The sequence below is a fragment of the Pseudophryne corroboree genome, chromosome 3 (genome assembly GCF_028390025.1).
Source record: "Pseudophryne corroboree isolate aPseCor3 chromosome 3, aPseCor3.hap2, whole genome shotgun sequence".
NCBI classification, from domain to species: domain Eukaryota; kingdom Metazoa; phylum Chordata; class Amphibia; order Anura; family Myobatrachidae; genus Pseudophryne; species Pseudophryne corroboree.
Window position 1 is genome coordinate 646775930 of NC_086446.1, and position 288358 is coordinate 647064287.

Consider the following 288358-nt stretch of genomic DNA (forward strand, 5'->3'; position numbering starts at 1 on the left):
CCTTTGCAGAAAAGCAGCCCCAAAGCATGATGTTTTCACCCCCATGCTTCACAGTGGGTATGATGTTCTTGGGATGCCATTCATCATTCTTCTCCCTCCAAACACGGCAAGTGGAGTTTATACCAAAAAGTTCGATTTTGCTCTCATCTGACCACATTACATTCTCCCAATCCTCCTCTGGATCATCCAGATGGTCACTGGAAAACTTTAGACGGGTCTGGACATGTGCTGGCTTAAGCAGGGGGACCTTTCGGGCGCTGCAGGTTTTCAATCCATGACGACGTAGTGTGTTACTAATGGTAACCTTTGTGACTGTGGTCCCAGCTCCCTTGAGGTCATTGACCAGGTCTCCCCATGTAGTTCTGGGCTGATTCCTCATCGTTCTCAAAATCATTGATACCCCATGAGGTGTGATCTTGCATGGAGCCAACATTTTTTTTTTATAATTGCGCCAACAGTTGATCTCTTCTCACCAAGCTGCTTGCCTATTGTCGAGTAGCTCAGCCCAACCTTGTGTAGCTCTACAATTTTGTCCCTGGTGTCCTTAGACAGCTCTCTGGTCTTGGCCATGGTGGAGAGGTAGCAGTCTGACTGTTTGAGGGTGTGGACAGGTGTCTTTATTACAGATAACCAGTTCAAACAGGTACCATTAATACAGGTAACGAGTGGAGGATAGAAGAGCTTCTTAAAGAAGAAGTAACAGGTCTGTGAGAGCCAGAAATGTTGCTGCTTGGTAGGTGTCCAAATTTTTATATCCCACAAGAATATACAAGTAAATTGTTTAAAAATTATACAATGTGATTTCCTGTTTATTTTTTTTTTCAGATTCTGTCTCTCACAGTTGAAGTGTACCTATGATGGAAATTACAGACTTCTCTCATCTTTTTAAGTGGGTCAACTTGCACAATCGGTGGCTTTCCAAATACTTTTTTGCCCCACCTACGTTCACTTCGGTGTGGCACTCAGCAGACTTGTATATGGAACAACAACGTTTCAGTGCATCCTTTATTGCACGATCATCAGGTTAATAAAAACATAAAATACATACATACGCACACATATATATATCTATCTATATGTGTGTGTGAATATGCATACGTATATACACAAGTATAACACACACACACACACATATATATATATTATATCTATCTATATATCTATATATGGACCATAGTTAAAATAAAGTAAACTTTTATTAAGCACTTACAAGTGCCACCAGGAAGACACCAGGCTGCAAAGGACACCAGACAGCCATTAATAAGATTCATCTCTGGAGTCTTGGATAGTGGAGTAACGGAGGTGGAGATCAGGGAGAGTCACAGCTAGAAGACAAATAGCAGCCAGGAAGAATCTGCTGCACAACCTGCGATTCACGGGTCTTTAAAGGGGCGGGTTCTAATGCCAGGAGGGGCGGGGCTTAAATCGAGGTCCGCGAAAAGCAGCAAAAAAATATTTTTTTTTGTCTGGGGTGGTTTCTGGGTGCTCAGAAACCCCCACTGGGTGCGCCACTAACTCAGTGCCATATCACCTGCCTCAGGAGAGCGGTATACAGGGAGATTTAAGCCCTGCTCCGTATTCAACCACACCGCTATAGATGGCTCGGAGAAACAGACCACCAGTGAACACAGCCGCACAGCAACTTAGACGGAACCTTGTTTGTGTGTCTCAGACGGAGACGGGAATATCAGTTCATGACGGGAAACTTGGAGGAAACTGGCCATGAGCTGGGGGGAGGGGCGTCTGAGGTATTACTTGATTTAATCTCAGCCATTGCTCCTTATTCATGTACTTTAGTGTTAATACCAGGATTGTTGAGCAACATTTGCTACCACTTTGAATGTTTTTTAAATGTTTGTTCTTTACACAGTGGTTTCTTTGTTTATAGGGTGACTGCTGCAGCAGCGCCTTCGGGACGCGCCTGGCGGTCGCCATGGTTACCCTTCCTGTTCGTTCGGCGCTCCCGACACGCCATCGCTTCGCGGCGCAACACGTCATCACTTCGCGATGCGGAAGCCAGCGGAGCGGTGCGGTTGGCGGTAGCGCCGACGAACAGGTGAGTATGTTTGTGTTTAATGGATGTCAGTATTTATGTATGTTGTTTTATACACTCTGTTCACTTGCTGTACTTGGCCCTGAGGACGGGGGTTTACCCCGAAACATGTCGGCCTACATGGTCTAAATAAATGACCTAAACTCTTCATCTAAAGCCTGTTTGAGTGCCGCCTTCTTCCAACAAATCTACATAGTGGCTATTGTCACCAGGAGGGCACCGCAGCAATTACAACACTAAGGTACAAGGGAGTGCAGGGCCAATTTGCTATTCATCTGTATATGGAACACGCATTTGGTACTGCCATATACCAGTGCAGTGTTCTTGTTTCCAAGGCACCCGCATACCGAATTCACGGACTATCCAGGACCTACACGACCTGCAGCATTCACCTGTTTTTATCTGTTAGTATTGGACTTATCATCATAGAAGTGTTAGTTTCAACACTCTGGTTTAGATTGTTTGCACAGTGACCATTCACTATAAAGGCAGCATGGCGGAGCTTAACCCACATCTGGAGGCTGCTCTGGACCTGGTCTATAAGGATGCCAGTGACCGCCTTAGCTTCTCTGACATTGAGGCACAAGCAATTTTGGTCAAACGCAGTATGACAGATGAACCAGCCAAAGATACCAACGATGAACTGTTTAAAGCCTGGCTGAAACTCAAACAGAAAGAGTGTGATTACACCTATCATGGGATATCATTGTCCGACTACTATCGTAACAACTTAATACCTCGAGGCTTTCGGATACGCAACTCACCTACTATAGGCAGGTATAACGCACAGTTCTGCCGTAGGTGGGTTGCTATCCTCAATAAATGCTCCATGGACTTAATCTTATTGGTAGTGGAGGAGTCCACTAGGGAGCTGGGGCTTATTGCTGAGCAACTAACAACATTCGAAAAACAACATAAGACAACTCTCGGACAGGATACACAGAATGACTGGGTCAATAAATTATCCACTCAGATGGATCAGTATCGCCAGGATCTCTTGCAGTTCAAAAGTGATAAACTTATCAAGGTTAAAAGAGATTACGAACAGAGATTAGTTTATCCATGGCTGGGGAGTACTAGATCTAACCAGGAACAACAGGCTACAAACAGGCGTTTTCAGTCACGACGTAGAAGGGAACAGCAAATCTACACTAGTACATCAGCTAGTGATACCGAGTTCTCAACACCACTGGCATCCACCAGCACTGAGGGGGCGGGCCCTTTAGGACAACCACCCACAGGCATACAGACACGGTCCAATCAGACCCCAGGCCCCGCCCGCGGAAGAGGACGCGGCGGGCGCGCCAAAACGAAAGAATCTTATGCGCCAAGACGGCAGCGTCCATGAAAGAACTTGTATTTAACTTATCATTGGTTCCGTTGACAGATCCTGAATATTGCCTTCTAGCTAAGGGTTTGTCGTATGTGCCTACTTATCCAATTGACAGCCTCGAATGGAAAATAGATGTTTACCGCCTTAATAGGGCTCTTAGACGAAAAGAATTCTTTAACGGCAAGCCTTCTAATCAAGCGACGAAAGATATCCCCGTGCAGTTACAACGCATTGCCCCAAAGTCACAATTTGACCCGCCAACCTTAAATTCATCAATACGCACATTCACTAGGATGCTAGAGCTTGAAGGGTCTCAAGCATTGGAGGAAGAAATACACCATAATCTTACCAAGGCTGAGCAAAGGACACTTCAAGATTTATCTCAAAGAACTGATATAGTTATCCGGAAGGCGGATAAAGGTGGGGCGGTGGTAGTTCAGGACTTGAACAAATATGTGGATGAGTGTAACCGCCAACTGAGGGATACTACTACCTACAAGCCATTAACCAAGGACCCCACAAGGGAGTACAAGGAAGAACTTGACCACTTATTGGCTGCGGCTTGTGAAGCAAAGACCATTTCAACAGCTACACGGGAGGCCCTCACTGTAGAATTCCCTAGGGCCCCATTGTTTTATGTAGTGCCTAAGGTACATAAAACCTTGGTTGACCCCCCCTGGGCGGCCGATTGTTTCGGCCCGGGGGTCCCTCTTTTATCCCATATCGGTCTACCTGGACTCATTTCTTAACCCTTGTATTCAAGCGTTACCTTCCTATTCAAAGGATACGAATACATTACTAATCCAATTGGAGCGACTAAGTCCTGTGCCTGATGATGTGTTACTTTGTAGTGCGGATGTCACCAGTCTCTACACCTGCATCCCTCATGATGCAGGTGTGGAGGCTGTTAGACTTCTATTGGAAGATAATGATAATTATGCAGGCCCAGACCTTAGTCTGTACTTGCAACTATTGAACAAGGTTTTGCATAGAAATTACTTTCTGTATAATGGTAGTTTCTACCTCCAAGTGCCGGGTTGTGCGATGGGGTCGACAGTGGCCCCATCGTACGCCAATGCATTCATGTATGTTGTAGAAAAACAAATGTTCTATATAGATCCCACAGTGACCACTAATTTGTGGTACTATAGGCGCTATATAGATGACCTTTTGGTCCTATGGCAGGGGCCTCGAGAACAGCTAGTGGCACTTTTTGAGCAATTTAATTCCAGTGACCATCCAGTTAACTTCACATTTGAGATTAATCTAGATAATATTAATTTCTTGGACGTCACTATTAAACATATGGGGGATAAACTATCTACCTCCATATACATTAAGCCGACGGACAGAAACAGTCTGCTCAATTACCGTAGTTTTCACCCTTTATCCCTACGTAGGGGCCTCCCCTATTCACAATTTTTAAGGGTCAGGCGGATTACCTCTGACCCGGGGGAGACTGTACTCGCACTCAATAATATGATGGAGAAGTTCATCCAGCGAGGCTACCCTTTGTGTCAATTGGAGTTAGCCAAGAATAAGGTTCTTAAATTAACAAGGGCACAGACGTTGACTCCCAGGGATAAGAGACGTGATGATAATTGCTTACCCTGGGTCAGCAAGTACACTACAGCTTCTACTAGGATCATTAAAAAGGCCAAACAGCTTTGGCCTATTATCCAAACGGATAAGGCTTTATCCGATTTATCTGATACACGTCTATTGCCGAGCTTCACTCGTAGTAGCAATATTGGCGATAGAATCATGAAGCTTGATATTTCTCAGCATACAAAAGTGCAGACTAAGCACTTTTTGAGAGCCAAGAATGGCTGTTATAAATGTCTGGGTTGCGCCACATGCAATACCCTTGTTTCTGGCACGACCTTTAATCACCCGCACTCAGGTAAAAAGTTGAAGATACAGCATAGACTCACATGTACTTCCACACATGTGGTTTATGTTTTGACTTGTCCGTGTGGTCTTGCCTATGTCGGCAAGACCATTCGGCAATTTAGGGAAAGGATGGCACTGCACCGCAGTGCCATCAAAAAAGCATTTGAAAAAGGCCACAGCGAGCAGCCGTTTGCTCGACATTGCTTACAAGCAAAGCACGGAGTAGCTAGCATACGTGCCACCCTGATAGGTCATGTCCCCATTACACTCAGAGGGGGTAATAGGGGTAGACGTTTACTACAAAAGGAGACACGTTGGATTTTCTCCCTGGGTACACTAGCACCCAGGGGGTTAAATGAAAACATGAGTCTCCAGTGTTTTCTTTAAGTATGCTCCTATAAGGGGGTTGTCGCCTGAGGTATTACTTGATTTAATCTTAGCCATTGCTCCTTATTCATGTACTTTAGTGTTAATACCAGGATTGTTGAGCAACATTTGCTACCACTTTGAATGTTTTTTAAATGTTTGTTCTTTACACAGTGGTTTCTTTGTTTATAGGTTGACTGCTGCAGCGGCGCCTTCGGAACGCGCCTGGCGGTCGCCATGGTTACCCTCCTGTTCGTTCGGCGCTCCCGACACGTTATCGCTTCGCGACGCAATACGTCATCACTTTGCGATGCGGAAGCCAGCGGAGCGGTGCGGTTGGCGGTGGCGCCTACGAACAGGTGAGTATGTTTGTGTTTAATGGATGTCAGTATTTATGTATGTTGTTTTATACACTCTGTTCACTTGTTGTACTTGGCCCTGAGGACGGGGGTTTACCCCGAAACATGTCGGCCTACATGGTCTAAATAAATGACCTAAACGCTTCATCTAAAGCCTGTTTGAGTGCCGCCTTCTTCCAACAAATCTATATATATATATATATATATATATATATAATCTATATATGGACCATAGTTAAAATAAAGTAAACTTTTATTAAGCACTTACAAGTGCCACCAGGAAGACACCAGGCTGCAAAGGACACCAGACAGCCATTAATAAGATTCATCTCTGGAGTCTTGGATAGTGGAGGAACGGAGGTGGAGATCAGGGGGAGTCACAGCTAGAAGACAAATAGCAGCCAGGAAGAATATACTGCACAACCTGCGATTCGCGGGTCTTAAAAGGGGCGGGGCTTAAATCGAGGTCCGCGAAAAGCAGCAAAAAAATATATTTTTTTTGTCTGGGGTGGTTTCTGGGTGCTCAGAAACCCCCACTGGGTGCGCCACTAACTCAGTGCCATATCACCTGCCTCAGGAGAGCGGTATACAGGGAGATTTAAGCCCTGCTCCGTATTCAACCACACCGCTATAGATGGCTGGGAGAAACAGACGCACCAGTGAACACAGCCGCACAGCAACTTAGACGGAACCTTGTTTGTGTGTCTCAGACGGAGACTGGAATATCAGTTCATGACGGGAAACTTGGAGGAAACTGGCCATGAGCTGGGGGGAGAGGCGACCAGGGGAGCACCTTACTCCCCACTGCTGACATACACCTCAACAGGGTTCGCGGTCTCTTCTGATCCCCAGAACCTATGATCCCTGTGGCCTAACGCTGGTGCACCCGAGGTGGCAGCTGCGTCAGCGACTGTCCGGTAGACTCCTCCCCATTACAGTAAGGATGCATTATTTGCATCTTAAACCGCTGATCATTCACACACGCCTTATCTTTTCCTCATTCTCTGGCCGCAGCCTGGGATCGTCAGTAGAGACTTGCTAGTACATCCAGTCTGACGCCCGTCGAAACAGCAGTGTACTCGGAGGTAAACATTGTCACAACCCTGCGGAGAGTTGTTGGAGTGTCTTTACTTTATACATTTAAGAAGCATGGAAAGATCACTCCTAAAAAGAAAAATTACTATAAAATAACAAAGCTTGTGGCTGCAGTAAAATGTTGCAGCCCATCCGTTCATAGTGGTCCGGCTCATGCCGCACCAAATAAAAAACTGAATTGCCTGAGCCGGGAGGCGGGGATATAGGGGGCTAGCCAATTGCAACCTGGGAGTCTGAAAAGTTTAACTGTTTGGTGCCCGTTCTGCTGTTGCTACTATATATCCCAAGGTAGGTCCTGTGGATCACTGTGGATCCTAATAGAGAAAAATGGGACTGTCCTGCGAAAATTGGGACAGTTGAGAGGTATGGTAAAGTCATTGTGACAAATACAAAAATACTAACATAAAGTGAGCCAAACAGTGATATAAACTGCACTTCACCTTGTCTAGCAGCATTTCACTATATTTTTGCTTTTATTTTAAATAATGTGAAATCATAATCCTAACATAAGTATTGAAAAGTGTGGAAAGCTACTAAGCAAAAAACACACTACTACTCCATAGCAAATAGTATAAATACAGAGAAAATAGTATTTCAAATTAAAGTATTTAACTCTATGCTGAACTTGTATAAAATCATATAAAACAGTGAACTATCCTTATTAACCATCATTCATACAGTAAAAGAGACAATAAAGCCCTGTACAAATGGGGGAGATGTGTGCTGAGAGATCTAGCACAGACCGCTCAGCACAGCGTGATGTGTGCTGAGCGAGGGGGGGAAATGGGGGGCCGCTCATTTCACCCAGCATGCAGGCCAATCTAGCACCGGTGACAGCGACACGCGGGGCCGCGTATCGCTATCGCTGTGGGGCTTACACACAAGAGATCCGTGCTTGTCACATTGCTTAGAATTTAAGCACGGATCTCTCAGTGTGTACACCCCTCTTTACAGTCATTCTATGGTCTGAAATACAGTTATTTCTTGTCTTCATTGTATTTCCTGATCCTCCACCCAGAAATTAGTGGAGGATATATCTATGCATGATAGGGCCAGATAGACTGACAAAATAACAGGTTGATAATATGACCAGACAGATAAAAACTGTTTTGTGAGTGAATCAAATACTTTCAAAACCAATTCCAACCTACACAATGAAACTGTCTATTCTAGTCCTGCTGTGCCAGTGACATGCTGTTCTGCTGTTCTGCACATCTGACTAGCCCTGCGTTGGTATCCTCTGTGTGCTATTACTTTAAACTGAAAATAAAGTGATTTAAAAAATGGGGGGGGGAAATGAACAAAAAGTCACATTGCCAGAAAGTGGTCATAATGTATATGCCTCATATGTGCAAAAGTCCATTAGTGTTTCGGTGTTATATATTCAAGATGAGATCTACACTTACAGACACAATTAGATAAGCTGAAGGCTGCATAAGCCTGAGGCCATATAAGCGATCAACTTTTTGTGATTGGTTGTTAAATGACTAAGCAGTTGCTAGGCAGATCAGTTTTCCCGGTTGGGTTTTTTCCTATTGGATTAGAGGGTTGTGCATCAATATGAAGAGGAGGGTCTTAGGTTAGTATATAAGGGGTGGCCATTTTGCCAGACTTCCTCTTGCCATTCAGTTTTGCCCAGGAAGGATAAGTATATAATACTGCTTGTTCTCCTTGCTATAAACTTATTGTATTTCATTTGCCTTCACTGGGCATTATATAGCACGCTTGCCCCTTCTCTGTGCAGTGTATTTGTTTTGTGGCAGACTTATCCTCCCCCTGCCATGCCTCGTCCTCGACGCTCAGCCCCCCCCCCCCCCCCCGGCGCCTCGTGGATGCGGGGAGTTACCTCCGCTCCCGCTCCCCGAGCGTCGCGCCTCAGAGTGGCCTTTCCCCCGCTGCAGACAGGCGGCGGGGGTGGGCAGTTACAGCCCGCTCCCCTGCCGCTCGGAGACGGGCGGCCAGCGGCCGCTCGGAGACGGGCGGCCAGCGGCCGCTCGTCGCGTGGTTCCGGGGCGCGCGGCTCGGCCAAGCCGCGCGCCCCGGCGCTCGCAGCGGGACGGGCCTCTCCTCGCCCTCCTGCTCCGGGCGCCTTCAGGCCTCCTCCGCCTCCTGCCAGCAGCCGCTTGATGCATGGCGCAGGTGCGCGCGACCCGGCCGGGCCGCGCGCCCCGGCGCCTCCCGCGGCACATACGTCCCCTCACCCTCTCTCCTGCAGTGCTGACGGCTCTCTTCCTCCATCCCCGCTTATGGCTCTCGGCGGCGTCCTGGTGGCACAGGACGACCGCGGCGGAGCTGCGGGGGGTGAGGGGGGGGTCAATGTGCAGGGGAATATGAGCCCAGGACAGCGGGTAGCGGCTCCCGCTGTCCCTGGGACAATACAGGACCACACACTACCCTCTGCCAACGAGGGGTCTAGCGCACCCCAGGTGATTTGTGATAACGGGGGGCACCTTGGATCTGGGGTGGCTGGGGCGGGGGACGTGGCAGCGGCTGCCGCCACACCCGCCCCGGCGGCAACTACATGGCAGGGTTTCCCCCCGGCCTCAGGGGCCTACTCGGGCGCCCCCTGGGCGTCAGCTGCCCCGCCGCCATTAACGGCGCCCTCACTTACAGGGTATCAAACTCCTCCCCACGCCCTCCACGGTCCTTTGCAATGCGGGTCCACGCAGGCGTCTGTCTCGGCGGCTTATTTTACGCACGGCGGGGCGCTTGCGGTAACAGCGCAGCAAGGCTTCGCGGGGAGCCAGTCCTTCCCCGGGGGGTTTGCGTGGCCTCCGGCTCCAGCATTCCCCTTAGCCGCCAGTATGCCTTCCATGGGTTTCATGATGGTGTCCGGCACACAGTTTTCCCCGTGTGGGGCCAGCGCGGGCGCCGGCGTGCAGTCCACATGGTCGGTCGGTGGACCCCGAGTCGCGGTGCCCTTGCCGGCCTTTGCGGGCTTGCAGCCAGGACAGGCACCGGGCGGTGGGTATCAGGTGGCACAGGGTTGGCCCCCTCTCCCGGCGCCCCCTCAGTTCCTTCCGGCATCATACGGATGGGCGGGAGCAGGCGTCTGCCCGCCGCATACGGCGTGGCGGCCGTCTTACCCCGCGAGTTTTGGTGCAGTAAGCGGGTCGGCCTTTACGCAGTCGATCGGGTACACCTCGGCGGGGGCCCCCTCCCTGCAGCTGCCGGGCGGCCATCCGCCGCGGAGCGGAGGGGCGGTCCCTCCGCCTCCGCAATTGCGGCCAAGTGTTAATGATATTCTGGTTCCCCCTGTGCCTGTTGTCCCCTCTTTTTCTCCCTCACAGGTCCCGTCTAGTTCAGGGGCTACACCCGACATGAGGCGAAGATCACGGACGAGCGGGACTGCGAACGTGGAGGTACGGCCATCAGCGGAGGCGGGTGCAGCGGACGACGAGGTTCCGGGTCCTTCGAACTCCGGTGAGCTAAACATTCCTTTACACGTCTCAACTTGTAGTTCATCGTCTTCTAGCAGCGTATCATCCGGCTCTCCGCGGCGCCCGCGTAAATTAGCTAGGCTCATCGCGCGGCGAATGGCTAAGGAGGCGCATAAGGCGGCCGCTCCTGCGCAGGTGGTCCCCTCGGACCCTCCCCGTTACGGCGAGATGGTACATTGCGCCAACACGGCAGTTACAAGGGGGGTTCGCAAGCGCATGCGGGAAAAGATCCGCAAGGGGAAGTATGTAGACATATTCACCCTTACGGAGGAAATGCGGCAGGGTTTTGAAGCAGCCAAGAAGCCGGGCGGTATTGGGGAAAGTGCGTTTCGCAATTTTCACCAGTGGCTGCGTGGGTTTTTGGTGTTCATGGCTTGCTACACGGAATCGCGTCCCTCGGAGTATGCCAACTTGGTGAAATATTTGTTTTTAGTACACGATATGTACTTGAAATCCAAGGGTTCCGCGTGGCGGTATTACGACGAGAAGTTTCGTCGCAATCAGGATGGCAACCCCATCCTGCCCGCGGGTTTTAAGGATGTTGAGGTGTGGTTGGAGGTCACGCAGCAGGTCAAACCCACCCCAGACGTCACGGCCAAGAAGCCCGGGGCGTCCGGGGCGGCGGCTTCCCGATTGACGGGGAAAGGGAAGTGTTTCGCCTACAACGACGGTAAATGCGTCAAAGGAACGAGTTGTCGTTTTCGCCACTCATGTAGGTTGTGCGGATCTAGTCACCCGGCCAAGGAATGCACCGCGGCAACAGGCAGTAAGCCTGCCGCTTCCACCGAGGCCGGTGGAGTTGGCAAGTAAGGCCTTCTCCCCGATTATAGTTCCCGAGTTGCAGCGCTGGCTTGCGTTATACCCCGATGAGTCGGCTGCATCGCTTCTCTCGGAGGGTTTTCAGCACGGTTTTCGCTTGCCAATTCCGGATTCGGTGTATGTGGTTGCACGCCAGAATTTGAGATCGGCTCGTGAATTCCCGCAGGAGATCCGGCGGAAGGTCGACGGGGAGATTGAGCTGGGGCGCATGGCTGGGCCCTACGCCTTTTCCCCGTTGCCCTCCTTGTGCATTTCCCCAATAGGGGTGGTGCCCAAGAAGGCCATAGGCAAGTTTCGTTTGATACAGCACTTGTCTCACCCGCCGGGGTTGTCGGTCAACGACGCTATCCCGGAAGCCCAGTGCAGAGTTCGATATCAGTCGTTTGACGACGCGCTGCGCTTAGTGCGGGATGGTGGTCCGGGGAGTCTGTTGGCAAAATTGGACGTGGAGTCAGCTTTTCGCCTACTCCCGCTACACCCAGATTCCTTGCGGTTTCTGGGTTTCAAAATAGGGGGCGAATTCTACGTCGATCGGTGTCTCCCCATGGGTTGCTCTGTCTCCTGCGCCTACTTTGAGTGCTTTAGCACATTTTTACACTGGTGCGTCCAGACCGCTTCCGGGCAACTGGGAGTGGCTCACTACCTGGATGATTTTCTCTTTGTAGGGCCCGGGGACAGTTCGGTCTGTGGGGACATTCTCTCGGTGGCCAGGTCGTTATTCGGCGCTTTAGGGGTACCGGTTGCTCAGGATAAGTGCGAGGGTCCTTGCACTTGTCTTAGCTATTTAGGTATCGAGATTGACACGGTAGGGGGGTGCTGTCGCTTGCCCGAGGATAAGGTGCGGAAGCTATTGGGTTTGATTACAGACTGTTTAGGAAAACGCAGGGTTCGGCTTAAGCAGGTGCAGTCCTTGCTTGGTTCTCTCAATTTTGCGTGTCGGATTATCCCCATGGGCAGGATTTTCTGTCGCAAACTTGAGCGGGCCACAGCGGGGACGGTTCGACAGAATCACTCCGTGTACCTTTCCCGCGAGATCAAGGATGATTTGCGGATTTGGGTCTCGTTCCTGGTGTCCTTCAACAGGGAAGTGTTGTGGCCCGCTCCTTGTTGTTCCAGTAAGCAGCTGCAGTTGTTCACGGATGCTTCAGGCAGCCGTGGTTTCGGCGCGTTCTTCGCTGGCGCATGGTGCGCTGCGGCCTGGCCGGCATCTTGGGTAACGCGTGGGTTTACCAAGAACCTGCTTCTGCTGGAATTGTTCCCGATCTTAGTGGCGCTTGAGTTATGGGCCGGACGGTTCGCAAATAGGGACATTTTGTTTCTTTGCGACAACTTCGGGGTAGTGCATGCGATTAATAATCAGCGTTCCTCATCTCCGCAGGCCCTGCGATTGCTAAGGCATTTAGTGCTGGTTTGTTTACAGCGTAATATTAATTTTAGGGCCCGCCACGTACCTGGAGTTGACAATGGAATTGCGGATGCATTGTCCCGGTTCCAGTTTGACAAATTCAGGACGTTGGTTCCGGGAGCGGAGGCAGAGGGGTTACAGTGCCCACCTTCTGTCTGGCAGATGGTCGAAGCGGTTTAACGGCGTTGGCCAGGTGTGCACTGGCTCCCTCCACGCTACGAGCGTATGATGCTGCATGGCGGGATTGGTCAGCCTTTCAGAGTAGGTACGGGGTAGCAGGTGAGTCCTCGGCCGACGCCCTGTTGACCTTTGTTTGGGAGCATTACCAAAACGGTAGGTCAAAAGCGGCCATGGCTACTGCCCTTGCGGGCATCGCCTTTCACTCGCGACTCCACGGGACAACGGACCCCACGGGGTCGTTTGTCCTTTCCAGAGCGCTGAAAGGTTGGGCTAGGTTGCACCCGGCGCCCGCGGATTCACGTAGGCCTATAACGTTGCAGCTGCTAGCGGAATTGCTGCGTGTGCTACCTCGGATTGCGTCCTCGGAATTTGAGGTGGCATTGTTTAGTAGCGCGTATGCCCTGGCCTTTTTCGGGGCTTTTCGGGTGAGCGAGCTAGTGGCGAGCAGCAAGGCGTCCCGGGAATCGGGTCTGCTCTACGAGAATGTGCGCTTACAGGAGGGCCTGTTGCTCTGTAGGATTGTGCGATCCAAGACAGATCAAACAGGTCGGGGTCGCTGGTTGTCCTTGGAGGCTCAGGGAGGTATGGGCGTTTGCCCGCTGCGGCTGACCCAAGAGTATGTGCGGTTAAGACCTCCGGGGGGCAACCAGTTGCTGGTGCACGCGCAGTTGGACCCTCTGACAAAGTTTCAGTTCTCATCGGTGTTCAAGAAATGTTTGACGGCGTTGGGCTTGCAGGAGGCGGACTTCGGTACTCATTCCTTTCGGATTGGGGCGGCCACCCATGCGGCGGCCGCTGGTTCATCACCAGCGGCTATTCGGGAGTTGGGTCGCTGGAAGTCGGCCTCCTATAAGTCCTATGTCCGTATAGATAAGTTATAAGTGCGCCTGTTGCGCTAACCCAAAAACATGTTTACTCATCAGTTTTTGAACGCTTACCGTTCAGGAATCGAGGGTGTGAAGCGAATTTTTAAAAATTTTCCTCCGAGGGGGCCTAATTTCAATTGGCTGTTCTACCAAGGTCCACGGGAGGATTTTGAGTTTTCTCCTTCACTTGGGTTTAATTGGTTACGTTGTGTTTAAGTTACAGATTATGTGCATAATCTGACATTAGGATATTTTCTTTTACAGCTGTCATCAATTTTGGAGACCACATATGGATGGTTGGTCATTCCTATGTTTTTTGGGCGGAGAAACATCCCATGGCGTCTAGGGCGACTGAGATTTTTGGGTCCAGGCAATTTAGATGGCTAGGTGTTAGGGGCATGTTATGGGGTGATCTGTTGCGCGTCCTTTTTTCTCGGGAGCGCCGCTGGGGTCGCCCCAGTTGTATTATCATTCATCTGGGTGGTAATGATCTGGGCCGAGTTAAAGGCATAGACTTGATTTTGTCTATAAAGGCGGATGTGGTGGCAATACGTTGTCACTGGCCTGGGGTATGCATTGTCTGGTCGGAAATGGTGCCCCGTTTCCATTGGCGTGGTGCAGTGCGTTTCTCGGCGCTGGAGAAAGCACGCAAAAAGGAGAACTCGACGGTGTCTCTGTTTGTCAAGGCCATAGGCGGAGTGGCAATTAAGCATCCTCTGCTGGTGCTGCGGAACAGGCAGTTCTATAGAGACGATGGGGTTCACCTTTCTCCGGAAGGAGTGCAGTTTTTTCTGGAAGATATTTTCGGTCTTTTTCGTTAGAGCTAGTTAGTTTCTGGTTGGTTAAGTTTCTGTTTGCGGATGGCGGTGGCGGTTTGGTAAACCTTGGTGGCGGGAAATCGCTGCCAACCAGCTGTCACACAGGCACAAGTGGTCATTGTGGGGCTCCCTCTTTAAATGGACGGCAGGTGTGTCCTTTTCTTGCGGTTGGACATTTAGACGTTCCCCTGCGGGAACCGAACGTTTGCCAGAGAAAGAGGGGTAAGGCCAGCACAATGCGGGTTATGCGGGAAGGAGGCGGGGTATGTGTACTCCCCTCCTTGGTTTGGTGGTTTTCATCTAGGTGACGGGTGCTGGTGTTTGGCAGCGGTTTTCTGTTTTTGCCATCCTCCAAACTAGAGTTAAATATATATTCAATTCAATTCAATTCTAATTCGGCCTCAATTATTAGTTTAAAGAGTTGGTCAGCGATTAATAAACATCGTCTGACCTTTAACTCCAGCTACTGTGTCCGTGTCTTTATTTCAGTGTGTGGTGTGGTTTTATTTAGTGATAAGCTAGCTTAAATAAAAGGTTTATGTAATCACAATAAAGTTATGAGCGGCTTATACGTTCTGCTTGTTAAAACAAACGAGTAAAGTTACACATGAAAATGTATTGCTTTTTCCTTTGATCGGCACAGCCCAAGGCCATTAGGCTTAGCTGATTTACTCTGACTTTAACAAAACAGGCACGCGGACCCTTAGGTTCACATTTCAAATTTATTTGCACCATTTTCCTGTGATTTCTGCTGCTCTGCAGCCCCAGCCAACACGGCACTCTGGAACAGAGCCGGCCTTAGGCATAGGCAAACTAGGCAAATGCCTAGGGCATTTGGTATGCTTAGGGGCACCAGCAGCTTCTGCTGATTAAAATGATATGCGACATGCCTATATTCTGTGTGACTGCGGCTGTATCTGCATACGAAATGCTACATTACAGTGTATTCCTGGAAATCACTGTAATGTAGCATTTCGTATGCAGATACAGCCGCAGTCGCACACAGAATATAGGCATGCTGCATATAATTTTAATCAGCAGAAGCTGCTTGTGCAGCCGAGCCACAAAGTAATGCAAATAATATGATGCATTTTCATAAACAAAAGGCACCCGACATTAGCAGAGCTGCCAGCTGACTCATGCCACACATCTCCTGCAGAACTAGCGGCGGTGCTAGGGGACACCAGCCAAAATCTTGCCTAGGGCATTATATTGGTTAGGGCCGGCTCTGCTCTGGAGAGGTAAGTATCCTTACTGTAGAGGGCAGCAAAGGTACAGGATGGATCTATTAGCACATACAGTTTTCACCATGTCATGGTCATTGCACCCAATTGTAAAGCATAATGGAATATGCTGGTGCTACATAAGTAACCGTTAATAATCATGGTCATCACATCAACATAACAGGCCAGGTAATTGTTTTCCAAACCTTCGGTGTATCTTATTTTGGGGATTATTTATCATTAACTAACAAAGATTTAAGTGTAGCTCTACTCAGTTTGAGTGGATAGAATACACGAACGGTATTGTAACAGCAGGAACAAATAATGCTGCCTATGAGGTGAAAGAAAAATTCAGGGGATTTGCCCAGCTAAATGCCTTACAAAGTGGTAACATTCGGTTCCCCTTGCAGGTCATTAAAATGCCATTCAAATATACAGTACGAAAGGTTCATTTCACTCATTCAAGACTCATTTGTAAAAATCAGCTTGGCTCTTCTGCACACTGATTGTGTTACTTTCTTCACATTATTCATTTCACTACTTAACTGGCTAATATTTTGCTCAGAAATTGTCGGGGGGGGGGGGGGGGGGGGGTTGTGATTAAATTGTAGCTAAAACATTGATGGCCGAAATATCGGTCCATTGATGATTGGGAACTTTGAGATTATCTGGTACCTACTTTTTCCCAGTGGCTGTTTGTCTATACAGCCCCCGGGGAGGGGAGCAATGTAAGGGGAACTTTATCACATTTCCCCCGCTGGTTGCTAATGTCTGCAGCCAGGCAAGTGCTTAAATACATTAAATCACCTTAAATGAGCAGATGTGCACCCCTTTATTAATTTTGTGTTCATTTGCAGAACTACTGTTAAACCACAGGACAGGCTTTGATGCTTTTAGAATTGTACACAACATGGACATTGGGTACTTCACCGTTGAAATACAGACCTGGTAAAGAGATTCAGTTGTTATTCAGCACAAACACCTGAATGGAGAAGAATGTAATCTAAATGACCACGGAATGATTATTCGGTGCCAGATGGGGTGGTTTGAGTTTATCAGAAACTGCTGATCCTTGAATTTTTCATGGACAGTGATCTCTAGTGTACACAGAATGCAACATAAAAAAAGCCAAGACAAATCCAGCGAGTGGCAGTTCTGTGGGCGAAAATGTATTTTTAATGAGAGATCACAGAAGGGTCAGGCTAGAAAGTGACAGTAACTCGAATAACCATTTATTACATTATCACTGAACCTTGAAATGGAGGAGCTACCACATAAGACACCTATACTGCCTGCCAAGAACAAGAATCTGAGTCTACAATGGGCACAGCCTCCCCAAAACTGGACACCTTAAGATAAAAAAACATCCCCTGTCTGGTCTGGCCTGTGACATGCAGACAGTAACAGAGCCTCCACTAAGTTCAAAATGCTCTGCTCCTGGAATTCTCACTGAAATTATGATTGCAGTTATCCTGTGTTGAACGGACTGACAAGCAGGATGTTTAACACAGATGACTGCAATCATAGATGAACTAGTGGGAAGCCCAAGAGGGAATGTTGTTCAGGGCACTGCAGTAGGGTCAGAATTTGGCATAAACATGAATACATCCTGCCTTGTGTTACCAGTTCATAGTGGTGGTGTAATGGGGTGAGGAATGTTGTACTGGCACACATTAGGCCCATTTATTCCACATGAGCATTGATAAATGCCACAGTATTATTACTGACCCTGTGCATCCATTTCTACGCACAGACTACGCATCAACTAAAAGCTATGCACAGAGCTGAATCTGCTTTACAGTAACCAGATTTCAAACCAATAGAGCACCTCTGATTGGGACAGGAGGTTCTCAGGGTGAATGTGCTGCAGCAAGTGAGTGATGCTATTATGTCAACAGGGACTAGAATAGTTAAAGCATAGGTTCTCCAAATCTATCCTCCGGACCACAAACAGTTCACGTTGTCCAGGTCACCTAGCAGGTGCACAGGTGTATTCAGGGGCGGATTGGGATCAAAAACCAGCCCGGAAAATTTATGGAAGCAGCCCTAATAGGGGTGGGGTCTGTTGAGGGGGTGGAGTCTGTCAAGAGGGCAGGATTACTGCTCAGAAGGCCTGATTATATGTAGGTTCGGAAAGTGCGCGCAGAAGGCAAAAGTTTAGGGGCGTGGCTTTGTGGGGAAGGGGCGTTGCCACATAATAGTTCCAATTCACATTACACCACACAGTAGTGCCGCTTTTACACATTGCACCAGGTAGAACCTCCTATACACACTGTGCCAGGTAGAGCATGTTATACATATTGTGCCAGATAGCGCACGTCTACACTTTCTGCCAGGCAGAGCACGTTACACACATTGCACCAGGTAAAGCCCGTTATACACTTATATATATATATATATATCACACACACATACACATACATACATACAATGGGGCAAAAAAGTATTTGGACAGCCACCGATTGTGCAAGTTGACCCACTTAAAAAGATGAGAGAGGTCTGTAATTTCCATCATAGGTACACTTCCACTGTGAGAGACAGAATCTAAAAAAAAAACCTAGGAAATCAAATTGTATGATTTTTAAACAATTTATTTGTATATTCTTGCAGAAAATAAATATTTGGACAATCAAAAAGTTTAACTCAATACTTTGTAATATAACCTCGGTTGGCAATTACAGAGGTCAAACGTTTCCAGTAGTTCTTGACCAGGTTTGCACACACTGTAGCAGGTATTTTGGCCCACTCTTCCATGCAGATCTTCTGTAGATCTGTCATGTTTTGGGGCTGTCACCGGGTAACACAGACTTTCAACTTCCTCCACAGATTTTCTATTGGGTTGAGGTCTGGAGACTGGCTTGGCCACTCCAGGACCTTGAAATGCTTCTTACGGGGCCACTCCTTAGTTGCCCGGGTGGGGTGTTTTGGGTAATTGTCATGCTGGAAGACCCAGCCACGTTCCATCTTCAGTGCTCTTACGGAGCCCAAAATCTCACGATACATGGCCCTATTCATCCTCTCCTTAATACGGATCAGTCGTCCTGTCCCCTTTGCAGAAAAGCAGTCCCAAAGCATGATGTTTCCACCCCCACGCTTCACAGTGGGTATGGTGTTCTTGGGATGCCATTCATCATTCTTCTCTCTCCAAACAGGGCGAGTGGAGTTTATACCAAAAAGTTCGATTTTGCTCTCATCTGACCACATTACATTCTCCCAATCCTCCTCTGGATCATCCAGATGGTCACTGGAAAACTTTAGACGGGCCTGGACATGTGCTGGCTTAAGCAGGGGGACCTTTCGGGCGCTGCAGGATTTCAATCCATGACGACATAGTGTGTTACTAATGGTAATCTTTGTGACTGTGGTCCAAGCTCTCTTGAGGTCAATGACCAGGTTCCCCCGTGTAGTTCTGGGCTGATTCCTCACCGTTCTCAAGATCATTGATACCCCACGAGGTGAGATCTTGCATGGAGCTCCAGGTCGAGGAAGATTGTCAGTGATCTTGTATTTCTTCCATTTTTTAGTAAATGCGCCAACAGTTGATCTCTTCTCACCAAGCTGCTTGCCTATTGTCGAGTAGCTCATCCCAGATCTACAATTTTGTCCCTGGTGTCCTTAGACAGCTCTCTGGTCTTGGCCATGGTGGAGAGGTTGCAGTCTGACTGTTTGAGGGTGTGGACAGGTGTCTTTATTACAGATAACCAGTTCAAACAGGTACCATTAATACAGGTAACGAGTGGAGGGTAGAAGAGCTTCTTAAAGAAGAAGTAACAGGTCTGTGAGAGCCAGAAATCTTGTTGCTTGGTAGGTGTCCAAATATTTATTTTCCACAAGAACATACAAGTATATTGTTTAAAAATCATACAATGTGATTTCCTGGGGTTTTTTTTCTTCAGATTCTGCCTCTCACAGTTGAAGTGTACCTATGATGGAAATTACAGACCTCTCTCATCTTTTTACGTGGGTAAACTTGCACAATCGGTGGCTGTCCAAATACTTTTTTGCCCCACTGTATATATATGCTTATGTATATATATATATTTCCTGCTGTGCAAGAAGCGGGTGATCACGGTTGCCGCACATGCGCAGAACATGACGTCGGGGCTCTGGCAAGCCCCCGGGTCCTAGTGTCCGGCTTCTGTCTGTCTCCCCTCCACCTGGGCTGCGGTGATCAGGATCCGCCTCTGAGAAGGGGGAGGGACTGTAGGGGAGAGCCGCACTTCCCAGTTGACGCTGCCGGCACCAGTGCCTCTGAGTTTGAAAGGCGCATCGGCGGCCATAACACTGCATGTCACTGCAGTTACAGACAGCAGCAGCGCAGTGAGAGCGCCTCTCCAGGCCGGCACCTCCCTGCTTTGCACACCCTTGCTGAGTGGGTAGCACCGGGCCTTGCTCAATCGCGGCAGCCGGCCAGCATGGGGGATGACGGCGGCCTGGAGGGGATATCCGGACCAGCCAAATGGAATCTGGTCGACAGATAGATATAGAAGCAAGTCTGGGGCTCCTAATACCTTAGAGTAGCTGTGGCCGATGCCTTCACATGAGAAAATGCAGAAGTTGCGGCACTCGGCTCCAAATGACAACAACAAAGTCCACACAGTAAAAATAAATACTGCATGGACTTTGTTGTTGTCATTGAGTCTAGTGGCGCACCTTCCACTATATATATATATATATATATATATATATATATATATGTATATACACACACACACACACATATACATATATACACATATACACATACACACACACACATATACATACATATATTTATTTATTTATTTTTATTACATGATACAGCTACTTATTTAATAAACGGCAGCCAGGCACACTATACACAGTAATTATGAAAAAGTGGCACAGTAAGTATTTACTGTCACACAACTGGTTGCCGGCTTCAGATGTGGCTGCTAGCTGCAGCAGCTGCTCCGCTTTTTTGTGTTATGTGATGGGGCTGGAGGGGAGGTGAAAGACTTAACATGGCTGGAGGGGAGGCAGAGGGCTCGGCCTAGCAAACTATCATGGGGAGATGGGGCTGCTGCGCATGTGCAGCAGCTCCGACAGCGGCCATTTTCAGAGCTTCAGTGTGAGTGAACACGATCGCGGCTGGCGGCCTGTGAGGTTGTGTATGAGCAGCCAAAAAATGGACGACCGGACCGGCCAAACGGAATCCGGTCTGGCGTCGCGCTATGCCAATCTGCCACTGAGTGTATTCATTACTCACTGGCCCATTTTAAAAGATCTACTGGTGGAGCTAATTATTTCACTTGATTCTTCGAGGAAACCTGGAAAACAAACTTTTTGGGGTACTAAGGAAAAGAGCTTGAGAACCTCTATGCTCTAAAGTAGGCATGGGCAAATAAGCGTCCCTCCAGCTGCTGTGGGACACCACATCCCAGCATGCTCTACCATGCTGGGAGGTGCAGTTTAACATCAGCTAAAGGACCGCTTAATGACCAGCCCTGCTCTAAGGAAGGTTTACATAGCCTTGTTGAAGGAACACCACAAATAATAAATGTTGGACTGCGGAAAAGGGGATCCGTACCAAATACTTTAAAAATGCATCTTATAAAAGCAGCCAATGAGTAAATGTGTGTATAATTAAAACTTAATTCAGGTTTGTTTTTTTTGTACTGGTTTACAGCAGAATGGGGCAAGATTTGTGTGTGTATGCTCCAATCGTTAAAAGCAAAAAAATGGCACAAATTGAATCAACTAAAATACTCCATCTTGGCTTGCATATCTGCTTGTTGTGTCACCGCAGCCTTAAGTGCTAGGTCATGTCTGCCTAGTAACTGACTGCCTACTATTGTATATAATCCTGTTTAGCTACTTAAGTGTTCCACTCGTGCTGTGGTAATTGCTCCAAGTGCTAGCTGCATGTGCACTTTCCATAGAAAAGCATATTCTTCCTTACATCTAATTTAATTAAATCCATGAAGTCTGCAAGAAAACAATAAAAAAAACAAAAATGTAAAAGTCTCACAAAAACTTGAAATGAAAAAAAAAAAACATTCTCACTATGGGGTAGATTTATTAAAGTTTGTGTAGAGATAAAGTACTGTCGTTTTTTCAGACAACCCCATGGCAGTTAGGAGCTAATTGTTTGGTATTTTATCTCTCTCCAAGCTTTGAAAATTCTCCCTCTACGTGAGAAACTCTTCTGAGATTTGTAATGAAGGTTAATGGAAGCACCACATAAAATGCCTGCTTTATGAGATATATACGTTATGGTAAGAACTTACCGTTGATAACGGTATTTCTCCTAAGTCCACAGGTTCCACAGGATAACAATGGGATATGATGGAGCGTCAGCGGATTGGCACCAATCGATCAAAGCTTTCTGGCCTTCCAGGATGCAATGGGCCCGTCCATATATCCCCACCCACTGGCTCAAGCAAATCAGTTGTATTCCAAAGCAGAAGGCAGGAGCATCATGTAGAGCCCTAATCAGGCGAGAAGAACACACATGCACACCCTTCCATACCAGAAGGAAGAGGTTAGTGAGTAAAAAGGATCCTCAAATCAGGTGCGTCAGGGTGGGATCCCTGTGGAACTTGTGGACTTAGGAGAAATACCGTTATCAACGGTAAGTTCTTACCATAACGTAAATCTCTGCGGCAGGGTCCACAGGTTATCCACAGGATAACAATGGGATTTCCCAAAGCAGTTTAGAGGTGGAGACGCTCCTGATGCACAGGAGAATCCTTTGCCCGAATTCAGCATTGTGAGAGGCAAAGGTTTTCAAGGCATGTCTAATTAAGTTGTAGACGGAAGACCATATGGCTGCCTTACATACCTGTTCTGTTTAAGCACCACATTGTGCTGCCCAAAAAGGACCTACCTTACAAGTAGAATGAACAGAGACATTAGAAAGAATAGGGAGATCAGTTTAGAGAATATGCTTCTGAAATCATCATCTGAAGCTATCTTGCCATCACCTGTTTACCAGTAGGCCATGCTCTCTTATGAAAGCCATAGAGAATGAAAAGAGAATCTGCTTTTCTGACAACACTGGTACAATCCACATAGATCCCTAATGCATGGATCACGTCCAGTGGATTTATCTCCGCAGAAGGGCCCGGAACTTGAAAAGCCGGGATAACAATTTCTTTGTTAAGGTGAAACTTAGTCATCACCTTGGGAAGAAACCCAGATCTAGTTCTGAGAACCGGTTTATCTGGATAAAAAAAACAGAAATGGGGAACAATATGACAATGCCCCCAAGTCCGATATTCCTCTAGCTGACAACGTAGGCAGTAGAAAAATCATTTATGATCCATTTTAATAAGTGGTTCAAATGGGCAACTTGAAGGGCTTTGGAGGACTAATACAAGTCCCACGGCACTGTAGGAGGAACAACCAGAAGCTGAATGTGCAGCATACCCTGGAAAAAAGTACGCACATCCTGCAAGTTGGTCATTTACTTTTGGAACCCTACAGTCAATGCCGACCCTTGCTCTTTCAAGGAAGCCACCTTCAAACCTTTATCCATTCGTGCCCGAAAGAATGCTAAGACCTCGGGCTTAGGGTCCAACTTTCTTTCACTGCACCAATGAATGTAGGCCTGCCATATTTGGTGAAAAAATGCGAGCCAAGGAAGGTTTCCTTGCTCTGAACACTGTTTGAATCACCTGTTGAAAATATCCTCTTGCCTTCAGGATAGAGGTTTCAAATGCCATGCTGTAAAAGACAGTCGATCCAGATGTCTGTGATAACAAGGACCCTGCGTCAGTAGGTCTGGACGTTGAGGGAGCAGAAGTGGAGCATCCATTGCCATTCTCTGCTGGTTTTTTTGTTTTAACTTTTTCACCACCCTGGGTAATAGGGTGATTGGAGAAACACAATCCAGAAGAAAGTCTCATCTCACCGATAAGGCATCCACAAAGATCGCTCTGGGATCCTTTGTTCTTGACCCGTATGTGAGCACTTTCTTGTTCAGACAAGACTCCATGAGATACATCTCTTGCAGGCACCTCTAGTTTACTAGAGTCCTGAAAATCTCCAGGTGTATAGCCCATTCGCTTCCCTGAATGGTGTATCGACTTGAGAAAGTTGGCTTCTCCATTTTGGATTCCTGGAATGAAAACAGCGGACAAGTTTGGATGATGAAGTTCTGCCCACTTTAGTGTGTGCTTTACCTTTTTCATCACTTTTTCGGCTGCAAGTTCCTCCCTGGTGTTGAGGTACGCTACTATCGTCGCATTGTCCGAGCGGAACTGGACTGGTTTTCCCCCGAAGACTGTCCTGTGCCTACACCGGTGTCCTGTATATGGCCCGAGGTTCCAACCTTTAACGGCAGACAACTTTCTTCTTTGGGAACACAACCTTCCTGACACTGCTCCCGTGTGTCAGAATTTCCCAATCTGATATCAAAAGGATTTCCCTTTGTCCAGCTGGGATGCCTGTGGCCACCAGGCTAACGACCTTCGTACTTTTATCGTAAGTACCATAGTCCGTTTTTATTATGTGATGCAATCCCTTAATACCTACAGCACCTTGAATTCCCAGGTGGTTCCTCCAAGTACCAACCAGGCCAAACACTGCTTAGCTTCCACGATCCGATGAGATTGGGTATATTCAGTGTGGTGTGACTGTAGATTCTATTTGGTAAGACACAGACGCTGCAGAGACCTTGAGTGGAATTGTGCATACTTCACCCTGACGATGTAGATACCATCAAACCCATCACCCGCATTGCTGCGTGAATGGATACCGTTTGACTGTGTAGCAAGTCCTGAATCCTAGACTAAGCCCTGGATATTTTGTTGCGAGGTAAAAAATTACTCTGCAGACCTGATCCAGTACAGCCTCCAAGTGAGTAATCCAGTGTGACGGAACTGGAGACACTTCTGCCCAATTAATGAGTCACTTGTGCCTCTGCAAAACACGTTATTGTCTGTTGCAGATGACTAAAAGCAATCCCTGTGTGCCAGGATTAAAAGATCGTCTAGGTCTGGGAAAACTCTTAACCCCTGCTGGTGGAGATAAGGTGTTATCATCCGCATATTCTTGGTAAATACTCTGGCTAACCCAAAGGGTAAGGCCTAAAACTGAAAATGCTGTTGGAGGACAGCAAACCTTAAATAACACTGATGGACAGTGGTATAGGAACATATAGGTAAGCATCCTATATATACAGGGGTACCATATAATGCCCTGGCTCCATGCCAAACATAAGGAACGTAACGATTCCAAGTGCAACCAATGTTCCAAATGTATTTGTTCAGCATTTTACAATTGACCATGGGCCGAAATTACTCATTTGGCTTCTGAAATAAAACCAGGTTGTAGTAAAAACCTTGTCCTCGTTTGCAGGAGGAACTGGAATGACTATTCCTGACTGAAGCAATTGCTGAACTGCTTCTTGCAAAGCCTTGTCCTTAGTCTCTACCTGAGATGGGCTGTCATGAAGGCGAAATCATACAGAGATACCGTGCCAGATGTGTGTGACCTGCGTAGCCCAAACTTCTTCCATGATTTCCATCAGCTGATCTGACCCTTGACACTCAGGTTTTGGGACGTTTAAACACAGTTGCCTTGGTTTTTAACACAGGCTCCTTCATTGCTTTAATTAACTCAGCTATATTCCAGAGCCGAGACCTACCTCTTTTTCGTATAAAGTAGAATAAATTGGGATTTCATCTTCCGATGAATTTGACAATGTGTAGCCTGTGAGTGTGAAGATTTTACTTACCACCGGCTCTGAGAAGCTGCTGCTGGGAGTGATACACCATAGGTGGTTCTGCATGTAAAGGCTATACCTGGTACAGGATTCTGGAGGAATTATCCATTCAGCTTATTGGATAAAGTTTGTGCAAAGATAGCCCAAGGTGGATACATTTGTACCTAAATCTGCCTTGTATGCTGAAGCTAACACACTATGCGCACACAAACCATCCTGAACCAGATCATGAAAGGATAATACAGCTTTGCAAAACAAACATGGTATGAGTGTACTCCCCTCTGCCGCTCTTATACATGATAAATAATCAGCACTTCCAGTGTACTACACAAATTTGTGACTGTAATCACTAATTTTTTTTAAATGATATCCATCCGACCCTCCCATGCACCAGCATTGAGGATCTGCAAGACAAACTTAACAGACATATAGTAAAGTCAGCATCATACTAGCAGTCAGTCACATATTATACATTAGTATAATAAGCGCATTAGTATAATATGAGCACATCATCAACTACAACTATATTTTAAATATGTAGAACACATTTACTGAATCATGTTTTAAACAGATCTAACGTATTCAGACGCAATGCGAAAGAAACAACAGTAATGGTATACAGACTCATATGCAATATGCACTCATCTAACTATTCGTACTCAAAGGGCAGAAATTTAGTGCTGTATTACCCGTATTCAGAGTGGGATACAGGGAGACTCACCCCACTTCCAAGATTGATCATACGTTAGCGAACGCTGAGTGGATCCAGACGCTACTAGTGTACACTGCCGCTCCCTGAACCTAGTGAACACAGACGCACCAGTCACACAGCCGCCTATGCTGTGACCGGGTCCCCTCATGGTAGCGCTCAGTGAACACAGACGCACTGGTCACACAGCCTATGCTGCTACCAGGTCCCCTCGTGGTAGCGTCTGGGACGGAAGCGAGGAAACAGTTCATGGCGGGAGACCGACGAAAACTGGTCATGTACCGGGGGGAGGGGCAACCAGGAGAGCGTCTGACTCCCCACTGCTGATGACAACCCTAGGGATCGCGGCATCATGCTATTCCTGGAGCCTCTGATCCCTAAGGCCTAGCGCTGGTGCACTCGGGGTGGCATCCGCGTCAGCTACTGTTTAGTAGTCTCCTCCCAATACAGTGCGGCTGTGTCCGTATTCCATCTACTAAGTGGAATCGATGCCTTACCTTCTCCTCGTGCTCCGGCCACAGCCTGGTAACGTCTGCTGGACCTGCTAGTATATCCGACACAGACACCCACCGAAACAGCACTGTACTCGTGGGTAAGCGTTTTCGCGACCCGGCGGAGAGTTGTTGGAAAGACTTTTTCTAAGGTAAGTATAAGATGCTGTTTAGAAAGATCACTCAAAAATTAGTAAGACTATAACAATAAAATAAAAAAGCTTAGGGCTGCTAAAAAGCAGCAGCCCTCTGACCCTGGTCCGGCTCCTGCTGCACCAAACAAAAAACTGATTTGTCTGAACCAGTGGGCGGGGATATATGGACGGGCCCGTTGGATCCTGGGAGGCCAGAAAGCTTTGATCGATTGGTGCCAATCCGCTGACGCTCCATCATATCCCATTGTTATCCTGTGGTACCTGTGGACCCTGCCGGAGAAAAAGAAGGCTCCTCCATATAGTCAGTCACCGTTCCCACATAATGAGGTTGTTAAGTCACCTCACATTTTATTAGTGACAAATATAATGATGTAGGTTTCTGTACAAGTGCAAAACATTTGAAGTAGACGAACGTGGAAACTTGGACTAATACAAACAGTGCATCACTTACTCTATCCTGGTGGAAGTATATAGCCCCTGTGCCATCTAAAACCTTAGATGCTTCCAAAGTCATTGGCCAAAAATCTTCAATGTCAGACATGTACAAGTCTGTCAGACATGGGGCCGGATATAATGACGACTGTGCACTTGCCGGCCGAACTCGGACATTTTTAAAAAAACGGGCAATAAATGATTGCCACTTTAAAAAAAACGATCCGAGTTTAGCCAGCATCCCACATGGCCCCTGAACTTGGACATCATTACATCCGGCCCATGGTGTTTTAATCTTCTGTAGGTGCCCTAGGTTATTACAGTAAATGTCCACAAGCGTTACAGAAAGATCCTGAAGCACGAAGTGGCCCCCTCATAGTCATTTTTATGAGAGCTCAATAATGTGTTAACATTGGTAGAAAATTATTTCAACAGCTTCTGCTGTTATGTGAGCTAGAATACGGAAGGAGCCTGGCTTTTGATGCACACTAACACTGCAGTTATACAGAGAAGAAATAAAACATTTGATGCATTTAAACTATTTATTTTCACTATGCCACAAAATCAATCATACTGAACCATTTATGACAGAGTGGTTTACAAGATGTGACTTCTAATGTGTGGCATCACTCCCAACTCTACGTATAGATGTGTCCTGATATATCGTTGCTGCGTACCACATAGCGGGCGCCATGCAACTCGCGCCAGCTCCTTGCGCTATAACTCCCGTTATAAGTTGCGTTGTAAATGTGACGTCACGTTATAATTGTAACGTTCATTCTACTTTCTGTCCACCAGATGTCGCTTTTCCTAAACTCTACAGCGCATGCCTCAAATAGCCAACGGACCCTTCATAGCGCCGCCTGCTGATTGGCTGACATTTATTGTGACAATGACGAACCATTAATCACTTCCCTTTATATGGGAATTATTTCGGACTAGCTTTGTGTTTCAGTCACTACCAGATGGTCTCCAGCCACACTGCCGCTCGATCACGCTAGCTATGGATATTGTCGTTACAGTGTGTACATTTACCGGGTAGCTTATTTCGGACTTTTTTTTTTTTTTTTTTAAGCACGCAGGTATAACACATGACATATAAACCCGGAGGGCCCACCTCTACCATGGTCGGCTGTGGCCTAACTAGAACAGCGGCCGCCTGCAATGCTTGAAGACCCGGGTTTGATACAGAGTTCGGCACCTGTTTATTTTTTTTTATTTTTTTTAATACAATAAAGTTATTTGTGTTTTAAGTTTCTACTTCTCGTTATATAAAAAAAGTCTGCTTCTACTAAATACAAGGCCACGCTGCAGCCCTGTTCACGCTATTCATCTAGTCGTTACGTTTTGTACAAACTGATGGATAATATTAGCATAAGCAGCAATCCTATTTCAGAGTAGCTTTGTGTCTCTGTTGTTTCAAATGGGCAGAAATATTGAATGCAAAGTGCAACTGGGTACCTACAGTATCTCATGAATGCACAGTATGACTACCAGATGGTCTACAGGCACACTGCCGCCCGATCACGCTAGCTATAGATATTGTCGTTATGTTCTTTACAAATAGCCGGGTAGCATTAGCATAAACACTCCATGTTAACTTGCTATCAAATACTGTATGACAAAGGATGACATTATTTTCCAAATTCTGATACAAGTGCATTTGCATTGGTTCGACCAATAGCAGGGCAGACCCACCGGCAATGCACACAATGGCAATTAGCAGCATTGTCTAAGGTGTCAGCCGCTAAGAGCTCACACAAATGAGTCTTCCTTTTTGATAATTGGTATTACAGACTTGGTGGCACCGCAGACAGAGTGGCCACACACTTTATAGACACCTCATACTGTATAAAGCCACTTTGTATACACAAGAAGCTATCCATTCTGTGATTCTGCATCTTACAGTGTAGACTTGCTACTGGATTCGTCTCTTCGGACGTATCACCCATACAAGCCCTTGAGATATATTCTGCCGCTTCTGCTGACTTCAAAGTCAAGTTGTTGCTGTATTCTACTTTTTCTACCACAAACGTTTTCTACTGAAGGATCATCTCGCTGGTATAGTAAGCACAGTAAGTACAGGTCATTTGTACATTATACAGTATGCCACTGATTTCTGCATTTACAGTATACACTAATGCTACGTCCAGTTGCATGGCAGTTACTGTAGGATCTGATTGGCTGGTACTTTGGGGAACATCTACTAAGCAGTGATAAAAGTGGAGAAGAAAGCCAGTGGAGAAGGTGCCTATGGCAACCAATCAGCTGCTCTGTATATTTTTATAGTATGCAACTTATTAATGTTACGTTAATGCTGATTGGTTGCCATGAGCAGCTTCTCCACTGGCTCACTTCTCCACTTTTATCGCTGCTTAGTACATGTTACCCTTTATCTCCTACCACTTTATCTCCATCCAAGGCTTAGTAAATAGACCCCTAAGCCCCCTGCTGCTCCTGCACTTTATCATACTGTACCTCCCAACATAACCCTCTGCACTGGAGGGACAAAATGCTTTATTCCTGGAATAATTAAATTACCTGTGGGGAACTACAGTGTACTGTAGTTATTTGAATATGAAGGTGTTTCACCAAAGGTGATGGCTAGCATTAAGAGTGAAGTCCAGGAACACAACATTCTGTACAGTATACTGTAGAGGATACAGTAGCTGCCACCTCTAAATTAGTGATGAGCGGGTTCGGTTTCTCGGAAACCGAACCCCCCCGAACTTCAGCCTTTTTACACGGGTCCAAGGCAGACTCGGATCTTCCCGCCTTGCTCGGCTAACCCGAGCGCGCCCGAACGTCATCATCCCGCTGTCGGATTCTCGCGAGGCTCGTATTCTATCGCGAGACTCGGATTCTATAAAAGGAGCCGCGCGTCGCCGCCATTTTCACACGTGCATTGAGATTGATAGGGAGAGGACGTGGCTGGCGTCCTCTCCGTTTAGATAGAGAGTGAGACACTTGATTTACTGGAGCATTAGGAGTACTCAGAGAGTGCAGAGTTTTGCTGATAGTTATACAAGTGACCACCAGTTTTATTTATTATTTAATATAATCCGTTCTCTGCCTGAAAAAAAACGATACACAGTCACATACCATATCTGTGCTCAGCCTCAGTGTGCTGCATGATAATATCATTTATGTATATCTGACTGTGCTGAGTAGTGCTCACTGCTCACACAGCTTAATTGTGGGGTAGACTGGGGAGCAGTTATAGCAGGAGTACATATTTAACAGTGCACACTTTTGCTGCCAGAGTGCCAGTGTGACTGACCAGCAGTGACCACCAGTATATTGTCTGCCTGAAAAAGTTAAACACTCGTGTGGTGTTTTTTTTTTTTTATTCTATAAACGCATTCTGCTGACAGTGTCCAGCAGGTCCGTCATTCATTATATTTCTATCTTCTTCATACTAGTAGTTTAGGTGTCTGCAGTGCTGACAGTGTCCAGCAGGTCCGTCATTATATAATATATACCTGTCCTGCAGTAGTGATATATATATATTTTTTTATATCATTATCATCCAGTCTATACTAGCAGACGCAGTACGGTAGTCCACGGCTGTAGCTACCTCTGTGTCGGCAGTCGCTCGTCCATAATTGTATACCTACCTGTGGTGGTTTTTTTTTTTTCTATCTTCTTCATACTAGTAGTTTAGGAGTCTGCAGTGCTGACAGTGTCCAGCAGGTCCGTCATTATATAATATATACCTGTCCTGCAGTAGTGATATATATATATTTTTTATATCATTATCATCCAGTCTATACTAGCAGACGCAGTACGGTAGTCCACGGCTGTAGCTACCTCTGTGTCGGCACTGGCAGTCGCTCGTCCATAATTGTATACCTACCTGTGGTGGGGGTTTTTTTTCTATCTTCTTCATACTAGTAGTTTAGGAGTCTGCAGTGCTGACAGTGTCCAGCAGGTCCGTCATTATATAATATATACCTGTCCTGCAGTAGTGATATATATATATATTTTTTATATCATTATCATCCAGTCTATACTAGCAGACGCAGTACGGTAGTCCACGGCTGTAGCTACCTCTGTGTCGGCACTGGCAGTCGCTCGTCCATAATTGTATACCTACCTGTGGTGGGTTTTTTTTTTCTATCTTCTTCATACTAGTAGTTTAGGAGTCTGCAGTGCTGACAGTGTCCAGCAGGTCCATCATTATACAATATATACCTGTCCTGCAGTAGTGATATATATATATTTTTTATATCATTATCATCCAGTCTATACTAGCAGACGCAGTACGGTAGTCCACGGCTGTAGCTACCTCTGTGTCGGCAGTCGCTCGTCCATAATTGTATACCTACCTGTGGTGGTTTTTTTTTTTTCTATCTTCTTCATACTAGTAGTTTAGGAGTCTGCAGTGCTGACAGTGTCCAGCAGGTCCGTCATTATACAATATATACCTGTCCTGCAGTAGTGATATATATATATATTTTTTATATCATTATCATCCAGTCTATACTAGCAGACGCAGTACGGTAGTCCACGGCTGTAGCTACCTCTGTGTCGGCACTGGCAGTCGCTCGTCCATAATTGTATACCTACCTGTGGTGGGTTTTTTTTTCTATCTTCTTCATACTAGTAGTTTAGGAGTCTGCAGTGCTGACAGTGTCCAGCAGGTCCGTCATTATACAATATATACCTGTCCTGCAGTAGTGATATATATATATTTTTTATATCATTATCATCCAGTCTATACTAGCAGACGCAGTACGGTAGTCCACGGCTGTAGCTACCTCTGTGTCGGCAGTCGCTCGTCATCCATAAGTATACTAGTATCCATCCATCTCCATTGTTTACCTGAGGTGCCTTTTCGTTGTGCCTATTAAAATATGGAGAACAAAAATGTTGAGGTTCCAAAAATAGGGAAAGATCAAGATCCACTTCCACCTCGTGCTGAAGCTGCTGCCACTAGTCATGGCCGAGACGATGAAATGCCATCAACGTCGTCTGCCAAGGCCGATGCCCAATGTCATAGTACAGAGCATGTAAAATCCAAAACACCAAATATCAGTAAAAAAAGGACTCAAAAATCTAAAATAAAATCGTCGGAGGAGAAGCGTAAACTTGCCAATATGCCATTTACCACACGGAGTGGCAAGGAACGGCTGAGGCCCTGGCCTATGTTCATGGCTAGTGGTTCAGCTTCACATGAGGATGGAAGCACTCAGCCTCTCGCTAGAAAAATGAAAAGACTTAAGCTGGCAAAAGCACAGCAAAGAACTGTGCGTTCTTCGAAATCACAAATCCACAAGGAGAGTCCAATTGTGTCGGTTGCGATGCCTGACCTTCCCAACACTGGACGTGAAGAGCATGTGCCTTCCACCATTTGCACGCCCCCTGCAAGTGCTGGAAGGAGCACCCGCAGTCCAGTTCCTGATAGTCAGATTGAAGATGTCAGTGTTGAAGTACACCAGGATGAGGAGGATATGGGTGTTGCTGGCGCTGGGGAGGAAATTGACCAGGAGGATTCTGATGGTGAGGTGGTTTGTTTAAGTCAGGCACCCGGGGAGACACCTGTTGTCCGTGGGAGGAATATGGCCATTGACATGCCTGGTGAAAATACCAAAAAAATCAGCTCTTCAGTGTGGAAGTATTTCAACAGAAATGCGGACAACATTTGTCAAGCCGTGTGTTGCCTTTGTCAAGCTGTAATAAGTAGGGGTAAGGACGTTAACCACCTCGGAACATCCTCCCTTATACGTCACCTGCAGCGCATTCATCATAAGTCAGTGACAAGTTCAAAAACTTTGGGCGACAGCGGAAGCAGTCCACTGACCAGTAAATCTCTTCCTCTTGTAACCAAGCTCACGCAAACCACCCCACCAACTCCCTCAGTGTCAATTTCCTCCTTCCCCAGGAATGCCAATAGTCCTGCAGGCCATGTCACTGGCAATTCTGACGAGTCCTCTCCTGCCTGGGATTCCTCCGATGCATCCTTGCGTGTAACGCCTACTGCTGCTGGCGCTGCTGTTGTTGCTGCTGGGAGTCGATGGTCATCCCAGAGGGGAAGTCGTAAGACCACTTTTACTACTTCCACCAAGCAATTGACTGTCCAACAGTCCTTTGCGAGGAAGATGAAATATCACAGCAGTCATCCTGCTGCAAAGCGGATAACTGAGGCCTTGGCATCCTGGGCGGTGAGAAACGTGGTTCCGGTATCCATCATTACTGCAGAGCCAACTAGAGACTTGTTGGAGGTACTGTGTCCCCGGTACCAAATACCATCTAGGTTCCATTTCTCTAGGCAGGCGATACCGAAAATGTACACAGACCTCAGAAAAAGACTCACCAGTGTCCTAAAAAATGCAGTTGTACCCAATGTCCACTTAACCACGGACATGTGGACAAGTGGAGCAGGGCAGACTCAGGACTATATGACTGTGACAGCCCACTGGGTAGATGTATTGACTCCCGCCGCAAGAACAGCAGCGGCGGCACCAGTAGCAGCATCTCGCAAACGCCAACTCTTTCCTAGGCAGGCTACGCTTTGTATCACCGCTTTCCAGAATACGCACACAGCTGAAAACCTCTTACGGCAACTGAGGAAGATCATCGCAGAATGGCTTACCCCAATTGGACTCTCCTGTGGATTTGTGGCATCGGACAACGCCAGCAATATTGTGCGTGCATTAAATCTGGGCAAATTCCAGCACGTCCCATGTTTTGCACATACCTTGAATTTGGTGGTGCAGAATTATTTAAAAAACGACAGGGGCGTGCAAGAGATGCTGTCGGTGGCCAGAAGAATTGCGGCACACTTTCGGCGTACAGGCACCACGTACAGAAGACTGGAGCACCACCAAAAACGCCTGAACCTGCCCTGCCATCATCTGAAGCAAGAAGTGGTAACGAGGTGGAATTCAACCCTCTATATGCTTCAGAGGTTGGAGGAGCAGCAAAAGGCCATTCAAGCCTATACAACTGAGCACGATATAGGAGGTGGAATGCACCTGTCTCAAGCGCAGTGGAGAATGATTTCAACGTTGTGCAAGGTTCTGCAACCTTTTGAACTTGCCACACGTGAAGTCAGTTCAGACACTGCCAGCCTGAGTCAGGTCATTCCCCTCATCAGGCTTTTGCAGAAGAAGCTGGAGACATTGAAGGAGGAGCTAACACAGAGCGATTCCGCTAGGCATGTGGGACTTGTGGATGGAGCCCTTAATTCGCTTAACAAGGATTCACGGGTGGTCAATCTGTTGAAATCAGAGCACTACATTTTGGCCACCGTGCTCGATCCTAGATTTAAAACCTACCTTGGATCTCTCTTTCCGGCAGACACAAGTCTGCTGGGGTTCAAAGAACTGCTGGTGAGAAAATTGTCAAGTCAAGCGGAACGCGACCTGTCAACATCTCCTCCTTCACATTCTCCCGCAACTGGGGGTGCGAGGAAAAGGCTCAGAATTCCGAGCCCACCCGCTGGCGGTGATGCAGGGCAGTCTGGAGCGACTGCTGATGCTGACATCTGGTCCGGACTGAAGGACCTGACAACGATTACGGACATGTCGTCTACTGTCACTGCATATGATTCTCTCCCCATTGAAAGAATGGTGGAGGATTATATGAGTGACCGCATCCAAGTAGGCACGTCAGACAGTCCGTACTTATACTGGCAGGAAAAAGAGGCAATTTGGAGGCCCTTGCACAAACTGGCTTTATTCTACCTAAGTTGCCCTCCCACAAGTGTGTACTCCGAAAGAGTGTTTAGTGCCGCCGCTCACCTTGTCAGCAATCGGCGTACGAGGTTACATCCAGAAAATGTGGAGAAGATGATGTTCATTAAAATGAATTATAATCAATTCCTCCGTGGAGACATTCACCAGCAGCAATTGCCTCCACAAAGTACACAGGGAGCTGAGATGGTGGATTCCAGTGGGGACGAATTGATAATCTGTGAGGAGGGGGATGTACACGGTGATATATCGGAGGATGATGATGAGGTGGACATCTTGCCTCTGTAGAGCCAGTTTGTGCAAGGAGAGATTAATTGCTTCTTTTTTGGTGGGGGTCCAAACCAACCCGTCATTTCAGTCACAGTCGTGTGGCAGACCCTGTCACTGAAATGATGGGTTGGTTAAAGTGTGCATGTCCTGTTTATACAACATAAGGGTGGGCGGGAGGGCCCAAGGACAATTCCATCTTGCACCTCTTTTTTCTTTCATTTTTCTTTGCGTCATGTGCTGTTTGGGGAGTAGTTTTTGGAAGGGCCATCCTGCAGTGACACTCCTAGATGGGCCAGGTGTTTGTGTCGGCCACTTGGGTCGCTTATCTTAGTCACACAGCTACCTCATTGCACCTCTTTTTTTCTTTGCGTCATGTGCTGTTTGGGGGGTGTTTTTTGGAAGGGCCATCCTGCGTGACACTGCAGTGCCACTCCTAGATGGGCCAGGTGTTTGTGTCGGCCACTTGGGTCGCTGAGCTTAGTCATCCAGCGACCTCGGTGCAAATTTTAGGACTAAAAATAATATTGTGAGGTGTGAGGTGTTCAGAATAGACTGAAAATGAGTGGAAATTATGGTTATTGAGGTTAATAATACTTTGGGATCAAAATGACCCCCAAATTCTATGATTTAAGTTGTTTTTTAGGGTTTTTTGAAAAAAACACCCGAATCCAAAACACACCCGAATCCGACAAAAAAAATTCGGTGAGGTTTTGCCAAAACGCGTTCGAACCCAAAACACGGCCGCGGAACCGAACCCAAAACCAAAACACAAAACCCGAAAAATTTCCGGTGCTCATCACTACTCTAAATGTGAATCTACTGTACCTAAAAATGCTGCCTTTAATAGTAAAATAAACATGGGGGAATACTGTACAGTATGTGTGTCTGGCACTTTGGGGGCATACTGTACAGTATGTGTGTCTGGCACTTTGGGGGCTTTACAGTATGTGTATCTGGCACTGTGGGGGCATACAGTAAGTTTATCTGGCACTGTGGGAGCATACTGTACATGTAGGGCTGGTTCCACACCTTGTGGCGCCCAGTGCGAAAGTTTCCACTGGCCCCCTCCCCCCCTCTTCTCCCCCCCAGGCAAAACAGTTAAGCAAAAAACATAGGGAATGGCTTCATAGGGGAGGGGCATGGCCACAGTTATGCCCCCAGATTTGCCCCAAGTAGTTGTGCCCCCCAGTTGATTTTCCCCCTGTAGCTGTGCCCCCTGTAGCTGTGCCTCCTCACTGTGCCCCCAGTAGCTGTGCCCCCTGTTGCTTTGCCCCAGTACTTGTGCCCTCTGTTGCTTTGCCCCCATTAGTTGTGCCCCCTGTTGCTTTTCCCCCAGTAGATTTGCTCCCTGTTGCTGTGCCCCCTGTAGCTGTGCCCCAGTAGTTGTCCCCCCTGTTGCTTTGCCCACAGTAGTTGTGCCCCGTTGCTTTGCCCTCTGTAGCTGTGCCCCCTGTTGCTTTCCCCCCAGTAGTTGTGCCCCCTGTTGCTGTGTCCCAGTAGTTGTGCCCCCTGTTGCTTTGCCCCCAGTAGTTGTGCCCCCTGTTGCTGTGTCCCAGTAGTTGTGCCCCCTGTTGCTGTGTCCCAGTAGTTGTGCCCCCTGTTGTTTTGCCCCCAGTAGTTGTGCCCCCTGTTGCTGTGTTTCAGTAGTTGTGCCCCCTGTTGCTTTGCCCCCAGTAGTTGTGTCCCCTGTTGCTTTTCCCCCAGTACATTTGCCCCCTGTAGCTGTGCCCCCATTTGATATTCCCCTGTAGCTGTTCCCCCTGTAGCAGTGTCCCCAGTATGTGCCCCCTGTAGTTGTGCCCCTAGTAGTTGTGCCCCCTGTAGTAGTGTTCCTTGTAGCTGTGTCCCCAGTAGCTGTGCCCGCAGTTGATTTGCCCCCAGTAGCTGTTCCCCCTGTAGCAGTGCCCTCTGTAGTCAGTCAGTCAGCGACGCTGGCTGCAGCCGGCATCCACACAGCCCACGGCGCCTGCTGCAGCCAGGGAGGGGGTCAGGAGTAGCTGCTCTTGCCATGTCGGTGGCACCCTCAGGGCAGCGGCGCTCCTGGGTAAAAAGCCTGCTTGCCCATGGCAAGAGCCGCTACTGACCCTAGCAGGTCCTAAGAGCAAACCATGTGCAGGTTCGTAGGATGACAAAATGTCCATTTTGTCCCCGAACATGCCTCTCTTCTCTCCTGTTACAGTAGCTAAGGCCCGCACTGTACCGTATGTCCGTGTATTCCTTCCTTGTACACTAGCCATGTCTATAGATGCACATCTACTGTACAGTATGTACAGTAATTTGCAGTGCCGCAAGTAGACATTTTAGCACTGTGTGCAAGAAACTGCAACACCGATTCGCAGATATCACGAGGGGCAATTGAATTGTTTTAACATCCATAATACTGTACACAGTTCTGTACTCTACTGTACAGTATATTGTAAAAAAAATTATATAATGGAGTGCCAAAAATTACAGTACAGGTCAGTATTTACTGTACATTATCTTGTCTCCCTAGTTCCTGACGTGAAACATGACAGTAAAAATCAGCAAATCTATGAGCCAGATAATTGCAAAGATGAAAAAAGAAAACAAGACAACACGACAGATCCAGGCTTGGCTTAAAGAAAGTGGTGTTGTAGTTCATTTACAGACTGTGCGCAATCATGCTTTTATGAGGATGCGCCGCAGATATAGAACTCCTTCTAAATGCACATGGTAAGTACAGTAGAAGACTGTAGATACAGTACTGTACTTTACAGATTCATTGTACAGTAGATCAGTGATGTCCGGGAAGGTCAATGGCTGGGGAGGCACTGGCTTCTCCAGTACATCCTCGGCAGCACAAGAACGCAAACCTCAGCTCACTATTTAGGAACATCAGATACAGTACAGTACATTAGAGTACATGGGGGTGGGCTGCTACTGATGACATTGTGTATACAGTACTGTATACTGTGATTAAAGGACAGACTCCAAAGTACTCAGACAACTCCAGGCCTACTAGCACTCTGAGCAAGATCTTTTGAAGTGCCCTCCAATCTCCCCAATGTGTGAGGCGAAGGCGCACGTTGTTCTAGAAAAGTGTGCGGGGCCTCATAACTAATGTATACAGTATACAGTATTATGTTATTACATTATAAATATATACAGCATACCACATTATCACACCACCCTACACACACAATTGGCAGCTTTACACATAATGAACACAGTAGTACTCTTTACAAGTAATGCCCCCAGTATAGTGCCAGTTACACGTAATGCCCCCAGTATACTGTAGTGCCAGTTACACATAATGACTCAGTATAGTGCCAGTTACACGTAATGCCACCAGTATGGTGCCAGTTACATGTAATGCTTCCTATAGTGCCATTTACACATAATGCCTTATGTAGTGCCAGTTACACGTAATGACCCCCTGTAGTGCCAGTTACTGTACACCTAATGCCTCCTATAGTGTCAGTTACATGTACTGTTCCTGTAGCGCAAGTTACAGTACATGTAATGACCACCTGGAGTGCTGCTCTTCCCACTCCCCAGTGCCGCTTGTTGTGGGGACACTGGGATAATTATAATTCTGTAATTACTGTATACTGTACAATAATTTTTGTGTATTACTGTAGGAGAGTCAAAAAGATTGTTGAAGAATTAACTTATGCGGATGATGAGCGTACTGCTGGACAAATAAGACGCATTCTTCATTCAGAATATAATCTGGACATCTCATGTTCCAGTATCAAACGGATGCGGAAAGAAATGGGATAGAGTTATGGTCAGACAAGGTACTGTAAAATACTGTACACCAACCCTAATTTATTTAGTAATACTGTAAGTCTTTAACAATACACTGAGTGACTGCAATATCCACATTTTTATTTGCACAGGATAAATCCCATGATCAGAGATGTTAAAGAAAAGCGAGTTGAACAAGCTCAACGGTGGATTGACAGTGGTGAAAAAATTAATGATGTAATTTTCACAGATGAAACTTCTGTTTCTATGGAGAGGTTCTCAAGAATGTCCTTCCGCAAACGTAACTTTATCTCATTGAAACCACGTGCAAAGTTTCCATTAAACGTCCACGTATGGGGAGGTATATCTCGCATGGGTGCTGGACCTATGTGCATTTTTGAAGGTACTGTACAGTGTTAGTTCTAAACAATGCAGAACAAATAATATTTTTTCATTCCTGTATTGTAAATGACAGTATACAGTACAATACTGCAATGTGTTCTTGTTAGTGACAAACATTTCTTATCTCTGTAGGGATTATGGATAAGATCTTCTTCCAAGAACACATAGTAGATAAGTGTTTGATGCCATTTATCAGACAATACTATCCATCTAGACACAGAGTTTTCCAAGATAACGACCCTAAACATTCTGCTTCTGCAAAATTCATGGAAGAGAGAGGAATAAATTGGCAACGCACACCGCCAGAGTGAGTATTATCCTAATGTACAGTAACAGTAGCCACTAATTATTGTGCAATATGCATTTTATTATAGATGACTTTGTATTGATTGAATTACTGTACTGTACAGTATGCTATTAATTTATTTTTATGTACTATTGTATACTGTAGGTCACCGGACATGAATCCTATAGAAATGGTCTGGGCACAATTGAAGAGGTTCATCAGGTGTGATGTGAAACCAAGAAATAAACAAGAACTTATGGCTGGGATAAAGAAATTTTGGGAAGAAATACTGACACCTGCCCAGTGTAATAATTACATAAACCATCTGGACAGAGTGTTGCCTGTCGTCATTGAACGAACTGGTCATGCCACTGCTATGTAGTTTCTCCAGCACCTCTCACTTGACTCAATGTTCCCTTCACTGTCCACCTCACAACACATCTCCCTCCCTTCAGTGTCGACATCACATACTGTATATTCCTCCCTGCAGTACCTTAAATATCTAGGGTCTGAGAAGATGGAAGAAGAGCAGAGTTGAAGAACATAAGCCTGTGATATTACCATATACAGTATAACAGTCTTTGGTATCTCTCTACTTGACATTGTCTCTCCCCTGAAACTGTATCTCTCTCCCACCCTCTCTATTTTCTCTGAAACTGTCTCTCTCCCTCCCCCTCTCTCCCCATGTTACTCTCTATCTCCCTCGCTCATATTTCTCCATGACACCATCCTGCTGCTGCTCCTCCTCCTCGAGCTTCTGCGGCACTTTGCCCTGGGATCCCTGCTGTCCAGAGTTCGGCTGCTGCTGCTGCATTTGCCACTACTTCTGACCCTGCTGTCTGGTGGTTCAGGTAAGCCCTCAGTGAGGCTCCCTCTCGGTGTAGGTATTGTGTTTCACTGCATTCTCCTAGAGTAGGTATTGTCTCACTGTATTGTCATAGGCTGCAGGTATTGTGTTTCACTATATTCTCCTTGACTAGGTTTGTGTCTCACTGTATTGTCATAGGCTGCAGGTATTGTGTTTCACTATATTCTCCTAGAGTAGGTATTGTCTCACTGTATTGTCATAGGCTGCAGGTATTGTGTTTCACTATATTCTCCTAGAGTATTGTCTCACTGTATTGTCATAGGCTGCAGGTATTGTGTTTCACTATATTCTCCTAGAGCAGGTATTGTCTCACTGTATTGTCATAGGCTGCAGGTATTGTGTTTCACTATATTCTCCTTGAGTAGGTTTGTGTCTCACTGTATTGTCATAGGCTGCAGGTATTGTGTTTCACTGCATTCTCCTAGAGTAGGTATTGTCTCACTGTATTGTCATAGGCTGCAGGTATTGTGTTTCACTATATTCTCCTTGAGTAGGTATTGTCTCACTGTATTGTCATAGGCTGCAGGTATTGTGTTTCACTGCATTCTCCTAGAGTAGGTATTGTCTCACTGTATTGTCATAGGCTGCAGGTATTGTGTTTCACTATATTCTCCTAGAGTAGGTATTGTCTCACTGTATTGTCATAGGCTGCAGGTATTGTGTTTCACTATATTCTCCTTGAGTAGGTTTGTGTCTCACTGTATTGTCATAGGCTGCAGGTATTGTGTTTCACTGCATTCTCCTAGAGTAGCTATTGTGTCTCACTGTATTGTCATAGGCTGCAGGTATTGTGTTTCACTATATTCTCCTAGAGTAGGTATTGTCTCACTGTATTGTCATAGGCTGCAGGTATTGTGTTTCACTATATTCTCCTTGAGTAGGTTTGTGTCTCACTGTATTGTCATAGGCTGCAGGTATTGTGTTTCACTATATTCTCCTAGAGTAGGTATTGTCTCACTGTATTGTCATAGGCTGCAGGTATTGTGTTTCACTATATTCTCCTAAAGTAGGTATTGTGTGTCACTGTATTCTTATAGACTGTATTGTACATATGTCACTGTATGTTTCTGCATTGTACAGTATTTCATGTGCGCATAGCGTTCTGCGATATTCCACCTCATAGTGGTTAGAGGGCTGTAGATTGGTCAGGCCGCAGGCATCGCTTAGGCGCTAGGCAGCAGGTACCCAGTCGAGGTCCGCCTCCACGCTTTACTTCCCAGTCAGGCGCCCCTCGCAGGTAGGCTGTTAGCTGTGCAAAGTTCCAGTCAGTGACAGAGCTGCTCGCTTGTGTGTGCCTCCGCCCGCGGCGCTTTCTCTTGCGTATTCCTGTCCTAGGTACCAGAAGTGTGATCACTCGTCATGCAAGTGGGCAAGATAGAGTCAGGTGAGCAAACCTGTATGCCGTGTGTGTTACGTAAGTTTGTCATCACTTTCCTCACCCTGTTCGTGGGCGTTTCCGTCCGTGGTTGCACCGGGTGCTTCTGCACCTCACAGGCATCCAGTCTGAGGCCACAAGTGCCAATGATGACCTATTATTGAGCTCAACCATGGGTGTCCCTCCTCCCCTCCTCTCAGTCCGTGCGTATGTACTGTAGGTTGTTTTCTCCTTTACAGGAACCATCCAGGACTCCCAGCCATTCCAGTCTAGCGAGCCAGAGCCACCCCCGAGGGGAACCCGGGGTATCCAAAGGGGAGCAGAGGGTCCACCCTCGGTAAGTGTAATAGATACCCGGCCCACACCCGGCCCCTCCTACATATACACCATCTCTCTCGCTCCTGACTCTTTTTTAACATGAAACCCTCTCTCTCTCCCCCTTCTCTTTCTTGTTCCTCTCTCTACTGCATGGTATTTGATAATGACACCAGCAGGGTGGGCTTTCAAGGTTTTGCTATGGGGCTAATCAAAGTTTTACTTTGCCGCTGCCTGGCAGTACTTAATTTCAGACATCTACAGTATGCTGTACTGTACTGTAGGCTGTATCTGAAACGTCAGATTTAGAGAGACACTTTGTTAAGCATTGTTGTAAGCATTGTTGTGACATGTTGTGAACATCCGAATACTACTACTGTACTAACGATACTGTATTTCTATTATTATTGATGAGTGAATGACCATATTCTCTCTTCACCCTTCTTCACATTGAAGGTCGTGTCCAATAGATGCCACAGTTTGAAGTCACCAGTTGCTGTGCTGTTACAGTATGCCTCTCCATGGTTTTATTCTGGGCATCCGTAGCAATCCATTTAAAGTGTCCTTCAGCTTTACAAATTCAACATCTCCCATCTTGAATCAGGCATAGCACCGTGACAGTATGTCCTTGCGCAAATTGTCGGGGATTGCAAATTTTCCTCGTTGCCCATCAAAGTTGACCTGCTTGCTCCAATTCAAGTACAGTTCAAATGCAACATGTTCTTGGAAAACAAGTTGTGCATAACGATGCATCTCTCAATGGCCTGCTTCATACAGAGTGTTGTCACCGTCAGCGGTTATTACACTCAATGGCATGTCGGGCAAGGAGGTTCCATGCACACGCACATTTTTAGGTGTGCTGCACATTGGTGGTATTCCAGGTAAAGGTAACGTTACATTGTTCACATCTCTAGTGGACAACTGGGATGATGCAACCGTTGCAGAGTCCATGTTGTTTGAGCAGCGGGATGGTGCATTGTCTCTGTCAGGCAACCAGTAAGATGACAGTGGTGGAGTTTCTATGTTAGTCTGATGGTGGGGTGTATCTGGTGCATTGTCTCTGTCAGGCAACCGGTAAGATGGCAGTGGTATTGTATCCATGACAGTCAAGTGATGGGATGCAACTGTTTCTGTGTCCATGCTGGGCAATTGGTCAGATGCAGCTGGTGTCATCTCCAATTCAGGAAAGTGGAAAGATGTGTTCTGTTGTGTTGTTTCCAAATCACAATCCTCTTCAGCATCAAATGCATCAGGGCAGTCAAATTCAGATTGTGCTGGCTGTGATGCTTTAATAGGTGGTCCTCCAGCAGCTTGCCATTGTTCCACTGATTGACGGATGACATCCTTCATGGCTCCAGCAAGCATGTCATTCAGACCTCCTGTCAGTCCATCCATTTTTCCTGTCAGTCCATCAATTTGCGCTTGAAGGTGAGTCACCTTGCCCAGAAGGTCTCTCACCAGCCCTGTGCAGCTGCATTCACATGGGTTGGGATCTTTAAATTCAAGCTTCCTACGGGTCGGTGATTGCGATGCTTGTATGAGTGGTGTAGTGTCGTGAAGCTCCAAAGGGTGAAAGTCCTCATCTATGATACGTGACACATCCGTCACTGTGTGTGTTTCATCACAGAAAACTGCGTTCTCTACAGCAGCATTCATGTCTTGCACCAAATATTCATTGTACTCCAAAACTTGGCATTTGGCCTTTGCATTTTTTCTTACTTTGACAACAGGAACATTTTCCTTTCCTGCTTTCTTCTTTAGAATCTGTGGCACTGCCGCAGACATTTTCTTGGTAAGTGACGCTGAACGGGGCTCCAGAATAGAATGCTTTGGTTTTCACCATCTTCACACTATGCAGTGCACTCTACAATACACAATAATAAGACTCAAGTACATGTACAGTACAGTAGTAACAGTACAGTAGCAAATTATGGTTCAATTACAGTACTACAGGGCTTTGTATGAGGGGGTGCAAGCTCATTCGTGAAGTACAGTACTGTAAATGTCTGGCGAGTGTTAAATTACAGTACATACTGTACTGTAGACGTGAGTCGCAGACATGGCCACATTACAATGCCAGGGGCTGGGATTTCATGTAGAACATACTGTAGCAGCATGTTAGGCAGTGAAAACAGTGGAGAAGTGAAGCAATCAGCATTGTGGTAACATTTATAAATTGCATACTATAGTATAAAATTATACCGAGAATCTGATTGGTTGCCATGGGTAACTACTCCACTTTTTCATGTTTGTCACTACTTCATGACTAAGGGGCTAATTCCGGCCCAAAATGTTGCAGGGCTACGATCAGGCACACAGATATGGTATGCGGGGTGACTAGCCCCCAGGGTTGTATTTAGGGGTCAGAGCAGCCCTGGCAAAGTAAAGAACTGGTGCCCCCTCATATTTGAAATAGGGAAGGCACGTGTGGCAAGAGAGGGGCGTGTCCACTCAAGAGTACCCCAAATCAAATTACAGCACACAACAATAGTGTGCCTTACTCACATAACGGAGCACAGTAACTCTAGTGCTCAGTTTAATAGCAGCGACAGTCACAGCTACAGGAGAGGAGGGTGCCCACACACAGTCAGCGATGTACTCATTGATAAATGAGCCCAATGTACTGTATTTGCTTATCCTTTCTATTTTGGGTATACAGTATATGAATGAGCCTAATAAGAAGTACAGTATACTGTTAGATGCAGTATGATCCTGCCTGTTCCAGGTGACACATTCACCCAATGTGACTGCATTCTGCCATGCAATCTTGGGTGATAATACAATATTTAATACACCAATGCATTTCATTGTGTTCTAGGACTAATGACATCCAAACAATGATATGAATTCAAACAAAATACAGTATTTAAAGAAGGGGACATTTGTGGGTAGTAACTGGCCGTTTTCAGAGGAAAAATACAAAGTGAAAGGAGAAGTCATCTATTGTTTAGAAATTCAGTATCTGCATATGGATGTGTATTCTGGGCAAATTGGATTAACTCTTTTGGAGTGAAAGGAGACATCATCTATTGTTTAGAAATACAGTATGTTTGACTGGGGGGAGGTTTGCCATGCATAGCAGGGGGCATAGCAACAGGGGGGGACAACTACTGGGGCACAGCGGGTGGTCTTCAGTATGCCGGATCTTGGGATCCCGGCGCACAGTATACCGTCACGGCATACCGACACTTATTCTCCCTCGTGGGGGTCCACCCCCCCCTGGAGGGAGAATAAAATAACGTGGCGCGCGTAGCGCACCACCGTGCCCGCAGCGTGGCGAGCGAGCCCGCAAGGGGCTCATTTGCGATCGCCACACTGTCGGTATGCCGGCGGTCGGGCTCCCGGCGCCAGTATGCTGGTCGCCGGGAGCCCGACCGCTGGCATACCATACTACACCCGGGCACAGCTACAGGGGGCAAATCTACTGGGGGAAAAGCAACAGAGGGCACAACTACTGGGGCAAATCAACTGGGGGCAAAGCAACAGGACACACTGTTAATTAATGCTAGCCATCACCTTTGGTGAAACACCTTCATATTCAAATAACTACAGTACACTAGTTCCCCACAGGTAATTTAATTATTCCAGGAATAAAGCATTTTGTCCCTCCAGTGCAGAGGGTTATGTTGGGAGGTACAGTATGATACAGTGCAGTAGCAGCAGGGGGCTTAGGGGTCTATTTACTAAGCCTTGGATGGAGATAAAGTGGTAGGAGATAAAGGGTAACATGTACAAAGCAGCGATAAAAGTGGAGAAGTGAGCCAGTGGAGAAGTTGCCCATAGCAACTGTCAAAGTCAGAAAAATATCACGATGCACACTGCCATATTTGCACCTCATACAGGTCCGCGCTGCGCATGCGTGCGCTCTCCCGTGCGTGCGCATACTCGCTGTTGCGGGCACCCGCAGGCGCACGGTATGTGCATTTATGGTAGAGTTCATGTGTTCGTAGCGTGCGACTCAATCGTTACATATTTCCACTATATAATGTATTTTGTAGATCATGGTCCCTTTGATAGATTCTGAAAGTTTGGTTAATGTAGCATGTTCATGGACAGAGAAATCCCTCTTTGTTTGATACGAAGGGTCAGACAGGAGTAATACTGTGGTGTTTAGTATCCATCGGAAGAGTATTTAATTAGCAATATTCCGGTGTTGGTTTGAAGCGGATTAATCGCTCGTGCGAATAGTTATGGACATAAGAAGTTTATGTCCATTTACTATTATTTGCACTTACTTATCCATGCGGCGGGAAACCCAGTTTCCCACCCACCTGAGCAGTTGGAAATCGTCACAGCCCACCTGTATGAATCAACCTATGACCTTTTGTTATAATGCGAGGAGGAATTCCTGTGTCCAATGAACAATGAGATTGTAGGGACCATTGAATTGTATTGTGTGTGGGGCATAAATAGACAAGCCGATCACATCCAGCTCACTCTTCAACGGTTCTCATTGCTGAAAATCGGGAGCTGGATGTCCAGAGGCGCATGCGATCGTTCCCCTTTGTGCGTAAGTTTTCTCCGCAATCATATTGTCTTTCTTGTTATTATGGGCCATATCTTTCTCTCTCTCTCTTCTCTTTCTCTCATATTCTCTTAAACGTAATAGTATTGTATTATATTTCCTGTGTAGTTACCTGGTTAGTTAGTCTATGTTATATTGTAGTGTGTGACTTGTATTGTATTATTCTTTTTGCAAGTATAACATTCATATAAGGCGTTAGACCCTAAGCACGGTATCTGTGTACTTCTTATAGTGTTAAGTATTCACAGAGCGTCGGTGACGCTCAAACAGCTTTTAAGTTAATAAGGTTACACTGTGTTGCATCTACACCCTATCTCTACACTAAGGTTTTACTGCATATTACATTGTTTATGGTTTAGATATAAAGGTTTAACATTGTGAGCGTCTGCGCCGCTGGTGATCTCCTCGTGGTCCCGAGCGTCCGCCACGCTATAGCGAACCATTACGTTAGTCAGCAGCCAATAGTGTGCCTGCCTGTGATCTCTTGGCCGTGAGCGAACGTGACGCTTGAGCGTCTCGACCTCGGCTAAGCGATTGCTACGCAACGTGCGTACCCTTACGGTACTCCATACGTCAATAGCGTACAGTGTTCTTAGGCCTCTTAAAGGGTTTTAAATAAGATAAATATTTAGCTTTATCAATTGGCGGCTCGTCCTGTCCTTCACATATCTCTGCTAGGTAATTTCAGCAAACATTATCCAGCAGCAAAGGGCGGGAGGTCATATTCCTCGTAGTGCTGTTTGGATAAGCGTCTCTTCGCTTAGTAAAGGGTGCTGAAGGAATCCGGAACCGGAGGTAAGAACAAAACGCTAGTGTCTTTTAAAACTGTTTTATTCTGTCTTGCGTACGCACGCACGCACATATCTGCATTTCTTTTTCATTCGTGTATTTTTATATCACTCTCCTGTTTGCCATTTTATAATTGATAAACGTGCTAAGAGAGATTTGTCGCTATTTCATAGTTAAAGTGTAAATGTAATATATAAAGGGATAAAGTGTAAAGCCCACACGCAACTCTACCTAAGGTATAAGGAGAGATTGGTGTGTTGCGCGGTAGACGATCGAGGATCATCTACATTGATAAACGTGTTAGTTGTGTTACGGTGGATATTTGCTTTGCGTACACGTGTCTCTAACAAAGGGTGAGACTCGCGTACGCAACTCAAAGGCCGACGCACGCAGCGTAAATTACGCAACGGAGCGTCCGGGTACGCCCACGTAGCTCAAATCACACCGTAGTCTTATCGTAACAGGCGAAAAGGTGGCGACGTGGTAAGTAGCGCAAGTCTATTTTAGTGTCCGAAATTTAGATTAACAGATCCTTCTCCAAATTCACAACACATCTGGTCTAAAGAAAATTTCTGCGCAGAAATAGAAATAGAAACAAAAGTGTACATGTGATGAGTGAGTGTTTTTAAGTTTATACAATTTTTGAGGTTGAACCACAAGAAGTCGAGTTCTCGCAGGAGTACATACATGTAAGTGACGTGCATGGTGGCTAGGGAGGCATCTCTGGTTAAACATAAAATTTGAGCAGTAGAGTATAGTAGACCAGGAGGTCATACTGTAGCACAGACCAGGAGGTCCAGGTACAGCAGACAAAGAAGTCCGCTATAAATAAGAGAAAAAGGCACAACCCAGGGGGTTGGTGCAAAACCCATATAGGCCAATAAAGCTCTGGCTGAAGGAATTCGCAGCCGAAATTTTCGATTCCACTGGTCGCTCAGCACATAAGATTAGTTGCTTATGTGCTGAACGATTGTACCGCACGTAATTGTGTACATTAGTTAATCTGACCAGTACCATTTGTGTACGAACTCGGTCATAAAACTATTTGTACATTCTGATGTGATTTGTGTAATTTTTTATTTTCTGAAGGGAAGTTCGCTGGTCACTCAGGAATTGTCCAACAACCAATAGTTACTGAAAAGAGTAAGTGTTCTGCGGATATCCCTCGCATGTTCCAGTAAATAGAGGTTCATAGGGGCCCTGGGTCGAGTACGCCAGCACTAAGGCAGTGTGTAGGTCGTATTGGTCGGCGTGGGCGAGTGAGTGGGGTACTCGGTAAACCGCCACCGTCAGCCTATCGTGAACATTTTGGTTTTTGTAAGGGTTCGCTGAAGACCCTGATTGAAGGTCAGAGGTGGTGAAAGCAACGCCTGCAAGTTATGGGGGCCAATTGTTCAGGAAGGGGGCGATCAACCTCGGTTCGGGTTGATTCAGTAAACCGACCAGTCGGGTCGGCAAGGTACGTAATGTGTGAAAAATATGGTTCACATACAGAGGTTTTATGTGATGAATGGGAGAGAATGACAGTGCATGACGGGGAGAAATTCCCAAGAGTAGGTAGCTTTAGCCCAGAAGTGTTGCAAAATTTAAGGAGGAGGATATGTCTCATTAAATCAACAAAGAGACGAATCCAACATTATGATTATTTGCAGTTATGGCAACAGGAGGGTGAAATACAGAGAGGATTGGCTCTGGCGGCGGGATCTAATCCTATCAAGAAATTGATAGCGACGGCCCCGCCGCCACCATACATATCAGGAGAGAAATTGGTTGCGGAGAATGACGCATTAGGGTGTAACAAACAAACACTTAGCAACTGTGTAAATGTTAATAAGTTAACAAATGCAAGTATTAACCCGTGCAAGTTGTACCCTGTTTTGAACTTTCCCCAGGAGTGTGATCAAGAGGACGAATCAGCAACAATATCGGCGCTCTCTCTAGCAGCCACCATAGCAGAGACAACAGTAGGCACGGCTCCACCCACGAGATTAGTAACAAAAGCCCCTAGCGGAGGGATAGGTGAGGTCGTATCTACAGGTAAGTACGGCACCATACACTATGCTGAAACCATTTCACCACAGGCTGTAGAACCTACACAGAGTGATGTTAGTAGACTTAATCCTGTTAGGGTAATAGCAGTTCCAAATGGGAAAACTGACACAACAGGAATCACTCCTGTTAGGAACATTGCCATGTACAGCCCATTTTCCCGAATGGAATTAAGAACCATAGTGTCTGAATTCCCTGACCCTAGGAAAGACTTAGTTGCTAGCCAGAAATACATCAGAGACCTAGGGAACACTTTAGAGCCCAATAACAAAGACTGGCAGGTATTGCTGAGGGCATGTTTACCCTCCAATGTCGACGCAGCTCAATTTTTAGCTGACTGTGGATTAGACCAGGATGTACCTCTTACAGATGTGTACAACAAAGATAACGTAAAAAGAATAAGTTTACAGTTAAAGGAGTATTTTCCAGCGGTAGTTAAGTGGAACAAGATTTTCTCCATTAAACAGAAAGAGTCAGAAACTGCTGCAGAATATTTTCACAGGGCATTACTAGAAATGGCAAAATACACAGGTATAGAGGACATTAAAACAAACATAAACCATCGAGAAGTAGCAGTATCTGTACTAATGGATGGTTTAAAAGAGACATTAAAGACAAGGGTACAGACCACGCAACCATGTTGGCGAGGTCTGTCGGTGGCTACTTTGAGAGAGGCTGCTATTGATCACGACCGGAATATCACCCGACACAGGGAGTCACAAGGTGATAAGTTAATGGCCGTAAGTATACAGGCCCTGACCACAAGGCAGCCTTTGTATAAATCACCAAACCCTGTGGGTAAGTCAAATGTGGTAACTTGTTTTTCTTGTCATAGACAGGGACACATGGCACGAGACTGTAGAGTGAAAAATTCACAAAACTCATATCAACCCCCTAGACAACGACACGACACACGACATTGGGAGCAGGGTCCGCAGAAACGGAGTTATGAGCCACATGCAGGGGAAACAAAAAGATACCCCCCGAACAGAGACTGGCAAGCCTCTGGCAGTTCCCATTTAACCCCTTCACAAGTAGTTGCTGCCAGCGGGATTCAGGGAGGTCACCATACCCAATAGGGGTGTGGCCATACCTGTAATCTGCAGCCAGTAAAATTGATTGCAAGTCTTGGGAGTGAACCTGAAATTGCAATCAATGTAGCTGGTAAAACATTAAACTTCCTTGTAGATACAGGGGCGGCCAAATCAGTGATAAATTCGACAGTGGGCAAGAGAACCACTGGTAAGACAATTCCAGCCATGGGAGTAACGGAAGTAGTCCAGCACTACCCTGTTAGCAAACCAGCCGAGATTACAGTAGGGCCTTTACATACCAAGCATTCCTTTTTGCTGGCTGCATCGGCACCGACTAATCTCCTGGGAAGAGACTTATTGTGTAAAATGGGGTGCGTCATCTATTGTACTCCTGAAGGTGTATTCTTGGACATACCTGAGAATCACGCTCAGGAAGTGCAAGACATGTTAGACTCCCCATCAAAATTAATGTCACATACCATTATGACAAATAGGACTCCATCCCAAGTAGAAGAAATGACATCCCAGATACCAGAGTCACTTTGGACTAAAGACGGACAAGATACTGGATTGATGGCAAACGTAGCTCCAGTAGTTGTGCAAGTAAAAGATGGTAGGATAGCTCCAAAAATCCCACAGTACCCTCTGAAGCCAGAGGTGGAGTTAGGAGTTTACCCAGTAATAGAGCGCTTGCTACAACAGGGCATTCTGGTAAGAACGTCCAGCACTGCCAATAGTCCCATCTTCCCTGTTAAAAAGAGTGGGGGGAGGGGTTACAGGCTAGTGCAGGATCTAAGGGGGATTAACAAAATAGTTGAGAGTCAGTTCCCCGTAGTGCCAAATCCAGCTGTCATCCTTATGCAAATCCCTCCCACTGCGAAATTTTTCACTGTTATTGACCTCTGCTCCTCTTTCTTTTCGGTACCCCTGCACCCTGACAGCCAATATTTGTTTGCATTTACATACAGAGGAGTCCAATACACATGGACTCGATTACCACAAGGTTTCATAGACAGTCCAAGTATATTTTCCCAGGCTTTGCATGATTGTTTACAGTCTTTCCAACCAGAGAGTGGATCAGTATTAATACAGTACGTGGATGATCTACTACTGTGTTCTGATTCATTGGAAGCATCCCTGAAGGATACGAAACAGCTCCTGTTTCATCTTTCAGACACAGGACACAAGGTTTCCAAAGACAAGTTGCAATTATGCCAAGCTAAGGTAAAATATTTGGGACACTGTCTAACACAAGGACTGAGACACCTGACCGCTGATAGAATTCAAGCAATTAGAGACATGACTCTGCCACAAACCCAGCAACAGATCAGAACATTTTTAGGAATGTGTGGGTATTGCCGTAACTGGATCCCAGGGTTTTCCATTCTAGCATTACCTTTGCAGGAGATGGTCTCCTCAAACAAACCTGATCGGATTTCGCATACAGACGAGTCCGAGATGGCATTTGAGAGACTTAAACAGTGCCTAACGCAGGCACCAGCATTAGGTATGCCAGACTATGGGAAACCCTTTGAGCTGTACGGAACAGAAAGTGCTGGTTGCGCGGCAGGCGTCTTAACCCAAAAGCACGGTGATGCCAGCAGGCCAGTAGCATACTACAGCGCTCAGCTAGACACGGTAGCGCGATCCCTCCCCACATGCTTGCGAAGCGTCGCTGCGATAGCATTGCTAGTAACGAAAAGCGAAGATGTAGTGCTAGGTCACAACCTCACAATTCATACACCACACGCAGTGTCAGCCTTGCTAAATTCTGCCCAAACCAGGCACGTCTCATCAGCGCGGTTTACAAGATGGGAATTGGCACTAATGGCCCCCGTAAACATCACCATAAGGAGATGCAGTGCATTAAATCCTGCAACATATCTCCCAGGTGTGCCTGGACAGGCACAAAGGGTGGAGGATGAGAGTGGTGGGGAAGGAGAATTTAATACAAAGGAGGACACACATGATTGTATGGAATATTTGACCCAAAATTTTGCCGCAAGGCCTGACATCAGTGACAACCCACTGGAAGATGTAGATCTAACTTTCTACACGGACGGTAGTTGTCACAGACAGTCAGACTCGGGAGACTTGTGTACTGGATACGCAGTCGTAGATGACCAAGGCACCATAGAAGCGGAACCGCTAGGCCCACCTCACTCAGCCCAGGTTGCTGAACTGGTCACCCTAACCAGAGCATGTGAATTGGCTAAGGGCAAATCAGCCAATATCTACACCGATTCTAGATACGCATTCGGGGTAGTCCATGATTTCGGAGCCCTATGGCGCCTCAGAAATTTCATGACGGCAGCTGGTACACCGGTAGCGCATGCAGCTCACATCAAAAGGCTTCTAACAGCGATACAGGAACCCGACAGAGTGGCTGTTATCAAGTGTAAAGCATACACATATAGCCAAGACCCAGTATCACTTGGTAACAGCCGAGCAGACGAAGCAGATAAGTTAGCAGCTGGGACCCCCAGACAGACAGACACCACACAACTGATGGTATTTAATACCATCAACACACAGAAGTTGTGTGAGATGCAAAATTTGTGTTCCACACAGGAAAAGGCAGTCTGGAAGACAAAGGGATATGGCCAGGAGTCCTCAGGACTCTGGACGGATGGACAAGGTAAACCAGTGGCCCCCAGAGCATATCTTCCATGTTTAGCTGAGGCAGCTCACGGGCTGACTCATCTGGGCAAGGAAGGGATGTGCAAGTTGGTAAGAGCATATTGGTGCGCCCCAGGATTTTCATCTCATGCAAGTAAGAGAGCAATGTCATGCCTTACATGCTTGAGAAAGAATATCGGAAAGGCAATACCAACAGAACCATCTCATATCCCACCTACAGGCGGTACTTTTCAGGTAATACAGATTGACTTTATTCAATTACCCCCTTGTCGAAATTTGAAATATGTACTTGTTTGTATAGATGTGTTCTCAAATTGGGTCGAAGCATTTCCTGCGGCCACAAATACCGCCATGTTTACTGCTAAGAAAATTGTGCAGGAATTTGTATGTAGATATGGTATCCCTAGAATAATTGAAAGTGATAGGGGTACCCATTTTACAGGTGATGTCTTTCAAGGAATGTGTAAGTTGATGGGAATTGATAGCAAGCTGCACACTCCATACCGTCCACAGGCGAGTGCGAAGGTGGAAAGAGTGAACAGCACTATTAAAAATAAACTGAGCAAAGTTATGGCAGAAACAGGATTGACATGGCCAGAAGCTTTACCCATTGTACTGTACAGCATCAGAACCACTCCCAGGTCCCCTCTTAATCTGTCTCCCTTTGAAATCTTGTTTGGTCGACAACCGCATGTTATGATTAACCCTCAGGATGATTTGAAGTGTAACAATGAAGTGACTGTAAAATACTTGATTAACATGAGTAAACAGCTAAGGAATCAAAATGATAATTTGAAGTTGGTGATTCCTGATTTACCAGATAGTAATTGTCATGACATTGAACCTGGGGATTATGTAATGATACGGAATTTTCTACGCTCAGGTTGCCTTATTGACAGATGGGAAGGACCATACCAAGTCTTATTGACTAGCACTACAGCATTGAAAGTTGCCGAGAGAGAGACTTGGGTTCATTCGTCCCATTGTAAGAAGGTTGCTGACCCAGAGAGGTCCCGTGATAAGGAACAGACGGTAGAGGAAGTTGTATCACTGGAGTGTCTGTTCCAGGAGGACTGAGGCGGCACCTGAGCATTGAGAATCACAAGATCAAAAGCAGTTGTCAATTCCCTGTTCCCTTTTATTGTTTTTCTCCACTTCCCATCCCCCCTCCCTCAAATTATTTTTCCCCCTTCTCATTCTTCTTCGTTTCCCCCTATAAGATGGACTTGCCCCAAGAGACTGTGATCCGGATTTTCCTGTTGACCATGATGTTAACCAGAGCAGTCTGTTCCGGCGAGAGTACCATGGAGGTCGAGAGAGGTTCTGGAATGGGTTCTGATGACAGAGATGGAGGCGTAGTTTTCCGAGAACAACATAATCAACAAGCAAAGGCGAGTATCAGAAAACGATCCGATAGCATTGACCATAGAAGGAATTGTGAAGGATTGTTAGCTGAAGAAAACTGTATCTGTAGGCTCTGTGACAATGTAGTTGAGGATGGGTGCATCAAGAAATGCCAATCCAGTTTTAATATCCACATGGACCGGCATCCCTTGAGTGACTATCACTCCTTAGTGGGTAGTGTGTTAAATCAAACAGATTGTTGGGTATGCTCTCAAGTACCTCAAGGTCATAGCAAATCAGGACTAGTACCATTTCCTTTAACGATAGGGGAGGTATTTGAGCTAAGTGGTGGGAGGCCGGTGGACAGGAGGTTTAATATCTCCAGTCCTCCTAGTTTGAAGCTCCACCAATATCATGTGGATAGATCCCTAATATGTTTTAACATTTCCAATCCCCGAAAGCCGGGAAATTGGGAAGTGTCATGGAGTAACCAAACCATGACCTTTTCATATAGAGCAGATAGAATGCCGACAGATACAGAGCTTATACGCCACATAGCCAGTAGAGGAAAATCTTTCCGATATAGGTATACCCTAGGAAATAGGATTACGAGAGTTGGAGAGGTATCACCAGGATACTGTGCACATATCGTACAAGCTGATACGTGTACTAGACAGATGGGAGAATTAGGGTTAGGAGATTTCACATGGAAGATGTGTAATATGGTTATGTCCTACTCCGTCCCATATGTTCTCCCCGATGATGCATATTTCATATGCGGGAGGAAGGCGTATAAGTGGCTTGCCCCAAACTCTGAAGGATTGTGTTATATTGGAAAAGTACTGCCTGAAGTAATGACTGTATCACATGCCAAAATGAAAGATATACACCGTGTTGCCCAAGCTCCTTATACTCATACCCATTACGAGCACGTAGTTAAACGGCACCTGATAGAAAGAACAGAGCATCCGGCCTCTGACATGATCCATGAATCCACCGGGATTCAGTTTCTAGTCGCGTTAGACATCACACGCACCGCCAGAGGAGTGTTGAATTATAAATACATATCTGCGCTCGCAAATTTGTTAGACAATATCACAGAAATGTATGATGACACGTTTAGGTATACTGGAAGAGAACTTCAAGCTTATAAAACAGAACTGGTTCAGCATAGAATGATTCTCAATTATCTCACGGCAGTAACAGGTGGATATTGTGTCACACTGGCAACGCAGTACGGCGTGAAATGTTGCACATATATTACAAATAGTACCGAGGACCCGGTCGAGGTCATAGACCAAAAGATGGACGATATTCTCCAATTGAAGTGGGAATTTCGCAGGAGACACAATCTCACCCTTGCTGCTGTGAGTAATGAGCTGACTGGTTGGGTGTCATGGTTGAACCCGCGAAATTGGTTCTCCGGTTTAGGAGAATGGGTACAAGGAGTCATAATGGATGTAGGGAAGTTTCTCCTATGTATCTTAGGTGTTATCATAACGATTGGCTTGATATTTAGATGCGGTCAGGCTTTAATGAAGTGCAAACGAGGTACTAGGGTGATGAGCTTAAGGAGTGAGGGAATTGTAATTCCAATGGATTTGATTTATGACCCAACTGTAGAAACAATGATGTGATGAAAAAGCGATTTCTACGGTCCGTTTCTTTCACCTGTTTTTCCGGTTTCTCCAAGGTAACAAGACCTACGTTTGACGAGGAATTTGAGGATCCTGTATACAGACAACTGATGGATTAAAGAAGAAGTTTTGACAACCTTATACACAGATATTTGATGAACTTTGCCATAGACCCCCAGTTTCCCTAGAAATTTTAAAATTACGCTAGCCCAACACTTTTGTAAGTCTATGGACATTGACAAAGCTTTTTGCCCACACGCCTTTTGGCAAAAGCACAAAGAAGACTGCATTCAACAGACACCGAACAAGACTTCAACCGACAAATGTTCATTAACCTGACATAGAATACCACTGCATTTACCGTAATTATGTCTTTTCTTCATCTCTACAACCTCCAGGTAATTACATACATAGTCGATAGGGAATACAGGCACAGATATCAGCAATCACATATTCCCCCATTCATGTATCATCAACTAAAATGTGCTCCCCATTTTGTTACAACCACCGCCGAAGAGAGCTCGGTAAAGTTTGACAGCCCATCCACAGACCCGTACCACGGGATAAGAAGGAATTCAAATGTATACTTCGCAATACCTCGAAGCTTGATTTAAAACACGTACGGCACGATGATACATGACCCCCAAACACGGACTCATACACACATGCTTCTGCTATCTCACTAGGTCATACCCTTTTCCTACCTTCTCCTCTCCTCCCCTACCCAACCATGTAAATGTATTAACCCCTGACATATATTTTTCTCTTTTTGAAATGTTTTAGGAAGTGGCAGTTATTGTTGACTGTCAAAGTCAGAAAAATATCACGATGCACACTGCCATATTTGCACCTCATACAGGTCCGCGCTGCGCATGCGTGCGCTCTCCCGTGCGTGCGCATACTCGCTGTTGCGGGCACCCGCAGGCGCACGGTATGTGCATTTACGGTAGAGTTCATGTGTTCGTAGCGTGCGACTCAATCGTTACATATTTCCACTATATAATGTATTTTGTAGATCATGGTCCCTTTGATAGATTCTGAAAGTTTGGTTAATGTAGCATGTTCATGGACAGAGAAATCCCTCTTTGTTTGATACGAAGGGTCAGACAGGAGTAATACTGTGGTGTTTAGTATCCATCGGAAGAGTATTTAATTAGCAATATTCCGGTGTTGGTTTGAAGCGGATTAATCGCTCGTGCGAATAGTTATGGACATAAGAAGTTTATGTCCATTTACTATTATTTGCACTTACTTATCCATGCGGCGGGAAACCCAGTTTCCCACCCACCTGAGCAGTTGGAAATCGTCACAGCCCACCTGTATGAATCAACCTATGACCTTTTGTTATAATGCGAGGAGGAATTCCTGTGTCCAATGAACAATGAGATTGTAGGGACCATTGAATTGTATTGTGTGTGGGGCATAAATAGACAAGCCGATCACATCCAGCTCACTCTTCAACGGTTCTCATTGCTGAAAATCGGGAGCTGGATGTCCAGAGGCGCATGCGATCGTTCCCCTTTGTGCGTAAGTTTTCTCCGCAATCATATTGTCTTTCTTGTTATTATGGGCCATATCTTTCTCTCTCTCTCTTCTCTTTCTCTCGTATTCTCTTAAACGTAATAGTATTGTATTATATTTCCTGTGTAGTTACCTGGTTAGTTAGTCTATGTTATATTGTAGTGTGTGACTTGTATTGTATTATTCTTTTTGCAAGTATAACATTCATATAAGGCGTTAGACCCTAAGCACGGTATCTGTGTACTTCTTATAGTGTTAAGTATTCACAGAGCGTCGGTGACGCTCAAACAGCTTTTAAGTTAATAAGGTTACACTGTGTTGCATCTACACCCTATCTCTACACTAAGGTTTTACTGCATATTACATTGTTTATGGTTTAGATATAAAGGTTTAACATTGTGAGCGTCTGCGCCGCTGGTGATTTCCTCGTGGTCCCGAGCGTCCGCCACGCTATAGCGAACCATTACGTTAGTCAGCAGCCAATAGTGTGCCTGCCTGTGATCTCTTGGCCGTGAGCGAACGTGACGCTTGAGCGTCTCGACCTCGGCTAAGCGATTGCTACGCAACGTGCGTACCCTTACGGTACTCCATACGTCAATAGCGTACAGTGTTCTTAGGCCTCTTAAAGGGTTTTAAATAAGATAAATATTTAGCTTTATCACAACCAATCAGCATTAACGTAACATTAATAAGTTGCATACTATAAAAGTATATAGAGCAGCTGATTGGTTGCCATAGGCACCTTCTCCACTGGCTTTCTTCTCCACTTTTATCACTTAGTAGATGTTCCCCAAAGTACCAGCCAATCAGATCCTACAGTAACTGCCATGTAACTGGACGTAGCATTAGTGTATACTGTAAATACAGACATCAGTGGCATACTACATAATGTACAAATGACCTGTACTTACTGTGCTTACTATACCAGCGAGATGATCCTTCAGTAGAAAACGTTTGTGGTAGAAAATGTAGAATACAGCAAAAACTTGACTTTGAAGTCAGCAGAAGCGGCAGAATGTATCTCAAGGGCTTGTATGGGTGATACGGCCGAAGAGACGAATCCAGTAGCAAGTCTACACTGTAAGATGCAGAATCACAGAATGGATAGCTTCTTGTGTCTACAAAGTGGCTTTATACAGTATGAGGTGTCTATAAAGTGTGTGGCCACTCTGTCTGCGGTGCCACCAAGTCTGTAATACCAATTATCAAAAAGGAAGACTCATTTGTGTGAGCTCTTAGCGGCTGACACCTTAGACAATGCTGCTAATTGCCATTGTGTGCATTGCCGGTGGGTCTGCCCTGCTATTGGTCGAACCAATGCAAATGTACTTGTATCAGAATTTGGAAAATAATGTCATCCTTTGTGATACAGTATTTGATAGCAAGTTAACATGGAGTGTTTATGCTAATGCTACCCGGCTATTTGTAAAGAACATAACGACAATACTGTATCTATAGCTAGCGTGATCGGGCGGCAGTGTGCCTGTAGACCACCTGGTAGTCATACTGTGCATTCATGAGATACTGTAGGTACCCAGTTGCACTTTGCATTCAATATTTCTGCCCATTTGAAACAACAGAGACACAAAGCTACTCCGAAATAGGATTGCTGCTTATGCTAATATTATCCATCAGTTTGTACAGAACGTAACGACTAGATGAATTGCATGAACAGGGCAGCAGCGTGGCCTTGTATTTAGTAGAAGCAGACTTTTTTTATATAACGAGAAGTAGCAATACACCAAAAGACTTTATTGTATTAAAAAAGAATATCTATATACACACAAAAAAAAAAAAAAAATGATGGTCAACACATCGGCCACAACTTTAACATTGTCCCTAGCAGTGATCAAGCACTAATGGGTTTCGAACCCACGAGTGCAAGCATTGCAGGCAGATGCGGTTCTCGTTAGGCCACAGCCGACCACGATACAGGTAGGCCCTCCGGGTATATATGTGATGTGTTGTATCTGAGTGCTTTAAAAAAAAAAAAATTGATTGAATACGGATACCATCATGAGGTACAGTAGGGACCCAGTGCACTTTGCATTCAATATTTCTGCCGAAGCTAGTCCGAAATATGAATGCTGTTATGCTAATACTATAACGACAATATCCATATCTAGCGTGATCGGGCGGCAGTGTGGCTGTAGACCATCTGGGAGTCATATTAATGCTATCCGGTATTTTGTACACAACGTAACGAAAAAATTAAATGACTGAACGGGCGGCAGCGTGGCACTGTAATTTGTGGAAAGGGATTTTTTTTTTTTTTTTTTTATAAAGGGAAGAACGTGATTGGCCAGCCTTTCACAGATCACTGCTTACTGCCACAGCATTGTATTCAGCACTGTAGTCTCAACGTGGAGCATTCACCACCCAGCGGTTAAACTGTGTATTACATGGCGCGGGACATAACACACTCAATAACGTTATTTCCAACTCGCGACACAGGACCCTAAATAGTGCGCTATGAGCAACGCTGTATGAGGATACATCTGTATATGTAGTTTTACCCAAACGGCACTTATGATTATAATATAAAGGTACAAATCATTATAAAGAGCCTTGGTATTCTAACCTCAGTTATTGCTTCATAGTAGCTGTATGTTACAGAGTCCATGGATGCCTTCCCATAAATGCTAAACAATTGGGGTGTGGATAAATAGATTGACAATGCATAGGTCAACAGTTATTAGGTAGACAGGTACAAAAGATCGACATGGATTTTTATTTTGCCCTAAATGTAGGATCTTTCCTCTTACCCGACCACCATTAGTACAAAATTGTACACTCGCCAACCTTCATGCTTGTTCCTAATAGATGTTCACGTGGATAGTGGGGAAAAAAAGCAGATACTGTATTGAAAAATAAGATTTTAAACCTACCGGTAAATCTTTTTCTCCTAGTCCGTAGAGGATGCTGGGGACTCCGTAAGGACCATGGGGATAGACGGGCTCCGCAGGAGACATGGGCACTCAAAAAGAACTTTAGGTATGGGTGTGCACTGGCTCCTCCCTCTATGCCCCTGCTCCAGACCTCAGTTAGAGAAACTGTGCCCAGAGGAGATGGACAAAATGAGGAAAGGATTTTGTTAATCTAAGGGCAAGATTCATACCAGCCCACACCAATCATACCATATAACCTGGAATACACACAACCAGTTAACAGTATAAACAAACAACAGTACCGGTCCAAGACCGAGTCTAACTGTAACATAACCCTTGTGTAAGCAATAACTATATACAAGTCTTGCAGATTTTCCGCACTGGGACGGGTGCCCAGCATCCTCTACGGACTAGGAGAAAAAGATTTACCGGTAGGTTTAAAATCTTATTTTCTCTTACGTCATAGAGGATGCTGGAGACTCCGTAAGGACCATGGGGTTTATACCAAAGCTCCCAATCGGGCGGGAGAGTGTGGATGACTCTGCAGCACCAACTGAGCAAATGCTAGGTCCTCATCAGCCAGGGTATCAAACTTGTAGAATTTAGCAGAAGTGTATGACCCGACCAAGTTGCTGCTCGGCAAAGCTGTAATGCCGAGACGCCCCGGGCAGCCGCCCAAGAAGAGCCCACCTTCCTAGTGGAATGGGCCTTTACTGAATGCGGTAACGGCAATCCAGCCGTAACATAAGCCTGCTGAATCGTGTTACAGATCCAGCGAGCAATAGTCTGCTTCGAAGCAGGCGCGCCAATCTTGTTGGCAGCATACAGGACAAACAATGCATCTGTTTTCCTAATTCTAGCCGTCCTGGCTACATAAATTTTTAGGGGGTCTGGGACTCAGGATAGACAGCAAAAGGGTCGACAAACCTTAGGTCGATGCCAATTGGTCGACACACCTTAGGTCGACATGAACAAAAGGTCGACAGGAACAAGGTCGACATGCGGGTTTTTTTTTTTTGGGTGTCGTTTTCTTCGTAGAGTGACCGGGAACCCCAATTAGTGCACCGCTTCGCTCGCCATGCTTCGTGCATGGTGCCTTCGCTCCGCTACCGCTTCACTTGGCACAGATTACCGTTCCAATCGTAGTCCACAGGGATCGTTAAGTATAAAAAGGATCCAAAAAAGAAAAAAATCGTGAAAAACTCATGTCGACCTTTTTCCATGTCGACCTTGTTCCTGTCAACCTTTTATCCATGTCGACCTTTTGTCCATGTCAACCTAAGGTTTGTCGAACAATTGGCGTCGACCTAAGGTTTGTCGACCTTCTTGCTGTCGATCTGGAGTCCGGATACCATTTTTAGGGCCCTGACTACAACCAGGGACATGGAATCCTCCAAGTCACTCGTAGCCACAGGCACCACAATAGGTTGGTTCATATGAAATGAAGACACCACCTTGGGTAAAAATTGAGGACGAGTCCTCAATTCCGCTCTATCTACGTGAAAAATCAAGTAAGGGCTCTTGTAAGACAAGGCCACCAATTCTGACACAAGCCTCGCAGATGCTAAGGCTAACAACATGACCACCTTCCAGGTGAGAAATTTTAACTCCACCGTTTTAAGGGGTTCAAACCAGTGTGATTTAAGGAACTGCAACACCACGTTCGGGTCCCATGGTGCCACCGGGGGCACAAAAGGAGGCTGGATGTGTAGTACTCCTTTTACAAACGTCTGGACTTCTGGGAGTGAAGCCAATTCCTTCTGAAAGAATATTTATAAGGCCGAAATCTGTACTTTAACAGAGCCTAACTTTAGGCCCATATCCACTCTTGTCTGTAGGAAGTGGAGAAAACGACCCAGATGGAAATCTTCCGTAGGAGCATTCTTGGTTTTACACCAAGAGACATATTTCCGCCAGATACGGTGATAATGTTTTACCGTCACCTCCTTCCTAGCCTTTATTAGAGTAGGTATGACCTCCTCCGGAATACCCTTCTCCGCTAGGATCCGGCGTTCAACCCCCATGCCGTCAAACGTAACCGCGGTAAGTCTTGGAACATGCAGGGCCCCTGTTGTAACAGGTCTTCAGGGCCCCTGCTGTAACAGGCCAGGGATCTTCCGTGAGCATCTCCTGAAGATCTGAGTACCAGGCCCTTCGAGGCCAGTCTGGAACAATGAGTATTGTTTGTACTCTTTTTCGATTTATGATCCTCAACACTTTTGTGATGAGAGGAAGAGGAGGAAACACGTAGACCGACTGGAATACCCATGGTGTTACCAGAGCGTCTACTGCTATTGCCTGAGGGTCCCGGGACCTAGCACAATACCTCCGAAGCTTCTTGTTGAGGCGTGACGCCATCATGTCTATTCGAGGAACTCCCCAGAGATCCGTTATGTCTGCAAAGACTTCTTGATGAAGTCCCCACTCTTCTGGATGGAGATCGTGTCTGCTGAGGAAGTCTGCTTCCCAGTTGCCCACTCCCAGAATGAAGACAGCTGACAGAGCGCTTACGTGATTTTCCGCCTAGCGAAGAATCCTGGTGGCTTCCTCCATCGCGACTCTGCTTCTTGTCTCGCCTTGGCGGTTCACTCCGTGGTTACCAGGATCCAGTCCTTAATGCCGAACCTGCGACCCTCTAGAAGGTGAGCACTTTGCAGCCACCATAGAAGAGACACCCTGGCCCTGGGGGACAATGTTATTTTTTTATGTAACTGTAGATGGGACCCGGACCATTTGTCCAGAAGATCCCATTGAAACGTCCTTGCATGGAACCTGCCGAAGGGAATGGCCTCGTAAGTTGCCACCATTTTCCCCAGAAACCGAGTGCATTGATGAGCTGACACTCTTTTCGGCTTCAGTAGTTCTCGGACCATGTTCTGGAGGTCCTGGACTTTTTCCAACCTGTGTTCCGACTCCCTCTGGAGCGAATGGTGTCCAGTAGCCTAAGAAGCAGAGCCCTTAACTCTTAAGTAGTGGGTCTGCTTCTCTCCCCTCAGTCCCACGATGCAGGGAGTCTGTTACCAGCAGAGCTCCCTGAAAATAAAAAACCTAACAAAATTATTTTTACAGAAAATCAGGAGAGCTCCTGTAATGCACCCTATCTCCTCTGGGCACAAGATCTAACTGAGGTCTGGAGGAGGGGCATAGAGGGATGAGCCAGTGCACACCATACTAGAAAGTTCTTTTAGGTGCACATATCTCCTGCGGAGCCCGTCTATACCCCATGGTCCTTACGGAGTACCCAGCATCCTCTAGGACTTGAGACAATCTTATTTTCTCTTACGTCCTAGAGGATGCTGGGGACTCCGTAAGGACCATGGGGATTATACCAAAGCTCCCAAACGGGCGGGAAGTGCGGATGACTCTGCAGCACCGACTGAGCAAACAGGAGGTCCTCCTCAGCCAGGGTATCAAACTTGTAGAACTTTGCAAAGGTGTTTGAACCCGACCAAGTAGCAGCTCGGCACAATTGTAATGCCGAGACCCCTCGGGCAGCCGCCCAAGAAGAGCCCACCTTCCTAGTGGAATGGGCCTTTACAGATTTTGGTAACGGCAATCCAGCCGTAGAATGAGCCTGCTGAATCGTGTTACAGATCCAACGAGCAATAGTCTGCTTCGAAGCAGGAGCGCTAAGCTTGTTGGCTGCATAAAGGACAAACAGTGCTTCTGTTTTTCTGACCGAGCCGTTCTGGCCACGTAAATTTTCAAAGCCCTGACCACATCAAGGGACTCGGAATCCTCCAAGTCTCACGTAGCCACAGGCACCACAATAGGTTGGTTCATATGAAACGATGAAACCACCTTAGGCAAGAATTGAGGACGGGTCCGCAATTCCGCTCTATCCACATGGAAAACCAGATAGGGGCTTTTATGAGACAAAACCACCAACTCCGACACTCGCCTAGCCGAAAGCCAAGGCTAACAACATGACCACTTTCCAAGTGAGAAATTTTAATTCCACCATTTTAAGTGGTTCAAACCCACTGACTTAAGGAAACTCAACACCACATTAAGGTCCCAAGGCGCCACCGGAGGTACAAAAGGAGGCTGAATATGCAGCACTCCCTTCACAAAAGTCTGTACTTCTGGGAGAGAAGCTAATTCCTTCTGAAAGAAAATGGATAGGGCCGAAATCTGAACCTTGATGGAGCCTAATTTTAGGCCCAAATTCACTCGAGTTTGTAGGAAGTGAAGGAAACGGCCCAGATGGATTTCTTCCGTAAGAGCATTCCTGGCCTCACACCAAGAAACATACTTCCGCCATATACGGTGATAATGTTTAGCCGTCACATCCTTCCTAGCCTTTATCAGAGTAGGAATGACCTCATCCGGAATGCCCTTTTCTGCTAGGATCCGGCGTTCAACCGCCATGCCGTCAAACGCAGCAAGTCTTGGAATAGACAGGGTCCCTGTTGTAACAGGTCCTTTCTTAGAGGAAGAGGCCACGGATCTTCTGTGAGCATTTCCTGCAGATCCGGACACCAGGCCCTTCGCGGCCAATCTGGAACAATGAGAATTGTCTGTACACCACCTCTTCTTATTATTCTCAACACCTTGGGGATGAGAGGAAGAGGAGGAAACATATAGACCGACTGGAACACCCACGGTGTCACCAGGGCGTCCACAGCCACCGCCTGAGGGTCTCTTGACGTGGCGCAATACCTCCGCAATTTCTTGTTGAGGCGGGACGCCATCATGTCTATCTGGGGCAGTCCCCACAGACTTGCAATCTGTGCGAAGACTTCCTGATGAAGTCCCCACTCTCCTGGATGCAGATCGTGTCTGCTGAGGAAGATCCTGGTGGCTTCCGCCATTGCCACTCTGCTCCTTGTGCCGCCTTGGCGGTTTACATAAGCCACTGCGGTGATGTTGTCTGATTGAATCAGAACCGGTAGGTCGCGAAGCAAAGTCTCCGCTTGACGAAGGGTGTTGTATATGGCCCTCAGCTCCAGGACGTTGATGTGAAGACAAGTCTCCTGGCTTGACCAAAGACCTTGGAAGTTTCTTCCCTGCGTGACTGCTCCCCAACCTCGGAGGCTCGCATCCGTGGTTACCAGAATCCAGTCCTGAATGCCGAACCTGCGTCCCTCTAGAAGGTGAGCACTCTGCAGCCACCATAGGAGAGATACCCTGGCCCTGGGGGACAGGGTGATCATCCGATGAATCTGTAGATGTGACCCGGACCACTTGTCCAGTAGGTCCCATTGGAAAGTCCTCGCATGGAACCTGCCGAATGTAATGGCCTCCTAAGACGCCACCATTTTTCCCAGGACTCGAGTGCAGTGCTGCACTGACACCTGTTTTGGCTTCAATAGGTCCCTGACTAGAGTCATGAGTTCCTGGGCCTTTTCTATCGGCCGATAAACTCTTTTCTGGTCCGTATCCAGAATCATGCCTAAGAAGGTCAAACGAGTCGTAGGAACCAACTGTAACACCTTCAGTGAAAGTGACATGCTGTTCAACAACTGCTCTCGTGATCTCGCTTTTATGAGGAGATCGTCCAAGTACGGGATAATTGTGACACCCTGCTTGCGCAGGAGCACCATCATTTCCGCCATTACCTTGGTGAAAATCCTCTGGGTCGTTGTAAATGGACTTCAAGGTAGCCTCCTGCTTGCGATCAGCAGGATCTCTGAGGGTAGCCGTATCTTGGGATGGCAGCGCTACCTTTTTGGATAAGCGTGTCAACGCTTTGTCCACCCTTGGGGAAGATTCCCACCGTATCCTGTCCTTAGTCGGGAAAGGATGCGCCATAAGAATCCTTATGTGAATCTGCAGTTTGTCTGGAGATTCCCAAGCCTTTTCAAATAACTCGTTCAGCTCATGAGATGGGGGAAAGGTTACCTCAGGTTTCTTTTCCTTATACATGTGTACCCTCGTGTCAGGGACAGGGGGGTCCTCTGTGATATGCAGTATATCTTTTATTGCAATAATCATATACTGAATACTTTTAGCCAGTTTTGGCTGTAACTTTGCATCATCGTAGTCGACACGAGTCAGAATCCGTGTCGGTATTAGTGTCTACTATATGGGATAGTGGGCGCTTTTGAGACCCCGAAGGTCCCTGCGACATAGGGGCAGGCAGGGCTTGACTCCCTGTACATTCCCTGGACTCAGCTTTGTCCAACCTTTTGTGCAATAAATTCACATTTGCACTTAAAAGATTCCACATATCCAACCAGTCAGGTGTCGGTGTTGCCGACGGGGACACCACACTCATTTGCTCCACCTCCTCCCTAGGAGAGCCTTCTACCTCAGACATGCCGACACACCACACACTCAGGGAATCCACTTATCTGAAGACTGTTTCTCCAATGGGCCTTGTGGGGGAACTGAGAGAGAGTATGCCAGCACACACCCAGCGCCAATGACCCAGGAAAAACACAATATGTTTACCCGGATAGCGCTATCATCTATCTGCGCCAAATTATGTGCCCCCCCTTCTTTAAAACCCTCTTTCACCGTGGTAAGCAGGGGAGAGTCCGGGGAGCTTCCTCTCAGCGTTGTGCTGTGGAGAAAATGGTGCCGGTGAGTGCTGAGGAACAAGCTCCGCCCCCTCAGCGGCGGGCTTCAGTCCCGCTGAAAATATTAAAAAAACTGGCGGTGGATCTCTTATATACATTGCCTAGCCTGTATATATCGTTTTTAGCCAGATTGGAGGTTTCTATTGCTGCCCAGGGCGCACCCCCCCACCCCCTGCACCCTTACAGTGTGTGTGTTGTGTGGGAGCAATGGCGTGCAGCGTTACCTCAGTGAAGATCTGAAGTCTTCTGCCGCCTCTGAAGTCTTCTTTCTTCACATACTCACCCGGCTTCTATCTTCCGGCTCTGCGAGGAGGACGGCGGCGCGGCTCCAGGACGAACAGCGAGGGTGAGACCTGCGTTCCGTTCCCTCTGGAGCTAATGGTGTCCAGTAGCCTAAGAAACAGAGCCTAACATTAAAGTAGGTCTGTTTCTCTTTCCTCAGTCCCTCAATGCAGGGAGTCTGTTGCCAGCAGGCTCCCTGAAAATAAAAAAAACCTAACAAAATCACTTTCTTTTCAGGAAACTCAGGAGAGGTCCCTCTGGGCACAGCATCAAACTGAGCTCTGGAGGAGCGGCATAGAGGGAGGAGCCAGTGCACACCCATACCTAAAGTTCTTTTTTAGTGCCCATGTCTCCTGCGGAGCCCGTCTATCCCCATGGTCCTTACGGAGTCCCCAGCATCCTCTAGGACGTAAGAGAAAATAAGATTTTAAACCTACCGGTAAATCTTTTTCTCGTAGTCCGTAGAGGATGCTGGGGACTCCGTAAGGACCATGGGGAATAGACGGGCTCCGCAGGAGACATGGGCACTTTAAGAAAGTCTTTAGAGCTGGGTGTGCACTGGCTCCTCCCTCTATGCCCCTCCTCCAGACCTCAGTTAGAGAAACTGTGCCCAGAGGAGACGGACAGTACGAGGAAAGGATTTAGTTAATCCAAGGGCAAGATTCATACCAGCCACACCAATCACACCGTATAACTTGTGATAAACTACCCAGTTAACAGTATGAAACAGTAGAGGTTTGATTACCCAAAGGGTACTCAGGCGCTTTAGGTATAAGGTGTTTCACCGAGCTGCTGCCTTAAATTAAGGGGGAGTCACCCCCACAAGGTAAACAAACAAGAAAAATGGAAGGCTGCGCTATGATGCTCCTGAATTTTGGATAGTGAGCTCCTCATGCAGTGCGGTGTATGGAAATCATCGGTTCAGTCTGCTATTGGAGTCCTCAAAATACGTATGATGATCCGGAACTTGGAGGGGGTGGTTCGGTCTTCCAGCAAGGTATATCTGGCTTGGGTCCCTTGTGCACCTGACGCGTTTCGCTGCATTCAACTAGCAGCTTTTTCAAAGGTACCTTTGAAAAAGCTGCTAGTTGAATGCAGGAGCATCATATCCTCTAGCGGCAATTTGCTACTATATGGGACACTGCTTACCTCTCAAATACCTACATATACCGGACTCGGACCAACCTGGGGGAACACTTTGGAACGGACTTTCCACCTACCAACTTCCTTCATTGCTGGCTAATTGGGTAACCCTTTTTCATACCCCAACTGTATGTTTTTATTAAGCCATATTGATGTTGCATGTATTTTAGGATATACTTATCACATTATTTTAGCAATAATATTTTTTATTATTAAATTGTACAATTAATAGACGAATTATCATTGTTGTCATATTACATTAATCTAGCGCAGCCTTCCATTTTTCTTAACAGTATGAAACAACATAGCATCAGTTCAGGACCGATGCAACTATAACATAACCCTTATTGAAGCAATAACTATATACAAGTATTGCAGAAGTAGTCCGCACTTGGGACGGGCGCCCAGCATCCTCTACGGACTACGAGAAAAAGATTTACCAGTAGGTTTAAAATCTTATTTTCTCCAACGTCCTAGAGGATGCTGGGGACTCCGTAAGGACCATGGGGATTATAACAAAGCTCCCAAACGGACAGGAGAGTGCGGATGACTCTGCAGCACCGATTGAGCAAACATGAGGTCCTCCTCAGCCAGGGTAACAAACTTATAGAATTTTGCAAAGGTGTTTGAACCCGACCAAGTAGCAGCTCGGCACAACTGTAATGCCGAGACCCCTCAGGCAGCCGCCCAAAAAGAGCCCACCTTCTTAGTGGAATGGGTCCTAACCGATTTAGGCAGCGGCAATCCAGCCGTAGAATGAGCCTGCTGAATGGTGTTACAAATCCAGCGGGCAATAGTCTGCTTTGAAGCAGGAGCGCCAAGCTTGTTGGCAGCATACAGGTCAAACAGTGGTTCGTTTTTTCTGACTCTAGCCGTTCTGGCTACGTAAATTTTCAAAGCCCTGACCACATCCAGGGTCTTGGAGTCCTCCAAGTCACGCGTAGCCACAGGCACCACAATAGGCTGGTTCATATGAAAGGATGATACCACCTTAGGCAGGAATTGAGGACGTGTCCGCAACTCCGCTCTATCGACATGGAAAACCAGATAGGGGCTTTTATGAGACAAAGCCGCCAATTCCGACACTTGCCTTGACGAAGCCAAGGCTAATAACATGACCACCTTCCAAGTGAGATATTTTAACTCTACCGTTTTAGGTGGTTCAAACCAGTGTGACTTAAGGAAACTTAACACCACGTTAAGGTCCCAGGGCGCCACCAGAGGTACAAAAGGAGGCTGAAAATGCAGCACTCCCTTCACAAAAGTCTGAACTTCTGGTAGAGAAGCCAATTCTTTTTGAAAGAAAATGGATAAGGCCGAAATCTGAACCTTAATGGAGCCTAAGTTTTAGGCCCAAATTCACTCCAGTTTGTAGGAAGTGAAGGAAACGGCCCAGATGGAATTCTTCCGTAGGAGCATTCCTGGCCTCACACCAAGAAACATATTTTCACCATATACGGTGATAATGTTTAAATGTCACGTCCTTCCTAGCCTTTATCAGCGTAGGAATTACCTCATCCGGAATGCCTTTTTCCGCTAGGATCCGGCGTTCAACCGCCATGCCGTCAAACGCAGCCGCGGTAAGTCTTGGGACAGACATGGGCCCTGTTGCAACAGGTCCTGCCTTAGAGGAAGAGGCCACGGATCTTCTGTAAGCATTTCCTGCAGATCCGGATACCAGATCCTTCGTGGCCAATCTGGAACAATGAGGATTGTTCTCACTCCTCCTTTTTCTTATTATTCTCAACCCTTGGGTATGAGAGGAAGAGGAGGAAATACATAGACTGACTGGAACACCCATGGTGTCACTAGGGCGTCTACCGCTACTGCCTGAGGGTCTCTTGACCAGGTGCAAAACCTCTGCAGCTTTTTGTTGAGGCAGGACGCCATCATGTCTATCTGTGGCAGTCCCCACCGAACTGCAATCTGTGCGAAGACTTCATGATGCAGTCTCCACTCTCCAGGACGAATGTCTGGTGAGGAAGTCTGCTTCCCAGTTGTTCACTTCCCGGAATGAACACTGTTGACAGTGCTCTTACATGATTCTCCGCCCAGCGAAGAATTCTGGTGGCTTCCGCCATTGCCACTCTGCTCCTTGTGCCGCCTTGGCGGTTTACATGAGCTACTGCAGTGACGTTGTCTGACTGGATCAGAACTGGTTGGTCGCGAAGAAAGGTCTCCGCTTGACGTAGGGCATTGTATCCCTTAGTTCCAATATGTTGATGTGAAGACAAGTCTCTTGACTTGACCAAAGACCTTGGAAATTTCTTCCCTGTGTGACTGCTCCCGAGCCTCAGAGGCTCGCGTCCGTGGTCACCAGGATCCAGTCCTTAATGCCGAATCTGCGGACCTCTAGAAGGTGAGCACTCTGCAGCCACCACAGGAGAGATACCCTGGCCCTGGGGGATAGGGTGATCAACTGATGAATCTGTAGATGTGACCCGGACCACTTGTCCAGTAGGTCCCATTTGAATTCCTCGCATGGAACCTGCCTAAGGGAATGTTTTTCCCAGACTCGAGTGCAGTGATGCACTGACACCTGTCTTGGTTTCAATAGGTCCCTGACTACAGTCATGTTCCTGGGCCTTCTCTATCTGAAGGTAAACCCATTTCTGGTTTGTATCCAGAATCATACCCAAGAAGGGCAGACGAGTTATAGGAACCAACTGTGACCTCGGGAAATTGAGAATCCAGCCGTGTTGCTGTGACACCTTCAGCGAAAGTGACACGCTGTTTAACAACTGCTCTTTTGATCTCGCCCTTATTAGGAGATCGTCCAAGTATGGGATAGCTGTGACTCCTTGCTTGCGTAGGAGCACCATTATTTCCGCCAATTTCCCTGAAATTGGTAATGACAATCCTGTACCGCAATTGTCAGGTACGCCTGATGGGGTGGATAAATGGGAACATGAAGGTATGCAGCCTTTATGTCTAGATACACCATAAAATCCCCCCCTTCCAGGCTGGCGATGATCGCTCTGGGCGATTCCACTTTAAATTTGAACCTTTTCCCGTATAGGTTAAGAGATTTTAATTTTAAAATAGGTCTGACCGAACCGTACGGTTTCGGGACTACAGCTAAGGTTGAGTCATATCGCCTTCCTTGTTGCAGGAGGGGAACCTTGAGCACCACCTGTTGGAGATACAATGTGTGAATTGTATTTAATATTATCTCCCTTTCTGGGGGAGAAGCCGGTAGGTCCGATAAGGAAAAACCGGCGAGGAGGCACCTTCGAATTCCAGCTTGTAACCCTGAGAAACAATTTTTAATGCCCCGGGATCCACCTGTGAGTGAACTCAGATGTGGCTGAAGAGTCGAAGACGTGCTCCCACTGGGACGGACTCCATTAGCGGAGCTCCAGCGTCATGCGGTGGATGTAGTAGAGGCCGGGGAGGACTTTTGTTCCTGGGAACTAGCTGTGCCCTGTGCCCTTACCTCTGGTAAGAAAGGACGCTCCTCATACTTTCTTGATATTCTGCGACCGAAAGGACTGCATTTGATAATGTTGTGCTTTCTTAGGCTGTGAGGGAATATAAGGCAAAAGATCAGAATTACCAGCTATAGCTGTGGAGACCAGGTCCGAGAGCCCTTCTCCACACAATTCCTCAGCCTTGTAAGGTAAACCTTCCATATGCCTCTTTTAGTCGGCATCACCTGTCCATTGCATGTTCCCCAGGACACGTCTAGCAGAAATCGACATAGCGTTGACTCTAGAACCCAGTAGACTAATGTCTCTTTGGGCATGTTTTATATATATATATATATATATATATATATATATTAGACAGCATCTTTTATATATATATATATATATATATATATATATACACACACATACATACATACACACACATATATACTAGGGTCAATAACATGGTATCCTTATCTAGGGTTTCAATCTCCGCTGATAAGGTATCTGTCCACGCTGCTACACCGCTATAAACCCATGCCGACACAATCACCGGTCTGATTAGTGTACCAGAATGTGTGTAAATGGACTTCAAAGTACTTTTACTGCATGCTATCTGCAGGATCCCTGATGATAGCTGTTGAGTCAGCGCTACCTTTTGGGTAAACGTGACAAAGCTTTGTCCACCCTAGGGGAAGATTCCCATCGTATCCTGGTCCTAGTAGGGAAAGGATACTCCCTGAGAATTCTTTGTGGGAATCTGCAGTCTCTTGTCTGGAGATTCCCGCTCTTTTTCTTCATGAGAGGAGGGAAATTTACCTCAGCTTTCTTCCCCTTAAACATGTGTACCCCCGTGTCAGGGACAGATGAGTCATCAGTGATATGCAAAACATCTTTTATTACAATAATCATATATTGAATACTTTTCTGCCAGTTTTGGCTGTAACTTTGCATTATCGTAGTCGACACTGGAGTCAGACTCCGTGTCGATATCAGTGTCTATTATTTTGGATAGTGAGCATTGTGAGACTCTGAAGGTCTCTGCGACATAGGGACAGACATGTGTAGATTCACTGTCTGTTCTCTAATCTTTTGTGCAATAAATTTACCTTAGCACTTAATTTCACATATCCAATCAGGTTTCGGCGTTGTCGACGGAGACACCACTCACACATTTGCTCCATCTCCTCCTTAGGAGAGCCTTTTACCTCAGACATGTCGACACACACGTACCGACACACCACACACTCAGGGAATGCTCATCTGAAGATAATTCCCCCACAAGGCCCTTTGGAGAGACAGAGAGAGAGTATGCCAGCACACACCCCAGCGCTATATGACCCAGGAAAAAACACAGCAATTTAATGTTTACCCAGGAGCGCTGTTATTATCTGGGCCGAATTATGTGCACCCCCTCTTCTTTAAAACCCTCTCTTCTACCGTGGTATAAGCAGGGGAGAGTCCGGGGAGCTTCCTCTCAGCGGTGCTGTGGAGAAAAACATGACGCTGGTGAGTGCTGAGGGAGAAGCCCCGCCCCCTCGACGGCGGGCTTCTGTCCCGCTAAAGTGTAAAATTGGCGGGGGCTCCTGCATATATACAGTGTCCAGCTGTATATATGCTCCTTTTGCCAAATAAGAGGTTTATATTGCTGCCCAGGGTGCCCCCCCCTGCGCCCTGCACCCTTACAGTGACCGGAGTATGTGAGGTGTGTGGGAGCAATGGCGCACAGCTGCAGTGCTGTGCGTTACCTCAGTGAAGATCATGAAGTCTTCTGCCGCCTTTGAAGTCTTCTTTTCTTCTCATACTCACCCGGCTTCTATCTTCCGGCTCTGCGAAGGGGACGGCGGCGCGGCTCTGGGACGGACGGCTGCGAGATCCTGCGTACCAATCCCTCCGGAGCTAATAGTGTCCAGTAGCCTAAGAAGCAGGACCTGCACTCAGAGTAGGCCTGCTTCTCTCCCCTCAGTCCCTCGATGCAGGGAGTCTGTTGCCAGCAGAGCTCCCTGAAAATAAAAAACCTAACAAAATACTTTCTATCAGCAAACTCAGGAGAGCTCACTGAAAAGCACCCAGCTCCTCTGGGCACAGTATCAAACTGATGTCTGGAGGAGGGGCATAGAGGGAGGAGCCGGTGCACACCCAGGTCTAAAGACTTTCTTAAAGTGCCCATGTCTCCTGCGGAGCCAGTCTATTCCCCATGGTACTTACGGAGTCCCCAGCATCCTCTAGGACGTTAGAGAAAAACATGTTAACCATTTTCAAAGTAACCTTCTACCTTTCATCTGTCTACCTAATGCATATCAACATAACTGTAGAACTAAACGCTGACAACCAATCACCCAGATACCAAACTATTGATTCCAGTTTAGTTCCATCCTGATGGAGAAGACTGCAGATCCGCATACAGCAATGATCACTGCCCTTGCTCAATCCCCTATTCTAACCAGCATTGCAGCAATAACTAGAAGGGGTGTAAACAAGAACACACACTGTTCCACTGCAAAGTGAAACCAAACATTTTATTTGTGCTAAATGAAAAAAAAACAAAAAAACTCAGAAAATAATTTCTTTATACATTGTACCGGTTTACAGAATTCTAATCAAGCAATCATTAGTGCCAAAGCTGTGCTACTTCTCTCTGTAATCTGTCCTGCTTCTAGTAAGCAATACAAAAAATGATCTGTGCTGCCATTAAATTGCTAAAATTTCTTATGTAAATCACATGGGTATGTTTAGTTTGATTTTATTGTGGATTCTTAAAATACTTTGCAAAATAAAACAAACATAACCAAAAGGAAAAAAAAGTGTAAGTGTATATTTTACAGAGCTTGTGCAGCCAATTATATACACCTTCTAAAAAAAAAAAAAAAAAAAAAGTCTAAATACTGTAAGTCATAGAAATAGATTTGCGGAGCACTAACTAGATTTACCTAAAACGGATACAATTAAATCTTAAGATCCATTTACAATACATTCCACATATTTAAACAAGGATATTTCCACATTTCACTACCATGTCATTAATGGATGAGAATTTGGTTTTGTGACTTTGCATCAGTTACGGTCTATGCGCAATGGACAGAGAACGCATGTTGGGTCTATGTATAGCTAGCTATAAAATATGTGTGTGAGTTACAGGCACTGAATAACTTTAACCACCCTCTGTATTGCCGAAAGGCGTCCTTACTAGCACATGATTTCTACATTTAGCATTCTGCTTTCATAGACTTATCTGCAATACAACATGCCGTTACATCAGATTACTGCTCTGGTATACACAAAACGAAGTTACTGGTTTCCATTACATGTGTCTACTGTGTAACGCAGATGGGGCTTATGCGATGTGCACTCACCAGCAGCTGGAGTTTAAGATTATGTAGTGATTTATTTTATGTATGGGATACTATTGAAAGCTAATGAAGTTCAACCCATCATGCTTTAGAACGCTTATGCACACTCCACGAAAAAAAAAAAGGATCCCTTTTATTATATAAGCCTAAAAGAAACAGCATTTGAGCAGCATGATAGAGCAGTAAGTAAGGTTGTCCCGCTCATTACAGAGCAGCAAATGTCCCAGCCAAAGTATTAACGTACATGTTGCCTTCCGTAAACATTAAGTGGGGGAATCATGTGGGGATGTTAACGCTGTAATACCCACGACACTGGCTGTATTCGGAGACAAACATTTACAACACAATTAGACAGTGAAGCCTATGTAACCTCAGTGCAAATAAAGTCAAATCCGAATATGACAGGTAAGCCTTTGGCTTTGAGTAAACTGTTCCATGTTATGAGTCCAACTCAAGATGCAGAGCCTACAGAGGACATGCACTAGGGGTGAGGGGGAGGGTGCACTGAGTTGTGGGAAGTGGAGGACTGAGACGCAGTTGACTGGACTGCAGGTTGTGCTGGTGGAGGCGGAGGTGGCGGAGGCTGCACTGGAGTCTGGGTGTTCGGTGATGGAGGAGGAGTGGGACGCTTAAACTTGTCTGGGCTGTTGCTCCTTCGTGGGGAGGGTCTCTGTAACAGAAAACAAAATATATAAATACAAGACGATATACAACCGGAGGTAAAGAGAATAGGGGGTGTTTCCACAAACATAAACCAGCTCAACTTAATAAAAACAGTCAACAAAGTTTGTTACCCAGCTCATTCAGTTATTTGCCCTATATAGACATTACATATTGCCCTCAGCAGCTGTTCTATCTATATGCAGCCAGGAAAAATATAAATGTGGTTATGCTGAGGATGCTAAAAGGCCTGGGTCCATTATGCTGTGGGACACTGTAGCAGTCTCAGAAGCACTAGAATGACTTCCTGGTGTTATACACAATACCCTAAACCAAGCGCATACACAAATAATGTTTGAGTGCAACAGAATGAAAAGCAGTGATGGTGCTGAGCAACACAGTATGAAAGGATAATAAACCTAAAAGGTTAAGCAGACACAAATTGCACAGATACTGAGTACAGGTTGAGTATCCCATATCCAAATATCCGATATACGGAATATTCCGAAATACAGACTTTTTTGAGTGAGAGTGAGATAGTGAAACTTTTGTTTTTTGATGACTCAATGTACACAAACCTTGTTTAATACACAAAGTTATTAAAAATATTGTATTAAATGACCTTCAGGCTGTGTGTATAAGGTGTATAAGAAACATAAATGAATTGTGTGAATGTAGACACACTTTGTTTAATGCACAAAGTTATAAAAAATATTGGCTAAAATGACATTCAGGCTGTGTGTATAAGGTGTATATGTAACATAAATGCATTCTGTGCTTAGATTTAGGTCCCATCACCATAATATCTCATTATGGTATGCAATTATTCCAAAATACGGAAAAATCCCATATCCAAAATACCTCTGGTCCCAAGCATTTTGGATAAGGGATACTCAACTTGTAGTAACAAATATACCTATTTCTTACAAAGTAACTATTCAATAACATTGGACTAATGCGGTATTGCTGGCTAGTTCTATACGTAATTATACTGAGAACTTGATCTCAGAAAAGTATAAATTATATATATATATATATATATATATATATATGAATAAATTAAGAAAAACTGAGAATGAAGAAAAAATGACATACAAATAAAAATATGAAAGCAAAAAATACAAAACAATGTGTGAGCTGTAAAGAATAATATCTATATCATCTGTCCAATATAGTCCCATATTTAATAGTTACATTTTAACTGTCTGAACCTCCTAGATACTAATAATAAGAATTTACTTACCGATAATTCTATTTCTCGTAGTCCGTAGTGGATGCTGGGAACTCCGTAAGGACCATGGGGAATAGCGGCTCCGCAGGAGACTGGGCACAAAAAGAAAGCTTTAGGACTACCTGGTGTGCACTGGCTCCTCCCCCTATGACCCTCCTCCAAGCCTCAGTTAGGATACTGTCGCCAGACGAGCGTACACAATAAGGAAGGATTTTGAATCCCGGGTAAGACTCATACCAGCCACACCAATCACACCGTACAACCTGTGATATGAAACCCAGTTAACAGCATGATAACAGAGGAGCCTCTGAATAGATGGCTCACAACAAGAACCCGATTAGTTAACAATAACTATGTACAAGTATTGCAGACAATCCGCACTTGGGATGGGCGCCCAGCATCCACTACGGACTACGAGAAATAGAATTATCGGTAAGTAAATTCTTATTTTCTCTGACGTCATAGTGGATGCTGGGAACTCCGTAAGGACCATGGGGATTATACCAAAGCTCCCAAACGGGCGGGAGAGTGCGGATGACTCTGCAGCACCGAATGAGAGAACTCCAGGTCCTCCTCAGCCAGGGTATCAAATTCATAGAATTTTGCAAACGTGTTTGCCCCTGACCAAGTAGCTGCTCGGCAAAGTTGTAAAGCCGAGACCCCTCGGGCAGCCGCCAAAGATGAGCCCACCTTCCTTGTGGAATGGGCTTTTATTGATTTAGGCTGCGGTCATCCTACCACAGAATGCGCCAGCTGAATAGTGCTACAAATCCAGCGCGCAATAGACTGCTTAGAAGCAGGAGCACCCAGCTTGTTGGGTGCCATCAGGATAAACAGCGAGTCAGTTTTCCTGACTCCAGCCGTCCTGGAAAAATAAAATTTTCAGGGCCCTGACTACGTCCAGCAACTTGGAATCCTCCAAGTCCCTAGTAGCCGCAGGCACCACAATAGGTTGGTTCAAGTGAAAACCTGAGACCACCTTTGGGAGAAACTGAGGACGAGTCCTCAACTCTGCCCTATCCATATAGAAAATCAGATAAGGGCTTTTACATGACAAAGCCGCCAATTCTGACACACGCCTGGCCAAGGCCAAGGCCAAGGCCAACAGCATGACCACTTTCCACGCGAGATACTTTAAGCTCCATGGTTTTAAGTGGCTCAACCAATGCGACTTTAGGAAATCCAACACCACGTTGAGATCCAAAAAGTGCCACAGGAGGCACTAAAGGAGGCTGAATATGTAGTACTCCTTTAACCAAAGTCTGAACTTCAGGCAGTGAAGCCAGTTCTTTCTGGAAGAAAATCGACAGAGCCGAAATCTGGACCTTGATGGACCCCAATTTGAGGCCCAAACGTCACCCCTGCTTGCAGGAAGTGCAGGAATCGACATAGTTGAAATACCTCCGTCGGGGTCTTCATGGCCTCCCACCAAGCAACAAATTTTCGCCAAACGCGGCGATAATGTCTTGCGGTGACATCCTTCCTGGCTATGATCAGGGTAGGGATGACTTCCTTCGGAATACCCTTTTCCTTTAGGATCCGGTGTTCTACCGCCATGCCGTCAAACGCAGCCGCGGTAAGTATTGGAACAGACAGGGTCCCTGCTGCAGCAGGTCTTGTCTAAGCGGCAGAGGCCAAGGGTCCTCTGCCAGCATCTCTTGAAGTTCCGGGTACCAAGCTCTTCATGGCCAATCCGGAACCCTGAGTATGGTTTTCACTCCTCGCCTTCTTATTATTCTCAGTACCTTGGGTATGAGAGGTAGAGGAGGAGACACATAAACCGACTGGTACACCCACGGTGTCACTAGAGCGTCCCCAGCGATCGCCTGAGGGTCCCTTGACCTGGCGCAATATCTTTTCAACTTCTTGTTGAGGCGGGACGCCATCATGTCCACCCGTGGTCATTCCCAACGGTTTACCCGCATTTGGAAAACTTCTGAATGAAGTCCCCATTCTCCTGGGTGTAGGTCGCCCATCGGAGAAACCTTGTGGCTTCTGCCATCGCCATCCTGCTTCTTGTGCCGCCCTGTCTGTTTACATGGGCGACCGCCGTGATGTCGTCTGATTGGATCAGTACCGGCTGGTTCTGAAGCAGGGGCCTTGCTTGGCTTAGGGCATTGTAAATGGCCCTTCGCTGCAGAATATTTATGTGAAGCGAAATCTCCTTGGAAATTTCTTCCCTGTGTGACTGCACCCCAGCCCCGAAGGCTGGCATCCGTGGTCACCAGGACCCAGTCCTGTATTCCGAATCTGCGGCCCTCTAGTAGATGAGCCCTCTGCAGCCACCACAGCAGCGACACCCTGTTTCTTGCTGACAGGGTTATCCGCTGTTGTATCTGTAGATGGGACCCGGACCATTAGTCCCACAGGTCCCACTGGAACGTCCTTGCGTGGAGTCTTCCGAATGGAATTATGCTTCGTACGAAGCTACCATTTTTCCCAGGACTCGTGTGCATTGATGTACCGACACCTGTCCTGGTTTTAGGATGTCTCTGACTAGAGATGACAACTCCTCGGCTTTTTCCACTGGAAGAAACACTCTTTTCTGGTCTGCGCTCAGAAACATTCCCAGGAACAGAAGACGTGTCGTCGGGACCAGCTGTGACTTTGGAATATTGAGAATCCAGTCGTGCTGTTGTAGCACTTCCCGAGAGAGTGCTACCCCCACTACCAACTGTTCTTTGGACCTCGCCTTTATCAGGAGATCGTCCAAGTACGGGATAATAAAAACTTCCTTCTTGCGAAGGAGTATCATCACTTCTGCCAATACCTAGGTAAAGACCTTCGGTGCCGTGGACAACTCCACCGGCCGCGTCTGGAACTGATAGTGACAGTCCTGTACCACATATCTGAGGTACTCCTGGTGAGGAGGGTAAATGAGGACATGCAGGTACGCATCCTTGATGTCCAGGGAGACCCTGTAATCCCCCTCGTCCAGGCTCGTAATATCCGCCCTGAGCGATTCCATCTTGAACTTGAATCTTCTGATATAAAAGTTCAAGTATTTTAATTTCAAGATGGGTCTCACCGAAACGTTTCGGTACCACAATCACTGTGGAATAGTAACTCCTTCCTTGCTGAAGGAGGGGCACCTTGACAATCACTTGTTGTGATTATAGTGTTGAATATCCACCAACACCGTCTCCCTGGCAGAAGGAGGTGCCGGTAAGGCAGATTTTAGGAAACGGCGGGGGGAAGAACGTCTCGAACTCCAGCCTGTACCCCTGAGATACTACTTGAAGGACCCAGGGATCCATGTGAGAGAGCCCACTGTCCGCTGAAATTTCTGAGACGGGCCCCCACCGTACCCGGGTCCGCCTGAGCAGCCCCCGCACCATGCTGTGGACCTACCGGACGCAGGGAGGACTTCTGCTCTTGGGAACTAGCTGTGTGTTGCAGCTTTTTCCTCTACCTTTGCCTCTCGGCAGAAAGGATGAGCCTCTAGTCCTCTTGCTTTTCTGGGGCCGAAAGGACTGTACTTGATGATATGGTGCTTTCTTTTGTTGTGGGGTAGCCTGTGGCAAAAAAATCGATTTCCCAACAGTAGCTGTGGAAACGAGGTCTGAAAAACCATCCCCAAACAGTTTTACCCCCTTATAGGGCAACTTCCATGTGCCGATTCGAGTCGGCATCGCCTGACCATTGCCAAGTCCATAACCCCCGTCTGGCGGCAATGGACCTAGCGCTTATTTTTGATGCCAGACGGCAAATATCCCTCTGTACATCACGCATGTGTAAGACCACGTCTTTTATATGCTCTATTTTCAGCAAAATATTGTCCCTATCCATAGTTATTTTCCGACAGGGAATCTGACCACGCAGCGGGAGCACTGCACATCCATGCCGAAGCAACGGCTGGTCGCAATATAATGCCCTAGTGTGTGACTATATCTTATAGGGTAACCTCCTGCTTTCTATCGGCAGGTCCCTTCAGGGTGGCCGTATCCGGAGACGGTAGTGCCACCTTTTCTGGTAAGCATGTAAGCGCTGTATCTACCCTATGGGGTGTTTCCCCGCGTGACCTATCCTCTGGCGGGAAAGGGTACGCTGCCAATAACCGTTTTAGAAATTATAAATTTCTTACCGGGGGAAGACCACTCTTCCTCACACACCTCATTTAATTTCTAAGATGCAGGAAAAAATAAGAATTTACTTACCGATAATTCTATTTCTCATAGTCCGTAGTGGATGCTGGGAACTCCGTAAGGACCATGGGGAATAGCGGCTCCGCAGGAGACTGGGCACAAAAAGTAAAAGCTTTAGACTAGCTGGTGTGCACTGGCTCCTCCCCCTATGACCCTCCTCCAAGCCTCAGTTAAGATACTGTGCCCGGACGAGCGTACATAATAAGGAAGGATCTTGAATCCCGGGTAAGACTCATACCAGCCACACCAATCACACCGTACAACTCGTGATCTGAACCCAGTTAACAGTATGATAACCGTAGGAGCCTCTGAAAAGATGGCTTCCAACAATAAACAACCCGATTTGTTTGTAACAATAACTATATACAAGTATTGCAGACAATCCGCACTTGGGATGGGCGCCCAGCATCCACTACGGACTATGAGAAATAGAATTATCGGTAAGTAAATTCTTATTTTCTCTGACGTCCTAGTGGATGCTGGAACTCCGTAAGGACCATGGCGATTACACCAAAGCTCCCAAACGGGCGGGAGAGTGCGGATGACTCTGCAGCACCGAATGAGAGAACTCCAGGTCCTCCTCAGCCAGGGTATCAAATTTGTAGAATTTAGCAAACGTGTTTGCCCCTGACCAAGTAACTGCTCGGCAAAGTTGTAAAGCCGAGACCCCTCGGGCAGCCGCCCAAGATGAGCCCACCTTCCTTGTGGAATGGGCTTTTACAGATTTTGGCTGTGGCAGGCCTGCCACAGAATGTGCAAGTTGAATTGTACTACAAATCCAACGAGCAATCGTCTGCTTAGAAGCAGGAGCACCCAGCTTGTTGGGTGCATACAGTATAAACAGCGAGTCAGATTTTCTGACTCCAGCCGTCCTGGAAACATATATTTTCAGGCCCCTGACTACGTCCAGCAACTTGGAGTCTTCCAAGTCCCTAGTAGCCACAGGTACCACAATAGGTTGATTCATGAAATATCAGGTAAGGGCTTTTATAGGATAAAGCCGCCAATTCTGATACGCGCCTGGCTGAAGCCAGGGCCAACAGCATTACCACTTTCCATGTGAGATATTTCAATTCCACTGTGGCAAGTGGTTCAAACCAATGTGATTTTAGGAACCCTAAAACTACATTGAGATCCCAAGGTGCCACTGGAGGCACAAAAGGAGGCTGTATATGCAGTACCCCTTTGACAAACGTCTGAACTTCAGGCACTGAAGCCAGTTCTTTCTGGAAGAAGAGCGACAGGGCCGAAATTTGAACCTTAATGGATCCTAATTTTAGGCCCATAGACAATCCTGCTTGCAGGAAATGTAGGAAACGACCCAGTTGAAATTCCTCCGTAGGGGCCTTCTTGGCCTCACACCACGTAACATATTTTCGCCAAATGCGATGATAATGTTTTGCAGTTACATCCTTCCTGGCCTTGATCAGGGTAGGGATGACTTCATCTGGAATGCCTTTTTCCTTCAGGATCCGGCGTTCAACCACCATGCCGTCAAACGCAGCCGCGGTAAGTCTTGGAACAGACAAGGTCCCTGCTGGAGCAGGTCCTTCCTTAGAGGTAGAGGCCACGGGTCCTCCGTGAGCATCTCTTGCAGCTCCGGGTACCAAGTTCTTCTTGGCCAATCCGGAGCCACGAGTATCGTTCTTACTCCTCTCCTTCTTATGATTCTCAGTACTTTTGGTATGAGAGGAAGAGGAGGGAACACATATACCGACTGGAACACCCACGGAGTTACCAGAGCGTCCACCGCTATTGCCTGAGGGTCCCTTGACCTGGCGCAATATCTGTCCAGTTTCTTGTTGAGACGGGACGCCATCATGTCCACCTTTGGTTTTTCCCAACGGTTTACAATCACTTGGAAGACTTCAGGATGAAGTCCCCACTCCCCCGGGTGGAGGTCGTGTCTGCTGAGGAAGTCTGCTTCCCAGTTGTCCACTCCCGGAATGAACACTGCTGACAGTGCTATCACATGATTTTCCGCCCAGCGGAGAATCCTTGCAGCTTCTGCCATTGCCCTCCTGCTTCTTGTGCCGCCCTGTCTGTTTACGTGGGCGACAGCCGTGATGTTGTCCGACTGGATCAATACCGGTTGACCCTGAAGCAGAGGCCTTGCTTGACTTAGGGCATTGTAAATGGCCCTTAGCTCTAGGATATTTATGTGAAGAGACGTTTCCATGATTGACCACAAGCCCTGGAAATTTCTTCCCTGTGTGACTGCTCCCCAGCCTCTCAGGCTGGCATCCGTGGTTACCAGCATCCAATCCTGAATGCCGAATCTGCGGCCCTCTAGAAGATGAGCCTTCTGTAACCACCACAGGAGAGATACCCTTGTCCTTGGAGATAGGGTTATCCGCTGATGCATCTGAAGATGCGATCCGGACCATTTGTCCAGCAGATCCCACTGAAAAGTTCTTGCATGGAATCTTCCGAATGGAATCGCTTCGTAAGAAGCCACCATTTTTCCCAGGACTCTCGTGCACTGATGCACTGACACTTGTCCTGGTTTTAGGAGGTTCCTGACTAGCTCGGATAACTCCCTGGCCTTCTCCTCCGGGAGAAACACCTTTTTCTGGACTGTGTCCAGAATCATCCCTAGGAACAGTAGACGTGTTGTTGGAATCAGCTGTGATTTTGGGATATTTAGAATCCACCCGTGCTGACGTAGCACTACCTGAGATAGTGCTACTCCGACCTCTAACTGTTCCCTGGACCTTGCCCTTATCAGGAGATCGTCCAAATAAGGGATAATTAATCCGCCTTTTCTTCGAAGAAGAATCATCATTTCGGCCATTACCTTGGTAAAGACCCGTGGTGCCGTGGACAATCCAAACGGCAGCGTCTGAAACTGATAATGACAGTTTTGTATCACAAACCTGAGGTACCCTTGGTGAGAAGGGTAGATTGGGACATGGAGATAAGCATCCTTGATGTCTAGAGATACCATATAGTCCCCTTCTTCCAGGTTCGCTATCACTGCTCTGAGTGACTCCATCTTGAATTTGAACCTTTTTATGTAAGTGTTCAAAGATTTTAGATTTAAAATTGGTCTCACCGAGCCGTCCGGCTTCGGTACCACAAACAGCGTGGAATAATACCCCTTTCCCTGTTGTAGGAGGGGTACCTTGATTATCACCTGCTGGGAATACAGCTTGTGAATAGCTTCCAATACTGCCTCCCTGTCGGAGGGAGACGTTGGTAGAGCAGACTTCAGGAACCGGCGAGGGGGAGACGTCTCGAATTCCAATTTGTACCCCTGTGATACTACCTGCAGGATCCAGGGGTCCACTTGCGAGTGAGCCCACTGCGCGCTGAAATTCTTGAGACGGCCCCCCACCGTGCCCGAGTCTGCTTGCAGAGCCCCAGCGTCATGCTGAGGACTTGGCAGAAGCGGGGGAGGACTTCTGCTCCTGGGAAGAGTCTGCATGGTGCAGTCTTTTTCCCCTTCCTCTGCCCCGGGGCAGGAACGAGCGGCCTTTTTCCCTCTTGTCCTTATAGGGACGAAAGGACTGGGTTTGAAAAGACGGTGTCTTTTTCTGCTGAGAGGTGACCTGGGGTAAAAAGGTGGATTTTCCAGCCGTTGCTGTGGCCACCAGGTCCGATAGACCGACCCCAAATAACTCCTCCCCTTTATACGGCAATACTTCCATATGTCGTTTGGAATCCGCATCACCTGACCACTGTCGCGTCCATAACGTTCTTCTGGCAGAAATGGACATCGCACTTACTCTAGATGCCAGGGTGCAAATATCCCTCTGTGCATCTCGCATATATAGAAATGCATCCTTTAAATGCTCTATAGTTAATAATATACTGTCCCTATCCAGGGTATCAATATTTTCAGTCAGGGAATCCGACCAAGCCACTCCAGCGCTGCACATCCAGGCTGAGGCGATCGCTGGTCGCAGTATAACACTGGTATGTGTGTATATACCTTTTAAGATATTTTCCAGCCTTCTATCAGCTGGTTCCTTGAGAGCGGCCGTATCAGGAGACGGTAACGCCACTTGTTTTGATAAGCGTGTGAGCGCCTTATCTACCCTAGGGGGTGTTTCCCAACGTGCCCTAACCTCTGGCGGGAAAGGGTATAGTGCCAATAATTTATAAGAAATCAGCAGTTTTTTATCGGGGGAAACCCACGCTTTATCACACACCTCATTTAATTCATCTGACTCAGGAAAAACCACTGGTAGTTTTTTCACACCCCACATAATACCCTTTTTTGTGGTACTTGTAGTGTCAGAAATGTTCAATGCCTCCTTCATTGCCGTGATCATGTAACGTGTGGCCCTACTGGACATTACGTTTGTCTCGTCACCGTCGACACTGGATTCAGTATCCGTGTCAGGGTCTGTGTCGACCATCTGAGGTAACGGGCGTTTTAGCGCCCCTGACGGTGTCTGAGACGCCTGAACAGGCACTAATTGATTTGTCGGCTGTCTCATGTCGTCAACAGTTTTTTTGCAAAGTGCTGACATTGTCACGTAATTCTTTAATTACTACCATCCAGTCAGGTGTCGACTCCCTAGGGGGTGACATCACTAACACAGGCAATTGCTCTGCTTCCACATCATTTTCCTCCTCATACATGTCGACACAATCGTACCGACACCCAGCACACACACAGGGAATGCTCTGATAGAGGACAGGACCCCACTAGCCCTTTGGGGAGACAGAGGGAGAGTTTGCCAGCACACACCAGAGCGCTATATATATACAGGGATAACCTTATATAAGTGTTACTCCCTGTTATAGCTGCTGTATTTATATATTAGCTGCCAATAGTGCCCCCCTCTCTGTTTTACCCTGTTTCTGTAGTGCAGGACTGCAGGGGAGAGTCCGGGAGCCGTCCTTCCAGCTAAGCTGTGAAAGAAAATGGCGCTTGTGTGCTGAGGAGAAAGGCTCCGCCCCCTTCACGGCGGCCTTTTCTCCCGCTTTTTTCAGGAAACTGGCAGGGGATAAATGCATCCATATAGCCCAGGAGCTATATGTGATGCATTTTTTTTAGCCATATAAGGTTTTTATATCGTTTTTATTGCGTCTCAGGGCGCTCCCCCCCAGCGCCCTGCACCCTCAGTGACCGGAGTGTGAAGTGTGCTGAGAGCAATGGCGCACAGCTGCAGTGCTGTGCGCTACCTTATTTGAAGACAGGAACGTCTTCTGCCGCCGCTTTCTCCGGACCTCTTCGCTCTTCTGGCTCTGTAAGGGGGCCGGCGGCGCGGCTCCGGGACCCATCCAGGCTGAACCTGTGATCGTCCCTCTGGAGCTAATGTCCAGTAGCCAAGAAGCCCAATCCACTCTGCAGTCAGGTGAGTTCGCTTCTTCTCCCCTTAGTCCCACGATGCAGTGAGCCTGTTGCCAGCAGGACTCACTGAAAATAAAAAACCTATTTAAACTTTTACTTCTAAGCAGCTCAGGAGAGCCACCTAGCTTGCACCCTTCTCGTTCGGGCACAAAAATCTAACTGAGGCTTGGAGGAGGGTCATAGGGGGAGGAGCCAGTGCACACCAGCTAGTCTAAAGCTTTTACTTTTTGTGCCCAGTCTCCTGCGGAGCCGCTATTCCCCATGGTCCTTACGGAGTTCCCAGCATCCACTAGGACGTCAGAGAAACTACTAATAGTTTTCTCTCACCAAACACAATACCCTTTTATGTGGTACTTGGGGTATAATCATAAATGTGTAATACATTTTTCATTGCCTCAATCCTGTAACGGGTGGACCTATTTGGAGGGTACACCAGTCTCATCGACGTCGACACTGTAGTCAGTATCCGTGTCGACATCTGTGTCTGTTATCTGAGGTAGCGGGCGATTTTAGAGCCCCCCATGACATTTGAGACGCTGGAACAGGCACAAGCTGAGTAGCCGGCTGTTCTGTGTCGTCGACCTTTTATGTAAGGAGTTGACACTTTCACGTAATCCTTCCATAAGTTCAACCACACCGGTGTCGACCCCGCAGGGGGTAACAATATATTTACAGGCATTCGCTCCGCCTCCACCTCATTATCCTCCACATACCTGTCGACACAGCCGTACCGACACACAGCACACACACAGGGAATGCTCTGATAGAGGACAGGACCCCACAAAGCCCTTTGGGGAGACAGAGGGAGAGTATGCCAGCACACACCAGGGCGCTATATATCACAGGGATAGCACCTATAAAAAGTGTTTTCCCTTATAGCTGCATATATATATGTATACTGCGCCTAAATTGTGCCCCCCCTCTCTTTTTAACCCTTTCTGTAGTGTATTAACTGCAGGGGAGAGCCAGGGAGCTTCCCTCCAACGGAGCTGTGAGGGAAAAATGGCGCCAGTGTGCTGAAGGAGATAGCTCCGCCCCTTTTTCGCTGACTTTTCTCCCGCATTTTTATGGATTCTGGCAGGGGTTAATGTACATCCATATAGCCCTGGGGGTTATATGTGATGTATTTTTGCCAGCCAAGGTGTTAATATTGCTGCTCAGGGCGCCCCCCCCCCCCAGCACCCATCAGTGACCGCAGTGTGAGGTGTGCATGAGGAGCAATGGCGCACAGCTGCAGTGCTGTGCGCTACCTTGATGAAGACTGATGTCTTCTGCCGCCGATTTTCCGGACCTCTTCTTGCTTCTGGCTCTGTAAGGGGGCCAGCGGCGCGGCTCTGGGACCGGACTCCGAGGCTGGGCCTGTGTTCGATCCCTCTGGAGCTAATGGTGTCCAGTAGCCTAAGAAGCCCAAGCTGGCTGCAAGCAGGCAGGTTCGCTTCTTCTCCCCTTAGTCCCTCGATGCAGTGAGCCTGTTGCCAGCAGGTCTCACTGAAAATAAAAAACCTAAAACTAACTTTTATCTAAGCTCAGGAGAGCCCCCTAGATTGCACCCTGCTCGGTCGGGCACAAAAATCTAACTGAGGCTTGGAGGAGGGTCATAGGGGGAGGAGCCAGTGCACACCAGGTAGTCCTAAAGCTTTCTTTTTGTGCCCAGTCTCCTGCGGAGCCGCTATTCCCCATGGTCCTTACGGAGTTCCCAGCATCCACTAGGACGTCAGAGAAAAAAAGAAATTGTCAATTTTTACTGGCAACACTGTTCCATCTATTCATAAAATCATTTATTCATCTGTTACAATTGAGCTCCTGCAGGTTTTACCCTTAGGCTGGGCATACACAATACAGTTATCTGCCAGATCTAGCTGGTTGGAACGAAAATCTGGTAACGGATGAGAGCTCCCAAACACTGGAAAATGGACTAAACCTGTCGTTCAGATTAATTGGTTACATCACAAGCTTTAACCAATTTGCATGAACAACAGATTTGGTCCATTTTTCAGTGCTTGGGAGCAAATAATTGATTGTCCTTTGCTCTCATCCATTACCAGATTTCCATTCCAAGCAGCCATAAGGCCCGTACACACTGGTCGATATATCGGCCGTTCTCTTGAACGGCCGATATATCGCGGGACCGTCGGCCAGTGTGTACGGTCGATACGTCTGTGAACTCCGTCGTTCACAGACGTATCGCGTCGGCCGCGCAGCACAGCCGACGGCCAATATATCTACCGATATATTGGCGCGTCGCTGTGTGTGTACGGGGCGGTCGTCCGACCGCCCGTACACATGCTGCGGTGGCCGGCGGTGATTGACAGCTGAACTGGGCGGGCGCCCGCCCCGTTCATGACGTCAGTCCCCCGACGGATCGGGCAGTGTGTATGCACAGCACACTGCCCGATCCGTACATAGATATATCTGCAGATCAATTGATCTGCAGATATATCTATTAGTGTGTACCCACCTTTAGACATGTCATTTTGAATTTTAAAACTTTTCCAGAAATAAACATATGTTTTTACTATTCAGTATCTCTGTAATTTGTATATGCTTAACCCATCAGGTTTATTATTTCATACTGTATTGGCTCAGTGCCACAAATCCTTTTCGTTCTTTTGCATTGTTGTATAGGGTTGGGGGGACCCTTTTAAGGACTGAGGCAGCAGAGCTTCTTTACCCTTTTAGAACAGCACAGTCAGAACCACTCCATCCTTTTACAATGCTGTATGTGGCTTTAATGAATGTATCCAATGTGACAGCTAATCACAGTGTGCTGAAAGGCATGATCCATGCTCAGCAGGCCAAAATAGGTATGTCGTATTATTAGAAGTAATAAGTAATTAATAAAAGAAGTTATTTGGGTTAAATGCTTAAAAATGTTTACAAAAGAGAGTAAATAAAAAGTGGACTGCACCAAACACTAAAATGTTTATTATTGTCTAAATGTAAAGTGCAACCTTTTTAATTACATGTTTTAATGAGAAGCAAGGTGCAGATTACAAAATAAGAGTTTCACTTTCAAATGTACGTTCGATTGTAGGTTAGCTCCTCTTCTTACATTCCTTCTGTCTGTTCTGTGTATCTGAATTAAATACAGTATGAAGTATCAGTATGTAAGTGCAGGAAGAGCTCAGTATTAGTGATCAGTCCATCTGATACTCACCGTGATTCCGTGGGAGGAACCCATGTGCTGCACGTGTAAACCTGGAGAGTTGAAGTAGGACATTCCAGCTCTAGTGAGGGAGGTAGGTGGTGTGAACCCCACATTATGACTTGCATAGGACAAGCCTAAAACACAAAACAGCGTTATCACATATAGCAGTAACCTTTTAGTTTGGTTTAGTGGAATATGTGTGCCCAGAGATAGAAGCCCAGGCTGTAACATTCATCAATAAATGTGCAAAACATTAATCAGCATTTATCAGTACTATTTCCCCCCAGCTCCATATACCATAGAGAACAGTACAGGCCACGCACACCCTGGTAACACCTTACTGCTGTATATACAATAGCAGCATCAGCAGCTATGAAACCCACTGATGTTATGGAGAAATACTGCCTCTTCTGTCCATTGGTTTGCATTACATTTAGTTTCAATAAATAAATTAATACAACAGCTCTATGGGGAGTGCCAGACAGGCGTTCTAGTGCTTTTCTTGATAAGAATAAAAATCTCCCTGTAGACACACAAGTAAATGAGAGTAGTTACGCTTTGAAGATGCAGCGTGCAACATATTCGGAGCATAACCTCTCACTTTATTAATACAAACCTATTATTAACAGTAAAAGGTGCTGCCTTGAATTCTTGCATTTTACTGTATGAGCCCACACACCAGCTATTTGGGAAGTAAACTTGTTAGCTTGTATTATCTACAAAAGTCCTACCCTTCCCTTAGAGAGTAATCTCACTAATAAATCCCTCCCTGATACACTCCACTGAATATCCCCACCTACTACAATGCTGTCTTCTGTCCTTCCGTCACACCTGTACCCATTACAGTCCAAGTCAAATCCTTTTCAGTTACTGAATTCATTTATTACAAGATACAGTGTAAAGCGCCTTACTAACCTCTAAATAAACTATGTCTGCTGACCTATTATGTCATTACACAATCTTCCAGCAGTAAAAAGTAAATGGGAAAACCAATTACCTGGGGAAATCGGTCGGCTGGAACTTGGGGATGGTGTGTAGGGAATTGGGCTGGACACAGTGCGTGGTCGCAATCCTTGCGCAGACATCTCATTAAAATACCTGTGAGCAAAACCAAAAAAGTTATTAATAAAAGCTGTAATATGTACTTGCTAATGTAGAATATTTCTACTTCAATGTTACTTAAAGTGTTTGAAATTAGATAAAAAAAAGGGGCAATTCAATTGGTATTTGAGCGCCGGCAGCAATTCCATTGTTCTGCCGCGCAGGCTCGAGTACAGCAGACAATGACATTTCTGCTCACTGCCTCCTGAAGTGGTAAGCAGAAAAGTGCCCAGACTGCATCACAGGCAGGACTTTACCCGTTTTGCTAAACCCAGTGCTTTTGGGCGCATAAGAAGTAATGGGCGCCTGATCAGAGCAACAATTGAACTGCTGAGACGGGCACCCATTAGTTTGGGTGTCCAAAAAAAACTGAATGATCCCCAAAGGGTCTGATTCGGAGACGCATGCCAAGCACCCGCATCTGTGGCCACATTGTGTTGCAAAATAGTTGTGGATATCCGCCTGCATACATCTGCTTTTCAGAACGGCCATTACCACAAATTTATACTATCCTATACAATCCTATCCAGGGTGCAAAAGATCCATGTGAAATTGGATCTCTGCGTACACTGACCTTGGATTAGGCCGCAATTACAGTCTACACACCCATTCCAAATTTATGCAAAGTGCAAATGCGCAGTTACCGCCCAGTTTCTCTCATCCAGCTGCAAGTAGAGACCTAGCTAACTTCCATGCTATGCAGAATAGCCTCACAGATCCAGACAGATGCGTATATTTGAATAATTCGGCCTCCTGAGCATACGCAGTGCTCATCATATCATTATCTGCAGAAGAGATCAGGCCAGAAAGCCATGTTTGTTAGGAAAACTGGAGCTGAGCACGCTCACAGCACCATAAGTTCTGGGGTATTTTTATATCTGAAAAAAATTATTTTTTATTTTTTAGACGGGAAAAAAAGTTTAAAGTCAGAAAAAAACAAATCCCACCTCTCATCGTCCATTTCTAAGCTGGATTCGCTTTCTGACAGCTGTCTGCACAGAGCTTCTCGTCTCTCCATTTCTCTCTGTAGTTTCCTTTGAAGCCGCAAGTTCTCCTCCCTCATATGACGTTCCTCCTCCAAATACTGGGCCATTTTCTCAGTGTCTAAAATACAGGCATGCCCCATACAAGAATGAAGATACAGCTACAATGTTATAGCAACTATTTTTCTATAAAACAAAAAGTATAAGTACTTGCAGATATGCACCTAAACGTGATAAAATTACCCAGAGACATTTCGAACAAGCGTCTAAATGGTGAAAAGTGTGGAGAAAGGCAAAGCACAGACAGCAGATGCTGATTAATGCAGTAGTGTGTGTTACCACAGGTTCACCACACCTATATTTAGTGAGCAGGGTTAGATCTCACATATCGCTGCCCTCTGATATATGGGGAAAAACCCTGGGGACATGGGATGAAACACACATTAGCTGGATATATAGAGAGGATGCTGAAGAAAAGAGCTGTGTAAAGAAACTCATTATCAAGGACCTGTACATGTGAGAGATGGCTATTATAGAACAGTATCTACTCTATTAATATACTTATTTAGCATTAGAACCTGTGTGAATGCCACAATATATCAGTAAATAAAACAGGCCACACTTAAGCAGTGTTAGAACCATAGTCCCAGCATTCTAGCCAGTAGCTAGAACTACATGCTGCCTACCAGTGGAATAAGTTATGTGAACAAGCTCAACTCCATCCTGCAATTATTTTCTCTTTTGATGCTTTAATTACTGCCAGTAATGGGAGACATTGGAGGACAACTGACTAAGGCAGAGGTTCCCAAACAGTGTGCCGTGGCTCCCTGAGGTGCCTCGGGACACTTGCAGGGGTGCCCTGGGTTGGTGGTCCAGGACCAATTCAAATTATTCATAGTCAATATAATAGGTAAAACCTGTGCTGGTGGCTGCCAGTCATAAAATATGTGGCCAAACAGAAGCAAATCTTGTCCCTCACCACACAACTGACCCTAAGGATGACATATAAACGCAATCTACTTAATGTAATATTTCTTTCTAAATTTCTCAATAAGACATTTTTGGCCTAGGGGCGCCGTGAAAAAAATTCTGATATTCTAGGGCGCCGTGATTCAAAAAAGTTTGGAAACCACTGGACTAAGGTGTATGCCCCACTATTCCTCCATTGCTTTTTGAATGAATGAGGACATCAGATTCACAGATAGGAAACCCTGTACAAACACTTTGTTATCTACTGGAAATACCAAGAAAACAGATGATTGCCCATGACATTTGATCCTAGCTGTGTCCTTGCTTACTTTGAGGCATTCGTCAAGCCCGATTTATCTGGGAACATGTGGGTCGGATTGCTTTAGCACACATGATTTATTACTGCATTAACGGATATCAAACAGAGCAGGCGGTATGTGTGATCCGCACAGAAAGGGGGCCTTATGAAGAAAAACTTTAACAAAGGACAAGAGTACTAACAACAGATAGGGAAGTAATGTTACTAAGGCAGAAAATCAGTAACTGATAACAGCACGTGCATCTGTTTATACCACTGACAGGCAACAAGCTACCTTCACTTGTGGCTCCCTCTGTATAGCTCCGCTGTGACTAATGCTCTCTTTCACAGAATGTGGTGTAAGCTGACAGCTTTCGTATCATGTGGCCTACAATACACAGTGCATGGGGATCACACAGCACATGTAATCACAGGAGTGGAGTGTGTAATGTACTCTGTACCATGTGATCTCCCAACTCGGTCTGCAGGAAATATCTTCACTGATGACGTAAGCAAATAATTTTCATGCATGGCAGCATTAAATGAAGTATATGATTCCATTATACCCCATTCACACCGCACAAATAACCCGGTATCGGCCCGGCATATTGCCGGGTCGAACAGGTCAGCGTGCGGTGTGAAAGCACCATAGCTGAAATCCCGGGTCGCCTGACCCGGCAAATCAGCCCAGGAATAAAGCAGTGTTATTCCCGGGTTGAATACCTGGTCAATGGCAGCGTAAATGGGCTCCCGGGTCGAAGCGACCCGGGACCCGTTCACTACAACAGGGAGAGCATGGTCTCATTTTCCAGCGCCACCTCCACCCACCACTGCTATGGCAACTCGCCCGGCATATTGCCCGGTCGGGGAAGCCAGCAGCAGCGTCCAATGCCGGATCACACCCGGGAAGGACCAGTTTCCAATTCCCGGGTGGGATCCCGCATTGGCGGTGTGAAAGGGGCATAAGTAACTAATCAGTGGGTATTAGATTAGTGGGTAGATACTGGCATTACCAGTGAGTTGGCCCAATGGGTTAGGGGGGGGGGGGGGGGGGGGGGAGGGTGGTGTTATAGCTATTAAAACATATCAAACTATTTTAAATAATTTCCAGGACACTTTGCTGCTGAGTGCTTTCAGGCATATAGACGCTATTGACATTGCAGTAACTATCATACTGTATTGCAGTGTTTCCCAACTCCACTCCTCAGGGACCCCTAACATTACATGTTTATTAGATTGCCTCAGTATCGCAATTGAACTAACCACCTGTGGATCTTTTCAAATGTGTCAGCCAGTAATGAATACACCTGTGCTCCAACTAGGAGATCTGTAAAACATGCACTACTAGAGTTCCCTGAGGTCAGGAGTTGGGAAACACTGCTGTATTGGCTATAATGTGTGTCTCTCTCTCTCAAATTGATGTATTCCCATACAAAAATGTTAAATGTGTTAAAAATGTTAAAAAGGAATAGTGAGAAGTGGAAATAAACCACAGAATATGAGGGAGCAAAAAATTTATGAACCTTGGTACACAAGTATCTGTAATGCATAGCAAATACACCATTATCTTTATTTTCTTAAATGTCTAAGAATAAGATGCGTTACTATATGTTACATCACCTGCGTATGAGTTTTGTGCTCCAATTTACATAAATTAAACGTATAAACCTGGAAGGTTAAGGCTCTGTAGCCCACAAATGCAGCGGTTGTGTCTAGTCTCACCCAATTGGTAATTTAGGACAGTGGTTCTCAACCTCGGTCCTCAAGTGAACCCAACAGTTTATGTTTTCCAGGTCACCTAGCTGGTGCACGGGTGTATTCATTACTCACCGCCACATTTTAACAGACCCACAGGAGGAGCACATTATTTCACTTGCAATCCTGTGAGGAGACCTGGAAAACATGAACTGTTGGGGGTACTTGAGGACCGCGGTTGAGAACCACTGATTTAGGACAACTCTGCTTAAGTAGTACAGTTCTCCAATCATTGATAAAATCGACCCTCACCATGGGATGGGCTATATACATCAATCCAATGGGATATGCTAAACACAGAATGAGGCAGGCAAGAAACACAAGAACCGTATAGTTGCACCTGCAGGAGTAGTGGTATACTTACGCTGTAGCTGAGCGGCTCTTAGCTGTTTCTTCAACCTTTCTACTTCATTCTTTAGGAAGCGTATGTGTCTCATCATGTTTTCTGGAGAATCTATATCCATAGATATGTCGCGCGGTGACGGTGGTGCAGACACAGGCTGGTCTAATTTCTCCTGTAAAATTCTACAAACAAGCTAGCAATGAGTGGAGCATTTTTACAAAGGGAGAAGTCACAGTTTACTCATGTACTTATGTTGATACAATCATTAAAAAGCCATTAACGGGAAACAAAAAATAATAATTCACTTATGTAATGCGCTCAGTGGTGATAATAATCACCAGGACAACAGAATCCTAACTGCCAAAAACACAAACAGACACACAACACAAAAGGCAAGTAATCAGTAGTTAGACCCATTTGAATGTATTGGGTGTCTAAGATCCAGAGGACCACAAAAAACAGTTTAGGACCCAGACCCCCTAGTTGCACACGTTTAGGACCCAGACCCCCTAGTTGCACACGTGTTAAAACTTCATAATGAAATTAGATCTCATCTGGTTATTAAATTGCAGAATTATAGTGAATAAGGATGAGTAACACTGCTTGACAATAAGGGTGAAGAGAATGTGGAGTCGCTGAAAATGTGTCAAAATAATTTGTTGCCACCTGGGCTAAATGGATAGCTATACAGAAGTAAGCAGTGCTGGGGTGCGAGAGGACGATTGTTGACTCTTGTTCTCACCTATAAAGTTGTATACATCTAGAACAGCTCATTCCAAATAATCGAGGCACATTAAAATATGCCGGAGCTATTCAAATTCAACTACTTCCAAAAACTTGGAATTTGTAAATAAATGTTGATATGGTTAGATATGGTTCTGACGAAAAAGACATGACTCTGCAGGTACCTGTATTGTAGTGCCACCTGCTGTTAGCAATACACTTAGCTCAGTTCCCTATGAGTGGCAATAGATCAGCAACAACTCATTCCTCTACAAACTCATAGGTCTCTTGCAAAACAATATAAATAAAAAAACTTTTTTATATTCCCTGTCAGGGGTGGAGAGTGAGTAAGTCCTCATCACCAGTGAGAGCATTTTATGGGTAACCACCATTCAAGGCTGCAGGCGTCTTTTCAGACTAAGATCAGGTGACATTTTAATTATCTCCCCCCAACCCCACATAAAACCAAGCCTTCTAGAACTAGATCTTAACAGCATTTTCCATCACAGATGGGATCCGCAGACCTTTGGTCCAGCCTTTAGTAACAAGAGAGCCTCTGAGCACAAGACCACATGGCGACTAACCTCTTCTCAGCTTCAAGTTTGTCCATCCTCTTCCAGAGCCGATTAACTAGCGCTTCTTGCTCTTGTTCCAAGGTGTTTTCTAAGTCAATTTTTTCACGTCTTAGCTGAGTGCATAAAAACAGACTTGTGTTAGAAAATAAACGTATCGGCTTTCATCACTGCACGGAGACAGCAAAGAGATAATAGAAATAAAGTATTTATAACGCATCTTACACAGAGGAGTTGATTTTGGGCTGATACACATTTTTTGTGTATACCTTTATATAGGTACTTTAATTATATATAAAGGTGATATGTCAGTACATCTGCAGTCCCTGAGCATTTTACTGAACCCATGGGGGAAGAATAAAAAAAAATAAAAAAAAGTGTTTATCAACATATGCACTATAAATTGTTTGATAGAAACGGCCGGACCCGGACGTAATGCAGTGCAAGACGCCGGAGCACTGAGATTACGGCCGAACTCACTTTTTTTTTTTTAAAGCGGCAATCATTTACAAGGCAAAACCAGGTTGGAATTGCGGGTATGAAGGTTGAAAGTATGGTATGTTAAATTTAAAAAAAAACTGATGTCTTTAGAATGCAACAGAGATTAATTATTTGACTATAAAGGGGGAATGCAACAACCGATGTTCCGCCGGGCATCACCGCAATACCCGGCTGCACACATACTATCCAATTACGGTAGTGCGGACATCAACTCTATGGGGTACAAAGGAAATTTTGCTTTACCTGCAAGCTGTGATCTGCCATTCCACAACAGGTTATGCCGGTGTCAGGAATTAAATTCCCCCCAGAGAAAAATAAAGAGGCACTTGTACAGATTTCAACGTGAAAGAAACAAGCAATTGTCTGTATTAAAAGGCTCATTTTTTTGTGGCACCTTCATGAAGATTTAACTAACTTTGCTTTCAGCAAAATGTCATTATTGCTTTGGCTCTACCGTTTTTCTGCGATTTTAGTAAAAAATAAGTTACAGAATATAGTATACCAGTTACCGGAGCAGTATTTTGGCTCCTGAGAATAAATGTGAAGCACTGGGTGAGTTATTGACACCAAGGAAACTATTCAATAAGCCGGGAGTTTCGTACTGTGATGCCTCAAGTTAATTTTATGCACAATTAGCAAGATTCATGAAGTGAATTTTATTAAGCTGAATGGTCGAAGATCTACATTTTAATGTTGAGATTTATGCCGCATTCTATTTTATTTTTTTGTCTCTAACACATTACATTTATTTTTCTAATTGTAGAATTCCTGCTTATGCCTCTGGCGGATATGGTTAGTGTGCATTAATCATTCTTTGAAAACACACTACCACAAAGTACATTACTCCAATTCATGAAAAGGAATTTGCTGCCATCTAGTGGCCAATACATACAGTGTAAGATACGTTTCTTTAAAAGCTTGTTGACACATTTCAGATGTTAATGCACCTTTCAGCCACTGAAAAAGTATTACAAATAAGATTTATTTATTCTCTAGAATAAATATGAATATAAAATTTTCAACAGTAAACAGAAGAGGAGGAACAGAGGTACAAAAGGAAAAGAAAAAAAAAGAAGAAAAAAAAGAAAAAAAAAAAAGGAGGTAGGGAGATGGGGTACATATGCTGAGAAATAATACAATTCACATGAAATACCCTTTCAGTACATGCAAAAATTACACAAATAGTTGCATCTACAGTATGTGGTGTATTCAATAGCTGTCAGAAGCTGCCGTCTTGTCGGAAAGACGGCAGCTTCCGACAGATTTCGGTCGGAAGGTGTTCCAACCTATTCAAAAAGTGCAGTTTTTTTCCCGACAAGTCGGGAATTCCCAACTTGACAGAAAACATGTGGATTGGGGGAATAGCCGCCGATCCGCGTGCTTCTGTCGGAAACGGGGCCAAATCAGACAGTTTTTTTTTTTTAAAGTCGGATTGTGAGGAGACGGGGAGGTGCGGCGGGCTATGGAGAGCGGTGCGGCAGCTACGTGGAGAGGTGCGGTGGGAAATGGGGAGCGGGAAGCTTTAAAAAAAATAAAATAAATAGGGTTAGTGCGAGTGTTTAGAAGCTGCAGAGAATGACAGTAAGGCTGCAGTTGTCAGGAACGGATACAGAGTTGCTGCTACAATACCTCATGTTGTACCTGTTCTAGTGTTAGTTGTTTGGAGATGGTGTCGTTTTCCAGTTTCTTTATTTTCTTCATTAGTTTGTTAACTTGAAACTCTTGTTCTTGCTCAAGGTGTTGTTCAAGCTCCGCTTTTTCATGCTGCAACTAAACAGACAAGTAGGGGAAAGAGCAGGAACAGGTGAGCCACAAGCTTGCACTGTGACGGCAGAAATCTCCAATATAATCCATCACTGGCCAATAGCTGGGAAAGAGAACTGTCTCTTGATACACATTTTCTATGTAACTATAAATCAGACTATGTTACACAATGGATTATTGTGCCACACAATCAAAAATAGAAGAAAAATAAATATCTTCTAAACAGAATAATTTCCCTTTGAAGGACAACGTATTTGTTTCATATTCTCAGGTACCTAAAAAAGTATCAGCAACAAATTGCAAAAGAACGATGTACCCAAATTATTTTGAAAATGTAACTTGATTACCTGTAAAGTCATATTCAGTGTTTTGAATTGTATTAAAAAATATATTTAAACTGAACCTAACAGGGACACAGCTATTTCATTACCACTGAGAATGCACTATACTAATGGGGCACTATACACTAAATCCCTGCAGAATCATATACAGAGCAAGCAGAGAATTACTTGTGGGGCTGGATTACATGCAGGTTTAATAGTACTATACAAGCAATCTGGCAGAGTTTCCTGTGAACCTAATGGCACTCGGGAAGGATGTGCAGTGGGTATAATGCTGCAGCGTGTAATATAGATTATACACAGAGGCTGATGGATTAGTGAGGAACGTCTAGCATTACAGTCTTCCAGCAGCAATGTCTCATCCCCAGAACTGCACCAGCAGAAAGGAAGCACTTGACTTGCACCAGAATAAGCATCCACGTAGGTCAACGGCTAGTCCACAAACTGCAATCCTTCGGACTCAGAGGTCACGTTTATCTGTGCTCAACCCCCCCCCCAATAACATTGTACATTGTATAAAACAGCAGAAATACTGGCACAAGCCCTGCGGCATACAGTCATTCCATATGCCCAAATCTGCACAAAGTGGCAGATCAGTTCCCAGACTGAAAGTATCCATTAGGGTTACCACTGGCGATGATGCTAGAATCTATGCCACAGGTAATCCGTCCGGTTGTACCCAACATGACCAGGCTTCCTCAGCAGCGCCCACGGCTCGGAGGTAATGCAGCGCAATGACGAGCAGCTCAGCCAGTCGGGCAGCTTGTCATTGCTCACTGATAGGAGGCAGCAGGCTGGGCAGGATCAGTTCACGGGCCTCATCCTGCCCGAGCACCGTATTTTGCCCACCTCTATGCTAGATGGCTACTGTCTGCCTGGGGTGCTTATCTGCCCCACCTGATTATAGTCAGTAACCATGGGTGTGTTTTGCATTTCAGATAAGCTCATGTTTTTGTTTTAATGTTATGTGCAAATTCACTGTATTAAATATGTTTGTATGTCTTCTAAGATTGTACAGTACTAGTCATGGACTCAATCATAGTTGTAGAGTGTATAAAGTGGGCCCACACGATGATCCAGATAATCATTTACATACTTTATTTTGTTACAGATCCAATATAATAGATACAATATAACTGTTCACTATAATTGTCACAAATGTCAAATACTTGGCAAACGAGTCTCTCAGAACAGCTGTCACGCTAAATACACAAGGAAGTGATTTATTAGCACTCACACTATCTTTCCATATAAGGCGCCCTTAGTTCCATCCCATATATAATCCTTATTGATACAGATGTGTCCTCCTACATCCTTGCTGCAGTCACATTAAATAGCCCTTCTGGTCGTGCCTAGTCATGAGAGCATTTACATCTTTTGCGGCATGCCTATATTCTGAGTGAGAATATGGCTGTATCTGCATATGAAATGCTATGTTATAGTGTTTTCCTGGAAAACACTAATGTAGCATTACTTATGCAGATACAGCCACGGCCGCACACAATATAGGCATGCAACATAAAATTTTATTCAGCAGAGTCTGCTTGTGCGTCTTATTCACATAGTGATGCGAATAAGATGCATTTGCGAAATAAAAAGACATCCAATGTTAGCAGAGCTGCCTGGGATATTCCACCTCCCTCACGCCTGGCATCTCGCGGTGTATGGTGTATTGAGGATAGATGTGCGAGGACACACCTGTATGGCTATTTTATATTCTACCACTTGTTAGCAGTTAAGTGTCGTACCACAGTGCCTGCATTCAACTTTACTAATTTTGAAACCTTTTTTTTTTTTTTTTTTTTTTTAAAAAGCCATGTCTGGATCAGAAACGTCAGCATGAGTTTGGAATTTGAAGAAGGGCTTTTATATTTACTGTATCAGGGTTTCGAGTAGTGGATGGCCGGCCTTATAACTGCAGACTTTCAATAAAGCACACTCATCCTATATAATAAAAAGCTAACACTGCTCCTCACCTCTGTGGGAGGTATTCATGTTTTTGCATGCAGACAGCCACTAGATGGTGCCCGACGGAGCAATTCAAGGGTTGCTCCATTGGGGCGCGCACAGCCACCGGCACTGACATTACTGTTATGTTGTTCCGTCATTTTAACGGGCTGGTAAATAGTACACAAAAAAATAGGATTTTAATACCTACCGGTAAATCGTTTTCTCCTAGTCCGTAGAGGATGCTGGGGACCCCGTAAGGACCATGGGGTATAGACAGGCTCCGCAGGAGACATGGGCACTATAAAGAACTTTTAGTATGGGTGTGCACTGGCTCCTCCCTCTATGCCCCTCCTCCAGACCTCAGTTAGAGAACTGTGCCCAGAGGAGATGGACAATATGAGGAAAGGATTTTGTTAATCTAAGGGCAAGATTCATACCAGCCCACACCAATCATACCATATAACCTGGAATATACGCAACCAGTTAACAGTATGAACAAAAAAAACACCAGTATCAGTCAAAGACCGATTCTAACTGTAAAATAACCATTATGAAAGCAACAACTATATACAAGTCTTGCAGATGTAGTCCGCACTGGGACGGGCGCCCAGCATCCTCTACGGACTAGGAGAAAAAGATTTACTGGTAGGTTTAAAATCTTATTTTCTCTTATGTCCTAGAGCAGGCCTGGCCAACCTGTGGCTCTCCAGATGTTGTGAAACTACACGTCCCAGCATGTCTTGCCACAGTTTTAGCATTCCCTAATAGCAAAACTGTGGCAAAGCATGATGGGACTTGTAGTTTTACAACAGCTGGAGAGCCACAGGTTGGCCAGGCCTGTCCTAGAGGATGCTGGGGACTCCGTAAGGACCATGGGATTTATACCAACGCTCCCAACCGGGCGGGAGAGTGCGGATGACTCTGTAGCACCGACTGAGAAAACGCAAGGTCCTCATCAGCCAGGGTATCAAACTTGTAGAATTTTGCAAAAGTGTTTGAACCCGACCAAGTAGCTGCTCGGCAAAGCTGTAATGCCGAGACGCCTCGGGCAGCCGCCCAAGAAGAGACCACCTTCCTAGTGGAATGGGCCTTTACTGAAGTTGGTAACGGCAATCCAGCCGTAGAATGAGCCTGCTGAATCGTGTTACAGATCCAGCGAGCAGTAGTCTGCTTAGAAGCAGGAGCGCCAACCTTGTTGGCTGCATACAGGACAAACAGAGCCTCTGTTTTCCTAACACTAGCCGTCCTGGCTACATAAATCTTTAAGGCCCTGACTACATCCAGGGACTTGGGAGTCCTCCCAGTCCCCCGTAGCCACAGGCACCACAATAGGTTGGTTCATATGAAATGAAGAAACCACCTTAGGCAAAAATTGAGGACGAGTCCTCAACTCCGCTCTATCCACATGGAAAATAAAATAGGGGCTCTTGTGGGACAAGGCCGCCAATTCGGACACCCGCCTTGCAGATGCCAAGGCCAATAACATGACCACCTTCCACGTGAGAAATTTTAATTCAACCGTTTGAAGAGGCTCAAACCAGTGAGATTTCAGGAAACTTAACACCACGTTAAGGTGCCACTGGGGGCACAAAGGGGGGCTGGATGTGCAGCACTCCCTTCACAAACGTCTGAACTTCTGGGAGAGAAGCCAATTCCTTCTGAAAGAATATAGATAGGGCCGAAATCTGTACCTTAATGGAGCCTAACTTCAGGCCCATATCCACTCCTGTCTGTAGAAAGTGGAGAAACCGTCCCAGATGGAAATCTTCCGTAGGAGCATTCTTGGTTTCACACCAAGATACATATTTCCTCCAGATAAGGTGATGATGCTTTGCCGTCACCTCCTTCATAGACTTTATCAGAGTAGGGATGACTTCCTCCGGAATACCCTTCCCAGCTAGGATTCGGTGTTCAACCGCCATGCCGTCAAACGTAACCGCGGTAAGTCTTGGAACACGCAGGGCCCCTGCTGTAACAGGTCCTCCCTGAGAGGCAGAGGCCACGGATCTTCTGTGAGCATTTCCTGAAGATCTGAGTACCAGGCCGTTCGAGGCCAATCTGGAACAATGAGTATTGTCTGCAGGAAGAGGAGGAAACACATAGACCGACTGAAACACCCATGGTGTCACCAGGGCGTCTACTGCTACTGCCTGAGGGTCCGTGACCTGGCACAATACCTCCGAAGCTTCTTGTTGAGGCGTGACGCCATCATGTCTATTTGAGGAATTCCCCAAAGACTTGTTATCTCTGCAAAAACTTCTGATGAAGTCCCCACTCTCCTGGATGGAGATCGTGTCTGCTGAGGAAGTCTGCTTCCCAGCTGTCCACTCCTGGAATGAAGACAGCTGACAGAGCGCTTACGTGATTTTCCGCCCAGCGAAGAATCCTGGTGGCTTCCGCCATCGCCACTCTGCTCCTTGTCCCGCCTTGGCGGTTTACATGAGCCACGGCTGTAACGTTGTCTGATTGAATCAGAACCGGTAGGTCGCGAAGAAGATTCTCCGCTTGTCGTAGGCCGTTGTATATGGCCCTCAATTCCAGTATGTTGATGTGTAGACAAGCCTCCTGGCTTGACCATAGTCCCTGAAAATTTCTTCCTTGAGTGACTGCTCCCCATCCTCGGAGGCTCGCGTCCGTGGTCACCAGAACTCAGTCTTAAATGCCGAACCTGCGACCCTCTAGAAGGTGAGCACTCTGCAGCCACCACAGGAGAGACACCCTGGCCCTGGGGGACAGGGTTATTTTCTGATGTATTTGTAGATGGGACCCGGACCACTTGTCCAGAAGGTCCCACTGAAAAGTCCTCGCATGAAACCTAACCTCGTAGGCTGCCACCATTTTTCCCAGAACTCGAGTGCATTGATGAAGAGACACTCTTTTTGGTTTTAGCAGGTCTCTGACCATGTTCTGGAGATCCTGGGCTTTTTCCAATGGGAGAAAAACCCTCTTTTGTTCCGGGTCCAGAACCATGCCTAGGAATGATAGCCGAGTCGTTGTAACCAATTGTGACTTTGGCAGATTGAGAATCCACCGTGCTGTTGCAGCACTCTCAGGGAGAGCGACACGCTCTTCAGCAATTGATCTCTCGATCTCGCCTTTATCAGGAGATCGTCCAAGTATGGGATAATTGTGACTCCCTGCCTGCGCAGGAGCACCATCATCTCCGCCATTACCTTGGTGAAAATCCTCGGGGCCGTGGAAAGCCCAAACGGCAACGTCTGAAACTGGTAATGACAGTCCTGTACAGCGAATCTCAGGTACTCCTGATGAGGGGGATATATGAGGACATGAAGGTATGCATCCTTTATGTCTAGTGACACCATAAAATCCCTCCCTTCCAGGCTGGATATCACAGCTCGGAGCGATTCCATCTTGAATTTGAACTTTTTCAAGTACAGGTTTAGGGATTTTAGATTTAAAATGGGTCTGACCGAACCATCCGGCTTCGGGACCACAAACAGGGTTGAATAATACCCTTTTCCCTGTTGGACCAGGGGAACCTTGACAACCACTTGCTGTTTGACACAGCTTTTGAATTGCAGCTAACACTACTTCCCTCTCCGGGGGTGAAGCTGGCAAGGCCGACTTGAAAAATCGGCGAGGGGGCACCTCTTCGAATTCCAGCTTGTAGCCTTGGGAAACAATTTCCATCGCCCAAGGATCCACGTCTGAAAGAATCCAGATCTGGCTGAAAAGTCGAAGGCGTGTCCCCACTGGTGCGGACTCTCTTAGGGGAGCCCCAGCGTCATGCGATGGATTTTGTAGAAGCCGGGGAGGACTTCTGCTCCTGGGAACTAGCCGAAGCAGGTGTTCTCTTTCCTCTACCCTTACCTCTGGCAAGGAAGGAGGAGCCCCGAACTCTTCTGGACTTATGCGACCGAAAGGATTGCATCTGATACTGTGGAGTTTTCTTTTGCTGTTGGGGAACAAAAGGTAAAAGGTAGATTTACCCGCGGTAGCTGTGGAAACCAGGTCCGCGAGCCCCTCCCCAAACAACACTTCACCCTTGTAAGGTAAAACCTCCATATGCTTCTTTGAGTCTGCATCACCCGTCCATTGGCGGGTCCATAGAGCTAGTCTCGCAGAAATAACCATGGCATTGGCTCTGGAACCCAGCAGCCCAACATCTCTTTGAGCGTCCCTCATATATAAGACTGCGTCTTTAATGTGGGCTAAGGTTAATAAAATGGTATCCCTGTCTAGGGTATCAAGGTCAGCTGACAAGGTATCTGTCCATGCTGCAACTGCGCTACATACCCATGCCGATGCTATTGCCGGTCTGAGCAAAGCACCTGTATGCGCATAAATAGATTTTAAAGTAGTCTCCTGTCTGCGATCAGCAGGTTCCTTGAGGGCTGCCGTGTCCGGAGACGGTAGCACCACCTTCTTGGACAGGCGTGTTAAAGCCTTGTCCACCCTGGGAGAGGATTCCCAACGTACCCTGTCCTGTGCAGGGAAAGGATACGCCATAAGAACCCTTTTGGGTATCTGCAGTTTTTTATCTGGAGTTTCCCAAGCTTTTTCAAATAACTCGTTAAGCTCATGGGATGGGGGAAAAGGTTACCTCAGGTTTCTTTTCCTTATACATGCGCACCCTCATGTCAGGGACAGAGGGGTCATCAGTGATATGCAAAATATCTTTTATTGCAATAATCATACACTGAATATTTTTTGCCACCCTTAGGTGTAATTTTGCATCATTGTAGTCGACACTGGAGTCAGAATCCGTGTCGGTACCTGTGTCTACTATTTGGGATAGGGGACGTTTTTGAGACCCAGAGGGGCCCTGTGACCCAGTCCAATCCGTGGATCGACTCCCTGCTTTTTCCCTGGACTCTTTGTCCAGTCTCTTATGTAATGAGGCCACACTTGCATTTAACATATGCCACATGTCCATCCAATCATGAGTCGGCGTTGCCGACGGGGAGACACCACTCACCTGCTCCACCTCCTCCTTGGACGAGCCTTCCGCCTCAGACATGCAGACACGCACGTACCGACACCCCCACACACACAGGGATATATCTATAAGGGGACAATTCCCCAACAAGACCCTTTGGAGAGACAGAGAGAGAGTATGCCAGCACACACCCAGCGCCAACTGACACTGGAATAAAAGCCAGATAGCGCTTTTTATATATATAATCAATGCGTATACACTCCCTGCGCCTTAAAAATGCCCCCTCCCCCCTCTTTTCAGCCCTCTGTCACCGAGTTCAGCAGGGGAGAGTCCGGGGAGCCAGCTTCTCTGCAGCGTTCTGTGGAGAAAATGGCGCTGTTAGTGCTGAGAGATCAAGCTCCGCCCCCTCCAGCAGCGGGCTTCGGTCCCGCTTCAATATACAAAAAATGGCGGGGGATCTCTGCATTTACTGCCTCCGCAGCCTAATGTACCCATATTGCCAGTCCAGAGGTTTATTGCTGCCCAGGGCGCCCCCCCCTGCATCCATCAGTGCCTGTTCCGTGTGTGTAGTGTGTGGGAGCAATGGCGCGCAGTGTTACCGCTGCGCGCTTACCTCAGTGAAGATCTGAAGTCTTCTGCCGCCTTGAAGTCTTCTTTTCTTCTTATACTCACCCGGCTTCTACCTTCCGGCTCTGCGAGGAGGACGGCGGCGCGGCTCTGGGACGAACGGCTGGGTGAGACCTGCGTTCCGACTCCCTCTGGAGCTAATGGTGTCCAGTAGCCTAAGAAGCAGAGCCTATCACTTAAGTAGGTCTGCTTCTCTCTCCTCAGTCCCACGATGCAGGGAGCCTGTTGCCAGCAATGCTCCCTGAAAATAAAAAACCTAACAAAATTCTTTTTCAGAGAAACTCAGGAGAGCTCCCCTGTAATGCACCCTATCTCCTCTGGGCACAAAATCTAACTGAGGTCTGGAGGAGGGGCATAGAGCGAGGAGCCAGTGCACACCCATACTAAAAGTTCTTTATAGTGCCCATGTCTCCTGCGGAGCCCGTCTATACCCCATGGTCCTTACGGGGTCCCCAGCATCCTCTAGGACGTAAGAGAAAAGACTTTTACTGGGTGTGAACTGGCTCCTACCTCTATGCCCCTCCTCCAGACCTCAGTTATAGGAACTGTGCCCAGGGGAGACGGACATTTCGAGGAAAGGATTTTTGTTAAACTAAGGCGAGAGACATACCAGCTCAAACCACAAACACACCGTACAACTGGATCAGCAGGAATACCAGATAACAGTATGAACTAACAACAGCAACAAGCTGAATATAACTGATACACAAACCTCGTGTAACCGAAAATAACCAGTATCAATACAACTGCAAGGAACAGTCCGCACTGGGATGGGCGCCCAGCATCCTCTACAGACTAGGAGAAAAGGATTTACCGGTAGGTATTAAAATCCTATTTTCTCTTACGTCCTAGAGGATGCTGGGGACTCCTAAAGGACCGTGGGGTCTATACCAAAGCTCCAGACCGGGCGGGAGAGTGCGGACGACTCTGCAGCACCGATTGAGCAAACATGAAGTCCTCCTCAGCCAGGGTATCAAACTTATAGAACTTAGCAAAAGTGTTTGAACCCGACCACGTAGCTGCTCGGCAAAGTTGAAGTGCCGAGACCCCTCGGGCAGCCGCCCAAGAAGAGCCCACCTTCCTGGTAGAATGGGCCTTTACTGATTTCGGCAACGGCAGCCCAGCCGAAGAATGAGCGTGCTGAATCGTATTACAAATCCAGCTTGCAATAGTATGCTTGGAAGCAGGATTTCCAATCTTGTTGGAAGCATACAGGACAAACAGAGCCTCCGTTTTCCTAATAAGAGCCGTTCTGGCCACATAAATTTTCAAAGCTCTTACGACATCAAGAGATTTTGAGACTGCCACAGCATCCGTAGCCACAGGTACCACAATAGGTTGATTTATGTGAAACGAAGAAACCACCTTCGGCAGAAATTGTTGACGAGTCCTCAATTCCGCTCTAACCACATGAAAAATCAAATATGGGCTTTTGTGAGACAAAGCCGACAATTCAGACACTCGTCTGGCAGACGCCAAAGCCAAAGGCATGACCACTTTCCAAGTGAGAAACTTTAACTCAACCTTACGCAAAGGTACAAACCAGTGAGACATAAGAAACTGCAACACCACTTCAAGATCCCACGGTGCCACGGGTGGCACAAATGGAGGATGGATATGCAGCACTCCCTTCACGAAAGTCTGAACCTCAGGAAGGACGGCCAATTCTTTTTGAAAGAAAATAGATAAAGCCGAAATCTGTACTTTGATGGAACCCAATTTCAGGCCTGCATCCACGCCTGCCTGCAAAAAGTGGAGGAAATGACCCAAGTGAAACTCCTCCGCAGGAGCTGCTTTGGTTTCACACCATGACACATACTTTCTCCAAATACGGTGATAATGTTTTGCCGTGACCTCCTTCCTAGCCTTAAGGAGAGTGGGGATGACCTCCCCGGGAATACCCTTCAGAGCTAGGATTTGGCGTTCAACTTCCACGCAGTCGCGGTAAGTCCGGAAACACGCAGGGCCCCTGCAGTAACAGGTCCTCTCTTAGAGGAAGCGGCCAATAATCTTCTACTAGTTATTCCTGAAGATCAGGATACCAGGCCTTCCGTGGCCAATCTGGAACGATGAGTATTGCCTGAACCGTTGTTCGCCTTATGATCCTCAACAACTTTGGAATGAGAGGAAGCGGAGGGAACACATACACCGACTGAAACACCCACGGAGTCACCAGAGCGTCCACTGCAGTGGCTTGGGGGTCCCTCGACCTGGAACAATACTTCGGAAGCTTCTTGTTGAGGCGAGACGCCATCATGTCTATCTGAGGAATTCCCCAACGCCTTGTCACTCCTACAAACACCTCTTGATGAAGAGCCCACTCTCCTGGATGGAGATCGTGTCTGCTGAGGAAGTCTGCTTCCCAGTTGTCCACGCCCGGGAGGAAGACTGCTGACAGAGCGCTCACGTACTGTTCCGCCCAGCGGAGAATTCTTGCGGCCTCCGCCATTGCCGCCCTGCTCCTTGTTCCTCCTTGGCGGTTTACGTACACGCCACCCGCTGTTATGTTGTCCGACTGGATCAGGACAGGGAGACCCTGAAGAAGGTTCTTCGCTTGCAGGAGGCCGTTGTAAATGGCTCTTAACTCGAGAACATTTATGTGGAGACAAGATTCCTGGCTTGACCATTTTTCCTGGAAACTTCTTCCTTGCGTGACTGCGCCCCAGCCTCGGAGACTTGCATCTGTGGTCAGCAGGACCCAGTCCTGGATTCCCTCTATAAGGTGAGAACCTTGCAGCCACCACAGGAGAGAAATCCTGGCCCTGGAAGACAGACTTATTTTCCGGTGCATGTGCATGTGCAGGGGAGACCCGGACCATTTGTTCAGCAGATCCCACTGAAACACCCGGGCATGAAACCTGCCAAACTGAATGGCTTCATAAGCCGCAACTATCTTCCCTAGCACTCGAGTGCATTGATGAATTGACACTCTTGTCGGTCTCAGAAGCTCCTTGACCATGGTCTGTATTTCCAGAGCTTTGTCCTCCGGAAGAAACACACTGTAGCTCCGTGTCTAGGGATCATGCCCAGGAAGGGCAGCCGAGTTGTCGGGATCAACTGATACTTTGGCAAATTTAGAATCCAACCGTGATGTCGCAGAACCGACAGGGAGAGTTCCACATTTCTTAACAACTGTTCCTTTGATCTCGCCTTTATCAAGAGATCGTCCAAGTACGGGATAATTGTGACGCCTTGCTTGCGAAGGAGTACCATCATTTCCGCTATTACCTTGGTGAAAACCCACGGGACCGTGGAAAGCCCAAACGGCAACATCTGAAATTGGTAATGACAATCCTGCACCGCAAATCTCAGGAAGGCCTGATGAGGAGGATATATCGGGACGTGTAAGTAGGCATCCTTTATGTCGACTGACGCCATAAAATCCCCCCCTTCTAGGCTGGAGATCACAGCTCGAAGAGATTCCATCTTGAACTTGAAAATTTTCAAGTATGGATTGCGGGATTTTAGGTTCAGAATCGGTCTGACCGAGCCGTCCGGCTTCGGCACGACAAAGAGGCTCGAATAGAACCCTTCCCCCCGTTGGGACGGGGGAACCGGCACAACGACCCCCTGTTGACACAGCTTTTGTATCGCAGCATTTACTACTACTCTTTCTGGAAGAGAAACTGGAAAAGCCGACTTGAAAAAGCGGCGAGAGGGGGGGGGGGGGGGGGGGGGGTATCTCCTGAAACTCCAGTTTGTACCCTTGGGACACTATGTCTAAGACCCAAGGATCCAGGGCCGATTGAAACCAGACCTGACTGAAGAATCGGAGACGGCCCCCCATCGGTACGGACTCCCGCAGGGGAGCCCCAGCGTCACGTGGTGGACTTGGTAGAGGCGGGGGAGGACTTTTGGTCCTGGGTGCCTGACACGGCAGGCGACCTCTTTCCCCTTCCTCTATCCTTTGAAGAGAGGAAGGACGAGCCCTTTCCTTTCTTGTATTTGTTAGGCCGAAAGGACTGCATCGGATGATGGGGTACCTTTTTCTGTTGCGTGGGAACATAAGGAAGAAAAGATGACTTACCCGCAGTAGCGGTAGACACCAGGCCAGCAAGGCCGTCACCAAACAAGACACTACCTTTAAAGGGGAAAGCTTCCATATTTTTCTTGGAGTCGGCATCAGCATTCCATTGATGAATCCACAGCGCCCTCCTGGCCGAGACCGCCATGGCATTGGCAATTGATCCCAAGAGGCCGACATCCCTCGCCGCATCCTTTAGGTAATCTGCAGTGTCCTTGGTATAACCAAGAGTCAAAAGAATGTTATCCTTATCAAGGGTATCCATATCAGAAGCCAAATTATCAGCCCACTTAGCAATAGCACTACTCGCCCATACCGACGCCACAGCAGGTCTGAGCAATGCACCAGTATTAACGAAAACAGCCTTCAATGTTGTCTCCAGCTTGCGATCCGCCGGATCCTTGAGAGCAGCCGTGTCAGGAGACGGAAGCGCCACCTTCTTGGACAGTCAGGACAGAGCCTTGGACTCCCATTTCTCCCTGTCATCAGAGGGGAAAGGATATGCCATAAAAATTCTCTTGGGAATCTGCCACCTTTTGTCAGGCGACTCCCAAGCCTTTTCACAAAGAGCGTTCAGTTGATGAGAGGGGGGAAACTTCACCTCAGGCTTTTTCCCCTTAAATAAGCAAACCCTTGTGTCTGGGACAGCAGGTTCCTCAGAGATATGTAAAACATCTTTAATAGCCACAATCATGTACTGAATACTCCTAACTACCCTTGGATGTAAAGTAGCCTCATTGAAATCGACATCGGAATCAGAGTCTGTGTCGGTATCTGTATCTGCCATATGGGTAAATGAACGTTTTTGTGACCCTGAGGGGGTCTGTACCTGAGACAAAGCGTCCTCCATGGATTTCCTCCATGTTTGTGTGTGACAATCAGATTTATCCAGGCTCTTAGACAAAGCCACATTTGCATTCAGTGTACTCAACATATTCACCCAATCAGCAGTCGGCTGTGCCGACAGAGTCATTCCCAAATCCTTTTCTGCGCCCCCAGTAACTTCCTCCGGGGAGGAACACACAGCCTCAGACATGTCGACACGTAGTACCGACACACCCACACTGGCCAAATCAAGGGGACAGACCCACAGGGAAGCCTGAAGAGAGAAACACAGGGGGAGTATGCCAGCTCACACCCCAGCGCCCATATACTACTAATAAATAATATATGTGGTTTGCGCTGTAGTATAGAGATTATAATGCACCAAATTGCATGTGCCCCCCCCCCCCCCCCCCCCGTTTTGCTCCCTTGTTACTTGTAAGGAGCCTGGAGGTCCGGGCCAGAGTTTCTGCAGCGGCTGTGGAGAGAGAAAATGGCGCTGGTCAGCTGTGCAGCTAAGCCCCGCCCCTTCCCAGCGCGCTGTAGTACTGCTCAAATTTGAATTTATTATACTGGTGGGGGTATTGTATACGGTGCCCGGGCACCGAATATGCCTTCTGCCAGTTAAATTGACCCTCAGTAACTGCTGTCCAGGGCGTTCCCCCCCAGCACCCTGCACCCTGTGAGTGCCGTTGGTGATGTGTGTGGGAGCATGGAGCGCAGCGCTACCGCTGCGCTGTACCGTTACTGAAGTCTTCTGCCGTCTGATGTCTTCTGTTCTTCTAATACTCACCCGACTTCTTTCTTCTGGCTTCTGCGAGGGGGGTGACAGCGCGGCTCTGGGAACAAGCAGCTCGGCGCACCAAGTGATCGAACCCTCTGGAGCTAATGGTGTCCAGTAGCCTAAGAAGCAGAGCCCTTAACTAAGAAGAATTAGGTCCGACTTCTCTCCCCTCAGTCCCACGATGCAGGGAGCCTGTAGCCAGCAGGTCTCCCCGAAAATAAATAAGCCTAACAAGTCTTTTCCAGAGAAACTCAGTAGAGATCCCCTAGTGTGTCCCCAGTCACTCCTGGGAACAGAATCTGAGGTCTGGAGGAGGGGCATAGAGGGAGGAGCCAGTTCACACCCAGTAAAAGTCTTTTTAGCGTGCCCATGTCTCCTGCGGATGCCGTCTATACCCCATGGTCCTTTTGGAGTCCCCAGAATCCTCTAGGAAGTAAAAGAAAATCAAATCAATTTCAGGGTATATTTTTGGAGTAATGCTAGTTATACCCTTCACTGTGCATGAATCAAAGCGACACAAAGTGTCACATTACCATCATCAGGAGAGTGCACTAGGAAATACTCAGTATAAACTTGAATGGTATCCGGTCTCTAGGTTGACAAGACTTAGGTCGATAGTGGCTAGGTCGACAGTAACTAGGTTGACAGGGTCCCTAGGTCAACAGGTCAAAAGGTCGAAATTAGTTTTTCCACTTTTTTTTCTCTTACTTTATACTTTACGATCCACGTGGACTACGATTGGGAACGGTAACCTGTGCACAGAGCAGCGGAGCAAGGCAACTTGCCCGAAGCATAGCGAGCCTTGCGAGGGGCGCGGTGCACTAATTGGGGTTCCCGGTCACTGTACAGCGAAAACGACACCAAAAAAGAATTAAAAAAACACATGTTGACCTTTTGACCTGTCGACCTAGAGACCCTGTCAACCAATAGTGGTCAACCTTCAATACCACACTCACTTGAATGTAATAACTTTGGGGACTAATTTAATAAACAACATTGCAGCCGATAACCAGCAGTGAAATCTCAGCTTATGTGCATTACAGTGTAGTTAATCTAATGACAGCAGACATCTTATTAGCGGAATATAAGATACAACACAAGAGTTATATGCAACAGGCTATTTTAATAAGCCCTTTGGTGCAGATAACCAGCAGGGCAGCTGAATACATCTGATGCATATATATCTTACTAGACAGAAATACTTCGATCCAATAAGACACTGATGGTACTGATGCTCCGCTGAAAGAGAAAAGTGGCCAAGGTTCTTGTAAGTCATTACCATACAGTGACTGACGCAGTCTGTCAAAAATGGATTCTCTCTTCAATGTGACCAACTTCTATTTTGTGCATTAAATGTAAAATGTCAGATTCTTGTACATTCCTGTGTTTGCAGGATTGAAAAGAGGAAAAGCAGCCACGTATACATGGCGAAACGCAAGCTCACAATCATGTAACAGTAAAGGCGAGAGGTACATAGCCCACCTGCATGAGCTTCCGTGACAACTCATTAGTGAGGAATTCCTCTTCTTTCTCATAGTTGACGGCAAGTGTTTCCTTCTCTTTCTGCAAGGCCTGGATCTTCTTAAACAATGTGTTGCTGATGAATTCTTCTTCTTGCTCAGCCCTCGCTTGCTGTGAAGAAAAGAAGTGTATTCAATTAAAAGCATGGTCTTATACAGATATCTTCCCATTAAGCACTGCACTTCCACTTTATAGTTTTATTTGTTTCAGTTTTCTCTGTAAACTTCTGTGTGTCTGTGTGTTACACACTGGCTGCCATCACTCACTACATGATAGCACTAGCAGCACCATCTTCAGGTCAAAAGGTACAGCTCTACAATGCAAACAATCCAATTGCCCGCGATAGTGCTGAGGTGTGAAAAAAAGTGTGTTTGCGTGTTTATCGCTCTATCCAACTAGGTCCTTAGGTCCTGCGGGGGGGGGGGGGGGGAGTTTTCCACGTGAAAATACACAGGTCCTGTGAAAAGCCGTGGACCTATGTATTTTCGTGGCACTTATCGCTGATTAAGTTCCCAATCCCATGTGTTATCGCAGATTCGTCACCCAAAGCATAATCCCCGATAAATATCAGCATTGGAGGGGGAGGAGTGTGCCGCATCGAGGCTAATCAAATAATCCCCAATTATTTATGCCTTCCACATAACAAATACCTTTAATATACCTGTATTTGTATAAAACAAGCAATAGTAAACACCACTGAACATTAAAAAAATGGTGTGAATTTCTAAGATAAATATATCTCTGAAAATACAGGTATTGTTTCATGAAAATGTGACATTTTTCATTAATAGTTTTAATATCCTAAACTTAAGGCCCATACACACTGGGCGACTGGTGTTTTGAGCTGCTTTCAGCTCAAAGCCGCCCAGTGTGTATGGACAAGCGATGAGCGCTGATGCGAGCTCCCGCTTCATCGCTGGCGGCCGCCGTTATCTGCTGGTATTACCAGAAGATGAACGGCGGGGTGAGCGGCTTTCCATAGCGTCCTGCTATGGAAAGCCGCTCACCCCCGCTGACATCGCTGGGCAGGGGGGAAAAGCGCTCAGTGTGTATGCACTGAGCACTTTTCAGCCCAGCGATGTCAGCGATCATCGCTATGCATACACACTAGGCAAAAACGCCCAGTGTGTATGGACCTTTAGGGCCAGATTCAAATGTCCCCCGCCACCCTCCTCCCTCACGCACCTAGCTATTCTAATGCTGCTGCAGACAGGCGCAACAAGTTAATTTCAGCTCGCTACAACCGGGGGTGTTCGACGGTCACGATGTTTCACGGCAACCACTTGCCGATGTCGGGAGCGGCGGACAACAGCAGGGTGGAGGGAGGAGTGGAGGGACAGCATGGCATCACAAACGGCTAATGACAGCCCCAGATCTTCTTGCATATGCCGATGCGCAGTAGACGATGTGTCGTTCCGATTGGTCAGGAATGGCCACATCGTGGGTATAATTGTTCCGTGAGTATGCACTTTAAGTGGAAAATGTAAATGCATTGCCATGGTAACAGATGCATAACGTGAAGAGAAACACAAACACAATTAAAAAAAATAAAAAGCGCAAGGTGTTGAGAATAAAAGCCAATTCTGAATGAGGTCAAGATACTCTTATATGTTACCGGTTTTATAACCATGGCCAGGATGCTGCATCTATCACCCGCAAGTCAACAATATATATGAGGGATTTAAAATCCTCGACATCTATGTAATGTGCCCTTCTGGTACAGTACACTGTATCTTCCAGCATCACAATTTGCGATGTCAGTGCTACCATAATTGCAATTATGTTGCAGCAATGCCCAAAGCTATGTTGTGTCAAATTCAATTTGTCCCAAAATTGCTGCAAAAAATGTTTGGTTGGTCCTAAATTTTATGTACAAATACTTATGTGGGCGATTCTCCTGGTGATACATGGGACAGCTACACAAATTCATGCAACATACTTCTCCAAAATACCAAGATTTTAGTGGGTCTTAAGTTAGTAAGTTAGTAAGGCATTCCTACTAAGCAATTAAGTTTTCTTAAAACAATTTGTCAACAAATCAGTTAAAAAAAAACATTAAAAGCGTGTGATACACGGGACTTTATGTTCACTTTCTGGAGAATCGCCCATGTGGGGACATCCCACCACAGACAGAGGGGACTGCTGCATCCGTTCAGCAAGTCATTCTTACCCAAACGTTGCATTCTACGCCTCATCCCGTCTGTCAGCCACTACAGAGAAGGCAAGTGTTTGCAATGATTTGTTTGACAACCATATGGATAAGTGGCGAATAAGTGCTAGTTTGAAGAGCAAACAAGGATACACCCAAATATTAATGAAGAAACGGAGGAGTTTCCAGACAGCTGTAATAACCCTGTAATATCCTTAGTGAAGGTGCTGTCGGCAGCCCGTGTTCGCATATAATAGCCAATTGGAGCAGGATAATAAGAATTTACTTACCGATAATTCTATTTCTCGGAGTCCGTAGTGGATGCTGGGGTTCCTGAAAGGACCATGGGGAATAGCGGCTCCGCAGGAGACAGGGCACAAAAAGTAAAGCTTTAGGATCAGGTGGTGTGCACTGGCTCCTCCCCCTATGACCCTCCTCCAAGCCAGTTAGGTACTGTGCCCGGACGAGCGTACACAATAAGGGAGGAATTTTGAATCCCGGGTAAGACTCATACCAGCCACACCAATCACACCGTACAACTTGTGATCTAAACCCAGTTAACAGTATGATAACAGCGGAGCCTCCGAAAAGATGGCTCACAACAATAATAACCCGATTTTTGTAACTATGTACAAGTATTGCAGATAATCCGCACTTGGGATGGGCGCCCAGCATCCACTACGGACTCCGAGAAATAGAATTATCGGTAAGTAAATTCTTATTTTCTCTATCGTCCTAGTGGATGCTGGGGTTCCTGAAAGGACCATGGGGATTATACCAAAGCTCCCAAACGGGCGGGAGAGTGCGGATGACTCTGCAGCACCGAATGAGAGAACTCCAGGTCCTCTTTTGCCAGGATATCAAATTTGTAGAATTTTACAAACGTGTTCTCCCCTGACCACGTAGCTGCTCGGCAGAGTTGTAATGCCGAGACCTCTCGGGCAGCCGCCCAAGATGAGCCCACCTTCCTTGTGGAATGGGCCTTAACCGATTTAGACTGTGGCAGGCCTGCCTCAGAATGTGCAAGTTGAATTGTGTTACAAATCCAACGAGCAATCGCCTGCTTAGAAGCAGGCGCACCCAACTTGTTGGGTGCATACAGTATAAACAGCGAGTCAGATTTTCTGACTCCAGCTGTCCTGGAACATATATTTTCAGGGCCCTGACAACTCCTAGCAACTTGGAGTCCTCCAAGTCCCTAGTAGGTGCAAGGCACCACAATAAGCTGGTTCAGGTGAAACACTGACACCACCTTAGGGAGAGAACTGGGGACGAGTCCGCAGCTCTGCCCTGTCCGAATGGACAAACAGATATGGGCTTTTTTGAGAAAAAACCACCAATTTGACACTCGCCTGGTCCAGGCCAGGGCCAAGAGCATGGTCACTTTTTATGTGAGATGCTTCAAATCCACATATTTGACTGGTTTTAAACCAATGTGATTTGAGGAATCCCAGAACTACGTTGAGATCCCACAGTGCCACTGGAGGCACAAAAAAAGGGGTTTGTATATGCAATACTCCCTTGACAAACTTCTGGACTTCAGGAACTGAAGCCAATTCTTTCTGGAAGAAAATTTACAGGGCCGAATTTGAACCTTAATGGACCCCAATTTGAGGCCCATAGACACTCCTGTTTTCAGGAAATGCAGGAAACGACCGAGTTGAAATTTCTTTGTGGGCCTTCCTGGCCTCACACCACGCAACATATTTTCGCCACACGTGGTGATAATGTTGTGCGGTCACCTCCTTTCTGGCTTTGACCAGGGTAGGAATGACCTCTTCCGGAATGCCTTTTTTCCCTTAGGATCCGGCTTTCCATCGCCATGCCGACAAACGCAGCTGCGGTAAGTCTTGGAACAGACATGGTACTTGCTGAAGCAAGTCCCTTCTTAGCGGCAGAGGCCATAAGACCTCTGTAAGCATCTCTTGAAGTTCCGGGTACCAAGTCCTTCTTGGCCAATCCGGAGCCATGAGTATAGTTCTTACTCCTCTACGTCTTATAATTCTCAGCACCTTAGGTATGAGAAGCAGAGGAGGGAACACATACACCGACTGGTACACCCACGGTGTTACCAGAACGTCCACATCTATTGCCTGAGGGTCTCTTGACCTGGCGCAATACCTGTCCCGTTTTTTGTTCAGACGGGACGCCATCATGTCCACCTTTGGTATTTCCCAACGGTCTACAATCATGTGGAAAAAACTTCTCAATGAAGTTTCCACTCTCCCGGGTGGAGGTCGTGCTGAGGAAGTCTGCTTCCCAGTTTCCATTCCCGGGATGAAAAACTGCTGACAGTGTTATCACATGATTTTCCGCCCAGCGAAAAGTCCTTGCAGTTTCTGCCATTGCCCTCCTGCTTCTTGTGTCGCCCTGTCTGTTTACGTGGGCGACTGCCGTGATGTTTTTCCCACTGGATCAATACCGGCTGACCTTGAAGCAGAGGTCTTGCTAAGCTTAGAGCATTATAAATTTACCCTTAGCTCCAGTATATTTATGTGGAGAAAAGTCTCCATACTTGATCACACTCCCTGGAAATTTTTTCCTTGTGTGACTGCTCCCCAGCCTCTCAGGCTGGGCTCCGTGGTTACCAGCATCCAATCCTGAATGCCGAATCTGCTGCCCTCTAGAAGATGAGCACTCTATAACCACCACAGGAGAGACACCCTTGTCCTTGGATATTGGGTTATCCGCTGATGCATCTGAAGATGCGATCCGGACCATTTGTCCAGCAGATCCCACTGAAAAGTTCTTACGTGAAATCTGCCGAATGGAATTGCTTCGTAGGAAGCCACCATTTTTACCAGGACCCTTGTGCAATGATGCACTGTTTTTAGGAGGTTCCTGACTTGCTCGGATAACTCCCTGGCTTTCTCTTCCGGGAGAAACACCTTTTTCTGGACTGTGTCCAGAATCATCCCTAGGCACAGCAGACGTGTCGTCGGGATCAGCTGCGATTTTGGAATATTTAGAATCCACCCGTGCTGATTGTAGCAGTATCCGAGATAGTGCTACTCCGACCTCCAACTGTTCCCTGGACTATGCCCCTATCAGGAGATCGTCCAAGTAAGGGATAATTAAGACGCCTTTTCTTCGAAGAAGAATCATCAATTCGGCCATTACCTTGGTAAAGACCCCAGGGTGCCGTGGACAATCCAAACGGCAGCGTCTGAAACTGATAGTGACAGTTCTGCACCACGAACCTGAGGTACCCTTAGTGAGAAGGGCAAATTTTGGGACATAGAGGTAAGCATCCCTGATGTCCCGGGACACTATATAGTCCCCTTATTCCTGGTTCGTTATCACTGCTCTGAGTGACTTCATCTTAATTTGAACCTTTGTAAGTGTTCAAAAAAAAATTTTTAGAATAAGTCTCACCTAGCCTTCTGGCTTCAGTACCACAATATAGTGTGGAATAATACCCCTTTTCTGTAGTAGGAGGGGTAATTTAATTATCACCTGCTGGGAATACAGCTTGTGAATTTTTTCCCATACTACCTCCTTGTCGGAGGGAGACTTGGTAAAGCAGACTTCAGGAGCCTGCGAAGGGGAAACGTCTCGACATTCCCATCTGTACCCCCGGGATACTACTTGTAGGATCCAGGGGTCCTGTACGGTCTCAGCGCCATGCTGAGAACTTGTCAGACGCGGTGGAACGCTTCTGTTCCTGGGAATGGGCTGCCTGCTGCAGTCTTCTTCCCTTTCCTCTATCCCTGGGCAGATATGATCTTATAGGGACGAGAGGACTGAGGCTGAAAAGACGGTGTCTTTTTCTGCAGAGATGTGACTTAGGGTAAAAAACGGTGGATTTTCCAGCAGTTGCCGTGACCACCAGGTCCGATGGACCGACCCCAAACAAGTCCTCTTCCTGTATACGGCCATACTGTGCCGTTTGGAATCTGCATCACCTGACCACTGTCGTGTCCATAACATCTTCTGGCAGTTATGGACATCGCGTTTATTCATGATGCCAGAGTGCAAATATCCCTCTGTGCATCTCGCATATATAGAAATGCTCTATAGTCAATAAAATACTGTCCCTGTCAAGGGTATCAATATTTTTAGTCAGTGAATCCGACCAAGCCACCCTAGCTCTGCACATCCAGGCTGAGGCGATCGCTGGCCGCAGTATAACACCAGTATGTGTGTATATACTTTTTATTATATTTTCCAGCCTTGTCAGCTGGTCCTTGAGGACGGCCCTATCTATAGACGGTACCGCCACTTGTTTTGATAAGCGTGTGAGCGCCTTATCCACCTTAAAGGGTGTTTCCCAACGCGCCCTAACTTCTGGCGGGAAAGGGTATACCGCCCATAATTTTCTATCGGGGGGAACCCACGCATCATCACACACTTTATTTAATTTATCTGATTCAGGAAAAACTATGGTAGTTTTTTCACATCCCACATAATACCCTCTTTTGTGGTACTTGTAGTATCAGAAATACGTAACACCTCCTTCATTGCCTTTAACGTGTGGCCCTAATAAGGAATACGTTTGTTTATTCACCGTCGACACTGGATTCAGTGTCCCTGTCTGTGTCTGTGTCGACCGACTAAAGTAAACGGGCGTTTTAAAACCCTTGACGGTGTTTTTGAGACGTCTGGACCGTACTAATTGTTTGTCGGCCGTCTCATGTCGTCAACCGACCTTGCAGCGTGTTGACATTATCACGTAATTTCCTAAATAAGCCATCCATTCCGGTGTCGACTCCCTAGAGAGTGACATCACCATTACAGGCAATTGCTCTGCCTCCTCACCAACATCGTCCTCCTACCTGTCGACACACACGTACCGACACACAGCACACACACAGGGAATGCTCTGATAGAGGACAGGACCCACTAGCCCTTTGGAGAGACAGAGGGAGAGTTTGCCAGCACACACCAAAACGCTATAATTATATAGGGACAACCTTATATAAGTGTTTTTCCTTATAGCATCTTATATATATATAAGCATATCGCCAAATTAGTGCCCCCCCTCTCTGTTTTAACCCTGTTTCTGTAGTGCAGTGCAGGGGAGAGCCTGGGAGCCTTCCCTCCAGCCTTTCTGTGAGGGAAAATGGCGCTGTGTGCTGAGGAGATAGGCCCCGCCCCTTTTTCGGCGGCCTCGTCTCCCGCTCTTAACGGATTCTGGCAGGGGTTAAATATCTCCATATAGCCTCCGGAGGCTATATGTGAGGTATTTTTAGCCAAATTAGGTATTCATTTGCCTCCCAGGGCGCCCCCCTCCCAGCGCCCTGCACCCTCAGTGACTGCCGTGTGAAGTGTGCTGAGAGGAAAATGGCGCACAGCTGCAGTGCTGTGCGCTACCTTTAGAAGACTGAGGAGTCTTCTGCCGCCGATTCTGGACCTCTTCTTACTTCAGCATCTGCAAGGGGGCCGGCGGCGCGGCTCCGGTGACCATCCAGGCTGTACCTGTGATCGTCCCTCTGGAGCTGATGTCCAGTAGCCAAGAAGCCAATCCATCCTGCACGCAGGTGAGTTCACTTCTTCTCCCCTAAGTCCCTCGTTGCAGTGATCCTGTTGCCAGCAGGACTCACTGTAAAATAAAAAACCTAAGCTAAACTTTCCTAAGCAGCTCTTTAGGAGAGCCACCTAGATTGCACCCTTCTCGGCCGGGCACAAAAATCTAACTGGCTTGGAGGAGGGTCATAGGGGGAGGAGCCAGTGCACACCACCTGATCCTAAAGCTTTACTTTTTGTGCCCTGTCTCCTGCGGAGCCGCTATTCCCCATGGTCCTTTCAGGAACCCCAGCATCCACTAGGACGATAGAGAAAAATTATTTTGCTCGCACATCTATAGGCTGCAAGCAGAATCGGCCTAACATGAGGTAACGCGCAAAGCCATCCACCAGCTTCCTCGCTTAATTAAATTGTCCTCATTGTCTGGTAGATAATAACGGGTGAGGGGGACACAATGCAGTGTGTCATTTGTGGTGGCTAGTGTGTAATCGCTGTGATGGGATAAGCTGTTGTGTCACTTGTATTTTCGGATATCCTGGTTAGTGTACCGAATGCTGTCTTTGGTGTAAACTGCATATATTATTGGTTATACAGCCCAAGTGACAACATATGCCCAGCAATCATTTACAAGTCACTGTTAGGTACAATGCATCTCCTTTTCCTTCGTCTGTAATATATAGTATCTGGTATTTTCTGCAAATGTTTAAAGCTGCACCAGCATATAAAGAGCAAATTATTTTGAAGCCATTATCTTCTGGTTCTGCCAATAGCTGCCAGACGCCCCCCCTCCCCACCATGACTGCATAGAGTAGCACCTGGACATCCGAGGTAAGGATAATGACCAGGTCATCACAGATGGTAAGATAGCTTTAAAATGTACTAAATCGGTGGCTTGTAAGTTTTATTTCTCCCTTAGGCATCTTGGATACATTTGCATAGGCTTGTCATACAGGTGTGGCTGGTTGGTAAAATGTGCTCAGAACTGTACAGCACAGCCATAGAAGGAGCAGATTAACTGGTGGGAAAAAAACATTTGTTTTAGTAATCATGCCTGCACTCTAGACTACATACCATGAATCACTGATGTTTCCATTTAGCAGCGAATAGAAGACAGTTTTGTTTCTATATTCTGTAGTCTTGTGCATGATATGAATACTGCTGGTAGATCACATAACCGTGTTAGTTGCCAGCGCTCTGTCACTCAATCCTCTACCCCAAACACTGCCTTGTTGGTCTGAATCACAAGCAAATGCTTGTGACCTACTTTATCTATCTGGAACAGGTTACACTTCTACCAAACAGTGAGCGCTACCATAGATCTCCCAGGGCAGTGTTGCATCAAGAGCCAGGCAAGCTGAGACGAAAGTCATTTTAAGTCAGGTGTGGGTGTGTGAGCTGCATCCAGTAGACAAAATCCAGACTCCAATTAATGATATCCATACAAAAGGATCTTGCAGATAACTACATGCCAATCCTTGGTGTCATACATTTTTATAACCACATTCATTACTAAAAAAACCTGCTAGCATGGGCAAGTTCCAAAAACATTTACAAACTTCAGAACACAGCGACTGCTCAGACCATAGCCTGCCACAAGTATGATATTAAGATCTATATAAATAATTTTTATGATCATGGTTCTATTACAGGAACACTTGCAGGACATACTTACCCTCATACGCCTTTGCTTCAAAGTGAAGGTGGAACTTGTGCAATCTATTGCTTTAACTGCCCTTTCCCATCAGCCAACTTAGGATGAGATGTACTAAGCCTTGGAGAAGGATAACATGGAGAAAGATAAAGTACCAGCCAGTCGGCTCCAACAGTAACTGCCATGTTACAGGCTGGGTTTGAAAAACGACAGGAGCCGATTGATTATTTCTCTCTACTTCAGGCTTAGGACATATGGCACTAAATTTCTCTTTCATATTAGCATATTATTCTATAGTGGATGTAAGTAAAATAAAGATGCTCACATTAAAATCCAAAAATGAACATTGCTCACAACCACAAGGCACAGGAATTAACGGACAATGTGATTTATTTATCCTACAAAGGGGTCATATACAAAGCAGAAAAACAGGGCACAGCGACATGAAGTTGGGCCTTACCTATTAAAACAAAAGGTGCTGCTAGTTTTGGACAGTCATGCCCAATTTCATACACAATATGCTGAATTTTGTGAAGGAGCAATGTTTTTGCTGTGGGTGTTGTCACTCCAATTAAATGCTGCTTAACACACTTGTGTTTACACTTAAAACTCCACTTAAACTTAATAACAATATAAATTAAAGTGAGTTGCTAACTTTTTTAAAGAAAGCCACAGAACTTTTCCACCATGCAGAAGGCATTTTATCACAGACCCATGAACAGCGTTACAAGCTGCTCTCAAAGTTTCATCCTACACCAAATGCTTTGAGCCTGCAACAAGGGGCTAATATACCGCTATATTTGATATCACATGATACACAATGGATGCCTGAAAAACACAGACCCAGAGCATCTTATCTTTAATGCAAGAATTGGGGGTGGGGATTAATCGTTTTTTGTGGCCACAGCTTCCATCTAAAGTGACAGGAGCTACTCAACTGTTTGTGCCACCAGGCACGAGGTCCCGTCCCGACACTTATTGTGGATTTATGCTCGCACGCTTCTGAAGTGTGAGCAGAAATTCACCCAAAGTAGGACTTTTGACCTCCTTATCCACACAGTGCCTGTTTCTGGGACACTGTAACTGCCTTTAGGTGGCTTATCCCCTATGAATACGTATAATATGCAAGCAACGCTGAAGATCCATAAAATGAATCAAATATGCCCTGTCCGTGAGCCACATGCGGACAGTGAGAGATAACCAAATAAATGTCTTTAGAAGTCGATACAATCAGACAGACTGACCCTGGCACAATCACAACACAATTGTCAAGCAACCAATGCAATATACAGATGGAGTCACGCTGACTACATTGCAGACTGGGGTGCCCAGTTTGCCTGGGCACGCCTGCGCCTAAGCACGCCGCCGAGTGCACAGAGACGCTCTCATTCACTTTGAATGGGGAGCGTGCCCGTCCAATCCTGCCCGGGAGTCCGTCTCACCGGGCGCACTCAGTCGCAGATGGAGCCACGACTAGCTTGTGCTATTAGCATGTTGCAAGTGACAAGCACCTGAGGAGGAATGGAGCAGTAACCATTTTCCTACAGAGCATAATGCAAACCAACATGTCCAATCTGTGACGGAACCATGGGTGTAATGAAGGAGTCACCAGGAAGCAAGACACTCTGGTACGCACAAGTGGACGGACAAACGAGAAAGGGCCCCTCCACCCATGCATGACTTATTTTGGTTAGTCAACTAGAGCAAGTGGTGTTATTTCTCAGAAGTTAGTAAAAAAAAAAAAAAAAAAAAAGTTAAGGGGTGTGGGTGTTTGTTCAGTTAAAGCCAAACCCTCAAGTGTGACTACATAGAGTCAGAAGCAAGGAACTCGGGACAGGTAAGCAGAACTTAGTATTCCACCTTACCTTGCTGATGTCACACAAAACTGGTTTAGCCTTTAGTATAGAATAGATACTTTTTTTGCTTTCTTCCCTAAAGAATTCCTTTTTCTCCTTCTTTATTTCTCTCATCAATCATCTTGAGGTGTGATGATAAGCTATCACAACAGCTTGGGAGCATGGAAATATGGTGAGGTGCATGTTACATGGAAGGTCCGAAAATAGGACAGAGGTGGTAGGCAACTTCCGAGGGCTATTCATACTCTGCTTTGAGGGTTAATCGAAATAGTATCTAATATACTGTGGGTTCATTTGTATAGAACACTATAAAGTTCGGGAAAATTCAGGTTATACCCCTTTCACACTGCCAATGCCAGATCCCACCCGGGAATTGAAAACGGGTCCTTCTCGGGGATCGGTATGAAATACCTCCAATCAAAATCCCGACGTTCAAAATCCCGACACCAATTGACCGATGGTCAAAATCCCGACAAGGTCAAAATCCCGACATGGACAAATTACAGACATTTAAAATACCGACAAGGTCAAATTACCGACACGTTTTCTTGTTGTTTTTTGTGTGTATGTCGACATAAGTCAACATGGACACCATATAAAGTGTACCGCGTCCCCTCGCATGGCTCGCTGCACTCGCCATGCTTCGGGCACAGTGCCTCGCTGCGCTCGGCACACTATTATATTCCCCCTCCAGGTCCACTGGGATGGTAAAGTATGAACAAGTCGGTTTCAATGAAAAAAAAATCATGAAAAACTCGTGTCGGTATTTTGACCTGTCGGCATTTTACATATCGGTATTTTGACCTTGTCGGTATTTTAAATGTCGGTATTTTGTCCATGTCGGGATTTTGACCTTGTCGGGATTTTGACCATCGGTCAATTGGTGTCGGGATTTTGAACGTCGGGATTATGATTGGAGGTCAACTGACTGCATCCCCCTTCCCGAGTGGGATCCGGCATTGGACCCTGACAGTCGGCTTCCAGAACCGGCAATATGCTGGGCCGGTTGCCATAGTGACGGGGGGCGCAGCCGGCACAAGGAGATGAGCTCATCTCCGCGCCGCCTCTCCCGTATGTAGTGAAAGGGTCCTGGGTCGAGCCCATCCACACTGCCACTGACCCGGTATTCAACCTGGGAATAACTATGCTTTATTCCCGGGTTGAATTACCAGGTCAGAGGATCTGGGATTTCAACCATGGCACTTTCACACTGTGCGCTGACCCAGCAATATGCCAGGGTGATACCGGGTTATTTGTACAGTGTGAAAGGGGTATTACTGTCCCTTTAAAGCGGAACAGAAAGGAAGAGCAGTGAAAGCCCTTGTAAGTTTCTTAGTACTTATTCATGATGAGAGCAACCAGAGTGTTCATCCTGTTCATTTACTTTGGTCATTAATAAATAAGAACAAAGGCTAATTTTAACTGCACACTATACTCTGGCTATCAATGTCTTTGACATATAGCTTGTGAAGCAGTAGAGAAGGCATTAACTTGGTACTCATATGGAGTGAGAGGCTGCATCAGAAGTAGAGAGAGAAAGTTTTCAGACTACTACCAACAGAAAGCCTTAAAGCACACTATACAGATAGCCTCTATTGACAATTATTATTATCCTTTATTTATATGGCGCCACAAAGGATCCGCAGCACCCGTTACACAGTACATAATAAAATGAGCAAACAAGGAAACAGCACTTACAGTTTAAGACAATATAAGACAGGTATGGAACACCAGGGTTTAGGTGCCATCAAAGGGAGTATGGAGTATAAGATAGTGTAAGTAAGAAAAGGAAAGGCGGCCCTGGAAAGAAAGCCCTTTGCAAGCTTACAATCTAAAAAGTGAAGGGCTAAAAGACGGTATCCGGTTGACAGATAGACAGTTTCTAGTTAGACAGTCAATAGATAGACACCATATGTTAAACAGACATTAGGTCGACAGGGTCAAAAGGTCGACATGAACATGGGCGACATAAAAAAGATAGACAAATGTTTTTGTTTTATTTAACATGTTTTTGGACTATTTCATACCTTCTCTATCCATGTCGGCATAGAGTTGGTTATAAACCTCGTGGCGAGTGCAGCGAGCCCGAAGCGTGGCGAGCCCCGCGAGGGGATGCCTTTCTACAATTGGGGGTCCCAGATGACAAAACTATCCACACAAACCACAAAAATGCAAAAAACATGGTGTCTACCTTTTCCATGTCGACCTTTTGACCCTGTCGACCTAATGTCTGTCTAACATATGGTGTCTATCTATTGACTGTCTAACTAGACACTGTATCTGTTATACCACACCCCTAACAGACGGGGTGATACAGAAGGGGTAAATGAAGTACATAGAAGGACAAATACAGACAAATCTATTTTAAGAGACAATGGGCTCAATTCAATTCAGCACGGATTGAATAGCACGGGACATTAGCTCCTGGTGCTATTCAATACGGAGAACTGTTATGTCAAGAGTAGGCCGGTTTTTGCGGACTAAACAGGGTGCCCGCCACAATTCTGTTCTGTCCGCGCTGTGGCACAAAACAGCATCGCGGTACTAAGTTTTGTTGGACCCCCATTATTATAGACTGCCAGCCATGGGCACAGAGAACAACTGAATTGGCCCCATTCACCTTAACCAATGAAATCATGAACAAGTCACCCAATGGCATTACATATGTAACAACACCTGCTTTCATGGCTTACAAGTTCAAACCCCTATAACCAGATCTGCAGAAATAATGTCCATTTAGAGGGACAAATTGTTCTTGATGTAAATGATGTGATGCTACCTAGTCCTCTTCCAGATGAGATGCAGTTTTAAAGATGATTTAACATAATTCATCCAATAGTTACCAGCCCGTCAAATTGACACAACATCATAACAGTAATGGTAGTGCCAGCAGCTGTGAGCACCGGTATGGAGCAACACTTGAATTGCTCAGTCAGGCGCCATTTACTGGTCACCGATGCCGAAACCACTTGAATTTCCCCCATAGAGATGAGGTGTAGCAAGCAATTTTATTACATAGGATGAATTAGCTCTGCCATCTTTAGCTTTTAACAATTCATTAACTTCCTTATAATTGTTTTACTGTCTATAAAGGAAGTAAATTTGGGGACACAAAACAAAATCCTTTGGAAACTTATACACAATTATATTTAAATACAATAGATAGGAACGTGTAACATGTAATCCATTGACACCCAGAGGAACCAAGGGAAAGCCCTGATGACAACTTCCGTCTCTCTAACCATACATCAAGGAGCTCTGACTTAGAACAATGGGGATTTGTCTTTGGCGCACACTGCAATATTTGTCCTTGGCTATATAATGGATGACCGGGACAGTCGGCCAGGATTTGGGTCAAAACTATTTTCCTGCAGCAAGAGACTTTAGGACCATTCAGACAAGCACTGTGGCAGAATTTGCCCACACGATGTGAGCTAATCATGAAGCATCAGGATAATTGAAGTGAATAGTAATAGAATACCCAACACATTAATCAGGTCTGCTGCAAGTCACAGTAAACGGGGGAGGTGGAGGTTGTATTAATAACAAAATGAATGTAAATAAAATGAACACAGCACATTAGCATACCCTTATGATACTCAGTAGGGAAGGAATAAAAGATAAACACAAATTAAACAGCAGCTTCACACAGATAAGCAGACTTATCAAGGTGTGCTGGGAGCCAGTTAATCTGCATGGAACACTTTTTTTTTTTGGGGGGGGGGGGGGGGGGTGCAATCATAATGTATCTTCTGCTCCAAACCGCTTGTTTGCATTCGCTTAATGGCAATGCAACAGATTTGCTTTCAGCCCCTTTCACATCGCCAATGCCGGATCCCACCCGGTAACGGGTCCTTCCCGGGTGGGATCTGGCATTGGAGCCTAAGCTCTGGCTTCCCGCCATAGCAGAGGGGGGCAGCGCTGGGAGATGAGCTCCGCGCCGCCTCTCCCTATGTAGTGAACGGGTCCCGGGTCGCATCGGCCCAGGAAACCGTTCACGATGCCACCGACCTGGTATTCAACCTGGGAATAACACTGCTTATAACCAGGGTTGACTTACCGGGAATTCGACCATGGCCCTTTCAAACCGCACATGACCCGGCAATATGTCGGGTCTATACAGGTTGAGTATCCCATATCCAAATATTCCGAAATACGGAATATTCCAAAATATGGAATTATTGAGTGAGACTGAGATAGTGACACCTTTGTTTTCTGATGGCTCAATGTACACTAACTGTGTTTAATGCACAAAGTTATTAATAATAAGATTTTACTTACCGATAAATCTATTTCTCGGAGTCCGTAGTGGATGCTGGGGTTCCTGAAAGGACCATGGGGAATAGCGGCTCCGCAGGAGACAGGGCACAAAAAGTAAAGCTTTTCCAGATCAGGTGGTGTGCACTGGCTCCTCCCCCCATGACCCTCCTCCAGACTCCAGTTAGGTACTGTGCCCGGACGAGCGTACACAATAAGGGAGGATTTTGAATCCCGGGTAAGACTCATACCAGCCACACCAATCACACCGTACAACTTGTGATCTAAACCCAGTTAACAGTATGATAACAGCGGAGCCTCTGAAAGATGGCTTCCTTCAACAATAACCCGAATTTGTTAACAATAACTATGTACAATTATTGCAGATAATCCGCACTTGGGATGGGCGCCCAGCATCCACTACGGACTCCGAGAAATAGATTTATCGGTAAGTAAAATCTTATTTTCTCTATCGTCCTAGTGGATGCTGGGGTTCCTGAAAGGACCATGGGGATTATACCAAAGCTCCCAAACGGGCGGGAGAGTGCGGATGACTCTGCAGCACCGAATGAGAGAACTCCAGGTCCTCCTTAGCCAGAGTATCAAATTTGTAAAATTTTACAAACGTGTTCTCCCCTGACCACGTAGCTGCTCGGCAAAGTTGTAATGCCGAGACCCCTCGGGCAGCCGCCCAAGATGAGCCCACCTTCCTTGTGGAGTGGGCCTTTACAGATTTAGGCTGTGGCAGGCCTGCCACAGAATGTGCAAGTTGGATTGTGCTACAGATCCAACGAGCAATCGTCTGCTTAGACGCAGGAGCACCCATCTTGTTGGGTGCATACAATATAAACAACGAGTCAGATTTTCTGACTCCAGCTGTCCTTGCAATATATATTTTTAATGCTCTGACAACGTCCAGTAACTTGGAGTCCTCCAAGTCACTTGTAGCCGCAGGCACTACAATAGGCTGGTTCAGATGAAATGCTGACACCACCTTAGGGAGAAAATGCGGACGAGTCCGCAGTTCTGCCCTGTCCGAATGGAAAATCAGATATGGGCTTTTGTAAGATAAAGCTGCCAGTTCTGACACTCTCCTGGCCGAAGCCAGGGCTAGAAGCATGGTCACTTTCCATGTGAGATATTTCAAATCCACCTTTTTTAGTGGTTCAAACCAATGAGATTTTAGAAAGTCCAAAACCACATTGAGATCCCACGGTGCCACTGGAGGCACCACAGGAGGCTGTATATGCAGCACTCCCTTAACAAAGGTCTGGACTTCAGGGACTGAAGCCAATTCTTTTTGAAAGAAAATCGACAGGGCCGAAATTTGAACCTTAATAGATCCCAATTTGAGACCCATAGACAATCCTGATTGCAGGAAATGTAGGAATCGACCCAGTTGAAATTCCTCCGTCGGAGCACTCCGATCTTCGCACCACGCAACATATTTTCGCCAAATTTGGTGATAATGTTGCACGGTTACTTCCTTCCTTGCTTTAATCAAAGTAGGAATGACTTCTTCCGGCATGCCTTTTTCCTTTAGGATCCGGCGTTCAACCGCCATGCCGTCAAACGCAGCCGCGGTAAGTCTTGAAACAGACAGGGACCCTGCTGAAGCAAGTCCCTCCTTAGAGGTAGAGGCCACGGATCTTCCGTGATCATCTCTTGAAGTTCCGGGTACCAAGTCCTTCTTGGCCAATCCGGAACCACTAGTATCGTTCTTACGCCTCTTTGCCGTATAATTCTCAATACTTTTGGTATGAGAGGCAGAGGAGGAAACACATACACCGACTGGTACACCCAAGGCGTTACCAGCGCGTCCACAGCTATTGCCTGCGGATCTCTTGACCTGGCGCAATACCTGTCCAGTTTTTTGTTGAGGCGAGACGCCATCATGTCCACCATTGGTCTTTCCCAACGGGTTACCAGCATGTGGAAGACTTCTGGATGAAGTCCCCACTCTCCCGGGTGAAGATCGTGTCTGCTGAGGAAGTCTGCTTCCCAGTTGTCCACTCCCGGGATGAACACTGCTGACAGTGCTATCACATGATTCTCTGCCCAGCGAAGAATCCTTGCAGCTTCTGCCATTGCACTCCTGCTTCTTGTGCCGCCCTGTCTGTTCACATGGGCGACTGCCGTGATGTTGTCCGACTGGATCAACACCGGTTTTCCCTGAAGCAGAGGTTCTGCCTGGCTTAGAGCATTGTAGATTGCTCTTAGTTCCAGAATGTTTATGTGAAGAGACGTTTCCAGGCTCGTCCATACTCCCTGGAAGTTTCTTCCTTGTGTGACTGCTCCCCAGCCTCTCAGGCTGGCGTCCGTGGTCACCAGGATCCAATCCTGTATGCCGAATCTGCGGCCCTCCAATAGATGAGCACTCTGCAACCACCACAGAAGAGACACCCTTGTCCTTGGAGACAGGGTTATCCGCAGGTGCATCTGAAGATGCGACCCTGACCATTTGTCCAACAGATCCCTTTGGAAAATTCTTGCGTGGAATCTGCCGAATGGAATTGCTTCGTAAGAAGCCACCATTTTTCCCAGGACTCTTGTGCATTGATGTACAGACACCTTTCCTGGTTTTAGGAGGTTCCTGACAAGCTCGGATAACTCCTTGGCTTTTTCCTCCGGGAGAAAAACCTTTTTCTGAACCGTGTCCAGAATCATCCCTAGGAACAGCAGACGAGTTGTCGGCATTAACTGGGATTTTGGAATATTCAGAATCCACCCGTGCTGTTTTAGCACTTCTTGAGACAGTGCTAATCCCATCTCTAGCTGTTCTCTGGACCTTGCTCTTATTAGGAGATCGTCCCAGTATGGGATAATTAATATGCCTTTTCTTCGAAGAAGAATCATCATCATTTCGGCCATTACCTTTGTAAAGACCCGAGGTGCCGTGGACAATCCGAACGGCAGCGTCTGAAACTGATAGTGACAGTTTTGTACAACGAACCTGAGGTACCCCTGGTGTGAGGGGTAAATTGGAACGTGGAGATACGCATCCTTGATGTCCAAGGATACCATAAAATCCCCCTCTTCCAGGTTCGCTATCACTGCTCTGAGTGACTCCATTTTGAACTTGAACTTCTTTATGTACAGGTTCAAGGACTTCAGATTTAGAATAGGCCTTACCGAGCCATCCGGCTTCTGTACCACAAAAAGAGTGGAATAATACCCCTTCCCTTGTTGTAGAAGAGGTACCTTGACTATCACCTGCTGAGAGTACAGCTTGTGAATGGCTTCCAAAACCGTCTCCCTTTCGGAGGGGGACGTTGGTAAAGCAGACTTCAGGAAACGGCGAGGTGGATCTGTCTCTAATTCCAACCTGTACCCCTGAGATATTATCTGCAGGATCCAGGGATCTACTTGCGAGTGAGCCCACTGCGCGCTGTAATTTTTGAGACGACCGCCCACCGTCCCCGAGTCCGCTTGAGAAGCCCCAGCGTCATGCTGAGGCTTTTGTAGAAGCCGGGGAGGGCTTCTGTTCCTGGGAAGGAGCTGCCTGTTGCTGTCTCTTCCCTCGACCTCTGCCTCGTGGCAGATATGAATAGCCCTTTGCTCTCTTATTTTTAAAGGAACGAAAGGGCTGCGGTTGAAAAGTCGGTGCCTTTTTCTGTTGGGGAGTGACTTGAGGTAGAAAGGTGGATTTCCCGGCTGTAGCCGTGGCCACCAAATCTGATAGACCGACTCCAAATAACTCCTCCCCTTTATACGGCAAAACTTCCATATGCCGTTTTGAATCCGCATCGCCTGTCCACTGTCGCGTCCATAAAGCTCTTCTGGCCGAAATGGACATAGCACTTACCCGTGATGCCAGTGTGCAGATATCCCTCTGTGCATCACGCATATAAAGAAATGCATCCTTTATTTGTTCTAACGACAGTAAAATATTGTCCCTGTCCAGGGTATCAATATTTTCAATCAGGGACTCTGACCAAACTACCCCAGCACTGCACATCCAGGCAGTCGCTATAGCTGGTCGTAGTATAACACCTGCATGTGTGTATATACTTTTTTGGATATTTTCCATCCTCCTATCTGATGGATCTTTAAGTGCGGCCGTCTCAGGAGAGGGTAACGCCACTTGTTTAGATAAGCGTGTTAGCGCCTTGTCCACCCTAGGAGATGTTTCCCAGCGCTCCCTAACCTCTGGCGGGAAAGGGTATAATGCCAATAATTTCTTTGAAATTATCAGCTTTTTATCAGGAGCAACCCACGCTTCATTACACACGTCATTTAATTCTTCTGATTCAGGAAAAACTATAGGTAGTTTTTTCACACCCCACATAATACCCTGTTTAGTGGTACCTGTAGTATCAGCTAAATGTAACGCCTCCTTCATTGCCAAAATCATATAACGTGTGGCCCTACTGGAAAATACGGTTGATTCGTCACCGTCACCACTGGAGTCAGTGCCTGTGTCTGGGTCTGTGTCGACCGACTGAGGCAAAGGGCGTTTTACAGCCCCTGACGGTGTTTGAGTCGCCTGGACAGGCACTAATTGATTGTCCGGCCGTCTCATGTCGTCAAACGACTGCTTTAGCGTGTTGACACTATCCCGTAGTTCCATAAATAAAGGCATCCATTCTGGTGTCGACTCCCTAGGGGGTGACATCCTCATATTTGGCAATTGCTCCGCCTCCACACCAATATCGTCCTCATACATGTCGACACACACGTACCGACACACAGCAGACACACAGGGAATGCTCCTAACGAAGACAGGACCCACTAGCCCTTTGGGGAGACAGAGGGAGAGTTTGCCAGCACACACCAAAAGCGCTATATATAACAGGGATAGCCTTATAATAAGTGCTCCCTTATAGCTGCTTTATATATATAAAAATATCGCCATAAATTTGCCCCCCCTCTCTGTTTTACCCTGTTTCTGTAGTGCAGTGCAGGGGAGAGACCTGGGAGCCGTCCTGACCAGCGGAGCTGTGAGAGGAAATGGCGCCGTGTGCTGAGGAGATAGGCCCCGCCCCTTTTTTGGCGGGCTCGTCTCCCGCTATTTAGTGAATCCAGGCAGGGGTTAAATATCTCCATATAGCCTCTGGGGGCTATATGTGAGGTATTTTTAGCCTTTATATAGGTTACATTTGCCTCCCAGGGCGCCCCCCCCCAGCGCCCTGCACCCTCAGTGACTGCGTGTGAAGTGTGCTGAGAGGAAAATGGCGCACAGCTGCAGTGCTGTGCGCTACCTTTAGAAGACTGCAGGAGTCTTCAGCCGCCGATTTTGGACCTCTTCTGACTTCAGCATCTGCAAGGGGGCCGGCGGCGCGGCTCCGGTGACCATCCAGGCTGTACCTGTGATCGTCCCTCTGGAGCTGATGTCCAGTAGCCAAGAAGCCAATCCATCCTGCACGCAGGTGAGTTCACTTCTTCTCCCCTCAGTCCCTCGTTGCAGTGATCCTGTTGCCAGCAGGACTCACTGTAAAATAAAAAACCTAAGCTAAACTTTTTCTAAGCAGCTCTTTAGGAGAGCCACCTAGATTGCACCCTTCTCGGCCGGGCACAAAAATCTAACTGGAGTCTGGAGGAGGGTCATGGGGGGAGGAGCCAGTGCACACCACCTGATCTGGAAAAGCTTTACTTTTTGTGCCCTGTCTCCTGCGGAGCCGCTATTCCCCATGGTCCTTTCAGGAACCCCAGCATCCACTAGGACGATAGAGAAAATATTGTATTAAATGACCTTCAGGCTATGTATATAAGGTGTATATGAAACATAAATGCATTCTGTGCTCAGACTCGGGTCCCATCGCCATGACATCTTATTATGGTACAGGTTGAGTATCCCTTATCCAAAATGCTTGGGACCAGGGGTATTTTGGATATCGGATTTTTCCGTCTTTTGGAATAATTGCATACCATAATGATATATCATGGCGATGGGACCTAAATCTAAGCACAGAATGCATTTATGGTTCATATACACCTTATACACACAGCCTGAAGATAATTTTAACCAATATTTTTTATAACTTTGTGCATTAAACAAAGTGTATCTACATTCACACAATTCATTTATGTTTCATATACACCTTATACACACAGCCTGAAGGTCATTTAATACAATATTTTTAATAACTGTGTGTATTAAACAAAGTTTTTGTACATTGAGCCATCAAAAAACAAAAGTTTCACTATCTCATTCTCACTCAAAAAGTCCGTATTTCGGAATATTCCGTATTTCGGATATTTGGATATGGGATACTCAACCTGTATGCAATTATTCCAAAATACGGAGAAATCGGATATCCAAAATACTTCTGGTCCCAAGCAATTTGGATAAGGGATACTCAACCTGTACTGGGTTATTTCTGCGGTGTGAAAGGGGTATAAGAGTGTTACATTTTGAGATAAAGACTGAAAGCCTATCATTATTTTAACCGGCAATATATGAAAAAACACTTTTGCGTGTTAAGTAAAAAATAAGAATTTACTCACCGGTAATTCTATTTCTCGTAGTCCGTAGTGGATGCTGGGAACTCCGTAAGGACCATGGGGAATAGCGGGCTCCGAAGGAGGCTGGGCACTCTAGAAAGATTTATGACTACCTGGTGTGCACTGGCTCCTCCCACTATGACCCTCCTCCAAGCCTCAGTTAGGACACTGTGCCCGGACGAGCAGACATAATAAGGAAGGATTTAGAATCCCGGGTAAGACTCTTACCAGCCACACCAATCACACCGTACAACTCGTGATACTATATCCAGTTTGACAGTATGAAAACAACTGAGCCTCTCAACAGATGGCTCAACAATAACCCTTTAGTTAACAATAACTATTTACAAGTATTGCAGACAATCCGCACTTGGGATGGGCGCCCAGCATCCACTACGGACTACGAGAAATAGAATTACCGGTGAGTAAATTCTTATTTTCTCTGACGTCCTAGTGGATGCTGGGAACTCCGTAAGGACCATGGGGATTATACCAAAGCTCCCAAACGGGCGGGAGAGTGCGGATGACTCTGTAGCACCGAATGAGAGAACTCCAGGTCCTCCTCAGCCAGGGTATCAAATTTGTAGAATTTTGCAAACGTGTTTGCCCCTGACCAAGTAGCTGCTCGGCAAAGTTGTAAAGCAGAGACCCCTCGGGCAGCCGCCCAAGATGAGCCCACCTTCCTTGTGGAATGGGCATTTACAGATTTTGGCTGTGGTATGCCTGCCACAGAATGTGCAAGCTGAATTGTACTACAAATCCAGCGAGCAATAGACTGCTTAGAAGCAGGAGCACCCAGCTTGTTGGGTGCATACAGGATAAACAGCGAGTCAGATTTTCTGACTCCAGCCGTCCTGGAAACATATATTTTTAGGGCCCTGACAACGTCTAGCAACTTGGAGTCCTCCAATTCACTAGTAGCCGCCGGCACCACAATAGGCTGGTTCAGGTGAAACGTTGACACCACCTTAGGGAGAAATTGGGGACGAGTTCTCAACTCTGCCCTATCCATATGGAAAATCAGATAAGGGCTTTTACATGATAAAGCCGCCAATTCTGACACTCGCCTGGCTGAAGCCAAGGCTAATAACATGACCACTTTCCACGTGAGATATTTCAGATCCACGGTTTTTAGTGGCTCAAACCAATGTGATTTTAAGAAACTCAACATCACATTGAGATCCCAAGGTGCCACAGGAGGCACAAACGGGGGCTGAATATGCAGCACTCCTTTCACAAATGTCTGAACTTCAGGTACTGAAGCTAGTTCTTTTTGAAAGAAAATCGACAGAGCCGAGATCTGTACTTTAATGGAGCCTAGTTTTAGGCCCATATCCACTCCTGCTTGCAGGAAATGCAGAAATCGACCTAGTTGAAATTCCTCTGTTGGGGCCTTATTGACCTCGCACCATGCAACATATTTTCGCCATATGCGGTGATAATGCGTTGCCGTAACATCTTTCCTGGCCTTAATAAGCGTAGGAATGACTTCTTCCGGAATACCCTTTTCCTTTAGGATCCGGTGTTCAACCGCCATGCCGTCAAACGCAGCCGCGGTAAGTCTTGGAACAGACAGGGCCCCTGCTTTATCAGGTCCTGTCTGAGCGGTAGAGGCCACGGGTCCTCTGAGAGCATCTCTTGAAGTTCCGGGTACCACGCTCGTCTTGGCCAATCCGGAACCACGAGAATTGTGTTTACTCCTCGCTTTCTTATTATTCTCAATACCTTTGGAATGAGAGGCAGAGGAGGGAACACATAAACCGACAGGTACACCCACGGTGTCACTAGAGCGTCCACAGCTATCGCCTGAGGGTCCCTTGACCTGGCGCAATATCTTTTTAACTTTTTGTTGAGACGGGACGCCATCATGTCCACCTGTGGTTTTTCCCAACGGTTTACCAGCATCTGGAAGACTTCTGGGTGAAGTCCCCACTCTCCCGGGTGGAGGTCGTGTCTGCTGAGGAAGTCTGCTTCCCAGTTGTCCACTCCCGGAATGAACACTGCTGACAGTGCTAGTACATGATTCTCCGCCCATCGGAGAATTCTTGTGGCTTCTGCCATCGCCATCCTGCTTCTTGTGCCGCCCTGTCGATTTACATGGGCGACTGCCGTGATGTTGTCTGACTGGATCAGCACCGGCTGGTGTAGGAGCAGGGATCTTGCTTGACTTAGGGCATTGTAGATGGCCCTTAGTTCCAGAATATTTATGTGAAGGGAAGTCTCCTGACTCGACCATAGTCCTTGGAAGTTTCTTCCCTGTATGACTGCCCCCCAGCCTCGAAGGCTGGCATCCGTGGTCACCAGGACCCAGTCCTGTATTCCGAACCTGCGGCCCTCTAGAAGATGGGCACTCTGCAGCCACCACAGTAGAGACACCCTGGTTCTTGGAGACAGGGTTATTAAGCGATGCATCTGAAGATGCGATCCGGACCACTGGTCCAACAGGTCCCACTGAAAGATTCTGTCATGGAACCTGCCGAAGGGAATTGCTTCGTAAGAAGCCACCATCTTTCCCAGGACCCGTGTGCAGCGATGCACTGATACCTGTTTTGGTTTCAGGAGGTCTCTGACTAGAGATGACAACTCCCTGGCTTTCTCCTCCGGGAGAAACACTTTCTTCTGGACTGTATCCAGAATCATACCCAGGAACAGTAGCCGTGTCGTCGGAACCAGCTGTGACTTTGGGATATTCAGAATCCAGCCGTGCTGGTGCAGCACCTCCTGAGATAGTGCTACTCCCACCAACAACTGTTCCTTGGACCTCGCTTTTATTAGGAGATCGTCCAAGTACGGGATAATCAAAAACTCCCTTTCTTCGAAGGAGTATCATCATTTCCGCCATAACCTTGGTAAATACCCTCGGTGCCGTGGACAGTCCAAACGGCAGCGTCTGGAATTGGTAATGGCAATCCTGTACCACAAATCTGAGGTACTCCTGGTGAGGATGGTAAATGGGGACATGCAAGTAAGCATCCTTGATGTCCAGGGATACCATGTAATCCCCCTCGTCCAGGCTTGCAATAACCGCCCTGAGCGATTCCATCTTGAACTTGAATTTCTTTATGTACGTGTTCAAGGATTTCAAATTTAGAAAGGGTCTCACCGAACCGTCCGGTTTCGGTACCACAAATAGTGTGGAATAATAATCCCGGCCTTGTTGAAGTAGGGGTACCTTGATTATCACCTGCTGGGAATACAGCTTGTGAATTGCCGCTAGCACCGCCTCCCTGTCTGAGGGAGCAATCGGCAAGGCAGATTTTAGGAACCAGTGGGGTGGGGACGCCTCGAATTCCAGCTTGTACCCCTGAGATACTATTTGCAGGATCCAGGGATCCACCTGTGAGCGAGCCCACTGATCGCTGAAATTTTTGAGGCGACCCCCCACCGTACCTGGCTCCGCCTGTGGAGCCCCACCGTCATGCGGCGGACTTGGAAGAAGAAGCGGGGGAGGACTTTTGCTCCTGGGAACCTGCTGTTTGTTGCAGCCTTTTTCCCCTACCTCTGCCTCTGGACAGAAAGGACCCGCCTTTTCCACGCCTGTTTTTCTGGGTCCGAAAGGACTGAACCTGATAAAACGGCGCCTTCTAAGGCTGTGAGGGGACATGGGGTAAAAATGCTGACTTCCCAGACGTTGCTGTGGAAACTAGGTCCGAGAGACCATCCCCAAATAATTCCTCACCCTTATATGGCAACACTTCCATGTGCTTTTTTGAATCTGCATCTCCTGTCCACTGGCGAGTCCATAAGCCTCTCCTAGCAGAAATGGACAATGCACTTACTTTAGATGCCAGTCGGCAGATTTCCCTCTGTGCATCTCTCATATATAAGACTGAGTCTTTTATATGGTCTATGGTTAACAGGATCGTGTCTCTGTCTAATGTGTCAATATTTTCTGACAGTTTATCTGACCACGCAGCGGCAGCACTGCACATCCAAGCTGACGCAATAGCTGGCCTAAGTATAATGCCTGTGTGTGTATATACAGACTTCAGGATCGCCTCCTGCTTTCTATCAGCAGGTTCCTTGAGGGCGGCCGTATCCGGAGACGGTAGTGCCACCTTTTTAGACAAACGTGTGAGCGCTTTATCCACTCTAGGGGGTGTTTCCCAACGTGACCTATCCTCTGGCGGGAAAGGGAACGCCATTAGTACCTTCTTAGGAATTACCAATTTTTTATCAGGGAAAACCCACGCTTCTTCACACACTTCATTTAATTCGTCTGATGGGGGAAAAAATAAGAATTTACTTACCGATAATTCTATTTCTCATAGTCCGTAGTGGATGCTGGGGACTCCGTAAGGACCATGGGGATAGCGGCTCCGCAGGAGACAGGGCACATCTAAAGAAGCTTTAGGACTATCTGGTGTGCACTGGCTCCTCCCCCTATGACCCTCCTCCAAGCCTCAGTTAGGATACTGTGCCCGGACGAGCGTACACAATAAGGAAGGATTTTGAATCCCGGGTAAGACTCATACCAGCCACACCGTATAACCTGTGATCTGAACCCAGTTAACAGCATGATAACAGAGGAGCCTCTGAAAGATGGCTCACAACAATAATAACCCGATTTTTGTAACAATAACTATGTACAAGTATTGCAGACAATCCGCACTTGGGATGGGCGCCCAGCATCCACTACGGACTATGAGAAATAGAATTATCGGTAAGTAAATTCTTATTTTCTCTAACGTCCTAAGTGGATGCTGGGGACTCCGTAAGGACCATGGGGATTATACCAAAGCTCCCAAACGGGCGGGAGAGTGCGGATGACTCTGCAGCACCAAATGAGAGAACTCCAGGTCCTCCTCAGCCAGGATATCAATTTTGTAGAATTTTACAAACGTATTTGCTCCTGACCAAGTAGCTGCTCGGCAAAGTTGTAAAGCCGAGACCCCTCGGGCAGCCGCCCAAGATGAGCCCACCTTCCTTGTGGAGTGGGCATTTACAGATTTTTGGCTGTGGCAGGCCTGCCACAGAATGTGCAAGCTGAATTGTACTACAAATCCAACGAGCAATAGTCTGCTTAGAAGCAGGAGCACCCAGCTTGTTGGGTGCACACAGGATAAACAGCGAGTCAGATTTCCTGACTCCAGCCGTCCTGGAAACAAGTCCCTAGTAGCCGCAGGCACCACCAATAGGTTGGTTCAGGTGAGACGCTGAAACCACCTTGGGGAGAAACTGAGGACGAGTCCTCAATTCCGCCCTGTCCGAATGGAAAATCAGATAAGGGCTTTTTCAGGATAAAGCCGCCAATTCGGACACGCGCCTGGCCCAGGCCAGGGCCAACAGCATGACCACTTTCCATGTGAGATATTTTAACTCCACAGATTTAAGTGGTTCAAACCAATGTGACTTTTGGAACCCAAAACTACATTGGGATCCCAAAGTGCCACTGGAGGCACAAAAGGAGGCTGTATATGCAGTACCCCTTTTACAAACGTCTGAACTTCAGGGACTGAAGCTAGTTCTTTTTGGAAGAAAATTGACAGGGCCGAAATTTGAACCTTAATGGACCCCAATTTCAGGCCCATAGACACTCCTGTTTGCAGGAAATGTAGGAATCGACCCAGTTGAATTTCCTCCGTCGGGCCTTACTGGCCTCGCACCACGCAACATATTTTCGCCAATTGCGGTGATAATGTTTTTGCGGTTACATCCTTCCTGGCTTTGATCAGGATAGGGATGACTTCATCCGGAATGCCTTTTTTCCTTCAGGATCCGGCGTTCAACCGCCATGCCGTCAAACGCAGCCGCGGTAAGTCTTGGAACAGACAGGGTCCTTGCTGGAGCAGGTCCCTTCTTAGAGGTAGAGGCCACGGATCCTCCGTGAGCATCTCTTGAAGTTCCGGTTACCAAGTCCTTCTTGGCCAATCCGGAACCACGAATATAGTACTTACTCCTCTCCATCTTATCAATCTCAGTACCTTGGGTATGAGAGGCAGAGGAGGGAACACATACCCTGACTGGTACACCCACGGTGTTACCAGAGCGTCTACAGCTTATTGCCTGAGGGTCCCTGGACCTGGCGCAATACCTGTCGAGTTTTTAATCATGTGGAAGACTTCTGGGTGAAGTCCCCACTCTCCCGGGTGGAGGCCGTGCTGAGGAAGTCTGCTTCCCAGTTGTCCACTACCGGAATGAATACTGCTGATAGTGCTATCACATGATTTTCCGCCCAGCGAAGAATCCCTGCAGCTTCTGCCATTGCCCTCCTGCTTCTTGTGCCACCCTGTCTGTTTACGTGGGTGACTGCCGTGATGTTGTCCGACTGGATTAACACCGGCTGACCTTGAAGCAGAGGTCTTGCTAAGCTTAGAGCATTGTAAATGTCCCTTAGCTTCAGGATATTTATGTGAAGTGATGTCTCCAGGCTTGACCATAAGCCCTGGATATTCCTTCCCTGTGTGACTGCTCCCCAGCCTCGCAGGCTGGCATCCGTGGTCACCAGGACCCAGTCCTGAATGCCTATCTGCGGCCCTCTAGAAGATGAGCACTCTGCAACCACCACAGGAGGGACACCCTTGTCCTTGGTGACAGGGTTATCCGCTGATGCATCTGAAGATGCGATCCGGACCATTTGTCCAGCAGGTCCCACTGGAAAGTTCTTGCGTGGAATCTGCCGAATGGGATTGCTTCGTAGGAAGCCACCATTTTACCCAGAACCCTTGTGCATTGATGCACTGAGACTTGGCTCGGTTTTAGGAGGTTCCTGACTAGCTCGGATAACTCCCTGGCTTTCTCCTCCGGGAGAAACACCTTTTTCTGGACTGTGTCCAGGATCATCCCTAGGAACAGAAGACACGTCGTCGGAACCAGGTGCGATTTTGGAATATTGAGAATCCAATCGTGCTGCCGCAACACTACCTGAGATAGTGCTACACCGACCTCCAACTGTTCCCTGGATCTTACCCTTATCAGGGAATTGTCCAAGGAAGTGATAACTAAAATTCACTTCCTTCGAAGGAATATCATCATTTCGGCCATTACCTTGGTAAAGACCCGGGGTGCCGTGTACCATCCATACGGCAGCGTCTGAACTGATAGTGACAGTACTGTACCATAAACCTGAGGTACCCTTGGTGAGAAGGGTAAATTTTGACATCAAGGTAAGTATCCTTGATGTCCCGAGACATCATGTAGTCCCCTTCTTCCAGGTTCGCAATCACTGCTCTGAGTGACTCAATCTTGAATTTGAACCTCTGTACGTAAGTGTTCAAAGATTTTAGATTTAGAATCGGTCTCACCGAGCCGTCCGGCTTCGGTACCACAACAGTGTGGAATAATACCCCGTTCCCTGTTGCAGGAGGGGTATCTTGATTATCACCTGCTGGGAATACAGCTTGTGAATGGCTTCCAAAACTGTCTCCCTGTCAGAAGGAGACATCGGTAAAGCCGACTTTAGGAAACGGCGAGGGGGAGACGTCTCGAATTCTAATTTGTACCCCTGAGATATCACCTGAAGGATCCAGGGGTCTACTTGCGAGTGAGCCCACTGCGCGCTGAAATTCATCGAGACGGGCCCCCCACCGTGCCTGATTCTGCTTGTAAAGCCCCAGCGTATACTGAGGGCTTGGCAGAGGCGGGAGAGGGTTTCTGTTCCTGGGAACTGGCTGATTTCTGCAGCCTTTTTCCTCTCCCTCTGTCACGGGGCAGAAATGAGGAACCTTTTGCCCGCTTGTCCACGAAAAGACTGCGCCTGATAATACGGCGTCTTCTCATGTTGAGAGGCGACCTGGGGTACAAACGTGGAATTCCCAGCTGTTGCCGTGGCCACCAGGTCTGAAAGACCGACCCCAAATAACTCCTCCCTTAATAAAGCAATACTTCCAAATGCCGTTTGGAATACGCATCACCTGACCACTGACGTGTCCATAACCCTCTACTGGTAGAAATGGACAACGCGCTTAGACTTGATGCCAGTCGGCAAATATTCCGCTGTGCATCACGCATATATAAAAATGCATCTTTTAAATGCTCTATAGGCAAAAATATACTGTCCCTATCTAGGGTATCAATATTTTCAGTCAGGGAATCCGACCACGCCAACCCAGCACTGCACATCCAGGCTGAGGCGATTGCTGGTCGCAGTATAACACCAGTATGTGTGTAAATACCTTTTAGGATACCCTCCTGCTTTCTATCAGCAGGATCCTTAAGGGCGGCCAACTCAGGCGAAGGTAGAGCCCTTACAAGCGTGTGAGCGCTTTATCCCCCCTAGGGGGTGTTTCCCAACGCACCCTAACCTCTGGCGGGAAAGGATAGAATGCCAATAACATTTTAGAAATTATCCGTTGTTATCGGGGGAAACCCACGCATCATCACACACCTCATTTAATTTCTCAGATTCAGGAAAACTACAGGTAGTTTTTCCTCACCGAACATAATACCCCTTTTTTGGTGGTACTCGTATTATCAGAAATGTGTAAAACATTTTTCATTGCCTCAATCATGTAACGTGTGGCCCTACTGGAAGTCACATTCGTCTCTTCACCGTCGACACTGGAGTCAGTATCCGTGTCGGCGTCTATATCTGCCATCTGAGGTAACGGGCGCTTTAGAGCCCCTGACGGCCTATGAGACGTCTGGACAGGCACAAGCTGAGTAGCCGGCTGTCTCATGTCAACCACTGTCTTTTATACAGAGCTGACACTGTCACGTAATTCCTTCCAACAGTTCATCCACTCAGGTGTCGACCCCCTAGGGGGTGACATCACTATTACAGGCAATCTGCTCCGTCTCCACATCATTTTTCTCCTCATACATGTCGACACAAAAGTACCGACATACAGCACACACACAGGGAATGCTCTGATAGAGGACAGGACCCCACTAGCCCTTTGGGGAGACAGAGGGAGAGTTTGCCAGCACAAACCAGAGCGCTATATATATACAGGGATAACCTTATATAAGTGTTTTTCCTCTTATAGCTGCTGTATAGTTAATACTGCGCCTAATTAGTGCCCCCCTCTCTTTTTTTAACCCTTTCTGTAGTGTAGTGACTGCAGGGGAGAGACAGGGAGCTTCCCTCCAACGGAGCTGTGAGGGAAAATGGCGCCAGTGTGCTGAGTAGATAGGCTCCGCCCCTTTTTCGCGGACTTTTCTCCTGCTTTTTTATGGATTCTGGCAGGGGTTAAATGCATCCATATAGCCCAGGAGCTATATGTGATGCATTTTTTTGCCATCCAAGGTGTTTATTATTGCGTCTCAGGGCGCCCCCCCCCAGCGCCCTGCACCCTCAGTGACCGAAGTGTGAAGTGTGCTGAGAGCAATGGCGCACAGCTGCAGTGCTGTGCGCTACCTTGTTGAAGACAGGACGTCTTCTGCCGCCGATTTTCCGGACCTCTTCTGCCTTCTGGCTCTGTAAGGGGGCCGGCGGCGCGGCTCTGGGACCCATCCAAGCTGGGCCTGTGATCGTCCCTCTGGAGCTAATGTCCAGTAGCCTAAGAAGCCCAATCCACTCTGCACGCAGGTGAGTTCGCTTCTTCTCCCCTTAGTCCCTCGATGCAGTGAGCCTGTTGCCAGCAGGTCTCACTGAAAATAAAAAACCTAATCTAAAACTTTCACTAAGAAGCTCAGGAGAGCCCCTAGTGTGCACCCTTCTCGTTCGGGCACAGAGATCTAACTGAGGCTTGGAGGAGGGTCATTGGGGGAGGAGCCAGTGCACACCAGATCGTCCTAAAGCTTTCTTTAGATGTGCCCAGTCTCCTGTGGAGCCGCTATCCCCATGGTCCTTACGGAGTCCCCAGCATCCACTTAGGACGTTAGAGAAACTACGGGTAGTTTTTTCTCTCCAAACATAATACCCTTTTTAGTGGTACCTGTAGTTATATCAGAAATGTGTAACACCTCTTTCATTGCCTCAATCATGCAGTGAATGGCCTTAGTGGGCATCAGGTTTGACTCATCGTCGTCGACACTGGTGTCAGTATCAGTGTCGACATCTGGGTCTGCTTGAGGTAGCGGGCGTTTTAGAGCCCCTGACGACCCATGCGACGCCTGGGCAGGCACGAGCTGAGAAGTCAATTTTCTTATGTAAGAAGTCTATACGTGCACTCATTACTTTCCATAAGCCCATCCACTCAGGTGTCTGCCCCGCAGGGGGTGACATCCCTTCTAAAGGCATCTGCTCCGCCTCCACATCATTATCCTCATCAAACATGTCGACACACCGCACACACACAAGGAATGCTCCAACAGAGGACAGGACCCACAAAAGCCCTTTGGGGGGACAGAGTGAGAGTATGCCAGCACACACCAGAGCGCTATATAATGCAGGGACTAACTGAGTTATGTCCCCTATAGCTGCTTTTTCTATATAATATATACTGCGCCTAAATTTAGTGCCCCCCCTCTCTGTTTTTACCCTGTTCTGTAGTGTAGACTGCAGGGGAGAGCCAGGGAGCTTCCTTCCAGCGGATCTGTGAAGGAGAAATGGCGCCAGTGTGCTGTGAGAGATAGCTCCGCCCCTTTTCCGCAGACTATTCTCCCGCTTTTTTCCATATTCTGGCAGGGGTATTTTCCACATATATAGCCTCTGGGACTATATATTGTGGAGTTTTTGCCAGCCAAGGTGTTATTATTGCTTCTCAGGGCGCCCCCCCCCAGCGCCCTGCACCCTCAGTGACCGGAGTATGAAGTGTGTATGAGGAGCAATGGCGCACAGCTGCAGTGCTGTGCGCTACCTTGGTGAAGACTGATGTCTTCTGCCGCCGTTTTTCCGGACCTCTTCTTGCTTCTGGCTCTGTAAGGGGGACGGCGGCGCGGCTCCGGGACCTAACACCAAGGACTGGACCTGCGGTCGATCCCTCTGGAGCTAATGGTGTCCAGTAGCCTAAGAAGCCCAATCCGGCTGCAAGCAGGCGAGTTCGCTTCTTCTCCCCTTAGTCCCTCGCTGCAGTGAGCCTGTTGCCAGCAGGTCTCACTGAAAATAAAAAACCTAAACTATACTTTCTTTCTAAGGGCTCAAGAGAGCCCCTAGTGTGCATCCAACCTCGGCCGGGCACAAAATCTAACTGAGGCTTGGAGGAGGGTCATAGTGGGAGGAGCCAGTGCACACCAGGTAGTCATATATCTTTCTAGAGTGCCCAGCCTCCTTCGGAGCCCGCTATTCCCCATGGTCCCTACGGAGTTCCCAGCATCCACTAGGACGTCAGAGAAATAAGATTTTACTTACCGGTAAATCTATTTCTCGTAGTCCGTAGTGGATGCTGGGGACTCCGTAAGGACCATGGGGATAGACGGGCTCCGCAGGAGACATGGGCACTTTAAGAAAGAATTTAGGTTCTGGTGTGCACTGGCTCCTCCCTCTATGTCCCTCCTCCATACCTCAGCCAGAGAAACTGTGCCCAGAAGAGCTGACAGTACAAGGAAAGGATTTTGGTAATCCAGGGCAAGATTCATACCAGCCACACCAATCATACCGTATAACATGTGAAAACAACCAGTTAACAGTATGACAAACGACAGAGCATCAGGTCAAACCCTGATGCAACCATAACATAACCCATATTGAAGCAATAACTATATACAAGCATTGCAGAAGAAGTCCACACTTGGGACGGGCGCCCAGCATCCACTACGGACTACGAGAAATAGATTTACCGGTAAGTAAAATCTTATTTTCTCTAACGTCCTAGAGAATGCTGGGGACTCCGTAAGGACCATGGGGATTATACCAAAGCTCCCAAACGGGCGGGAGAGTGCGGATGACTCTGCAGCACCGATTGAGCAAACAGGAGGTCCTCCTCAGCCAGGGTATCAAACTTGTAGAACTTTGCAAAAGTGTTTGAACCTGACCAAGTAGCCGCTCGGCAAAGTTGTAATGCCGAGACCCCTCGGGCAGCCGCCCAAGAAGAGCCCACCTTCCTAGTGGAATGGGCCTTAACTGATTTTGGCAGCGGCAATCCAGCCGCAGAATGAGCCTGCTGAATCGTGTTACAGATCCAGCGAGCAATAGTTTGCTTTGAAGCAGGAGCACCAAGCTTGTTGGATGCATACAGGATAAACAACGACTCTGTTTTCCTGACCCTAGCCGTACTGGCTACATAAACCTTCAAAGCCCTGACCACATCAAGCAACTCGGAATCCTCCAAGTCAGTAGTAGCCACAGGCACCACAATAGGTTGTTTTATATGAAAAGATGAAACCACTTTCGGCAGAAATTGTGGACGGGTCCGCAATTCTGCTCTATCCACATGGAAAACCAGATAGGGGCTTATATGTGACAAAGCCGCCAACTCTGACACACGCCTAGCCGAAGCCAAGGCTAATAGCATGACCACCTTCCACGTGAGATATTTCAACTCCACCATTTTAAGTGGTTCATACCAGTGGGATTTCAGGAAACTTAACACCACGTTAAGATCCCAAGGTGCCACTGAAGGCACAAAAGGAAGCTGAATATGCAGAACTCCCTTTACAAACGTCTGAGCTTCAGGTAGAGAAGCCAACTCCTTTTGAAAGAAAATGGATAGGGCCGAAATCTAGACCTTAATGGAACCCAGTTTTAGGCCCAAATTCACTCCGGACTGTATGAAGTGAAGGAAACGGCCCAGCTGGAATTCCTCCGTAGGAGCATTCCTGGCCTCACGCCAAGCAACATATTTTCGCCATATACGGTGATAATGTTGAGCTGTCTCGTCCTACCTAGCCTTTATCAGCGTAGGAATGACCTCATCCAGAATGCCTTTCTCTGCTAGGATCCGGCGTTCAACCGCCATGCCGTCAAACGCAGCCGCGGTAAGTCTTGGAACAGACAGGGCCCCTGTTGCAACAAGTCCTGTCTTAGAGGAAGAGGCCACAGGTCCTCTGTGAGCATTTCTTGCAGATCTGGATACCAAGTCCTTCGTGGCCAATCTGGAACAATGAGGATTGTTCTCCCTCCTCTTTTTCTTATTATTCTCAGCACCTTGGGTATGAGTGGAAGAGGAGGAAATACATAGACCGACTGGAACACCCACGGTGTCACCAGGGCGTCCACAGCTATCGCCTGAGGGTCTCTTGACCTGGCGCAATACCTCTGTAGCTTTTTGTTGAGGCGGGATGCCATCATGTCCACCTGTGGCAGTTCCCACCGACTTGTAATCTGTGCGAAGACTTCCTGATGAAGTCCCCACTCTCCCGGATGGAGGTCGTGTCTGCTGAGGAAGTCTGCTTCCCAGTTGTCCACTCCCGGGATGAACACTGCTGACAGTGCGCTTACGTGATTCTCCGCCCAGCGAAGAATTCTGGTGGCTTCCGCCATCGCCACCCTGCTCCTTGTGCCGCCTTGTCGATTTACATGAGCCACTGCGGTGATGTTGTCTGACTGAATCAGAACCGGTTGGTCGCGAAGCAGGGTCTCCGCTTGACGTAGGGCGTTGTATATGGCCCTTAGTTCCAGGATGTTGATGTGAAGGCAAGTCTCTTGACTTGACCACAGACCTTGGAAATTTCCCTGTGTGACTGCTCCCCAACCTCGGAGGCTTGCGTCCGTGGTCACCAGGACCCAGTCCTGAATGCCGAATCTGCGGCCCTCGAGAAGGTGAGCGCTCTGCAGCCACCACAGTAGTGAAACCCTGGCCCTGGGGGATAGGGTGATTAACAGATGCATCTGAAGATGTGATCTGGACCACTTGTCCAGTAAGTTCCATTGAAAGGTCCTCGCATGGAACCTGGCGAAGGGAATGGCCTCGTATGATGTCACCATCTTTCCCAGGACTCGGGTGCAGTGATGTACTGACACCTGTTTTGGTTTCAATAGGTTCCTGACCAGTGTCATGAGTTCCTGAGCTCTCTCTATCGGGAGATGAACCCTTTTCTGGTCTGTGTCTAGAATCATGCCCAGGAAAGGCAGACGAGTCATAGGAACCAACTGCGACTTTGGAATATTCAGAATCCAGACGTGTTGCCGTAACACTTCCAGAGAAAGTGCGACGCTGTTCAGCAACTGCTCTCTTGATCTCGCTTTTATGAGGAGATCGTCCAAGAACGGGATAATGGTGACCCCTTGCTTCCGCAGGAGTACCATCATTTCCGCCATTACCTTGGTAAATATTCTCGGTGCCATGGAGAGACCAAACGGCAACGTCTGAAATTGGTAATGACAATCCTGTACCACAAATCTGAGGTACGCCTGATGAGGTGGATGAAAGGGGACATGAAGGTATGCATCCTTTATGTCCAGAGACACCATAAAATCCCCCCCTTCCAGGCTTGCGATGACCGCTCTCAGCGAACTTGAACCTTTTCAGGTATATGTTCAGGGATTTTAAATTCAATATTGGTCTGACCGAACCGTCCGGTTTCGGGACTACAAACATGGTCGAATAATAACCCCTTCCCTGTTGAAGGAGGGGAACCTTGACCACCACCTGTTGAAGATACAATTTGTGAATTGCAGTTAACACTATTTCCCTCTCGTGGGGGGAAGCTGGTAGGGCCGATTTGAGGTATCGGTGAGGGGGCATCTCTTCGAATTCCAGCTTGTATCCCTGAGACAATTTCTATCGCCCAAGGATCCACCTGGGAGTGAACCCACTTGTGGCTGAAATTTCGAAGACGTGCCCCCCACCGGGCCTAGCTCCGCCTGTGGAGCCCCAGCGTCATGCGGTGGATTTTGTAGAGGCCGGGGAGGACTTCTGTTCCTGGGAACTAGCTGTGTTGTGCAGCTTCTTACCTCTGCCCCTGGCAAGAAAGGACGCACCTCGGACTTTCTTGTTTCGTTGTGATCGAAAGGACTGCATTTGATAATACGGTGCTCTCTTAGGCTGTGAGGGAATAAAAGGCAAAAAATTTGGCTTTCCAGCTGTAGCTGTGGAGACCAGGTCCGAGAGACCCTCCCCAAACAATTCCTCACCCTTGTAAGGTAAAACCTCCATATGCCTTTTTGAGTCGGCATCACCTGTCCATTGCCGAGTCCACAGAACCCTTCTGGCAGAAATCGACATAGCATTTATTCTAGAACCCAGTAGACTCATGTCTCTTTGAGCATCTCTCATATATAGGACAGCGTCTTTAATATGCCCCAGGGTCAACAATACAGTATCCTTGTCTAAGGTATCAATTTCCTCAGATAAGGTATCCGTCCATGCTGCTACAGCACTACACACCCAGGCCGACGCGATTGCCGGCCTCAGTAAGGTACCTGAATGTGTATAAATGGACTTCAGGGTAACCTCCTGTTTGCGATCCGCAGCATCTTTGAGGGTAGCCGTATCCTATGACGGCAAGGCTACCTTCTTGGATAAGCGTGTTAAAGCTTTGTCCACCCTAGGGGAGGATTCCCAGCGTAACCTGTCCGTTGGCGGGAAAGGATACGCCATAAGAATCCTTTTGGAAATCTGCAGTTTTTTATCTGGAGATTCCCAAGCCTTTTCACATAACTCATTTAGCTCGTGTGAGGGGGGAAAGGTTACCTCCGGCTTCTTTTCCCCATACATATGCACCCTCTTATCAGGGACTGGGGTTTCCTCTGTGATGTGCAACACATCCTTAATTGCTATAATCATATAACGGATGGATTTAGCCAATTTTGGCTGTAACTTTGCATCATCGTAATCGACACTGGAGTCAGAATCCATGTCGTTATCTGTGTCAACAGTTTGGGATAGTGGGCGCTTCTGAGACCCTGACGGCCTCTGCGACATAGGATCAGGCACGGGTTGGGACCCTGACTGTCCCGAGGCTTCAGCTTTTTCTAACTTTTTATGCAAGGAATTAACATTATCATTTAAAACCTTCCACATATCCATCCAATCAGGTGTCGGCGCCGTCGGCGGAGACACCACATTCATTTGCTCCCGCTCTGCTTCCACATAGCCTTCCTCATCAGACATTTCGACACAAGCGTACCGACACCACACACACAGGGAATGCCCTCTCTGAAGACAGTTCCCCCACAAGGCCCTTTGGAGAGACAGAGAGAGAGTATGCCAGCACATACCCCAGCGCTATAAACCCAGGAATAACACAGTAACTTAATGTTAACCCAGTAGCTGCTGTTTATATTGCTTTTTGCGCCTAATTATGTGCTCCCCTCTCTTTTTACCCTCTTCTACCGTGTATCTGCAGGGGAGAGCCTGGGGAGCTTCCTCTCAGCGGAGCTGTGGAGAAAAAATGGCGCTGGTGAGTGCTGAGGAAGTCCCGCTTAAATATGCAATTTTTTGGCGGGGGCTCATACATATATACAGTGCCCAGCTGTATATATGCTTAACTTTGCCAAAATATGTCCCAAATGCTGCCCATGGCAACCCCCCCCCCCCCTCCCCGCGCCCTGCCCCCTTACAGTGACCGGAGTATGTGTAGGTGTGTGGAGCAATGGCGCACAGCTGCAGTGCTGTGCATTACCTCAGTGAAGAACACAGTCTTCTGCCGCCTGTGAAGTCTTCTCTGCTTCTCATACTCACTCGGCTTCTGTCTTCCGGCACTGCGAGGGGGACGGCGGCGCGGCTCCTGGACCGGACGGCGAGGGTGAGATCCTGCGTACCGATCCCTCTGGAGCTAATGGTGTCCAGCAGCCTAAGAAGCAGGACCTAGCTTCAGAGAGTAGGGCTGCTTCTCTCCCCTCAGTCCCACGATGCAGGGAGTCTGTTGCCAGCAGAGCTCCCTGAAAATAAAAGACCTAACAAAATACTTTCTCTCAGCAAACTCAGGAGAGCTCACTGAAAAGCACCCAGCTCGTCTGGGCACAATATCAAACTGGAGGAGGGTCATAGGGGAGGAGCCAGTGCACACCAGAACCTAAATTCTTTCTTAAAGTGCCCATGTCTCCTGCGGAGCCAGTCTATCCCCATGGTCCTTACGGAGTCCCCAGCATCCACTAGGACGTTAGAGAAATAACACATTTTCAAAAGCTACAACTAAAGCAACAAGTTACAGATCTGGTGGGCGACCACACAATGTCATTGGCATTGCACCGGTAACAGGGTCGCAAATGAACGCTGAAAAGGTTTGATATTTAAAGTGTGCCTGCCACCATGAATTACTTTGTGAGCCAATCGTCTATAACTACAGACCATGCTTGTCGTTTGCTCCATAAAAACTTTTTTATTATTTCAGTGGTTCTACAAAGCAAAGGAGGTCACAGACAGATGAAGAACCACACTGCAAGGTTACCAAATCATCTGGGGTGAGGGAAAACTGAGAGCGGTAGAAAGACCATTACAGAAGGTTATTTGTTCTTAAGTCTCTGCCATCCTGACATACTAATTAACATTTAAGGGCCACGTGTATTTAATATCTTTCAATGCTTAGCAAATATTTGCCAAATGTTCCATGTTACAAAAGGTCACCTACATGTAATTATGGTGATTAAAGGCATGTAAACATAAACCATTGTGTTTATCTATACTGGGTGCGGTATTGAAGGTCGACAAGACTTAGGTCGACAGTGTCTAGGTCGACCACTATTGGTCGACAATAACTAGGTCGACACGGTCTCTAGGTCGACATGTCGTAAGGTAGACATGAGTTTTTAAAATCTTGTTTGGTGTCGTTTTCAACATACAGTGACCGGGAACCCCAATTAGTGCACCGCTTCGCTCGCCATGCTTCGGGCAAGGTGCCTCACACTCTGCTACCGCTGCGCTCAGTACAGGTTACCATTCCCAATCGTAGTCCACGTGGACCGTAAAGTATGAAAAAGGAAAAAAAAAAAATTTGAAAACCTCATGCTGACCTTTTGACCTGTCAACCTAGAACATGTCGACCTGGAGACCCTGTCGACGTAGAAACCCTGTCGATTTGATAGTGGTCGACCTAGACACAGAGACCGGATACCATCTATACCTGTGTACTTGAGTTTGGTGTGGTTGAGCATTTTTATTTATTTTGACAAAGCAATATTATGGGGAAATTCAATTGTCGTAATGGGTACCCGTCAAAGCAATTCAATTGTTGCTCTAATCAGGCACCCAAAAGCACCGGGATCAGCTGAAAATAGCAGCTAAACCAGTCTAAAGTCCTGGTTTGTGCATGCCAAAACCACAAACTTTTTGCACATTTCTTCTCATTACCTTAGCTGGCGGCGAGAAGGAATGCGTCTCCTGTGGCTAATGGGCACCCGATTGCAGCAACAACTGAATTGCTCCATCGGGCAACCATTAGTTAAGGCGCCCAGTAAATCCCCTTCCCTTAGAGCATTCAAAGTCTGTTCCTGCACTTCAAAAAATCCATTCATCCCTATGGGAGCGCGTTGTGTACATACCCAGTAAGGGGTAGCCATAGCAGTTTAACTAATATTGTGCTGAACGTTCCACCCTTCTTGTCATTGCGATGACCTGTTCACTGAAAAGAGATTAGTGCAGAGGTTCTCAAACTCGGTCCTCGGGGGCCCACACAGTGCATGTTTTGCAGGTCTCCTCACAGAATCGCAAGTGAAATAATTAGCTCCACCCGTGGACCTTTTAAAATGTGTCAGTGAGTAATTAATACACCTGTGCACCTGCTGGGTTACCTGCAAAACATGCACTGTGTGGGCTCCCGAGGACCGAGTTTGAGAACCTCTGGATTAGTAAAAGCCCCATTACAATTAATAGGCCATATTTGTTTTTTTCTCACAGAGGGGGATATCCAATTATGGCCGGTAAAATATCGGGTCCGAAAAACGGGCGTTTTTCAGACTTTTTTCCGATGTTTCACAGATTTTTTTTTTTTTTTTTTACAGGCTATTTAGATGGATCGCCTGTATAAAAGAAAAAAAAACAAAAACAAAACCCTTCTCCCGAAAAACACACAGGTTCAGTGAAACCTATGTGATTTTGTCTGAAACATCCCCGTTTTTGGACAAAAACGGGGCTGTTTCCGGGGATTCTCGTTCGTCTGCCGGTGAAACAAAATAACCGATAAGCCGGCGCGTGCCGCGGCTCATCGGGGCAAATTAGCTAGCCCCCGGCGGGACAATTAGCCCCAGTAAATTACCGGGGCTAATTGGATGTCCCCCATAGTGGGGTAATTCAATTGAAATGAGTGCCAAGCACTTACAGTATGTCGGGAACTGCAGTGTACTGCACCCATTGGTTTAGTTGCAGTTAACTGCATTTTCCGACTCTACTGAAGAACGCAATGCAGCACTAGTTACCTAAGATTTCTGTTCACACCTCAAGGGGGTGAGAGAAGAAATCCTCCAGTCACGGGTTTACAATGTGGCCAACTGAACTGCACCAGGAAGTCATTCACAGAGCTACACCACAGCGCATTCAGTTGAATCCCTCCCCCCCCCCCCCAGAGTCAATTAACCTTAATTTATGTCTAATCAAAGTGGGAGTCCACTAACAGAGGCTAAAATGGGAATAGGGGTAAATGCACTTTCAGAGAAAATCATTCTAATGTCGCCCAGAATGGAGCGGTTGCATTCCGCTCCTCCATCCGCCTACCTCATGCCTTGAACATCTCAGCTTTGCTTACTTACTGCCATCAGGCTGCCTCCCGCTTGCTTGCACCTCATGTCATCTGTCTGTCGCCCCTCCCCACTAGATTGTTAGCGCCTCAGAGCAGGGCCCTCTTTCCTCTTGTTATCTAAGCTCTATTCTAGACACATTTCACTCGCAGCTCTCCCCTACGCAGCGACCATCTTTACCCGCTTTTTCTCCTGCTGGTAAAGGCTCATCTCCATCTATGGCCACCAGCCCCTAGTAGTACGATGACCACTCCCTCACTACTTTTATTTATTACCAGTTATTTATATAGCGCACACATATTCCGCAGCGCTTACATCTTAGCTGTATTATGTCTTGAGAATTGTGGTGCTCTTTGTTACCTGTACTCTATTTCTTATATTTATTTACTGTAATGCTAAGTTTTGTCTCCCTGTACTGTCCTTTGTACGGCGCTGCAACACACTTGTGGCGCCTTATAAATAAAGTGTAACAATAAAAATAATCCCACTGGAATAAAATATATATAATATATATATATATATATATATATATATACATATGTATATCTATCTCAACCAAATACTCTCCTTCTGCGCTGTTCTAAGGCTAATTAGATACAATAAGATACAGTACTCCTTGGGAGGGGCTGCCTATTTCACTAAGTCCCTTGTTAGGAGGGACTAAATACAGAAAATATAAAAAGAAAGGAAATTGGCGCCCAAAGGTTATTTTAACCTATAAATACAGGGAACCCAGTGGGTTTCACAATTAACATTGATTTTAAAACATAAACATGAACTGTTCTTTCATAAAAAAATTATTAAAATGTACAGAAGCAATGAAGCAAGTCCATCATATTACACAGACAAAGTGATGTAATTTCTCTTCGAATACTCCATCTTTGAAGTTGATAGAGGAATATCGGCAACTTCGTGCAGTATCTATAATCTTCCTCATATGCTATTCAGAGATAACATCAAATATAACAACCCAACGCGTTTCGTCTAGTAACTAGACTTCATCAGGGGTATGTCTTTTGGTATTAACATTTATCAAAATGTGATCAATCAGAGTGGACACTCAGGATTTTTCAAAGAATAACTTCAAAACATCAAAAAGGAGACTGCCGAAGCTTCAAGCCAGTCTCATATATTCGATTGATCAGAATTCAGCTATTTCCTATGTTTCTAACTTTCAAAAGGAAGGTGAAAACAGCAAGATCCTGCCAAAAATGGACCTCATGTGTCAAACACAAACGCGAAATACAGATACGGATAAGCTGTCCATACAGATTCACACAGGAAAAAACTTTCCAAACAGACAGCCAGTCTGGACACTGGAGTACCACTGGCTGTCTGTTTGGAAAGTTTTGATGGGGGCTGCATGCTTAAACGCATTGATCAATACATGAACTAAAACTCCACTGTTTATTATTGTTGGTTAATATAGCGAGTGCAGAGCCCGTGGTTTATATATATGTATATATGTAAAAAAATATAAAACCTATGTTAAAAATGTATGCGATAGAGTAGGACTTGCAGTGAAATGGTGTCCCTTTATGTGGGCTGCAAGCTTAAATGTATTGTACAATTCATGAACTAAAACCCCATCATTTATGTATTTACGTTTTGAAGTGAATGAGGTTACTAAGGAGAGTGCTGAGTTCTCTGTATATGTATATTTGTGCAGGTGGTCACAGCCCACTGCACCCCAACCTAGGGGTGGAGAGTGCATGTGTGCACCCCATTCCTGGGAATGACGAGAACAGTGGATATAGAGATAGATATTTCTTTTTTTCCCTTGGCATTACAAAATCACAATTTTTATTTTTAAAATCAGTAAACAGGGGCTAAGAGAGTTTTTATCTCCTAACTTTTTGTAACAAGGGTGTCTGCTTATTTACATTTTAGCATATTTTTAGTATAATGTAATGGGATATTATAGCTTGCCTCTGAAATAATGGTATCTGGGAGTCCTAATATTCCTCCCTCCCCCGGTACACACTGCCTGGGGAATACAGCAGCGTATGAATGACAATCTTATTCATTATTATTTATTAACAGTTTCTTACAAAACGCAGCAAATTCCGTTGCGCTTTACAATTGGAAATAACAATGATATAACAAAACTGGGTAATAACAAACAATCATAGAGGTAGGAAGGCCTTTGCCATTCTTTGTCAAAGGGGATGTGCAGTACCACCCCACAGATGTTCCAGCTATGCATTGAGCGGCCTAGACTGGATCCAGCCCTCTGTGGTAAACCCTGTAATTAGCAGGAACCCACCCAGTCTGTCTAGTACTGTAGCTGGTTGAGGAATATGCAGCGGAGCGGAGATTTTTTCTTTAACTGGCTAATTTTTCATTTACTCTCCCATTAATTTCAATGGGCTTGACTCCGTTCAGTGCGATATACTGGCATTATCTGACTTAAGTGCTGGGCGCGATGCTGTTTCTGGCGCGCTAAGGGCAGAAAACTGCATTGCGCCAGTAGTTTTGACAAATTTCTGCTCACACCCCAGGAGGGGTGCGAGAACAAATCCTCAACTCCGGCATAACATTGTGTTTTATTGAATAGCTCCGGTAGGCTCCTTCCCACCGCTATTCAATTTACACTGCATAAAGCTTACATGCTGTACGTATATGCAGACGCTTCCAGCATATATCAAATGCAGGTATACCACGTGCCAATCATGGCAAATGCTTAGGGTTTATATGCATTTTCTCACGCGGTTTGTCCTTAATGCAGCATTAGGCCTAAGGGACTATACTTCCTCCACTTTGTCATTACTAATGCATGTGGTTGGGCTTATTTTACCCAAGAACCGAACACATGCATTAACGAACACTACAGTGATATGTAATGGTTTGTACTTAATTCACAGTAGCAAAGGTGTGCAGAATAATAACATATATGGTATGTGGAATAATAGGTCAATGCACTTTGGGGGGTTTTCTGGGAAAGTTTTGAAAGTTACCAATCACTGAAGTATACTAGTCAATCAAAAAATAATATTATACTAGGTTATTAAACTGATAAAGCTTTGGCATGTCTTTCTGTCCTCTGAAGCTGACCCATCACAGATAGGCTGTTACAATGAAAGCCAGACAGAACAGTGCGTACATTACAGCCTATACATATTCAGAGGGTCGACAGTCATCAGTCACTGCATGGAGCATTTTGCACGGTAACTGGGATCTGCTATTCCAAGATAATTTGCTGAGTAGCACTAATGGACTGGATGTGTGACACAGCTTGGTGCCAAGAGAAGTGATTCATGTTTGGGAGGGGGAGAGAAAATGCAGAGCCTGGTACGCAGCCATCAACCTTTATTATTTATACAGCTTCTCATTTTAAAAGCATCCCACTAATTTCACTGCTTCTTGGGGTCCATTTAATGGTCTGATTTCCGGAGCATTATAAAAGGAGCCTTAAGCAATAGTATCAATTTCTGGCGGACTGTGCAATCTCTGTACTGTAGGCATTCTCACCCACGCAAATAAGGCTCTTATTTCAATAAGGTTCCATAAGTTTCCTTCCAAACCAATTTGTAAGAATTAGTAAAGGAAGTTGGGTTCTTTATCAGAAGATAAAAATTGTATTTAACAAATATTTTCTTTTACTACGTTAAAATCATCAAGTCCTTTAATTTTCTCTGACGTCCTAGTGGATGCTGGGAACTCCCAAAGGACCATGGGGAATAGCGGCTCCGCAGGAGACTGGGCACAAAAGTAAAAGCTTTAGGACTAGCTGGTGTGCACTGGCTCCTCCCCCTATGACCCTCCTCCAAGCCTCAGTTAGATTTTTGTGCCCGAACGAGAAGGGTGCAATCTAGGGGGCTCTCCTGAGCTTCTTAGATAAAAGTTTAAATTCGTTTTTTTTATTTTCAGTGAGTCCTGCTGGCAACAGGCTCACTGCATCGTGGGACTAAGGGGAGAAGAAGCGAACTCACCTGCGTGCAGAGTGGATTGGGCTTCTTAGGCTACTGGACATTAGCTCCAGAGGGACGATCACAGGCCCAGCCATGGATGGGTCCAAGAGCCGCGCCGCCGTCCCCCTTACAGAGCCAGAAGAGCAGAAGAGGTCCGGAAAATCGGCGGCAGAAGACGTCCTGTCTTCAATAAGGTAGCGCACAGCACCGCAGCTGTGCGCCATTGCTCTCAGCACACTTCACACTCCGGTCACTGAGGGTGCAGGGCGCTGGGGGGGGGGCGCCCTGAGACGCAATAAAAATACCTTAGATGGCAAAAAATACATCACATATAGCTCCTGGGCTATATGGATGCATTTAACCCCTGCCAGTTTTTCCTTAAAAAAGCGGGAGAAAGGCCGCCGAGAAGGGGGCGGAGCCTATCTCCTCAGCACACTGGCGCCATTTTCCCTCACAGCTCCGTTGGAGGGAAGCTCCCTGACTCTCCCCTGCAGTCCTGCACTACAGAAACAGGGTAAAACAAGAGAGGGGGGGCACTAATTTGGCAGATAAATCAATACAGCAGCTATATAAGGGAAAAATAAGAATTTACTTACCGATAATTCTATTTCTCGTAGTCCGTAGTGGATGCTGGGACTTCCGTAAGGACCATGGGGAATAGCGGCTCCGCAGGAGACTGGGCACAAAAGTAAAAGCTTTAGACTAGCTGGTGTGCACTGGCTCCTCCCCCTATGACCCTCCTCCAAGCCTCAGTTAGGATACTGTGCCCGGACGAGCGTACATAATAAGGAAGGATTTTGAATCCCGGGTAAGACTCATACCAGCCACACCAATCACACCGTACAACCTGTGATCTGAACCCAGTTAACAGTATGATAAACGTAGGAGCCTCTGAAAAGATGGCTCACAACAATAAACAACCCGATTTTTTTGTAACAATAACTATATACAAGTATTGCAGACAATCCGCACTTGGGATGGGCGCCCAGCATCCACTACGGACTACGAGAAATAGAATGATCGGTAAGTAAATTCTTATTTTCTCTGACGTCCTAGTGGATGCTGGGACTTCCGTAAGGACCATGGGGATTATACCAAAGCTCCCAAACGGGCGGGAGAGTGCGGATGACTCTGCAGCACCGAATGAGAGAACTCCAGGTCCTCCTCAGCCAGGGTATCGAATTTGTAAAATTTTGCAAACGTGTTTGCCCCTGACCAAGTAGCTGCTCGGCAAAGTTGTAAAGCCGAGACCCCTCGGGCAGCCGCCCAAGATGAGCCCACTTTCCTTGTGGAATGGGCTTTAACAGATTTTGGCTGTGGCAGTCCTGCCACAGAATGTGCAAGCTGAATTGTACTACAAATCCAACGAGCAATCGTCTGCTTAGAAGCAGGAGCACCCAGCTTGTTGGGTGCACACAGGATAAACAGCGAGTCAGATTTTCTGACTCCAGCCGTCATGGAAACATATATTTTCAGGGCCCTGACTACGTCCAACAACTTGGAGTCCTCCAAGTCCCTAGTAGCCGCAGGCACCACAATAGGTTGGTTCATGTGAAACGCTGAAACCACCTTAGGGAGAAATTGAGGACGAGTCCTCAATTCTGCCCTGTCTGAATGAAAAATTAGGTAAGGGCTTTTATATGACAAAGCCGCCAATTCTGAGACACGCCTGGCTGACGCCAGAGCTAACAGCATGACCACCTTCCATGTGAGATATCTTAATTCCACAGTGGTGAGTGGTTCAAACAAATGTGATTTTAGGAACCCTAAAACTACATTGAGATCCCAAGGTGCCACTGGTGGCACAAAAGGAGGCTGTATATGCAGTACCCCCTTGACAAACGTCTGAACTTCAGGCACTGTAGCCAGTTCTTTCTGGAAGAAGATCGACAGGGCCGAAATCTGAACCTTAATGGATCCTAATTTTAGGCCCATAGACAGTCCTGCTTGCAGGAAATGCAGGAAACGACCCAGTTGAAATTCCTCTGTGGGGGCCTTCTTGGCCTCACACCACGCAACATATTTCCGCCAAATGCGGTGATAATGTTTCGCGGTTACATCCTTCCTGGCTTTGATCAGGGTAGGGATGACTTCTTCTGGAATGCCTTCTTCCATCAGGATCCGGCGTTCAACCGCCATGCCGTCAAACGCAGCCGCGGTAAGTCTTGGAACAGACAAGGTCCCTGCTGGAGCAGGTCCTTTCTTAGAGGTAGAGGCCACGGGTCCTCCGTGAGCATCTCTTGCAGTTCCGGGTACCAAGTTCTTCTTGGCCAATCCGGAGCCACGAATATAGTTCTTACTCCTCTCCTTCTTATGATTCTCAGTACTTTGGGTATGAGAGGCAGAGGAGGGAACACATACACCGACTGGTACACCCACGGTGTTACCAGAGCGTCCACCGCTATTGCCCGAGGGTCCCTTGACCTGGCGCAATATCTGTCCAGTTTTTTGTTGAGACGGGACGCCATCATGTCCACCTTTGGTTTTTCCCAACGGTTTTCAATCACTTTGAAGACTTCTGGGTGAAGTCCCCACTCCCCCGGGTGGAGGTCGTGTCTGCTGAGGAAATCTGCTTCCCAGTTGTCCACTCCCGGAATGAACACTGCTGACAGTGCCACCACATGATTTTCCACCCAGCGGAGAATCCTTGCAGCTTCTGCCATTGCCCTCCTGCTTCTTGTGCCGCCCTGTCTGTTGACGTGGGCGACTGCCGTGATGTTGTCCGATTGGATCAATACCGACTGACCCTGAAGCAGAGGCCTTGCTTGACTTAGGGCATTGTAAATGGCCCTTAGTTCCAGAATTGCATGGAATCTTCCGAATGGAATTGCTTCGTAAGAAGCCACCATTTTTCCCAGGACTCTCGTGCATTGATGCACTGACACTTGGCCTGGTTTTAGGAGGTTCCTGACTAGCTCGGATAACTCCCTGGCCTTCTCCTCCGGGAGAAACACCTTTTTCTGGACTGTGTCCAGAATCATCCCCAGGAACAGTAGACGTGTTGTTGGAAACAGCTGTGATTTTGGGATATTTAGAATCCACCCGTGCTGACGTAGCACTACCTGAGACAGTGCTACTCCGAACTCTAACTGTTTCCTGGATCTTGCCCTTATCAGGAGATCGTCCAAGTAAGGGATAATTAAGACGCCTTTTCTTCGAAGAAGAATCATCATTTCGGCCATTACCTTGGTAAAGACCCGGGGTGCCGTGGACAATCCAAACGGCAGCGTCTGAAACGGATAATGACAGTTTTGAACCACAAACCTGAGGTACCCCTGGTGAGAAGGGAAGATTGGGACATGGAGAAAAGCATCTTTGATGTCCAGAGATACCATATAGTCCCCTTCTTCCAGGTTCGCTATCACTGCTCTGAGTGATTCCATCTTGAATTTGAACCTTTTTATGTAAGTGTTCAAGGATTTTAGATTTAAAATTGGTCTCACCGAGCCGTCCGGCTTCGGTACCACAAACAGCGTGGAATAATACCCCTTTCCCTGTTGTAGGAGGGGTACCTTGATTATCACCTGCTGGGAATACAGCTTGCGAATAGCTTCCAATACTGCCTCCCTGTCGGAGGGAGACGTTGGAAGAGCAGACTTCAGGAATCGGCGAGGGGGAGACGTCTCAAATTCCAATTTGTACCCCTGTGATACTACCTGCAGGATCCAGGGGTCCACTTGCGAGTGAGCCCACTGCGCGTTGAAATTTTTGAGACGGGCCCCCACCGTGCCTGAGTCCGCTTGTAAAGCCCCAGCGTCATGCTGAAGACTTGGCAGAAGCGGGGGAGGGCTTCTGCTCCTGGGAAGAGGCTGCCTGGTGCAGTCTTTTTCCCCTTCCTCTGCCCCGGGGCAGAAATGAGTGGCCTTTTGCCCGCTTGTTCTTATAGGAACGAAAGGACTGAGTTTGAAAAGACGGTGTCTTTTTCTGCTGAGAGGTGACCTGGGGTAAAAAGGTGGACTTTCCAGCCGTTGCCGTGGCCACCAGGTCTGATAGACCGACCCCAAATAACTCCTCCCCTTTATACGGCAATACTTCCATATGTCGTTTGGAATCTGCATCACCTGACCACTGTCGCGTCCATAACGCCCTTCTGGCAGAAATGGACATCGCACTCACTCTTGATGCCAGGGTGCAAATATCCCTCTGTGCATCTCGCATATATAGTAATGCATCCTTTAAATGCTCTATAGTTAATAAAATACTGTCCCTATCCAGGGTATCAATATTTTCAGTCAGGGAGTCCGACCAAGCCACTCCAGCACTGCACATCCAGGCTGAGGCGATTGCAGGTCGCAGTATAACACCAGTATGTGTGTATATACCTTTTAGGATATTTTCCAGCCTTCTATCAGCTGGTTCCTTGAGGGCGGCCGTATCAGGAGACGGTAACGCCACTTGTTTTGATAAGCGTGTGAGCGCCTTATCTACGCTAGGGGGTGTTTCCCAACGTGCCCTAACCTCTGGCGGGAAAGGGTATAGTGCCAATAATTTGTTAGAAATCAGTTTTTTATCGGGGGAAACCCACGCTTTATCACACACCTCATTTAATTCCTCTGATTCAGGAAAAACTACGGGTAGTTTTTTCACACCCCACATAATACCCTTTTTTGTGGTACTTGTAGTGTCAGAAATGTTCAATGCCTCCTTCATTGCCGTGATCATGTAACGTGTGGCCCTACTGGACATTACGTTTGTCTCCTCACCGTCGACACTGGATTCAGTATCCGTGTCTGGGTCTGTGTCGACCATCTGAGGTAACGGGCGTTTTAGCACCCCCGACGGTGTCTGAGACGCCTGAACAGGCACTAACTGATTTGCCGGCTGTCTCATGTCGTCAACAGTTTTTTGCAAAGTGCTGACATTGTCACGTAATTCTTTAAATACGACCATCCAGTCAGGTGTCGACTCCCTAGGGGGTGACATCACTAACACAGGCAATTGCTCTGCTTCCACATCATTTTCCTCCTCATACATGTCGACACAATCGTACCGACACCCAGCACACACACAGGGAATGCTCTGATAGAGGACAGGACCCCACTAGCCCTTTGGGGAGACAGAGGGAGAGTTTGCCAGCACACACCAGAGCGCTATATATATACAGGGATAACCTTATATAAGTGTTACTCCCTGTTATAGCTGCTGTATTTATATATTAGCTGCCAATAGTGCCCCCCCTCTCTGTTTTACCCTGTTTCTGTAGTGCAGGACTGCAGGGGAGAGTCAGGGAGCCGTCCTTCCAGCGGAGCTGTGAAAGAAAATGGCGCTTGTGTGCTGAGGAGAAAGGCTCCGCCCCCTTCACGGCGGCCTTTTCTCCCGCTTTTTTCAGGAAAACTGGCAGGGGTTAAATGCATCCATATAGCCCAGGAGCTATATGTGATGCATTTCTTTAGCCATATAAGGTTTTTACAGTGTTTTATTGCGTCTCAGGGCGCTCCCCCCCAGCGCCCTGCACCCTCAGTGACCGGAGTGTGAAGTGTGCTGAGAGCAATGGCGCACAGCTGCAGTGCTGTGCGCTACCTTATTTGAAGACAGGAACGTCTTCTGCCGCCGATTTCTCCGGACCTCTTCGCTCTTCTGGCTCTGTAAGGGGGGCGGCGGCGCGGCTCCGTGACCCATCCAGGCTGAACCTGTGATCGTCCCTCTGGAGCTAATGTCCAGTAGCCAAGAAGCCCAATCCACTCTGCACGCAGGTGAGTTCGCTTCTTCTCCCCTTAGTCCCACGATGCAGTGAGCCTGTTGCCAGCAGGACTCACTGAAAATAAAAAACCTATTTAAACTTTTACTTCTAAGCAGCTCAGGAGAGCCACCTAGCATGCACCCTTCTCGTTCGGGCACAAAAATCTAACTGAGGCTTGGAGGAGGGTCATAGGGGGAGGAGCCAGTGCACACCAGCTAGTCTAAAGCTTTTACTTTTGTGCCCAGTCTCCTGCGGAGCCGCTATTCCCCATGGTCCTTACGGAAGTCCCAGCATCCACTAGGACGTCAGAGAAAACGCTTATATAAGGTTATCCCTGTATATATATATAGCGCTCTGGTGTGTGCTGGCAAACTCTCCCTCTGTCTCCCCAAAGGGCTAGTGGGGTCCTGTCCTCTATCAGAGCATTCCCTGTGTGTGTGCTGTGTGTCGGTACGTTGTGTCGACATGTATGAGGAGGAAAATGGTATGGAGGCGGAGCAATTGCCTGTAATAGTGATGTCACCCCCTAGGGAGTCGACACCTGACTGGATGGTCTTATGGAAGGAATTACGTGATAGCGTCAGCACTTTACAAAAGACTGTTGACGACATGAGACAGCCGGCAAATCAGTTATTACCTGTACAGGCGTCTCAAACACCGTCGGGGGCTCTAAAGCGCCCGTTACCTCAGATGGTCGACACAGACCCAGACACGGACACTGACTCCAGTGTCGACGGTGAGGAAACAAACGTATTTTCCAGTAGGGCCACACGTTACATGATCACGGCAATGAAGGAGGTTTTGAACATTTCTGATACTACAAGTACCACAAAAAAGGGTATTATGTGGGGTGTGAAAAAACTACCCGTAGTTTTTCCTGAATCAGATGAATTAAATGAGGTGTGTGATGAAGCGTGGGTTTCCCCCGATAAAAAACTGCTAATTTCTAAAAAATTATTGGCATTATACCCTTTCCCGCCAGAGGTTAGGGCGCGTTGGGAAACACCCCCTAGGGTAGATAAGGCGCTCACACGCTTATCAAAACAAGTGGCGTTACCGTCTCCTGATACGGCCGCCCTCAAGGAACCAGCTGATAGGAAGCTGGAAAATATCCTTAAAAGTATATACACACATACTGGTATTATACTGCGACCAGCAATCGCCTCAGCCTGGATGTGCAGTGCTGGGGTGGCTTGGTCGGATTCCCTGACTGAAAATATTGATACCCTGGACAGGGACAGTATATTATTGACTATAGAGCATTTAAAGGATGCATTTCTATATATGCGAGATGCACAGAGGGATATTTGCACTCTGGCATCAAGAGTAAGTGCGCTGTCCATTTCTGCCAGAAAAGGGTTATGGACGCGACAGTGGTCAGGTGATGCGGATTCCAAACGGCATATGGAAGTATTGCCGTATAAAGGGGAGGAGTTATTTGGGGTCGGTCTATCGGACCTGGTGGCCACGGCAACGGCTGGGAAATCCACCTTTTTACCCCAGGTCACCTCTCAGCAGAAAAAGACACCGTCTTTTCAGGCTCAGTCCTTTCGTCCCCATAAGGGCAAGCGGGCAAAAGGCCACTCATATCTGCCCCGGGGCAGAGGAAGGGGAAAAAGACTGCAGCAGGCAGCCTCTTCCCAGGAACAGAAGCCCTCCCCCGCTTCTGCCAAGTCCTCAGCATGACGCTGGGGCCTTACAAGCGGACTCAGGCACGGTGGGGGCCCGTCTCAAGAATTTCAGCGCGCAGTGGGCTCACTCGCAAGTGGACCCCTGGATCCTGCAGGTAGTATCTCAGGGGTACAAATTGGAATTCGAGACGTCTCCCCCTCGCCGGTTCCTGAAGTCTGCTTTACCAACGTCTCCCTCCGACAGGGAGGCGGTATTAGAAGCCATTCACAAGCTGTATTCCCAGCAGGTGATAATCAAGGCACCCCTCCTACAACAGGGAAAGGGGTATTATTCCACGCTGTTTGTGGTACCGAAGCCGGACGGCTCGGTGAGACCTATTTTAAATCTGAAATCCTTGAACACTTACATACAAAGGTTCAAATTCAAGATGGAGTCACTCAGAGCAGTGATAGCGAACCTGGAAGAAGGGGACTATATGGTGTCTCTGGACATCAAGGATGCTTACCTCCATGTCCCAATTTGCCCTTCTCACCAAGGGTACCTCAGGTTCGTGGTACAGAACTGTCATTATCAGTTTCAGACGCTGCAGTTTGGATTGTCCACGGCACCCCGGGTCTTTACCAAGGTAATGGCCGAAATGATGATTCTTCTTCGAAGAAAAGGCGTCTTAATTATCCCTTACTTGGACGATCTCCTGATAAGGGCAAGGTCCAGGGAACAGTTAGAGGTCGGAGTAGCACTATCTCAAGTAGTACTACGACAGCACGGGTGGATTCTAAATATTCCAAAATCGCAGCTGATTCCGACGACACGTCTGCTGTTCCTAGGGATGATTCTGGACACAGTCCAGAAAAAGGTGTTTCTCCCGGAGGAGAAAGCCAGGGAGTTATCCGAGCTAGTCAGGAACCTCCTAAAACCAGGCCAAGTGTCAGTGCATCAATGCACAAGGGTCCTGGGAAAAATGGTGGCTTCTTACGAAGCGATTCCATTCGGCAGATTCCACGCAAGAACTTTTCAGTGGGATCTGCTGGACAAATGGTCCGGATCGCATCTTCAGATGCATCAGCGGATAACCCTGTCTCCAAGGACAAGGGTGTCTCTCCTGTGGTGGTTGCAGAGTGCTCATCTTCTAGAGGGCCGCAGATTCGGCATTCAGGACTGGGTCCTGGTGACCACGGATGCCAGCCTGAGAGGCTGGGGAGCAGTCACACAGGGAAGAAATTTCCAGGGCTTGTGGTCAAGCATGGAAACGTCATTTCACATAAATATCCTGGAACTAAGGGCCATTTACAATGCCCTAAGTCAAGCAAGGCCTCTGCTTCAGGGTCAGCCGGTGTTGATCCAGTCGGACAACATCACGGCAGTCGCCCACGTAAACAGACAGGGCGGCACAAGAAGCAGGAGGGCAATGACGGAAGTTGCAAGGATTCTTCGCTGGGCGGAAAATCATGTGATAGCACTGTCAGCAGTGTTCATTCCGGGAGTGGACAACTGGGAAGCAGACTTCCTCAGCAGACACGACCTCCACCCGGGGGAGTGGGGACTTCACCCAGAAGTCTTCCACATGATTGTGAACCGTTGGGAAAAACCAAAAGGTGGACATGATGGCGTCCCGCCTCAACAAAAAACTAGACAGATATTGCGCCAGGTCAAGGGACCCTCAGGCAATAGCTGTGGACGCTCTGGTAACACCGTGGGTGTACCAGTCAGTGTATGTGTTCCCTCCTCTGCCTCTCATACCCAAGGTACTGAGAATCATAAGAAGGAGAGGAGTAAGATCTATACTCGTGGCTCCGGATTGGCCAAGAAGGACTTGGTACCCGGAACTTCAAGAGATGCTCACGGAGGACCCGTGGCCTCTACCTCTAAGAAAGGACCTGCTCCAGCAGGGACCCTGTCTGTTCCAAGACTTACCGTGGCTGCGTTTGACGGCATGGCGGTTGAACGCCGGATCCTGAAGGAAAAAGGCATTCCGGATGAAGTCATCCCTACCCTGATCAAAGCCAGGAAGGATGTAACTGTGCAACATTATCACCGTATTTGGCGTAAATATGTTGCGTGGTGTGAGGCCAGGAAGGCCCCTATAGAGGAATTTCAACTGGGTCGTTTCCTGCATTTCCTGCAAACAGGACTGTCTATGGGCCTAGAATTAGGGTCCATTAAGGTTCAAATTTCGGCCCTGTCGATTTTCTTCCAGAAAGAACTAGCTTCAGTCCCTGAAGTTCAGACGTTTGTCAAGGGGGTACTGCATATACAGCCTCCTTTTGTGCCTCCAGTGGCACCTTGGGATCTCAATGTAGTTTTGGGGTTCCTAAAATCACATTGGTTTGAACCACTCACCACTGTGGACTTAAAATATCTCACATGGAAAGTGGTAATGCTGTTAGCCCTGGCTTCAGCCAGGCGTGTCTCAGAATTGGCGGCTTTATCCTATAAAAGCCCTTACCTAATTTTTCATACGGACAGGGCAGAATTGAGGACTCGTCCTCAATTTCTCCCTAAGGTGGTTTCAGCGTTTAACTTAAACCAGCCTATTGTGGTACCTGCGGCTACTAGGGACTTGGAGGATTCCAAGTTGCTGGACGTAGTCAGGGCCCTGAAAATATATGTTTCCAGGACGGCTGGAGTCAGAAAATCTGACTCGCTGTTTATCCTGTATGCACCCAACAAGCTGGGTGCTCCTGCTTCTAAGCAGACTATTGCTCGTTGGATTTGTAGTACAATTCAGCTTGCACATTCTGTGGCAGGCCTGCCACAGCCAAAATCTGTAAAAGCCCATTCCACAAGGAAAGTGGGCTCGTCTTGGGCGGCTGCCCGAGGGGTCTCGGCTTTACAACTTTGCCGAGCAGCTACTTGGTCAGGGGCAAACACGTTTGCTAAATTCTACAAATTTGATACCCTGGCTGAGGAGGACCTGGAGTTCTCTCATTCGGTGCTGCAGAGTCATCCGCACTCTCCCGCCCGTTTGGGAGCTTTGGTATAATCCCCATGGTCCTTTCGGAGTTCCCAGCATCCACTAGGACGTCAGAGAAAATAAGAATTTACTTACCGATAATTCTATTTCTCATAGTCCGTAGTGGATGCTGGGCGCCCATCCCAAGTGCGGATTGTCTGCAATACTTGTACATAGTTACAAAAATCGGGTTATTATTGTTGTGAGCCATCTTTTCAGAGGCTCCTCTGTTATCATGCTGTTAACTGGGTTCAGATCACAGGTTGTACGGTGTGATTGGTGTGGCTGGTATGAGTCTTACCCGGGATTCAAAATCCTTCCTTATTGTGTACGCTCGTCCGGGCACAGTATCCTAACTGAGGCTTGGAGGAGGGTCATAGGGGGAGGAGCCAGTGCACACCAGCTAGTCCTAAAGCTTTTACTTTTGTGCCCAGTCTCCTGCGGAGCCGCTATTCCCCATGGTCCTTTCGGAGTTCCCAGCATCCACTATGTACTATGAGAAAATAAGAATTTACTTACCGATAATTCTATTTCTCATAGTCCGTAGTGGATGCTGGGGACTCCGTCAGGACCATGGGGAATAGCGGCTCCGCAGGAGACAGGGCACATCTAAAGAAAGCTTTTAGGATCACATGGTGTGTACTGGCTCCTCCCCCCATGACCCTCCTCCAAGCCTCAGTTAGGTACTGTGCCCGGACGAGCGTACACAATAAGGAAGGATCTTGAATCCCGGGTAAGACTCATACCAGCCACACCAATCACACTGTACAACTTGTGATCTGAACCCAGTTAACAGTATGATAACAAACGAAGTAGCCTCTGAAAAGATGGCTCACAACAATAATAATAACCCGATTTTTGTAACAATAACTATGTACAAGTATTGCAGACAATCCGCACTTGGGATGGGCGCCCAGCATCCACTACGGACTATGAGAAATAGAATTATCGGTAAGTAAATTCTTATTTTCTCTAACGTCCTAGTGGATGCTGGGGACTCCGTCAGGACCATGGGGATTATACCAAAGCTCCCAAACGGGCGGGAGAGTGCGGATGACTCTGCAGCACCGAATGAGAGAACTCCAGGTCCTCCTTAGCCAGAGTATCAAATTTGTAAAATTTTACAAACGTGTTCTCCCCTGACCACGTAGCTGCTCGGCAAAGTTGTAATGCCGAGACCCCTCGGGCAGCCGCCCAAGATGAGCCCACCTTCCTTGTGGAGTGGGCCTTTACAGATTTAGGCTGTGGCAGGCCTGCCACAGAATGTGCAAGTTGGATTGTGCTACAGATCCAACGCGCAATCGTCTGCTTAGACGCAGGAGCACCCATCTTGTTGGGTGCATACAATATAAACAACGAGTCAGATTTTCTGACTCCAGCTGTCCTTGAAATATATATTTTTAATGCTCTGACAACGTCCAGTAACTTGGAGTCCTCCAAGTCGCTAGTAGCCGCAGGCACCACAATAGGCTGGTTCAAGTGAAAAGCCGAAACCACCTTAGGGAGAAAATGAGGACGTGTCCGCAGTTCTGCCCTGTCCGAATGGAAAATCAGATATGGGCTTTTGTACGATAAAGCCGCCAACTCTGAAACTCTCCTGGCTGAAGCCAGGGCCAGTAGCATGGTTACTTTCCATGTAAGATACTTCAAATCTACAGATTTGAGAGGCTCAAACCAATGAGATTTGAGAAAATCCAAAACTACGTTTAGATCCCACGGTGCCACTGGGGGCACAATCGGGGGCTGTATATGTAGTACACCCTTGACAAAAGTTTGTACTTCAGGCACTGAAGCCAATTCCTTCTGGAAGAAGATTGATAAGGCCGAAATTTGAACTTTAATAGACCCCAATTTGAGGCCCATAGACAATCCTGCCTGCAGAAAATGTAAGAATCGACCCAATTGAAATTCTTCCGTTGGGGCCTTCTTGGCTTCACACCACGCAACATATTTTCTCCAAATGCGGTGATAATGTTGTGCGGTCACTTCCTTCCTAGCCTTAATCAAGGTAGGAATAACTTCCTCTGGAATGCCCTTTTCTTTTAGAATCCGGCGTTCAACCGCCATGCCGTCAAACGCAGTCGCGGTAAGTCTTGGAACATACAAGGTCCCTGCTGAAGCAGATCCCTTCTTAGAGGTAGAGGCCACGGATCCTCCGTGAGCATCTCTTGAAGTTCCGGATACCAAGTTCTTCTTGGCCAATCCGGAGCCACTAGTATTGTTCTTACTCCCCTTTTCCGAATAATTCTCAGTACCTTTGGTATGAGAGGCAGAGGAGGAAACACATACACTGACTGGTACACCCATGGTGTTACCAGAGCGTCCACAGCTATTGCCTGAGGGTCTCTTGACCTGGCGCAATATCTGTCCAATTTTTTGTTGAGGCGAGACGCCATCATATCCACCTTCGGTTTTTCCCAACGGTTCACAATCATGTGGAAAACTTCCGGATGAAGTCCCCACTCTCCCGGGTGAAGGTCGTGTCTGCTGAGGAAGTCTGCTTCCCAGTTGTCCACTCCCGGGATGAACACTTCTGACAGTGCTATGACATGATTTTCCGCCCAGCGAAGAATCCTTGCAGCTTCTGTCATTGCTCTTCTGCTTCTCGTGCCGCCTTGTCTGTTTACGTGGGCGACTGCCGTGATGTTGTCCGACTGGATCAACACCGGCTGACCCTGAAGCAGCGGTTTTGCCAAGCTTAGAGCATTGTATATCGCTCTTAGCTCCAGTATATTTATGTGAAGAGACGTCTCCAGGTCTGACCATACACCCTGGAAGTTTCTTCCCTGTGTGACTGCTCCCCAGCCCCGTAGGCTGGCATCCGTAGTCACCAGGACCCAGTCCTGTATGCCGAACCTGCGGCCCTCTAACAGATGGGCACTCTGCAACCACCACAGGAGAGACAACCTTGTTCTTGGTGACAGTGTTATCCGCTGATGCATGTGCAGATGCGATCCGGACCATTTGTCCAGCAGATCCCACTGAAATGTTCGTGCATGGAATCTGCCGAATGGAATTGCTTCGTAAGAAACCACCATCTTTCCCAGGACTCTTGTGCATTGATGTACTGACACAGTTCCTGGTTTTAGGAGGTTCCTGACCAGTTCGGATAACTCCCTTGCTTTCTCCTCCGGGAGAAACACCTTTTTCTGAACCGTGTCCAGAATCATTCCCAGGAACAGCAGACGTGTTGTCGGGGTCAATTGAGATTTTGGAAGATTCAGAATCCACCCGTGTTGCTGAAGCACTACTTGGGTTAGTGCTACACCGACTTCCAGCTGTTCTCTGGACTTTGCCCTTATCAGGAGATCGTCCAAGTAAGGGATAATTAATACGCCTTTTCTTCGTAGAAGAACCATCATTTCGGTCATTACCTTGGTAAAGACCCGAGGGGCCGTGGACAAACCAAACGGCAGCGTTTGAAACTGATAATGACAGTCTTGTATCACGAACCTGAGATACCCTTGGTGTGAGGGGTAAATTGGGACATGCAGATAAGCATCTTTTATGTCCAGGGACACCATGAAGTCCCCTTCTTCCAGATTCGCTATCACTGCTCTGAGTGACTCCATCTTGAACTTGAATTTCTGTATGTACAGGTTCAAGGATTTCAGATTTAGAATAGGTCTTACCGAACCGTCCGGCTTCGGTACCACAAATAGTGTGGAATAATACCCCTTTCCCTGTTGTAGGAGGGGTACCTTGACTATCACCTGCTGAGAATACAGCTTGTGAATGGCTTCCAATACCGTCGTCCTTTCTGAGGGAGACGTTGGTAAAGCAGACTTTAGGAACCGGCGAGGGGGAGACCTTTCGAACTCCAACATGTAACCCTGAGATACTATCTGCAGGATCCACGGGTCCACCTGTGAGCGAGCCCACTGATTGCTGAAAATCTTTAGTCGACCCCCCACCGCTCCTGAGTCCGCTTGTAAAGCCCCAGCGTCATGCTGATGGCTTTGTAGAACCCGGGGCGGGCTTCTGGTCCTGGGCAGGGGCTGCTTGCTGCCCTCTTACCCTTTCCTCTGCCTCGCGGCAGATAAGACTGTCCTTTTGCTCGCTTGTTTTTATAGGAGCGAAAGGACTGCGGCTGAAAAGACGGTGTCTTTTTCTGTTGGGAGGGGGTCTGAGGTAAAAAAGTGGATTTGCCGGCAGTTGCCGTGGCCACCAGATCCGATAGACCGACCCCAAATAATTCCTCTCCTTTATATGGCAACACTTCCATATGCCTTTTGGAATCCGCATCACCTGACCACTGTCGCGTCCATAAACTTCTTCTGGCAGATATGGACATCGCACTTACTCTTGATGCTAGAGTACAAATATCCCTCTGAGCATCTCGCATATAAAGAAACGCATCCTTTAATTGCTCTAGAGTCAATAAAATACTGTCCCTATCCAGGGTATCAATATTTTCAGTCAGGGAATCCAACCACACTACCCCAGCACTGCACATCCAGGCTGAGGCTATTGCCGGTCGCAGTATAACACCAGTATGAGTGTATATACTTTTCAGGTTAGTTTCCAGCCTCCTATCCGCTGGATCCTTGAGGGCGGCCGTATCAGGAGACGGCAACGCCACTTGCTTTGATAAACGTGTGAGCGCCTTATCCACCCTAGGGGGTGTTTCCCAGCGCGTCCTAACCTCTGGTGGGAAAGGGTATAATGCCAATAACTTCTTAGAAATTAGCAGTTTTCTATCTGGGTTAACCCACGCTTCATCACACACGTCATTCAATTCCTCTGATTCTGGAAAAGCTACAGGTAGTTTTTTCACCCCCCACATAATACCCCTTTTTGAGGTACCAGCAGTATCAGAGATCTGCAAAGCCTCCTTCATTGCCGTGATCATATAACGTGTGGCCCTGTTGGAAAATACGTTTGTTTCTTCACCGTCGACACTAGATTCATCTGTGTCGGTACCCGTGTCGACTGATTGAGGTAAGGGACGTTTTACAGCCCCTGACGGTGTCTGAGACGCCTGAGCCGGTACTGACTGGTTTTCCGGCCGTCTCATTTCGTCTACTGACTTTTGTAATGTACTAACATTATCACGTAATTCCATAACTAAAGCCATCCATTCCGGTGTCGACTCCCTAGGGGGTGACATCACCATTACCGGCAATTGCTCTGCCTCCACACCAACATCGTCCTCATACATGTCGACACACACGTACCGACACACAGCAGCCACACAGGGAATGCTCTAATCGAAGACAGGACCCCCTTAGCCCTTTGGGGAGACAGAGGGAGAGTTTGCCAGCACACACCAAAAGCGCTATAAATGTATATAAACAACCCTAAAAGGTGTTGTTTTTGTTATAAGCGCTTTTAATATATAAATATCGCCAATTTATGCCCCCCTTCTCTTTGTTACCCTGTTTCTGTAGTGCAGTGCAGGGGAGAGTCCTGGGAGCCTTCCTCACAGCGGAGCTGAGCAGGAAAATGGCGCTGAGTGCTGAGGAGAATAAGCTCCGCCCCTTTTCCGGCGGGCTTTTCTCCCGGGTTTTGAGAAATCTGGCCTGGGTTAAATACATACATATAGCCTTAATGGCTATATGTGATGTATTCTTTGCCACTAAAGGTATTTAATATTGCTGCCCAGGGCGCCCCCAGCAGCGCCCTGCACCCTCCGTGACTGGTCAGCGAGAAGTGTGTAGCAACAATGGCGCACAGCTGCCGTGCTGTGCGCTACCTTCATGAAGACTGAAGAGTCTTCTGCCGCCTGTTTCCGGACCTCCGATCTTCAGCATCTGTAAGGGGGGTCGGCGGCGCGGCTCCGGGACGAACCCCAGGATGACCTGTGTTCCGACTCCCTCTGAAGCTATGTCCAGTAGCCTAAGACTCCAATCCATCCTGCACGCAGGTGAGTTGAAAATCTCTCCCCTAAGTCCCTCGATGCAGTGAGCCTGTTGCCAGCAGGACTCACAGATTTAAAACCTAAAAAAACTTTTTCTAAGCAGCTCTTTAAGAGAGCCACCTAGATTGCACCCTGCTCGGACGGGCACAAAAACCTAACTGAGGCTTGGAGGAGGGTCATGGGGGGAGGAGCCAGTACACACCATGTGATCCTAAAAGCTTTCTTTAGATGTGCCCTGTCTCCTGCGGAGCCGCTATTCCCCATGGTCCTGACGGAGTCCCCAGCATCCACTAGGACGTTAGAGAAATAGAATTATCGGTAAGTAAATTCTTATTGTATTCCTTGTGGGTTTCTGGGATGGAAGCCACCTATTAAATGCACTAACTTGGTTTGGAGCTTACTTAGTAGCCAATCAGCTACAGCATGCTAGAGATGGAACAAATCTAATATTCATTGTTCACAACACCAAAACCTGACTGGTAACTTACCCAGCTTATTAGTCCATCATTACTATGAATATGAATACATAGATACAGCAGAAATTGACCACGTTATTAAAATCTATTAATAAAGACTAATTGAAGATAAAACACAAAGGGCGAGATTCAAATCTCCACACCCCTCACCCGCCAGCAGTATTCTAATGTTAATGCGGACGGGTGCGACAAGTTCATTTCAGCTCACTACCCCCATAGCAGCCAGGTTTAGGTGTGTAAAGCGGCTAAACCCGACTAAACTATTGTGAGCAACCCCCAGACATAGCAAGTTGAAATTATGATATCACCCCCATCGGCAGAAACATTGGAATAGCTGCCGGCAGGCGTGAACTGGTGCAGGGGGGGAAAGTGGGGGGGGACACATTTGAATCTCACCTATAGAATTAAATGTTTCCCTGTCAATGGGGTCAATTTCATTTTGTGCGGACTGAATAGCGCTGGGGGTGCAAGCAGAAATCCGACAAAAGTGCCAGCACAATGCTGTTTTCTGGCCTTAGCGCGCCAGAAACAGCATCGAGCCTGGCACTTAAGTCGGAGAATGCCAGTTCTTGCGACAAAAAAACCCTGATTAGTCCGCGAGAACCGGCCTTATCCGACATAACAGCACACTGAATTGAATAGCACAGGGAGCTAATTCCCAGCACTAATCATTCAATAAGCTCTGAATTTAATTGACCCCCATATTAGCAAAGGGAGCATGAAAGGCAAGTGATTGCTGCTTTTTGTTGTCATTATTATTATTATTTTAATGCACATGAAAAACTTCATTTAGTATTACAACAATTTCAATATTATTCTGAAAACAGTGACACAAGAAACTTTATTCCTTTTTAAATTAATTATCTATAAACCAACCAAAAGGTACACACAGAGCTGCCAAATATTAGGAAATAATCGTTATGGTAGACTTACCATTGATAACTCTATTTCTCCTAAGTCCATTTTTGCTCTCCAATGCATCAGCCCAGGCTGCCACTGCTTTTGTCATCCAGGCTGAAGCCATGGCTGGTCTTATGATTGCCCCAGACAAGGAAAAAATGGTTTTAAGAAAACCATCTATTTTCCTATCCATGACATCATTTAATGATGTTGAAAGCAGAGGTAATGAAGATTTTCGCACCAATCGGATGACATGCGTATCTACTTTGGGAGCCACCTCCCTTTCTAAACAGTCCCCAGCCAGGAGAGGATAATGGGAATTCCATTTCCTTGAAATTCTAAACTTCTTACTGGGTGTAACCCAAGCCTCTTGCATAATTTCCGTCAGCTGTTCTGACCGAGGAAACTCAGTCCTAATTGTTTTTGCACGTTTAAAGACAGGTGCCTTAGATTTAAACAAAGGCTCTGCTGTCTCCACTAAGGATAGAATGGCTTTCATCGCACTAATTAGCGCAGGAATGTCCACTGAGCTGATGCCATCCTCCTCGTCTCTGTACGCAGACCCGGAATGCTATAAGTTCTCATACTCCGACGAGTCCTCATCTGAAACATGTATAGACTGTGAAGATGTTGTTTCAGGTCTATGTAATTTACTTACCATCAGCCTGTTTCTGTTGAGAGGCTGCAGATTCCTGTACTGGATGTGATAACCCCCAGGTGGAATGTTGCATGTCAGGGTTAATAGGGTAACCTAGCCCTGGTATAGGAGCTGGCATTATTCGCTCAGCTATACTGGATAATGTTGGTGCAAAGGTAGCCCATGGGGATTCCACTGGACCCTGTGCCTGCCTCTGATTATTCAAGAAGCTTTGGTGAAAGCTAAAGCAATTTGCACATAATCCATTTTGAACCAGAACCTGAGAGTCTAACATAGCTTTGTAAGACAAACATGACATGAGTGTTGGTGCTACTGTGGAGAGTATATCCTCCTCACCCTTGCCTCTGTTAGACATGATGATGATCAGGTAGACATGATGATGATCAGGTAGCCAGCTGGTTCACAGTAAGCAGGAAAAAAGAAGAGGGGGAGGCTCGACATCTCCGAAATATCAAACCCGAACAAATTTGCCCGACTGGACGAGGAATCGGAGGATGATAGTGAAGAAATTACGTGCCGGAGGAGACTGCTCCCTCTAGCATCCAGTGGAGCGGTCCCTCTGGCGCAGTTGGGATAAAAGATAGTGAGGTACTTAGTCAGATAGTGGTGGTAGGGGATTCTATCATCAGGAAGGCAGATAGGGCAATCTGCTACCGGGACCGTGATCGCCGTATAGTCTGTTGTCTCCCGGGTGCTCAGGTACGGCACATCGCAGACCGGGTAGATAGATTGCTGGAAGAGGCTGGGAAAGACCCGGCAGTCTTGGTGCACGACAAAGTTAGCGGAAGGTGGGATGTCCTTAAGAAAGACCATAGGGACTTAGGAAAGAAACTTAAGGCAAGGACATCTAAGGTAATATTCTCCAAAATATTACCCGTGCCATGCGCTAGTCCAGGGAGGCAGAGGGAGATTATGGAGGTAAATGTGTGGCTTAGGGATTGGTGCAGGAAAGAGGGGTTTGTGTTCCTGGAACACTGGGAGGACTTCTCAGTCAGGCGCCATCTCTTTTGTCGTGACGGATTGCACCTGACTGAGGAGGGGGCAGCGGTGCTGTGGGGGAAGGATGGTTAGAAGGTTGGAGAAGATTTTAAACTAGGAGACTGGGGGGAGGGTTTAGCTAGAAACTACAGATCATGCAGTGAGAATAGTGGGGATGGCGGTAGTAAACAAAATGGGGGAGAAGTTGGGGGGAGGGTAAGAGCAGGCGGTAAGGTTACTAACATGGGTACTAAGAGATTTTACCAAAGCACTAACCAATGACGATTACAGGTCATCATTGCTACATAAGGTGAAAGATGTCCCTAACGCAAGGGAAAATACTTATCTTAGTTGTATGTATGTAAATGCTAGAAGCATTACTGGTAAAAAGTGCGAACTAGAAATACTTGCAGCAAGCAAACAGTATGATATTATAGGCATTTCTGAAACTTGGTGGGACGAATCTCATGATTGGACAGTCAATCTAGAGGGCTATACACTGTTTAGGAGAGACAGATTAAATAAAAAGGGTGGAGGGGTGTGTCTTTTTGTAAAGCAGTTTTTAAAACCTGATATACAGGAAGATATTCAGGAGGGGACTGTAGACACCCTCGAGACATTATGGGTAGAAATTGCATGCGGGGAAAAAGGAATAAAAAAAGTTAGTATTGGGTGTATGCTATAGGCCGCCTGGTATCAACGTATCTGATGAGGAATTGTTACTAAAGCAAATTGAAAGAGCAGCAGGAGTAGGAGACATAGTAGTGATGGGAGATTTTAACTATCCAGAGATAAACTGGAAAAACGATTCATGTGATACTGCTAGGGGCAATATGTTTTTAAACACACTTAATGATAACTACTTAGTTCAACTAATTAGGGAACCAACTAGGTACAATGCAATCTTAGACCTGGTATTAACATACAATGGGGATTTGGTATCAGGTATTATAGTTGGGGAACCCATAGGAAACATTGACCACAATATGGTCACATTCAATATCAGTTTTCATAAACAGCCCTATACTGGCTCAACTAGGACTCTAAACTTTAGCAAAGCGAATTTTGAAAAGATGAGGGTATTTTTCAGGGATATTGAATGGGAAGGTTTGTTTTTAGGAAAAAATACTACGGAGAAATGGGAGGTACTAAAATTCCTGCTAGCTAAAAATACCCTCAAATTTATTCCTACGAGCAGCAAAAAAAGGAATAAAAATCATAAACCGATGTGGTTTAACAAAAAGATAAAGGAACTTATGGGCAAGAAAAGGCAAGCATTTAAAAAATACAAATTTGACGGGGAAGCAGAGTCATTTCAGCACTATAAGGAATGTAACAAAATATGCAAAAAGTAAATAAGAGCGGCTAAAGTAGAAACTGAAAAACTTGTAGCAAAGGAAAGCAAAGTGAATCCCAAAAAATTATTTAAATACATTTATAGCAAGAGATTAAAGAAGGAGAGTATAGGCCCTTTAAAAGACAGGTTGGGAGTCTTAAGCAAAAATGATAATGACACAGCGGACACACTAAATGAGTTTTTTTCAAAAGTATTTACTAGAGAGGACCCAATATCAGGGACTAACACAATCTCAATAATGAGAATATCCCACTGATAGGTACTTATTTAAGCGAGGAAGTAGTCTGTGACCGATTAAAACATTTAAAGATTATTAAGTCACCAGGTCCCGATGGTATTCACCCAAGGGTTCTAATGGAGCTTCACTCTGAACTTGCAAAACTGCTATTTTTGATCTTTAAGGATTCAGTAATATCAGGTATGGTTCCCAACGACTGGCGTATAGCGGAAGTAGTGCCTATATTCAAAAAGGGAAGTAAAGCTGAACCAGGTAATTATAGACCAGTTAGTCTTACATCTATAGTGGGGAAAGTATTGGAAGGTATTCTAAGAGATAGTATTCAGAAGTTCCTTGAAGTCAATAAGGTCATTAAAATTAATCAACATGGGTTTATGAAGGACAGATCCTGTCAAACCAACTTACTTGGCTTTTATGAAACAGTAAGCGCAAACCTAGATCAGGGTAAAGAGGTGGATGTAATCTTTTTAGATTTTGCCAAAGCATTCGACACTGTACCACACATGAGACTTATCTACAAGCTACAAGAAACAGGGCTAGGAAGCACAATACGCACTTGGGTCAAAAACTGGTTAGATAATAGGGAGCAGCGCGTTGTGGTTAATGAATCTTTTTCAAATTGGACTGAAGTGCTAAGTGGTGTGCCGAAAGGCTCAGTATTAGAACCTAACAGAAGGTCTAGAGAGCATGGTGTCAATTTTTGCAGATGATACCAAATTGTGAAAAGTTATAAATGCGGAGGGGGATGCTGAGTCGCTTCAGAACGACTTAGTTAAATTAGAAGCTTGGGCAGCGAAATGGAGAATGCGCTTCAATACATACAAGTGTAAGGTAATGCACTGTGGTAACAAGAACAAAAATAACACCTACCTACTAAATGGGGTAAAATTAGGGGATTCTGTACTGGAAAAGGACTTAGGTGTCCTCATAGATAGCAAACTAAGCAGTAGTACCCAAAGTAGGACTGCAGCAAAGAAGACTAATAATAAGAATTTACTTACCGATAATTCTATTTCTCGTAGTCCGTAGTGGATGCTGGGGACTCCGTAAGGACCATGGGGAATAGCGGCTCCGCAGGAGACTGGGCACAAAAGTAAAGCTTTAGAACTACCTGGTGTGCACTGGCTCCTCCCCCTATGACCCTCCTCCAAGCCTCAGTTAGGATACTGTGCCCGGACGAGCGTACACAATAAGGAAGGATTTTGAATCCCGGGTAAGACTCATACCAGCCACACCAATCACACCGTACAACTCGTGATCTAAACCCAGTTAACAGCATGATAACAGAGGAGCCTCTAGAAAAGATGGCTCACTACAGCAATAACCCGATTTTTTGGTAACAATAACTATGTACCAGTATTGCAGACAATCCGCACTTGGGATGGGCGCCCAGCATCCACTACGGACTACGAGAAATAGAATTATCGGTAAGTAAATTCTTATTTTCTCTAACGTCCTAAGTGGATGCTGGGGACTCCGTAAGGACCATGGGGATTATACCAAAGCTCCCAAACGGGCGAGAGAGTGCGGATGACTCTGCAGCACCAAATGAGAGAACTCCAGGTCCTCCTCAGCCAGGGTATCAATTTTGTAGAATTTTACAAACGTATTTGCTCCTGACCAAGTAGCTGCTCGGCAAAGTTGTAAAGCCGAGACCCCTCGGGCAGCCGCCCAAGATGAGCCCATCTTCCTTGTGGAGTGGGCATTTACAGATTTTTGGCTGTGGCAGGCCTGCCACAGAATGTGCAAGCTGAATTGTACTACAAATACAACGAGCAATAGTCTGCTTAGAAGCAGGAGCACCCAGCTTGTTGGGTGCATTTCCGAATGGAAAATCAGATAAGGGCTTTTACAGGATAAAGCCGCCAATTCTGACACGCGCCTGGCCCAGGCCAGGGCCAACAGCATGACCACTTTCCATGTGAGATATTTTAACTCCACAGATTTAAGTGGTTCAAACCAATGTGACTTTTGGAACCCAAAAACTACATTGAGATCCCAAGGTGCCACTGGAGGCACAAAAGGAGGCTGTATATGCAGTACCCCTTTTACAACGTCTGAACTTCAGGGACTGAAGCTAGTTCTTTTTGGAAGAAAATTGACAGGGCCGAAATTTGAACCTTAATGGACCCCAATTTCAGGCCCATAGACACTCCTGTTTGCAGGAAATGTAGGAATCGACCCAGTTGAATTTCCTCCGTCGGGCCTTACTGGCCTCGCACCACGCAACATATTTTCGCCAAATGCGGTGATAATGTTTTGCGGTTACATCCTTCCTGGCTTTGATCAGGATAGGGATGACTTCATCCGGAATGCCTTTTTTCCTTCAGGATCCGGCGTTCAACCGCCATGCCGTCAAACGCAGCCGCTGTAAGTCTTGGAACAGACAGGGTCCTTGCTGGAGCAGGTCCCTTCTTAGAGGTAGAGGCCACGGATCCTCCGTGAGCATCTTTTGAAGTTCCGGTTACCAAGTCCTTCTTGGCCAATCCGGAGCCACGAATATAGTGCTTACTCCTCTCCATCTTATCAATCTCAGTACCTTGGGTATGAGAGGCAGATGAGGGAACACATACACTGACTGGTACACCCACGGTGTTACCAGAGCGTCTACAGCTATTGCCTGAGGGTCCCTTGACCTGGCGCAATACCTGTCGAGTTTTTCCCAACGGTTTATAATCATGTGGAAGACTTCTGGGTGAAGTCCCCACTCTCCCGAGTGGAGGTCGTGTCTGCTGAGGAAGTCTGCTTCCCAGTTGTCCACTCCCGGAATTGCTGACAGTGCTATCACATGATTTTCCGCCCAGCGAAGAATCCTTGCAGCTTCTGCCATTGCCCTCCTGCTTCTTGTGCCACCCTGTCTGTTTACGTGGGTGACTGCCGTGATGTTGTCCGACTGGATCAACACCGGCTGACCTTGAAGCAGAGGTCTTGCTAAGCTTAAAGCATTGTAAATGGCCCTTAGCTTCAGGATATTTATGTGAAGTGATGTCTCCAGGCTTGACCCTAATCCCTGGAAATTCCTTCCCTGTGTGACTGCTCCCCAGCCTCGCAGGCTGGCATCCGTGGTCACCAGGACCCAGTCCTGAATGCCGAATCTGCGGCCCTCTAGAAGATGAGCACTCTGCAACCAACACAGGAGGGACACCCTTGTTCTTGGTGACAGGGTTATCCGCTGATGCATCTGAAGATGCGACCCGGACCATTTGTCCAGCAGGTCCCACTGGAAAGTTCTTGCGTGGAATCTGCCGAATGGGATTGCTTCGTAGGAAGCCACCATTTTACCCAGAACCCTTGTGCATTGATGCACTGAGACTTGGCTCGGTTTTAGGAGGTTCCTGACTAGCTCGGATAACTCCCTGGCTTTCTCCTCCGGGAGAAACACCTTTTTCTGGACTGTGTCCAGGATCATCCCTAGGAACAGAAGACGAGTCGTCGGAACCAGCTGCGATTTTGGAATATTGAGAATCCAATCGTGCTGCCGCAACACTACCTGAGATAGTGCTACACCGACCTCCAACTGTTCCCTGGATCTTACCCTTATCAGGGAATCGTCCAAGTAAGGGATAACTTAAATTCCCTTCCTTCGAAGGAATATCATCATTTCGGCCATTACCTTGGTAAAGACCCGGGGTGCCGTGGACCATCCATACGGCAGCGTCTGAACTGATAGTGACAGTTCTGTACCATAAACCTGAGGTACCCTTGGTGAGAAGGGTAAATTTGGACATGAAGGTAAGCATCCTTGATGTCCCGAGACATCATGTAGTCCCCTTCTTCCAGGTTCGCAATCACTGCTCTGAGTGACTCAATCTTGAATTTGAACCTCTGTATGTAAGTGTTCAAAGATTTTAGATTTAGAATCGGTCTCACCGAGCCGTCCGGCTTCGGTACCACAACAGTGTGGAATAATACCCCGTTCCCTGTTGCAGGAGGGGTACCTTGATTATCACCTGCTGGGAATACAGCTTGTGAATGGCTTCCAAAACGGTCTCCCTGTCAGAAGGAGACATCGGTAAAGCCGACTTTAGGAAACGGCGAGGGGGAGACGTCTCGAATTCCAATTTGTACCCCTGAGATATCACCTGAAGGATCCAGGGGTCTACTTGCGAGTGAGCCCACTGCGCGCTGAAATTCATTGAGACGGGCCCCCCACCGTGCCTGATTCTGCTTGTAAAGCCCCAGCGTCATACTGAGGGCTTGGCAGAGGCGGGAGAGGGTTTCTGTTCCTGGGAACTGGCTGATTTCTGCAGCCTTTTTCCTCTCCCTCTGTCACGGGGCAGAAATGAGGAACCTTTTGCCCGCTTGTCCACGAAAAGACTGCGCCTGATAATACGGCGTCTTCTCATGTTGAGAGGCGACCTGGGGTACAAACGTGGATTTCCCAGCTGTTGCCGTGGCCACCAGGTCTGACAGACCGACCCCAAATAACTCCTCCCCTTAATAAGGCAATACTTCCAAATGCCGTTTGAAATCCGCATCACCTGACCACTGTCGTGTCCATAACCCTCTACTGGTAGAAATGGACAACGCACTTAGACTTGATGCCAGTCGGCAAATATTCCGCTGTGCATCACGCATATATAGAAATGCATCTTTTAAATGCTCTATAGGCAAAAATATACTGTCCCTATCTAGGGTATCAATATTTTCAGTCAGGGAATCCGACCACGCCAACCCAGCACTGCACATCCAGGCTGAGGCGATTGCTGGTCGCAGTATAACACCAGTATGTGTGTAAATACATTTTAGGATACCCCCTGCTATCTATCAGCAGGATCCTTAAGGGCGGCCATCTCAGGAGAGGGTAGAGCCCTTACAAGCGTGTGAGCGCTTTATCCACCCTAGGGGGTGTTTCCCAACGCACCCTAACCTCTGGCGGGAAAGGATATAATGCCAATAACATTTTAGAAATTATCAGTTGTTATTGGGGGAAACCCACGCATCATCACACACCTCATTTAATTTCTCAGATTCAGGAAAACTACAGGTAGTATTTCCTCACCGAACATAATACCCCTTTTTGGTGGTACTCGTATTATCAGAAATGTGTAAAACATTTTTCATTGCCTCCATCATGTAACGTGTGGCCCTACTGGAAGTCACATTTGACTCTTCACCGTCGACACTGGAGTCAGTATCCGTGTCGGCGTCTATATCTGCCATCTGAGGTAACGGGCGCTTTAGAGCCCCTGACGGCCTATGAGACGTCTGGACAGGCACAAGCTGAGTAGCCGGCTGTCTCATGTCAACCACTGTCTTTTATACAGAGCTGACACTGTCACGTAATTCCTTCCAACAGTTCATCCACTCAGGTGTCGACCCCCTAGGGGGTGACATCACTATTACAGGCAATCTGCTCCGTCTCCACATCATTTTTCTCCTCATACATGTCGACACAAACGTACCGACATACAGCACACACACAGGGAATGCTCTGATAGAGGACAGGACCCCACTAGCCCTTTGGGGAGACAGAGGGAGAGTTTGCCAGCACACACCAGAGCGCTATATATATATATATATATATATATATACAGGGATAACCTTATATAAGTGTTTTTCCCCTTATAGCTGCTGTATCTTTAATACTGCGCGTAATTAGTGCCCCCTCTCTCTTTTTTAACCCTTTCTGTAGTGTAGTGACTGCAGGGGAGAGCCAGGGAGCTTCCCTCCAACGGAGCTGTGAGGGAAAATGGCGCCAGTGTGCTGAGGAGATAGGCTCCGCCCCCTTATCGGCGGCCTTATCTCCCGTTTTTCTATGTATTCTGGCAGGGGTTAAATGCATCCATATAGCCCAGGAGCTATATGTGATGCATTTTTTGCCATCCAAGGTGTTTTTATTGCGTCTCAGGGCGCCCCCCCCAGCGCCCTGCACCCTCAGTGACCGGAGTGTGAAGTGTGCTGAGAGCAATGGCGCACAGCTGCAGTGCTGTGCGCTACCTTGTTGAAGACAGGACGTCTTCTGCCGCCGATTTTCCGGACCTCTTCTGTCTTCTGGCTCTGTAAGGGGGCCGGCGGCGCGGCTCTGGGACCCATCCATGGCTGGGCCTGTGATCGTCCCTCTGGAGCTAATGTCCAGTAGCCTAAGAAGCCCAATCCACTCTGCACGCAGGTGAGTTCGCTTCTTCTCCCCTTAGTCCCTCGATGCAGTGAGCCTGTTGCCAGCAGGTCTCACTGAAAATAAAAAACCTAAAACTAAACTTTTCACTAAGCAGCTCAGGAGAGCCACCTAGTGTGCACCCTTCTCGTTCGTGCACAAAAATCTAACTGAGGCTTGGAGGAGGGTCATAGGGGGAGGAGCCAGTGCACACCAGGTAGTTCTAAAGCTTTACTTTTGTGCCCAGTCTCCTGCGGAGCCGCTATTCCCCATGGTCCTTACGGAGTCCCCAGCATCCACTTAGGACGTTAGAGAAAAGATAATAGCATGCATAAAACGGGGAATTGATGCTAGGGACGAGAGTATTATACTCCCATTATATAAATCACTTGTGAGGCCACACCTTGAATACTGTGTACAATTCTGGGCACCTTACTACAAAAAGGATATCCTGGAGCTAGAAAAGGTACAAAGGCGGGCGACCAAACTAATTAAGGGTATGGAGACGCTGGAATACGAGGAAAGGCTTGCAAGACTAGGCATGTTTGCACTGGAAAAGAGGAGATTAAGAGGGGACATGATAAACATTTACAAATCTATAAGGGGACAATATACAGATCTTGCGCAGGACCTGTTTTTGGTTAGATCAACACAGAGAACTCGTGGACACTCGCTCAGGTTAGAGGAGAGGAAATTCCGCGCAATACGGCGTAAAGGCTTTTTTACGGTAAGGACGATACGTGTTTGGCTCCTGCCACACCAAACAAAAAACTGAATTGAGGCGGGGATATATGGACAGCCCATTGCATTCTTGGAGGCATTCTTTGATTGTTTGGTGCCAATCCGCTGTTGCTACCTCATATCCCAATGTTATCCTGTGGATAACCTGTGGACCCTGCAGGAGAAATATTATTACAGTGCTACTCTGTATATATTTAAGGGTAAAATATCACTCAGTTCATTCTGAAGTACAGCAATTATTACACGAGAATCCCTGCAATGCTGGTGCTGGAGTCTTAGCATATTTTCTTTTTGTTACTGTACTTTAAAAGCTTTAAAAGAAAAAAAAATGTCCCTAGTTGCTGGGATTTGTTTTCATGCCAAAGTGTCACAATCTTTCATGGTGCCTTTACATTCTGTATGGTTTGTGCGTTTGAACACTGCGCTGTTTTCTTGTGCCAAAACCCTAATGAATCGGCAAGCTTGCTGACATCATTACATATTCACAAAAGGTGCAACTTTAGCAGCTAGCACGACAATGCCATTCTGTCAACATCTATAACAGCCAAGTCACGTGGAACTACACACAGATTCACTGGAGACTGACAGCTGTGTTATCCATCTCCCACAAGACTCAGTATGTTGGGAGATGGAATATACCAATATTCTATGGGCTAGAAATCACTGTAAAAACTTTCTCTTTCAGAATACATACATTTAGCCAGTAACCAAAATAAGAGGTGTCCAATAAATGACACTCCACAATTGTATTTCATTACATGTGCTTATTAAAGGGAAATTCATACTGTATCCAATGCGGTTTTCCAAGCTCTCTCCCCCACCTCCTCAGGTGGTAAGAAGACATAAAAGGCCCAAATACAGCGGGCCCAGTACTTTGCGCAGGTTGAGCCACCGTAGGCGTACCAACCAGGCACATTTGGGCGCGGCATAGGCTCATAGGCTCCCAGTAACTCACGGCACAAACAATTGAATTTTGCCCCATCACTTTAGATGGGAGAACTGGCACGAGAGCTAGAAAATTACAACTGAATTCCCCCCAAGGCGTTTAAGAGAAGAAAAACGAATTATGGGACAGAAACTCTCTAGGCAAACTATTCTAGAATTAACCAACAGACAAGGGGGTATCCTATTAACCGTGAAAACATGATTTTGAAATAAAAACAGTGCTTTTTATTGCAATTGCGAAAACTGTATCCAATTAGATGTAAAAAGCTATTGGTAAAAAGTACATAGGTTTTACTGCAAAAATGCTTTCACCATCTCTGAGCATGTGCTAAGTAATGTAAAATCCCTATTGTAAGGTCAAAATATTAGGTTTTGGTTCAGAACCCCTGGGACACCCCGCAGAATGACTAATTAGACACTTAGTTTTTATTTATTTTTAACTGGCCAATAATGTCGTTATTTTTGGGGTCAAAACATGAGAAGTTATGGAAATTGGTTTAAAGGGTAAGGGACAGGTATATTGGGGTGCTTTACGAGTGGTGCAAGTGTTTTCAGGCTTGCAGGTAGGAGTCGTCTTTTTTGTTTTTTTTAAGCGCCTATAAATTAGCCAAATACATACTTACACCCATTTTTATGTACCCCTAATTTAATGAGAGCACTTATTTTGCTGGGAAAAAAAGTTGTATAATTTCTTCACATTTAAAAAAAAAAAAATGCATTTAACAGCCACTCTATTAGTATGGTTCCTTTTAGGGTCAGGCAGATTTTCCCATTTTCTCCTATAACCATCTCTGGTTTTGCCGGCTAGAATAATCATGTGAAACCCGTTTTTGCGATTTTGTGATAGGTGCAAAAAAATAAGAATTTACTTACCGATAATTCTATTTCTCATAGTCCGTAGTGGATGCTGGGGACTCCGTAAGGACCATGGGGAATAGCGGCTCCGCAGGAGACTGGGCACAAAAGTAAAAGCTTTAGGACTACCTGGTGTGCACTGGCTCCTCCCCCTATGACCCTCCTCCAAGCCTCAGTTAGGATACTGTGCCCGGACGAGCGTACACAATAAGGAAGGATATTGAATCCCGGGTAAGACTCATACCAGCCACACCAATCACACCGTACAACCTGTGATCTGAACCCAGTTAACAGCATGATAACAGAGGAGCCTCTGAAAAGATGGCTCACAACAATAATAACCCGATTTTTGTAACAATAACTATGTACAAGTATTGCAGACAATCCGCACTTGGGATGGGCGCCCAGCATCCACTACGGACTATGAGAAATAGAATTATCGGTAAGTAAATTCTTATTTTCTCTAACGTCCTAAGTGGATGCTGGGGACTCCGTAAGGACCATGGGGATTATACCAAAGCTCCCAAACAGGGGGGAGAGTGCGGATGACTCTGCAGCACCGAATGAGAGAACTCCAGGTCCTCCTCAGCCAGGGTATCAAATTTGTAGAATTTAGCAAACGTGTTTGCCCCTGACCAAGTAGCTGCTCGGCAAAGTTGTAAAGCCGAGACCCCTCGGGCAGCCGCCCAAGATGAGCCCACCTTCCTTGTGGAATGGGCATTTACAGATTTTGGCTGTGGCAGGCCTGCCACAGAATGTGCAAGCTGAATTGTACTACAAATCCAGCGAGCAATAGTCTGCTTAGAAGCAGGAGCACCCAGCTTGTTGGGTGCATACAGGATAAATAGCGACTCAGATTTTCTGACTCCAGCCGTCCTGGAAACATATATTTTCAGGGCCCTGACTACGTCCAGCAACTTGGAGTCCTCCAAGTCCCTAGTAGCCGCAGGCACCACAATAGGCTGGTTCAAGTGAAATGCTGAAACCACCTTAGGGAGAAATTGAGGACGAGTCCTCAATTCTGCCCTGTCCGTATGAAAAATTAGGTAAGGGCTTTTATAGGATAAAGCCGCCAATTCTGAGACACGCCTGGCTGAAGCCAGGGCTAACAGCATTGCCACTTTCCATGTGAGATATTTTAAGTCCACAGTGGAAAGTGGTTCAAACCAATGTGATTTTAGGAATCCCAAAACTACATTTAGATCCCAAGGTGCCACTGGAGGTACAAAAGGAGGTTGTATATGCAGTACCCCCTTGACAAACGTCTGTACTTCAGGAACTGAAGCCAGTTCTTTTTGGAAGAAAATCGACAGGGCCGAAATCTGAACCTTAATGGACCCTAATTTTAGGCCCATAGACAGTCCTGTTTGTAGGAAATGCAGGAAACGACCCAGTTGAAATTCCTCTGTAGGGGCCTTCCTGGCCTCGCACCACGCAACATATTTACGCCAAATACGGTGATAATGTTGTACGGTTACATCCTTCAGGCTTTGATCAGGGTAGGGATGACTTCATCCGGAATGCCTTTTTCCTTCAGGATCCGGCGATCAACCGCCATGCCGTCAAACGCAGCCGCGGTAAGTCTTGGAAGAGACAGGGTCCCTGCTGGAGCAGGTCCTTTCTTAGAGGTAGAGGCCACGGGTCCTCTGTGAGCATCTCTTGAAGTTCCGGGTACCAAGTCCTTCTTGGCCAATCCGGAGCCACGAGTATAGTCCTTACTCCTCTCCTTCTTATGATCCTCAGTACCTTGGGTATGAGAGGCAGAGGAGGGAACACATACACTGACTGGTACACCCATGGTGTTACCAGAGCGTCCACAGCTATTGCCTGAGGGTCCCTTGACCTGGCGCAATATCTGTCTAGTTTTTTGTTGAGGCGGGACGCCATCATGTCCACCTTTGGTTTTTCCCAACGGTTCACAATCATGTGGAAGACTTCTGGGTGAAGTCCCCACTCCCCCGGGTGGAGGTCGTGTCTGCTGAGGAAGTCTGCTTCCCAGTTGTCCACACCCGGAATGAACACTGCTGACAGTGCTATCACATGATTTTCTGCCCAGCGAAGAATCCTTGCAACTTCTGTCATTGCCCTCCTGCTTCTTGTGCCGCCCTGTCTGTTTACGTGGGCGACTGCCGTGATGTTGTCCGACTGGATCAGCACCGGCTGACCTTGAAGCAGAGGTCTTGCTAGGCTCAGAGCATTGCAGATGGCTCTTAGCTCCAGCATATTTATGTTAAGTGATGTCTCCAGGCTTGACCACAAGCCCTGGAAATTTCTTCCCTGTGTGACTGCTCCCCAGCCTCTCAGGCTGGCATCCGTGGTCACCAGGACCCAGTCCTGAATGCCGAATCTGCGGCCCTCTAGAAGATGAGCACTCTGCAACCACCACAGGAGAGACACCCTTGTCCTTGGAGACAGGGTTATCCGCTGATGCATCTGAAGATGCGATCCGGACCATTTGTCCAGCAGATCCCACTGAAAAGTTCTTGCGTGGAATCTGCCGAATGGAATCGCTTCGTAAGAAGCCACCATTTTTCCCAGGACCCTTGTGCATTGATGCACTGACACTTGGCCTGGTTTTAGGAGGTTCCTGACTAGCTCGGATAACTCCCTGGCTTTCTTCTCCGGGAGAAACACCTTTTTCTGGACTGTGTCCAGAATCATCCCTAGGAACAGCAGACGTGTCGTCGGAATCAGCTGCGATTTTGGAATATTTAGAATCCACCCGTGCTGTCGTAGCACTACTTGAGATAGTGCTACTCCGACCTCTAACTGTTCCCTGGACCTTGCCCTTATCAGGAGATCGTCCAAGTAAGGGATAATTAAGACGCCTTTTCTTCGAAGAAGAATCATCATTTCGGCCATTACCTTGGTAAAGACCCGGGGTGCCGTGGACAATCCAAACGGCAGCGTCTGAAACTGATAGTGACAGTTCTGTACCACAAACCTGAGGTACCCTTGGTGAGAAGGGCAAATTGGGACATGGAGGTAAGCATCCTTGATGTCCAGAGACACCATATAGTCCCCTTCTTCCAGGTTCGCTATCACTGCTCTGAGTGACTCCATCTTGAATTTGAACCTTTGTATGTAAGTGTTCAAGGATTTCAGATTTAAAATAGGTCTCACCGAGCCGTCCGGCTTCGGTACCACAAACAGCGTGGAATAATACCCCTTTCCCTGTTGTAGGAGGGGTACCTTGATTATCACCTACTGGGAATACAGCTTGTGAATGGCTTCCAATACCGCCTCCCTGTCGGAGGGAGACGTTGGTAAAGCAGACTTCAGGAATCGGCGAGGGGGAGACGTCTCGAATTCCAATTTGTACCCCTGAGATACTACCTGCAGGATCCAGGGGTCCACTTGCGAGTGAGCCCACTGCGCGCTGAAATTCTTGAGACGACCCCCCACCGTACCTGAGTCCGCTTGTAAGGCCCCAGCGTCATGCTGAGGACTTGGCAGAAGCGGGGGAGGGCTTCTGTTCCTGGGAAGAGGCTGCCTGCTGCAGTCTTTTTCCCCTTCCTCTGCCCCGGGGCAGATATGAGTGGCCTTTTGCCCGCTTGCCCTTATGGGGACGAAAGGATTGAGCCTGAAAAGACGGTGTCTTTTTCTGCTGAGAGGTGACCTGGGGTAAAAAGGTGGATTTCCCAGCCGTTGCCGTGGCCACCAGGTCCGATAGACCGACCCCAAATAACTCCTCCCCTTTATACGGCAATACTTCCATATGCCGTTTGGAATCCGCATCACCTGACCACTGTCGCGTCCATAACCCTCTTCTGGCAGAAATGGACAGCGCACTTACTCTTGATGCCAGAGTGCAAATATCCCTCTGTGCATCTCGCATATATAGAAATGCATCCTTTAAATGCTCTATAGTCAATAATATACTGTCCCTGTCCAGGGTATCAATATTTTCAGTCAGGGAATCCGACCAAGCCACCCCAGCACTGCACATCCAGGCTGAGGCGATTGCTGGTCTCAGTATAACACCAGTATGTGTGTATATACTTTTAAGGATATTTTCCAGCTTTCTATCAGCTGGCTCCTTGAGGGCGGCCGTATCCGGAGACGGTAACGCCACTTGTTTTGATAAGCGTGTGAGCGCCTTATCTACCCCTAGGGGGTGTTTCCCAACGCGCCCTAACCTCTGGCGGGAAAGGGTATAATGCCAATAATTTTTTAGAAATTAGCAGTTTTTTTATCGGGGGAAACCCACGCTTCATCACACACCTCATTTAATTCATCTGATTCAGGAAAAACTACGGGTAGTTTTTTCACACCCCACATAATACCCTTTTTTGTGGTACTTGTAGTATCAGAAATGTTCAAAACCTCCTTCATTGCCGTGATCATGTAACGTGTGGCCCTACTGGAAAATACGTTTGTTTCCTCACCGTCGACACTGGAGTCAGTGTCCGTGTCTGGGTCTGTGTCGACCATCTGAGGTAACGGGCGCTTTAGAGCCCCTGACGGTGTTTGAGATGCCTGGACAGGTATTAACTGTTTTTCCGGCTATCTCATGTCGTCAACAGTCTTTTGTAAAGTGCTGACGCTATCACGTAATTCCTTCCATACGACCATCCAGTCAGGTGTCGACTCCCTAGGGGGTGACATCACTATTACAGGCAATTGCTAGGCCTCCATACCATTTTCCTCCTCATACATGTCGACACAACGTACCGACACACAGCACACATACAGGGAATGCTCTGATAGAGGACAGGACCCCACTAGCCCTTTGGGGAGACAGAGGGAGAGTTTGCCAGCACACACCAGAACGCTATATATATATATATATATATACAGGGATAACCTTATATAAGTGTTTTTCCCTTATATAGCTGCTGTATTATTAATCTGCCAAATTTAGTGCCCCCCCTCGCTTGTTTTACCCTGTTTCTGTAGTGCAGGACTGCAGGGGAGAGTCAGGGAGCTTCCCTCCAACGGAGCTGTGAGGGAAAATGGCGCTTGTGTGCTGAGGAGATAGGCTCCGCCCCCTTCTCGGCGGCCTTTCTCCCGCTTTTTTAAGGAAAAACTGGCAGGGGTTAAATGCATCCATATAGCCCAGGAGCTATATGTGATGTATTTTTAGCCATCTAAGGTGTTTTTATTGCGTCTCAGGGCGCCCCCTCCCCCCAGCGCCCTGCACCCTCAGTGACCGGAGTGTGAAGTGTGCTGAGAGCAATGGCGCACAGCTGCGGTGCTGTGCGCTACCTTATTGAAGACAGGACGTCTTCTGCCGCCGATTTCCCGGACCTCTTCAGTCTTCTGGCTCTGTAAGGGGGCCGGCGGCGCGGCTCTGGGACCCATCCATGGCTGGGCCTGTGATCGTCCCTCTGGAGCTAATGTCCAGTAGCCTAAGAAGCCCAATCCACTCTGCACGCAGGTGAGTTCGCTTCTTCTCCCCTTAGTCCCTCGGTGCAGTGAGCCTGTTGCCAGCAGGTCTCACTGAAAATAAAAAACCTAAAACTAAACTTTTCACTAAGCAGCTCAGGAGAGCCACCTAGTGTGCACCCTTCTCGTTCGGGCACAAAAATCTAACTGAGGCTTGGAGGAGGGTCATAGGGGGAGGAGCCAGTGCACACCAGGTAGTCCTAAAGCTTTTACTTTTGTGCCCAGTCTCCTGCAGAGCCGCTATTCCCCATGGTCCTTACGGAGTCCCCAGCATCCACTTAGGACGTTAGAGAAACGGGAGTGCGCATACCCCGATAAAGTTTTTTCGCTGCAACTCTCGTGCGATACAGTAGATGTGAAAAGTTGACACACGATACATTGCCATATTTTTGCTGCTAATAGGATACCCATCAGAAGGATGGATTTTTCATATATCAAAAATTTTTAGTAAAGGAAATAACATTATTTGTCCCTTTACAAAGGATATGAAGCTGTACCGTGCAACATAATTTGTAGCATAGCCAGCGCCGTGACCTGTTAAACTTAGCCACAACACTCAACAGCCAGCGCTAGTTAACAGACCGCACATCGTGGCAACTAATGGCTAAGTATGGCTTTCTTCTTGATTCTCATATCCACCCGCACTATGATTTTATCAAAATAATGTTATCCCAATTTTCCTTCTGCCACTGGTTACCTGCAAATGTTTTTTTACCCAGTTATTTATTTTTTCCTTTCTTCTACTTCACTGTGCTTTTCATGTAATGTGTACCTCCACCGATTGCACATCTTGCCATTGTGACCTACATCAGGGTACATCATACTACTACACAAGTGTCAGTTTCCCCATATATGCACTGGGCCCTTGTATGGCTCACCTCCCACAGCGTAACCTTCGTAGTGCACCCAACATGGCTGCCTCATCTGGTACGCTTCTGGATGGGATTTAAAATATACGGACTTGGTGGTTTTGTTAGGATCCTACTCTGAACGTTAGGACTCTGCAATCTTCCCAATTTGTGTTATCTCTTCTAGGGGTAGACTATTCCACCCAGGGTAATCCTATGCATTGCGCCCAAGATGGCTGCCTTACCTGGTACCTTATGAAGGTGGAATACACAACCCTTGGAAGTTATTACCCAAGATGCCTACACCAATCCTGCATTATGCTTACTGTGTGCTCAATGTTTTTTGTTTTTTTTTCTATGTCTGTGTGGCTTGTCTACTGCTGTATTACGTAAATCTTCTGTATTATGTACATTGATAGATGTCTCAGATGTCTGTAAAGCTTCTTAAGTCCTGTTGGAGAGAGCGCTATATAAATTAAATTATTATTATTATAGATTGAATAGGTAGGCGATTACAGTATTGCACAGTACACAATATTTTCACACCAAAAATGTGTATAGGTAACGCCTTTAGACGCTAGATCCCGTGGTTCAGCAGACCCTCACATGCTGTCCGTATTCCTGAAAAGTCAGCAGTACCCACAGGGCTTATGTGGGCAGTACGGATGGTGTAACGGTTAGCATTACTTCCTCACAGCACTGAGGTCATGAGTTTGATTACCACCACGGCCCTCACGGTGTGGCATTTGTACATTACGTGGGTTTCCTCCCACAATTGGCTCAAACAAAAAAATGAACCCTAGTCTGTATGTCCATGGGCAGACTTGATGGGCCGAGTGGTTCTCATATGCGGTTTCTATGTTCCTGATAGAGGTTGATCCTGGAGAGAGGCTGCTGAGAACACAAGCACTACCCAGCAAAAAGCATTTTGCTCTGCCCAGGTAAACTGTTTATTGCATCATTGGTTTTAAAACATGACTTACAAAAGCAAGGAACGCAAGAAAAAAAGGAAAAAAAAAAAGTTAAATTGTCATCAGCGTAAACATTTCTCATATCCTAATGGCAACTTTATAACTCCTGAAGACTACCGGCTTGGAATTATGTTTATATCTGGTAAACAGTTCAATGATTAACAGCATACTCCCTATTCTATCTGGCACCAATAGAGTGCTGTAAAACTTTAACCGTATAGCATTTGGCAACGTACTGCACTGTAAAGCCAGATCGAGCAGTTTGGTTCTGCGGTGATCAGACTACTGATTCAGACAATGCTTGCTTTTGTGCTTTAAGATTTTTAAATGTCCTGAATATACTTTACCCTGGCTTGTCGGACTATGAAATATTAAACTATACTTTCACCTCTAAATTGTTGGCTGCAAATACCAGTGTTAGAGCTGGCAATCGATCATTAAAAGTTATAAATCAAATAATGGTGGGCAAGCAACTTTAAAGCTGGGGCCGTACATAACTTCTAAAATGCGGTGCTGTTCCAGCCAGGAAAGTGCAGAATTTTGGTTCCCCCATGGTGACGCCTATAACTGTGCCTAGGAAATGCGGGGTCCCTGTCTCACAGGCAGTGCTGCATACTGTACACTCAAAGCAACATTAGGAATCCCCATGATATTGCTCGATGGCAAGTACTTGAAGATGCTCAACAGTAAAGTGCGTGCTACAAAGTGCTTATATTGCATGCTTTGAGAAGTACAATGCAGTGATCGCGCTAAGCCCAAAAAAAAGTGGGTCCCAGGGACCCCTCACTTTTAAAAATTGGGGTCCTGGCTGTCCTTTTTTGGGTTCCATTGGAATAAAGGTTCTTATTAATCTTATTAATGATTCAAATATAAAAACAGAGACTTGATTATGACACTACAAGAGTGCTGCAAGGAGGAGGGGGGGGGGGGGTGACAGTGCTACTGGGCTGTGTAGCATACAAGACACACTGCAACAGGGCTGTAACTAGACATTTTGGTGCCCTTTCGCAGAAACTGAAGTGGTTCTCCCACTCTTATAATGTGAAGAATGGACAGTGCACGCCAAAGGCTCGCAGCAAAAATGTAGGTTCATGTTTTCGTGGAGAAGGGGCATGGCCACACAATAGTAGTGCCGCTTGTACACACTGCACCAGGTAGGACCTCCTATACATGTTACACACATTGCGCCAGGTAGAGCACGTTACACACATTGCGCCAGGTAGAGCACGTTACACACATTGCGCCAGGTAGAGCACGTTACACACATTGCGCCAGGTAGAGCACGTTACACACATTGCGCCAGGTAGAGCACGTTACACACATTGCGCCAGGTAGAGCACGTTACACACATTGCGCCAGGTAGAGCACGTTACACACATTGCGCCAGGTAGAGCACGTTACACACATTGCGCCAGGTAGAGCACGTTACACACATTGCGCCAGTCAGAGCACGTTACACACATTGCGCCAGGTAGAGCACGTTACACACATTGCGCCAGGTAGAGCACATTATACAGACCAGGTAGAGCACTTATACAAAATAATAAAACTTTCAGAAGATAGGAGGTAGTAATGTACATTGATAATATGCTAATGCCATCATTCAATACAGTATGACTAAAATAACAAAAAAAAACAACTTAGATTTCTAGGTGACCAGTACTATGTTACATCAGTGATAGTTACGGTAAAGACACTGCAAAAGCAATGTTTGCAGGAACATAGTGTAATGTATAAGGATTTAATTTGTCACACAAGTACTCTACTCCCTCAGAACAACTTTAGCTAAGGCCACAGAACAAGGAGGAGGCCACAAAGTACACTGTCAGTCACAGCAATCGCGCAGCCAGGAGGACGCTATGAACGGTGCAGCCACCTCCAGGGATCCTGCACACAAACTTTGGAGGAAGGCACTGAGAACCTGTGGGCAGGCAGAGGCTCGACCGTCCCTGCATTACAGGACATCAGCCTCCGGATTTTAGCCCGGGAACAATAGCACATCCTCCAGCATCCTCTTTCTGTCACCTGTAGTGCAGGACCGGGCCAGGTGAAGCCTGGGTCTCACAGAGGAGCGGGTGCACGGTGGTGTACAGGAGAGGCCTGAAACCATAGGCGTAGCTACCATAGGGGGATGCGGTCAAGATGCCGCCGGCCGGAATCCCGGCAGTCGAAATACCGACGCCGGAATCCCGACCGCCACAATCCCAACATATTCTCCCTCCGTGGGTGTCCACGACACCCATAGAGTTAGAATATAATAGTGTGCCGAGCGTAGCGAGGCACCGTGCCTGCAGCATGGCGAGCGAAGCGAGCCCGCAAGGGGCTGCATTCCGCTCGCCACCCCTGTCGGGATTGTGTGGTCGGGATTCCGGCCGCCGGGATTTAGTACTGATCCCACCATAGGTGCAGGGGATGCGGTTGCTCTGGGGGCCCAGCCCTTCCCCTGCTGCTGAGCCCCGCTGGCTGCTTTTTGTGCCGTAGAAATGCGCTGGCTGTGCTGCTGCTCCCCCGGCTGGCTCCACACCTCTCCTGAGTCCTAACGCTGGGAGGAGGCGTGGCCGAGTCTGCAGGGACATCACTGGACCACGGGCACCACTCCTCCTCTCAGCGTCCACCTCCTCTTCATGTAGATGGAGCTGGCCGGGAGAGCAGCGGCGCCCCATTGGTGAGTCCCCACACCCGCTGCAGTTAGTCCACGGGTGGGGGGGGGGGGGGGGCAGCGCAGCGTGGAGGGAGGATGTCTGAGTAACCCTAACTCTGGGGGGAGGGGGGGTGCCCCATAAACTGTCAAATTGAATTAGAAACCACAATCCTGCAAGACAGACCACATTCCCAACTAACTCCATGATACTTTGTTATTCCATGGTGATTAGTTGTCCCTTCTGATGCAGGAGACCAGGGAATTGATGTTTCGGTGCTACCATTACGGAACGTGCAACAGATTCCATCTGTGAGCGCTTTATCCTTGCTTCTTGACGGTCATTATACCAGCAGCATTATGGGGTCTCATGTACAAGACTGCGTACCTGGACTTATTTTTGTGCACGTAGATTGGAAGCTCTTCTGGGCTGGGCCAAATGAACATAGTATGCATCTGTGAGTTGATGCCGGTATTATACAGCCCTTGTATACCATGTTAGCAGTTACTACGGATAACACTAATATTACAAGGATTTTAGGGGGTGGGGGGCTGACTATCTGTGCTATGGAGCCCCAATGTGCATAGCTACGCCCCTGCCGGGGACTACCCTGCTGTGCAGCCTCCCGCTGGCAGGTGCTGACCGCGCGCTGTGCTCTCCTCTTACCTTCAGCAGACCACCTTCTTTCCATCCCCCTGACTGTACGCCATGGAGTACTGGGCGGACGGCGCTCACGCTGGGACCCGCTGGTGCTCAGGCCGGGCTGCAACGGGAGGAGCGCTGATAGCCGCCACTGCCTGTTACCATGGAAACATCCAGCCGCCGCTGCACACACACGGTGCAAACAGAAGGGGGTGGGGCCGGCATGGCTAAGTTGGAAGGCGCCGGCAGGAGAGGGGGCGGTGTGCGCGCGGAGCAGACAGTGAGGGGAGGCGGGAGTGAACGAACTCTCGATTATCTCCTCCCCTTCCAAGTTCCTCCCTCTGCTGCCGTGTATACGAAAATTCACTGACAGCGCAGGACAGATCGACACTAAGTCGATAATGTTTAGGTCGACCACTATAGGTCGACAGTCACTAGGTCGACAGGGTTGGAAGGTCGACAGGGTTGGAAGGTCGACAGTCACTAGGTCGACAGGGTTGGAAGGTCGACAGTCACTAGGTCGACAGGGTTGGAAGGTCGACAGTCACTAGGTCGACAGGGTTGGAAGGTCGACAGTCACTAGGTCGACAGGTCAAAAGGTCGACATGAGGGGGGGGGGGGGTTGTGTTGTTTTCTTCGTAGTGTGACCGGGAACCCTAATTAGTGCACGTGTCCCCTCGCATGGCTCGTGAGCTTCGGGCAAGGTGCCTCGCTTCGCTCAGCACAGATTACCATTCCAATCGTAGTCCACGTGGATCGTTACCCTATGAAAAAAATAAGAATTTACTTACCGATAATTCTATTTCTCATAGTCCGTAGTGGATGCTGGGGACTCCGAAAGGACCATGGGGAACAGCGGCTCCGCAGGAGACTGGGCACAAAAGTAAAAAGCTTTAGGACTACCTGGTGTGCACTGGCTCCTCCCCCTATGACCCTCCTCCAAGCCTCAGTTAGGATACTGTGCCCGGACGAGCGTACACAATAGGGAAGGATTTTGAATCCCGGGTAAGACTCATACCAGCCACACCAATCACACCGTACAACTTGTGATCTGAACCCAGTTAACAGCATGATAACAGAAGGAGCCTCTGAAAAGATGGCTCACAACAACAATAACCCGATTTTGTAATAATAACTATGTACAAGTAATGCAGACAATCCGCACTTGGGATGGGCACCCAGCATCCACTACGGACTATGAGAAATAGAATTATCGGTAAGTAAATTCTTATTTTCTCTAACGTCCTAGTGGATGCTGGGGACTCCGAAAGGACCATGGGGATTATACCAAAGCTCCCAAACGGGCGGGAGAATGCGGATGACTCTGCAGCACCGAATGAGAGAACTCCAGGTCCTCCTCAGCCAGGGTATCAAATTTGTAGAATTTAGCAAACGTGTTTGCCCCTGACCAAGTAGCTGCTCGGCAAAGTTGTAAAGCCGAGACCCCTCGGGCAGCCGCCCAAGATGAGCCCACTTTCCGTGTGGAATGGGCTTTTACAGATTTTGGCTGTGGCAGGCCTGCCACAGAATGTGCAAGCTGAATTGTACTACAAATCCAACGAGCAATCGTCTGCTTAGAAGCAGGAGCACCCAGCTTGTTGGGTGCATACAGGATAAACAGCGAATCAGATTTTCTGACTCCAGCCGTCCTGGAAACATACATTTTCAGGGCCCTGACTACGTCCAGCAACTTGGAATCCTCCAAGTCCCTAGTAGCCGCAGGCACCACAATAGGCTGGTTCAAGTGAAAAGCTGAAACCACCTTAGGGAGAAATTGAGGACGAGTCCTCAATTCTGCCCTGTCCGTATGAAAAATTAGGTAAGGGCTTTTATAGGATAAAGCCGCCAATTCTGAGACACGCCTGGCTGAAGCCAGGGCTAACAGCATTACCATTTTCCATGTGAGATATTTTAAGTCCACAGTGGTGAGTGGTTCAAACCAATGTGATTTTAGGAATCCCAAAACTACATTGAGATCCCAAGGTGCCACTGGAGGCACAAAAGGAGGCTGTATATGCAGTACTCCCTTGACAAACGTCTGAACTTCAGGAACAGAAGCCAGTTCTTTTTGGAAGAATATTGACAGGGCCGAAATTTGAACCTTAATGGACCCTAATTTGAGGCCCATAGACAGTCCTGTTTGCAGGAAATGCAGGAAACTACCCAGTTGAAATTCCTCTGTAGGGGCCTTCCTGGCCTCGCACCACGCAACATATTTACGCCAAATACGGTGATAATGTTGTACGGTTACATCCTTCCTGGCTTTGATCAGGGTAGGGATGACTTCATCCGGAATGCCTTTTTCCTTCAGGATCCGGCGTTCAACCGCCATGCCGTCAAACGCAGCCGCGGTAAGTCTTGGAACAGAAATGGTCCCTGCTGGAGCAGGTCCTTTCTTAGAGGTAGAGGCCACGGGTCTTCCGTGAGCATCTCTTGAATTTCCGGGTACCAAGTCCTTCTTGGCCAATCCGGAGCCACGAGTATAGTCTTTACTCCTCTCCTTCTTATGATTCTCAGTACTTTTGGTATGAGAGGAAGAGGAGGGAACACATACACTGACTGGTACACCCACGGTGTTACCAGAGCGTCCACAGCTATTGCCTGAGGGTCCCTTGACCTGGCGCAATATCTGTCCAGTTTTTTGTTGAGGCGGGACGCCATCATGTCCACCTTTGGTTTTTCCCAACGGTTCACAATCATGTGGAAGACTTCTGGGTGAAGTCCCCACTCCCCCGGGTGAAGATCGTGTCTGCTGAGGAAGTCTGCTTCCCAGTTGTCCACTCCCGGAATGAACAATGCTGACAGTGCTATCACATGATTCTCCACCCAGCGAAGAATCCTTGCCACTTCCATCATTGCCCTCCTGCTTCTTGTGCCGCCCTGTCTGTTTACGTGGGCGACTGCCGTGATGTTGTCCGACTGGATCAACACCGGCTGACCCTGAAGCAGAGGTCTTGCCCGACTTAGGGCATTGTAAATGGCCCTTAGTTCCAGGATATTTATGTGAAGTGACGTTTCCATGCTTGACCACAAGCCCTGGAAATTTCTTCCCTGTGTGACTGCTCCCCAGCCTCTCAGGCTGGCATCCGTGGTCACCAGCGCCCAATCCTGAATGCCGAATCTGCGGCCCTCTAGGAGATGAGCACTCTGTAACCACCACAGGAGAGACACCCTTGTCCTTGGAGACAGGGTTATCCGCTGATGCATTTGAAGATGCGATCCGGACCATTTGTCCAGCAGATCCCACTGAAAAGTTCTTGCGTGGAATCTGCCGAATGGAATCGCTTCGTAAGAAGCCACCATCTTTCCCAGGACCCTTGTGCATTGATGTACTGACACTTGGCCTGGTCTTAGGAGGTTCCTGACTAGGTCGGATAACTCCTTGGCTTTCTCCTCCAGGAAAAACACCTTTTTCTGTACTGTGCCCAGAATCATCCCTAGGAACAGCAGACGTGTCGTCGGAATCAGCTGCGATTTTGGAATATTTAGAATCCATCCGTGCTGTCGTAGGACTACTTGAGATAGTGCTACTCCGACCTCTAACTGTTCTCTGGACCTTGCCCTTATCAGGAGATCGTCCAAGTAAGGGATAATTAAGACGCCTTTTCTTCGAAGAAGAATCATCATTTCGGCCATTACCTTGGTAAAGACCCGGGGTGCCGTGGACAATCCAAACGGCAGCGTCTGAAACTGATAGTGACAGTTCTGTACCACAAACCTGAGGTACCCTTGGTGAGAAGGGCAAATTGGGACATGGAGGTAAGCATCCTTGATGTCCAGAGACACCATATAGTCCCCTTCTTCCAGGTTCGCTATCACTGCTCTGAGTGACTCCATCTTGAACTTGAACCTTTTTATGTAAGTGTTCAAGGATTTCAGATTTAAAATGGGTCTCACCGAGCCGTCCGGCTTTGGTACCACAAACAGCGTGGAATAATACCCCTTTCCCTGTTGTAGGAGGGGTACCTTGATTATCACCTGCTGGGAATACAGCTTGTGAATGGCTTCCAATACCGCCTCCCTGTCGGGGGGAGACGTTGGTAAAGCAGACTTCAGGAACCGGCGAGGGGGAGACGTCTCGAATTCCAATTTGTACCCCTGAGATACTACCTGCAGGATCCAGGGGTCCACTTGCGAGTGAGCCCACTGCGCGCTGAAATTCTTGAGACGGGCCCCCACCGTGCCTGAGTCCGCTTGTAAGGCCCCAGCGTCATGCTGAGGACTTGGCAGAAGCGGGGGAGGGCTTCTGTTCGTGAGAAGAGGCTGTCTGCTGCAGTCTTTTTCCCCTTCCTCTGCCCCGGGGCAGATATGAGTGGCCTTTTGCCCGCTTGCCCTTATGGGGACGAAAGGACTGAGCCTGAAAAGACGGTATCTTTTTCTGCTGCGAGGTGACTTGGGGTAAAAAGGTGGATTTTCCAGCCATTGCCGTGGCCACCAGGTCCGATAGACCAACCCCAAATAACTCCTCCCCTTTATACGGCAATACTTCCATATGCCGTTTGGAATCCGCATCCCCTGACCACTGTCGTGTCCATAATCCTCTTCTGGCAGAAATGGACATCGCACTTACTCTTGATGCCAGAGTGCAAATATCCCTCTGTGCATCTCGCATATATAGAAATGCATCCTTTAAATGCTCTATAGTCAATAATATATTGTCCCTGTCCAGGGTATCAATATTTTCAGTCAGGGAATCCGACCAAGCCACCCCAGCACTGCACATCCAGGCTGAGGCGATTGCTGGTCGCAGTATAATACCAGTATGTGTGTATATACTTTTAAGGATATTTTCCAGCTTCCTATCAGCTGGTTCCTTGAGGGCGGCCGTCTCTGGGGACGGTAACGCCACTTGTTTTGATAAGCGTGTGAGCGCCTTATCTACGCTAGGGGGTGTTTCCCAACGCGCCCTAACCTCTGCCGGGAAAGGGTATAATGCCAATAACTTTTTAGAAATTAGCAGTTTTTTATCGGGGGAAACCCACGCTTCATCACACACCTCATTTAATTCATCTGATTCGGGAAAAAATAAGATTTTACTTACCGATAAATCTATTTCTCATAGTCCGTAGTGGATGCTGGGGACTCCGTCAGGACCATGGGGAATAGCGGCTCCGCAGGAGACAGGGCACAAAAGCAAGCTTTTAGGATCACATGGTGTGTACTGGCTCCTCCCCCCATGACCCTCCTCCAAGCCTCAGTTAGGTACTGTGCCCGGACGAGCGTACACAATAAGGAAGGATCTTGAATCCCGGGTAAGACTCATACCAGCCACACCAATCACACCGTACAACTTGTGATTTGAACCCAGTTAACAGTATGATAACAATGAAGTAGCCTCTAAAAAAGATGGCTCACAACAATAATAACCCGATTTTTTTGTAACAATAACTATGTACAAGTAATGCAGACAATCCGCACTTGGGATGGGCGCCCAGCATCCACTACGGACTATGAGAAATAGATTTATCGGTAAGTAAAATCTTATTTTCTCTAACGTCCTAGTGGATGCTGGGGACTCCGTCAGGACCATGGGGATTATACCAAAGCTCCCAAACGGGCGGGAGAGTGCGGATGACTCTGCAGCACCGAATGAGAGAACTCCAGGTCCTCCTCAGCCAGGGTATCAAATTTGTAGAATTTAGCAAACGTGTTTGCCCCTGACCAAGTAGCTGCTCGGCAAAGTTGTAAAGCCGAGACCCCTCGGGCAGCCGCCCAAGATGAGCCCACCTTCCTTGTGGAATGGGCATTTACAGATTTTGGCTGTGGCAGGCCTGCCACAGAATGTGCAAGCTGAATTGTACTACAAATCCAACGAGCAATAGTCTGCTTAGAAGCAGGAGCACCCAGCTTTTTGGGTGCCTACAATATAAACAGCAAGTCAGACTTTCTGACTCCAGCCGTCCTGGAATTTTATATATATATATATATATATATATATATATATATATTTTCAGGGCCCTGACAACGTCTAGCAACTTGGAGTCCTCCAAGTCCCTAGTAGCCGCAGGCACCACAATAGGTTGTTTCAGGTGAAACGCTGACACCACCTTAGGAAGAAACTGGGGACGAGTCCGCAGTTCTGCCCTGTCCGAATGGAAAATCAAATATGGGCTTTTGTAAGACAAAGCCGCCAATTTTGACAATCGCCTGGCCGAGGCCAGGGCCAACAGCATGGTCACTTTCCATGTGAGATATTTCAAATCCACAGATTTGAGTGGTTCAAACCAATATGATTTGAGGAATCCCAACACTACGTTGAGATCCCACGGTGCCACTGGAGGCACACAAGGGCTGTATATGCAATACTCCCTTGACAAACGTCTGGACTTCAGGAACTGAAGCCAATTCTTTCTGGAAGAAAATCTATAGGGCCGAAACTTGAACCTTAATGGACCCCAATTTGAGGCTAATAAACACTCCTGTTTGCAGGAAGTGCAGAAATCGACCTAGTTGAAATTTTTTCGTGGGGCCTTCCTGGCCTCACCCACGCAACATATTTTTACCACATGTGGTGATAACGTTGTGCGGTCACCTCCTTCCTGGCTTTGACCAGGGTAGGTATGACCTCTTCCGGAATGCCTTTTCCCTTAGGATCCGGCGTTCAAACCGCCATGCCGTCAAACGCAGTCGCGGTAAGTCTTGGAACAGACAAGGTCCCTGCTGGAGCAGGTCCTTTCTTAAAGGCCGATGCCACGGTTCCTCTTGGAACAGACATGGTACTTGCTGAAAGCAAATCCCTTCTTAGCTCCCGAGGCCATTAGTCCTCTGTGAGCATCTCTTGAAGTTCCGGTTACCAAGTCCCTCTTGGCCAATCCGGAGCCACGAGTATAGTTCTTACTCCTCTATGTCTTATAATTCTCAATACCTTGGTTATGAGAAGCAGAGGAGGGAACACATACACCGACTGTTACACCCACGGTGTTACCAGGACGTCCACAGCTATCGCCTGAAGGTCTCGTGACCTGGCGCAATACCTGTCCCATTTTTTGTTCGGGCGGGACGCCATCATGTCCACCTTTGGTCTTTCCCAACGGTTCACAATCATGCGGAAAACTTCCCGATGAAGTTCCCACTCTCCCGGGTGGAGGTCGTGCCTGCTGAGGAAGTCTGCTTCCCAGTCGTCCACTCCCGGAATGAACACTGCTGACAGTGCTATCACATGATTTTCCGCCTAGCGAAAAATCCTTGCAGCTTTGCCACTGCCCTCCTGCTTCTTGTGCCGCCCTTTCTGTTTACGTGGGCGACTGCCGTGATGTTATCCCACTGGATCAATACCGGCTGACCTTGAAGCAGAGGTCTTGCTAAGCTTAGAGCATTATAAATTTGCTCTTAGCTCCAGTATATTTATGTGGAGAGAATTCTCCAGACTTGATCACACTCCTTGTGTGACTGCTCCCCAGCCTCTCAGGCTGGCCTCCGTGGTCACGAGCATCCAATCCTGAATGCCGAATCTGCGGCCCTCTAGAAGATGAGCACTCTGTAATCACCACAGGAGAGACACCCTTGTCCTTGGATATAGGGTTATCCGCTGATGCATCTGAAGATGCGATCCGGACCATTTGTCCAGCAGATCCCACTGAAGAGTTCTTGCGTGAAATCTGCCGAATGGAAGCGCTTCGTAATAAGCCACCATTTTTACCAGGACTCTTGTGCAATGATGCACTGACACTTTTCCTGGTTTTAGGAGGATCCCGATTAGCTCGGATAACTCCCTGGCTTTCTCCTCTGGGAGAAACACCTTTTCCTGGACTGTGTCCAGAATCATCCCTAGGACCAGCAGACGTGTCGTCGGAACAACTGCGGTTTTGGAATATTTAGAATCCACCCGTGCTGTCGTAGAACTACTTGAGATAGTGCTACTCCGACCTCCAACTGTTCTCTGGACCTTGTTCTTATCAGGAGGTCGTCTATTTTCTTTGAAGACGAATCCTCCTTTCGGTCATTACCTTGGTAAGGACCCGGGGTGCCTTGGACAATCCAACGGCATTGTCTTGAAACTGATAGTGACAGTTCTGTACCACGAACCTGAGGTACCCTTGGTGAGAAAAGGCAAATTTTGGGACATGGAGGTAAGCATCCCTGATGTCCCGGGACACCATATAGTCCCCTTGTTCTTTGCTATCACTGCTCTGAGTGACTCCATCTGGATTTGAACCCTTGTAAGTGTTCAAATTTTTCAGATTTAGAATAGGTCTCACCTAGCCTTCAGTACCACCATATAGTGTGGAGTAATACCCCTTTCCTTGTTGTCGGAGGGGTAATTTTATTATCACCTGCTGGGAATACAGCTTGTGAATTGTTTTCAATACTGCCTCCCTGTCGGAGGGAGACATTGGTACAGCAGACTACAGGAACCTGCGAGGGGGGAAACCTCTCGACATTCCAATCTGTACCCCTTGGATACTACTTGTAGGATCCAGGGGTCCTGTACGGTCCCAGCGTCATGCTGAGAACTTGGTAGAAGCGGTGGAGGGCTTCTGTTCCTGGGAATGGGCTGCCTGCTGCAGTCTTCTTCCCTTTCCTCTATCCCTGGGCAGATATGACTCTTATAGGGACGAAAGGACTGAGGCTGAAAAGACGGTGTCTTTTTCTGCAGAGATGTGACTTAGGGTAAAAAACGGTGGATTTTCCAGCAGTTGCCCTGGCCACCAGGTCCCATGGACCGACCCCAAATAACTCCTCCCCTTTATACGGCAATACATCTTTGTGCCGTTTGGAATCTGCATCACCTGACCCCTGTCGTGTCCATAAACATCTTCTTGCAGATATGGACATCGCATTTACTCTTGATGCCAGAGTGCAAATATCCCTCTGCGCATCTCGCATATATAGAAATGCATCCTTTAAATGCTCTATAGTCAATAAAATACTGTCCCTGTCAAAGGTATCAATATTTTTAGTCAGGGAATCCGACCAAGCCACCTCAGCTCTGCACATCCAGGCTGAGGCGATCGCTGGTCGCAGTATAACACCAGCATGTGTGTGTATACTTTTTAGGATATTTTTCAGCCTCCTATCAGCTGGCTCCTTAAGTACGGCCCTATCCGTAGATGGTACCGCCACTTGTTCTGATAAGCGTGTGAGCGCCTTATCCACCCTGAGGGGTGTTTCCCACCGCGCCTTAACTTCTGGCGGGAAAGGGTATACCGCCAATAATTTTCTATCGGGGGAAACCCACGTCACACACTTCATTTAATTTATCTGATTCAGGAAAAACTACAGGTAGTTTTTTCACCTCACACATAATACCCTTTTTTGTGGTACTTGGAGTATCAGAAATATGTAACACCTCCTTCATTGCCCTTAACGTGTGGCCCTAAAAGAAAATACGTTTGTTTCTTCACCGTCGACACTGAAATCAGTGTCCGTGTCTGGGTCTGTGTCGACCGACTGAGGTAAATGGGCATTTTACAGCCCCTGACGGTGTTTGAGACGCCTGGACAGATACTAATTTGTTCGCCGGCCCTCTCATGTCGTCAACCGGCTTGCAGCGTGTTGACATTGTCACGTAATTTCCATAAATAAGCCATCCATTCCGGTGTCGACTCCCTAGAGAGTGACATCACCATTACAGGCAATTTGCTCCGCCTCCTCACCAATATTTTCCTCATACATGTCGACACACACGTACCGACATACAGCACACACATAGGGAATGCTCTGATAGAGGACAGGACCCACTAGCCCTTTGGGGAGACAGAGGGAGAGTTTGCCAGCACACACCAAAACGCTATAATTATCCAGGGACAACCTTTATATAAGTGTTCCTCCCTTATAGCATTTTAATATATATACATATCGCCAAATCAGTGCCCCCCCTCTCTGTTTTAACCCTGTTTCTGTAGTGCAGTGCAGGGGAGAGCATGGGAGCCTTCCCACCAGCCTTTCTGTGAGGGAAAATGGCGCTGTGTGCTGAGGAGAATAGGCCCCGCCCCCTTTTCGGCGGGCTTCTTCTCCGGAGTTTTAGATATCTGGCAGGGGTTAAATACATCCATATAGCCTCAAGGGCTATATGTGATGTATTTTTCGCCATACAGGTATTATACATTGCTGCCCAGGGCGCCCCCCCCCCAGCGCCCTGCACCCTCCGTGACCGCTGTGTGAAGTGTGCTGACAACAATGGCGCACAGCTGCAGTGCTGTGCGCTACCTGATGAAGACTGAGAGTCTTCTGCCGCCTGGTTCCGGACCTCTTCATCTTCAGCGTCTGCAAGGGGGGTCGGCGGCGCGGCTCCGGGACGAACCCCAGGGCGAGCCCTGTGTTCCGACTCCCTCTGGAGCTATGTCCAGTAGCCTAAGAATCCAATCCATCCTGCACGCAGGTGAGTTGAAAATCTCTCCCCTAAGTCCCTCGATGCAGTGAGCCTGTTGCCAGCAGGACTCACTGAAAATAAAGAACCTAAAAACTTTTTCTAAGTAACTCTTTAAGAGAGCCACCTAGATTGCACCCTTCTCGGCCGGGCACAAAAACCTAACTGAGGCTTGGAGGAGGGTCATGGGGGGAGGAGCCAGTACACACCATGTGATCCTAAAAGCTTGCTTTTGTGCCCTGTCTCCTGCGGAGCCGCTATTCCCCATGGTCCTGACGGAGTCCCCAGCATCCACTAGGACGTTAGAGAAACTACGGGTAGTTTTTTCACACCCCACATAATACCCTTTTTTGTGGTACTTGTAGTATCAGAAATGTTCAAAACCTCCTTCATTGCCGTGATCATGTAACGTGTGGCCCTACTGGAAAATACGTTTGTTTCCTCACCGTCGACACTGGAGTCAGTGTCCGTGTCTGGGTCTGTGTCGACCACCTGAGGTAACGGGCGCTTTAGAGCCCCTGACGGTGTTTGAGACGCCTGTACAGGTATTAACTGATTTGCCGGCTGTCTCATGTCGTCAACAGTCTTTTGTAAAGTGCTGACACTATCACGTAATTCTTTCCATAAGACCATCCAGTCAGGTGTCGACTCCCTAGGGGGTGACATCACTAACACAGGCAATTGCTCCGCCTCCACACCATTTTCCTCCTCATACATGTCGACACAACGTACCGACACACAGCACACACACAGGGAATGCTCTGATAGAGGACAGGACCCCACTAGCCCTTTGGGGAGACAGAGGGAGAGTTTGCCAGCACACACCAGAGCGCTATATATATATATATATACAGGGATAACCTTATATAAGTGATTTTCCCTAATATAGCTGCTGTATATATTTATATGCCAATTTAGTGCCCCCCCTCTCTTGTTTTACCCTGTTTCTGTAGTGCAGGACTGCAGGGGAGAGTCAGGGAGCCTTCCTCCAACGGAGCTGTGAGGAAAAAATGGCGCCAGTGTGCTGAGGAGATAGACTCCGCCCCTTTTTCGGCGGCCTTTCTCCCGCTTTTTTATGTAAAAATTGGCAGGGGTTAAATACATCCATATAGCCCAGGAGCTATATGTGATGTATTTTTTGCCAAAAAAGGTGTTTTTATTGCGTCTCAAGGCGCCCCCCCCCAGCGCCCTGCACCCTCAGTGACCGGAGTGTGAAGTGTGCTGAGAGCAATGGCGCACAGCTGCAGTGCTGTGCGCTACCTTATTGAAGACAGGACGTCTTCTGCCGCCGATTTTCCGGACCTCTTCCGTCTTCTGGCTCTGTAAGGGGGACGGCGGCGCGGCTCTGGGACCCATCCATGGCTGGGCCTGTGATCGTCCCTCTGGAGCTAATGTCCAGTAGCCTAAGAAGCCCAATCCACTCTGCACGCAGGTGAGTTCGCTTCTTCTCCCCTTAGTCCCTCGGTGCAGTGAGCCTGTTGCCAGCAGGTCTCACTGAAAATAAAAAACCTACTTTAAACTTTTACACTAAGCAGCTCAGGAGAGCCCCTTAGCCTGCACCCGTCTCGTTCGGGCACAAAAATCTAACTGAGGCTTGGAGGAGGGTCATAGGGGGAGGAGCCAGTGCACACCAGGTAGTCCTAAAGCTTTTTACTTTTGTGCCCAGTCTCCTGCGGAGCCGCTGTTCCCCATGGTCCTTTCGTAGTCCCCAGCATCCACTAGGACGTTAGAGAAATAAAAAAAATAAAAAAACCAAGTGAAAAACTCATGTCGACCTTTTGACCTGTCGACCTAGAAACCTTGTCGACCTAGTGACTGTCAAGCTAGACAGTGTCAATCTTCAGACCGGATCCCGTTTACAGACATCAAAAACAATGCACATAATACAGAAGATTTAAGTAATACAGCAATAGACAGGCCCTACTGATAGTACCAGGTTAGGCAGCCATCTAGGCGCACTGCGTAGGATTACCCTGGGTGGAATAGTCTACCCCTAGAAGAGATGACAAAAAAATGGGGGGATTTCAGCGTCCTAACAAAACAGTCGCGTCCATGTATTTTTCATCCTATCCACAAGCGTACCAAATGAGGTTATCCTGTGGGAGGTGAGCGATACAAGGGCTGAATGCATATATAGGAAAACTGACACTTGTGTAATAGTATGCTATACCCTGCACGGAAAGAGCCACATGAAGTACATACTGCACACGGAGGAACCATCTTAGTTCTACCGATATGAATCACACTGGATTACATGGCAGATAGTGAGGTAATATTTCTTACTTCATACACTTAGGGGCCAATTCAATTGTTTTTGCACCCCCTGCTAGGGGCCTTTAGCACTGGGTGTCTATCGGGGCAATTCAATTGTTGCTCCGATCAGACACCCATTGCTAGATAAGGAGCATGTCAGCTCTGAGTTTAGCTGTGTAAAGTGGCTAAACCAATCTAAAAAGCCTGAATAGGTATCCAAAGTACGGGTTTGGGTACGACCAAACTACACTACAGACTAACACTATCTCGCACCTCACGCAAAAAAAAAAGGGGGGTCTGCTGCGGCTAATGGGCAACTACCGAAACAATTGAATAGCTTCGATACACACCCATTCCTTCAGACGGCCAGTAGGTGACCATTTGAGTTGGCCCCCTAATCTGCCCACACAGGCATCACTTTACTCATTCAGTACAATCATATCCAACAAATAAAGAGCATTGATATGCCTGCTGGTGGTAACTATAAGCATTCATAAAATTAACAAAATGTTGAAAATTGCAGATGTTCAGTAAGTAGAAGTTAAGCCGGGAATACACTGGGAGATTTCAGCCTAAAAAACAAAATATAACTACATAAATGTCATTATCATTTATTTTGAGCTTATATTGCCCAGTGTGTATGGGGGCAATATTGGTGAATCATGAACGACGCACGCACCCGCACGTTGTTCAGTGATCACCAATACTGTGCTGACATGCAGCTCAACACGTCAATGTCAGGCTGTGCTACATGTTCAGAAAGGCTGGTGGTGACGTTACTGATTGTTATGCGGTAACATTCAGTGTGTATGCGCTATATCGTTCAACGATATAGTCGTTCATCGCCAGCATTTCAGCATCGCCCAGTGTGTACCCATCCCGATTCAATGGGTGTGGTATATTATGTTGACATTTAACAAGGCATCAATGGCATGTCAACATTGCCAGATAATATTGACAGTGCGAAAACTGACAATGTCAATAGGTTTTTCAATGTAAAGCTTACCCCAAAGCGCAGGCTAACCTTAAAATCATTTATTGACATTCTAGCCATCAACATTCACAATGCTGACACTCTGAATGCCAACACGACGTTAAAATAAGATTTTACTTACCGGTAAATCTATTTCTCGTAGTCCGTAGAGGATGCTGGGGACTCCGTAAGGACCATGGGGATAGACGGGCTCCACAGGAGACATGGGCACTTTAAGAAAGAATTTAGTTCCTGGTGTGCACTGGCTCCTCCCTCTATGCCCCTCCTCCAGACCTCAGTTAGAGAAACTGTGACCAGAGGAGATGGACAGTACAAGGAAAGGATTTTGTTAATCCAAGGGCAAGATTCATACCAGCCACACCGTATAACTTGTGATAACTACCCAGTTAACAGTATGAAAACAACATATCATCAGTGCAAGACCAATGCAACTATAACGTAACCCTTATTGAAGCAATAACTATATACAGGTTGAGTCTCCCTTATCCAAAATGCTTGGGACCAGAGGTATTTTGGATATCGGATTTTTCCGTATTTTGGATTAATTGCATACCATAATGAGATATCATGGTGATGGGACCTAAAACTAAGCACAGGATGCATTTATGTTACATATACACCTTATACACACAGCCTGAAGGTAATTTTAGCCAATATTTTTTATAGCTTTGTGCATTAAACAAAGTGTGTGTACATTCACACAATTTATTTATCTTTCATATACACCTTATACACAAAGCCTGAAGGTCATTTAATACAATATTTTTAATGACTGTGTATTAAACAAAGTTTGTGTACATTGAGCCATCAAAAAACAAAGGTTTCACTATCTCACTCTCACTCAAAAAAGTCCGTATTTCGGAATATTCCGTATTTCGGAATATTTGGATATGGGATACTCAACCTGTACAAGTATTGCAGGAGAAGTCCGCACTTGGGACGGGCGCCCAGCATCCTCTACGGATTACGAGAAATAGATTTACCAGTAAGTAAAATCTTATTTTCTCTAACGTCCTAGAGGATGCTGGGGACTCCGTAAGAACCATGGGGATTATACCAAAGCTCCCAAACGGGCGGGAGAGTGCGGATGACTCTGCAGCACCGATTGAGCAAACATGAGGTCCTCCTCAGCCAGGGTATCAAACCTATAGAATTTTGCAAAAGTGTTTGAACCCGACCAAGTAGCAGCTCGACACAGCTGTAGTGCCGAGACCCCCCGGGCAGCCGCCCAAGAAGAGCCCACCTTCCTAGTGGAATGGGCCTTTACCGATTTTGGTAACGGCAATCCAGCCTTAGAATGCGCTTGCTGAATCGTGTTACAAATCCAGCGAGCAATAGTTTGCTTTGAAGCAGGGGCACCAATCTTGTTGGATGCATACAGGACAAACAGCGCTTCAGTTTTCCTGACTCTAGCCGTTCTGGCCAGGTAAATATTCAAGCCCTGACCACATCAAGTAACTCGGAATCCTCCAAGTCACGTGTAGCCACAGGCACCACAATAGGTTGGTTCATATGAAAAGATGATACCACTTTCGGCAGAAATTGTGAACGGGTCCGCAATTCTGCTCTATCCATATGGAAAACCAGATAGGGGCTTTTATGTGACAAAGCCGCTAATTCTGACACATGTCTAGCCGAAGCCAAGGCTAATAACATGACCACCTTCCACGTGAGATATTTTAACTCCGCCGTTTTAAGTGGTTCGAACCAGTGTGACTTTAGGAAACTTAACACCACGTTAAGATCCCAAGGTGCCACCGGAGGCACAAAAGGAGGCTAAATACGCAGCACTCCTTTTACAAACGTCTGAACTTCTGGTAGAGAAGCCAACTCTTTTTGAAAGAAAATGGATAGGGCCGAAATCTGAACTTTAATGGAGCCTAAGTTTTAGGCCCAAATTCACTCCAGTTTGTAGGAAGTGAAGGAAACGGCCCAGATGGAATTCTTCCGTAGGAGCATTCCTGGCCTCACACCAAGAAACATATTTTCGCCATATACGGTGATAATGTTAAGATGTCACGTCCTTCCTAGCCTTTATCAGCGTAGGAATGACCTCATCCAGAATGCCCTTTTCCGCTAGGATCCGGCATTCAACCGCCATGCCGTCAAACGCAACAGTGGTAAGTCTTGGAACAGACATGGGCCCTGTTGCAACAGGTCCTGCCTTAGAGGAAGAGGCCACGGATTTTCTGTAAGCATTTCCTGCAGATCCGGATACCAGATCCTTCGTGGCCAATCTGGAACAATGAGTATTGTTCTCACTCCTCCTTTTTCTTATTATTCTCAACCCTTGGGTATGAGAGGAAGAGGAGGAAATACATAGACTGACTGGAACACCCACGGTGTCACCAGGGCGTCCACCGCCACTGCCTGAGGGTCTCTTGACCAGGCGCAACAACTCTGCAGCTTTTTGTTGAGGCAGGACGCCATCCTGTCTATCTGTGGCAGTCCCCACCGAACTGCAATCTGTGCGAAGACTTCCTGATGAAGTCTCCACTCTCCAGGACGAATGTCTGGTGAGGAAGTCTGCTTCCCAGTTGTTCACTTCCGGAATGAACACTGTTGACAGTGCTCTTACATGATTCTCCGCCCAGCGAAGAATTCTGGTGGCTTTCGCCATCACCACTCTGCTCCTTGTGCCGCCTTGACGGTTTACATGAGCTACTGCGGTGACGTCTGACTGGATCAGAACCGGTAGGTCGCGAAGAAAGGTATCCGCTTGACGTAGGGCATTGTATATGGCCCTTAGTTCCAATATGTTGATGTGAAAACAAGTCTCTTGACTTGACCAAACACCTTGGAAATTTCTTCCCTGTGTGACTGCTCCCCAGCCTCGGAGGCTCACGTCCGTGGTCACCAGGATCTAGTCCTGAATGCCGAATCTGCGGCCCTCTAGAAGGTGAGCACTCTGCAGCCACCACAGGAGAGATACCCTGGCCCTGGGGGATAGGGTGATCAACTGATGAATCTGTAGATGTGACCCGGACCACTTGTCCAGTAGGTCCCATTGGAAAGTCCTCGAATGGAACCTGCTGAAGGGAATGTTATTCCCAGGACTCGAGTGCAGTGATGCACTGACACCTGTCTTGGTTTCAATAGGTACCTGACTAGAGTCATGAGTTCCTGGGCCTTCTCTATCTGAAAATAAACCCATTTCTGGTCTGTATCCAGAATCATACCCAAGAAGGGCATACGAGTTATAGGAACCAACTGTGACCTCGGGAAATTGAGAATCCAGCCGTGTTGCTGTGACACCTTCAGCGAAAGTGACACGCTGTTGAACAACTGCTCTTTTGATCTCGCCCTTATTAGGAGATCGTCCAAGTATGGGACAACTGTGACTCCTTGCTTGCGTAGGAGCACCATTATTTCCGCCAATTACCCTGAAATTGGTCATGACAATCCTGTACCGCAATTGTCAGGTACGCCTGATGGGGTGAATAAATGGGAACATGAAGGTATGCAGCCTTTATGTTTAGATACACCATCAAATCCCCCCCTTCCAGGCCGGCGATGATCGCTCTGGGCGATTCCACTTTAAATTTGAACCTTTTCCCGCATAGGTTCAGAGATTTTAATTTTAAAAATAGGTCTGACCGAACCGTACGGTTTCGGGACTACAGCCAAGGTTGAGTCATATCGCCTTCCTTGTTGCAGGAGGGGAACCTTGAGCACCACCTGTTGGAGATACAATGTGTGAATTGTATTTAATATTATCTCCCTTCCTGGGGGAGAAGCCGGTAGGTCCAATAAGGAAAAACCGGCGAGGAGGCACCTTTCGAATTCCAGCTTGTAACCCTGAGAAACAATTTTTTATTGCCCCGGGAACCACCTGCGAGTGAACTCAGATGTGACTGAAGAGTCGAAGACGTGCTCCCACTGGGGCGGACACCCTTAGCGGAGCTCCAGCGTCATGCGTTGGATGTAGTAGAGGCCGGGGAGGACTTCTGTTCCTGGGAACTAGCTGTGCCCTGTACCCTTACCTCTGGTAAGAAAGGATGCTCCTCGTACTTTCTTGTTATTCTGCGACCGAAAGGACTGCATTTGATAATGTCGTGCTTTCTTAGGCTGTGAGGGAAAATAAGGCAAAAGATCAGAATTACCAGCTATAGCTGTGGAGACCAGGTTCGAGAGCCCTTCTCCACACAATTCCTCAGCCTTGTAAGGTAAACCTTCCATATGCCTTTTAGTCGGCATCACCTGTCCATTGCATGTTCCACAGGACACTTCTAGCAGAAATCGACATAGCGTTTACTCTAGAACCCAGTAGACTAATGTCTCTTTGGGCATCTTTATATATATATATATATATATATATATATATATATATATATATATATATATATATATATACACACACATATATATATATATATATATATATATATATATATATATATATATACACACACATATATACATACACATACTAGGGTCAATACCATGGTATCCTTATCTAGGGTTTCAATCTCCGCTGATAAGGTATCTGTCCACGCTGCTACAGCGCTATATACCCATGCCGACACAATCGCCGGTCTGAGTAGTGTACCAGAATGTGTGTAAATGGACTTCAAAGTACTTTTACTGCAAGCTATCTGCAGGATCCCTGAGGAATAGCTGTTAAGTCAGCGCTACCTTTTGGGTAAACGTGACAAAGCTTTGTCCACCCTAGGGGAAGATTCCCATTGTATCCTGGCCCTAGTAGGGAAAGGATACTCCCTGAGAATTCTTTTTGGGAAGCTGCAGCTTCTTGTCTGGAGATTCCCGCTCTTTTTCTTCATGAGAGGAGGGAAATTTACCTCAGCTTTCTTCCCCTTAAACATGTGTACCCTCGTGTCAGGGACAGATGAGTCATCAGTGATATGCAAAACATCTTTTATTACAATAATCATATATTGAATAATTTTCTGCCAGTTTTGGCTGTAACTTTGCATTATCGTAGTCGACACTGGAGTCAGACTCCGTGTCGATATCAGTGTCTATTATTTTGGATAGTGAGCATTGTGAGACTCTGAAGGTCTCTGCGACATAGGGACAGACCTATGTAGATTCACTGTCTGTTCTCTAATCTTTTGTGCAATAAATTTACCTCAGCACTTTATTTCACATATCCAATCAGGTGTCGGCGTTGTCGAAGGAGACACCACTCACACACACACACATTTGCTCCATCTCCTCCTTAGGAGAGCCTTTTACCTCAGACATGTCGACACACACGTACCGACACCACACACTCAGGGAATGCTCATCTGAAGATAATGCCCCCACAAGGCCCTTTGGAGAGACAGAGAGAGAGTATGCCAGCACACACCCCAGCGCTATATGACCCAGGAAAAAACACAGCAATTTAATATTTACCCAGTAGCGCTGTTATTATCTGCGCCGAATTATGTGCCCCCCCTCTTCTTTAAAACCCTCTCTTCTACCGTGGTATAAGCAGGGGAGAGTCCGGGGAGCTTCCTCTCAGCGGTGCTGTGGAGAAAAACATGGCGCTGGTGAGTGCTGAGGGAGAAGCCCCGCCCCCTCGACAGCAGGCTTCTGTCCCGCTAAAAGTGTAAAATTGGCGGGGGGCTCATGCATATATACAGTGTCCAGCTTTATATATGCTCCTTTTGCCAAATAAGAGGTTTATATTGCTGCCCAGGGTGCCCCCCCTGCGCCCTGACAGTGACCGGAGTATGTGAGGTGTGTGGGAGCAATGGCGCACAGCTGCAGTGCTGTGCGTTACCTCAGTGAAGATCATGAAGTCTTCTGCCGCCTGTGAAGTCTTCTTTTCTTCTCATACTCACCCGGCTTCTATCTTCCGGCTCTGCGAGGGGGACGGCGGCGCGGCTCCGGGACGGACGGAGAGGGTGAGATCCTGAGTACCAATCCCTCTGGAGCTAATGGTGTCCAGTAGCCTAAGAAGCAGGACCTAGCTTCAGAGAGTAGGGCTGCTTCTCTCCCCTCAGTCCCACGTAGCAGAGAGTCTGTTGCCAGCAGAGCTCCCTGAAAATAAAAAAACCTAACAAAATACTTTCTATCAGTAAACTCAGGAGAGCTCACTGAAAAGCACCCAGCTGGTCTGGGCACAGTATCAAACTGAGGTCTGGAAGAGGGGCATAGAGGTAGGAGCCAGTGCACACCAGGAACTAAATTCTTTCTTAAAGCGCCCATGTCTCCTGCGGAGCCCGTCTATCCCCATGGTCCTTACGGAGTCCCCAGCATCCTCTAGGACGTTAGAGAAATTATAAATTCAATTATCTGCGGGTTGTGTCGCATGGTCTCTTCTCCCAGATAAAGTGGCCAAAGATATTCAATTAAGGGGGGTACACACGGAGAGATCCATGCTTAATTTCTAAGCAATCTGATCTCTCCGTGTATGCTTGATAGCGATGCGTGGCCCCGTGCGACAATACCGCCGGTACTAGATTGGTCATATCCAGTGAGAACGCTCATTTCACCGCTGGGTGAAATGAGCGTCCGCCCCCCCCCAACGTCCCCTCCTCACTCAGCACACATCGCACTGAGTGCTGAGCAGGGAGAGAGATGTGCTGAGCGTTCTGTGCTAGATCACTCAGCACACATTTCTGGATAAAATCTCCCTGTGTGTACAGCCCCCTAAGGTCCCATGAACAGCCCCCAAGATATCAGTTAATGCCGCCCAGATAGTGCCCTGTTTTTTTGCGACTTGTTGAGACTTAAAACACCAGTGATCTAGATGTGTTGTCTCGTTGGTTCAACTGAAGTTTAAAACAAGAACTATGGGGTCGATTCAATTCAGCAACAGTTGAATAGCGCCGGGAATTAGCTCCCGGCGCTATTCAATACAGCGACTAGTTACCCTCAATTGTCGGGAATTCTTCTCTCGCCCCCGGGGGGTGTGAGAAGAAAACCGACAAAAGGGCTGCCGCGAGGCTGATCCTGTCAGGAATCAGCATCGCCGCGGGTAGTTAAGTCGGAGAATGCCCGTTCTCCCGACAAAACCACCTGTTAAGTCCGCGAGAACGGGCATTCACCGACTTAACTTTAGCTGAATTGAATAGGGTCGGGAGCTAATTCCCGGCGCTATTCAACTGTCGCTGTATTGAATCGACCCCTATGATTGTGGACAGCCCAGTCCCCCTAATGATCTATTAGTGACCAGGGTTTTATGAAACATCTTATAAACACTGCATGGGATAAGTCACCACAGGAGGTTTTACAAACACCCTTATGAGCACACCCACACCTTGGCACCTACACTACACTGTAAACACTAAAAGCGAAACGGTGACAATTCTGTTGCCAACTGTTTTGGACTATCCCCAAAGTTGTTCTGAAATGTACACAAAATATGGATAGCATCTCTTTATATCTTAAAGGCAATAAAACCTATTTTGTTCATTAGTGAGATAATTAATAATTCTGAAAATACAATCCTACTTTGTAATAAGCCTATATTTTAGCATTTGTACTTCGAACCACTGTGATTTTTAATGTACAGCCTTTGTTTTTTGTTTTTTTTTTAAATGATAAATTTAAAAACATTTTTCTCAGTAAGTATATTTGTAATGAGGCTTATTATAATGAAGTTTTCGCCAAATGTCAGCAACAACCCATGCAATACACACATGCAAAGAAATCAAACCATAGATGTCCATAAATTAAAGGTATGTGTAATAATGGGAAAAGACACAGGGAAAAAGTATTGAACACACTTACTGATATGTATTTAATACGTTGGTAATGACCGCTTCAAGATGCCTCCTGTACAGAGAAACTTGTCGCATGCATTGCTCAGGTGTGATTGTGGCCCATTTTTCCACACAAACAGTCTTCAAACTTTGAAGGTTACATGGGCCTCTTCTATGAACTCTGATCTTTAGTTCTCTTCATAGATATTTTTAATTGGATTCAAGTCAGGTGATTGGCTGGGCCAATTTCGCAGCTTTATTTTCTTTCTCTGAAACCAATTGAGTGTCCTTGGCTGTGTGTTTGGCATCTTGCTGAAATGTCCACCCTCGTTTCATCTTCAGCATCCTGGTAGATGTCAGCAGATTATTATCAAGAATGTCTCGGTACATTTTTCCATTCATCTTTCCGTCAATTACATGAAGTATCCCAGTACCATATGCTGAAACACAGTCCCACACCATGATGTTCCCACCTACAAACTTCACTGTTGGTATGGTGTTTTTGGGGTGATGTGCAGTGCCATGTCTCCTCCAAACATGGTGTGTATTAGGTCATCCAAAGAGTTCAATTTTGGTCTCTGACCAGACTATAGTCTCCTAGTATTTCACAGGCTTGTCCAAATGTTGTGCAGCAAATTTGAATGATCTTCAGCATGCTTTTTCTTCAGCAATGGAGTCTTGCGTGGTGAGCATGCATACAGGCCATGGCAGATAAATGCAATACTTATTGTTTTCTTTGAAACAATTGTACCTGCTAATTGCAGTTCTTTCTGAAGCACTCCACAAGTGGTCCCTGGCTCTTGGACAACTCTTCTAATAATTCTTATCATTCCTGTCAAAAAAAATTGCGAATGGCACCTTGCCATAGCCGGTTTATGGTGAAATTATGTTCTTTCCACTTCCGGATTATGGCCCCAACAGTGCTTAGAAATCCTTCTGTAACCAATGCCATCAGTATGTTTTGCAACAAAAAGGGTCTTTGCTTTTACCCATCTTGAGATGTTTCTTGTGTGACACCTCGGTAATGAGACACCTTTTTATAGGCCATCAATTGGAACTGATCCAGTTTATATTAATATTAATTTGCACTGACAAGGGGAAGGATTGCTTTCTAATTACCAATAGATTTCAGCTGGTGTCTTGGCTTTCCATGCCTTTTTGCACCTCCCTTTCATGTGTTCAATACTTAATACTTTTTCCCTGTGTCATTTCACATTGTTACACATAACAATGTATGGTTTGCATAGGATGTTGCTAACATTTGGTGACCGATATATATATATATATATATATATATATATATATATATATATAGTCCAGGAAATGAACCCGCACTCGTTGCAATCAATACGGCAGCATGTAGGGTGCCTTCAGTGAAATAATTAATAGAATAAAACACAGAAGACTGCGGCACTCCAAGTAAATCTTGTATTGATTTACATAATTATACTAGCATGGTAGAAAATGGCGGCAACGTTTCGGTACACGCAGGTACCGTTTTCAAGCCGCTTACTTATTCACAGCATTTCAGTAAGCGGCTTGAAAACGGTACCTGCGTGTACCGAAACGTTGCCGCCATTTTCTACCATGCTAGTATAATTATGTAAATCAATACAAGATTTACTTGGAGTGCCGCAGTCTTCTGTGTTTTATTATATATATATATATATATATATATATATATATATATATATATATATATATATATATACATATACATATACATACATACACACACATACACATATATATATATATATATATATATACACATACATATACACACACACACATATATATATATATATATATATACACACACACACACATATAAAAGAGAGAGAGAGAGGTTTACTGAAAGCTGCACTGTATAAACCAGGACTCTGCAGTACTCTGCCCCAGAAGAGAGACCATTGCAAGTTCACATCAAATAACAACCACACAAAAACAACTTACTGAGAAAATACAAAAACAGTCACAGAAGTGTTGTGGGTAATAATACTCATTAAAGTGGACTTATCTGGACGATAACCTATCTTTTTCTACTTATCATCATGGAAACTAAGTAAAGTTTCATTACTTGCTCTATATTCCCCATAATCCCTTGGTCCCCAAAGCACTCCCATCAATCCTCTGGAAACACAATAGCATGAGGGCATGGCATAATGATAATAGACGTGTATAACATCACTGGAGGCGTCTAAAAATCTGACCTATTGTAATGGCAAGTTCACTTGGTTTTCAAGGGACTACTATCAAGTAATAAAAAATTGCTGTAATAAACATACAACCTCCTCATATGCTGGTGTAGCCTTTCCCTAAAGCAGAACTGGCTTGTTAAAAGAAGCTCTTGCACAAAAGGTAATAAACTCTGCTAACTAAAAGAGATCCGTCCTTTATATTATACTAAGACCATACAGATCAGCCTCCAGAATACACTGATAAAAGGAAGAACTGCAGCTTACAAATAATAGTTAATCGGATATACCATGACAATATTTATACCCGTCTGACAGGAGATTCTTAGCAGACATGCAAACAAGAAGTACATCAGATTACAGCCTTTCCCCAGGGTTTGGTAGGAGAATAACAACTGCTGTCTGGAGATAGGCAGTGGAAGTAGCAAACATTTAAAAAAAAAAAAAAAAACAATCATTGAGGAGAACATTGTTGTAGGGGGCCCATAAAAAAAAAAAAAAAACCATGCAGGTTTGCTCATCAAGAAGGGGAGATAGTCAGCATCTCCCGTATGGTGCTCTGTTTATACATCTTTTGGAGCAACGCGCTGGCCTACACTGAATTAACGTGAACCCTAGAAGTGCTAATTAGCCTTATAACTTTTCTGTTAAATTGGGGGGGGTGTGGGCATGGGGGCATTTAAGACATGAAGGGGCCCATGTACACATGTTCAGGCCGCTCTCCTGAAGGTATTGCGTATACACAGACGTTGGCTAAGCTACATTCTGTGCATGTGCCATATAAACAAAGAAAACACAGTAACCATGGTGAAGGCAGCAACAGAGTGAAACACTGCAACTGGTACAAGTTGAGCAGTGATGAACCATGCCAACTCAGTTGCCCATGCGCACCACGCACCCTGCACCCATCATCGATATGCAACTGGCATACAGCGAAACGTGTAAATAAGCATCTATATGACATGGAGGTCATGCATCAAATGGGGGCAATTCAATCACCTATCACTATATGTAGCGTCTAGTTTACCTTCGTGGAGAGAACCTTTCCCATAACCCCCTGGGTCCATGTCACAATCTATTTGGAATAGTAAAGTGTGGCGAGCGAAGCGTAGCGAGACACCGAGCCCGCAAAGGGTCCAATGCTGCACAGAAAAAAAATTACCCCAAACGAACGGAGAATGAAGAAAACATTTAGGTGCTGTAAGGGCGGAAGTTCTCTCCTGCCCTCTCGTTTTGTCACTTCCAGGTCCTGAGCCCGAAGGTAACATAGACACAACCCTATCACTATAGACATGGCTGTATGCAATTGTTTGGGCACCCAATGTTTTACCCACTGATCACGTCCAGAAGTGCCAGGTTTAGCTGTGCAAAACGGCTAAACCTGACTAAAGTACTGGGCGTGACACAAAAAGGGCTGTTTGGGTGCCCAAATAGGACACTTTCCACACAGGAGGCTACGAGCACAAATAATGTAGCACATTTATCAGCAAAAACAATTGAATAGCTTCCGGCGTGGGGAGCAATATCAATTGACTCTCCTCTAATGTGTACACACTACCTGGCTTCCTACGAACTCAAGTCCAACTCCAAATCAATTGTCCAAGCAAGTTCTGTTTGCTTGGATGTGATGACAAGATCAGCTCTGTGCACCATAATGTCTGTACAGCAGATCAGCTGTCTCTCGGTAAGAGTTTGAGAATGTGGGCTGGCTCCTCCCTCTATGCCCCTCCTACCAGACTCAGTCTAGAAACTGTGCCCGAGGAGAGGGACAACTTCGAGAGAAGGATATTACACAGATAGTGGCGAGATTCACACCAGCTCACACATACAAGGCAGACCAAGCCAACCAGCAACGGATGAACAATATTACTTAACCAAGTAACAAAACAGTACTTAACCAAGAACTAAACAGTACTGAACTAAGTAACCACTGCAGGATCACAAAGCACTGGGCGGGCGCCCAGCATCCTCTACAGACTACGAGAAAAGGATTTACCGGTACCATGGGGATGTACCAAAGCTCCCAGAATGGGAGGGAGAGCGCGGAGGCTCCTGTAGAACTGATTGACCAAACTTCAGGTCCTCAGAGGCCAAAGTATCAAACTTGTAGAACTTTGCAAACGTGTTCGACCCAGACCAAGCAGCCACTCGGCAAAGTTGTAAAGCCGAGACACCCCGGGCAGCCGCCCAGGAAGAACCCACCTTACGAGTAGAGTGGGCCTTAACAGACGTAGGACACGGCGATCCTGCCGTAGAATACGCATGTTGGATAGTGAACCTGATCCAGCGAGAGATCATCTGCTTAGAAGCAGGACGCCCAAGTTTCTTGGGATCATACAGGACAAACAGAGAGTCCGATTTTCTGTGACGAGCAGTCCTCTTCACATAGATTTTCAGAGCCCTTACAACATCCAAGGACTTTGATGAATTTGAGGAGTCCGTAGCAACTGGCACCACAATAGGTTGGTTGATATTAAATGCTGACACAACCTTCGGAAGGAACTGCTGACGTGTCCGGAGCTCAGCTCTATCTTCATGGAAGATCAAGAAGAGGCTTTTACTAGACAAAGCCCCCAACTCCGACACACGTCTAGCAGAAGCTAAGGCCAACAAAGTGACAGCCTTCCATGTGAGAAACTTGACCTCAACCTCCGGTAGAGATTCGAACCTATCCGATTGGAGGAACTGTAACACCACGTTAAGATCCCAGGGCGCCGTAGGTGGCACAAAGGGAGGCTGGATATGCAGAACCCCTTTCAAGAAAGTCTGAACCTCAGGGAGGGAAACCAATTGTTTCTGGAAGAAAATGGATAGGGCCGAAATCTGGACCTTTATGGATCCCAACCTCAGGCCCATATCCACACCTGCTTGCAGGAAGAGGAGAAACCGTCCCAGTTGAAACTGCACAGTAGGAAACTTCTTGTACTCACACCAAGATACTTTTTTCCAAATATGAAGGTAATGTTTAGATGTTACTCCTTTCTTAGCCTGTATCAGTGTAGGAAAAACCTTGTTCAGAATGCCCTTCTGAGTTAATATCTGGCGTTCAACCTCCATGCCATCAAACGTAGCCGCGGTAAGTCTTGATAAGCGAACGGCCCCTGCTGCAGCAGGTCCTCCCGAAGAGGAAGAGGCCCTTGGCTCTTCCAGCAGTAGATGCAGAAGATCCGCGTACCAAGCCCTTCTTGGCCAGTCTGGAGCAATAAGGATTGCATGAATTCCTGTTCTCCGTATGAGTTTTAGAACTCTTGGAATCAGTGGAAGTGGAGGAAACACGTACACCGACTGGAACACCCACGGAGTCACTAGGGCGTCCACCGCCACGGCTTGCGGGTCCCTTGACATGGACAATACCTCCGAAGCTTCTTGTTGAGACGAGAGGCCATCATGTCCCACAGATCTGTTATCTCCGTGAACACCTCCGGATGGAGTCCCCACTCTCCTGGATGGAGAGCGTGTCTGCTGAGGAAGTCCGCTTCCCAGTGGTCTACTCCCGGAATGAAGATTGCAGACAGTGCCACGCATGCCTTTCTGCCCAGAGGATGATTCTCGTTACCTATGACATTGCAGCTCTGCTCTTCGTTCCACCCTGTCGGTTTATGTAGGCCACCGTCACTACATTGTCCGGCTGCACTTGAATGGCTCGATCTCGCAGAAGATGAGCCGCTTGGAAAAGACCGTTGTAGACGGCTCTTAGTTCCAGAATGTTTATATGAACACTGGATTCCAGGCTTGACCACCTTCCTTGGAAGGTTTCCCCCTGAGTGACTGCGCCCCAGCCCCGGAGACTTGCATCCGTGGTAAGGATCCAGTCCTGAATCCCAAACCTGCGGCCATCCAGAAGGTGAGGCATTTGCAGCCACCAGAGGAGTGAAATTCTGGCTTTAGGTGACAGACGTATCCTCTGGTGCATGTGTAGGTGAGAACCAGACCACTTGTCTAGTAAATCCAGTTGGAAGGACCGAGCATGAAACCTTCCGTACTGTAGAGCATCGTAGGAGGCAACCATCTTCCCCAGAAGGCGAATGCACTGATGAACCAGTATCCGGGTTGGCTTCAGGACATCCCGGACCATTGTTTGAATCACCAATGCTTTCTCCTCCGGCAGAAACACCCTCTGCATTTCCGTGTCGAGGATCATCCGCAGAAAAGACAATCTCTTTGTCGGCTCCAAATGTGACTTTGGAAGGTTCAGGATCCAACGGTGTTTCCTGAGCAGATGAGTCGTGAGAACAATGGACTGCAACAATGTCTCCCGGGAAAATGCCTTTATCAGCAGATCGTCCAGATATGCGATTATGTTCACCCCCTGTCTGCGGAGGAGAACCATCATCTCGGCCATCACCTTGGTGAACACCCTCGGTGCTGTGGAGAAGCCGAATGGCAGTGCCTGAAATTGATAGTGACTGTCTAACAGTGCAAATCTGAGATAAGCCTGGTGTGGCGGCTAGATCGGAATGTGGAGGTACGCATCCTTGATATCCAGGGATACCAGCAATTCTCCCTCCTCTAGACCTGAAACCACTGCTCTGAGAGACTCCATTTTGAATTTGAACACCCTCAGGTAAGGGTTCAACGATTTCAAGTTCAAAATTGGTCTGACCGAACCATCCGGTTTGCGTACCACGAAAAGGTTTGAATAACCACCCTTGTTTTACATATGAGGTGGAACTGGGACATTGCCCTGTGACTTTTCCAATTTTAGGATGGCTTCCCGTAGGATAGACCTGTCTTTCAGCAAAGCTGGTAAGCCTGATTTGAAGAATCGGTGAGGCGGGAGTTTTTGAAACGCCAGTCTGTATCCCTGGGACACAATATTCTGTACCCAGGGATCCAGGCCGGACGACACCCAGATGTGTCTGAAACGTCTGAGTCTCGCACCCACCAGTCCGTCCTCAAGGCTGTGCGGTCCACCGTTATGCTGAGGATTTTTAGGAACCAGAAGCAGGTTTCTGGTCCTGGGAGCCTGCGGGTGTAGGCTTTTTGGATTTTGCACAACCACCTCTAAAGAAAGTGGTAGGAGGCTTGGACTTTTTTGCCTTAGCGGTCCGAAATGACTGTGACACAGCTGAAGAAAGTGGTTTCTTCATAGAGGGTGTAGCAGAGGGAAGGAAAGGTGACTTACCCACGGTTGTGTGGAAATCCACGCATCCCCAAAAAGAGCCTGACCTGTGTAGGGTATGTTCTCCACACTTCTCCTGGATTCCGCTTCTGCAGACCATTGGCGTAGCCAGAGTCCCCTGCGAGCTGAGACCAACATGGAAGATATCCGTGCAGTCAGTGTACTCAGGTCCTTCGTGGATTCCACCATGAACCCCGCAGAATCCTGTATGTTACGTAGAAACAATTCAATGTCACTTCTATCCATTGTATCCAAATTCTCAAGTAATGTGCCTGACCACTTTACTATGGCTTTAGAAATCCATGCACAGGCAATAGTGGGCCTTAACGCCACTCCTGAGGCAGTGTATATGGATTTGAGCGTAGTGTCACTCTTACGATCAGCCGGTTCTTTTAACGTGGTAGATCCAGGGACAGGTAAAACCACCTTTTTAGACAGTCTGGAGACAGATGCATCAACTATGGGTGGGTTTTCCCATTTTTTCCTACCCTCCTCAGGCAAGGGAAAAGAAACCAGAACCCTTTTTGGGATCAGGAATTTTTTTTTCTTCGGGTTTTCCAAGGATTTTTCAAATATAGCGTTTAATTCTTTTGACGCAGGGAAGGTAAGCGAGGATTTTCTATGGTCAGTGAAGTAAGCCTCCTCAACCTGCTCAGATGGCGTGTCTCCTCAACCTGCTCAGTGGCTCAAAACCCCTCAGGGCGGACACCACTCCCCACCCCACCCCCTAAGTCCCACGAAGCAGGGAGGCTGTTTGCCAGCAGCCACCCTGTGCCTAACTTAACTCTTAGAAAATAAAACTAAAGAAGCTCTAGGAGCTACCCTAGCTGTGACCGGCTCCTCAGGGCACATTTTCTAAACTGAGTCTGGTAGGAGGGGCACAGAGGGATGAGCCTGCCCACACTCTCAAACTCTTAAAGTGCCAGTGGCTCCTAGTGGACCCGTCTATACCCTACGGTACTAATGTGGACCCCAGCATCCTCTAGGACGTAAGAGAAATAAATCAATCTGCCTGGACAATAACACACTCTGAAGGTAGAATCCCACGTAAACAAAGTAAATATTAATGCAGATCGGGGGAAAAAGCCGCAATTGCCAGGGCAGTTATGGACATGTTGCTCAAAGTTTGATTTCAATAACTGAATTACCTTATCAGAGCTATGCCGTGTGTAGGTATTTACCAACGTCCACATTCTTTTTAAGCAACTGTTAGAAATATATGAGAGTGTTCAGCACAATGCTATGTGCTGTCGGGAATTACGGCGATGTCTGGCTGTGCACATACCGGCTATTTCTGGTAGTGCTGCCATTGCAACTTCTCTTCCGCATCTTCATGGGATACACAGAAAGACTTGCGATGCTGGTGGACGTGATGTGGCGTTATATCCATTGCGCAGAATTAAACTCCTTCCATAAGGGACTCATTTTATCAATAATGTCAGTCTCATCTAATATGCCAGAAAAAGCAACTAGCACAATGTTAATTTGATGCTGTGTGAGGTGAATGATGCGTTCCAATGACCGGTCACAATACAGATAATATGCATTTTTGTTATTTACAGCAATCTAGATTTGAATCGGTAACATGAGCAGACACTGCAATCCTCATAGGGGCCAATGGAACATTATTTTGAGGCCCGCTAACACTGAAAGGTGAAGGCAAAAGCCAACACAACCTACAAATGCCATATTGCTCATAGAAAATAGAACTACAGTTCTAACTCTGCGCCACGTTAATGGAGTAAAAGTTTGTTCTTGACAAAAATATAGGGGGCGATGTATGAAACCTTCTGAAGAGTGAAGTTGCCTATAGCAACGAACCAGATTCCACCTATCATTTTATAGACTGTCCCTGATAAATGCTAACTAAAAGCAGATGTGTTGCTATGGGCAACGTCTTGTAAAGAGTTTAGATTTGATACATTTCACCCATAGTGCTTTATATACGTAACCAATGTTATAGGAAATAAGGTAAAACCTCTAGCAAAGACTATTTTCAGCTTCATACCTTCAATTGGGGAACTTCCATTTAAAGCCCTGCTGATTTATATGTATTACCTTCATGTACCACACATCTTTCCCCGGTGTCTGCAGCTATTAACGCAATGCATCCGTTTCATCTACTTGAAGTTATGTGTATTCCTGTTAACCATAGCAATGTTTTGATCCAACATTTAGCTCATATACAGATATGTCCTAATACTCCTAGGGGGGAATTCAATTGTTATTTGTGTGGTATTAATTAATGGGCACCCAACAGAGTAATTCAACGGTTTGTGGGTGTCCATTCATTATTGCGCTTGTCACAGACACATAGATCATGTTTGGTACAGATCTGCTCGCTACCGCAAGAGGCTACAAGCAGAAATGTCTCCCCCAGCGGCACTCGCAGCTGAACGAGGCAATAATTGAATTGCTCCGTTGGGCGACCACTAGTGGCAGCTATAGGGGAAAACAATTGAATCATACCCCTAGGGTCTTTACACCACGCAGAGAAATGTAGCACAGTTTCAATTTTGTATCTTACTCACATCGTAGATGCAGCGAAAAGCCGCACGCGGTGGTGTTGCGCAGCTAAACCTATGTAACATACAGGTTAGGGCACTGAAACTCCCGTTTGAGCACCCAAACTAGTGTTCATTCTAGCACCCTGCACCTTTCAAATCCTGTGCAGTTCCTCTTTGCTGCCTGGGGTGTCGCTCTCTGCTCTGGTGTTTCTCAGCACACACAGGTCTGTATCACAGCACTGAGTAACAGATCAGTGTGTGCTGAGAAGCACCACAGCAGAGAGTGACACCCCTGGCAGGAAAGAGGAACTGCACGGATTTTGAAAGGTGCAGGGTGCTAGAATGAACACTACAAACCACAGTGTTTATGCACATTTCAGCTCACACCTCAGCAGGTTGCGAACTGAAATGCGTCTCCCCAGCTGCATGCGCGACCAAATGAAGCAACAATTGATTTGCTACGATGGGCACCATCTAGTGCCAGCCGGGGAGACCAACAATTGAATCAGCCCCTATATGTAACAATGTTGCACATCAGATTGATCAGTGTTATGGGCCCTACACATTGAGCGATCCGCCGCCGAGCTGCCCGATCGGTGATACGGCCGACCCGGCGGCGGAGGGGCAGTGACGGGGGGAGTTAAGTTTCTTCACTCCCCCCGTCACCCGGCTCCATAGCAGTGCAGGCAAATATGGATGAGATCGTCCATACTGGCCTGCATGCACAGGCGACGGGGCACCAGCGATGAACGAGCGCGGGGCCGCATATCGTTCATTGCTGGTGCCCCCACACTGAAAAATATGAACGGTATCTTGTTCATTAATGAACGAGATCGTTCATATCTTTCATTACTATCGCGCAGTGTGTAGGGCCCATAATTTAGAAGAGTAGTTTTGTCGCTTCCATTTAGTATTATTTTTTTAACATTTAGAGCAAAAAAAGACCCTCTGTGCGGAGACCTGACTCACTGAAAGGGGCTGTTTGGCATGACTGAAGCCACAGTGTACAAGATAAAATCTGTAAAGGGATTCTATGCTAGAGTTTCACATAAACACAAAGAAAATGTATTCTAAATGGGAAATATAAGGTCCCTGTTTTGGAAATTATGAGTTAAAATTGTTTACTTTGAAAAAATAAAATAAATACTACAAAAGATATAGATTCTCTACAATCAATACAAGCTGCTCAGGGGAAAGTTTCCATCCCAAGAGCCGTCCAGATAATATAAGGTCATCTTGAGACTGAAAAGCAGTTTCACCTTCAGTTAAACAGACTAATTACTGTACATGTCGGACTAAACATAGCTAAGATGTTGATCCAGGAGGAAATCCAATCCATTTCTCATGCCAAAAACTTTGTCCTTTTAGAAACAAAACTGAAGGAACTAAAACAAAACTCATATTTCTTACTGGGCTGGAAAAATTAACTCCAATGGAAAAATATTCATTTGTCTATGCTTACGAGCAGAAGTATTAGTATGTTGTTAAATTCAGGGGGGAATAAGTATTAATTATAGAGTTACTTTAGCAATCCTTGCCCAAATCTTTAAGAACGGCTAAACTTTTCCTCCACTTTAGACATCATTGCAATTTGATCAAAGCTCAAATATGTATACCATGGCTGTGGAGTCAGTAGAAATGTACCAACTCCAGCTTCAAAATAAACTGTTAAGATTATTCATTAACACATGTACAGGCGTGTTGGTAGTGGTACAAGGGATAGGCAGAGTACTAATGATGGCCTTGATTCAAATTGCACTTTTTGAATAAACCATATAGCACCTGCAAGCAGGAGGGAAGGGGAGGGGAATAATTAATTGAATCGCACCGGGAAGAAGTTCCTGGCACTTATTTCAGGATGTGCAGTTTACCGCGCCTAATGCCAGGTGTTTAGTAATTGTAAACTGCATAACACACTGGCCGGTTTCTCCCGGCATAACACACTGGCCGGTTTCTCCCGGATGGCAAAAAGCCGGACAAACTTTGTCCGGCTTTTTGCCATCCGGGAGAAACCGGCAGAGTCTCGCACACAGGACGGCTTTGAGCCGTGTGTGATGCTGTGCGCATGCGCAGCATCAGACACGGCTTGGAAAAAAACCGTTGTGTGTGAAAGCTCCCCTTCTCACACACGGTTCACTGGCTGCAAAGACGGCCCGGCGCCCGCCCGGCAGCCGGACCTTCCAGTGGTGAGACCCGGCTGCAACCCGGCAGCCGGGCCGGGGCCGTGCAGTGTGAAGGGACCCTAGCCCTCACACTGTTAACTACAATGCCGGCACGGGAAAAAGCCGTCCTGCTTTTTCCCGGCCGGCAAATGCCGGGTAGTGTGTTTTAGCCCTAATGCTGTTAGCACACATGGTAAGCTTGCATCTAACATTACAGCACTAGTTTAGTTGAATTTCTGCTTGCACCTCAGGAGGGTCAAAGTAGAAATTCTCTGGAAGCCAGTTTACAGTGGGATCAAGTGAATAGCACCAGGCACTATTCAACAGTGCATTCAATTAAATTCCCCTCTAGGTGTACAAACGCAATATTTTTTTTTGCTTCCACTGAAAATACTGCATGCACATATAGGTCAGCTCTATTTTTACACTACATTATACAGGATGGCTAGTCTGTGCCTCCATAGCAATGTTACATTATATTGTGCATCTTTATGTTCAATCTAACTGGCCTAATGATTTATGTTACTTATAATATACATTTGCCAGTCATGAAGTAGTCGGACAGTAGTAAAATAGAGGAGTCGATCCACTGCCCTGATGGGATTCAGTGTGTACAGGCGGACAGGATGCCAGCTGTCAATATCCCGACAGTGGCATCCCACCTGCCAGAATGCCGGCAGCGGGACGAGCGCTAAAGGTCCCCTTGCGAGCTCGCTGCGCTCACCAACTCTATGGGTGTCGTGGACACCTACGAGTGGGAGCAGCCCTGGTTCGCCAGGATTCCAGTTGGCAGCAACGTCGGCTGTTGGGATTCCGGCATCCGTATCCTGTCAGCCAAGATCCCGACAGCTGGCAAATGAAACGCATCCCCCGATGTCTATTGTCACAGGACGCACAATGTGCTGTAAAAGAGAGTAGACTTGAAAACATCCACATGCTGCAGAAAATAAATGCCACACTTTTCAGGTGTATAAAGCAGTATCGCCTAAAATTAAAATGATAGTGTATTCTCTGATGTCCTTTACATATAAAAGACAGAGGACAATAGCCATGCAGATCTTTAAACCATAACATTACGCACCCAATTATTCCACATAGGGGTGGTTAATTTAGAAAGCTTAACGTGCGTTAGTCAGGGCAAAAAGCCAGATACCACTGGGCTCTGATGCATACAGGTAGTGACCACACACACATAGCAATAACTGGGCAACTTTCATCCGGGAAAAGCTGAAATCACGGTCGTTCACCTGTGATTGCCAACAAAGCCCCAACACATGGTCATTATGGTCTGAAATTAACCCAACTGGCTGAAAACAGGGAGGAAAAACCCCCACACGTTTCCTTAAATGTGGATACAGAACAATGAACCTGCCTTTCGTTTAGAACACTACATGCCATAAGAGAACAAAATGATGTGGGAGATTATGCACATGGCATAGATTTATATCCCACATTCTAAATACTTTCCAAGATAAAGGGTTTCTGAAAAGAGAACATCATTGTATTCCCAGGCTGGCTGAGTGAGTATATCAACCCAAGCACAAAATTCTAAGAGGCGTTGGCTCAACAGGAGAAAAGAAGTCACAGAAGCTGCATTATACCTTTCCAAATTTCACTACTAAACAATGAAAACAAAGCTCCGACTCAATAAGGGAATATCTAGCAATCTTTGGACAAGGTCGTTTGGGAAGGATATAATAAACAATAGCTTGGCAAGTCATTAGTGCAGAATTAATGATCACTACACGGTCTTTTGTTGATTGGAGCAAAGTTCAGTGATGTGTTGATGTAGTGACAGAAGCAGAAAGAATGAACTATGAATCAAATATTGGAGGGCGGAGCTTAAAGGAAACATACATGAATCAAACTTGGCATCATGGACAATGAACAAGCGGGGAAATTATTGTGTTAAAATACATTACATAGGAGATATATACATATTACGTACGTACATACGCGTATACTGTATACAGAAGGGAAGTAGGTGTGATCAATTTATAGGCCCATCACAGATGCATGAAAGGGAGATACAATTAGCAAACAAGTTCCCCCAGCACACTGCAAAATGGGCCAGAATAATAAGATATACCTTTACCCTAATAACAGCCATGAAAAAATTCCGTTTCATACATTTGCAAATATATGGTTAACCATGGCAAGGCATCTCCTTCCTGGTGGTACCTACACTACAAGATAACAGCACCCACTTTGGATCATATTTATGTATTTCTAAATTGAGAGCCAACTTACCTGGTGGCACCCCAAGAACCTCCATCATGGCACAACAAGGATCAGCATACCTCCAACTACTTGGAGGGTATGCTGCATTATAGCACTTCATATACAGATTCAGATGCATGTGCAGTAGCACAAAGGTATATAAATGTTGCACATCAATAGATCAGTAATTTAGCAGTGCAGTTTTCTTTGCTCACAGTTTTATTTATGCAAATAATATGCACAGTTTGAGCAAAGGAGACGCTTGGGTGGCCAAGTCTCACGGGACCAGGCATGCTGAGAGGTGCTATTTGGAGCAATTAGAGCCATAGTGTAGGAGGACACATCTGTATGTGCTACTGCAACTTTAAAACCAACTTCCATGACGCTGATCTACAGACTTCAGCATAGGGGTGTATTCAATTGCAGTCAGAAACTGTCGTCTTGTCGGACAGACGGCAGAGTCCGACTTTTTTAGGTCGGAAACTGTTCTGACCTATTCAATCCCCCTGCTACTTGTCAGAAAACACGTGGATCGACGGATTAGCCGCGGATCCACGTGTTTTGTCAGATTCCGCGGCCAAATCCGACAGGTTTTGGCCACGTATCCAACAATGTCAATCCAACTTTAAAAAACGTTGGATTGGCATTGTCGGGATCCGGCAAGCATTGAATACCCCCCATAATCTTACCTACCAGTACAGAGTTGTGCACGGTCATCTCAATTTATATTTCAGTCAGATCCATGTTTCAAACCTGTCATTCAACACAATCGCGCCCGATCTCCCGTCTAAAGTGAAGGAAGACTGGGGGGAGGGTGATACTCAATTGTGCTTTTTTATTATGCACATCGCGCCCAGAGAGGTCAGGTTTAGCTAAACCTGATCAAAGTAATGGGCATGACACAGAATAGGCGGGTGCGAGCTGTAATGCAGGAACAAGCAGCTGGTCGCTCCCGAATGAAGCAACAATTAGCCCCATAAACCGGCATTTATCAGGGATTATGCTGAGGCACGCAAAGCAGAATCCCCGACAACCAGCACCAGGAGACCCGTTTTCGTACCGTAACAGATGGGTCTGCGATCTTATCACATATCTCATATGTTATCGCCCGATAACAGATGATTTACCACACGATAAAAACGGCCTGTAATTTGAAAGCATTGTCGAGTTAAGAAGCCTGTTATTACCATGCGGTAAATCACTGCATGTAATAGGATACCGCCCCTTTGTTTCTCCAGTTCCCAATTATCATATTAACAGTTTGGGCATCTGCTAGAAAAAAGTTGCATACCTCTGATCTACGGCAGCAATATGTCAAATACTTTGGGTGTGACTCCACTATCAATGAGGTTCTGTAACAGTCTTGCAGGTTATGTTTCTACATGATATTTTGCTCAATGATCTTTGTTCCTTTGTAGCTTGCAAGATTGCCGTATAATGCGCAAAATCATAACATGCAAGGCTACTACACAGAGCCTTGTGGCAAAAAGAATCAACTTTTAAGTGGATACTTATTAGCACACGATAACCACACCTAAATATACAGTCCCTCCCCTTTAAACACTAAGCTCTCACGATCAGGGCCCGCTACCTTCCCTCACTTACACCATTCATCTCCTCCCCTTTGCCATCAGCGAAACCGAATCTTTGGGCTCATGCAGTACCGAATTTGTAGTTTTTACGATTGCATATGCAGCAATACTTATATAGCTTTTAGCCTATATTCTGCACTGTTTTGTAATGTAAGTTTTATGCACTCTCTTTTGTTTGCAGTGTCTATGCACTTTGTAAGGTGTTTGTGGACCGCTTGTGAACCTGCAGTATATAAAGATAATTTTTCAATCCTAGACCATTAGTTACAGGATTGATTTTACTATCTATATTTGACAGCACCTGATAGCTTGCCAACTTAATTCTCTTTACAATCAGTTACAAATATAAAACGTAATTACAAGTTTAGGAATTACTTGGCCTCTACTAAACATGTGACAACTTAATACAAAGCCCAACCAGCTGATCATCGATGATTGCCAATCCATCTGAAAATCGGGGAAAGTCTTCATTTTACAAATGCATGATTTGAAAATCCTGTTTTCGGTCGGCATATCAAGAATTTTAAACCAGTTTAGTATTTCCGATTCAGTATGGAAAGAAGCTGTAACTCAAAAATGGGCAACATGTGCAATTCCAGCTGTTGTGGAACTACTAGTCCCAGCATGCCACACCTTAGCTTGCTGTAAGGGCACAGACGCAGGTGCATCTGCGCACTTGCATCGAGCTCAAACATATCATGCTGTGGATTGTAGACTAGCTGGTCACCAGCATCCACGCCCTTACAGATAGCTCAGGCATGACATACTGGGACCTGTAGTTCCACAACAGCTAGTCACAAGCACAAGTGCCATGACAGCAAGCTCATGCATAGCATACTGGGACCTGTAGTTCCACAACAGCTGGCCACCTGCATCCGTACTCTTACAGCAAGCTCAGGTATAGCAAGCTGGGACTTGTAGTTCCACAACAGCTAGTAAACTGCATCCATCTACATACAGCAAGCCCGTGCATAGCATATTGAGACCTGTAGTTCCGCAACAGCTGGTCAGGTGCATCCATGCCCTGACAGCGAGCTCAAGTATGGAAAGCTGAGACTTGTAGTTCCACAACAGCTAGTCACCTGCATCCATCCCCATACTGCAAGCTCAGGCATAGCATGCTGGGACCTGTAGTAAACCAATCGCTGATAACCTGCGCCCATGCCCTTACAGCGAGCACAGACCTGACATGCTGGGACTTGTAGTCCCACAGCAGCTGGGAAGCCCACAGGTTGCCCGCCACCAGCAGTTGAAGGGGCTACTTACAATGGTGACGCTGGCTTTGCGCAGATCCCGATTCTCCTCCTGCAGCGCCTTGCACTTCAACTTGTAGGTCTCCAGCTCGATCTTCAGCACCTTGTTCTCCTGCTGCAGCGAGGCCAGGCGGTTCGTCAGCTCCTCCAGGCGGAACGGCGAAATGACGATGCCCGACTTCCCGGAAGAAGAGGTGGCCGATGATGAGGTCTGCATAGCGGCCGAGCTGTTGCCGGCTCCGTCCGTGTCGCTCTCGCTAGCGCTGTCCGCCATGGCCGCGGCTGGCTGTGTGGGGAGAGCGGGAGGAGGAGGCGGCGGCGGATGAGTCACGGCGGCCGGACACACTGTGGGAGCTCACGCTGCACTGCGCACACTCTGCCGAGCACGAGTCAGCCGAGCCGCCCCTCGCAATCCGACCGCGCCACTTCCTCACAGCGACACCCACAGGGCACAGCGGGGCATGGCAGCGCTGGGGTACCGACTCCTCCAGCACTGTATGCTCCGCTCGCTGGACCTCAGCGGTTACACTTTCACATCACTAACTGAATCCACAATATAGGCATTAATGAGAATTTCATTTTGTATTATTATTATTATTATTATTATTATTATTAGCATTATTATTATTAGCATTATTATCAGTAGTAGGTACTTTGGGGCAGATGTATTAGCCTAGAGAAGGCATAAGGAAGTGATAAACTAGTGATAAATGCAAGGTGATACACGCACCAACCAATTAGCTAGAACTACCATGGATGGCTGGAGTACCGATGGATGCAGTGCCAGATTAAGGTTCTCATGGGCCTGGAGCTGAAATTTATGAAGGGCCTACTGTATAAGGGTATGGTCAATGATGTGGGGTATGGTTAGTACCATGTAGGGCACAGCCAGTGGCGTCATGAGGGGGGTGCGGCACGCACCCGGGTGTAACCCTTCAATGGGGTGACACCAAACAGAGCCCCGTACTACCAGCCGCACCCTAATCCCATCCAAAACCAGACAGAGACAAGTCAGCGGCGACGTCCACACCTCCTCCTCCCCAGCACTAAGCGCTGCTATCCGCTAAGTGTGGTCCACAAAGCAGGGATGCGCGCGGCACAATAGGAGCTCTCCCCGCGCTCCGCTGCTTTCTGCGCCTGTCAACAGCTGACAGGCAGCGGCAAGCTAGGTGACAGCACAGGACGGGGCACTGACTGTCAGCACGATCTCCCTGGCTGGGTCTTCACACTCTTCACTCCGAGTCTCCTCCCCTCAGAGGCGCAGCTCCTCTCAGCGCTATGTATGGCAAGGAGGAGGGCAGCTATTTACAAGCTGGCGAATGCTGGCATTGCTGAGGGGCAGGACTGATTGAAGTGGCCAGCGGCAGGTACAGCATAGAAGTGTGGGGGTTACAGGAAGTACAGTGTCACTGTGTACAGGGGCCTTGCTGGTGCTGATGATTGAGGACAGGCAGATGTCTGTGAGTAGGAAGCAGCCCAGGGCTGGGATCATCAGTGCCAGTGGCAGCATTTTATCTTTACATCCAGGTTGTAGTTGCCAGCATGGGGGTTGTGTGCCCCCTTCCCCCGCTCTCCAGTCGCAGCAACCTCGCAGGGCATTCACTTAAATCTCTCCCGACTAGCTCAGTAGTTTCCGCTCTTCAGTATTTACTGCACTACACGTTGCCCCGCCCCCAGGTCTCCTGCTGCTCCTCTGTTCTCCTCCTCCTGCTTCTAGCTCTCACAAGTTTCCCAGGTATGCGTCCTTCCCCTATAACCCCAGGTGTGCCTCTTTCCCCTGTATCCCCAGGTGTGCCTCTTTCCCCTGTATCCCCAGGTGTACCTCTTTCCCCTGTATCCCCAGGCGTGCCTCTTTCCCCTGTATCTCCATGTGGGCCTCCTTCCCCTGTATCCCCATGTGTTACTCTTTACCTATATCCCCATGTATTACTCTTTCCCTATATCCCCATGTGTGCCTCTTTCCCCTGTATCCCCATGTGTTACTCTTTCCCTATATCCCCATGTGTGCCTCTTTCCCCTGTATCCTCATGTGTTACTCTTTCACTATATCCCCATGTGTGCCTCTGCTCCTACTCACCCAAGTGAACCTTTCACCTATATCAGCTGTGTTTTTGTCACCCCTCCGTTTGTGCCTCTGCCCCTCAACCCTTCTATGCCTCAGTCCCCTTTCCCATAAGTGCCTCGCTCACTTTCCTATATACTGTACAGTCCAGGGCCGGCTCCAGGCATGTTCCAATAGAGCGGCCGCGCAGGGCGCCACCCTTAATGGGCGCCGCACGCTGGCACCGCCATATTGGAGCCTGGAGCCTGGTCCTGTGTCAGTGTGCAGCTCCGTCCCCGGCCCGCCTCCGTGTCCCACTCCCAGCCAGCAGTCAGTGGCTGACTCTGTTCTGGGGGCGGGACTATGCAAAACTACTCAGTGCGCATAGCGCGCACTGAGTTTGGTCCGTTTAGTGCGCCCAGCCGCCCACCCGCCGGAGACTGAGGGGAAGGAGACCGCAGTGCTGCGCTCTCCTCCCCGTCCTCACAGCAGAAGCAGCAGCCGCCGCCTCCTCCCCGCCCAAGAGCCCAAGAGGACCATCGGAAGCAGCACCGCGGTGAGCAGCACTTTTTTTTTTTTTGGGGGGGGGGATACTGTGTGGGGACATGTGTTTCTGGGACTGGAGCCATATCTTGCACTGTGGGGCAGGTGTATCTGGCACTGGGGGCATATCTGGCACTGTGGGGCATGTGTATCTGGCACTGGGGGCATATCTGGCACTGTGGGGCATGTGTATCTGGCACTGGGGGCATATCTGGCACTGTGGGGCATGTGTATCTGGCACTGGGGGGCATATCTGGCACTGGGGGGCATGTGTATCTGGCACTGGGGGGCATATCTGGCACTGTGGGGCATGTGTATCTGGCACTGGGGGCATATCTGGCACTGGGGGGCATATCTGGCACTGGGGGCATATCTGGCACCGTGGGGCATGTGTATCTGACACTGTGGGGCAGGTATATCTGGCACTGGGGGCATATCTGGCACTGTGGGGCATGTGTATCTGGCACTGTGGGGCATGTGTATCTGGCACTGGGGGCATATCTGGCACAGTGGGGCATGTGTATCTGGCACTGGGGGCATATCTGACACTGTGGGGCATGTATATCTGGCACGTGGGGCATGTGTATCTGGCACTGGGGGCATATCTGGCACGTGGGGCATGTGTATCTGGCACTGGGGGCATATCTGACACTGTGGGGCATGTGTATCTGGCACTGGGGGCATATCTGGCACTGTGGGGCAGGTGTATCTGGCACTGTGGGGCATTTATCTGGCACTGAGGGGGCATTTTATCTGGCACTGGGCATTTATCTGGCACTGTGGGGGCATTTATCTGGCACTGGGGTCATTTATGTAGCACTGTGGGGTCATATCTGGCACTGTGGGGGCATTTATGTAGCACTGTGGGGTCATATCTGGCACTGTGGGGTCATTTATCTGGCACTGTGGGGGCATTTATCTAGCACTGTGGGGGCTTTTCTGTATCTGGCACTGTGGGGGCATTTACCTGGCACTGTGGGGGGAATTTATCTGGCACTGTGGGGGCATTTATCTGGCACTGTGGGGGGAATTTACCTGGCACTGTGGGGACATTTATCTGGCACTGTGGGGGCATTTATCTGGCACTGTGGGGGCATTTATGTAGCACTGTGGGGTCATATCTGGCACTGTGGGGGCATTTATCTAGCACTGTGGGGGCTTTTCTGTATCTACATATCTGGCACTGTGTGGCCATTTATGTATCTGGCATTGCTGGGGGGCATGTCATGTGTTGCTGGCACTGCTGGGGGGCATGTCATGTGTAGCTGGCACGGCTGGGGAGCATATCATGTAGTGTGTGGCTAGGCAATGTGTCTAACGTGCTCTGCCTGGCGCAAAGTGTCTAACGTGCTCTGCCTGGCGCAAAGTGTCTAACGTGCTCTTCCTGGCGCAAAGTGTCTAACGTGCTCTTCCTGGCGCAAAGTGTCTAACGTGCTCTGCCTGGCGCAAAGTATCTAACGTGCTCTGCCTGGCGCAAAGTGTCTAGGAGGTTCTACCTGGTGCAGTGTGTATTAACTGCACTACTGTGTGGTGTAATGCGAATTGCCACTATTATGTGGCCACGCACCTTCCCCACGAAGCAACGCCCCTAAATTTTTGCTGCCCGCCTTCGGTGCGCACTGTCCATGCTTTACCATGTAGGTAGATGAGCAACAAGCATTACAGTATGTACATCATTTTGCCCTCCTAACTTAAAAATGTGCCCTCCCTGCCCTAAAAAGTGAACACTATCGCGTAGCTGGCACTGCTGGGGGGCATATTGTGTGTAGCTGGCACTGCTGGGGGGCATATCATGTCTATCTGGCACTGCACATTGTGTATCTGGCACTATACTGGAGACATTGTGTGTAGGGAACACTACTGTGGCAGTTATGTGTAAGGCTGCTAATTGTGTGCGTAGAGGGGGTGTGAAAACATATTTATTTATAGTCTAATAATATGACGTTATGAGGCCACGCCCACTTCCCAAGAGGCCACGCCCACTTTTCCTGGAACGCGCGCATGGGGGGGGGGGGGGGGGGGGGCTTTTACATGTTTTCGCTCAGGGTGCTAGTAGGCCTGGAGCCGGCCCTGGTACAGTCTGTATATCTTTGGTATTTTCCCCATCTGTGTCTCTGATACTCCCCCTCCCCCCCACTGTGACTCTGCCCCCATGCCCCGTGTGCCCCTCTCCCCCTCCATATGTGTCTGGCTGTCTCTGCTCCTTTTCCCATCTGTACCTCTGCTACCGCCCCATGTGTGCCTATGCCTACCCTCCCCCTCCATGGCTGACGGCTGCCAACTGAAGAGGTGCCGACCGACAAAAGCAAGACCATGTACTGCGCCACATAATCTGAAACATGGCAGGTAAATATAATTTTCTATTAATAATAATTGTATATTTCTATTTTATGTGTGTATGTGTATATATATATACGCCCACACAACATATCAGTCGGCGGCACTCCCAGTATAAATGAATACACACCACGGGTCCGGTGCATCCGGACCCGTGGTCTGTATTCATTTATACTGGGAGTGCAGCCGACTGGGAGTGCAGCCGACTGGTTTGTTGTGTACATGCTGAGAGCCTGGCTGTCGGCTTTGGAGGACATCAGTATTTAATTTTTCAAGGATTGTTGCCTTTTGGAGTCCCGTTGACTGCTTTTTCCCTCTCTCTCTCTCTCTCTCTCTCTCTCTCTCTCTCTCTCTCTCTCTCTCTCTCTCTCTCTCTCTCTATATATATATATATATATATATATATATTTATATATATATATATATATATACATAATTTAATTGCAGCACTGGGGAGGGTCAATGTGGTATTTCTTGTGGGCTGTGGGGAGGGTTATGCCACTTTCAGACAAGTGACCCGGGAATTTGCTAGGTCTCAGCTCCCAGGTTTTCCTTTCACACATACAGAAATCCTGGGTTGATGTGCGTTCACATGCAAAAACCCGGTATTTAGCTGGTTGTGTGAAAGGGGTATATCAGTGTGGTATTTGTTCTAGGACGTAGGGAGGGTTGGCGTGGTAGTTGTTGTGGGATGTGGGGTGGATCAACGTGACATTTGTTGTGGGATGTGGGGAGGATCAATGTGACATTTGTTGTGGGATGTGGGGAGGATCAATGTGACATTTGTTGTGGGATGTGGGGAGAATCAGTGTGACATTTGTTGTGGGATGTGGGGTGGATCAACGTGACATTTGTTGTGGAGTGGATCAGATCAGTGTGACATTTGTTGTGCGACGTGGGGAGGCTCAGCGTGACATTTCTTATGGGACGTGGGGAGGCTCAGCGTGACATTTGTTGTGGGACTTAGGGAGGCTCAGCGTGACATTTGTTGTGGGACTTAGGGAGGCTCAGCGTGACATTTGTTGGGGGACGTGGGAAGGGTCAGTGTGGCATTTGTTGTGGGACATGAGGAGGTTCACCATTGCATTTGTTGTGGAACCCAGTGCCTGACACCACCCTCTCCCTGTCACCGACTGACTGTCATTGTTACCCTCTCCCCATCACCCTCTCCCTGTCACCCACTGCCTGTCAACATCTCTCTCGTGTTACCCTCTCCCTGTCACCCACTGTTGTCCCCCTTTCCCTGTAAACCTATCTTTCCTGTCACCTCCTGCTTCTCTCTGTCAGCCTGTGCCTGTGCCTGTAACTCTCTACCCACTACCTCTCCGTCACCCTTTGCTTCTCCTCATCATCCAATCCCTCTCCCTGTCTCCCTCTCGATGTCGCCCACTGCCTCTCCCCAGATTCACTTACTGCCTGTCAGCTATTGACTATCACTCATTGCCTCTCCCCATGGTCACCCACTGCCTCTCCCCAGTGTCACTCACTGCCTCTCCCCAGGGTCACTCACTGCCTCTCCCCAGTGTCACCCACTGCCTATCCCATTTCTAGGAAGGCGCAAATTTATAGTTTGCAGGGAAGGGGAAGGCGCAAAACACCCTAGCACCGGCCCTGGCTGCAGTCACGTCCACCCCCCCCGCCGATGACATGAGCCAGTCTCAAAACCAATCACACATCCGCCTGACAGCATCGCCACAGCCGGTCCATACTGCCATAATCTCTCCGGTTGCCAGTTTCGTGGCATCATCACGCATGCCAGCGCCGCTTGCAATGCTGGGAGGGAGAAGTGGGAGGAGATAGAGCTGCAGTGCTGCTGCTGCGTTACAAGAGGGAGGAAATCTTCTGTAGTCAAGTGCGTACCTCATTGTTGTCACTTCCCAGTCTTCTGCGGTCACTCCCTGGCTGGCTGACAGTCGTTTTCGAAAGTTTGTTTAAGTTAGTATTTACAGTTAAAAATACACTGTCACTTTTTTTTTACCTTAAGTAAATATGGATTGTATTGAAATTAATACCATTTTTTTTGTACCAAAAAATAGTTAACTTCAATATAATCCAGTATTATTTTCAAAAATATATAGTTTGTATCAAATTAGGGAATCCAAATACAGATGTGTTCTCCCAGAACATTGCGCAGGCTGTGAATGCATATATGTATCATAGCGATACACAGAATCAACGCTTGAAATGTGGACGCAGGCAGCGGGAGAGCCAGCGGAGGGGAATAAGCAGAGGTAGGGGGAAGCAATGCTCCCGCTACCCGTAGTTAATTGCAATAATGTTCGGGCCACTAGCGGGTGCATGCGTACTCATGCACCTGTGACAATTAGCATATCAATGGATTTTGTTAGCTTCGGGAGGCTATAATCTGCCTCCCACAGCAAGAGTGTAAGAGGACACATCTGTAAAAATGGATACACACGGTGAGATTTTACCTCCGATATGGACTATATAGCCCATATTGGAGTAAATATAGTGCATATCGCACCATGTGTATGCACCTTGCGATGCCAATGTGCGGTCCCGCAAGCTCGGCATCGCAATGAAATATAGTGGGTGCAGGCAGGGCCAATACTGTCTATATGAAATACTCATGCCTCCAGCGTCAATATAGTCAGTATCAGCCACCGCACGGGTCGCACTGTGTATATGCACCTTAAGGGGGATATCCAATTATCCCCGGTAAAACATTGGGCAAGAAAAACGTCCGTTTTCGGCAGTTTTTCTGACTTTTTCCTGATGTTTCACCGATTTTTTTTTTACAGGCTATCCAGATGGATCGCCTGTAAAAAAAAAAAACCTTATCCCGAAAACACACAGGTTCAATGAAACCTGTGTGTTTTCGTGTGAAACAGCCCCGTTTACGGACAAAAACGGGCTGTTTCCGGGGATTCTGCTTCGCCTGCCGGAGGCAGCTGAAACAAAATCTCAGATAAGCCGGCGTGTGCCGCGGCTTATCGGGGCTAATTAGCTAGCCCCCGGCAGGACAATCAGCCTCAGTAAATTACCAGGGCCAATTGGATATCCCCCTAAGTGTGAGTCTGCAATTGCATTTTTGTGTCATGAAACAGACCTGCATGAATGTGCATACCTAAGAAATGTGAGATCCAATTAAAAATTCCAAATTGCAGTACTCCCAGCAAGTGGTTGCAAATTTTCTTCAAAATTTGACTTGGGAAAAGTGCATTAAAAAGTTGCCCCCCAAAAAGTACCTCCTTTGTTAGCAAAATCATCTAGAAAGTTAGTGAGCATAAGCAGAGTACTGGACACTTTTAAAAGGTGTCACAAGGCTTTTTAAATAACGTAATTAACTGTAATAAGCTTACAAATTTCATTTACTTACAAAGGAATTAAACAAAAAATGCGAGAAAAAATGTGCTTTTGGGGTAATTTAAGGCGGCATTAATTTATCTGTGAAATAATCATAAGCAATTATTTTTTGTAGAAATAAATGAACACATGAAAGAACCTTATTGCATTGCAAACCAGTTTTACAGTCTAAGGACCTGATTCATTATCATTTGCTAATGTGAGATTGCACGCACTGACTGCGCATGCGCTGTGAACACATTGCACATGCGCGAAGGTCAAAATGCAATCACTCAGCGTATGCAGCCTAAGTGTAAAGAGAACGCAATTTGATTGACAGGAAGTGAGTACGTGGGTGGTAACATGGCGATTCTGTAGAGTGGTTGAGAGGACGGTCATGTCATTGCCGTTTTCGGGGCGTGTATCTAACGTCATCTACGAACGCTGCGATGAAAAACATGGCACTCGGTGCAACTGCATTCTTATTATTTTGAGTGGGCATGGGTCAGATGCAACTGTCGATTGTGCTCATTTTTTGTGTATGCATTGCGATTCTGCTAATGCCTATGCAGATTTGTGAATGCATCGGTGGGTGTCTTTTACCCTTTCTGGGCAGCTCTTCACGTGTAATTTTTAGCAGTAGCAGGTTTGAGAATATCGCTATTTCAGCCTCAGTAGCGATCCATATTGAATTAGGCCCTAAGTTTGTGGCCAGTAAATCATGAAACCATCAAGTCTAATAATTTGGGGCGTTGAGTCTAAATTGCATAACTCTTAAGTAAATGTTATTACATTTAGGCTGTGCATATGATATTGTAATTTAAAGGTATACTGTTAATTTGGTTAGCTGCTTATGCCACTACTATTGCCATTGCATTCAGTGATATACAGGAATTATGATTTACACGTAAAACTAGTACAAAAACATTACTAAGGATTCCATGTGGTCTGATACAGGAGGAGGTCCATGGGGGTGACACCATGAGTTACCACACCGGGTGACAACAACCCTAGTGATGCCTTTGGGCACAGCTACTCATCTACCTTCAACCACCTCAATCTCCCTCCCCTCTTTGCTTATATGAAGCATACACCGCCTGTTACTGTTACGTTCCTGATGCTCAGAACTAGAAAGATGTTACGAAGTTAGTCCAGAGCACCAGGACGTGACGCTGAAATAGGGAGGGAACGGGAATAGCCCCTTGCACCCTACCTCCGTTGTTTTACCTGTGTGGTCAGTTCACGCCTGAGTGACTATGGTTTCTTGGGCCCACGGCAGCCGCGTTTGAAGGGCGGATTAGGTCTGCCCAACTCCGATGCCCCCAGGTCTTAGAGTGAGACAAAGCGTGAACCGAGACAGGATAATAACAAGGGGACCTCTAACTAAAGCAAACAGAAGCTAGGGGCTACTAACCACCCTAAAACTAAATATATGTGCGGCACGCCGCCAAAGAAAAAGAACGACAAAAGATATCACTGTCCACTCCCCCCACGGCACCGCCGAGTTCCGGGGAGGACAGTGAAAAGCGGAAACCTCCGCAAAAACCACCAATACAAAAAGTACCAAAAGGACTAAGCGGCCTAGGCCGCAACACGCGGCAGAAGCCGCTACTCACGAAACCGGGAGAGAACCCCAACAAACGAGAACCCCCAGATGACTGCAACAGGTTCACTTGAACAGGAAGGATTCCCAGGACCGGCTTCAGAACTCCAGGACTCAGGAGCACAGGGAGCAGGATCGACCAGATACAGCTGACCAGGAACAGACGTTACAAGGCAGGAACAGCATACAGGAAGCTATCACCGGCGTCTGTGCCAGGTAGTGAGGGAGAATATAACAGGGAGCCCTCCAATAGCTGCAGCGAAGCTTAATTAGTAATGTCGTGCAGCTGCCCTGCTGCACGACCAGAGCTAACAGGTGTATTGATTGATAGGAAGCAACAGGGAACGCGGTTCGCCTGTGGCGTCCCCGTTGCTAAGGGTCCGGCGGCTACGCGTGCACGGCGTCCCAGCGTTGCTAGGCGCCGGGCGGGCAGGAAGGGAGGTGTGGCGGCCGTGAGCGTCGCTCAGAAGCAGACCGAGCGGCGCCGCGGACCGTGGCACCTAACAGTACCCCCCCCCCTTGAGGAGGGGTTAAAGAACAACTAAAGCCGGGTTTCTGAGGAAATTCCTGAAAGAATAATCTCTTAAGTTTAGGGGCATGTAGATCCTTATCCAGGACCCAAGACCTTTCTTCCGGGCCATAGCCTTTCCAGTGAACCAAAAAATAAAGCCGGCCCCGAGAAACTTTGGAATCTAAAAACTTCTCCACCAAGAACTCTTGTTGCCCCTGAACATCCACCGGAGGTCTACCCTGGGAAGTCTTCCGAGGGAATCTCCTGGAAGAAAAATACTGCTTTAGAAGGGAACAGTGAAAAGTATTGCCAATTTTGAGTGATTTAGGCAAGCGTAGCCGAAAAGCAACTGGGTTGACCTTCTTAATGATAAGGAACGGTCCAATAAATTTGGGTCCCAATCTAGCCGAGGGTTGTCGGAGCTTGATGTTGCGGGTTGACAACCACACCTTATCTCCCACCTTAAAAAGTGCATGGGCGTCGGAACCTATCAGAAATTTTTTTTTATCGGAAGGCAGCCTTCTTAAGGGCAAGGTGCACCTTTTTCCAAATCATTCTGAGACGGGAAGTTAAGGTCAACGAGGAGACTGGAAAATGAGGGTCAAAAGAATTGGCTCTAGGATGAAAGCCCAAGACCGAAAAGAATGGGGACTCCTTGGTGGAAGAATGACAAGAGTTATTATAGGCAAACTCTGCCAAAGGAAGAAATTCAGACCAATCATTCTGAAGTTTGGCCGAATATAGCCGTAAATACTGTTTTAACGACTGATTAACACGTTCAGTTTGTCCGTTAGACTGTGGATGGTACCCAGATGTTAAAGAGAGTTTCATATTTAATGAGGCACAAAAACGTTTCCAGAAACGGGCGATGAATTGCGGTCCCCGATCAGAGACAATATCCCTGGGTAAACCATGGAGCCTGAACACATGGCGGAGAAATAAAACTGCCAACCCTTGAGCAGAGGGTAATCGGGGGAGAGCAATGAAGTGGGCCATCTTACTAAAACGGTCTACTACCACCCAAATGACTCGAAATCCAGCTGAAAGAGGAAGGTCCACGACGAAATCCATGGATATATGTGACCATGGCCTGAGAGGAATGGCTAAAGGTATGAGTTGCCCGACCGGCAACGACCGAGATACCTTGTACTGAGCACAAACCTGACAGGAACGGACAAATTCCCTTACATCTTTAGAAAGATTAGGCCACCACACTGAGCAGAGATTAACTCCAAGGTCTTAGTGATACCCGGATGACCAGAAACCTTATTATCATGAAACTCAGCTAGAACAGTGCCTCTCAGAAATTCAGGGACGAAGAGACGATCTGCAGGAGTGACTTTGGGAGCCTGCTGCTGAAGCTGGACTAGCTGTGTAAATAAATCCTGTGTGAGGCCAGCCCGGATGACAGACGATGGAACTATGGGGGTAGTAGCCGGGTGGTTGTTGTGAACCGGAAGAAAACAACGTGACAGGGCATCGGCTTTTGTATTCTTGGAACCGGGCCTGAAGGTGATAATAAACCTGAAACGAGTAAAAAACAACGCCCAACGTGCCTGTCGAGCATTAAGCCGTTTAGCTGACTCAATATACTGCAGGTTCTTGTGGTCAGTAAACACCGTAATGGTATGCCTAGCTCCTTCCAGCCAATGCCTCCACTCCTCGAAAGCCCATTTAACTGCCAACAATTCTCGATTACCAACATCATAGTTGGATTCTGCGGAGGAGAATTTCCTGGACATGAAGGCACATGGGTGTAATTCCTGAGACTCCGGGTCTTCCTGAGAAAGGATAGCCCCGACTCCAACCTCTGAGGCATCTACCTCGACAATAAAGGGGAGCTCCGGGTTAGGGTGTCTGAGCACTGGAGCTGAGACAAAGGCCTGCTTTAAGGCCAGAAAGGCAGACTTGGCTTCAGGCGACCAATTGGAAGGGTCCGCTCCTTTTTTAGTCAATGCTACTATAGGAGCAACCAAATTAGAGAAGGTATGAATAAAACGCCTATAGTAATTTGCAAACCCTAAAAAGCGCTGAATTGCTTTTAAGTTCGTGGGTTGTGCCCAATTTAGGATGGCCTGGAGTTTTTTTGGTTCCATGAAAAACCCCTTAGGCGAAATAATATACCCCAGGAAGGACACTTCTGTGATGTGGAAATCACATTTCTCCAGTTTGGCGTATAAATGATTTTCCCGTAACTTCTGAAGGACCAGTCGCACATGGGTAATATGTTGTTCTAAAGACTCGGAGTAAATCAAAATGTCGTCTAAATAAACGACCACGAACTTTCCTAGAAAGTCGCGAAGGACGTCGTTAATGAGATCTTGAAATACAGCAGGAGCATTTGACAGCCCAAACGGCATCACCAGGTATTCATAATGTCCCGACTGTGTGCTGAAAGCCGTCTTCCACTCATCCCCAGATTTAATTCGGATGAGATTGTAAGCCCCTCTAAGATCGATCTTGGAAAAGATAACGGCAGTCCGGAGCTGATCAAATAGTACTGAAATCAGTGGCAAGGGGTAGGTGTTTTTAACAGAGATTTTATTCAAAGCCCGAAAATCAATACATGGTCTGAGCGACCCATCTTTTTTCTCAACAAAAAAGAACCCTGCACTCAGTGGAGATTTCGAGGGCCTAATGAAGCCTTTTTTTAGGCTCTCCTGTACATAATCATTCATTGCCGTAGTTTCCGGCCCAGACAGGGCATATAGTCTCCCCTTAGGTAAAGAGGCACCGGGAACTAAGTCAATAGCGCAGTCATAGGACCGATGAGGAGGCAGAATATCCGCATTACCCTTGGAGAAAACGTCGGCAAAGTCCTGATATTCCAAAGGAATAAGTTCTGGGGTGACTGCCGCAACCCGGACTGGACGGGAAATTCATTCCTTAACACAAAAGGGACCCCATCGGGAAATCTCCCCAGACTGCCAATCTATGGTGGGATTATGAAAGGCAAGACAGGGGTGACCCAGAACTATGGGGACAGCCGGACAATGGGTAAGGTAAAATTCGATTTTCTCTGAATGTAGGGCCCCCACTGTCAGTTGTACTGGAGGTGTGCGGTGAGTGATTACCCCGTTAGAAAGCGGACCACCATCCAAGCCGTGCATGGTGATACGTTTATCCATAGGTATCTGTGGAACGCCCAAAGCCTAAACCCAACCAAGATCCATTAAATTTCCCGCAGCTCCACTGTCGACGAAGGCCGACACCAACGAACTGAGGCTACCAAAGGAAATTTTTACAGGAACTAATAAGGAATCATTAGAGGAGATTAACTGCAGACCCAAGTGAACCCCCTCACTATTCACTTGGTCAGAGCGTTTCCCTGCTTATTCGGGCAATTACGTGCGATATGTCCCTTGCCACCACAATACAAGCAAAGACCAGAATTTAGCCTTCTGGTTCTTTCCTCTGGGGACAGCCGGGAGAGACCCATTTGAACGGGCTCCTCGACGTCCTCAGGGAAAGTATACACACATGGACTAGGCCTGAAACTAGCTCCTCTTTCAGCCCTCCGCTCCCGGAGACGACGATCAATTTTAATAGCAAGCTCCATGAGTTTGTCTAGAGTCTCTGGAGCGGGGTACTAAAGGAGACTGTCTTTAATAACTTCAGACAAACCGAGGCGAAACTGACTGCGCAGGGCCGGGTCATTCCAGCCACAGTCGTTCGACCAACGGCGAAACTCGGTACAATACGCCTCTGCTGGATTTTTCCCTTGCTTAAGTGCACGCAGGTGGCTCTCAGCCGACGCTTCTCTATCAGGGTCATCATACAAAAGGCCTAAGGACTTAAAAAAGGCATCTACAGATAGCAAGGCAACATCATCGGCTTTTAGCCCAAAAGCCCAGGTTTGTGGATCGCCTTGTAGTAATGACATCACAATCCCGACCCGTTGAGACTCAGTACCAGAGGATCGGGGCCTTAAACGAAAATAAGGCTTACAAGCTTCCTTGAAATTAAAAAAATCCTTTCGGTTACCCGAAAAACGGTCAGGTAGATGCATCTTTGGTTCTGGAATCATACTCGGGGAGGCTCGCAAAAGATCTTCCTGCGATCTCACCCAAAGAGTAAGATCCTGAACCATCTGAGTTAGTTCCTGAATCTGGTTGGCCAAAAGCTGGCTGGGATTCGTTCCTAATACTGCCGGATTCATGAGGCCGAATTTCAAAGCCCACCAAATACAAATAACTTTTTTTTTTTTTTGTGTGTGTTTTTGGGCCGGTGATAATGTTACGTTCCTGATGCTCAGAACTAGAAAGATGTTGCGAAGTTAGTCCAGAGCACCAGGACGTGACGCTGAAATAGGGAGGGAACGGCAATAGCCCCTAGCACCCTACCTCCGTTGTTTTACCCGTGTGGTCAGTTCACGCCTGAGTGACTATGGTTTCTTGGGCCCACGGCAGCCGCGTTTGAAGGGCGGATTAGGTCTGCCCAACTCCGATGCCCCCAGGTCTTAGAGTGAGACAAAGCATGAACCGAGACAGGATAATAACAAGGGGACCTCTAACTAAAGCAAACAGAAGCTAGGGGCTACTAACCACCCTAAAAATAAATATATGTGTGGCACGCCGCCAAAGGAAAAGAACAACAAAAGATATCACTGTCCACTCCCCCACACGGCACCGCCGAGTTCCGGGGAGGACAGTGAAAAGCGGAAACCTCCGCAAAAACCACCAATACAAAAAGTACCAAAAGGACTAAGCGGCCTAGGCCGCAACACGCGGCAGAAGCCGCTACTCACGAAACCGGGAAAGAACCCCAACAAACGAGAACCCCCAGATGACTGCAACAGGTTCACTTGAACAGGAAGGATTCCCAGGACCGGCTTCAGAACTCCAGGACTCAGGAGCACAGGGAGCAGGATCGACCAGATACAGCTGACCAGGGACAGACGTTACAAGGCAGGAACAGCATACAGGAAGCTATCACCGGCGTCTGTGCCAGGTAGTGAGGGAGAATATAACAGGGAGCCCTCCAATAGCTGCAGCGAAGCTTAATTAGTAATGTTGTGCAGCTGCCCTGCTGCACGACCAGAGCTAACAGGTGTATTGATTGATAGGAAGCAACGGGGAACGCGGTTCGCCTGTGGCGTCCCCGTTGCTAAGGGTCCGGTGGCTACGCGCGCACGGCGTCCCAGCGTTGCTAGGCGCCGGGCGGGCAGGAAGGGAGGTGCGGCGGCCGTGAGCGTCGCTCGGAAGCAGACCGAGCGGCGCCGCGGACCGCGGCACCTAACAGTTACATTGTTGACCACTGAAAAAAATATACATAAAACCCCCCCAAAACTATAATTTACTAACAAAATGCAACCATCATCAACAAGAATGCAGAAACCACAAATCAAAATTCAAAGCCATGTTAATTGTTTCTTTGGTATCAAGGGTGTTATTTTGGCAGACTGGGTACCAGAAGGCTTAACAGTCTTGTTATGTAATAGCCACACCTTGTACACATACGTACACGTGTGTGTGTGTGTGTGTGTGTGTGTGTGTGTGTGTGTGTGTGCGTGCGTGCGTGCGTGCGTGTGTAATAAATAAATAAATAAGTATATATATATATATATGTGCAAGATAAAAAAAATTTCATGGTACAGACATAATACTAACTAAGCTAACTATACACACTGGACCATCCATGGCGCCGCTTCACAGCACATGATGACATCACAGATTAAGCGTCACGGAGCAGTCACATCACAGGTGTGCTGTAAACAAAGAATGGACATTGTGGGTGTTTATGGAAGTTACAAGGGTGTGGTTTTTACGCAATCTCCTGTTGTGTTATGATACAGTCACAGTTCTATGTCCTTGTTAAGAAGATAGATTCACAATGTATGATTCCAATAAATATGCCCAAAATACGTGATTCCCTTGTTCTCTCAAGTCCGTTTGAGTTATAGGTTCTCCAATTCTCTCTTCACTTTTGGTTCAGAAAAATGTTAATTCTTCATCTCCAGTATATGTAAAGAAAAAACAGGAGGAACCACAATTGTGTAACTCAATTTTAATGTAAGAACAAGGGTATTAAAACATATGGCTGGCTGCGTACCTCAAATTAAGGTGTATAATGCACACCAAGTCTCGTTTTGTTTAGTGTCTGTGGTGCCTCTCTGGAACAAGAATCCACCGTCAGAGTCCAAAACTGGGTTGCTATCCAGGCAGATGCTGTTCACCGACGCGTTTCGGCTCACCAGAGCCTTTATCAAGGTGTTTGGGCTAGTGTAGATGTGGGTATATATATACCCCTTCCTAAATTCTCATTGGTGGATCCATTCCAGGAAGTAAACTTCCTTAATACATTCAATTGTTTCAAAATCCAATAAAATACATATAAAAATAATCTCTATTTTACATACATTTCATTATAAAAAAAACATTACTTAAAATTATTTTTATTAACCTCAAAATTGATTTAATAAACTTTATTAAAAACGACTTCCGGTGTGATCCTGGATGTAGCCGATGTCCCCATGTGTTTACTCAATTCACTCCCCCCGTCTTAGAGCTCATGCTGATTCTCCGTATTAGCGGAGCTCAGTGTGTAGCGGTGTTCTAATCCCCCGGCGGAAGTGTCTCTCCCCGACTTCCGCTTTGCGTTCCACCTCGGCGCTTGCATTCCGCCTACGGCCGGCGCTTCCTGCTTTGCGTTCCATTCGCTCTGGGACGCAGGTACCGGGAGTAATGACCTCCACTAACACTTCCTACTGCATGGGGGATTAAACTATATATAAAATATCTCCCTATATTTTCTATTAAGGTGAAAACTCTGTTATTAAAATGCCTTTGTAAAAAATAAAAGAAAGTTTATGACATAACTTTTCTCTTTCTTATTAACTCCCATTAAAGCATATAAATAAGCTTGGAATTATTATTTTAAATGGGACTAAAATTAATTAAAACAAATAAGGTACAATTATATAGAGCAATTAGTGGCTTGATCTCAATTGGGCAAAAATTATATAGACGGGTTTGAATATTAATCCTGCTGAAAACATTTTCATGCAAAGTATGTGTAAATGCCATAATCTATTATACTATAGGAACCATTTAATTTCAAAATCAGTATTTATTCCATTTGAATGGAGGGTTTTCATCTCATAAATAGTTCTCATTTCAGTAGTGGCCAAATTATTTTCTATCGATTTTTTTCTCCATTGTTTTTCCACTATTTTGATCCCTATAACATTTCTGATTCCTGATATTGAACTTGAATGTTTTTCTTTCAAATGTAGGGATAAGGAGTGTTTTTCATAGCCTTTCTTAATGTTTCGAAGATGTTCGGACCATCTCTCTTTTAATGGTCTTGTGGTCCGTCCTATATATTGTAAATTGCATTTACATTCTATGATGTAAATGCAATTGCTGCTGTTACACGTGATGAAGTTGGATATTTAAAATTCTTGTTTAGTAGATGTCAACTGATAATGGGTGGTCTTACTCATTTGTCCCTGATGGTTTCTGCACATTAGACACAGTCCGCATCTATGGAATCCTTTTGTTTTGATTCTACCTTCTCTTTTGGGTGGTATGGAACTCTTGACCAGTTTGTTTTTCACATTATTAGCTTTTTTTTTTTTTTTTTTAATAATGGTACCTATTATGGGATCTTTTTGTCAAAAGAATTTCGTGGCTTCTATTCCTTTCTGATGTTCAATTATTGTGTATAAGGTGCTCACATCCGCTGTAATTAATGTATAATTCGCTTTCCATTCTATAGTCTTTAATTTTCTGAGGATGTCTGTAGTATCCTTTATGTATGATTTTAATTTTAGGACTTCTGGTTGTAGATGGTAATCAACGAAATGTGACAAGTTGGAGGTTATGGATTCTGTTCCTGCCACTATCGTCCGTCCAGGTGGATTTTTTTGACCTTTGTGGATTTTTGGTAGAATATAAAACACTGGTAGCATAGGATTATTATGAACAATGTATTTAAATTCGTTTTCCGATAATGTTCCTTTTTCCTTGTATTCGCCCAATAGATTTTTGAGTGACTTCTCTATCCGTTCACTGGGGTTGGTTTTCAGGACTTTATATGTTTCCTTATCATTCAGTTGTTTTTTTATTTCCGCTTCATACTATTCAGTATCCATAATAGGAATCTGGAAATAGAGGAAGAAACAACAGAGCGCCTATAGTGTAGTATCCTTTAAATTAGTTTTTGTCACACGCAAGAAAAATACTGCGTACCGGATTACGGCTTGACTCAATGCTTATCGGTCCCCTGGTCTTTTAGTCCACGTCTCTGTCGAAATCGAATATAGGAAAAGGCTAATTTTGGAAATCACAGAATCACATGCAGCCAAATCTCTCCCAGGATCTATTCTGTGAGACCTATTGAGGAAGCCACACCACTTATACTTTTGAGATTGTTAAACCAGCTATATAATTCTTGAATTTCGTTGTACGTTGATCAACATCCGAATCAGAAATAGTCTTGAATTTAAAATTGGACACCACACTTTAGGTAGTTTGCAAAAATGCCGACATATGGTTGTCAGCACTCCTAAGAAAGTATAACCAATAGTATTCCTAGGCGACCCTGTAAGGATTTACGCCCAATTAGTTTTAAGGTAGTTTATACAAAACACCATTATCCAACCGATTACACATTTAAGAAGGAATACCTCTTAAGCTCTAATCAGGAGCCCTGATATAAGAGCTTCATCCACTAAGTCCAGATATAGGAGATTCTGAATAATCGTACATTAGAGGTTATGATCCTTTATATTAATTCATCATGAGCAAATTAGCCTTTTCCTATATTCGATTTCGACAGAGACGTGGACTAAAAAGACCAGGGGACCGATAAGCATTGAGTCAAGCCGTAATCCGGTACGCAGTATTTTTCTTGCGTGTGACAAAAACTAATTTAAAGGATACTACACTATAGGCGCTCTGTTGTTTCTTCCTCTATTTCCAGATTCCCCTTTGGGCTACGCATACCTAGTGGCACTTTTTGAAGAACCGAGCAGCCACCCGTTAAAACGGGGAAAGTGTGGACTGTTTGGCAATTAAACCAAACACAAATTTTTGAAGAAATCATTTACTGGATTGGTCACTTGACCGAATTTATTTCTTACTGTAGATTGCACTTTTACACTAAGGAACTTTGCATAATTTGGACAAGCGCACTGATTTACTCTTTGACAATATTTCCAGTATCCATAATAACTATACTACCCCCCTTATCGGCAGGTTTGATGGTTATCTTTTCATTCTTTTCTAAATTCTTTTTTTTTTTTTAAACACATTTTATTAGATGGATAACAAATTGGTTACAATAATAACAAAACACCCAGACAAAATGGGCATTTAAAGAACTAATGTAGCTACAATAAATTGTTACATCAGCTGAGTGGATCCTTTTTTTTTCTTTTTTTAAAAGATTAAAGTTAAGGCATTTGAAGTGGGTAACTCTCGGCAACGAAGTGGCCGACCGTCAAAGAGAGTTAGCAAAGGAAATAAGAAGAAAAGAATAATCAGAGAGGGAATAGAAGGGGTCGGAAAGGTAAAGGGTACAGAGCACATCAAATCAGAAAAGAAGGAAGGGGGGTAGAAGGGGGTGGAGGGGTGGCCTTCAGAGACAAAAGGTGGGCAGAGCTGCGGTGTACCATGTCATGTTGCAAATGGGGAAGGAGCCTGTTGTAGGCTTAGCCACGGGGACCATACTTTATCGAATTGTTTCGAGGTGTTACGTATGACAGCGGTCATATATTCCATTTTGTGGACATACCAAATTTGGGAGATTATCACCGGCATTGGGGAGGGAGTCGGGCTCTTCCAGTCCATGGCTATTTGGCATGTCATTGCCGAAACTACATGTCGAATAGCTTGTTTTGGTGTCTGTTAAGAGTAGGGAGGGTCATGGGGAGCAAAAAGTATTGGGGGTCAGGAGGGATGGAGGTGTCAAATAAGCGCGAGAGCAAGGTAATAAGTTCACCCCAAATTTTAAAGATTTTTGGGCAGGTCCACCATATGTGTAAGAATGAGCCAACATCCGCACAACCCCTCCAGCATCTATCTGGAGTGTCGGGGAACATAGTATGTAGACGGGAAGGGACATAATACCAGCGGTATAGTCATTTGTAGATATTTTCTTTTATTCTCACACATATGGAGCTGGAGGCCGCATTATCCCAGATGTCAACCCAATCTTCATTGTCTATAGTAAATCCCAGCTCCTTTTCCCATGCTAACTCGTGGGGGGTCCGGGATGAAGTGAGGTGATCGCTAAGTAAAGTATAAATATCTGAAATGAGGCCCTTGGTGCTGGTGCGTTTCCAGCTTATGTATTCGAAGGGGGATAATTGTCTGTGGAGAAGGGTAGTGGTAGTGGTGGAGTGGAAATGTCTAATTTGCAGTTAACGAAAGAAGTCCGAAGGAGGGATTACCGTTCCTTCTCGGATATCTGCGAATTGTGGGAAGGTAGCATTGGAGGTGATGTCGTTAACATATAGCATACCACTCGAGCGACAGGATGTATGCGAGGCTCTACACATACCTGGGGGGAAGGCTGGATTATGAAATAGCGGAATTAGCGGGGACGGGTATGGGGCCAAACTGAACCGTCTGTTTGACAGGTCCCATGTCGCTAGTGAGCGACTTACTACAGGGTGTGAGAGGGCTGTCCGGGGGCGTTGGTTCCGGTGGAGCCATAATAGGGAGGATAGTGTAGCTAGTCCCGTCTCCTCTGCCTCAATCCTCACCCAAACCTTCCGCGTCCCGCCCTCGTTGCACCATTGTGCACATTGAGAGAGTTGCACAGCATAAAAATATTTCTGAAAGTCCGGAATACCCAGGCCCCCACTTCTGGATGGGCGCTGAAGCAATTTAAGTCTAACGCGGGGACGTTTATGATTCCAGATAAAAAGGGAGGATTGGCGTTGTAGTGTCTTAAAGACGTAGGTAGGAACATAAATCGGGAGAGTCTGAAATAAATACAGAAGTCGAGGGAGCACGCTCATCTTGACGGAGTTTATTCTGCCTATTCATGAGATGAAATAGCTGGACCATTCCAGCAAATCTTCCTGGATTGTCTGCAATAAGCGGGGATAGTTTGCTTGGAAAAGCTGATGGTGATGATGGGTCAAGTACACACCGAGGTATTTGATTTTCTTTGTATACCAGTTACAGGGAAGGATAATTTGAAGGTCTTGTTTGAGAGCTGCCGGGATATGAAAGTTGAGGACCTCTGTTTTGTTAACATTTATTTTATAACCAGATAAATGTGAGTATGAACTGATCTCAGATAAGAGAGCGGGGAGGGATTGGGCTGGGTCCGTGAGGGAGATCAGGACATCATCAGCATATAACGCTATCTTGTGTTCGGATAGGCCTGTGGGTATTCCGTGGATAGTGGTGTTATTACGGATCTTTGCTGCAAGGGGTTCCATGACTAGTGCGAAGATTAAAGGGGAGAGGGGGCATCCCTGCCTGGTACCATTGGTAATCCCAAAGCTGGTGGATGAAACACCATTAACCAAAACCTGGGCCGACGGGGAGCGGTATAGTGCTTTAATCCCCTCTAGGAATTTTCCAGAGAATCCCATTTTGTCTAGGACTGCAAAGGCAAAAGACCACGAAATGCGGTCGAAGGCCTTCTCCGCGTCGAGAGCCAGAATGAGAGAAGGAGATTTCCGTTTTTGAATTGAGTAAATTAGATCTATAGCCCTTCTAGTGTTATCAGACGCCTGGCGTCCAGGGATGAAGCCGACCTGGTCCGGGTGGACCAGACCGGGCATCAGGGGAGCCAGACGGTTAGCTAATATTTTCGCATATATTTTAAGATCGACATTCAATAGTGAGATTGGTCTATAATTTAAGCAGCTAGTCGGGTCTTTGTCAGGCTTTGGGATTACCACTATGTCGGCCCGGGTCGTCTCCGGCAGGAAGGAGGCTCCCTCAAGAATATCATTAAATAGGGAGGATAGGTGTGGGGCAAGCTCTTTCGCGAACAGTTTATAATATTGGGCTGTGAAACCATCCGGACCCGGGGCGGCTGACGAGCGCATGGAACGTATGGCGGCTATTGTCTCCTCCTCCGAGATCCGACTATTAAGGGCTTCTAACTGAGTGTCAGATAGGGCTGGGAGGGGGGTATCAGACAAGTATGAGCGTACTCCCCCAGCCCCGTCAGGCGACAGAGGGAGCGGGTCAGACAGGTTATAAAGGGAGCTATAAAACAGGCGGAAATCTTCGGTCATCACTTCAGGGTCATATGTATAGGTTCCCCTTTGTGGCGAGTACAACTTATCTATTGCGCCCAGCGCCTGCTTGCGGCGTAGTTTGTTGGCCAGTAGGGAGTCTATTTTGTCCATTTTATCATAAAAACGTTGCTGCAGCTTCCGAAGAATTAGTGCTGCACGGTTAGAGAGGAGGGTGTTAAGTTGTCCCCGGAGGGAATCGATCTGAGGGAGCAGGGAAGCGTCGGGGGATGCTTTATGTTTGGATAGTAAGGTGGCTATTTCTGATTCGAGGGAGGTGATCTCCTGCGCGTTTTTTTTCCTAATTGCCGACGATTTCGCCAGCAAATCGCCGCGAATCGTAGCTTTGTGAGCTTCCCAAAGGACATTAAGTGAGATGTCAGGAGACATATTTTCGGTGAAGTAGTGTGTGATTGCCAGTCTAATTTCCTCCAGTGCAGAGGGGTGTTGCAAGAGCGAGTCGTCAAGACGCCATTTATATTTCCGACGGGGCGTGCGGTATATATCTATGAGGAGGTAGACCCCAGCATGGTCCGTCCATGTCAGTGGCGTGATGCCCGCATCAGTAATCAGAGGTACGAGGGCAGAGGAGATGTGGATCATATCGATCCTGGAATAGTGTTAGTGCGGAGCTGAGAAATGGGTAAAATCTTTGGTGTGGGGGTGTTGGGAACGCCAAGTGTCACAAAGGCTGTGGTGTTTCATGATGGCGGTGAGTTTGCGGAAGGCCCGAGGTAGGGTCGTCATGGAAGCGTGAGGTGGAGAGCCGGATCTATCTAACGACGGGTCGATGATGGTATTAAAATCACCACCCATGATAATGTTTCCCTGTGCTTCTCGTGACAGGCGTTTAGAGAGAGAGTCAAAAAACAGAGATTGGTCTTGGTTGGGGGCGTAGGTGGAGACCAAAGTGAGAGCCATAGAGCGGAGGGTACCCATTACCATAAGGAACCGTCCGTCTGGGTCTGTCACTGTCCTAGAGTGGATAAACGGGATGTTACGGTGAATTAAAATGACCACACCACGTTTTTTACAGTCTGCTGAGGTGAAGTAGGACTGGGAGAACCATTTGCCCTTAAGCTGAGTGTGGGAACCGGTGAGATGTGTTTCCTGAAGGAATGCTATGTCGACTTTCTCACGTCTGCAAGCACTCAGAAACACAGTACGCTTCCTAGGGGAGTTCAGGCCATTTACATTGACCGAAAATATTTTAAGGGACATGGCTATTCACGTGAGGGAAAATGACATATTGCCAAACATGATCCAATAACGTACAGTTTGAGCCAGGAGGAGGCCACCCCTCTGGGCAGAGCAAGAAAAGGAGCGGAAAGGTCAAGCAGAGGCCACAAGAAAAAAGAGAGGGGGAAGAACATAGAGAAGAAAAACCCCAAACGGGGAAACATCCCTGAAATTGTGGGTCCCATACGGGGGCCGCAGGGGGAAAAAATTGTATAAGTAACAATGTAAGCAACAATAAGGGGTTGTAGGGGGGTAACTGAGATACCATGTGAGAGGGTGTTGGTTACCCGGGCCACAAGGGTTGAGAATGGTCGTGGCCATTTTTCATTTATAAAGAGCAGAGTATAATATAGAACATGGAGAACTGTGTCCAGGCAATAAAATTACAAACAAAAAGTTAAGAAAAAAAAGGGGGGGGGGGGGGATGAGGAGAGAAAAAACAAAAAGGGGGTGATACCACAGGAGTACAAATTAATTAAACTCAACTATAACAGCAATAACAGAGAATAGTTACGACATTAGATTTTGGACGGAGGTCAAATCTTCCGCAGCCATTGCTCGTTTCGAGGCATGGAGGCGCTGCACCAACATTTCGTGGACAAACCGCAGCGGGGGGTCTCCCCAGGTCAGGGAGGGTCGCTGTCCACAGTGCGTTGTCGGGTCACCCTTGTCCATTCAGGCAGGGGAGACTGAGAGTGTGGCGGCTTAGATGATGAGGCCGCCATGTCGGCTACAGATGATGCTGAAAGGAGATCCAGCTTTGCAAGCAATTCCTGGCCTTGGGTTAAAGTCTTGACAGAGTGAACAGAGTTGTTGGCCGAGACGTGGAGTTGAAAGGGGAATCCCCATCTGTATCTGATCTGGTGCTGTCGCAGGACCCGGGTGACCGATTGGAGATCCCGTCGTTTTTGGATAGTGGAGGGAGCCAGGTCCTGAAAAATCTGTAGCTGCATACCTTTAAACAGGATCTCTGGGGAGTCTCGGACAGAGGATAGGATTTTCTCTTTTGAACGGAAATAATGGAAACGGACAATAACATCCCTGGGCGGTTGAGCGGGAGACGGTTTAGCACGAAGTGCTCTATGAGCCCTGTCACAGAGACACTCTTCGGCCGTGAGGTCTGGTACGAGGTGTATGAAGAATTCTCTCAGAAATAATGGCTGGGAAGGGCCGAGGACCGATTCTGGAACACTGAGTATGCGCAAATTATTTCTACGCGAGCGATTTTCTTGGTCCTCCTGTCGCTCTTTAAGGGTCTCCATTTCCTCGTGTAACCTAGTGAGCTCTCTGTCAAGGCGATGTTGGGAGCGGCAGAGATCGTCGGTCTTTCTTTCCAATGCGTCCGTTCGGTTGCCGAGGGCTGTGAGATCCGATTTAAATTCTGCAATAGCGTTCGAGAGTTCCTGTTTGAACGCAGACTGCACTCCCTCCAGTAGGCTCGACATTACCGCCTGTATCTGGGGATCGATACCCACTTCCGAAGAGCACGGAGAGGGAGGGGAACTCGCGGTCATTTTGGGGTTCTGCGGGCCCTTAGACTTTGAGCCAAAGAAGTTAGTCGGGGCTTGCGTTACTTTTTTGTTTTTGGACATAATGGCATGTATAAAAAGGGGGATAGGAGTGGGGGAGAAATAGAAAAAGGGTAGGAAAATTATTGGAGAAAGGACACAGTCCGTAGATTGTACAGTGAGCGAGTAATCCAGGCAGGTCAGGTTGCTGGTTTACAACTCCGTCCCGGGCTCCTATGGGAATGGAAAACAAGTATTGCAGGCTCCAGGGAGCCCGGAGGGCGGAGGAGGGAGCCGCAGCAAGTACGTAGAGAATAATCGGGGTCCAAATTGCGACGTATTCCGGGCTTCAGTTAGTGTAGAACAAGTAGCTAACAGTAACAGCCGCCAGAGGGGGATGGATTTGTCAGCTTTAGGTACTCCAACCACGGAGTTGGGAGTAAAGTGCCAGAGAGTGTTATATATAAAGTCCAGCTACTTAATTATGGCATGCATAGTATTTTATTATTTTGCGTCAAATCATCTTGAGGGTGTTTCGAGGATGTGTGGATCCGAGCGTCACAGTAATGGAGCCGTAACTCTTTCAGGTGCTATCCCTGCATCTGGGGTAGATAGCAGTCTAACCTTTCACATAGTGGCCCAGGCACGCATGGTGGGTATTAAAGCATTTTCATGGTCGTCTCCACTACGGGCGGAGGCGCGAACCGAATCTGTAATCCTGCAGGAGTGAGGAGAGTGTGATGTAGTGCAGCTTATCTTTACTCTGGCTGGTTGCCAGGAAGCAAGATGGCGGCCCTGGACTCCTGTCACAGGCTTCTATGGAGCAGGGGTGCAGATAAGGAATGGCTGCTGTGGCAGCAGCAGTTACTCACTATATTCCAGGTGGGCTGGGCACTGAAGGGAGTGCAGCCTTCATGTGTGTTATATAGACATCCAGGGCTGCACATAAGAGTGCACAGCTTTACTCCAGACTGTGTCCCCGGAATCCAAGATGGCCGCCGCAGCACACACAGAGCTGCTTCTCTCCCCTCTTCTATCTCCTGTGGGGCTGTGTGGGGGTCCCCCCTACCGCTGCAGGGGACAGCAGGCCCCAGGGTGTGCAGGTAAGAGATGTGGGGAGGTCAGGAGGGGTCCCTCGTCGTTTTCCGGCCCGATCGCGGGGCACCCGCGCCGCAGAGCTCAAACCGCGGATCGGCCCCAAACTCCAGTCCCCGGCTTTCCGGCTCGCCTAGGCCACAACCCGCAGGGACAGAGCAGGCTGTCCCCCGGCTCCGTGACTGTCGGCGGCCAGCTCCAGGGGGTCTCGGGTGGACAGGGAGAGCCCGATGCCCGCTGCAGGAGGCACTTTGCAGGGGTTTTAGTCCGCTGGGCCCCGTAGCTCATTAAAAGCACGTCCTTGCTGTGCAGACGCTAGGCCACGCCCCTCTTTTCTAAATTCTTAAGAGCTGTTCTTTCTTTCCTTGTGGTGTTCTGATGTTGATTCTGTTGAGGTTTAATTCCTTCTATTTCCATGCTTACTGCTTTTTGGAAGCTTTCATCAAGACTGGAAATGACCCTTAAAAGACTGGAACTGACCCTTAAAAGCATCGAGTTTATTTTGAAGAACAACTTCTTTTGGCATAATTGGGTGTTCTACGAACAAAAGAGGAACAGCTATGGGAACTAATTTCGCACCGGCATACGCCAACCTATTTATGGGACATTGGGAGAAATCACCTATTTGGAACAATAAGAAATTTATAAATAATATTTCTCATACGTCCTAGAGGATGCTGGGGTCACATCAAGAACCATGGGGTATAGACAGGATCCACAGGAGACATGGGCACTTTAAGACTTTCAAAGGAGTGTGAACTGGCTCCTCCCTCCATGCCCCTCCTCCAGACCCCAGTTTAGAATCTGTGCCCAGGCAGACTGGATGCACACTGAGGAGCTCTACTGAGTTTCTCTGAAAAGACTTTATGTTAGGTTTTTTATTTTCAGGGAGCACTGCTGGCAACAGTCTCCCTGCTTCGTGAGACTTAGGGGAGAGAAGTCAGACCTACTTCTGTGAGTTTAAAGGCTCTGCTTCTTTGGCTACAGGACACCATTAGCTCCTGAGGATCTGATCACTAGGTACGCCTAGATGCTCGTTCCCAGAGCCCGCCGTCACCCCCCTTGCAGAGCCAGAAGTCAGAAGACAGGTGAGTAGAAGAAGATCAGAAGACTTCAGTGACGGCTTGAGGTACCGCACAGCAGCCGTGCTGCTCGCCATGCTCCCACACTCAGAAGCGCTACAGGGCGCGGGGGGGCTCCCTGGGCAGCATTTTAACCTCAAATCACTACCTGGCAAGAGCGGACTAAGTGCCAGGGCACTGTCCAGACCCCCGCCAATATAAAAAAGTTTTAAAAAAGAGCGGGTCTGAAGCGCGCCATTACGGGGGCGAGGCTTAGCCCTCACAGCACACAGCCCGGCGCCATTTTCTCTCCACAAGGCTGCAGAGACACTGGTCCTTCCTCACACTACTGTACAAGTAACAGGGTGCAAAACAGGGGGGGCACAGTAATTTTGGTGCATTATATATATAATTTATAAAAGCGCTGCAGGTCTGGGACATTTTCTGTAGTGTTTTCAGACCGGGTTTGGGCGCTGGGGTGTGAGCTGACAATATCTCCCTCTGTGTCTCTCTGACAGGCTTTACTGTGGGTCTGTCCCCTATAGGCCCAGTGTATCTGCGTGTGGTGGGTGCACATTTGTCGGCATGTCTGAGGCGGAGTGCTCTTCCCAGGAGAAGACTATGTTAGGGACACAAACGGCTGTGGGAGTGACCCTGTCGGCACCGCCGATACCTGATTGGGTGAATGTTTTGAGTGCTTTGAATGCAAATGTGGCTCTGATAAATAAAAGACTGGATAAATCCGTAGAGGATGTGTTGTTTCAAGTCCAGACCCCCTCAGGGTCACAAAAACGTTAATTTGCCCAGCTGGCAGATACGGATACCGACACGGACACTGACTCAAGTGTAGACTATAGTGATACCAGAGCATTCAGTACATGATTGTGGCTATAAAAGATGCATTACATATCAGTAAGGACCCTACTGTTCCTGATACTAGGGTCTGTATGTATAAAGGAAAGAAACCTTAGGTAACGTTTCCTCCCTCTCATGAACTGAACACGCTTTGTGAAAAGGTTTGGGAAAGTCCTGACAAGAAGTTTCAGATTCCCAAAAGGATTGTAGTGGCGTATCCGTTTCCCTCTGGGGATAGGGAAAAATGAGAGTCCCCCCCCCCCATTGTGGACAAAGCTCTGTCACGACTGTCCAAAAAGGTGGCTCTCCCATCCCCTAACATGGCAGCCCTAAAGAACCCTGCAGATCGTAGATAGGAAAGTACATTGAAATCTATTTATGTCACCACGGATACGCTACTCAGACCAGCCATTGCATCTGTGTGGGTGAGTAGTGCTATCGAAAAATGGGCAGAAAACTTGTCATCTGAAATGGATACCCTGGATAGGGATAGCATTCTTTTGACACTAGGTCATATCAGGGACGCTACAGTCTACCTAAAGTAAGCTGCAAGAGATATTGGTCTCTTGGGATCACGGGCCAATGCCATGGCAGTCTCAGCTAGGAGAGCATTGTGGATTCATCAATGGAATGCTGATGCTGACTCTAAGAAAGCAATGGAATCTCTACGTATAAAGGTGGTGTGTTTGTTGACGGCCTCGCTGATTTGGTATCTACGGCTACCGCGGGTAAGTCATCATTTTTTACCTTATGTGCCTGCACCACAAAAGAAAGCACACCACTACCAGATGCAGTCCTTTCGGCCCAATAAATACAGAAAGGGCCAAGGGTCTTCCTTCCTTGCTACTAGAGGAAAGGGAAAAGGTAAACGATCACCGGCCGTTGCCGGTTCCCAGGAGCAGAAGTCCTGCCTGGCTTCTGCCAAGTCCACCGCATGATGCTGGGGCTCCTCTGCGGGAGTCCGCACCGGTAGGGGCACGTCTTAGGCTCTTCAGTCAGTTCTGGGCTCGTTCGGCCCTGGACCCATGGGTTTTAGAAATAGTGTCCCAAGGGTACAAACTGGAGTTTCAAGATGTCCCCCCTCACCGATTTTTCAAATCAGCTTTACCAGCTTCACTTCCAGACAGGGAGGTGGTATGCGCCGCAATACAAAAATTGTGTCACATTCAAGTCATTGTCAGGGTTCCCCCGGTACAAAAGGGAGAAGGCTTTTATTCGAGCCTGTTCGTGGTTCCGAAGCCAGACGGCTCAGTCAGACCATTCCTGAACCTCAAATCCCTCAATTTCTATCTAAAAAAATTCAAATTCAAGATGGAATCTCTCCGGCAAGTGATCTCCAGTCTGAAGGAGGGGGATTTTATGGTGTCGGTAGACATAAAGGATGCCTACTTGCATGTTCCAATTTATCCCCCACATCAGGCACCCCTGAGGTTTGCAGTTAAGGATTGTCATTATCAATTTCAGACGTTGCCGTTTGGTCTGTCCACGGCTCCGAGGGTTTTCACCAAAGTAATGGCCAAAATTATGGTTCTCCTACGCAAGCAAGGAGTCACGATTATCCCATACTTGGACGATCTCCTGATAAAGGTGAGATCCAGGGACCAATTGATGCAGAACATTACACTCTCCCTGACAATTCTGCAGCAACATGGTTAGCTCCTAAACTTGCCAAAATCACAGTTGATTCCGACGAGACGGCTGTCGTTTTTGGGAATGATTCTGGACACAGAATTACAGAGAGTTTTTCTTCCAGTGGAAAAGGCTTTGGAAATTCAGAACCTGGTCAAACAAATGCTGAAACCAACAAGAGTATCGATCCATCAATGCACTCGGTTTCTGGGGAAGATGGTGGCGGCTTACGAGGCCATTCAGTTTGGCAGATTCCATGCCAGAGTGTTTCAGTGGGACTTGTTGGACAAGTGGTCCGGGTTCCATCTGCACATGCACCGAAGGATAACCTTGTCTTCCAAGACCAGAATCTCACTCCTGTGGTGGCTGCACAGCTCTCACCTCCTAGAGGGATGCAGGTTCGGGATCCAGGACTGGATCTTAGTGACCACAGATGCGAGTCTCTGAGGCTGGGGAGCAGTCACGCAGGGGGAAAGCTTCCAGGGAAGATGGTCAATAGACACTGTGTGCTCTTCTTCCATTGGTTCGGGGGTGGGGCATATCCTGTGCACTGGGGACCATTGGTCAGCTCAAGAAGTGGGCGATGGCTAGGACTTGAGATGTGGTTTCTGTTGTTTACATCTGAGTTTCCGCCCCATGACCAGTTAAACCCATCACATTAATCATACATAAATCTGGTATTATTAATAACTTAATGAGGTAATATATAATAATGTTCTTATTCCCACCAGATTAATGTTTACGTGACTCTGAACAATATGATCCCACACATGATATGATTATATATTTAAATCCTCAAGATATACATATATCCACATATATCCATATACTCACACATATATATATATATATATATATATATATACACATACACACATACACACATACTCCTGCTATTACAATTTGTTAGGAATTTTATATATATATATATATATATATATATATATATGTACAAACACATACATCTCCATGAGTTTTGACTATGAATGTTAATATCTTAGTTTTCTAACTGTCTGGTTTTGTGTTTTGGTTAGCTATTGTTAATTGATTTTCTAACAGCGTCGGTTCCTGGGTATTGTCTCTTCGTTTGTTTTTGTCTTCAGGTGAGACAATGACAATCCAGTACTCATTGTTTAAAATAGAAACACAGCTATCCTAGTAAACAAAGGTGTTTGCCTTCTTCATAGAATTTCAAAGCTTAGTGTAAATAAAGCCATTGTATTTTAGTCTCTGGGAGTTTTAATTTATGTGTGACTGATCTTCATGCTATTTAGAAGAAAAAGCAGACAGTGTGGGATTTTTACAATATATATATTAGATCTATGATATGTCTTTGTGGCTTTTCCATGAGAGTACAAATTCCACTGTAATTACTCATACCACGCTCTAATGCGCAGGACCGCGGGTGCGACCATACGCAAATTGTGGATATGTGCACACATGGATTAACAAGTGCACGCGCAGCGGGCATGTGTGTGTGGTTTGTACGTGATGTGTGTACTGCAATATTTTTCGACTTTGACAGAATCATGCAAAGGGGGTAAGTCTATTGTTATTTAAACCTGTTGTTTTCACTTGTGCAGTTATCCTGACGAAGGGGAGGTGGTCCCCGAAACGAAGATGGCACCAATACACGTTTTTTGCATTTCAAAGTCTTTGAGTGCTGCCTCGTTTGTTCCTGTTTATGCATTGGGGTCACCCCCTGGAGGAAGGCACCTGAGCAAGCTAGTCCCTTGGGGATTTCTGGAGTGCCGGAGTCGTTGGCTTGTTATTATATATATATATATATATATATATATAATATTATGACCAGTAGCGGATCTTGACACGAGCAAGCAGGACTTTTGCCCGGGGCACCGTTGCCCCGAGGGCACCGATGCCATAGCAAGATCTGCTACTGGTGCCGGTGCCGTGCGATGAAGTAATCGCGCACCGCACGGCATTGTGGGAGCGGCCATAGATGCTAGAGGTCATAATTGACCTCTAGTGTCTATGAGGTGCTATGGGAGAGACATCATGACGTCTCTCCCATAGATCCGAGGAGCGGCGCCGGCGGCGGGGTTGGTGAGTATTTATTTTTGTAAGCGGCACAGCTACAGGGGCTCAGTACTGGGGGCACAACTACTGAAGGCACCACTACACAGGGGGCACAGTACTGGGGGCACAACTACTGAGGGCACAGCTACAGGGGGCACAGTATTGGGGGCACAACTACTTAGGGCACAGTACTGGGGGCACAAATACTGAGGGCACAACTACTGAGGGCACAGCTACAGGGGGCACAGTACTGGGGGCACAACTACTGAGGGCACAGCTACAGGAAGCATAACTGACCACGCCCCTTCCCCATGAAGCCACGCCCCTATTTTTTACACGCACCTACAGCACACACTAACCCTGTTTTCCTTTTCGTGGGGGAGGGAGCGCCGGGCGCCAAAGGAAATTTTCGTCCTGGGCACCACAAGGTCTAGAACCGGGCCTGATTATGACTATGGATATTGTTGCTCTCCACTGAGAGAGAATTCAGTGGTTATTCACCTATGTAATCCTTCTGTCATAATTTTAACATTTTCCATTTTTCCCAGGGTGATTTTAAGGATTATTCAACACACGATATTAATGTTATACTAAAAGCTATGTTTAATACATAAACATATACTTTAAGAGTGTCCCATAAAGCGAGTCTATTTTCTTCTATTCAGCAACTTGTGACATTGTGAAAATGTCGACATTTTAAGGATTTCGACATGGTGCCTGTCAATATGTTGAACCATATCGACATTCTAATGTTGACGGGTGTGGTGTTGACATATTGAATGTTGGCATGGTTACTGTCGACTATTTGACCAGATACCCTTTGTAGGACATCTTATTTAATAACTCACAGTAAGTAAGACTTTTTGTTTTTCCTTGGCAATTCTCAATTAAAATAACTTCTCTTTAATCTTAAAATTATATCTAATCTACCCATCAGTGATCACCATGCTGGAACATACAGTACATATTTCATTACTGCATACAGCTTGCATTAAATACATTAGGCCAATATAAAATCAGAATTAATTTACCTCATGATGAGAGATGTGCTAGACCACAAATTGTACTGGAATCTGACTTAATTGGGTAGATGATATTATATGAATTAAATACTTTGGCGGTTGTCGCTTTCCATTATTGTAAAGTTGTCAACAGGAGATTTGTTCTAAAACTTTAATGGTTTTGGTAGATATGCAAGTAATGTAGTTATTAAGGATGACGCTAGACTGTGCACTACAAAGTTACACACCTATTATGATTACCCAATGTTTATAAGCATCTCATCACACCAGTGAGATTCTCCATTGTTTTCTTAAATTATTCTAAAGGGCTAATTCAGGTTGCATCGCATATCGCGTCCTGTGCATGCGGCCACATTTACTGCGGGTGACCCTCAGTAATTACAAATGCCCCTGCCAGATTGACAAGGCGGAGACGGAGCATTGTGGGGGCTGTGGCATGGAAATGGGAGCGTGGCGGCGCGAACAGGAGGCGGATCTGATCTTAAAATTGCCACTGGGTCTCCTGCTGTAGCAGCCAGGCTGTCAGAAGGCTTCCATACTTTCTGTGATCACTTTGAAATTTGCAATTGCGCCGCAATTTCAGCATGATCGCAGTGGGTGGGCGGCGGACTGCATGCTGGGTGGCCTTGCCCTGCAATGGGTGGCCCCCAGCATGCAAGTGAAAGGATTGCAAATTCTGCTAAAAAGTAGAAATTGCAATCCTTACTGAATAAGGTCCTAAGACCTTCATCTGTGCTATTCAGTGGCGGAACAACCAGCAGTGCAGCCAGGCATTGCACCGGAAATAAAAGGACCTGCAGCCACAGACATAGGGGGTCATTCCGAGTTGATCGTAGCTGTGCTAAATTTAGCACAGCTACGATCAATCACACTGACATGCGGGGGGACGCCCAGCACAGGGCTAGTCCGCCCGCATGTCAGTGCCAGCCCCCCTCCCGCAGAAGTGCAAAGGCACCGCACAGCGGCGATGCCTTTGCACTTCTAGAATAGCTCCCGGCCAGCGCAGCTTTAGCGTGCTGGCCGGGAGCTACTCATCGCTCCCCGGCCCGCATCGGCTGCGTGTGACATCACGCAGCTGCTGCGGCCCGCCCCCCGTTCGGTCTGTCCACGCCTGCGTTGGCCGGACCGCTCCCACAAAACGGCGGCCAAGCGCCGCTGTTCCGCCCCCTCCCGCCCAGCGACCGCCTCTGCCTGTCAATCAGGCAGAGGCGATCGCATCCCTGCTACGTCCTTCGGCCATCTGGCATGCGCCGACGCATGCGCAGTAGAGACCCGTTCGCTCGGCTGTGACAAAAAGCAGCGAGCGAACGGGTCAGAATGACACCCATAAGCAGTACTAATAAGGAGTCTGATTGTACCATGGTCAGCCAGTCACTGCGGGCCCATAACGAAAGAGGAGGCAGTTCAGGCTGGAGAAGATGAGGGGGGCCCTTTCCCTTAGCTGATAGCTTCTGCATGACCAGGTCTGCCGCCTTCAGCTAACCTGCCACCTTATATTGTAATCTGATCACTCCCATTCTGAGTACTTGGCATGCCCCGGCCCTTTCTTCTACTCTAAACAGTCCCCATCCTTCCCCTCCACCCTATCACTCAGCAGTGACTCCGACCTCGCCTTCCCTGCATCCTTTGTCCCTGCACTCTGCAGACCCTGCACCCGCCTGGGTCTGCCCAGTTGGAAGGTAGCAGCCGTGGGCCCCCAACGCACTGCCAGGTCTTCCCGGCTGTTATATACATGGTGCAGGGGGACATAGATGTGGACACGACCAGCGGGGAGATGCTGTGCCTACACCGGCTGTGATACTGGAGAAGTCATAGACTCATGCCTCACTACTTAATTTTATGTGGACTTCTCAAACCTTTCCAGCACATATGGTATATTCGTACCCCACCAAGTAGATGTCACTACTAGGCATTTATTCCTGTCATTGCCTGCAAAATGCATATACAAAGAATACCACATTAAGCAATAATGGTTACTGTAGGGTCAATTTTTAACAAGGAGTTGGGGTGATAAGAACTTGGGTCAGTGAGATCTCTGCCAGGTTTTGGTAAAATACCCAATATGGCATCATTAAAATGTAAAGGCATGGAGTTATCGGCAAGTATCTAGTTATAGATATTATGGAGAATAGGGCATATTCGTTTAGAAAGAAAGTCCATCTGGCCGGTGGCGTAGGGAGGGCAGTTCCAGTGGAGCGCAAGCTCCAAGTGCCGAAACCATCAGAGAGCACCTATGGGTCCCGGGGCTGCAGAGTGGGTGAGTAGCAGAGCTGTGGGTCCCAGAGCTGCTGGGAGTGTGAGACACAAACACTCTCACTCTCTCCTGGCTACCTGGCATAATGTGTATATTAAGCTACGTGGCGTAATGTGTATATTGGGCTACCTGGCATAATGTGTATATGGGTCTACTTGGCGTAATGTGTATATGGGGCTACCTGGCTTAATGTGTATATTGGGCTACCTGGCATAATGTGTATATGGAGCTACCTGGCACAATGTGCATATGGGGCTACCTGACATAATGTGCATGTAAGGGCTGCCTAGTATAATGTGTATATGGGGCTACCTGGCATAATGTGTATATGGGACTACCTGGCGTAATGTGTATATGGGGCTCTACTGAGGTGTAATGTGTGTAAGGGGCTCTTTCAGGTTGCCAATGCAAGGAAGGTGATGAAGCTGGGGTCTGAAAAGGGTGAGGGCTATCTGGCGTAATGTGTATATGGGGCTACCTAGCATAATGTGTATATGGGGCTACCTGGTGTATATAATGTGTATATAGGGCTACCTGGTGTAATGTGTATATGGGGCTACCTGGCATAATGTGTATATGGGGCTACCTGGCATAATGTGTATATGGAGCTACCTGGCGTAATGTGTATATGGGGCGACCTGGCATAATGTGTATACGGGGGCTACCTGGCGTAATGTGTATATGGGGCTACCTGGCATAATGAGTATATAAGGGCTACCTGGCGTAACGTGTTTATGGGACTACCTGGCGTAGTGTCTATATGGGGCTCTAGGGAGGTGTAATATGTGTAAGGGGCTCTATCAGGTTGCCGCTGCAGGGATGCTGATGGAGCTGGGCGTCTGAAAATGGTGAGGGCTGAGTCTGGTGAGGGGGCTGTTGCTGAGGAAGGTGAGGGGGCTGTGGCTGAGGAAGGTGAGAGCTGGGGGCTGAGGGAGGTGATGGTCTGGGAGCTGAGGAATGTGATGGAGCTAGTGGCTGAGGAAGGTGATGGAGCTGGGGGCTGAGAAAGGTGATGGAGCTGGGAGCTGAGAAAGGCGAGGGGCTTAGGGCTGAAGAAGGTGATGGGGCTGAAGACGAGGCTGTGGCTGAGAAAGATGAGGGGCTTAGGGCTGGAGAAGGTGATGGGGCTGAAGACGAGGCTGTGGCTGAGAAAGATGAGGGGCTGAGAGCTGAGGATGGTACTGAGTTTGAGGCTGAGGAAAGTGATGGGGATGTGTTTGTGTATACATGTGTTACAACTGAGGAATCTTCTTCCCAGAAGAGGAAACTTTGCAGAGATCTTCTGAACAGTGCCCCTTGTACACCCAGAGCTGAGACTCATAGAACACACCAGCGGGTCTTCTCGCCTATAACAGCCGCTTTTCCCATAAGGCCGAGTGTGCATACCGGTACTGGGATGCTGACAGAACTAACGCCGCTGGCAGTACCCTGGGTGACCTGGAACAATGGCGGTAGAGAAAACACCTAACTAAACTGGGATAAAGACAAAGATGTAAAGACTAAGAAACGGCAACTGTAAAGAGAGGAGTAATGAAGAGTCAGGAGAGGTAATGACTGGAGTGTTGGAGAATAAACAATGAGAGATGTAAATAGCATATTAGGTGAATTGACAATAGACACCGAACACAGAACTCTCCCAATAGGTGGATTGCCCAGGGGCTAGGAGAGAACATATAACACACGACAAAACAACAATAATGTGACAGGCAGAAAGGGAACACAAAAGACTAGTACTGGTACCAGAACAGGATTTAGCAAACAGGACAGGTAACGGGATATCCGGGGCTGGACATAAAGGTATAAACCGGAACTTACGGCTAAGGCTGAGTGACAAGGGATCACGCTGCAACAGAAACTCCATGACCAGCAGGGATAGGAAGGCAGAAACAGAATATAAAGGAGACATTACCAACAGGCTGCCAGACACAGCCAAGCCTCCTTGATTACAGATTGAGTGCAGCTGCCCCACTCCACGTTCACAGGAGCGCCGCACAAACCCCCTTTCCACCAGCATCCCTGGTTGCTAGGGGACCGGTGGGTGGGGAACTATAGGCGTCCCCAAGGATGTGGCGGCTGGGAAGCGGAAGAACAAGCGTCTGGTCGCTTAGCAATAACTAGACCAGGCATTCCCAACCACGGTGCTCAAGGCACACTAACAGTGCAGGTTTTAGTGATATCCAGGCCTCAGCACAGGTGACTTAATTAGTAGCTCAGTTATTTTGATTTAACCATCTGTGCTGCAGCCTGGATATCACTAAAACCTGCACTGTTGGTGTGCCTTGAGGACCGTGGTTGGGAATGCCTGGACTAGACGCCACAGGAATCACAGGCCACGGCAGCTCATGACAATATGCTGGACTCGAGTGCCGTGACATGAGCTTGCTCTGGGTGCCATGGCTACACGCTACACCTCTGCATCTGGCCCTTGAATGGGTATGGTGTCCTGGAACCCCTGAGAAGTCGGAGGGGAGAGAGTTGGGTTTTCATAAAGTTTTTCATAGAGTGTGCACATAGCCTCCATAGCTGTCCCTGAAGTTGTAAATGGGCCATAAGAAAGGTGTAGAGGGTGAACTACCATTGGTGGTTGAACACCTTTCAACAGATTTGTAAGCAAGTTCCTCCATTTTGATAACATCAATATTAGAGTCAAGGTATTTTGTCTTGTTTGACCTACAGTTGTGGAGGCTACATATGCCTGATAGGTCTGCAGTTGTTGCTGGGCTCAAAACCAGATTAAGGTGGAGCGCAGAGGACCCCCACTGGCCGTTATGTATTTTAATGTTTGTTTGTTGTTTTTTTTAAGTTCCCATCCAAACATTTGGGGGGAATGGTGGTGGGTTAGGGAAATCCAGCACTGCAGCTTCACCTGGCTGCTGATGCTTCAATGATTCATGGATCTCGGCAGCTACATGACAAAACTGAGCATCAGAAGCCGGGCACACTGACTGCAGCACAGGTGGATTGCTGGGAGCAGTCCAATAAGACTTAGCAGTTAAGGTCAGAGAGGCATGTGCTGAGCTCTGATTGGTGGGGCTCATCACATGCTTCTCTGGCACATAGAGTCGATCAGCAGCAGCCCATAGGAGGGATGGTTTCATAAGAGACTGTGCCTGCTGGACGACTGGCTAAGACTGTGAGTGCTTCTACAAAGTGAGCTATAGGCTATATTTTGGCCCAGATTTCTCAAATTGCACAGTAGTAGTACCAGTCAATTATCTCCTAGCTGTCATGTTACAGGCTGTGTTTGAAAAATGGCATTTAGGAGCTGATTGGTTGGTAGTGGTACTTTATAATCATGCAATTTATCACTCTCTAAGGCTTGATAAATATGTGCCTATATATAGTATGCTATTCTTCACTCATTCTGGCCACTGAACACAATCACTTTTGTCCCTAGCCCTGTTTCCACCTACCAGAGGCAATTATTATCCCCTTTGAAAACTTGCCATATGTAGTATGTTGTAAAAGTGTTTTAGATAGTGCTGATCTGTTTCCAAATTGGGGAAAAAAACTTAAATAAAAATTGCATCTCCTTAAGAATCAGCTTGACATAAAACAGTGAGGGACAGATGTAAAGTTGGACACTTTTTGTGCCAATATGCAGGTGTAAAATGCTCCAGAATTTTCCACCTGCAATTTGTAGAGCTAGGTGTATCTCTGGATGTGTCCAACTCTGTAAGGGCAGCATATGTACCAGTTTTATGAGTAGAAAAGCCATGACATACAGTACAGTGCATCTGGAAAGTATTCACAGCGCTTTGCTTTTTCCACATTTTGTTATGTTACAGCCTTATTCCAAAATGGAATAAATTCATTTTTTCCCCTCAAAATTCTACACACAATACCCCATAATGACAACGTGATTATTATTTTTTTTAGATTTTTGCAAATTTATCAAAAATAAAAAACTAAGAAATCACATGGACATAAGTATTCACAGCCTTTGCCATGAAGCTCAAAATTGAGCTCAAGTGCATCCTGTTTCCACTGCTCATCCTTGAGATGTTCCTACAGCATAATTGGAGTCCACATGTGCTAAATTCAATTGATTGGACATGATTTGGAAAGGCACACACCTGTCTATATAAGGTCCCACACTTCATAGTGCATGTCTGAGCACAAACCAAGCATGACGTCAAAGGAATTGTCTGTAGACCTCCGAGACAGGATTGTCTTGAGGCACAAATCTGGGGAAGGGTACAGAAAAATATCTGCTGTAAGGGCCTTAGTCAGGGAGGTGACCAAGAACCTGATGGTCACTCTCAGTGCTACAGCATTCCTCTGTGGAGAGAGGAGAACCTTCCAGAAGGACAACCATCTCTGCAGCAATCCACCAATCAGGCCTGTATGGTAGAGTGGCCAGACGGAAGCCACTCCTTAGTAAAAAGCACATGGCAGCCCTCCTGGAGTTTGACAAAATGCACCTGAAGCACTCTCAGACCATGAGAAACAAAATTCTCTGGTCTGATGAGACAAAGAGTGAACTCTTTAACGTAAATGCCAGCGTCATGTTTGGAGGAAACCAGGCACCGCTCATCACCGGGCCAATAACATCCCTACAGTGAATCATGGTAGTAGCAGCATCATGCTGTGGGGATGTTTTTCAGCGGCAGGAACTGGGAGACTAGTCAGGATAGAGGGAAAGATGAATGCAGCAATGTACAGAGACATCCTGGATGAAAACCTGCTCCAGAGCGCACTTTCCCTCAGACTGGGGCGACGGTTCATCTTTCAGCAGGACAACAACCCTAAGCACACAGCCAAGATATCAAAGGAGTGGCTTCAGGACAACTCTGAATGTCCTTGAGTGGCCCTGCCAGAGCCCAGACTTGAATCCGATTGAACATCTCTGGAGAGATCTGAAAATGACTGTGCACCAACGCTTCCCATCCAACCTGATGGAGCTTGAGAGGTGCTGCAAAGAGGAATGGACGAAACTGCCCAAAGATAGGTGTGCCAAGCTTGTGGCATCATATTCAAAAAGACTTGAGGCTGTAATTGCTGCCAAAGGTGCATCAACAAAGTATTGAGCAAAGGCTGTGAATACTTATGACATGTGATTTCTTAGTTTTTTATTTTTAATGAATTTGCAAAAATCTCAAAAAAACTTTGTTCACGTTGTCATTATGGAGTGTTGTGTGTAGAATTTTGAGGACTAAAATGAATTTATTCCGTTTGGAATAAGGCTGTAACATAACAAAATGTGGAAAAAGTGATGCACTGTGAATGCTTTCCGGATGCACTGTATGTGCTTGCTAGGAGAGCTGCTGGTGGTGGCAAAGGCTGGAAATAAGCAGAATCAGTTTCCATACTGCCCAAAAGTCTGCCCCCCACTGCAGGAGTGCAGGTAGGCCCTGCACTACTGCTGCTGCTGCTGCAGCTACTCATGGAGGTGCAGGAGGAGGAGGCGCACAGTGGGCACATTCAGAAGGGGCAGGGCAGACAAGAGGAGAGGTATTCCCTGTCTTAAGTGCCCCAGGTCTCCCCTTCCCTGAATGCTAAATCCGTCCCTGGATGGGCACGAATGTAATAAGCCAAAAGCTGCATTTTATGCGCTGTAGTGTATTACATGATAGATCCCTTTACACCCATGGCATTTTATAGGCTTGCCAAAATAGAGTTGGAGTTTCCTCTAAATTAGTTATTAACACAATATTCCTCCCAGGCAGCTTTATTTGGACTGCGCTAAATATTGTGGAAATTCTCATAATTTACATTCACCAATATTGGATTCAACGTGTAGATCTAACCACACAAGTGCCTGATCGGATAAATAAATCGATTCTATTTCCACTTTAGAGATATTTGGCAACACAGAAGCAGATAGAAGCAAATAGTTCATTCTAGAGAGCGTACCATGTGCAGCTGAAAGATGTGACTTCCTGTCCACTGGGGAAGATTCTTCACGTCTATTAAATTCAGACTAGCACTCAGTGCAGGAACACCAAATTTGGGGGATTTATTCTGTCCGATTGTAGGGCTCTATTTATCCAGATGTGCCAAAGAGATTAATTAAAAATCAGCGACAGTCATCACAGCCAATCACAGAGGGGGCTAGATATGCTATTACTGTGCCAACTATATATATATATATATATATATATATATATTTCTCTTACGTCCTAGAGGATGCTGGGGACTCCGTAAGGACTATGGGGATAGACGGGCTCCGCAGGAGACATGGGCACTTTAAGAAAGACTTTAGATCTGGTGTGCACTGGCTCCTCCCTCTATGCCCCTCCTCCAGACCTCAGTTTAATACTGTGCCCAGTGGAGACTGGGTGCTTTTCAGAGAGCTCTCCTGAGCTTTCTGACAGAAAGTATATTTGTTAGGTTTTTTATTTTCAGGGAGCCTGCTGGCAACAGACTCCCTGCATCGAGGGACTGAGGGGAGAGAAGCAGACCTACTTCTGTAAGTTTCAAGGCTCTGCTTCTTAGGCTACTGGATACCATTAGCTCCAGAGGGATTCAGAACACAGGTCTCACCCTGGAGTTCGTCCCGGAGCCGCGCCGCCGTCGTCCTCACAGAGCCGGAAGATAGAAGCCGGGTGAGTATGAGAAGAAAAGAAGACTTCAGAGGCGGCAGAAGACTTCATGATCTTCACTGAGGTAACGCACAGCAGTGCAGCTGTGCGCCATTGCTCCCACACACCTCACACACGGCAGTCACTGTATGGGTGCAGGGCGCAGGGGGGGTGCCCTGGGCAGCAATATAAACCTCATTTCTGGCAAAAGAGATATATATACAGCTAGGCACTGTATATATAAAGAGCCCCCGCCAGTTTTTATTATATTTAAGCGGGACAGAAGCCCGCCGCCGAGGGGGCGGGTCTTCTCCCTCAGCACTCACCAGCGCCATTTTCTCCACAGCACAGCTGAGAGAAAGCTCCCCGGACTCTCCCCTGCTTATCCACGGTGAAAGGGGGTTTCAGAGAAGAGGGGGGGGGGGGCACATAATTGGCAGCAAATAATAGTATTACAGTGCTACTGGGTAAACACATTGTGTGTTTTTCCTGGGGTATTAGCGCTGGGTGTGTGCTGGCATACTCTCTTTCTGTCTCTCCAAAGGGCCTTGTGGGGGAACTGTCTTCAGATAAGAGGATTCCCTGAGTGTGTGGTGTGTCGGTACGTGTGTGTCGACATGTCTGAGGTAAAAGGCTCTTCTAAGGAGGAGATGGAGCAAATGTGTGTGTGTGTGGTGTTTCCGTCGACAACGCCGACACCTGACTGGATATATGGAATTAAGTGCTGAGGTAAATTTATTGCACAAAAGATTAGAGAACAGACAGGGAATCTACTCATGTCTGTCCCTATGTCGCAGGGACCTTCAGAGTCTCAAAACGCCCACTATCCAAAATAATAGACACTGATACCGACCCGGAGTCTGACTCCAGTGTCGACTACGATGATGCAAAGTTACAGCCAAAACTGGCAGAAAAGTATTCAATATATGATTATTGTAATAAAAGATGTTTTGCATATTACTGATGACCCATCTGTCCCTGACACGAGGGTACACATGTTTAAGGGGAAGAAAGCTGAGATAACATTTCCCCCCTCACATGAACCAAATGAATTGTGTGAAAAAGAGTGGGAATCTCCAGACAAGAAACTGCAGTTTCCCAAAAGAATTCTCATGGCGTATCCTTTCACTGCTAGGGCCAGGATACGATGGGAATCCTCCCCTAGGGTGGACAAGGCGTTGACATGTTTACCCAAAAGGTAGCGCTGACATACCAAGATACAGCTACCCTCAGGGATCCTGCAGATAGCATGCAGAAATGTACTTTGAAGTCCATTTACACACATTCTGGTACACTACTCAGACCGGCGATTGTGTCGGCAGGGGTTTATAGCGCTGTAGCAGCGTGGACAGATACCTTATCAGCGGAGATTGAAACCCTAGATAAGGATACCATGTTATTGACCCTAGGATATATAAAAGATGCTGTCTTATATATAAGACATGCTCAAAGAGACATTGGTCTATTGGGTTCTAGAGTCAACGCTATGTCGATTTCTGCTAGACGTGTCCTGTGGAACATGCAATGGACAGGTGATGCCGACTAAAAGAGGCATATGGAGGTTTTACCTTACAAGGGTGAGGAATTGTGTGGAGAAGGGCTCTCGGACCTGGTCTCCACAGCTATAGCTGGTAAATCTGATCTTTTGCCTTATATTCCCTCACAGCCTAAGAAAGCACGACATTATCAAATGCAGTCCTTTCGGTCGCAGAAAAACAAGAAAGTACGAGGAGCGTCCTTTCTTACCAGAGGTAAGGGCGCAGGGCACAGCAGGTTCCCAGGAACAGAAGTCCTCCCCGGCCTCTACTAAATCCACCGCATGATGCTGGGGCTCCGCTAAGGGAGTCTGCCCCAGTGGGAGCACGTCTTCGACTCTTCAGCCACATCTGAGTTCACTCACAGGTGGATCCCTGGGCAATAGAAATTGTTTCTCAGGGTTACAAGCTGGAATTAGAAGATCGTCAGTTTCCTTATCGGCCCTACCGGCTTCTCCCCCAGAAAGGGAGATAATATTAAATACAATTCACACATTGTATCTCCAACAGGTGGTGCTCAAGGTTCCCCTCCTTCAACAAGGAAGGGGACATTACTCAACCTTGGCTGTAGTCCCGAAACCGGACGGTTCGGTCAGACCTATTTTAAAATTAAAATCTCTGACCCTATACTTGAAAAGGTTCAAATTCAAGGTGGAATCGCTCAGAGCGATCATTGCCAGCCTGGAAGGGTGGGATTTTATGGTGTATCTAGACATAAAGGCTGCATACCTTCATGTTCCCATTTATCCACCCCATCAGGCGTACCTGAGAATTACGGTACAGTATTGTCATTACCAATTTCAGGGTAATTGGCGGAAATGATGGTGCTCCTACGCAAGCAATTATCCCATACTTGGACGATCTCCTAATAAGGGCGAGATCAAAAGAGCAGTTGTTGAACAGCGTGACACTTTCGCTGAAGGTGTCACAGCAACTCGGCTGGATTCTCAATATCCCGAAGTCACAGTTGGTTCCTATGACTCGTCTGCCCTTCTTGGGTATGATTCTGAATACGGACCAGAAATGGGTTTATCTTCCGATAGAGAAGGCCCAGGAACTAATGACTCTGGTAAAAAAAACCTATTAAAGCCAAAACAGGTGTCAGTGCATCACTGCTCTCGGGTCTTGGGAAAGATGGTGGCATCTTACGGGGCCATTCCCTTCGGCAGGTTCCATGTGAGGACTTTCCAATGGGATCTATGGAACAAGTGGTCCGGATCACATCTACAGATGCATCAGTTAATCACCCTGTCCCCTAGGGCCAGGGTGTCTCTCCTATGGTGGCTGCAGAGTGCTCACCTTCTGCAGGGTCGCAGGTTCGCCATCCAGGACTGGATTCTGGTAGCCATGGACGCGAGCCTCCGAGGTGGGGGAGCAGTCACACAGGGAAGAAACTTCCAAGGTCTTTGGGTCAAGTCAAAAAACTTGTATTCAAATCAACATCCTGGAGCTGAGGGCCATATAGAACGCCCTTCGACAAGCGGAAACATTGCTTCACGACCTACCGGTTCTGATCCAGTCAGACAACATCACCACAGTGGCTCATGTAAACCGCCAAGGCGGCACAAAGAGCAGAGTGGAAATGGCAGAAGCCACCAGGATTCTCCGCTGGGCGGAAAATCATGTAAGCGCATTTTCAGCAGTTAATTCCGGGAGTGGACAACTGAGAAGCAGACTTCCTCAGCAAACACGACCTGCATCCAAGAGAGGACTTCTTTAGGAAGCCTTCGCACAGGTTGCAAGTCAGTGGGAACTGCCACAGATAGAGATGATGGCGTCCCGCCTCAACAAGAAGCTACAGAGGTATTGCACCAGGTCAAGAGACCCTCAGGCAGTAGCTGCAGATGCCCTAGTGACACCGTGGGTGTTACAGTCGGTCTATGTATTTCCCCCTCTTCCTCTCATACCCAAGGTGTTGAGAATGGTAGGAGGGAGAGGCATGAGAACAATCCTCATTGTTCCAGATTGGCCACGAAGGACCTGGTATCCGAATCTGCAGGAAATGCTCACAGAAGATCCGTGGCCTCTTCCTCTAAGACAGGACCGGTTGCAACAGGGGCCATGTCTATTCCAAGACTTACCGAGGCTGCGTTGGACGGCATGGCGGTTGAACGCCGGATCCTAGCGGATAAGGGTATTCCGGATGAGGTCATTCCTACGCTAATAAAGGCTAGGAAGGACATGACATCTAAACATTATCACCGTATATGGCGAAAATATGTTTCTTGGTGTGAGGCGAGGAATGCTCCTATGGAAGAATTCCATCTGGGCCGTTTCCTTCACTTCCTGCAAACTGGAGTGAATTTCGGCCTAAAATTAGGATCTATTAAGGTTCAGATTTTGGCCTTATCCATTTTCTTTCAAAAGGAATTGGCCTCTCTCCCTGAAGTACAAACTTTTGTGAAGGGAGTACTGCATATTCAGCCTCCTTTTGTACCTCCGGTGACGCCTTGGGACCTTAACGTGGTGTTAAGTTTCATTAAGTCACACTGGTTTGAACCACTTAAAACGGTGGAGTTGAAAAATCTCACTTGGAAGGTGGTTATGTTATTAGCCTTGGCTTCGGCTAGGCGAGTGTCGGAATTAGCGGCTTTATCACATAAAAGCCCCTATCTGGTTTTCCATATGGATAGAGTGGAATTGCGGACCCGTCCTCAATTCCTGCCAAAAGTGGTTTCAGCCTTTCATATGAACTATTGTGGTGCCTGTGGCTACGCGGGACTTGGAGGATCCCGAGTCCCTTGATGTGGTCAGGGCTTTGAAAATTTACGTGGCCAGATCGGCTACAGTCAGAAAAACAGAAGCACTGTTTGTCATGTATGCAACCAACAAGATTGGTGCCCCTGCTTCAAAGTAGACTATTGCTCGCTGGATCTGTAACACGATTCAGCAGGCGCATTCTACGGCGGGATTGCCGTTACCTAAATTGGTCAAGGCCCATTCCACTAGAAAGGTGGGCTCTTCTTGGGCGGCTGCCAGAGGGGTCTCGGCGCTACAGCTGTGCCGAGCTACTACTTGGTCGGGTTCAAACTCCTTTGCAAAGTTCTATAAGTTTGATACCCTGGCTGAGGAGGACCTCCTGTTTGCTCAATCGGTGCTGCAGAGTCATCCGCACTCTCCCGCCCGTTTGGGAACTTTGGTATAATCCCCATGGTCCTTACGGAGTCCCCAGCATCCTCTAGGACGTAAGAGAAAATAAGATTTTAAACCTACCGGTAAATCTTTTTCTCGTAGTCCGTAGAGGATGCTGGGCGCCCGTCCCAAGTGCAGACTACTTCTGCAAGACTTGTATATAGTTATTGCTTAAATAAGGGTTATGTTATAGTCTCATCGGTCTTGGACTGATGCTATGTCGTTTTCATACTGTTAACTGGATAGTATATCACAAGTTATACGGTGTGATTGGTGTGGCTGGTATGAATCTTGCCCTTGGATTAACAAAAATCCTTTCCTCGTACTGTCCGTCTCCTCTGGGCACAGTTTCTCTAACTGAGGTCTGGAGGAGGGGCACAGAGGGAGGAGCCAGTGCACACCAGATCTAAAGTCTTTCTTAAAGTGCCCATGTCTCCTGCGGAGCCCGTCTATCCCCATGGTCCTTACGGAGTCCCCAGCATCCTCTACGGACTACGAGAAAAAGATTTACCGGTAGGTTTAAAATCTTATTTTATATATATATATATATATATATATATATATAAATTCCTAGAAGAAAACAGTAGGGATGAGCGGGTTCGGTTCCTCGGAATCCGAACCCGCCCGAACTTCATGTTTTTTTACACGGGTCCGAGCGACTCGGATCTTCCCGCCTTGCTCGGTTAACCCGAGCGCGCCCGAACGTCATCATCCCGCTGTCGGATTCTCGCGAGGCTCGGATTCTATCGCGAGACTCGGATTCTATATAAGGAGCCGCGCGTCGCCGCCATTTTCACACGTGCATTGAGATTCATAGGGAGAGGACGTGGCTGGCGTCCTCTCCGTTTATAGAGAAGAGAGTGAGACAGTAGAGAGAGACACAGTAGTAATTTTGGGGAGCATTAGGAGGAGTACTAGTTACTTGCTGAAGTGATAGATAGTGTGACTGTATATTATCTGACTTGTGGGGGAGACACTGACAGTGGGGAGCAGTTAGAGTCTGAGAGCAGGACTCAGGAGTACATATAACGTACAGTGCACACTTTTGCTGCCAGAGTGCCACACTGCCATTGTGACCACACTGACCACCAGTATAATATATATTGTGATTGTCTGCTTAGGAGTACTACTTGCAAGTTGCTGATAGTGTGACCAGTGACCTGACCACCAGTCACCACCAGTTTAATATATATATATATATATATATATATATAATTGTATATAATATATATATAATATTGTATACCACCTACCCGTGGTTTTTTTTTTTCTTTCTTCTTTATACATACTACTATAGTAGCTTACTGTAGCAGTCTGCGGTGCTGCTGAGCTGACTGTGTCCAGCAGGTCCGTCATCAGTCATTACATAATAAATATATATACCTGTCCGGCTGCAGTACTAGTGATATTATATATATATATATATATATTGATTTCATCTCATTATCATCCAGTCTATATTAGCAGCAGACACAGTACGGTAGTCCACGGCTGTAGCTACCTCTGTGTCGGCAGTCGCTCGTCCATCCATAATTGTATACCACCTACCCGTGGTTTTTTTTTTCTTTCTTCTTTATACATACTACTATAGTAGCTTACTGTAGCAGTCTGCGGTGCTGCTGAGCTGACAGTGTCCAGCAGGTCCGTCATCAGTCATTACATAATAAATATATATACCTGTCCGGCTGCAGTACTAGTGATATTATATATATATATATTGATTTCATCTCATTATCATCCAGTCTATATTAGCAGCAGACACAGTACAGTAGTCCACGGCTGTAGCTACCTCTGTGTCGGCAGTCGCTCGTCCATCCATAATTGTATACCACCTACCCGTGGTTTTTTTTTTTTTTCTTCTTTATACATACTACTATAGTAGCTTACTGTAGCAGTCTGCGGTGCTGCTGAGCTGACTGTGTCCAGCAGGTCCGTCATCAGTCATTACATAATAAATATATCTACCTGTCCGGCTGCAGTACTAGTGTGATATAATATATATTGATTTCATCTCATTATCATCCAGTCTATATTAGCAGCAGACACAGTACGGTAGTCCACGGCTGTAGCTACCTCTGTGTCGGCAGTCGCTCGTCCATCCATAATTGTATACCACCTACCCGTGTTTTTTTTTTTTTCTTTCTTCTTTATACATACTACTATAGTAGCTTACTGTAGCAGTCTGCGGTGCTGCTGAGCTGACTGTGTCCAGCAGGTCCGTCATCAGTCATTACATAATAAATATATATACCTGTCCGGCTGCAGTACTAGTGATATTATATATATATATATATATATTGATTTCATCTCATTATCATCCAGTCTATATTAGCAGCAGACACAGTACGGTAGTCCACGGCTGTAGCTACCTCTGTGTCGGCAGTCGCTCGTCCATCCATAATTGTATACCACCTACCCGTGTTTTTTTTTTTTCTTTCTTCTTTATACATACTACTATAGTAGCTTACTGTAGCAGTCTGCGGTGCTGCTGAGCTAACAGTGTCCAGCAGGTCCGTCATCAGTCATTACATAATAAATATATATACCTGTCCGGCTGCAGTACTAGTGATGTTATATATATATATATATTGATTTCATCTCATTATCATCCAGTCTATATTAGCAGCAGACACAGTACGGTAGTCCACGGCTGTAGCTACCTCTGTGTCGGCAGTCGCTCGTCCATCCATAATTGTATACCACCTACCCGTGGTTTTTTTTTTTTGCTTTCTTCTTTATACATACTACTATAGTAGCTTACTGTAGCAGTCTGCGGTGCTGCTGAGCTGACAGTGTCCAGCAGGTCCGTCATCAGTCATTACATAATAAATATATATACCTGTCCGGCTGCAGTACTAGTGATATTATATATATATATATATTGATTTCATCTCATTATCATCCAGTCTATATTAGCAGCAGACACAGTACAGTAGTCCACGGCTGTAGCTACCTCTGTGTCGGCAGTCGCTCGTCCATCCATAATTGTATACCACCTACCCGTGGTTTTTTCTTTCTTTCTTCTTTATACATACTACTATAGTAGCTTACTGTAGCAGTCTGCGGTGCTGCTGAGCTGACTGTGTCCAGCAGGTCCGTCATCAGTCATTACATAATAAATATATCTACCTGTCCGGCTGCAGTACTAGTGTGATATAATATATATTGATTTCATCTCATTATCATCCAGTCTATATTAGCAGCAGACACAGTACGGTAGTCCACGGCTGTAGCTACCTCTGTGTCGGCAGTCGCTCGTCCATCCATAATTGTATACCACCTACCCGTGTTTTTTTTTTTTTCTTTCTTCTTTATACATACTACTATAGTAGCTTACTGTAGCAGTCTGCGGTGCTGCTGAGCTGACTGTGTCCAGCAGGTCCGTCATCAGTCATTACATAATAAATATATATACCTGTCCGGCTGCAGTACTAGTGATATTATATATATATATATATATATTGATTTCATCTCATTATCATCCAGTCTATATTAGCAGCAGACACAGTACGGTAGTCCACGGCTGTAGCTACCTCTGTGTCGGCAGTCGCTCGTCCATCCATAATTGTATACCACCTACCCGTGTTTTTTTTTTTTTCTTTCTTCTTTATACATACTACTATAGTAGCTTACTGTAGCAGTCTGCGGTGCTGCTGAGCTGACAGTGTCCAGCAGGTCCGTCATCAGTCATTACATAATAAATATATATACCTGTCCGGCTGCAGTACTAGTGATGTTATATATATATATATATTGATTTCATCTCATTATCATCCAGTCTATATTAGCAGCAGACACAGTACGGTAGTCCACGGCTGTAGCTACCTCTGTGTCGGCAGTCGCTCGTCCATCCATAATTGTATACCACCTACCCGTGGTTTTTTTTTTTTGCTTTCTTCTTTATACATACTACTATAGTAGCTTACTGTAGCAGTCTGCGGTGCTGCTGAGCTGACAGTGTCCAGCAGGTCCGTCATCAGTCATTACATAATAAATATATATACCTGTCCGGCTGCAGTACTAGTGATATTATATATATATATATATTGATTTCATCTCATTATCATCCAGTCTATATTAGCAGCAGACACAGTACAGTAGTCCACGGCTGTAGCTACCTCTGTGTCGGCAGTCGCTCGTCCATCCATAATTGTATACCACCTACCCGTGGTTTTTTGTTTTTTTTTTTCTTCTTTATACATACTACTATAGTAGCTTACTGTAGCAGTCTGCGGTGCTGCTGAGCTGACTGTGTCCAGCAGGTCCGTCATCAGTCATTACATAATAAATATATCTACCTGTCCGGCTGCAGTACTAGTGTGATATAATATATATTGATTTCATCTCATTATCATCCAGTCTATATTAGCAGCAGACACAGTACGGTAGTCCACGGCTGTAGCTACCTCTGTGTCGGCAGTCGCTCGTCCATCCATAATTGTATACCACCTACCCGTGTTTTTTTTTTTCTTTCTTCTTTATACATACTACTATAGTAGCTTACTGTAGCAGTCTGCGGTGCTGCTGAGCTGACAGTGTCCAGCAGGTCCGTCATCAGTCATTACATAATAAATATATCTACCTGTCCGGCTGCAGTACTAGTGTGATATAATATATATTGATTTCATCTCATTATCATCCAGTCTATATTAGCAGCAGACACAGTACGGTAGTCCACGGCTGTAGCTACCTCTGTGTCAGCAGTCGCTCGTCCATCCATAATTGTATACCACCTACCCGTGGTTTTTTTTTTTCTTTCTTCTTTATACATACTACTATAGTAGCTTACTGTAGCAGTCTGCGGTGCTGCTGAGCTGACAGTGTCCAGCAGGTC

The 288358-nt window shown here is 46.9% G+C and overlaps 1 protein-coding gene and 1 pseudogene across 3 annotated transcripts; both read right to left on the minus strand.

Annotated features, from left to right (window-relative positions):
* Nucleotides 1-24339: 24339 nt before the first annotated feature.
* Nucleotides 24340-24455, minus strand: LOC134898352 (5S ribosomal RNA; annotated as a pseudogene).
* A 50085-nt stretch (nt 24456-74540) lies between these two features.
* On the minus strand, nt 74541-237488 carry CCDC6 (coiled-coil domain containing 6). 3 transcript variants are annotated; one of them, XM_063961765.1, is made up of 9 exons: nt 237098-237483; nt 113814-113963; nt 98749-98889; nt 96631-96734; nt 95345-95505; nt 91923-92079; nt 90872-90972; nt 89884-90008; nt 74541-76055 (listed from the first exon to the last, which is right to left on the minus strand). In XM_063961765.1, exons 1-9 carry the CDS (start codon nt 237356-237358, stop codon nt 75867-75869), a joined length of 1389 nt encoding a protein of 462 aa, XP_063817835.1. In that variant the 5' UTR covers nt 237359-237483; the 3' UTR covers nt 74541-75866. The 3 variants fall into 3 exon arrangements, with proteins under 3 accessions (XP_063817835.1, XP_063817836.1, XP_063817837.1); XM_063961766.1 differs by having other exon boundaries at nt 98761-98889; nt 237098-237481; XM_063961767.1 differs by lacking the exon at nt 74541-76055 and adding an exon at nt 89680-89802 and having other exon boundaries at nt 237098-237488.
* Nucleotides 237489-288358: the final 50870 nt, after the last annotated feature.

Excerpts from the sequence above, each read along its gene's own strand:
- CCDC6 (XM_063961765.1), bottom strand. The coding sequence starts at position 237,358 with ATGGCGGACAGCGCTAGCGAGAGCGACACGGACGGAGCCGGCAACAGC. Across the intron at positions 113,964-237,097 it reads GCAAAGCCAGCGTCACCATT|CAAGCGAGGGCTGAGCAAGA; the intron begins GTAAGTAGCCCC and ends TTTTCTTCACAG. Across the intron at positions 90,009-90,871 it reads CAGCCGACCGATTTCCCCAG|GCTTGTCCTATGCAAGTCAT; the intron begins GTAATTGGTTTT and ends TTTGTGTTTTAG.